We start from the raw sequence: 257,408 nt of genomic DNA, 5'->3' as shown, positions 1-257,408 counted from the left end.
CCACACATCCATGCTATTGGAGAGCTGGAGTGACGTGGTTACGCAAAAGACACTCATAGCGCTTACCAGTGATTGTACAGGTAACAGAACCAGAAGCACCTGTCTCTTCGAAAAAATACGGCCTATGATAAATGATTCCATAAACCCACACCACACAGTGACCTATTCAGGATGAAATGTACTGGTTGATATGCGTGTGGATTTTCCGTTGCCTATATTCAACAATTCTGTGTACTGACATATCCTGTGTGATGGAAGTGGGCTTCATCTGTCCACAAAATCCTCCACAGCCAATCATTGTCCATTTCCATGTGAGCAAGAATTCTAAAGCTAAGGTCTCTCTTGCTGGCAGGTCAACAGGAAGAAATGCGTGCACATGGGTAATTTTGAATGGATAGCAAAGAAGGATGTTTCATATGATTCTACACACCATGTTCACGGGTATGTCCAATGTTCGGGCAATTCTCTGTACACTACACGTTTGCACAACACCACTCATCTCCTCCTGTATTGCTGTGGCCACTGCTTCCACTGACGAATCAATTTGTTTCCACCCTCTACCAGGTTCCACACCAAAAGAACCCGTCTTTTCGAATTTCCAAATCATTTTCTCCAGACCCACAACAGTCATCGGATCAACGCCTTTTTTCAAACCCTTCAATGTCCAGAACTTCTGCAAAGCGACGTGTGCACAGTCATCATTCTTGTAATACAGCTTTACAAGCAGAACGTGATCCTGCACTGAGACAGTCACGGTGAACATCACAGACATGAAAGGAGGAAAAGCCGTGTACCTAGCATATTTATACCAACTTCAATGGGTCATGCGCATGGCAGGTGTATTCATTTATGTATTCTGACAGATACAGCGACATCTATTGATCAGTTTTCACACTATTTTTTTTTTCTTCTGCCATACGTTTTCCCCCCTTCTCTGATAATATTCCGTTGCAATTTGACATCATTCTGACTAGTGGTGTTATTTCTACAGCGTTTTGAAAGTTTAACTTTAATTATAATCACCTTGTACACTGTGTTAAGTTATTGAGGACATCTTAATGAATGCAGACTGAACATTCTGAATATTTTTGAGTATGATCAAATCACAGTTGCTTTGAGATGTGGTTGTTTATGTATACAAGCAAAAATATATCCACATGGAGAGAGAAAAAAAAAAGAAAAAAAGTGGGGAGGGGGGGGAGGGGGGCGGTAATGAACACCAATATCTTGTCTCATAGCAGTTTGTTTATCTGATGCACTTGATTTAGTGAACAGCTTTTTGCCTAAATGAACAAAAATAGTTTTTTTGCATTTTAAATAAGTTTTGCACCTTTATATTTAATTAATTTCTTTTGCACCTTTGTATATTTAACTAATTACTTCATATGCCCAGTACATCTTACAACTCTCACTGCCGTGTGGTCTGAGGCGTCTTGTCATGGTCCGCGCAGTTCCCGCCGTCAGAGGTTCGAGTCCTCCCTGGCATGGGTGTTTGAGTTGTTCTTAGCGTAAGTCAGTTTAAGTTAGACTAAGTAGTGCGTAAGACTAGGGAACGATGACCTCAGCAGTATGGTTCCATAAGACCTTACCACAAATTTCCAAAAACACTCTCACTGGTATACATAGTAATAGAGAATTTAAACTGGTTTTTGGAACAACTGAATTCAATCCACCCGAATATTCAGTTCAATATGGAGGTGGAAAAGAATGGATGCCTTCCCTTCCTCAATGCGTTGGTCAGAAGGAAGACTGATAGTACGTTGGGACATTCTGTTTATAGGAAGCCTACTCACACTGACTTGTATCTGCGAGCTGATAGTTGTCACCATCCAGCTCAGCGTGAAGGAGTACTTCGTACCTTGGTTCACAGGGCCCATGTTATCTCAGACCCTGAAAGTTTAACAGCTGAGCTATCACATCTCGAAGTCACCTTTTGTCACAATGGTTATAGTGAGAGGTAGATCAAACGTGCATTGTGCTATCAGCCTTCTGTGCAATGGGTGAGTGACGATAGCAACGAAGTGGCACCTAAGTCTATGGCCTTTTTGCCTTACACAGGAAGCATTTCCAACAGGATTGGCGATATTTTGCGGAAATATGATGTGAAATGTGTTTTTCGACCACTTTCTAAGATTAAGGCCCTGTTGGCGTCCATAAAAGAAGATCTTGGTTTGCGTACGGCTGGTGTCTATCATATTCCTTGCAGTTGTGGCATGTCATATATTGGCTAGACATTCAGGAGTGTGGAAGACTGGTGTATTGAACATAAGCGTCACACACGCTTACAACAGCCGAGCAAATCCCCTATTGCAGAACATTGCCTTGACATCCTATGGAATACAACAACAAGAAGATTCTTTCTTGCACTTCCAGCTATTGGGATAGTGTTATTAAGGAATCTGTTGAAATCAAACTATCAAGCAACCTTATAAACAGAGATGGTGGATTTTGTTTAAATGCTGCTTGGAAACTGACTCTGTGTCTCATCAAAAAACAAAGGGACACAATTAGTGCTACCTCACCCGCTGATGTTGGTTATCTTTGTTTGTGTTGACTCTGCTGTTACTTGTTCTGTGTGTGGTATCTTCCTTGTTTCAACTCTGTGAACTGAGGTATTAAATTCCCTTGCACATTGCTTCCTCCATGCAGTCGTGCCTTGAGAATGGCAGGGTGTGATCATGTCGAAATATCAGTGGTGGTCAACGACGACACCCGGCAGCAAACCCGTGAGTTATTTGAACATTCAATTCACCAGGAAAAGTTAAAGTCTCAATTACTAGCCATTCTACCTCATACATTCATGGGGTAACTTTGTCAGAAAGTTATGTGTGAGTTCTCAGGCTCAAATGTGTCTGTTCCAACATCTAAGGCATTTAGCATATGTAAATTGGGTCTCAGCTGTGAGGAAGAGACACCTGCAGTCACAACTGAAGATGACAGCAACTGCATGATTGAAATACCATGCTGTTTTCATGGTATCAACCAATACTGTGCCCAAGAATCACTTCATTTCAGCAATTATTGTGTCAGGAAAGTTTCATGAAGCAGTAACAGGTGTGTTTATGTAAGGCAATGTTTTGATAAACAGATCACTGTGCAAATTCCATTTGAGATGTCAAATCAGGTAGGCAATAAAGTTGTAGTTTTATTTCTGCATATTCCTGGAAATGATTTCTAAACCTGTGCCCATATCGCATGACAGAAAGCTTACTGGTTGCAAATTTATTAGTAAAACTCTTTATCATGGCACCCTCAAAACGTGGTAGTCTCACAACATATGTCCCAATGCCAGTACTCAGGATGAAGATGCCCTACAGATGAAGTGTAGCAAAGGTACTGGGACATGGCTCAGCTATTAGGAAACAAATACAGTCATTTCGTGAGTACGCGCATGGCGAGCACAGGGCCCCGAGCTATTACAGCCTTCCTTCTTTCCAGGGCTGCATTTCCTTGCCCTTGCCCTCCTTTCCTTTCCTTGCTCCTCCCCTTCACCCTCTCCTCTCCCTCTCTTGGTGTCCTTGTTTAAGTTGGCCTCGCTATCCTCCTGGTTATGTTGGCTTTGCAGGTTGGTTTTGTTGCGTAATCACCTCATCCTTCTGGCATTCCCTGGTCCCCCTCGGGCGCTTTGACCTCCATTACTAAATTTCTATTCCATAGTGTGAGCCATTTGGGGAAGAGCACCTTACCTAGTGTCTCCAGAATGTGCCCTCCTAGTTCATTCCACCTTTCCCTTCACATCGTTGTCTGATGCTAGGGTACATAGCCAATGTCAAAACTCTATTTTTTGTGGAACACATTGAAAACAAGTTTGGCAAAGCGGACTCTTGAGCAAGAAGCGGTCGGGTTCGTTGTTGATCAAAACTGCTTCAGCTGCCCAGCCTGCGGCCCTTCGTTTCTGTAACCATCTTGTCACAATTACTATGTCCATTACCCCCCCCCCCCCACTCCCCCCCCACCAGTCTCTGAATATGGTTCAGTGTGTGATTTTTCACAGGGACCTCATCCTTCAAACTGATGAGGAACTTCGGGACAATCTCAGATGGCGGGGCGTTCACTTTGTTCGGCGTGTTCAGAAGAGTCCAAAGGACAATCATGTTGGTACTGGTGCCTTTATCCTGGCCTTTGAAGGGGGTACCCTCCCTCAGAAAGTAAAGATTATGGTTTATCGATGTGACATGAAGCCATACATCCTACCACCTATGAGATGAGATGTTTTAAGTGTTTTCGTTTTGGAAACATCTTCCCGCTGTTCCCAGGCCCCTCTCTGTGGTGACTGTGGACGTCCACTCCATGAGGGGAGTTCCTGTGTTCCCCCTCCTGTGTGTGTTTATTGTCATGGCAATCATTCTCCACGTTCACCAGATTGCCCAGTTTATAAGAAGGAAAAGAAGATACAGTAGTATAAGTCCCTTGATCATCTAACCTACACTGAGGTTCGTAAGAAGTATACATGCCTTCACCCTGTGTCAATGATGTCTAGCTATCTTCAGTTTCATCTTCACCCCTTCCTCCCCCCTCCTTTACTCCAGTCCTGAACCCCTCTCCTCCCCCCCTCCCCTGCAGCTCCCACACTCTCCCCTCTGGGTGCCGCTCCCCTTCCCCAGCTGGAGAAGGGTCCCACTTCTTCGGCGTCTGCTGGTCAATGGCGCCCCTCCTGGAATATCCCTTCTCAGCACCTTTCAGGCCAAATGTCTGCTGCCACACGACCACCACGAGAACCATGGTCTGTGGGCCCCCAGGTCACCCGATCTCCTTCTGTTCCAGATCTTGCTGGAGTTGGCTCCTTTATGCCACACAGCCCTCCTCGATCTCAAACAGAAAAGAAGAAGAAACGTAAGTACTGGGACAAGGAGCCTCTGGTGTCACCAGAGGTCCCATCGCCACCTTCGCGTCCTGATTCTGACCTGTTGTTCATGGATGTCACACCCTCCTTGTCAATGACGGGTGGTGACCTGGCGGCATGACTGGCTTTAGCCTGTTCAACCCCCATTTGAATCTTCATTCTGCGGTTATCCAATGAAATTGTAATGGATATTACCATCACCTTCTTGAGTTGAAATCCCTTATTTCGTCTTACTCTGCAGCTTGTGTGGTTCTACAGGAGTCTCATTTTACTGATGATCACTCATCGACCCTCTGTGGGTTCCATGTTTTCTGTCGAAATCGGGTCGGCCCCCTGTGGGCCTTTGGTGGTGTTTGTATGTTGGTCTGTACAGACGTTGCTAGCACATGGATTCCTCTTCAAACTACATTGGAAGCGGTTGCTGTTAGGGTCCACCTGGACTCTGAGGTCACGGTTTGCAATCTTTATCTCCCTCCTGACAGGACTCTTACACCTACTGCCTTAACTGCCCTTCTTCAGCAACTTCCTCCTCCCTTCCTCCTTCTTGGGGATTTTAATGCTCATCATCCCTTGTGGGCAGCGCCTTTCCATCTAGTCGGGGTCTTCTCATAGACCAGTTTCTTAACGACTTGTGCCTTCTTAATGATGGCTCCCCTACTCATTTCAGTGCTGGTCATGGTACCTTTTCTGCCATTGATCTTTCTCTTTCTTCTCCCTTCCTCCTCCCTTCATTACACTGGTCGCCACATCACGACCTCGTGATAGTGACCATTTCCCGTTGATTCTCTTGCTCCCTTCCAGCTCCTGATGGACAGGTTACCTCGTTGGTCTTTCCAATGCACCGATTGGCTTCTATATACTGCACAGGTCACACAGGTCATTTTTTCTCCCTCTTTGTTGGGTTGTATTGATGACGTCCTACGTGACGTGTCTGATGGGATTGTTTGCGCTGCTAGCGTTGCTGTACTGTGCTCAACTGGACCATTTCGCCACCGGCAAGTCCCGTGGTGGAGTACGGCCATTGCCATTGCCATTGCCATCCATGATCGCCGTCGAGCTTTGCAACACCTTAAGAGGCACCCATCCATTGCCAAACTTATTACCTTTAAATGCCTTTGTGCTAAAGCCTGTTTCTTAATCAAACAGAGCAAATGGATGTGTTGGGAAAGCTTTGTTTCTTCCCTTGGTTCTATTGTACCTATGTCACGCGTATGGGCTACACTTTGCTCTCTCCAAGGTTGCCATCAGCAGTCTACCCTCCCGGGCCTTCACCTCCCGGATGGCCTTTTCACGGGCTCGTTGATTCTTGCAGAACATCTTGTGACCCATTCTGCAACAGCATCAGCACCAGCATCCTATCCGGCTGCTTTCCTTCACCAGAAACAGTGGGCCGAAGCTTCCGCCTTATGTTTCACCACCTTGTCAGTCAGAATCTTGCAACGAACCTTCTACTGAATGGGAACTTCTTTCTGCACTTTCTTCTTCTCATGATAAGGCCCCTGGCCCAGACTCCATTTATAACCAACTGCTTCAACATCTCAATGTTCCACAGCGGCAACATTTTCTCCGGGTGTTTAACCATATTTGGCTCCAGGGTGACTTCCCTTGTCAGTGGAGGGATAGAATCGTGGTTCCTGTCCTTAAGCCTGGTGACAACCCCCTGTTTGTCAAAAGCTATCAGCCTATTAATCTGACAAATGTTGTTTGAAAGTTACTTGAACGGCTGGTAGCCCGTCGGCTCAGTTGGGTCCTCGAATCACGATATATATTGTACCCTTACCAGTGTGGCTTCCAAGAGGGACGGTCTTCAATCAACCATTTACTTATCTTGGAATCTGCAGTTCGGCAGGCTTTTTTCAGTGCCGTCATTTGGTTGCAGTATTTTTCGACCTTCACAAGGCCTATGACACGGCTTGGCGCCTTCACATCTTACTTACACTTCATGACTGGGGTCTTCGGGGCCCACTCCCGATTTTTATCCACCAGTTCCTGTTCCATCAGCTGTTCAGGGTTCGGGTTGGTACTGTTTTTAGTTCTCCACAGACCCAGGAAAATAGCATCCCACAGGGTTTTGTATTGAGTGTACTTCTTTTCTTCATTGCTATAGATGGACTTGTGGCCTCTGTCAGTCCTTTGGCCACCCCAGCTCTGTATGTGGATGATTTATGCATTTGGGTTAGCTCCTCTTTGATGGCCTCTGCAGAGCGGCAGCTCCAGGGAGCTATACAGCATGCCTCTGCAGTGGCCCTCTCACATGGGTTTCAATTCTCTCCTTTAAAATTGCGGGTGGCCCACTTCTGTCGCCGTACTACGATCCACCCCGATTCGGATCTCTATCTTGATGCACAACGATTACCTGTGGTCCCACAATTTCATTTCCTGGGTCCTCTTTTCGATAACAAGCTCATTTGGCTGCCTCATGTCAGACTTCTGAAGGTAAGATGTTTGTGTGACCTCAATGTCCTTTGCTTCCTTGCCCACACCTCTTGGGATGCAGACCGCTCCATTCTTCTCCGCCTTTATCGGGCTTTAGTGCTGTCTCGTTTGGACTATGGTTGTCAAGTTTATGGCTCAGCTGCTCCTTCCACACTGCACCTCCTGGAACTGGTCCACCATTGTGGTATCCGTTTGGCCACCGGTGCCTTCCCTACTAGACCTGTTGATAGTCTCCTGGTTGAAGCTGGGATCCCCCCCCCCCCCCCCCTTCTCTTCTGTGGTCCCAGATTCTGGTTTCTTATGCAATCACTGTCCGCTCCTCTCCCACTCAACCTTCCTATTCTATCCTGTTCCCAGACCATGGATGTCACCCACCTGATTCCCACTCTCGGGCGGGCTTATCGGTTGCGCTCCGCCTTGCGTCTCTTTGCTGTGATTTTCAGCTACCTTCTTTGTCCTGTCTATCACGTCCCCCCCCCCCCCCCTCCCACTCTGGTTAGTTCCTTGACCCCAAATTCGAATGGATCTCCACTGAGGTCCGAAAGTTTCCATTCCCTCAATGGTGTTCCGTTGTTTTTTACACCGAATTTTATGGGAGTTTTGGGATGCTGTTGTTTTTTACACCTATGGCTCTAAATCTATTGATCGTGTGGGATATGCCTTCACATCATCTATTGGCATGGAAAATCATCTCCTGCCACCTACATATGGGGTGTTTACTGTGGAATTGATGGCAATTTCCCAGGCCCTTACCTTTATTAAATAGTCCCAACTCAACCGTGTTTTGTTATGTACGGACTCAATAAGTGGCCTTCTGGCTATTGGCCAGTGTTTTTCATGCCATCCCTTGGTCTTGGCCATCCATGACCATCCCTCACTGTGCTGCTTGTTCCGTTGGCTTCCTCTGGGTCCCTGACCATGTGGGTATCCCCCAGGTAATGAGCTTGCTGATCATTTGGCTGGGGGAGCAGTCACTTCTTACACACACCCCCCCCCCCCCCCCTTTTCTCTGTACGGCTTCACATCAAATCCAACTTCGCACAATCATGGGCCAACTCTTGGGAGGCTACCTCTCTGTCTAATAAACCTCATGTGATTAAGGTGACACCTGACCTGTGGCGTTCTTCCTTCTGCCTCTCCCGAAAAGCCTCAACCACCCTATGTTGTCTCCGCACATCAGCTATACCAGGCTGACCCATGGTTTTCTTTTGCGTAATGAGCCACCCCCACTTTGTGGTTGCGGAGCCTTCCAGTCAGTAGCCCACATTTTGGTAGAATGCCCCCTTCTTTTGGCTCTACATACTAAGTACAGACTTCCCCGCACTTTACCTTTAATGTTGGCTGACGATTCCCAAACGGTCAAACTGGTTCTCAGTTTCCTCTGTGAAAGTGGTTTTTATTCTCAGTTTTAAGGATTTTAATCTCACTCCGGTGTTTGGGCAGGGTGGTGAGGATTGGGGTGTCTCCCACTGTAAGCTGTGTTTGGAGATTCCTGACTCCCCTCCCTGGCCAAGATCCTCTTTTCTTTCCCTTTTACTCTGTTTTTATCACTTTTTAGAATTGGCCAGCCTCCTTTTCCAATACTCATTTCTACATTCTAGCGGTTGAACACTTTTAAATAGCAGGTGGTCTTGCCTCTACTGCATCAGAGGTGTGATATTTTCTGCCTCTAGCAGAGCCTTGGGGTTGCTCTCTTGCTGGCTTCCCTCATTTTGTTTTTACCATTGACAACACGACTGCACTTTTACATTTTTTAGCCTTTTACCTTTTATCATTCTGACTTTTCTGAGATGTCAAACTGTCTGGATGGACCACATTTGCAATGAGAGACTGATGACCTTGCTGTTTGGTCCCTTTAACCCCAATCAACCATCCAACCAACCAACCAAATACAGATAAACTTTCCAGAATTTCCTAATCTTGAACCTTGCCTCACCACCATTCCTCAAATCCTTCAACATGAAAACCAACCTTACGTTTGCAGAAAGTATCACCCTCACATAAAATCTGATCTTGACTCCATAATCCTACCAGCTGACAAAAGACTCCAGCTCTGCAGTTATGAAATGCCGGACTTACCTTCAGACAGATATGTTCACTTATGAGCCCTGCCACAGTGATCCCATTTCAGAAACCCAGCAGGATCTGCAGCCCCTCCTCAAGTTCTTAGGTCCATCCCAGGACCACTCCCCTGAGCCTAACTCTCTTCTCACCTCCACTAATCCCTGCACTCTTATGTTCTACATGCTTCCTAAAGTTCATAAACCAAACCACCGAGGATAAACCAACTAGGGCTCATTACTGTACCTGCATTGAGAGGCGCTCTGCTCTTGTGGACCAACAATTGACCCTCTTTCCCATAACTTAACCTCCTATGTAGAAGACAAAAATCATTTTCTCCACTGACTCTTCACAGTTCCTGTTCCTCTAACCACACAGTGCCCTGCCCATCACTCTCAATGTCACCTCCCTCTGCACTAACATGCCCAAAATTAATACTGATACTGATAAATTATGAGATGTGGTTCTTTTGAACAGAAAACTGACTCATCGAATATGGATAAATAATTAATATTGGTACCTGACATGGTTTCATCATCTATATCATTTTCATTGTTGATATTGCCTTCTGGTCTTCCAGCGTGTGCACTGATGTGCTCACTAATATGCACTAACATGCCCAAAGCCCATGGCATAGCAACTATTTAACACTACCTGTCCAATGTCCAACTGACTTCAAACCTACAACCTCCCTCCTGGTCACTATAATCAACTATATCCTCACCCACAATTCCTACTCCTTTGAAGGCATTACCTACAAACAAGTCTGGGTACCCTCATGGAGCCATACTGGGCCAACCCTCTCACGTGCTATCTAGAGGAATCATTCCTCACTGCTCAGAATGATAAACCCCTCACCTGGTTTAGATTTATTGAAGACATCTTCATGAAAAAGACTGAGGGTGAGGACATGTTATCCACATTCCCACATTCCTCCAGAGCCTCAACACGTTGTCCCCCATTTTCTCCACTGACTTGTCCTCAGCCCAACAATCCTCCTTCCTTGATGTCAACATCCACCTCAAGGATGGCTCCATAACACCTCCATCTGCATCAAACCTAGCAGCCAATAACAATGGCTCAACTTACCACCCATCCCATACCAAGAAGTCCCTTCCATACAGCCTATCCACCCTTGGTTATTGCATCTACAGTGACAAGCAGTCCCTCTCCAAATGTGCCAAGGGTCGCAATGAGGCCTTCATAGACCAAACTTACCCTTCCTCCCTTCCTAGTTTGTCCACTAACAGATCTCCCATGTCATGTGTCAGTCGCCTACCTCGCCCTCCACCCCCTCCCCCCACCCGCATAACCACTGGCCACCCACAAAAGGAGCACTCCTCTTGTGACTCAGTACCAGGACTGGAGCAACTGAATCACATCCTCCGCCGGTGTTTTAACTGTCTCATGTCGTGTCCTGAGAATAGAAATATCCTCCTCACCCTTCCCACTGTGGTATTCCACATCTCACCTCATCCAACCTATGCATACTCTTGGTATGTCCCTACTCCATCCATGCTTCCAACCCCTTATCTCATGGCTCATATCCCTGCAGTACACCCAGATGCAAGACCAGCACCATACCTCCTCTTGCTACCATCTACCCCAGTCCTGTCACAGGCATTTCCTACTCCACCAGAGACAGAGCTACCTGTTAAAGCTGTCATGTGCTCTACCAAGAAAGCTGAAATCATGGTGCCACATTCTGCATGGTCATGACAAATAACAGGCTGTCTGTCCGCATGAGTGACTGCTGTGAAACTGTGGCCAAGAGACAGCTGAGCCATTCAGTTGCTGAATATGCCACCAACACAATGTGCTTCATTTCAATGACTGCTTCACAGCTTGTGCCATATGGATTATTACCCCCAACATCAGATGTTCAGATGTTCTGAATTTCCCTTCAACATATTCTTCATTCCCATAACCCCCCTGGGCTCAATCTCCGCCTACCTATCTCCTTCCCTGGTCCTACTCCGGTACTGTATCTTCCTTTGATCCAGCCAATGCACCCACATAGTCATCTCCCCTTCTCTACAATCTTCTCTCCTCTCCCTTTCCACCTCCAACCCCCCCCCACCCTCCCCAGAGCATAGCGTCCCCAATGTTGCACCCAGCAGCCCTATCCTGCCCCATCATGTCCTGTATGCTCACAAAAGGGAATGTCTCCCCCCACCCCTACCATATGATCTCTCTCTCTCTCTTTCCACCCCAGTGCCCCCCCCCCCCCCCCCACTACTCATTCCACCTAGACTGCTGTTCACATCAGACACGGTTGGGTCTTAATGCCCGGAGGAAGTGGTCGTGCGTTAGTTGGTGGCTTGTGAATGTGTGTGTGTTTTCTACTTTGGAAGAAGGACTTTGCCTCAAAACTTAAATACTCAGTTTCTTTTTTTCAATTTAATTTAATTTTTTTATTTTTTAGTTCTGCCCATCTGGCCCTCAACACCTGCTTTTCTGTGGTGAGTAGCAGTCTATCCTTCTCGTACTGTTTTTAAATAAAAATAAGACAAATACCTCTTCCACAGCATTGCATCATATAACTCCTTCAAAGTGAACTCAGATATTTTGTTGTTAATGCTGGACCCAGAACTTCATATCTAACTAACAACTATTAAGGCTCATTGATGTACTAGAAACAAAATAACCAAACACGTAGGGTTGGCCATGATGAGTTGGAGGCCATGAACAAACTTATAAATGATGGATTACAGATATTATGTTCCTTAACAAGCAAACAAAAAAGTCTTGTATGTCAACCATCAACCCTCAAAGTTTGTCAGGCCTTGTGCTTAGTATTTATGACGTCAGAGCTACTGAACTATGTGTTGTACAATGATATAATTTTGTACATACATTCAGCAGCATATGTGCCAATTGTCTGCAAAATGTGTTGAAAATGGAATTAGTAGTAATGGCATGCATGATGCAGCAGTTTTTCACATATCTCACTGTTCATGACATCATATCTCCTGAACTGTGTGTCATACAATGATATAATATTGTACGTACATTCAGCAGCATATGTGATACTGCCTGTGCAATTTATTATGAATTGAGTTACTAGCAAAGAATTAATAAATTTAAATGCCTTACATAATGCAACAGTTCTTTATGCATCTCATTGTTCATGACATCATATCTCCTGAACTGCGTATCGCACAATGATGTAATTTTGCACTTACATTCAGTTGGTATTTGTGGATTCCGTCAGTAAAATGTGTCATGAGTACAGTTAGTAGTAAAGAAGTGATAAATTACAATGTCATGCCTCAAGTGGCACTTTTATTGTATGAGCAGCAGAAAAGAAATAAGCGATAATCTTTTTCTTTCATAATTTTGTAGGGGTTGTCAGTGAGAAAAAATTCCGTCAAGGTATGAAATTATATGTAGAGTTTGTTGCAAGTCACTAAGTGCCCTCATTCTCAAATACTGGATCAATAAAGTCTGAGAATACAGATGCTGTAGGCTACGCTGCTTTTTCACCCCCATCCCTCTGGTAGGTAGGTGGTTTTTAAACCCACGGTAATTGTTGCCTGACAGTAAGGTATATGTGTACAAAGTGTAGTTGAAAAATCGGTCCAGTGGTTTAGGAGGAGATGTAGAAAACACACACACACACACACACACACACACACACCACACACACACACACACACACACACACACACACACACACACACACACACACATTTTTATAATATGTATGGATTTGTGCATAAGGTTACTGAAAACTTGTTAAAGATTATAGGGAGCGGATATAATACCAAAATACAAAACGTTTTGAGCCAAAACATTATGACCACTATAAGTCTGTATTTCACCTAGTGGCATGGAGGGCACATGACAGTAAGAAAAGCATGCAAGTGGAGCAGAGATGAATGTGGAATCATTCTGGCAGTTATAACAGCTGCAAATGGGAAGTCCATTGACATAAATGACTGACAAAGGCAGATTGCTATACCTGGAAATGAGCACCTGTGAAATGACAACGCTGGTCAGATGTTTGTGAGCTGCTGTCACAAGCATCTATGTGGTTGATGGAAACCAAGAATAAGCAACAAGGTGTTGGATGTCCATGCCTCATCACAAATCTCGGAGGCCAGAGACTTGTACGATGCCAGTGGGTAAAACAGGATAGGCAGTGATCTGTGGCAAATATGGTGACAGTATGATGCTGGTGCAGGCACAAGTGTTGAGCACACCATTCATTGCACACTGCTGAACTACAGAAGCAGCTGACCCCTATGTGTCCTGATGTTTACCTAACATCATTAGTTACTATTGCACTGAGCATGGGACAAGTAGATTGGATTGTGGATCAACAGAAACATGTCACCTGGTTGGATGAATTGCCTTTCTTGTTACACTAGATTGATGGTCGTGTCTGGATCACTGTCATCCAGATGAAAATCTGCTTGAAACATGCACTGCACCAATGACGCAAGCCGGTAGGGGCTGGTATTCACCTGGACATCCAAGGGCCCTTTGGTAGTAACTGAAGGCATTGGGACAGCTGTGTACTAACTGAGCATTATCGCAAACCATCTGCATCCCTTCATGCTTGATGTTTTCCCTGATGGCAATGATTTCTTTCAGCAGGATAACTGTCCATATCACAAGGCCAGAATCATGCTGCAGTGGTTTGGGAGGCGTGACAGTGAATTCATATTGATGTCTTGGCCACAAAATTTTTATTTGCTCTAAACCTGATGGAGAACATCTGAGCCACTATTGGGCAGCAGCTCTGGGGCTGTAAACCACCAGCCCATAATTTACAAGAACTGCATCACTTACACATTGACATCTGGTGTCACACACCTCCAAAAACCCACCAAGGACTTATCGAACCCATGCCATGCAGAATTGCAGAGGTATTGCATACTGGTGGTGGACAGACACACCATTAAGCAGGTGGTCATAATATTTTGGCATGTCATTGTGTCTTTCAGAAAGAAAAAAAGAAAAGCATATTTAGTTATGAGAGATGGTTCTTTTGAACAGAAAATTGACTCATCAAATAATTAATGAATACAAAATTAATACTGATGCTGATAAATTATGAGATGTGGTTCTTTTGAACAGAAAACTGACTCATCGAATATGAATAAATAATTAATACTGGTACCTGACATGGTTTCATCATCTATATCATTTTCATTGTTGATATTGCCTTCTGGTCTTCCAGCGTGTGCACTGATGTGGTCACTAATATCACTAAATCCATCGTTGTCACTCAGCTCCTAATAATCAAATTTCACACTTTCAGTTTAGTTTATTATATTATATTGATACACACAATTATAATAACTTTAGTAATGAGAAATTACCTCTGAATCTGTGCTGCTGTTACTGGACACTCTCTCTGTCATGCTTATCAAGTTCACAGGCAAATCCAATGACAGAAATTCATCACAGTTTCTCAAAGTGATTGGAACTGAATCTGTCATTTTGAAAACTGACAGCTTTGGCACAGTTGAACTATTTCCAGTGGTGCTGACTTCATTTAAATGGTTCCCCTTAGGCAGTTTATTACTTTCTTCTGGCAGTCTGTTTTGAACGTTATCATCATTTCTACAAAACAATCCAGACAGTGACATGTACTGATAATAAGTATTGCAGTTAAAATATATGAATCACAACACAACATTTCTATCTGATGGTGGATTTAGCTCCTCATGAAGAAAGAATAAGCAAGTTAATGGTCATTTCAGTTCATTTACAATGATTTGTTGTGTCTAGTGGTTTTCAAATTGTATTTTGAGACAGTTTTGGAGCCTGCATGAGGACGTCATGCAGGAATAAAGGTCTGACACATAGCAAAAGTGTTTTCAAATGTAGATTAAAGAATTTCACATTAACAACTCCTTCTACATAGAGGAATTCTTTAACACAAATAATTATTCATTTACAAAATAACCTGTTGCCATATAATTTTTTTTCACATTTTCCTTTTCTTTTTAAATTAGCGTTCTACGATTGTTCAGTTGTCACTTTACACATAACAGTGTTTATCATGAATCTGACCAATGGAACACACAATTACAACATTAGCCCATCTCTCCTTTTTTTTGGGAAAATGTATTATGTATTCTTGTTTTATGCACGTTCAACATCATTGAGGATTTCCTCACTGTAGATCTATGGAACAAAAGGTGTGTGTGTGTGTGTGTGTGTGTGTGTGTGTGTGTGTGTGTGTGTATGTGTGTAAACATTCCACGTGGGAAAAATATATCTAAAAACAAAGATGATGTAACTTACCAAATGAAAGCGTTGGTATGTTGATAGAGACACTAACAAACACAAACACACACACAAAATTTAAGCTTTTGCAACCCACGGTTGCTTCATCAGGAAAGAGGGAAGGATGGATATGTGTGTGTGTGTGTGTGCGCGAGTGCATACCTGTCCCTTTTTCCCCATAAGGTAAGTTTTTCCGCTCCCGGCACTGGAATGACTCCTTACCCTCTCCCTTAAAACCCACATCCTTTCGTCTTTCCCTCTCCTTCCCTCTTTCCTGATGAAGGATTGCGAAAGCTTGAATTTTGTGTTTGTTTGTGTGTCTATCAACATACCAACCCTTTCGTTTGGTGTGTGTGTGTGTGTGTGTCTATCAACATACCAACCCTTTCGTTTGGTGTGTGTGTGTGTGTGTGTGTGTGTGTGTGTGTGTGTGTGTGTGTGTGATATATATCTAAAAACAAAGATGATGTGACTTACCAAACGAAAGCGCTGGCACGTCGATAGACACACAAACAAACACAAATATACACACAAAATTCTAGCTTTCGCAACCAACGGTTGCTTCGTCAGGAAAGAGGGAAGGAGAGGGAAAGATGAAAGCCTCATTTTCATAATCTGCCACCACAAAACCACTCCTTTTAATACATTTACACGCAGTTTTTTCGAAATTTTCCCAAATTTCTCCATCCTTTAACGTGTTTTGGCGGCAACACAACCACCTAACCTTTGTGCACATCGTTGTCTACCAACCCAAGTTCACCACAGGATCAACATAGCCCAGCTTTAACCAACACTTTTCACCTTTCTTCACAACAGATCTCCAGTTACTTTCTAGTTCACCTTTATCTCTTCGCATATATTTTTATTTTCATTTTCATTTCAGCCTCATGTTACACTTTTCACCTTCTAATACCATGTCACCCTCACAACAGCCCCACAATGATCCCATTAAGTTTTATTTACATTCCCTCCGCAAACATGCCTTCACCCTAGCCAGATTACGCTCGCATATTTTATTTTCTCAGGCTTGTCTGACATTTGGCATTACCCCCAAAGTCCTCACACTTAAAGTTCCCATCTCTGGCTGCAACCCTTCTTTCCATCAGCCCCTATACCAGTTCCAAACTGAACAATCCATTGCCCTCACCCACCTAATCCTTCTCCTACACATCAACTCAGCCAATGAACACACCCGTCAACTCCTATCCTTAATAAAAGTCCTCAATCTTTCCTCTCCCACATCCACAACGGCTGTTCAGAGCATCCTCCTACAGGCCAACCGCAAATTAGAACAGCATGCCACCCTTCACCTCAAAAAACTATCCAATCTCCTGGTTTCCCACCTCCGGAAAGGCAACTCACTCACTCTTCACAACCTTTCCAGCAAACCTCAACCTCCTCTCATTGCACACAAACCCAGTCTCTCCCATCTACTCAATCTCCCACTTCCAGCTCCACTCCCTCCAAAACCTCAAAATTCCAATCAACACAATCTGGAACCACAACACCCTAATTCAGTAGTTAACCTTTCCTCCAAACCTCTCTCCCAATCCGAAACCTCTGTCCTATCCAAAGGCCTCACCTTCAGCCCCACTCCCAGATTCAACCAAACAGCCCTCGTCAAAGATTTACTGTCCTACACTCATACTCTCTGCTGGAAATATCACTTTGCCACGAAGAAAAATGATCCTAATCCTACTCCTAATGATCCAACTCCCCAAGACACTATCCAAACTGAACCCTGCCTGGAACAGTTCCGTCCTCCGTCACAGCGGGACCCACCTCCTCTTCCTCAAAATCACCCTCTCCAAACCTTCCAGGAATTTCTGACTTCCAGCCTTGCCTCTCAATCCTTCTTAAAAAACCTTAATCCTACTCCCAACATCACCACTGCTGAAGCCCAGGCTATCCATGATCTGAAGGCTGACCGATCCATCGTCATTCTTCCGGCGGACAAGGGTTCCACGACCGTGGTACTTGATCGTCGGGAGTATGTGGCTGAGGGACTGCGTTAGCTTTCAGACAACACCACATACAAAGTTTGCCAAGGTAATCCCATTCCTGATGTCCAGGCGGAGCTTCAAGGAATCCTCAGAACCTTAGGCCCCCTACAAAACCTTTCACCTGACTCCATCAACCTCCTAACCCCACCGACACCCCGCACCCCTACCTTCTACCTTCTTCCTAAAATTCACAAACCCAATTATCCCGGCCGCCCCATTGTAGCTGGTTACCAAGCCCCCACAGAACGTATCTCTGCCTACGTAGATCAACACCTTCAACCCATTACATGCAATCTCCCATCCTTCATCAAAGACACCAACCACTTTCTCGAACGCCTGGAATCCTTACCCAATCTGTTACCCCCAGAAACCATCCTTGTAACCATTGATGCCACTTCCTTATACACAAATATCCCGCACATCCAGGGCCTCGCTGCGATGGAGCACTTCCTTTCGTGCCGATCACCTGCCACTCTACCTAAAACCTCTTTCCTCATTACCTTAGCCAGCTTCATCCAACCCACAACAACTTCACTTTTGAAGGCCAGACATACCAACAATTAAAGGGAACAGCCATGGGTACCACGATGGCCCCCTCATACGCCAACCTATTCATGGGTCGCTTAGAGGAAGTCTTCTTGGTTACCCAGGCCTGCCAACCCAAAGTTTGGTACAGATTTATTGATGACATCTTCATGATCTGGACTCACAGTGAAGAAGAACTCCAGAATTTCCTCTCCAACCTCAACTCCTTTGGTTCCATCAGATTCACCTGGTCCTACTCCAAATCCCATGCCACTTTCCTTGAGGTTGACCTCCACCTGTCCAATGGCCAGCTTCACACGTCTGTCCACATCAAACCCACCAACAAGCAACAGTACCTCCATTATGACAGCTGCCACCCATTCCACATCAAACGGTCCCTTCCCTACAGCCTAGGTCTTTGTGGCAAACGAATCTGCTCCAGTCCAGAATCCCTGAACCATTACACCAACAACCTGACAACAGCTTTTGCATCCCACAACTACCCTCCCGACCTGGTACAGAAGCGAATAACCAGAGCCACTTCCTCATCCTCTCAAACCCAGAAACTCCCACAGAAGAACCACAAAAGTGCCCCACTTGTGCCAAGATACTTTCCGGGACTGGATCAGACTCTGAATGTGGCTCTCCAGCAGGGATACGACTTCCTCAAATCCTGCCCTGAAATGAGATCCATCCTTCATGAAATCCTCCCCACTCCACCAAGAGTGTCTTTCCGCTGTCCACCTAACCTTCGTAACCTCTTAGTTCATCCCTATGAAATCCCCAAACCTTCTTCCCTACCCTCTGGCTCCTACCCTTGTAACTGCCCCCGGTGTAAAACCTGTCCCATGCACCCTCCCACCACCACCTACTCCAGTCCTGTAACCCGGAAGGTGTACACGATCAAAGGCAGAGCCACGTGTGAAAGCATCCACGTGATTTACCAACTGACCTGCCTACACTGTGACGCATTCTATGTGGGAATGACCAGCAACAAACTGTCCATTCACATGAATGGACACAGGCTGACAGTGTTTGTTGGTAATGAGGATCACCCTGTGGCTAAACATGCCTTGGTGCACGGCCAGCACATCTTGGCAGTGTTACACCATCTGGGTTATCTGGATACTTCCCACTAACACCAACCTATCTGAACTCTGGAGATAAGAACTTGCTCTTCAATATATCCTCTCTTCCCGTTATCCACCAGGCCTCAATCTCCGCTAATTTCAAGTTGCCGCCACTCATACCTCACCTGTCATTCAACAACATCTTTGCCTCTGCACTTCCGCCTTGACTGACATCTCTGCCCAAACTCTTTGCCTTTTAATATGTCTGCTTGTGTCTGTATATGTGTGGATGGATATGTGTGTGTGTGCGAGTGTATACCCATCCTTTTTTCCCCCTAAGGTAAGTCTTTCTGCTCCCGGGATTGGAATGACTCCTTACGCTCTCCTTCAAAACCCACATCCTTTCGTCTTTCCCTCTCCTTCCCTCTTTCCTGACGAAGCAACCATTGGTTGCGAAAGCTAGAATTTTGTGTGTATATTTGTGTTTGTTTGTGTGTCTATCGACGTGCCAGCGCTTTCGTTTGGTAAGTCACATCATCTTTGTTTTTAGATATATTTTTCCCATGTGAAGAGCCTCTTCCAGACTTTAACATGCAACATTACTTCAGTTAGTCACATCCGTGTTGCTCCTGTAAGTTTTCTCCCGTCATCTATAAACCTCAAATTATATCATTACTTTGGTCTTTTCTTATCTTTCGGAATCAAACAAAGGACTTCTTTCTTCCATCTACCATTCATTTGACTGGCTACATGTCCTACCCACTTCCATTCCTTATCATTATGATCACAACTACATCTTCTTTCCAATAGAGCTCCAAGGTCATTGGTTTCTTTTCCCAACTCTCCTATTATTCCTCATCATGCACCTCTCCATTGATTGTTGAGTAATCCTCAGTTTTGGGCATTTTCTGTATTAAAAGTCAATGTCTCACTGCTACTAGTCAGAACTATCAATGCATACAACTGTAAAGTTCCTTTTACATGCATGTCATAAGTTTCATTCTGAAAACTCAGTTCAGTCTCTGAAAAAAATCTCCAGGATTCTCCTAATTTCTTCTCTGCTGATGTCTTTTTCCTGTCAGTCCACACATTCTTTTCAACTGCTCTCAATACAGCAACTCATCATTGATTAAATTTGGAATTAATACAGTATCTTTCTCCATGTTTTGGTTGTATAGCATTTTTAAACAAAGTGTCCCAAATTCTTACAGAAACGAGAACTGGTCAAAATTAGGAAAAAGACCCATAAAGCATATGTCTGAAAACAAATAAGAAATGTAGAATACTGGTGTCAGTGGGTCATTAGGGTGAGGATGGAGATGTAAATAGGAGAAAGATTCTGGGGTGGTCTTACTTGAGTAAGGATTGGAGGTTATGTTGAACTGCTGGGATGGGATCACTATGGCAGAGCTTGAGAATGGAGGAGATAGACTGTTGACAGAAACCTTCTTTCAAGTAGTCACTGCAACTCATCATGACACTGGTGAACCTTTATCTGCAGGGAGTATGATTAAGTGAGGCCCTATGCTGAGGTTGCAAATGACTGTACTTTGTTCTGATGAGAGAGATATCTGTGTTCTTGGGAAAGGACCTGGGGAGAACACTGAGGCCAAAATGGAGATAAAGAATTCATGAAAGGTGACCAGGGATAGTTAGGTTGTTGACATCATGATTTTAGTGGTATGAAATGGGAAATGCTAGGTTCAATGTTACGATTAGGTTGACTTTGGATGGAGGGTCTAAAAGCAAAGAAGTGTTTCTACTTTAGGCATTGGGAGGAGAGTAGGTCTTTGATGAGTCCAGCATGAACTTGGATGTGGGGCTTAAGGTGAAGCCTTTGAATAAGACTGAAGTGTATGTAGGGTTGAGGTTTTTTATGTTGACAACAGTCTTTTGGATTTACTTCAGCTCTGGATCTTGTGGAATATTGAGGGGCTGGTTTGTGGCAAATGAAAAAGACCAGCAAGGCAGGGTCTGAATGCTATTAGGGATTGATGAAGAAGTTCACTAAGGGTAGGATAGGTGCTGTTGAATAGTAGTCCTTTGAAGCAGAAGTAGGATGTCAATATATCTGGTAATTTTGAAGGTGGTGTTTGGACTGTTCTTCCAGGTATTGGAGGGCAAATGTTTAAATTTGGGAGATATAGTGTTGGTAGTGGGAACTGCACAGTAAAAGTATTTTGAAGAGGGAGCACAGGTTGTTCTGGGATGCTTGCACCATGCAGTTTTGTTCAGTATTAGGTTTGTGAGGAATAGAGACTGACGAAATTTGAAAATTTGAAGGCCACTGTGAAAGGAGAGCTGTGATCCAGAGAAGGGAACTTTTATGGTTAGATTGTTGGATGGATTCAATGGTTTAGACAGCATTTATGGAACAGGTTGTGGGATGGGGTTTTAGCTAGGAATAGGGATACTTTTGTGATAGATGGGGCAGGGGTCCATTTGAGATGGGATGTCACTCGGGAAAGAAGAATACAGTATGAAGTAGATGCATGAAATGGACAAATGGAAGCATTTAATGGTTGTAAAGGGAATATGAGTAATAGGGTACAGGTTTGGGGAATGAGAAGCCCAGAAAAAATTGTGCTGAGGGCTATAGGATAATTCTGTGATGCCAAGGAATTCAATTGGGCATTATTTGTTGTCATACAGGGGGGAAGAAATAGTACACATAAGCTTATGATGGGAGCAATTTGTGAGGAGTGGTAGGTCAATTTCAAGATGAAATGTAGTAATTGATAGTTTAACTGCGATTTGGCTGAGTGGTTCATAAGATAGTGTACGCTACAGTGAAACTACAGGGTGTTGCAAGAGCCATACTCATCCTTCTGGTTGGGGTAGTGATGTGTGCATGTAACAAAGACAAGGAGAAAAATATAGGAAGAGATACAGTCAGCAAATTCAGGAGAGATAAAACAGATGTAAAGGATGAGACAGTAACAATGTATGGATGACATGAGGTTTAGGATGTAAGAGAGCCACTAGAGAATACAGATATGGCGAGGAAAGTTCTAGTCAAATGTGAATCACTTAGAAGGATTGAGTAATCAACAGGCAGACGAAAAAGAATGAAAACTTTGCAACCCCCCTGATTCCTGGTAATGCCCACATATGTTGTGCAGAAATTGCAGCATGGTGTTTTCACAGGCGACCCTGTCCCTGATGAAATAGGATAAGTCTATGAAAGGACTTGAGCAGAATATGCTGCATGGTGAATTCGGCAGGTCTTGCACCTCAGTCTCTGGCAGGGATACGATCCCTGTGGCAAGTGATTGGAAGAGGGAGTGACATAAGGATGAACCAGGTGAGCAGCAGGATACCACTTCAGCAGGGTGGAAAGGATTCTGGGTAGGATGTCTCTCATTTCCATGCATGATGATAAATAGTCCTGTCAAGAGAGCTATCATGCAGTACACCAAGTAGAAGTACTGCCAAAGTGATTCTACATTTCCTTACATTCACTAAGTGAGTATACTTTCCTATAAATAAAAGCATCTTGAGCAAATATTTGAGAATATTGGTGACCCTGCCTGCTGCTTCATTTAATGCTAAACGAGCTTAATGCCCGTTGCTTCCCCACATAGACTATATGGTCTGAACAGACTTTTTTTTCTTTTTCTTTAATTGGATTTGTATGCTGTTACACCAATTTCTCACGTCTAAATCTACACACTGTGCAAAAAATTGATTCTGGTAGTTAGAACTACAAAAATTGATAATTGGTTTCTTGATCACAAATAAAATATGTGTTTCAGAATTCCTAGAAATTAAACTCCTAAGGGAGTAAAATAGGGTATCAAAGTTTATTTGAGCAAAAAAGCATTATTAAAGAACTACTGAAGTATTGTCAAAGAACTACTGAAGTGCCAATTAAATCTAAGGAAGCTGATATTTAACTTCCACAGTTAGAAATTTTTTAAAAAAAGAAAGAAATAGGTGTTTCAGTGTTTTTGGAAAATAAGTCTCTAAGAGGATGAAATAGGAAATGAACAGAGCTATGAAAATATTTCATTAAGACAGTATTTCTAAATCTAAATCTATGAAAATTTGTATTTGGGTTCTTGATTAGAAATGTTAAGTGTTTCAGTGATTTAGAAATTTCAGCACCTAAGGGGGTCAAAAAGGGATGACAAGTTTTGTGGAAGTGATTCATTACAAAAGCATTTTTGAAGATAAATATATGAAAATTAGTATTTGGCTTCTCGCTTAGAAATAAAAAAAGAATATGTTTTGGTGTTTTTGAATTTAAACTCTTAAGGGAGTGAAGTAAATGATTCCATAATGAAATAATTGCATAAAAACTTTCCTCCCCTATTTCTCATCCTTGGAGATTTTTTTTTTTTTTTTTTTTTTTTTTTTTAAAAAAAAAAGATGAAACATGTTTTTATTTCTGAGTGAGAGCCCAAATAAAAATTGCCTTGGGCTTTTATAAAACTTTGCATCCCTTATTTCACCCCCCTTTGCTGTTGAATTTCCAAAAACAAAGAAGCACATATTTTTTTTTTAATTTCTGATCAAGAAGCGAAATACTGGTTTTCGTAGTTCTGTCTTCAAAACTGCCTTAACAGTGACATTTTTAAAAAACCCTTCATCCCCTATTTCAACCCCTTAGGAGCAGAATTTTGAAAAATCCCTTCTTAAATGATGCCAACTGTATAACATCAACACCCTCTCAAAATTTAAAGTTTTTGTACCCAGTGGTTTGAACTGTCATCCCCTATTTCATGCCCTTTAGGATTGAATTTCCAAAAATACTGAAACACACATTTTTGTATTTCTAACTGAGACATGAAATACAAATTTGCATATATTTACCTGTAGAAACGCTTTCATAATGACAGATTTTCATCAAACTCATCATCACCTACTGAACCACCTTAGTGGTTGAATTTCCAAAAATGCTGAAGCATGTGTATTTTTTATTTCTGATTGAAAAGTCAAGATATCAACATTTGTGGTTCTAGCTTCAAAATTTTTCCAAAAATCCTTCATCCCCTACTGCACCTCTTCGGGGTTGAAATTCCACAAATGCCAAAATACATAATATTTTTTTAAATTTCTGACCAATATGCCAAGTACCAATTTTTGTAATTCTATCTTCAAAATTGCCTTAATAGCAACATATTTTCACAAAACTCTTCATCTCCTATTTCACATCCTTTAGGGATAGAATTTCAAAAAATCCCTTCATAAACAACACCTACAGTATAAGATCAACACCCTCTGCAAATTTCAAGTTTCTATCCTTAGTGGTAGAGGGAGACCAAGAGATGAATACACTAAGCAGATTCAGAAGGATGTAGGTTGCAGTAGGTACTGGGAGATGAAAAAGCTTGCACAGGATAGAGTAGCATGGAGAGCTGCATCAAACCAGTCTCAGGACTGAAGACCACAACAACAACAACAACAACAACATCCTTAGTGGTTTGGGCTTGGTAATGAGTCAATCAGCCTTTTACATATAGAGATTATGAGGCAGAATTTCTGCCCATTACACACCTCCAGAAGGTGAAATGTGTCATATTGCTGACAGACTAATGTAAAAGTAAAAGTGATACTCTTTCTAGCTTTTGGAACTAATAGTTTCTTCCTCTGGGAGGAGATAGAGATATTGCTGGGGAAGGTTAAAGAGAAACGCAAGTCACTCTGACCTCAGAATGAGAGAAACCCACCAGTACTGAGGATGAGGATGGGCAAAGATGAATTGGAAACACTATGCCAGGTTCAGTCCACAGAGAAAAAGAACAGAATTAACCAAGAATAGGCCCAGGAGAGCGTACAAATGCAGGGATGTATGGGAGAGCAAGTTCCTTTCTCTTGAGTTTAAGGGAACTAGAGTCAGATGCGAGGATCCGAACAGCTTTGATGGTGTAGCAAGCAGTCAGTTTAAAGCTTATTTAGCAACTGGGTACTGTGTGTGCCCAAGGTGGACAATTTTTCTGTGCTCATTCATTTGCTCAACTGGTTTAATGGTTTTCATTCCCATATAAAATACTGTTTATTGGAGACAGTTAGTTGATAAACAACATGCATAGCTTCACAAGTTACTGTGCCTTTCATACGGTTAATATCATTTACAGAGAACAACCATAGTCCTGTAAATTTCAGTGCAGTACTCCTGATATTATTTTCATTTTTGATGAATATTTGTCTTCCTTTGCAACATATTAGATACTAATAGTCCAAATTTCTTTGAGATAATTACATATTGGTAAAGATACTACATATTATCATGTCTTGGTTGTCAACTGAGACTGTGGCATAATGATGAATGCTTTTCAGAAACCTAGGAAGATGGGATCTAGCCATTTATCTACACCTGCTATTTGCAAGATATCTTATGGTAAAACTCAATGTGTGTTTCAGACAACTAAGTTTTTTTTTTCTATCTCTACAACATAATCCTCTTTCCCTCTAAAAGTTGTTAAGTCTTCAAGTGTTGAATATGGTTTACAATCGTGCAACAGATGAATGTTAGGACACTGATCTATAATAGTGTGTACATGTTTCCTTACCCTTTCACTTCTTTAAGGCCAAAATAGTCATACATTATTGTGATGGGGATTTATTTAAACTTAACAGGATGAGAATTTTCTTGGACTGCACAGTATTATCTATTTATGCAGCACGCTATCTATGCCTGTATTTCTAGAGAGAAATATGGAGAAATTTAGTGAAGTGAGCTGTCTGTCACATATCCTATGAACAATTAAAGAACGTTGATTTGTAATGAAATGTCAAAGAAAGTCAATAGTGATTTTCCAGTATGTACTATACAGTTATCAGCAATCTTGGTGGCTGGAGTTATGGAATACTAGCTAATTGTTAATCTCATTAAGTATGGGCTAACTGATTTAAAATATATGTAAAACAAATGAAAATAAAATATAAAACTTACACATTCTCTGTCTCATTATCAACTGAATGTTCATTATCACCATCAGAGTTTGATGTTATGATAGATTTGCTGTGTATTGTAGTTTCTGCATCATCATGACCTCTTGTAGCTGATATGTTGTTCCGTGAAATTTCAATTCTCAGTCTCTGAAAAGAAGGCAAGTAATTAATTAAAATGTGTGTGTGTTTTTTGTCCCCTAAGCAATATTTCTTTATATCTAACTGAAAAATGAAATACCAATTTTCATAAATTTAGCTTTGAAATTTTTTTAATGTAATGAAATATTTTTTTTAAAAAAATGTTCATCCTCTACTGCACTCCCTTGGGGGTTGAATTTCCAGAAACACTGAAACATGTATCATTTTATTTCTAACTGAGAAGTCAAATACCAACTGTCACAGATGTAGCATTAAAAATCCTTTAGTAGTTCTTTATTTTCAAAAAACCTTTCATCAATTAATTTACCCCCTTAGTGGACGAATTTCCAAACATGCTGAAACATATATTTTATTTTCTGGCTGAGAAACCAGAAACCAGTTTTCATAGATCTAGCTTCAAAATTCCCTTAATCGTGACATACTTTCAAAGAGCATTTCATCCCTTATTTCACCCCCTTAGGAGTGGAATTTTGGACAGTCCCTTCTTAAAAGATGCCTGCAGTGTAAGATCCACACCCCCTCCAAACTTCAAGTTTCTACCCTTAGCAGTTTGGGCTGGGCGGTAATGAGTCAGTGAATCAGTTTGACCCTATTTCACCCCCTTACGGGATGAATTTCCAAAAAGAGTGAAACGTATTTTTTCATCTCTAACTGAGAAGCCAAACAACAATTTTCAAAGATTTAGCTATAAAAATACTTTCACAGTGAAATATTTTCATACAATATTTCACCCTCTATTTTACCGCTTATGAGTTTAATTTCTAAAAACAGTGGCATGTGCATGTTTTATTTCTAACAGAGAATACAAATTTTCATAGACTTCAAAAATACTTACACAATGAAATATTTGCATAAAAACTTTCATCCTCTGTTTCACCCCCATAGGGGCTGAATTTTCAAAAAATGTGAAACACATTTTTTAAAATTTGTAATTGAGAAGCCAATTTAAATTTTCATAGATTTAGTTTAAAAATGCTTTCTTAGTAAAATATTTTCATAAAAAATGTCATCCCCTATTTCACCCCCTTATAGGCTCAATTTCCAAAAACACTGAAACATGTATCTTTTTATTTGCAACCAAGAAGTCAAACACCAATGTTCACAGATGTAGCTTTAAAAATACTTTAGTGTAGTAACAATATATTTTCATGAAAAGATTTCACCCACTATTTCACCCCCATAGGGTTAAAGTTCCAAAAGTGCTGAAACACATATTTCTTTATTTTTGACCAAAAAACCAAATACCAATTTTTGTAGGTCTAGCTTCAAAATTGCTTTGATAGCATCATAAAAAAAGAAGCCATCATCTCCTATTTTGCTCCATTCAGTTGGAATTTTGAAAAATACCTTCTTAAACGATGCTTACAGTATAAGCTCCACACTTTCTCCAGGTTTCAAGTTTCTAACTTTAGCAGTTTGGGCTGGGTGGTGAGTCAGTCAGGCAGGCAGGACACTGCCTTTTATATATCGAGATACATACCATGCTACTTTATTCTGTGAGAGCCTCTTCATCCTGCAAATAACTGATGCAATCTATATCCTTCAGAATCTGCTTACTGTATTCATCTCTTGGTCTCCCTCTCTGATTTTTACCCCCTCTATTTCCCTCCAATACTAAATTGATGACCTCTTGATGTGTCAGAATGTATCCTATCAACCAATTCCTTCTTTTTGTCAAGTTGTGCCACAAACTTCTTGTCTCCCACATTCTGTTCAGTACCTCCTCATTTGTTACACGACTGATGCATCTAACCTTCAACATTCTTCTGTAGCACCACATTTGAAGGCTTCTATTCTCTTTTTGTCTAAATTATTTATTGTTCATGTTCCACTTCCATACATGGCTACATTCCAGGCAAATGCCTTCAGAAAAGACTTCCTAACACTTAATCTATTTTTGATGTTAACAAACACTTTCTTGCATTGCCAATCTACATTTTATACCCTCTTTACTACTCCCATCATCAGTTATTTTGCTGCCCAAATAACAAAATAAATATACTACTCCAAGTGTTTTGTTTCCTAATCTAATTCCCTCAGCATCACCTGATTTAATTGGACTACATTCCATTATCCTCATTTTGCTTTTGTGGATGTTCATCTTATATCCTCCTTTCAAGACACTGCTCTTCCAAGTCCTCTACTGTCTCAGACAGAACTGCAGTGTCATTGGCAAACCTCAAAGTTTTTATTTCTTTTCCCTGAACTTAAATTCCTACTCAAAATTTTTCTTTGGTTTCCTTTACTGCCTATTCAGGGTTGGACATTGGTGCAAAAGCTGTCGATCAGGAACTTTACGCCTTCAGCTCCGCTCCCCTTGCCAGCCAAATACTGGTAGTGAAAATATACCATATAGATTGTATTATATTATATACCATATATATTTTAAAATGCTTAATTTATGTCTGTCTGAACATTTGTTAGAGAACCGTGTAAAAATTTTAAGTAAATTGGTGAGAAGAACTAGCTACTACAAACAGCATAGTGAATGCTTTATTGTGGCCAAGATAGATACGAAGCCCATGCCTACTACAGTAGTACAAGTTTATATGCCAACTAGCTCTGCAGATGATGAAGAAATTGAAGAAATGTATGATGAAATAAAAGAAATTATTCAGATAGTGAAGGGTGACAAAAATTTAATAGTCATGGGTGACTGGAATTCAGTAGTAGGAAAAGGGAGAGAAGGAAATGTAGCAGGTGAATATGGATTGGGGCTAAGAAATGAAAGAGGAAGCCACCTGGTAGAATTTTGCACAGAGCACAACTTAATCATAGCTAACACTTGGTTTAAGAATAATGAAAGAAGGTTGTATACAAGGAAGAACCCTGGAGATACTAAAAGGTTTCAGATATATTATATAATGGTAAGACAGAGATTTAGGAACCAGGTTTAAATTGTAAGACATTTCCAGGAGCAGATGTGGACTCTGACCACAATCTATTGGTTATGACCTGTAGATTAAAACTGAAGAAACTGCAAAAAGGTGGGAATTTAAGGAGATGGGACCTGGATAAACTGAAAGAACCAGAGGTTGTACAGAGTTTCAGGGAGAGCATAAGGGAACAATTGACAGGAATGGGGGAAAGAAATACAGTAGAAAAAGAATGGGTAGCTTTGAGGGATGAAGTAGTGAGGCCAGCAGAGGATCAAGTAGGTAAAAAGATGAGGGCTAGTAGAAATCCTTGGGTAACAGAAGAAATATTGAATTTAATTGATGAAAGGAGAAAATATAAAATTATAGTAAATGAAGCAGGCAAAAAGGAATACAAAAGTCTCAAAAATGAGATCGACAGGAAGTGCAAAATGGCTAAGCAGGGATGGCTACAGGACAAATGTAAGGATGTAGAGGCTTATCTCACGAGGGGTAAGATAGATACTGCCTACAGGAAAATTAAAGAGACCTTTGGAGATAAGAGAACCACTTGTATGAACATCAAGAGCTCAGATGGAAACCCAGTTCTAAGCAAAGAAGGGAAAGCAGAAAGGTGGAAGGAGTATATAGAGGGTCCATACAAGGGCGATGTACTTGAGGACAATATTATGGAAATGGAAGAGGATGTAGATGAAGATGAAATGGGAGATACGATACTGCGTGAAGAGTTTGACAGAGCACTGAAAGACCTGAGTTGAAACAAGGCCCCCGGAGTAGACAACATTCCATTGGAACTACTGACGGCCTTGGGAGAGCCAGTCATGACAAAACTCTACCATCTGTTGAGCAAAGTGTAAGAAACAGGTGAAATACCCTCAGACTTCAAGAAGAATATCATAATTCCAATTCCAAAGAAAGCAGGTGTTGACAGATGTGAAAATTACCGAACTATCAGTTTAATAAGCCACAGCTGCAAAATACTAACACAAATTCTTTACAGATGAATGGAAAAACTAGTAGAAGCCGACCTCGGGGAAGATCAGCTTGGATTCCGTAGAAATACTGGAATGCGTGAGGCAATACTGACCTTAGGACTTATCTTAAAAGAAAGAGTAAGGAAAGGCAAACCTATGTTTACAGCATTTGTAGACTTCGAAAAGCTTTTGACAATGTTGACTGGAATACTCTCTTTCAAATTCTGAAGGTGGCAGGGGTAAAATACAGGGAGCGAAAGGCTATTTACAATTTGTACAGAAACCAGATGGCAGTTATAAGAGTCGAGGGACATGAAAGGGAAGCAGTGGTTGGGAAGGTAGTAAGACAGGGATGTAGCCTCTCCCCGATGTTATTCAATCTGTATATTGAGCAAGCAGTAAAGGAAACAAAAGAAAAATTCGGAGTGGGTATTAAAATCCATGGAGAAGAAATAAAAACTTTGAGGTTCGCCGATGACATTGTAATTCTGTCAGAGACAGCAAAGGACTTGGAAGCACAGTTGAACGGAATGAACAGTGTCTTGAAAGGAGGATATATGATGAACATCAACAAAAGCAAAACGAGGATAATGGAATGTAGTCAGATTAAGTTGGGTGATGCTTAGGGAATTAGATTAGGAAATGAGACACTTAAAGTAGTAAAGGAGGTTTGCTATTTGGGGAGCAAAATAACTGATGATGGTTGAAGTAGAGAGGATATAAAATGTAGACTGTAGCGTTTCTGAAGAAGAGAAATTTGTTAACAACGAGTATAGATTTAAGTGTCAGGAAGTCATTTCTGAAAGTATTTGAATGGAGTGTAGCCATGTATGGAAGTGAAACATGGACAATAAATAGTTTGGACAAGAAGAGAATAGAAGCTTTCGAAATGTGGTGCTACAGAAGAATGCTGAAGATTAGATGTGTAGATCACATAACTAATGAGGAAGTATTGAATAGGATTGGGGAGAAGAGAAGTTTGTGGCACAACTTGACCAGAAGAAGGGATTGGTTGGTAGGACATGTTCTGAGGCATCAAGGGATCACCAATTTAGTATTGGAGGGCAGCGTGGAGGGTATAAATCGTAGAGGGAGACCAAGAGATGAATACACGAAGCAGATTCAGAAGGATGTAGGTTGCAGTAGGTACTGGGAGATGAAGAAGCTTGCACAGGATGGAGTAGCATGGAGAGCTGCATCAAACCAATCTCAGGACTGAAGACCACAACAACAACGGTGAAGAATTTTTCAAGATTTTTTGTAACAACATTAACCATCAATTTGTCTTTTATCATTACAGCATGGAAGCACTGTAACAAATATGTTTGTGAAGGATACACACAGATTCATGGTTTGGAGGGTCTTGGTGCTTGGTTCATATTTGAACTAGGAACTTTCTCACAGTAATTTTTAACAGAAAACCTGTAAATTGTTGATTAATCAATTTTACAGCCAATGGCCATCTGAACGTTTGTTAGAGTATTGTTTAAAAATGAGAAGTTAATTAATCGAGGAATTTTCGAGATTTTTATTTACAACATTTCCTCTTTGTTTAGTATATATTTAAAGAGAGAGAGAGAGAGAGAGAGAGAGAGACAGATGGAAAAGCAAGTCGCAACACCCAAAAATAATTAATGTAGAGGAATGAAGTTTCATGACTACATTTGTCTAGGTAATACATTTAAGTGATTAACACTGCAAGATCACAGGTTAACCTAAGTGTGAGATAAGCCATTGCAAATGTTAAATGCTGGTACATTAATAACAGGTGTAACCACTAGAATGTTGAATGCAAGCTTGCAAATGTGCATGAGTTGCAAACAGGCACTAGATGTCAGTTTGTAGGATGGTGTTCCAAAACTGTTGCACTTAGCTAGGTAGTATAGAGATAATTAATGCTATTTGTGGATGATATTGGAGTTATCATCTGATGATATCCCATATGTGTTCAATTGTAGAGAGAGATGTGGTGATCGAGCAGGCCAAGGCAACATGTTGACACTCTGTAGAGCATGTTGGGTTACAACAGCAGTATGTGGGCGAGCATTATTATGTTGGAAAATGCCCCCTGGAATGCTGTTCATGAATGACAGTACACCAAGTCAAAAAACTTGACTGATATACAATTTTGCAGCCAGGGTGCCTGGGATAACCAAAAGAATGCTCCTGCTGCCATATGAAATCACACTCCAGATGATAACTCCAGGGATAGATCCAGTGTGTCTAACACACAGCCAGGTCCATGCAGGCTCTCAACTGGTCTCCTTCTAACCAACACACAGTCATCACTGGCACTGAAGCAGATCCATATTTCATCAGAAAATGCTTTAGACCTCCACCCCACCCTCCAATGAGCTCTTGCTTGACACCACTGAAGCCGCAAATGCAGGTGATTTGGGGTCTTCAGAATTCATGCGACAGGATGTCTGGTTCCAAGCTTTCCTCAAAGTAACTGGTTTGGAACAGTTTGTTGTGTCACTGTGGTGCTAACTGCTGTTCAAATTGCTGCTGCAGGTGTAGTATGTTGCACCAGAGCCATATGCCTAATATTATGGTCTTCCCTCTTGGTAGTGCCATGTGGCCATCCATAACGCGGTCTTCTTGCGACTGTATACTTTTGTGACCACCACAGCCAGCAATGATGTTCAGTGGCTACATTCCTACTGTATATTCTTGCAACCACCACTACCAGCAATCATGTACAGTGGCTATGTTCCTGTTACATCTTTCTATAATATCACAGAAGGAACATCCAGCTTCTCATAGCCTTATTACACAACCTCGTTCAAACTCTGAAAGGTGCCACTAATGGTGTCTTTGTCACCTTAAAGGAATTGTTGATTAACATCAACTCACCACATCCAATCTCAAACATAACTAATGCTCATGACAGTTAAAGCATGTATTTGAACCAAATCTGATTGGCATCATCATTGTTGCATTACTACTGCCTCTCTTATGTGACTGGCACAAAATTTGAATAGATATAATCTTTCAGACATAGAAACATGCCTAACAACTTTCGTTTATGTCACAAATCTCCTTGTTGGTGTTGCAACTTTTTTCCCACTAGTGTATATTTAAAAAGATACATTAGAATATTGCCTAAAATTTGAAGTAAATCAGCCAAGAACTTTTTGATATTTTTGCTAACAACTTTTCCCTATTATATATTACTTATATTATATATATTAAAAATATATAGCTTACATCCAAATGTTTGTTTGAATATCATGTAAAAATTGGAAGTAAATTGGTCAACTACTTTGAGAGATTTTTGCTAACAGTGTTTCCTCTTTATACATTACTACATACGTATTTATTAAAAAATATTCAGGCTATGTCTGACCTGGTTCCAATTTGAGCTAAGAACATGGGTAAAACGTTTTTGATTTAGCCTGGACAAGTGGCCATTTGTATAGATAGCCATCTGAACATCTGTCTTACTGTAGCTATGTTGCAGTATATTCTTCTTCCTTTTTTTTCTCTATTTACAACAAGCTCCATTACAAAATTTGTAACACTACATGTGTGTGTGTGTGTGTGTGTGTGTGTGTGTGTGTGTGTGTGTGTGTGTGTGTGTGTGTGGAGTTTAGTGTAATTTTTACATTGTATGATGATGATGATGCTGAAGATGAGAGAAGGAAGAGGGTGAAACCCAGTGCCAGCATATAGCCTATTCCTCGTGAATAACACAAAGGGGGCTGCCAAGCTTAACATCCTCATCTGACAGACAGATCACCATCAACAGTGTCATATGCATTATTTCCTTTTTGTAAATAATACCACTTTTTCTGCTGTCACTTAATTTATGTTCTCAGACGCATTATCAGTGGGATCTGTTCTGGTGTAACCACAAGTGCTGGTACGATGATGCAGAACACAAGAGCAGATAAGGCAGTGAGAAAATGGCAGCCAATGGTGTGTGGAATTGGACCGTGCCACGCCAAGAGCGACACCTGGAAGAAGGGAATATAAATGCCACTCCTTGTAGCCTCGGCCACTCAGATCTGCACCGGATCACGGACGTTAGTTATCAGTGATGTGCATCAACTTTCCTGAACATTTCACATATCAAGGACTCTAAATTATTTTACATGTCGCTCCTTGTTTGTGACTACTACTTGAAAATATCCAAAGTTAAATACTGTCAATTTGCTTTCTAGAAGTAAAACTACTACTGTTATTTGTTTGGATTGTTGTATAGTATTCTGAGAATGCTGCATCCCGTGGGCATCCTATTAGTGATGAGTGGGCACGATCCCACAGGATCTGACATGATTATCAAACAGTTCACATCATGATTTTTTATGTAAAAAAGTAATTACTTAAGATTTACTGCGATCTGCATTTCCTCTCATCTGGTCTGGAGGTTGCACTACCACTTTATTACTGACATATTAGCGCAATTTTGGTTCACCATGTTCCTCCCCCTTTTTTTTGGTGTACTATTTTTATTTTGCCACTTGAAATAACTATTTCTTCAGACACTGTGCTTTTAACAAGCACTTCATTACGTGTTTCCACCTGTTTGGGGTGTTTACCTAATTTTTGCCAACGTAACGAAGTGACAGATGATTTGACTTTTTGTTTCAATGTTCTGTGGAGGGGTTCATGGATAAGTGAGAGTAAAGAAGTTGGGTGGTATTATTACATTAATCCTCCTTGGGAGTGTTATTCTATTATTTTATCTATTAGTGTAAACAATGAATTGTTTGGCATGTGTACTTGATCATTCAACAGGGTTTTCCTTTCTGCTTTGGTTTTGTGTATGTGGTAATTTTCTTGCAGGGTTTGGAGGTGTTTTTTATTGTTGATTCTAATTATTTTAATATCTTCTTCTCTAGTGGTTGGTTTGTGGTAATGTTCTCTTAGGTGTTCTGCAAATGTGGAGTGGTTTGTCCCATATTTCCAGGCTCTGATGTGTTCTTTGTATCTGACGTCAAATGTTCTATCTGTTAGCCCTATGTATCTGCCTTGACAAGTGTTACACTCTAGTTGATATATACCCGCTTTCTGGTATATGTCTCTGTTTTTTTGTCAGATTTGGGGTGTTTTCTTTGTATAGAATTGTCTGTTGGGTATGCTATGTTTATTTCCTGTCTTTTGAAAATATTAGTGATTTTATGTGTGAGTTTGTGATTGTATGTCATTTTGCACCATCTTGTGTTTTATTTACAAAACAAATATTTCTGTGCTTGCTGTGGAGGATGGCCACACAAACCAACTTGAGTGTCATGTGGCCTCACTTTGTGAGACACTGTGGAGAGATTTGGTATTTAAACCAGGACAATGGTTCAAAGTCTGTTGATCAAGAACTACATGTCACCACCTCTCCTCCCCTTGCTGGCCATATATTGGTAGTGAAAATTTTTCCCACAACCATGATTTGAACCAGCTTACCACCAGGTGAAGCACCATTGCACAATTGTGCGTTAGCAAACTTGGCCATGTAGATGAATTGTTACAGTATATTAAGCAATGTTTGAATGATGAACCGGTGCTGGCACCCAGGCAAAATGTGCAAATTGATTAATTCCTTTTGCAAGAGAAGTTAATTAGGCTAAAATTAATACCCAGCTAATGGCACCATTTGTATGTGCATTCAGATTTTATTTGCACAAAGTTAGGTAAATGGATAAACTCAAAATGAATCTTTTTTTTAATCCAATAATCTTTATCCATTGTTGAGATACAATGGTTAAAACTCAAGATAAAGGCAGCATGTAAACTCATTCTTACATGAACTGAATGCACAAAAAGGGATAAATGAAAAATAAGTAAATAAAAAATTTAAAAAATAAATAAAAAGTTCTTACAATAAAATTGAATAGTGACTTTCAAAAATCTAGTGTCATTTGGATCTTACATAAAAATGGTTTTATGAGGTTTTTTAGACGTGTTTCTTATATGTTTCAAACTTGTGCAAATCAATTCAAATTTTGTAAGAAGGAAGACATATACATGTACTTAATGGCCTTGCTGTTGTTTTGTGCAAGTGTTATGCATTGTCACAATATAAGCAACATGGTTTGAATGGCAATAAACAAACCCATCCCGGAACAGTCATTGCCTGAACCAACAAAAGGCTACATCATTATGGTAGAGTAAAAGCTGAGAGCCAGAATGAAAAATGTTGCTATAATAGCACAAAAAAAGGCAAGTATGTTGTGGGCAGAGTTAGGGATGTAAAATAAGAGGACTAGCTTTTCGGCTTATCTGGTAGCTTTAAAGACATTTAAATCAAGACATCTCGACATTTTCACACTTTTTTACAAGTTAACTCAATTTCCTCAGTTCACTGAGGTCTGTTAGCTGGAAGGTGTTGGCACACCTGAGGCTTACAATTTATAGACTAAAGTCCTTGATCCTGTGCCCTAAATCAGGAAGAATTGCCAGCTGTAGTAAAAAATACATAATATCAGATGGCTGAAGAGCTTGCTTGTAAGAGCTAAAAAAGTTGCTGTGAGAGGATGTTCTGGGGGTGAATTTTTCCTGGGGGAAGACATCATGTATCATGTTACTCTACATGACACAATGCATTATACTGCATGACATGGGTGCTAATATTAATGAGTAAAAAAGCACATGTAAGTCAAGATGGTTTGATTTTAATGTTTTTGAAGCTGCCAGATATGTCAGAAAATTAGTTCCTTTTTTTTTATATCCCTAAAGCTAGTTCCCTTTTTTTACATCCATTACACTGCCAAGGACATATTTGTCTTTTCTGTGCTATGATAGGAACACTTTTCATTCTAATAGTAGTACAGATTTTAAATATATATGTTTGTATAACATACATATTTTAAAATAATTGTAGCCTCTGTGTGTCTGAAGGTTTAGTAGAGTATTTTGTAAAAATCTGAAGTAAAGTGAACATGACATTGTCAAGATTTTAGCTAACAATGTTTCCCATTTATACACTAAACATATGCTGTATTTATATACCACATATGTGAGATGGAAAGTGAAAAGGGACTTCTTGTCAGAGAAGCAAAATTTTCAGTGCAAGCAAAAACATTCAACAATGTCTAAAATATCTATTTTAATTTTTTTGTATATTGTAATAATTTACTTATTATAAAGAAGGCCCATTTTCTAAGTCTTGCCCCTGCATATGCAATGCTTCAAAACAATATCTTCTAAATTTTAAAGGCATTTTAAGGAGTTCAAAGTAGCTTTGTGTAAAAGAAGAACGTTTTGTGAATACAATAATGCCAAACATGACAAGTGCTATCTTTTTATTTGAGAGTTTTAAATGTCTACAGATATTAGCAATTTGTTGCTTACAACTCTGAAATGCCAGCTGACATTACTGTAGCAATAAAAGCCTACACCTACAACACACATTAACTCTGCTGTTGCTGCTAGAAATGAAAAAGATGAAGTTGCTGTGAATACATATGACTGATTCAATTTCTTGAAGAATTGTATTATTAACAAAACACCCCACATAACTAAATATATCCGCTCTGAGTTTATTGTTAGCTATTCACAAAGAAAGTGGATGCACTGGGTTCTCTGGTGCAATAATTCCAGCACGGATGACAAAACAATGAAAAGATTAGCTTTTTAAAAATATCAGGACCTAATGCAAAGAGGAATAAAAAGATGCTCTGTGCCCTGAAGTAATGCACCATGAAGGAATTATCTGAATTGTACAAAAATTGGTAGGTGTAAGGTACATGTACAGACAAACAAATGATTCCAATTTCATAAAAATTGGGTGATTTATTTAGGAGAAACAACTTCAGAGACTGAGCATGTCACTAATGCACTGGTCCACCTCTGTCTTTTATGTAAGCAGTTATTCATCTTGGTACCGATCGATAAAGTTGCCGGATGCCCTACTGACCTACTGAGGGGATATCATGCCAAATTCTGTCCAACTGACATGTTAGCTTGCCAAAATACTGAGATGCTTGGAGGGCTTTAACCATAATGCTCCAAACACTCTCAATTGCAGAGATCCAGTGATCTTTCTGGCCAAAGTAGGGTTTGGCAAGCACAAAAATGAGCAGTAGAAACTCTCACTATGTGTGGGTAGGCATTATCTTGCTGAAATGTAACCACAGGATGGCTTGCCATGGAGAGCAACAAAATGGGGCACAAAATATTATTGATGTACTGCTGTGCTGTAAGGGTGCCACAGATGGCAACAAAATGGATCCTGCTATGAAAAGAAATGGTACCCAAGCCCATCGCTCCTGGTTGTCCAGCTGTATGGTGGGTGACATTCAGGTTGGTATTTTACAGCTCTCTGTGGTGTCTCCAGACACATCTCTGCTGGTCAGTGGGGCCCAGTTTGAACCAGGACTCATCATTGAAGGATAATTCTACTCCAGTCAACGAAACTGAATGTCAAACACAATTTATAGGCATATAAACAAGACTGAAAATATTGATAAGCTCTTGGACAATGTTCTTCAGCGCTAATTGGTATAGAATGACTGCTTTGTTCTGGAACTACACCTTTATTACAGTCAGTGATTGTATGGGTATAGAGAGTGAGAAGAGAAAGGAAGTATGGAAGGGGAGGGAGGGTTGAAGGGAAGGATAGGTGATGTCTGGGAACAAGAGATAGCGAGTGTATGGAATAAGATTGTGGCTCTAGTGAGCTCAGAGGGAGTTGCGTATGTTTGTACTGACATTTTGAACACTACTGAAAATGAACATAGTATTGTATTGCTTCATTGTGTTCCTAAAGGTCAAACTATTAATCACATTACTACCTTGACATTCTTGTTCAACTCCATGAGAAAATAAGGAAAAAAAACTACCAAAACTGTGGAAGAAAAAGTCATGGATTCTGCATCCAGATAATGCACCGGATCATATCACAGTGACTGTTAGGAGATTTTTAGCAATGTACAGCACCCCAGTGTTACTTCATGCACTTTATTTGGCTGACCTAGCACCATGTGACTTTTATCTATTCCCCAAGGTCAAATCTGCATTAAAAGGAACAAGATTCGTCTGTTGAAGCAGTGAAAGAAAATACGGCATGCATCATCAAGGAATTCACAGAGAATGACTTCTGGCACTGTTTCTGTCAATAGAAAATTTGCATGGAGCATTGTATGGATAGAGGATTGAGGATGACAATAACTAAATATATATATATATATATATATATATTTTCTAAATAAAACGTTTTACAGCAGCAGTACCATTGTTTTATAGCCATTCCTTGCAGGCAGACTAAAAAAAAAGTCCAATGGTTGTTACTTTTTCAGACAGTACTTTTTACATTAATTTCTGTTAGTGGAACATCCACAACCGTTGTGTAAATTGCTCATAATTGAAACTTCTGCTACAGCTCTACAATATTTTAATTACTGAAGTCTTACACAACCCAGTCTTGGCATCTCAGCATCATCTTCAGGTGGAACTGAAAATTGAAAATGAAACCGCACATCTCAACAGTATGACCCGTGAAAAAGCTACCAGTCATATAAAAGCAGGCAAAGTCAAAAAATATATAGATGACAATGAACATACCTAAAAGCAGTACAAGGTGTAGATGTCCAAGTTAAAATAAAAGGCAGTGCCTGGCTCATCAGAGGGAGTATGGAAAAGTGACCACACAAAAATCACCTTTCAAAGGTGCCTAACACATGTCAACCGTACATTGCAAGTGCCGTCGAGGGCCTAGAGTCAGATAAACCCAAACAGCGATAGATTAGACACTATACAAAAGGCCAGGAGCTACAAAGTAAGACAAAAACGGAGCCATAAATAGCTACACTTACGGAAGGTCAACCGATGCCAAGTTTGTGTATCACTGTCATGACAGGCAGCATGCAAACTGACATAACTGTAACAAATGGAAACACTATTCAAAGTACCTATAAGTAAGCAGCTAAAGGTCTAAAAAATGATCTGACCACAAGGTCTGCCACATACTAATTACTCAGAGAAAATGGTAATGTGCCCCATCTATCAATGGAACAGGGACCAAGTAATGTGACTACAAGCTGCTCTAAAGTGAACATAATGTGAGAAGTATAATTACTCAGAGAAAATGGTAATGTGTCCCGTCCATCAATGGAACAGGAACTAAGTAATGTGACTACAAGCTGCTCTAAAGTGAACATGATGTGAGAAGTACTCCAACTGAGCAACAGATAAACTAAGATAAAGTTCAAAGTGACAAAAATAGTAATCAGCAGCTGAAGGTAATGACACATATATGACAGATGAGTGCCCCCAAAAAACCATAGTGGACCTAGTTTACAGTAACTAGAAAAAGTATTAAAAAACACCTGAGGTAAAATCAATAAAATCAACAAATATAAAAACTTACACAGAACACATCTAATTTCAAATCAGCACATTATGCAAGATGCATAAGGAAGTCAAATAAATAACTGCCATAATACAACACAATAAAAAGACAAGCTAAAAGTGTAAAAATGTAAACACTGACAAAAATACACATAATGCTGAATAAACCACTAGAGAAATAGTTAAAATACATAAAATAATAAATGCCAGTAAGAAAACTGCCAAGATGGTACCACAAAAAGTACTAATGACGCATACCTTATCAGCCACAGTTCATTGTTATCATGAAGAAATAATGCAAGAATAATATTTATGTCCCTCAGCCAGCTACCCGTTTCATCTGAAATATTCCCATAGTAGGGATTACGAGCAGACTTTTTCTTCTAACCTGATCTTGCACAACAAGTGTACTTTGTTCCTACTCTTTGCCTATGAAAACCCTTGACTTCCTTAACTGTGTAATCATTAATATATCCTAGAAACTTTATACGGACCCATTCCTTATTAGTGTCTTATTTATTAAGTAGGATGTAGTGCAACCTGTGAATCATTGATCTGAAGACTGCCATTTTGTGAGCGCTAGGGTCTATGGAGGAGTTGTATCGGTTGTGGCTGGTTTACAATAGATGTTGAAGACAATACCATCTTCATGAAAAGTAAGTAACAGATTCAGATAGTGTAAAGCACCATTCTGAGGAAACTACATAGTAAAATTAATGCTAGGGGCTTGGCTAGTCAACATCTTGTGCATTTTGGCAAACTCATCTTTGTCTCCATCATAAATGACAATTGTGTCATTGATATACTTCTATATACCACCGTTTTGTCTCTAAACTGGGGACTCCCAGCAAAGAATCTTTCTTCTAAGTGTGACATATATTTGCTAATGAAGTGACCACAGAAGAACTCATAGCTAAGCCTACATTCTGTTGCCTTACCAGGTGGGATTGATGGAGGACATCGAAAGGGCACAAAAAAGGGCAGCTCATTTTGTAGTATCACATAATAGGGGAGAGAGTGTGGCAGATGTGATATGTGAGTTGGGATGGAAGTCATTAAAGCAAAGACTTTTTCGTCTATTTACGAAATTTCAGTCACCAACTTTCTCTTCCGAATGCGAAAATATTTTGTTGAGCCCAACCTACATAGGTAGGAATGATCATCAAAATAAAATAAGAGAAATCAGAGCTCGAACAGAAAGGTTTAGGTGTTCGTTTTTCCCGCGCGCTGTCCGGGAGTGGAATGGTAGAGAGATAGTATGATTGTAGTTCAACGAACCCTCTGCCAAGCACTTAAATGTGAATTGCAGAGTAATCATGTAGATGTAGATGTAGATTTAAAATAACTGTATTTAAGTAGAACAGCAAACAATTTCATAATCTCATTAATGTATTTCCAAATGACTAAATGTACACAAATTACTGTCAACCAAACCCATGACCTCATTTATGGGAATATTAGTGAATATACTTTCAACATCAAAGGAAACTAATGAGGTTCCCTTAGGAATCCCAGCTCCTTGGTGATGTACCATAACCTCAGTTTGATTTTTAACCATGGAATGGTGAGGATAAATGCAATGCTGGGTAAGGACACCATTAAGGTACTTAGGAGGTTCATGGCCTGGGCGACCTATCAAATTAATAACAGGCCTAATTGGGTAACTCTGTTTGTCAATCTTCAGCATCTACATAAGCACGGGATCATAGGCAACAATTCCATTTTTTTGTTCTTGGTTCAATGGTAGATTAACACTTTTAAACACAGTTTTGATTTCTGATAGGAATTTGTTAGTAGGGTCAAACTTAGGCCACTCAGTATTATTACCACCAATAAAATCTTCAACTTTTTGTTAATATTCAGCTTCTGATAAAATAACAGTCATTTTATCTTTATCTGCTTATTCTGCAAGAGCTTCATTATTGATAAATTTTTTTTACTGATGCTTTTAATGGTATGATTCCCTACTTTTTTTGCCTGCCATGCTACCTTGATAATTTGACTCTATAACTTTATTAAGCATTACAACAACCTTGTTTTTTTTAAACCAGTACAACCTTACAGAGCTCTAACATCACTATAGTGTCAGCTATGAGGCATTCCACATTTTTCTTTGTTAACTGAATGTTACTGTTAAAAGGAAACTCTAGCTCCTGCTCACCAAACTGTGTGTCAGTACAGTTTTGTAATCTGGGGAAAAACAAAGTAGGTATACAAGAAGCCTCCCATTGAGTTGCATTTTTAGTATCCAACCCTGCCACTAATCCCTGAAACATGTGATATGTCTGCATCTATATTTTCTTTTAATTGGATTATCAAGTCAATAATGTGTGACATAACACCATAAAAATATTGGCCTCGGGCGAAGATGTTAATTGCAGACTACCATAAACAAAATATTTCTTGTTCTTGTTCTTGTTCTTCTTCTTATGAAGCTCATTAATTTTCTAACATATGCATCATACTTTAAGACAGTTAGTGTATACTGGTTGTTGTTTTTTAATCCGTTTAAAAATAGTGTTAACAAACTTTGGGATAATCATATGTTCCAAACATTATTAAATTTTATATTTGCAGTACATTTTACTACTTTACATCTTAAAGTAATATAAATAAAATTCTAGGCGCACAGTCCGAAACCATGCGACTGCTACGGTCGCAGGTTCGAATCCTGCCTCGCGCATGGATGTGTGTGATGCCCTTAGGTTAGTTAGGTTTAAGTAGTTCTAAGTTCTAGGGGATGATGACCACAGCTGTTAAGTCCCATAGTGCTCAGAGCCATTTTTTTTTTATAAATAAATAGGCCCCAATGTCCTTGATAGGCATCAAATGACAAAGTTAGTGGGTGAACAGTAAGACCTATGAAGAAGCTACCAGTAGTGGGAAATCTGGTCCAAAGTCTACAACATTCCCATGCTAAGTTAAGATGCAGCACATCTTCCACACATGGCATATCAGATGTGCATGAAAAAAGTCAACCATACGTTGCAAGCACTGTTAATGGCCTAGAGTGTAAATAAAACCAAATAGAGCCAGATTAGAGACCATATGAAAAGCCAGTCTTATCATTACTATTTTCATTGGTTTGAACTTTATTTTAGTTTTTGTTTGCTCAGGTGAGTGCTCCACCCACCGTGTTTACCTCAGAACAGCTTGTACGAGGTGTGATTGGAATGGATCCACTTCTGCTTACTGGTTTGGCGGGCAGGTACGCGGAGGGTGGGGAGTGAGTCATTGCCTTGTCCTTGAATGCCCTCTGACTGGAAACGGCGTTTCCTTTATTCAATTTGTTGTGGCAGCTGGTTGAGTGCAGGTCTGTATGGGCTTGTTGCCGGATTCTGTCTGCGTGAAAATGGACATAACAACGGAGCAACGAGTTTGTGTGAAATTTTGTTTTAAGACCGAGAAATCAGCTTCTGAGACTTACGAACTATTAAAAACAGCTTTTGGAGATAATTGTATGAGCCAGTCAAATGTTTTTGTCTGGTTCAACAGATTTAAAAATGGCTGTGAATCATTTGAAGATGAACCACGGTCCGGCCATCCTTCCACCTCAAAAATGTACGAAAATGTTGTAGAAGTTCACTCTGATTGTAGACTTACAATTAGGAAGAGGGCTGATGAACTTAATTTAAGTTTCTATGCAGTTCAGTCAATTTTAACTGAAGATCTGAACAAGCATTGAGTATCTGCAAGATTCATTCCAAAAGTGTTATCAAGAGAACAGAGACAGTACCGACTTGAAGTGTACCAAGAACTGATTAATCAGACTAAAAATTACCCAGATTTGTTAAATAGGGTAATTACAGGTGACAAATCATGGGTATATGGTTACGATCCTGAAACCAAAGTGCAGTCTTCGCAGTGGAAGACTCCAGGTTCACCACGACCAAAAAAGCACGGCAAAGTCTGTCGAAGGTGAAGACAATGTAGGTAATTTTTTTTTTCGATTCTACTGGTATTATGCATCATGAATTTACCCTTGTAGGAGAGACAATTAACCAGGAATACTAAAAATGTGTCCTTGAGCATTTGCACGAAAAGGTGTGGAAGAAAAGGCCTGCGTTGTCGAAAGGTAGGAGTTGGGTGCTACACCAAGACAATGCTCTGGCTCATCGTGCCTTCTCCATCGTTGAATTTTTGACCAAATAAAAAATTCCTGTGCTTCCACAACCACCATATTCCCCTGTTTTGGCCCCTGCGGACTTATACCTGTTTGTAAACTGAAAGTTTCACTGAAAGGGAAGCGATTTGACTCGACTGAAGACATCCAGGCAAATATGGAGAGTGTCCTTAACACACTTCAGGAAAGATGTTTCCAGGATGTTTCCAAAAGTGGAAATACCATTGGAGTCGGTGTGTTCAGTCAGAAGGGGACTATTTTGAAGGAGATGCATCACAGTAGCATGTAAGGACCACCATTGTACAATTACAAGCCCATTCTTAAAAGTTTCCAATCACACCTCATAGTCACATTACTTAGTCCCCATTCTGTTGATAGACAGGACACACTGCCGCTTTCTATGAGTAACTGGTATGTGGCAGATCCTTTCAGTTCCTAGAGTCTACATAAACCCAAACAGAATTGGATCAGGGACTACGCAAAAGACCAGGAACTATTAGGTAAAGCTGAGCCGTAAGGAGAAAACTGAGCCAAAAGACACAAACTTGCTCTCCAACACATCCCTGAATCCTTACACCCTCCTGGACCTAATCTCGGTTAACTTTGTTATTATTATTATCTCCAGACTGAACCTAGCCAATGTACCATCTCTGACCTACCCTTTCTTATGCCACCTGATTCATCTGGTTGTATTGACTATATTTTCCAGCAGATGAGACATTTTTTATGTATTTCAGCAGTATAGAAAGGACCTCAATACTTTGGCATTAAAGTAATATAAATACTGGTGAGTAAACTACAAAGCATTGAGAATGAAAATACTTCCCCTGTAATGCTGGAGAAAAAGTGCAACATAAAAAAGTAAAGTATAGTGGAGTATTTGGACAGTAAGCTAAATTGTTCACCTCTTGACTAATGAATTTTATGTGTTACTTTAGGATAAAGAATACTGGCTTTAAACACAATGTTTGTGTTGTTACTGATTTACAATTAAGAATAATAATAGGTGTCACTGTACTGTATTTTCCAGTCCTGTGGTACTTCTCTTATCACTGCTTACCTCACTAGCATTTGTTATGTATTGTATATTATTATATATCTTACCTGACTACATGTTGTACACTCTATTGTGGCTATTATATGCATGTATTATTTAGCCTATGAGCATACGAAATTGTATTTTGATTCACAAAAAACAACTACATGGTTTCCTAATCTCTCATGAAATTTGTTTCTGAAATAAGACGAAGTTACCTCCATATGCTACACTGAATCTAACTTTGTTTAAAACTAAATGAACACTGTCAAAAGCTGGTATTTTAACTTTGGAACTTTTACTTTCATATAATTTATAGCTATGAAGGTGGTGCAGTGAAGGGTTTGTGGTGCAGTGAAGGGTTTATCACATTGGACTCATACTCAGGAATGTGAATCAAATCCCTGTTCACCCATTCAGATTAAGATTTTAAGTTGGTTGGCCTAATTCACTTTACTTACATGCTGGGTTTGGTCCTTTGAATAGATCAGGCCCAATTTCCTGCCCTATTTTTCTCAGTTCATACTCTGTCTTACTGTCAATGAGGTTCTACATCAACATCTACATCCACATCTACATCTACAAGATTACTCTGCTATTCACAACAAAGTGCCTGGCAGAGGGTTAAATGAACCACCTTCAAGCTGTCTCTCTACTCTCTACCGTTCCACTCTTGAATGGTGCGCAGGAAAAATGAGCACTTAAATTTTTCTGTGCGAGCCCTGATTTCTCTTATTGTATTGTGATGATCATTTCTCCCTATGTAGGTGGGTGCCAACAGAACGTTTTCGCAATCAGAAGAGAAAACTAGTGATTGAATTTTCATGAGATCCCATAGCAACGAAAAAGCCTTTGTTTTAATTATTGCCGCTCCAATTCACGTATCATGTCTGTGGCACTATCTCCCCTATTTCGTGATAATACAAAACAAGCTGCCCTTCTTTGTACTTTTTCAAAGTCATCTGCCAGTCCCACCTGATGTGGATCCCACACTGCACAGCAATACTCCAGAATAGGGCAGACAAGTGTGGTGTAAGCAGTCTCTTTAGTGGACCTGTTGCACCTGCTATGCGTTATGCCAATGAATCACAGTCATTGATTTGCTCTACCCACAACATTATCTATGTGATCGTCCCAATTTAGGTTATTTGTAATTGTAATCCATAAGTATTTAGTTGAATTTACAGCCTTTAGATTTGTGTGACTTATCATATAATCAAAATTTAGCAGATTTCTTTTAGTACTCATGTGAATAACTTCACACTTTTCTTTATTCAGGATCAATTGCCACTTTTTGCACCATACAGATGTCTTATCTAAAGCATTTTGCAATTTGTTTTGGTCATCTGATGACTTTACAAGACAGTAAATGTCAGCACTCCTGTTATGAAAAATTTGTGTTTGTAAATCTTACAAATGTTTCAAGTCCCCCTAGTCTTCAGTACTGTTTCTCCTCAGCAGTCAGAAGATGCTGTTTTAATTTTGTGTGTGAGCTATTTCCTATAAAGTTATTAGTGGTGATTTCTTTGAATTCTGTTTTCTATTACTCTACATAAGAGTCAAATTACTTTAGTACTATAATGTTTTTGAGGAAAATTTTAGTAACTTTCTAGGACACCTGAGGCCTTTTACAATCAAGGTGGTGTAAGGAGATTTCTAACAGTTGCAGTGCGCTGGAAGTGGCAGCTTCATGTGCCTAACTCAACCAGTCACGTAATGTGATTTTGTAAACATCTCTGCATCAACATCTCAGTGTTGTCAAGCTCTATAAAAGACTATTGTATCACCTGCAGCTGTCTGCACTTCACTGTTGAAAGTTGGCAACAGCACTGCCCGATGTTAGGGATTTTCTGATGTTAACTTGACTATAGTTACAATGATACTGTAGTTTCTTCATGGTCCCAGAAAAATAAAAATTTTAAATATGACACATTAACGGAGGATCTCATCATAAATATTTTACTGCTTTAGGAGCAGTATTTTCTATCCAAAGTATGTAATTGTAGTTACAACAAATCAGATTAAAAGTTTAGCCTTAATGTTATTTACCTCTTTTAGCACTTGTATCTGTGCTGCATATTTGATGTTTGATTCATTTAATTTTCCAATATACCACTGTTGGTCCTTGCACCTCTGATAATATGATGGTGGACGTACTTGAAACCTTTCAAGAGAAGAAAATGATCACTTAGTATCTGTTGATATCTATACAGAAAGTACCTTTATCATTAATGGTCTGTTATTTATGCCAATAGCAAAAATAGACAGTGAAATACTAATTAAAGTATTTCTTTCTGTGAGATAATGAAAGAATTAAGATGAAAATACTAAAAAGTACATAATTTGCCAAAATGCTATGAATCAATATTCTTTGTCATTCATTGACTGTTTACGGCACCATCAGCAACACATAACAATATATAAAAAAGAAAAATTGTGAACATAAAGGAACTATTTTGATTAAACCACAAGAATTATACTATAGTGACAACGAGGAAATGTAAAATGTGGAGCCTCACAAGGTTCCGTATTGGATCCCCTCCTGTTCCTAACCTATATGAATGAGCTTCCAATTGCTTGAAATGATTGCTCAAAAATTGGACAACAGCTGAACAAGCATTCGTTCATTCATTCATACATCATGTTCAATATCTCCCATCATGGAGGAGAGCCTTGAGGGCTATGAAATAAGTCAAGCTATACATTATCAAGCAGAAGCAATCACTCCTGCCTACTTCTATAAGGTATACTAACAACAAATGACTAGCACTTATCTGTTCAAACTAATAATTATGGTAATTGCTTCTAGATTTCTTTACACGTGTACATCATGACAAAAACAGCTACTGTGAAAAATGACACTGCTTCTCCCTCTATACTACTCAGCCAATGTTATCAAATACTTCATACAAAGCAGTGTAACTTCACGAACACATCTATAAGCTGTCTCTATGCTGGCAAAATCATGATTTACTAAATACAAATCTCACAGTTATGTGGAATTAGCATGTTTCAGCTCAAATATTCAGATATGTTGTAGAAAGAGTGACTAACGAGGTGTTCTTTTACTGAGTGTTTAAATATTTCAGGTTTTTAAATTTTGTGCCTAATGTCTATTAGGAACCTTTTATGTAATTTTGCACCATAATATAAAACTCCATTCTTAGAGCAAAGAAATATTAATTCACAGCAGACAGTTTATGTCTCAATTATCAGTCAGACTAAAACCATGAGGTTTTAAACAAATAAGAATGACCTGTTGATACCAGAAATAGATGCAAATGGTGACTCAAAAGATTAAACACATGTATAAAATTCCATGGGATCAGATATAATAAAAACTGCGACTGAGTCAGCAGACTGAAAAACTAATGTCTGTACTTACAAATATTTCTCACTGTTTTGTTTTAGTGAGCAGGGAGCTATTTTCTAACAGTGATGCCTTCTGGAGCAATGCTACTAAAATACGAGGTATGATCAAAAAGTAACAGGAGTTTTTTAATTTTGTGGACATTATACATCTGATTTGCAAAATATTTTTTTTATCTTGTTGGTATACATGTTCCTGATGTATGTTTGCATTTTCAGCCGTTTTGAATACTGAATTTACTGTTGACAGTTGAAAAGGTTATCTGTGTTTCTTAGTGCTTGGTGATTTTTCACTTTTGATAAAGATGTATCAGAGAATTTGCACTAAATTTTGCTCAAAAAATGGAATAAAGTGCAGTGCTTCATTAAAAATATTGGCTGTGGCTTTTGGCAAATGTACAATGAGTAAAATGAGAGTTTATGAAAGGTATAAGCTTTTCGAAGAGGACCAAGATGACACTGAATATGACAACTGCCCTGGACGCCCTAGCACATCAATTAGCGATGACTATGTGGTACAAGTAAGGAAAATGGTTCTGGAGAATCATTGAAATACCATCACAGAGACTGCTGATGATGTTGGCATATCCTTTGGCTCATACCAAGTAATTTTTTGGATGTTTTGGGCATGGAACATGTAGCAGCAAAGTTTGTTCTGAAACTGTTGAATTTCGTCCAAAAACGAAACCGCGTAGGCATTGGTCAGGCAGAGCTTCTAAAGAAGGGCATAACAGGTGAGAAAACATGGGTATATGGATAGGACATCGAAACCAAGGCCCAATCGTTCCAATAGAAACTGCATGAAAAGCCAAGACTGAAAAAAATTCAACAAGTTCAATCATACGTGAAGATTCTTCTCACTGTTTCCTTCAATTACTTGATAAAAATAAACGTCAGATTGAGTTCAATCATAATTTAGACAATTACAATAGAAAATACAATGTGTGTTACACAGGTAAGCCACATAAAAAAACAGTACATAACTTTTAAAGGTACAAAAATAATTTGTATTCACACATGAAAGCGTGCTAGAGCATTTGGTACAGAAGTTAGCAAAGAACTCAATTTAAAATGTTACATAAAATGTAACAATGTAGGCCAGGGAGGTCATGTGGAGGTATCGATAATTTAATGACATAAAAACTCAAAATATAAGTGATGATCAAAAAGTTTCCATTTGAGGGCCTTGCTGCAGGGTATATGCAATGTAGCATGACTATGATGTGGGAATAAAAGCACTGACATGTAGGCAAGGGATTAGTGAGGCATTCATATTTTTCTGATGTGTGTGCAGTGAATGCAGAAATGTGAGCTATGGGGGCGTTATTACCAAATGGATCCAAATAAGACCAACATGATATTCTTTTCTTGGCTGCTGAAAGACCAATACCTGTAGACATCAATTGAAGAGTAAAGAATGTCTATGGAGTGGCATGTCTGTTGAAAACTACCATTGTGGAATAGTGAAACAAGGTGTGCTGCTGCCTCATGATAATACATATCCCTATATCGCAAATGTAGTAATGAACAAGTTACTCCTACTCCAGCGGGAGACACTTGCTATTAGTCCTGATTCCTCCCCATGCAATTACCATGCCTACAGGCATGCCTCGAAGAGTCAAAGATTACTGTTGGATGAGGATGTGCAGCAGGCAGTTATGAACTTCTTTATGAGGCAGGACATGGTGTTTTAGCAAATGGGTATCTTCAACCTGGTGCATAGGTGGGATGATCGCCTCAAAACTTATGGCAGCTTTGCCTGGTTAGCATACCAATTCCTGATTATATGAAATTCCAATGGAACCTTTTTGATCACTCATTATGCATCATTGCCACACAGCCCAAATCCCCTCCTCCATGGTGCAGAGAACCCGGGATGTATTGATATTTTAACTTGATATGCTGACAGTCTCTTGTGTTGGCTGCACGACATGGTGGCAGCTGTGTGGTAATGTGTGTCTGGTGTTTTGGAAGTATGGTCTGGTGACTCTGGACTGGTTGTGGCATAAAGTGTTGATGAGACTCTAGAACAGTTAAAATCCATGCCAAACTGACTCATTTGATGGATACATACAAGGACTTGCCATTACACAGAATGTAGAACAATTGGTCTCCTCTCCACAACTCCAGGAAAGAACCAGCATTTGGTGCACGGAGGGGAGATCTTACTGAGTCTGTACACAGCATTATGTGTGAACAGCTGAGCAAATCATTGTGCAAAACATGCGCTCCACTTTTTCTGAGCAGGTAACTTTTTGGAAAAAAAATTGAGTGGTTGTGAGTGTTGGTCCACCTTTTGGGAGAGAGCTGTTATGATTGCTTACTGACTCACGTCAAAAACTATAGCCAGGTCGCTGTGATACACAGGATGAGTAAGAAGCTCTACCTGACTTAAACTCACATGGAGATCACAAAATATCTTGTTTATTTTGGGAGTCCATTAACAGGTCCTCATCCTCCGGTGTCACAGCCTATAAGCGTCCATGAGAGGTGCCTATACAGTTGCCATTGCCGGGAGGTGATGGTGGTATACATCTACAATGCTGAGAAAATGTGTCAGTTGCTGGTAATCTGTTGTTACTGGCAGATATTGTAGTGTTGTAATCTTCTCTGTCAAGAAGTAAACGCCATAGATTGAAAAGGTATGGCCAAGGAAAGTTACTTGGTTTTTTCCAATGAGGCATTTGTCCTTGTTTAAAAACTATTCCATAGGTAAGCAGCCATTGGTGCCAATCACACACATAGGTACTTGAGCATTAGTGGAGAACACCAAAATATCACGCAAATACTTGAAGTAAAATGGTAGTCCATTCAACAAACCATCCATGAAGTGCTGTCTCATCTGCACTCTATTTTTGAATCCAAAAGGCAAGAATAAAAATTCTAATAAACCAAATGGGGTGATGACCATAGTCTTCAGGATGTCACTAGTTGTCACTGCTATTTCGTTGTTTGTTTTCATCTGTGAAAAATGCTGAAAACCTTTGCACCAGATAATGTTCACATGAAGTCCTGTGTGTTAGGCACTGGGTACCTGTCTATGACTGTTCTTGTACTTAATGCAGTTTATGACTGTTCTTGTATTTAATGCATGATAATCACTATGTAGCCTCCATGAGCCATCTTTCTTGTGGATGAGATGTAGGGGAGAAGACCATGGGCAGTTGACTGACAAATGATTCCAGTCTGTAACATCTCATCAAAAATTGCTTTTGTCTCCATTAGCCATTCAGGTTACACTTAGTGAGACTGGTTATCCAGATGTGGTGCAGATGTAATGAACTGTATTGTGTTTGGTGCTATAGCATTGAGCCCATACCTATAACACACTTGGTTTTATTGCACAGGTCTCAAAAAGCCTTTGTGTGGGGACATCTCCACATTTCAAACTTTTGATCATAGCTCAGACCTTCACCAACTCTCTATTCATGACAGATAACATTGCTTTTGGGCTCTGGCTTTCACTGTAAAAATCATTTTTCTCTTGTATTACTTTCTTGTACTTTTTCCTTCTTTAGGGCCAGCAACATAATATATGTCTGATAATGACATGATTATTAGAATATATTCACCAAATAGCTGCTTATAATAAGTAATCTTTATTCATGATGGAATCTTTTGGGCTTTATTGCCATTGTCAAGTAAGCCTAGACTGATGTGACCATCCATATTACAATGTTAGTGAACTATCTTATTAAAATCACTGTTTTAATAATATGATAAATTATGTAAATATGTTGAAAATAAAATGTTAATTACTGTCACACAGTAATCTAAATGTACTCAACAATGGCAATAAAGGCCAAAACAGTCTGCAGACAAGAAAGATTACTTATTATAAGCTGCTATTTGGTGCATCTATTCTAGTAATTGTTGCACTTCATTATCACAGCCCATGGTTTAGCTTGTAAACCACAACACTCGGTCATCAAATGTGTGGTGTTCTCAATATTCCATGCAGAAGGTTCACATTCCACATATATTAGTGAAAACATAGCAAGAGTTGTGATGTCTTCATGAGAATCATAAACCTGACAATTCAACATACTGTGGTATAAGCAGGGCGACCTTGGGACCTGGTTACTGCATTGTTGTCAATCATGTTAAGTAGGCATGCCCTCTGTAAATGAAGTGTGTGAGGAAGTCAATGCCAGAAATATGTTCAGAAACAATGATGGCTATAAATGACCATGTGAAATGCGTAGAGAGGACAAAGTTGATGGTGAATACTTTGTGGCTGTAAATGTTGATCAGGGAAATGTTAACTGTTTTCAACCACATGCAGCTCAACAACCATGTAGGGCTTATTGGGGTGGGTCTGGGCAGTGTATTGCAGCAATGCCATTGACAGGTGAGCAAGGGATGTTGCCACTGTAATAATTCAATAAGACCAGTCCAATGTTGCGAGGTGAGTTAGCTTCCTGATATAGTGAAATCAATGATATTGCGCTGCCTAGTGCAGCAAGGGGAAAGGCAGATTTCTACTCCGGCAGTAGCAATAGTTTTTAAGATACATGACTCGTAGTGCCACATATGCACAACATATGTGAGATGCAACACCTCGAAAGTGTTCTGAGGAGCAATGGGTACTCCACCAGGTGCATAAGAAGTGTCATAGAATCACTTGGTGAAATGACATATCGCAAAAAGAAATGTCAGGTACAGCCTTGTTCCCATACATTCCCAGAGTGATACACTGAATCAGCTGTATATTGTGCAAACATGTCGTAAAGACTATTTATAAACTGAGAAAGAAGATCAAACAATGTCTCAGATCAGTAAAGGAGAGAAGGGACCCCCCTTGCAATGTCAGAAATACAGCATATACCATGTACATGTGGAAAAGTCTATGATGAAATGACTAGACAATCAATCAACACAGGGTCACCAAACTTAAGTGGCATTGCAGGTTAGGGCTGGTAGAGAAATTGGCCATGGTGGAGCAGGCATTGTGTCGACCGTCTACACAGTGAAATTCACTGACATCGAAGTTCTTGCTGTGGATAAGAGCTATTATATACACTTGCTCAGGGAAGCTATAGACATACATGGATATGACAACAGCTTCAACAGGAAAGAAGAAAGCCTCAGGCTGAATGGATCATTTATCCCCGTACTGCAGAGAAATGATCATTGCAGGTAGCAAGGGAAGAACCCATCTCTGCTGCCTTATCACAAGGCAAGTTATTTTTTTTGTTTGACCAAACAAAAGAACAACCATTGTTTTTTATTTGTAGATTTTTAAGTTGCATCTGCCTGATTTAATGCCTAGCTTTTAAGATAACATTCAATATTTTTTTTAACTGTAGTGTATGAAAGTTAACATAAAACTTGTGATTTTCACATTTCTTCCAAAAGTAAAACATGACACTTAGCGAGGCTTTTTTTTTTTTTTTTTTCAAGTTTGATTTTTTCTTTGTAGTACCTCTAGTGCTTTTTTTGGCTCAAAAACATGAGATGTGTATGATTTTGGCTCAGTATGAAAAAGGGAAGTGGTGCCTCTTTATCTGAAAAATCACAGAATAGCATAAAATTGTATTTACTTTGTATGTCAAAAAATATTGTTCAGAAGTAGCTTGTTAACAAAATACCTTTTTACTTTCAACTTAATCTTGCAGCTGTAAGTTTAATAATACAACTTATAAACATACTGTTTGCTAAGAATATGAGGCAAATATGAAGAGAAAGTCATGTTTTATTTTAAGCATACTTGTCCTTCAGTAAAATTTCTTCGTTTGCTCTTGAACCTTATGAGAATACTAAGACACGACCTGAAGAATATACAGCTTCTGTTCCTCATTATTATTATTATTATTATTATTATTATTATTATTATTGTTATTACTAATATTATCATTATCACCTTGAAAATTATTTACTACAGTGTTCCATGAGCATGATGTCCGTCTCAGTCAGATAATTTACGACTTTTAGTTTAATAACTACCGGGTGATCAAAAAGTCAGTATAAATTTGAAAATTGAATAAATCATGGAATAATGTAGATAGAGAGGTACAAATTGACACACATGCTTGGAATGACATGGGGTTTTATTACAACCAACAAAATACGAAAGTTCACAAAATGTCTGACAGATGGTGCTTCATCTGATCAGAATAGCAATAATTAGCATAACAAAGTAAGACAAAGCAAAGATGATGTTCTTTACAGGAAATGCTCAATATTTCCACCATCATTCCTCAACAATGGCTGTAGTCAAGGAATAATGTTGTGAACAGCACTGTATAGCATGTCCGGAGTTATGGTGAGGCAATGGCATCGATGTTGTCTTTCAGCATCCCAAGAGATATCGGTCGATCACGATACACTTGTGACTTCAGGTAACCCCAAAGCCATAATCGCACGGACTGGTCTGGGGACGTGGGAGGCCAAGCATGACGAACGTGGCGGCTGAGCACACGATCCGGTCATCACACCAAACGACGCGCGCAAGAGATCTATTTTTTTTTTGTTCTAATAAAACCCAATGTCATTCCAATGTGCGTCAATTTTTACCTCTCTATCTACATTATTCCATGGTTTATTAAGTTTTCAAATTTATACTGACTTTTTGATCACCCGGTAGATGTAGAGCGTTGACAACATATTCATTCTTGTGCCACTGTGAAGAATTTATTTTAACAAACCTGTCATTCAAATCAAACTGTATAAACATATTGTATCATACTCTCATTTTGTTAGAAAAAACTATTCACTTCCATTAGTGACACTTTTTGGGATATGATCAATTTCTACTTGAATCCTTTACATCTTTTGGTTCTGCTTCACATTTCAGTATAATGACTGTCTTCATTTCTGATTCAGAAGATTAAGACAACAGAACAGGGAACAGGAACCATAAATGATTTTAAGTTTTTGTAAGGCCACGTGTGGGCTATCACTACTGGTGATCTGATATATGTACCAGTATACAAAGTTTAGAAAGAATTCTGAAATCCAAAGACAGAGCTTTGGCTTCTGAAGCAGCACTTATACTGGCAAGGAAAATAAAAATAAAACAAATTGCAGTCCCTTCTCATGGTCACAATTCAATTTCATCACAGAACATAAACTTTTGCCATCCATCACGCATGGGGGATCCCATTGGAACATGGAAAGATACTCCATGAGATGGTTGTTCAGTCCCATTTATAAACAGTTAATTAAAAAAACTATTATCAATATGTCTTATACCAGAATTGTAAATACAAGATATCTTTAACCAAAATGTTTCCTGCTGAAACACATATACCTCTAAAAGTGGTCATATTCTATGCTATTGTGACAGAAACAAATGATGTAACTAAAAAGCCACTCAGAATGAGTTTCATTAACAGCTTTTTCTTGCCCTTTTCTGGAGCAAGTTAAACATCCAAAATACACTAATGTTCAGCAATAGCAGAACACCTTGAATGACTCGAGATAGGACATTCATATTCACATGACATGAACATTAGTATGTTCCGCAGAAACGATTAGCATTTCAGTCACCTTCGTTCACCATGTGTCCTGTTGCCTGGTAGGCACAGGGTCTGCCTGGGTCCTGATAACTTGTTCCATCTGTAGTATTTCAATAATTTTGGGGTAAAGTCTAGAAACACTTGATTCTCCACCATCTCGAACACCCAATATTTAAATGACAAGAGTGAGAGAGCCTCTTTACTGTGCCATATATGTCTGTGTGTGCAGGAAGGACAGTTGTCATGAGGAGCCAGGAGCTGCGCCAGATGAGTGGCTCCAACAGGTGGTTACCAACAGCGCCTTGGAAGTCACATTAAAAAAAAACTCAAAGAATGTTTGCATAATGTTGCTTGGTGTGTGGTGTCACGAGGATTGTTACAGAGACAGATGAAGCGTTTATTGTTTAGAGACACTTACTTTATGTCTTGGCTCTGCATGATGCAGAACATATGTAACTGTATGAATGTTTAGTAGATTCTGACATTTTCCTTGGAACCAGTTGGCTTACTGGAGTTTGTAAAGAATAATTGTTATTTTGGGATGAGAGTCGAAAATATATTGTTGTTTAACTGAGAAGAACCAATGAGTACTTAATTTATTTCAAGAATGTAGAGCTGGTTAATAATATTCCCCTTAATCTGATAGAGTCTATGGAGAAGAATTAAATGGCGAGAGCGACATAGCTAATAACCCAAAGAAGAGGATCGGCTGCACACACAATGGGTAAGTCAACTGGATGAGACGTGTGAGTCGTGGAACCCAACACCGCACTGTCTCTTGTCGTCCAGTAAAGCATTAGACGTCCAGGCATGAGGGCGTCAACATGTATAGGGCATGAATGGTGTCCTGTGGTATAGCCATCCATGCTGCACTCACCTGGTTCCGAGGTTCATCTGTGGTTGTCAGCATTGAGTCACAGCACCGCACCCATCTTTTCACCATATCCCACACATTTTTGATTGTCAACAAGTCTGGTGATCTGGAGGCCCACAGCAAAAGGCTAACATCCTGTGATGCCAAGAAGTCATGTGTTCATGCAGCAACATGTGGTCATGCATTGTCTTGCTGAAAAATGGCATTTGGGGTATTGTGCAGAAAGGGTATGGCTACAGGTAGCAGGATGCCATTCAGGTAGGCCACACTCCTCACAGTGCTCTGGACATCCACCAACTGTGATTTGTGGTTGTACCCAATAGCACCCTATACCATAAGTCCTTGAGTTGGCTTGTGCAAATGATGCCACTGTAGTGCTGCTCCCACTGTCTGCAGCGAACCAAAATGTGGCCGTCAATTCAAACAAAAAGAACCTGGATTCATCTGAAAACACTATCTGATGCCATTCCTGTCCACAGTGATGTCATTCCATACACCACTGGCATTTAGCATATTTTTGCACATTTGTCGAAGATAGGCAGAGAAGTGGATGACACGCACGTAACCCGTGTTATAAAAAAAGGTGATGGACTGTCACCCCTGATAGTGTACAATGTGTTACACTCTTCCACTATTATGCCAGTGCTGAGAAGGACACACATCTGTCCTGCAGTGCCATTAGGATGGGACATTGATCTTCTTGGGGGCTGGTGACATGGTTCAAATGCTAATAATTTCTGCAGAACATACTAATGTATGTGTCCTGTGAACATGAATGTCATCTTACCAAAAAGGAACAATCACCACTGAACTAGTTCTCCGAGGTAGATGAGTTTGCACATCTCTAGACTGTTAGTAGCGAATTTGGACATCCTGAATAAGGATAATTGGAACACATCAAGTGTGAACCATGGTTAGACACAGGCTACTGTTAAGACTGAATTATGAAAGAAGGTAGAGCAACTGGAAAGAACAGAGAGAGTAGAGATGGAGAAATTGCTGTTAGAATTTGAGGATTTGTTTTATCCTTAGGCTCTGTTGCCAATGACACTCATAATTCAACATCAAATTTCAACAACAAATGAAGCATTAATATATTGGAAACTGTACCAAACATCCTGGCATTTATAGCCAATTATGAAGGATTTCATTTACCAACAGCTAGCTGATTGAATAATAGAGAAGAGTACTAGTCTATGGTGGACAACTGTTATGGTCGCATTCAAAAAGATCAGCTGATAGTTCCAAGAAATATGTATTCTGCTGTGACTACTGACATCTTACTATTAAATCAGAACAGATGCATACTGAATATCCACCCGTGGAGACCACTAATAACTTGAGGCAGAGTAGATATTTCTCTGCCATGGATGTAAGGAGCAGGTACCATCAGGTGGAAGTGGTTTCAGAGGACTGACTGGAGACAGAATTTTCAAACTCTTGAGGTCATTGTCAATACCGGAGAATGCCACTCAAATTGAAGAACACACCAGCAACTTTTCAGTGCTAACTGGATGAAGTACAGAGAGGACTGAAACCTCAGCAATGTTTAGTGTACCTCAATGATATGATTGTTTTATTTGTTGGGGGCGAGGGGGGGGGGGGGGGGGGAGGAGAGGAGCAAACACAAAGGTTGAAAGATGACTTTAAAATGATACATGCCACACAGCTTACACTGAGCAAGGAGAAGTGTTATTTTTTTTTGGAGGAAGTGTGTGTTGCTTAGAGCATATAATTAGTAAGGAGAGGATAAAGAGAGACCTGAGGTTTGTGCAACCAGAACAGGACTTTCTGGTTCCTATGACTAGTAAAAAGCTACAGTCATTTATAGCATTGGCAAATTAATTACATGAAATTTGTAAAGAGGTTTGCAGGCATTGCAAGGACATCTGTGCAATTACTTAAAATTTGTTGAAATTTGAGTAAGTGGAGGAGTGCCAGACCACATTCGGTGGATTAAAAAAAGCTTCGACGTTGAGCCCAGATTATCAAAGAGAGTTTGTGCTCTTGTGTGATGCCTGATATCAGGCATTGGGGCGAGATTTTAAGTCAGGTGGTGGACAGCAAAGAACATTCTGTGGCCTCCACTTTGCAACAACTAAATAAGGCAGAAAAGACCTATTCTACAACAGAGAAGGAAACGTATATATTTGACTGGTGTCTGTTCTGTCGGAAATGTCTGACAGAACACATACCACTCAAATATACACATTTCTGTAACAGTGTGGCAGCTCCTTGATATTTGTTTCAGTGTGGGTGGACTAATGTTGGCTAAATTCCTACGGAAATCAATAATGTCTGAGTGGGGGGTGAAGGGTCAAGGTATGCTGCATTGCAAGGTGTGATACATTGGAAACTTGGGTCAGTCAGGGACCATGACCAGATGGCTAAAGCGGTTAAGGCAACCACTCATGAGAAGCGGTAAATTCAGGTTTGAGTCCCAGTTCAGCAAATATTTTCAACTTTCACCATTGTATTACCACATGCCCTGTGTGGCTGGAAGTCACGAATTCCCACCCACCACTTCTCTTTCTTTCCCCATTCTCTCTTTCATATAAGAGGACATGTTCAGTTTGACATGTGGAGTTACATATTTTCAATGTTAACTGCATGGAGAAAAAGAAATTTAAGTGGTGACTGATCATGCAGCTGTGAAATGGTTATTAGTGTAGAAGGCTCACAAGGTGAGCATTGAAGTGAGTGAGCTTGATTATGAAGTTGTGCATAAGCCTGGCAAGCAGCACAGAAACATGGATGGGCTGAACTGGAAGGTAGTAGTAGTACAGGCACTGAGTCATGGCTTTGCCAAGTGGCAAGCACCACAATATACTGATCCTACCTGCAAGCTATAAGTATGCAACCACAATTCACCATGTGTGACAACTTGTTACGTAAGACTACAATGCTGGGGCCATGCGTAGTGATGCCTGCTGAGCTCAAGGAGGAAGTGGTGAAAGAAACACATGACTACATGCTATCTGAGCATTGAGGTTGGAGGGCAATGAATCAAAGGGTAGCATAATGGTACCACTGGGAAGGGAATACAGGAATACAAGACCAATGTGCAAAGAACTGTGTGGAGTGTGCACAGCGAGCAGACGTGAACCATACACAAATACCATTTACAAATGTTCCCAGAGGCAATGAAGCCATTTGTGATTATAGGAATGGATGTCCTAGCTCTATTTAACCAGGCTTTGATGGGAAATCATCTCATCTTAACAATTAGTGACCATGTTTCATGGTTCATGGGAGTGATCACCATTCCAAATCAGCAGGCAGCCATGGTGATGCAAGCCACAATCAACAATGGAATACTCACGTTAGGTGTGCCTAAAATAGTAATCACAGGCCAAGGGACAATTTTTTTACTGTTAGACCTGATGAAACTACTGTATCATTTGCTACATTTTCAGAAATTAAGAACTAGTATGCTGCACCCACAAACTAATGGTGGAACAGAGTGTATGCATTGTGATATTGGTAGGATGTTGAACTATTACGTAAATGCTCACCATAATGACTGGCATACATATCTGTCATTTGTCATGGCAGCTTAAACTTGGAGGTTCACACTGGCATTGGGCTAACTCCTTATGAGGTTGTGTAGGGGAAAAAGATGCCTTAATCATTTGACGTGATCACGCCAAAAATTGCTTATGGATGTGGAGCCAGTTTGCAATTTTGCTAAGATACTAAGGGAGTCATGGAGCCATGTGCAGTAAGCAAATAGCAAAGCTATGAAATAGCAAGATTTAGCGACAAAATGCATAGGGAAATTACCACAGTATAGGGTAGAGCAACGGATAATGTTTCAACCCCTCATACCCCTATCGGTAAAACAAAAACATTTGTAACAAGACGCCAGGGACCATACCAAATGATAGAGACAAAATCACCAGTCAACACTGAGCTTCAGCTGCCAACTATCATGAAAAGAGTCCATGTCAAACACACAGCCATTTCAAGGTGCTCCAGATTCGATTGCCACTAGTATCGACAAGCGCAGCAAAATAGGAGAGAGAAAGAAGTAAGGAAAAGTCTGAGCGTAAAGATGTTGCACAACCTGTGGAGGAAATGTCATATGGGTGAAGCCCAAGGGAATAGGGTGTGACAATGTATATCTTTTGCATTATGTTGAAGTGTAATTATTAATTATTTTAAAACTGGGCAACAACAGCTAAAATAGTTACACATGATTGCTCAACACTTCAAACAGTAAACAGTTTGTTAAAATACAGATGTTAAAACTGAATGAAATGTCCAATGGTCTGCTGTAGCTGTATTTGTTCAGGTTACTTATAAACCCACAGAACCAGTTTTGGAACTTTTGAGTTGCATATTTTGGTGCAAATCTCTATACAAAATAGTTTTTCAAGTTAATTCACTTTCTGAGATGTCCTAAAGTACTGAATAACTTGACATAAACATGGGAGAAAATATTACACATTAAGCTAGGAAACTGGTGTGGATCACAGTATTAGGGAAAATAATGTTGAATGGTCATGACCTTGAATGTCACCATATCAGCACCATGGTATTTCTGATTCTGTTCTGTGCAGCCTTCATCTACCTTAGGCATAACGTCACTCACCTACAGAATGCCACAGTAATGTTGATCCCAATAGAAATGATTACTGATCGAGCATGAGGTACTGAGAATGAGAACAAAAGTTAGAAATTGTTGTGGGTATGTATGAGGTCTGTTCAAAGAATTCCAGAACATTTTGCTTCAATGGTGTGTTGGAACAAAATGCGGTTGGCATTCCTGCACCTGCCTGTGTTTAATGTGTAACTGCCAGAAGTTTCAGTGTTGTATGTCTTAGTTATTGTTCAGAGCTGTATTGAGTAGAACGTTGTGTCACACAGTTTGTGAATTTTGAGATGGCAGAGTCAGAGAAGCAACATGTATGCATTAAATTTTGTGTGAAACTCAAGAAAACCTTTACAGGGACACACCAAAGATGCAGGAGGGCAGATGAGTGCTTAAGCCATACACAGTGTTATGAATGTTTCCCATGGTTTAAAAATGGCTGGATGGAAGTTAAAGATGACCCTTATTCATGACACCACTTGACATCTACCAATGATGCTCATGTGAGGACCATCAACAAAATTGTGCATGCCTCTCAAAGACTGTCTGAGAGATTGAAGAAGAATCTAACATTTCAGTTGGATCATGTCATGAAATCCTGACACAGCATCTCAGAATGCATCACGTTGCCACCGAGTTAACCCAAAGCTGGTAAGTCATGACCAGAAAGACCTTCACCTTGCAATCTGTGAATGGATTTTGGATCACACAAATGAGAATGAGATGTTCCAGAGGATCATAACTGGCAATGAGATGTGGGTCAATGATTATGACATTGAGACCAAGGTTCAATCTTCACATTGGGTCAGGAAAGGTTCTCCAAGACCAAAAAATTCTCATCAGGTCAGTTCAAGTGTCAAATCCATGCTAACAGTTTCTTTGACTTTGAATATTAGTTCATCATGAATTCATGCCGCAGGAACAAGCTGTTAATTGATGTACTATTGGGATGTGTTGTGATGCCTGTGTGAAAATATGAGAAGGAACCAGCCTGAAATGTGGCGAGACAATTCACGACTCTTGCATCACAATAATGCGCCTGCACATTCATCCCTGTTGGTGAATCACTATTGCACAAAAAATGAAATCTCTGTGCTGCCTTACCGTCCATACTCTCCAGACCTGGCCCCTGCAAACCTTTTCTTATTTCCAAAGTTGAAAACCCGTTGAAAGAATGAAGATCTATAACAATAGATGAGATAAAAGAAAATTCATAGATGGAGCTTCATGCGATCCAGAAAGAGGCAGACCAAGACTGCTTCTGGAAGTGGAAATTTCATTGGGAATGGTGTATCAATTATGGAGGAGAGTATTTCAAAGGAGACAATGTAAAATAAGTAAAAGGTAAGTGGAGAAAAATTTTGTGGACAGAGTTCTGGATTTTTTTGAACAGGTCTCATATATAGTAATATGGGAAATGGTAAAAAATATTTTTCCTAATACATAAGTTGTTGTAAAACACTGAGGACTGGCACATGAGGCAGTTGAGAGATGTATAAGATATTGAGAGACACATGGAGATATTCCATGGAGGCATGTCTAGCAAAATGTGGAAGTTGAGGGATGTATGCGATATTGAGATGCACATGGAGAGATTCCATGGAAGCATGTCTAGCAAAAGGTGGCAGTAGCATTGTGAGATTTTATAATGAACTGTCTGCCTGTTGAAAGTGAGAGTAGAAAATGTAACCTACTAGCTATAAAAGAAGAGTTAGGAGAATTGAGGAGCCAGAGTACCATAACCTATAGAGTAGTTTTGCAGCCTCTGGACCGTGTGGTCCAAGCCACCTCATACTTGAAAAGAAAAATGGTACATCATTATCTGCGTATGCTGAGTTCCGCTGCTGTCAAGTCCAGGGTGGAGACAGGGTGCTGGGTCTTTCAAAGGAAGTTAATTTTGTAGCACCACCACTATTTTTTTGGGCATTACTACAGTAACTAGGCATTACTGCAGTAACTAGCAGCTCAGGCACAGCAGTTACATAAAACATGCAGTTGGCAGGCACCAAGGTGTCAGCATGCCAGTTGCAGCAGCAAGGCTACTAATATACAAGGTGCTACAAAAAGGTATGGCCAAACTTTCAGGAAACATTCCTCACACACAAATAAAGAAAAGATGTTATGTGGACATGTGTCCGGAAACACTTAATTTCCATGTTAGAGCTCATTTATTTTCATCAGCATGTACTGTACTTCCTCGATTCACCACTATGATTTCATATGGGATACTCTACCTGTGCTGCTAGAACATGTGCCTTTACAAGTACGACACAACATGTGGTTCGTACACAATGGAGCTCCTGCACATTTCAGTCGAAGTGTTCGTACGCTTCTCAACAACAGATTCAGTGACTGATGGATTGGTAGAGGCGGACCAATTCCATGGCCTCCATGCTCTCCTGACCTCAACCCTCTTACTTTCATTTATGGGGGCATTTGAAAGCTCTTGTCTACGCAACCCCAGTACCAAATGTAGGGACTCTTCGTACTTGTATTGTGGATGGCTGTGATACAATACGCCATTCTCCAGGGCTGCAACAGCACATCAGGGATTCTATGCGATGGAGGGTGGATGCATGTATCCTCATTAACGGAGGACATTTTGAACATTTCCTGTAACAAAGTGTTTGAAGTCACGCTGGTACATTCTGTTGCTGTGTGTTTCCATTCCATGATTAATGTGATTTGAAGAGAAGTAATGAAATGAGCTCTGACATGGAAAGTAAGTGTTTCTGGACACATGTCCACATAACATATTTTCTTTATTTGTGTGTGAGGAATGTTTCCTGAAAGTTTGGCTGTACCCTTTTGTAACAGCCTGTATTGCAGTATGGGCCAGACCAAGAACTGCAATCCTGGCAATGCAGTGGAAAGAAAGGGTGTTTTGCAGGGTGGGCTAGGCAGCTACTTCATTGCTGGCTCATGGATTTGTTATTCTGAATGTGGATGGAAGCTGTGCATTGCTATAACAAATGAGCTGCATACCTACATAAATATCTGTCTATCATAGATATCAGCAGTCTGGCAGCACTATGCCAGGCAGCACAGTAGTACGGGACAGTAAGCAGCCCCGGTGAAGGTGGGCCTCCATCTCCATCTAACCATCCTCTAGCACCAAGTTTACCTTCCCAGATACAGTAACTCTTGACTGGGGGCCACTCTAGGTGCACTCCCGCAGCAACTAGTCTCTTGCCTTAAGAGACAGCAGGTTGGGACATGTGTAGTACTGTTGCTCACTGTCCTTTGCTGGTGCGGGCTTGCTAAGCAAGTCTTCTGGTCCAGACTGTATACCAATTAGGTTCCTTTTGGAGTATGCTGATGCATTAGTTCCATACTTAGCAAACATATACAACTGTTCGCTCGACGAAAGATCCATACCCAAAGACTGGAAAGTTGCGCAGGTCACACCAATATTCAAGAAAGGTAGTAGGAGTAATCCACTAAATTACAAGCCCATATCATTAAAGTTGATATGCAGCAGGATTTTGGAACATATATTGTGTTTGAACATTATGAATTACCTTGAAGAAAACGGTCTATTGACACACAGTCAACATGGATTTAGAAAACATCGTTCCTGTGAAACACAACTAGCTCTTTATTCACATGAAGTGTTGAGTGCTACTGACATGGGATTTCAGATCAATTCCATATTTCTGGATTTCCAGAAGGCTTTTTGACATGGTACCACACAAGCGGCTCATAGTTAAATTGCGTGTTTATGGAGTATCATCTCAGTTATGTGACTAGATTTGTGATTTCCTGTCAGAGAGCTCACAGTTAGTAGTAACTGATGGGAAGTCATTGAGTAAAACAGAAGTGATTTCTAGCATTCCCCAAGGTAATTTTATAGGCCCTTTGCTGTTCCTTATCTATATAAACGATTTGGGAGACAATCTTTGGTTGTTCGCAGATGACACTGTCGTTTATCAACTAATAAAGTATCAGAAGATCAAAACAAACTGCAAAACGATTTAGAAAAGATATTTAAATGATGCAAAAAGTGGCAGTTGACCCTAAATAATGAAAAGTGTGAGGTCATCCACATGAGCGCTAAAAGGAACTCGTTAAACTTTGGTTACATGATTAATCAGTCTAATCTAAAAGTCGTAAATTCAACTAAATACCTAAGTACTACAATTACAAACAACTTAAATTGGAAGTAACACATAGAAAATGTTGTGGGGAAGGCTAACCAAAGACTGCATTTTATTGGCAGGACACTTAGAAAATGAAACTGACCTACTAAGGAGACTGCCTACACTATGCTTGTCCATCCTCTTTTAGAATACTGCTGTGCGGTGTGGGATCCTTACCAGATAGGACTGACAGAGTACATTGAAAAAGTTCTAAGAAAGGCAGCACGTTTTGTATTATTGCGAAATATGGGAGAGAGTGTCACAGAAATGATACAGGATTTGGGTTGGACATCATTAAAAGAGTGTCACAGAAATGATAAAGGATTTGGGCTGGACATCATTAAAAGATGGTGTTTTTTGTTGTGATGGAATCTTCTCACGAAATTTCAATCACCAACTTTCTCCTCCGAATGCAAAAATATTTTGTTGACACTGACCTACATAGGGAGGAACAATCACCATGATAAAATAAGTGAAATCAGAGCTCATACGGGAAGATATAGGTGTTCATTCTTTCTGCACGCTATATGAGATTGGAATAATAGAGAATTGTAAAGGTGGTTCGATGAACCCTCTGCCAGGCACTTAAATGTGATTTGCAGAGTATCCATGTAGGTGTAGATGCCTGGGATGACTTAGGGAAATCACATGAAACCTAAATCTGGATGGCTGGACACCGGTTTGAACCATCATCCTTCCAAATGTGAGTCCAGTGTGCTAACCACTGTACCATCACACTTGCTCACTGCAGGTTGTGGCAACAATATTGGAAAAAGGATAGATGGCAACTCACCATAAAGGTGACATGTTGAGTTGCAGACAGCCACAATGAAGAGACTGTTACACATTTTACTTTTGGCCAAAGCCTTATTCAAAAAATTGAACACACGCATTCACACAAGCATATTAATGACCTTGCAGACAATATTAATGGTAAAATTAGGATTTTCGCAGATGATGGAGTTATCTATAATGAAGTACTATCTGAAAGAAGCTGCATTAATATTCAGTCAGATGCTGATAAGATTTCAAAGTGGTGCAAGATTGGCAACTTGCTTTAAATGTTCAGAAACGTAAAATTTTGCATTTCACAAAACGAAATATTATAGTATCCTATGACTATAATCTTTCCCCATGAACCATGGACCTTGCCGTTGGTTGGGAGGCTTGCGTGCCTCAGCAATACAGATGGCCGTACCGTAGGTGCAACCACAACGGAGGGGTATCTGTTGAGAGGCCAGACAAACATGTGGTTCCTGAAGAGGGGCAACAGTCTGGATGATTGACTGATCTGGCCTTGTAACATTAACCAAAATGGCCTTGCTGTGCTGGTACTGCGAACGGCTGAAAGCAAGGGGAAACTACAGCCGTAATTTTTCCCGAGGACATGCAGCTTTACTGTATGATTAAATGATGATGGCATCCTCTTGGGTAAAATATTCCGGAGGTAAAATAGTCCCCCATTCGGATCTCCGGGCAGGGACTACTCAAGAGGACATCGTTATCAGGAGAAAGAAAACTGGCATTCTACGGATTGGAGCGTGGAATGTCAGATCACTTAATCGGGCAGGTAGGTTAAAAAATTTAAAAAGGGGAATGGATAGGTTAAAGTTAGATATAGTGGGAATTAGTTAAGATCGGTGGCAGGAGGAACAAGACTTTTGGTCAGGTGATTACAGGGTTATAAATACAAAATCAAATAGGGGTAATGCGGGAGTAGGTTTAATAATGAATAAAAAAAATAGGAGTGTGGGTTAGCTACTACAAACAGCATAGTGAACGCATTATTGTGGCCAAGATAGACACAAAGCCCATGCCTACTACAGTAGTACAAGTTTATATGCCAACTAGCTCTGCAGATGATGAAGAAATAGATGAAATGTATGACAAGATAAAAGAAATTATTCAGGTAGTGAAGGGAGACGAAAATTTAATAGTCATGGGTGACTGGAATTCGTCAGTAGGAAAAGTGAGAGAAGGAAACATAGTAGGTGAATATGGATTGGGGGGAAGAAATGAAAGAGGAAGCCGTATATACATGGAAGAATCCTGGAGATTCTAAAAGGTATCAGATAGATTATATAATGGTAAGACAGAGATTTAGGAACCAGGTTTTAAATTGTAGGATATTTCCAGAGGCAGATGTGGATTCTGACCACAATCTACTGATTATGAACTGCAGATTGAAACTGAAGAAGCTGCCTACAGGAAAATTAAAGAGACCTTTGGAGAGAAGAGAACCACTTGTATGAATATCAAGAGCTCAGATGGCAACCCAGTTCTAAGCCAAGAAGGGAAGGCAGAAAGGTGGAAGGAGTATATAGAGGGTTTATACAAAGGCGATGTACTTGAGGACAATATTATGGAAATGGAAGAGGATGTAGATGAAGATGAAATGGGAGATAAGATACTGCGTGAAGAGTTTGACAGAGCACTGAAAGATCTGAGTCGAAACAAGGCCTCGGGAGTAGACAACATTCCATTAGAACTACTGATGGCCTTGGGAGAGCCAGTCATGACAAAACTCTACCATCTGGTGAGCAAGATGTATGAGACAGGCGAAATAGCCTCAGACTTCAAGAAGAATATAATAATTCCAATCCCAAAGAAAGCAGGTGTTGACAGATGTGAAAATTACCGAACTATCAGTTTAATAAGTCACAGCTGCAAAATACTAACGCGAATTCTTTACAGACGAATGGAAAAACTGATAGAAGCAGACCTCGGGGAAGATCAGTTTGGATTCCATAGAAATGTTGGAACACGTGAGGCAATACTAACCTTACGACTTATCTTAGAAGAAAGATTAAGAAAAGGCAAATCTACGTTTCTAGCATTTGTAGACTTAGAGAAAGCTTTTGACAATGTTAACTGGAATACTCTCTTTCAAATTCTGAAGGTGGCAAGGGTAAAATACTGGGAGCAAAAGGCTATTTACAATTTGTACAGAAACCAGATGGCAGTTATAAGAGTCGAGGGGCATGAAAGGGAAGCAGTGGTTGGGAAAGGAGTGAGACAGGGTTGTAGCCTCTCCCCGATGTTATTCAATCTGTATATTGAGCAAGCAGTAAAGGAAACAAAAGAAAAATTCGGAGTAGGTATTAAAATTCATGGAGAAGAAATAAAAACTTTGAGGTTCGCCGATGACATTGTAATTCTGTCAGAGACGGCAAAGGACTTGGAAGAGCAGTTGAACGGAATGAACAGTGTCGTGAAAGGAGGATATAAGACGGACATCAACAAAAGCAAAACAAGGATAATGGAATGTAGTCAAATTAAATCGGGTGATGCTGAGGGAATTAGATTAGGAAATGAGACACTTAAAGTAGTAAAGGAGTTTTGCTATTTAGGGAGTAAAATAACTGATGATGGTCGAAGTAGAGAGGATATAAAATGTAGACTGGCAATGGCAAGGAAATCGTTTCTGAAGAAGAGAAATTTGTTAACATCGAGTATAGATTTAAGTGTCGGGAAGTCGTTTCTGAAAGTATTTGTATGGAGTGTAGCCATGTATGGAAGTGAAACATGGATGATAACTGGTTTGGACAAGAAGAGAATAGAAGCTTTCGGAATGTGGTGCTACAGAAGAATGCTGAAGATAAGGTGGGTAGATCACGTAACTAATGAGGAGGTATTGAATAGGATTGGGGAGAAGAGAAGTTTGTGGCACAACTTGACTAGAAGAAGGGATCGGTTGGTAGGACATGTTTTGAGGCATCAAGGTATCACAAATTTAGCATTGGAGGGCAGCTTGGAGGGTAAAAATCATAGAGAGAGACCAAGAGATGAATACACTAAGCAGATTCGGAAGGGTGTAGGTTGCAGTAGGTACTGGGAGATGAAGAAGCTTGCACAGGATAGAGTAGCATGGAGAGCTGCATCAAACCAGTCTCAGGACTGAAGACGACAACAACAACAACATGACTATAATATCAGTGAGTTACTGTTGCAATCAGCAAACTCATACAAATACCTGGGTGTGACTTTCTGTAGGGATATGAAGTGGTATGATCACATAGGTTCAGTCATGGGTAAAGCAGGTGGTAGGCTTCAGTTTATTAGTAGAAAACTGGGGAAGTGCACTCAATCTGCAAAGGAGATTGCTTACAAATCATTCGTGTGACCAGTTCTAGAATATTGCTCAAGTGAGTGGGATCAGTACCAGATAGGACTAACACAGGATATTGAACATATACAGAGAAATGCAGCACGAATGGTGACAGGTTTGTTTAACCCATGAGAGTGTGTCACAGAGATACTGAAGGAACTGAACTGGAAGACTCTTGAAGATAGACGTAAAGTATCGTGAGAAAGTCTATTAACAAAGTTTCAAGAATGAGCTTTAAATGATTGCTCTAGGAATATACAAACCCATATGTATTTCTCACATAGGGATCATGAAGACAAGATCAGAATAATTACTGCATACACAGAGGCATTCAAACATTCATTCTTCCTGTGCTCCATACATTAATGGAACAGGGAGAAACCTTAATAACTGGCCCAATGAGACATACCCTCTGCTGTGCACCTCACAGTTGCTTGCAGAGCATAGATGTAGATGTAGATGTAGATGTAGAAGCAAGCACACCACACACTCATGACTACTATCAGCCTGCAGTTTTCATTGTTTGATTTTACAGGCTGTGATGGAACGCCCACAAAAGTCCTTGAATTTATAAATAAAATTTTGATACATGCAAGAATGTCACTGTCATTTTGAAAGAACTAAATTGGCAGACTCTTCAAGATAGACATAAACTATCCTGAGAAAGTCTACTGACAAAATTTCAAGATTGGGCTTTAAGTGATAACTCTAGGAATATACTACAACCACCTTACATATTACTCCCATAGGGACCATAAAGATACGATTAGATTAATTACAGCAGGCACAGAGGCATTTACACAATCGTTATTCCCATGCTCCATATGAGAATGAAATGGAGAAAGCTCTAATAACCAGAAGAGTGAGATGTACCATTTTCCATGAACTTCACAGTGGTTTGCAGAACATAGATGCAGATGTAAAACTGCTGTTCAAAAAAGTATCAAGAGAGATAGAGACAATTATCATCCCATCTGTCTTCTTTGAGTCCTGCCAAAAGTATTTGATAAAGCTGCTGTCATCCAGACCTGAAATTTTACTGAAAGATATGAGATTATTAAAAAAAAATCAGCTTGGCTCACAGTGTGAAAAAGCACAATACATGCAATTAACAAGTTTGTTGACAAGGGCAGCACATCATTAGACAATGAGAATAAAGTTGCACGAATCTTTGGTGACCACACAAAAGCCTTTGACTCAGTAAATCATACACTTCTTATCTATAAAACTGTCAGGTAAAGGATTAGGAGTAGTATTCCACATTGGCTTACTTAATAACTATGCAACAGAAAACAAATTATTCTGACACATGGAAAACAGTAACAGATGGTGTTTCTCAAAGTTCTATTCTAGGACCAATTTTGTTTTTGTTTCACATTAATGACCTGTCCATCAATGTTAGTGCCCCATCAGTTTCATTTTCAGATGATACATTTGTGATGTCACCGCCAGACACCACAGTTGCTAGGTGGTAACCTTTAAATCGGCCGCGGTCCGTTAGTATACGTCGGACCCGCGTGTCGCCACTATCAGTGATTGCAGACCGAGCGCCGCCACACGGCAGGTCTAGAGAGACTTCCTAGCACTCGCCCCAGTTGTACAGCCAACTTTGCTAGCGATGGTTCACTGACAAAATACGCTCTCATTTGCCGAGACGATAGTTAGCATAGCCTTCAGCTACGTCATCTGCTATGACCTAGCAAGGCGCCATTATCAGTTGCTATTGATCTTGTGATGCATGTACCATCAGACCTACATTCACCCTTAATGGATTAAAGTTAAGTATTCTGCCAGCTACGTATGTTTTTCTAAAGTCTAATTTCCCTGTCCTGTTCCAGACCTCACACCAGCCTGCGTGAGCTAAAACTCGTGTCTTTTGGCTTCCTCTAATATTCCTGGGTTGTCTCTCCTGCCAATCCACAACAACATTTGCAATAATTGAGGACCATAAGTCAGACAACATCCTTCTCTGCATCATCACTACAAAAAATTATCTGAAAACATGGTTTCTCCACAACAGACTCACCATGAACATCTTATAAGTTCATATGACCCAGTTCAGACAAAATATGTAGTCAAAATCCCAGGCAATTAAAATAAGTCATAAAAATCAAAATCTAGAAGTGGAGTCTGCAAAATCTTTGGGATTATATCTAGATAAGAATTTAAATCAGAATAAATATGCCGAGGATCTAATAAATAAATTATGTAGCTTTGCATTTGCAGTGCAAACATTAGCTAGTGCCACTGACATGGACACAAGAAAAACTGCAAACTATAGCTACTGCCAATCAGTTATAATATATTCCCTTGTGGAAATTCGAGTAGCATATCAGGCATACGTAACATGATAAATGAATCATTAGAAATGTGTGCTGTAATCCAAGGATATCGTATTACATATTATTTAAAAACTTGCAATTATTAACAGCCCCCTCCCTATCTAACTATGATAATGTTATCTTCTTACAAAGCAGTCTGGAATTATTCACAGAAAACTGTTATGTTTTCTCATGTAGTACAAAAATAAAGATAATTTTGTGTTCCCTGCTCATCATTTAAACTGATATGCACAGACTCCACAGTACGCTGTCGTTGTGGTCTTCAGTCCAGAGACTAGTTTTACGCAGCTCTCCATGCAACTCTACCCTGTACAAGCTTCTTCATCTCCACTCCATACAAATACTTTCAGAAAAGGCTTCCTGACACTTAAATATGTATTTGATGTTAATAAAATTCTCTTCTTCAGAAATGCTTTTCTTGCCATTGCTGGTCTACACTTTATGTTCTCTCTACTTCGAACATCATCAGTTATTTTCCTCCCCAAATAGCAAAACTCATCTAGTCAAATTTCTCCAGCGTCACCTGATTTAATTCGACTACATTCCATTATCCTCATTTTGCTTCTGTTGATGTTCATCTTATATCCTCCTTTCAAGACACTGACCATTCCGTTCAACTGCTCTTCCAAGTCCTTTGCTGTCTCTGACAGAATTACAATGTCATCAGCGAACGTCAAAGTTTTTATTTCTTCTCCATGAATTTTAATACCAACTCCAAATTTTTCTTCTGTTTCCTTCACTGCTTGTTCAATATACAGATTGAATAACATCGGGGAGAGGCTACAACCCTGTCTCACTCCCTTCCCAACCACTGCTTCCCTTTCATGCCCCTCAACTCTTATAACTGCCATCTGGTTTCTATACAAATTGTAAATAGCCTTTTGCTCCCTATATTTTACTCCTGCCACCTTCAGAATTTGAAAGAGAGTATTCCAGTCAACATTGTCAAAAGCTTTCTCTAAGTCTACAAATGCTAGAAATGTAGATTTGCCTTTCCTTAATCTAGCTTCTAAGATAAGTCATAGGGTCAGTATTGCCTCACGTGTTCCAATATTTCTACGGAATCCAAACTGATCTTCCCCTAGGTCAGCTTCTACTAGTTTTTCCATCTGACTGTAAGGAATTCATATTAGTATTTTGCAGCTGTGACTTATTAAACTGATAATTCGGTAATTTTCACACTTGTCAACATCTGCTTTCTTTGGGATTAGAATTATTATATTCTTCTTGAAGTCTGAAGTTATTTCACCTGTCTCATACATCTTGCTCACCAGATGGTAGAGTTTTGTTATGACTGGCTCTCCCAAGGCTATCAGTAGTGCTAATGCAATGTTGTCTGCTCCCAGGGCCTTGTTTTTACTAAGGTCTTTCAGTGCTTTGTCAAACTCTTCACGTAGTATCATATCTCCCACTTCATCTTCGCCTATGTCCTCTTCTATTTCCATAGTACTGCCCTCAAGTACATCACCCTTGTATAGACCCTCTGTATTCTGCCTTCCCTTCTTTGCTTGGAACTGGTTGATATTCATACAAGTGGTTCTGTTCTCTCCAAAGGTCTCTTTAATTTTCCTGTAGGCAGTATCTTTCTTACCCTTAGTGATATATGCTGCTACATCCATACATTTGTCCTTTAGTCATCCCTGTTTAGCCATTTTGCACTTCCTGTCGATCTCATTTTTGAGAGGTTTGTATTCCTTTTTGCCTGCTTCATTTAATGCATTTTTATATTTTCTCATTTTATCAATTAAATTTAATATCTCTTCTGTTTCCCCCTGTTCTACTAGCCCTCGTACTTTTACCTCCTTGGTCCTCTGCTGCCTTCACTATTTCATCTCTCAAAGCTACCCATTCTTCTTCTACTGTATTTCTTTCCCCCATTCTTGTCAATCGTTCCCTAATGCTCTCTGCTGAAACCCTCTACAACCCTTGGTTCTTTCAGTTTGTTCATGCCCCATGACAAATAGTCAGTCAGATCATGAAGACATTTTAAAGTGGTTTTCATTGTTCAGAAATGTGAAATTGTGCATTTCAGAAAATGAAAAACCATGGTATTTTGAGACTACAATATCAGGAGTCACAATTAGAACTGCTCAACTCATACAAATACCTATGTTTCAGGACATGGAATGAAATGATCACATGGTCTTGTAGACTTCAGTTCATTAGTAGAGTGCTTGGGAACTGAAAACAGTGTACAAATAAGACAGCAAACAAAACACTCATGTAACCCATTACAGAATATTGTTCAATTGTGTGGGAACTGTAACGAATAGGAACAACAGTGGCTATTGAATGTATACAGATAATGGAAGCATGAATGGTCACATATTTGTTTTGACTGATGGTAGTGTCTCACAGAGATGCTGAAGAAACTGAACTGGAAGACACTTTAAGATAGATGCAAAGCATCCCGAGAAAGCCTATTTACAAAGTTTCGAGAACCAGACTTAAATGATTGTTGGAGTACAGATATGGAGGTAGAAGTGATTTGCATTTTTCTTTAACACAGAAACTGTCCTGGACTGGTTTTCATACACATAAGAGATACATTCACTGCAAATAAACCAGATTAGTTGGGTAAAATTGTTCAACATTCATTTATTATTCTGTTTTTGTTCCTTGACTACCAATTTTTGTGAGCAGTTTGATATCTGCTAGTGCATTTTATGACATGCAGAGTTTATTTCTGAAGTGTAACTAACTGACTGGTACCAGTACCTCAGGGTTAGCATATCCTCTTCAGCATTTAAGAATCCTTCACTGGCAAGTAAATCCAAGCGGAAGAATCGATTGTATCCCCAGCACTCACCAACTTCAAAATCAGAAGCGAATTCTCGGACAATATTCTTGCTTTCATCTTGGGCTGCACGGTGGACCATCTCCATTCGATATTCATATCTGTGTAACGTAGTATAAAATGAAGTATACTCCTATTTAGTAATAATAATAATTATTTACTTGCATTTAGTGAGAATAATAACAATTTTGTTCATAATAATGTTGTTTTGTTTAGTAATTTACTGCATACTTGCACGTTTCTGGAAGGCCAGCAGTAAGTTCTAAGAAAACAGAGAGATAACTCCCTCGAACAAAACCATTTCCATCAGGATACACCTTGAGGCGCCAAGAGAGGCCATTAACATTCAGTGGCTGTGAATATACTGGATCTGCTTTCTGTTGAAGTTGACTATAGTGCTGAATTTCAAAAGTGCCAGTATCATATGAAGGAACTATTTCACTGCAAAAGAAGCAAACAAATTTCATTGGTATTTTAATATGGAAAAGTGTATGAACACATCATGCAAGAGTGAAAGTAAGAGTGGAAAGCTAAAGCAATAACATAAATTAGGCAGTACCTACATCTGTAACATCAAATGTTTGACTCAGTTGCCGCAGTCACTGTTGCAGCTTTGTCATAGCTACAACCTGTCTATATTTACACCTGGTAGTGAACAAATGATTGCAACATATTTTGTTCATCACTCCTTTTACAAAACATTTCACTATCTATATTCAAGTAATATTCCTGTCAGCTGTCTGATGAAGTTGCACTTTCCACTATATTCTTACAGTTTGTTGGTCTTAGACAGATTTTTTTGATAGTTAACAGTTTTTCAATATAATTATGTCAAGATTAGGCAAGTTTGTAGTGTTTGCTGAAGATGTTCTTAGATTTCACTAATAATCTGTTATTGCATTATGTGATTATCATCAGTGCTAAAAACACTAAGAACATATTACAGTAAGAAATATGCATGAATCAAAATATAGTTATACAAGGTTTGTACAAGAGTAGATGGTAAGTAACATACCAGTAAGAGCCAAGTCAAAACGTCAGACCCTACTAGATTATCATGTCAGTATTTCAGTTCACATTGGGGCTGCTGTTTATAATTATTACACAGCTAATCTCAGTGTACATTATAATAGTGTGCAGAACCCCCTACACATATGTAGTTTAGATTATTTATCTATTTATTTATTCATTCATCCAAGGATCATCTCACAAAGATATAGGATTTGTCAGTGTTATACAATGCAAATCAACAGGCCAAATTATACAACACAAAGCATACATGACATGCTTTATGAGGATAGGACTGGTAGCCCATGGGGATGGGACAGGTCATGGCCTTGATTAAGGAGTCATCTTGGCATCTGCTTTAGTGGTTCACGAAAACCTAAATCAGTATGGCCAGACAGAGAAACTCCATCCTACCAAATATAACATCAGTGTCCTAACAGCTGCATTACCTCATTCTGTACATCCCTATTGTTCAATGTTCTTTGATTTACATACAATTTATTTCAGCTAACTTGCAAATAAAACATAATTTTGTTCCTCATTGCCACACACTTGGAGGACACCTGCTGATGACACTAAAACAGCCACTGATGTCTCCCTGGCTGTGAAGATGTTGTGTGCCCCTTGCATCAAATACAGAACCATATTTGAATATGTGCCACTGTCCACTTGAAAAACTAAGCCAACAGACATTACTACAATCATTTTACATCTTGACACATGATTTCCTTGTAAAAGCTGTAAACCATAATCACGTATTGAAATGCAACAAAGTGCTGGAATTACCCCCTTGCGGTACATTACTGTCTACTACTCTAAGTCCTCTAAGTAACCTTTAATTGTGTAATATGTATTTCTTATGAAAAATGTTTTAGCAGCATTTTTAAACAGAGGTATTTAATAATCCTTTTCACTTTCTTTGGCAATTTATTATACAATTTTATCCCCTGATATAAAATGCTATTTTGAGGTTTTTGTTTGCTTTTCCTGAGTAAGTGCACCCCCAAACTGCCTACTGCTCCATGCTTATGTATAGAACTATTAGTGGAGTATTTAGTAATACTTTCCCTGATGTACTCTACAGACTGGTAGATGTACTCACTGGGTATGAACCCAACAACTACTTCCCATTATTATTCTTATGGCCCGTTTTTCACCTCTGTACAAACTATACATATAACAACTCTTTTCTCAGAAAGACTTCTCACACTCATATAACACTTTTCAAAGTGATGGTGTCCCTTTATAGTGTCCCAAAAGGTATGCTATGAATTCTGTGTCATATAATTCAACTTGTAATTAACTTAGAGAAACAAAGTGAAGTGTGTCTGATGCACCAACTCGAAAAGTTTTTATGCAAGGAAATGAATGACTGCGTCTCTTTTCCAGGTGACAAGATCAATATACTGAAAAAATTTTTTCTTTGTTGTTGCAGGGCGCTAGGAGCACCATAGATGAATAAAAAAATGGAGTCACACAGGAAAAGGTACAGTGTGTGGCTTGGTTTATTGAAAGAAAATCACACACCCAAATTCTGATAATTTTCACAGTGCAGTATGGGAAACCACCAGCCTCTTGGCCATCATTGCGAAAATGGCATAGGAACTTCATGGAAACAGGAAGTGTAGATTTGAAGCAGCATGCAGGCAGGGCAAGGACAAATGATGAAGATAAAAAGAGAATTTGACAGGTTTTCCAGTGTTCACCCCCAAAGTCTGCTTGTAAGGCATGAAAAGAACTGTGAATCCCTTGTATGACAGTGTACCAAGGGTAAACTGGCTGGGCTGATAGCAGGATATTTAAAGGGGGGAGGAACTAAATCTCATGGTGGAAACTCTTTTTTAGTGTAAGATCAGTGTCCAGTGGGAAACTCAGCCAGGCAAGTACTGAAGATGTTAGAAAAGTTCAAGATACTCACAAAAGTAAAATGAGAAATAATGTTAGTATATTTCATCAAAATATTGGGGGATTGAAGAATAAAATTGATGAGCTTCTGCTATGTTTAGAAGATATAGAAACTGAGAATGTAATAGATGTACTATGCCTGTCTGAGCATCACATTGTCACTGATATGCAAAAGGTTAGCATCAATGGGTACAAATTAGCTGCACATGTAAGTAGAGATAATATGATGAGAGGAGGAGTTGCCATATATGTCAAAAGCTTCCACAGTGTAAAAAATTTAGAAACTAAAAAATTTTGTGTAGAGGAACATATGGAAGCATGTGCCACTGAACTAAAACTAAATGATGGCACTTTCATAATTGTAACAGTGTATAGGTCCCCCTCAGGGAATTTCCAGCTATTTCTAGAAAACTTGGATGCCTTGTTGTGCTATCTGTCAGACAGGGGGAAGCAAATTATCATTTGTGGGGATTTCAATGTTGATTCCCTGAAAGAGTGTAATAGGAAGAATGACCTTGTAGTATTACTCAATTTGAGCTCCGTCATTGATTTTCCTACTCGGATAACAAAGAACAGCAGGACATTGATAGATAACTTTTTTATAGACCAAGATAAGTTTAAGGACATAAATGCTTATACTGTTGAGAATGGTCTTTCAGATCATGGTGCACAGCTAGTTACAGTACAAGACATAGCTCCATGCAGTATATCAAATCAGAATTTCAAAGCAGTGCGTTCAATTAACAATATAAATATTGCAAACTTTAGGGAAAGCCTACAGCAGCTAGACTGGGATGAAGTGTATAAGGAACCCGATGCAAACTTGAAACATAACTTATTTCGCGATACATTTTTAAGGGTATTTGAAAATTGTTTTCCCAAGAAAATAGTTAAACATAATTCCAAGAAAACATATAAAAAACCTTGGCTAACTGAAGGAATAAGACTATCTTGCAACCATAAAAGAGAACTGTATCTAACAGCAAGAGGGAGTACTGACCCCGAAATTGTTCAATATTATAAAAACTATTGTGCGGTACTAATAAAAGTTATTAAAAAGTCCAGAAGCATGTGTATCATGTCGGAGATCAGTAACTCTGATAATAAAATTAAAGCAATTTGGAATATTATTGAAAGGGAAACAGGGCAACCAAAAGCACAGGAAGACTTTAGTGCCATAAAACTGAATGACAAGTGTACTAACAAACAATCAGAAATTGAAAATATTTTCAATAATCATTTTTTAAATGTTGTGGAGAAAATAGGATCTAGATCTTCACTAGAATAGGTAAGGCTACTAATAGAAGAGGCCATACCTGTGCAGTTTGAAACAACTGTATTTCCACCAACCTCTCCCTCTGAAATCAGTAAAATAATAAACTCAATGAAAAGTAAAAGCTCTTACGGAATTGATGGCATTTCCAGCGAGGTACTTAGAGCTTGTTCCCCACAGATAAGTAGGATTCTCAGCCACGTATGTAATAGCTCTTTGGAGCAGGGTGTTTTCCCCGATATACTGAAATATGCCATTGTAAAACCACTGCATAAAAAGGGGGATACGTCGGATATCAACAACTACCACCCAATCTCTCTTCTGACAGCTCTATCAAAAATTTTTGAGGAAGTAATGTATTCACAGGGTGCCTACGTGGACAAGAAAAAAAAAATTCCCGGATTTTTCCCAGATTTCCTGGTTAAAAACACAATTTCCCCCGGATGAAATTACGTATAAAGCGGGAGAAAATACAATTTCTCTCGGATGAAATTACGTATAAAGCGGGTAAAAATACATCCGTGTTAAGCAACAGTATACTTTCCCTCAGGCTGTAAAACCTATCAGTCCTTTGAATAGTGAAGGTCTTATACCGGCTGAGGACGTCCCAGCACTTAAGGAAACAGGAAAAACAATGCGTTTGGAAAGATGTTTGATGCGAGACAATATAGACAGATTTTATTTTCGTATTGCGAAAGTATATACACAAATTCCACAAGTTACAGCACGGTAGCTTCCGAAGCCTTAAAATAGAGATTGCATTGAGCGATGCTCTTTTGTCAGCCAGACATAGCTCATGTCATGTAACACGTGATCTCGCTAGCCAATGACGGCAATTATTCAGAGCACGAGGCCTACGAGAAAGACAGGCCATGGCGCGTACGTTACGAACGTAGGCCAGGCTCGCTCAACTCAGCAAAGTGCGTTTCTACACCGGTTAACTTAACTAAATGTGTATGTACGAACGAGAATTGCATCTACTACTGGAATCCACTATTATTAGTCCTACAATGATAGGAAGACCGTAGGCCCACTAACAGGCTCTAATTTGGCAATTAAAATCATACCAAAATGATTATCAGTTGCGTAAGGCACCACATCTTCTATGAAAGGAGAACTGTTACGAAGAAGAGACTAAATGCTGTAAACGAGCGGTTATACCATTTCTATCGAGAATTGATTTTAAATTGTGTTGTACGAACAGTAATCAGTAAGACTTCATAATAACGGATTCCAGTACAAGATGAAATTCTCGTTAGTATGCACGCACCCGGTTGCGAGTTAAAAGATTTAAATACGCATTTTGCCCGCTGAGTTACGGGAACGAGCGAGCTCAGGCAGTTCTTCGTGACGTACGCGCCGCGGCCTGTCTTTCTCATGGGCCTCGACCAGTGCATAATACATGTTATGTACTCAACCACTAGAGCATCATTGTTAAGTAGCACGACCATACAAAGACAAAAGGTTAATGGGTTAAAGTAATGTAAGTACACTATATCTTCACGAAAAGCTGAACTTTCACATATAATATTGGACATTAACAATGTTTTGCTGCTTTTTCTCGAAGGGCGTGGTTAGGCAGGAACCTAAGAATGCTTCGGAAACTAAACTGCTGTATTTGATGTATTTCATACATATACTTTCGTATTATGCAAACATGCAGTCCAAATGCCGATGCGAATCAAAGATCTTTCCAAAACGCGTTGTTTTTTGCTGGATTTTGTTTCCTAAAGTGCTCAGAAGTATAAAACCCCTAAACTTTCCATAAACCGTTTTCCAATAACACTATTTAGTTTTTATTTTGTGATCATAGCTGCAGCGATTTAGGAGAACCATTACAAAGTGAAGTTTATACTTAGCTGTAGTCGGTGTCATGTTTTCTCGACGAGTGATGCATCAACTTTTACATTGTTTTTATTCGAAACTCTGAATATACTGTACAACATTTAAACACCCACTGACGTAAGGCTGCAAGCACTCGCAAGAAGGTCTAGGGATCTTTGAGAGCATTCTGCGTTCTGCCTGACTGGCACTGGAGTGGCAATGAAGGATGGGACAGAATAGGAGTCACCATGGCGTCAGCTGGTCAATGCAAAGCGATCCAGTGACTGGATGAAGTAGGAAGAGACATCGCTGCGAGCTGAGGAGGCGAGGTGAGATGACTAAGCCAGCAATCTATCACACGAAAGACGAGTCATCGCTTTCAGCAGCTAATATCGTTACATGCCTGTTCAAAATCCCAATACTGTGAAACTCCATAATAATACAGCCGCTGTTACCGTGATTAAATACAAATAAAACAATTGCCGTTTATACATTCATTGCCAAAAACTATAACTTGGTATATGTAAAGAGAAAAAAAAAAAACGTCGAGACAGTATTACAGGAAAATACTAGCTGGCAAATAAGTGGTAAAGAAAACATTACGTAAGTTGGTCAATAATTAAAGAAGAAAAGTCTGGAGCAAGAGTCTTGAAATACGAGTTTATTGAGCCGAGTAGCATGTTCTTCAGGTGATCATAGACTATCGTGTAGTTAGCACGTTTCGGGTTTTTTGTGCTCTATCTTTGCAACAAACATTGGCAAATACAGAAGCAGTTACTAGAGCGCACTCCGCAACATCAAAGTTCTCCAGCCATCGGATCACGCAAATCTTCAAGGGCAAACGTTCCGATTCAATGGTCCAAATATACAGAGCTAGTCTGGAATGGAAATCCTTAAATAGGTTTTACAGGGAATGTACAAACTGAATTATCATCCAGAGTGTTTCCTTTACTGCGGACTTGATTAGCAGAAAAATATGGAGAGGGGGGCTTGCAAGTACGTCAAAGAACAGCAAGAAAACATAACGTGAAGATAACAACAACAGCTGAACAGCGTTTATTACGTTTCTATGTACGGAGGGATACATAAAAAGCGACATTATCAATGTACTGGACGTCAAGTAAAACCATATTTTAAAATTAAGCGGGTAAATCATTCCTCTACAAGTAAATCAACATGTATGCTGCTACAGAATCTAGACTTTAAATTAAAATCGGTATATGTACAACGGAAGGTCTACCAAGTCCTAAAGCACTTCAGAAATTTTACACACAGTAGAGCGCCTCCGCTGTATAGTAACTGGGAGGCCAAGTCGTTCGTAACCAGCAGACTTCATAACTTAGTAATCGTGGATGGGAGACGAGAGCAAGCAACCAATAGCAGCTGATAGAAAGAGAAAGAGAGAGAGAGAGAGAGAGAGAGAGAGAGAGAGAGAGAGAGAGAGAGAGAGAAGGAGGAGAAGCCTCATGGTAAGGAATAAGCTAGAATAAAAAGGTGGCGAAGCCTTCAGAACTTTGGTCGATGAGCGCGGTGGCCTTAATATCTTTCGTCTTTATAATTGAGGTGCTGTACTGTACATGTAAAATTAGCTAGAAACTTGCAACAGGTTACTGGAGTAAGACTGGTTGATACGTCTTGTCATTCATAGCTTCTTAAAGGGTCAACAAACGCAGCGCTACCAATAATATCGTAATTAACGCCGATTGTTGCTTGGCAGAGACAGTGTTGTCAAACGTGCCTCGTTCGAATTTCGAATCAGTCTGTCAGTAGTCAGTGTGCTCGGCTCACCTGTTGAATTCAGTTCTGCGCACGTGCGGGACAAAATTTTATAAACTGACAAGGTAGGTAACACTCTTTGTGTTATATTTCATTATGCATAATAATGAGGTGCAGCCTTATTTACATCCACCGTTCTTCTTTCTCCAATAAAGGTTGCCCACCAACAACCACTGCGACTGCGCCATGCCGATTGGTTTTCAAGATAGCTGGCTTTCAGATCCAGCATTCAAGGACTGGTTGGTGAAAGTACCTACAGACCTTTATAGTGCTAAATGTGGATTATGTCCAGGGACCCTCATTAACATCCGTACTATGGGAAGATCGGCTCTTACAAGTCACATGACAAAATCCAAGAAGCACGTCGCAAAAGCAGCTGCCATGAGAAGCACAGCAAGTTTGTATGTCTACACCTGACAGGCGGCGACCACTTCAACCCAGCAGACAGATTCTACTTCCACTACCACATCTGCGGATTCAGCTGGGTCAACAACAGTGGCGTTGGCTGCTGGAATTGTTGCGCCTCCGCAGAAGGATGTCACTGCAATGTCAAAACCCGTGGGTAAACTGAGAGGAATTGATCGGATGGCAATAAAGGACGAAGTAACAAAGGCGGAAATACTGTGGTGTTTGGAGTGCATCGTTTCACACAAGTCACTGCGTAATTCTGCGAACGACGTGTTGCTTTTCCCCGCAATGTTCCCCGACAGTGAAGCCAAGAGCATGCGTTTACAAAAGGACAAAATCGGTTATATTGTGCAATATGGACTAGCTCCCTTCTTTGAGTCTGAAATTAAAATCTGACCTCGTAAATGCATCAAGGATTGTTGTTTATTTTGACGAATCCTTGAAAAAGGTGTGCAAAAGAATCCAGATGGACATTTTAGTGCGTTATTGGGACATTAAAAAAATGTAGTGTGCACCCGTTACTACGCATCGGCTTTTCTTGGCAGTTCAACGGCAGCTAAGCTACTCGAGTCCTTCAAGAAAAAAATTCCCGGCGAAGCAATGAAAAAACTTTTACAAGTATCGATGGACGGCCCTAACGTCAACTTCGCGTTCTTAAGGGAACTTAAAAATTTTTTGAAAGAAATTGAAGGAGTAGACACCGTTTTACTGGAAATTGGAACGTGTGGGCTGCACGTTGTTCACGGCGCCTTCCAGTCTGCAATTCAAGAAACACAGTGGATGATAATTCAGTTTTTACGTGCCTTGTACAACCTTTTTAAGGACGTCCCTGCCAGAAGAGCTCTGTATATTTCAACAACGGAATCGGAACTGTTTCCCTTAAAGTTTTGCGTGATCCGACGGCTGGAGAATGTGGAAGTTGCTGAGCGAGCTCTAGTAATGCTTCCGTTTCTGCAAATATTTGTTGGAAAACTGGAAGAAAAAAACAAACCAAAATGTGCTAGCTACAGAGTAGTGGATGATCACCTCAAGGACAACCTACTTGGTCCGAAAATTGCCTTTTTCAAGACTCTTGCTGGAGACTTGACACCTTTCCTAAAGGATTTTCAATCTGATTGGCTGCTAGCACCGTTCCTCCACTCTGCTTTGACAGAGATAATGGAGACAATGATGACACGAATTGTCCAGCCGACGATGATCTCGCCGTCAGTTAATTTGCATAAAGAATCCAATCTTTTGGGTGTGAACCACGTCAAGATTGGGTTCACCGTCAAGAATGAATTCAGAAAGTGCAAGTCTCTCACAGCCCTTGAAATCACTAAGTTCCGGAGCGAATGCAGAAGAGGAATGATCAAGCTTGTGTCAAAGTTGATGGAGAAATCTCCCTTACACTTTAGGTTGACAAAAGCTGTAAGCTGCTTTGATCCCACAATAGCGTGCAGGGAGGCTGGTCCCAAACGATTTCATCCCTTTCTGCAGATTTTGGTGGAGGGCAATTGGATGAACGGTGTATGTGCCGATAAAGCAGAAGCGCAATACGCTTCTGTTGTAAAGAAGAACTGCAAAACAAAATTCGAAACATTCAACAAAAAGAAGCAACGGCTGGATGAGTTCTGGATGAAATGTCTCAAGAACCAGAATGCAACGTGCCACGAGCTGCAGAAGGCAATGGAAATCGTGCTCACTTTGTCGCACGATCAAGCAGCTGCGGAGCGAGGTTTCTCGGTGAACAAAGAGTGCCTCTTCGAGAATATGAGGGAACAATCTGTAGTGAGCAGAAGACTGGTGTACGACGCCGTCAAGACACACGGTGGAGTCCAAGGAGTGCCTATAACAAAGTCCCTTATACACTCTGTAAGAAACTCACGAGATCGATATGCTGAAGACCTCAAAAATCGAAACGACGGGTCATCCAGGAAAAAGGATCATCTGACTAAAAGGAAGATTGTTGATGCAGAAATAAGACAGCTTAAAGAAAAGAAGGCAAAACTTGAGGGGACTATTCAAAACGCTCAGATAGAGCGAGAATCTATTACAGAACGAATCAATGCTCTCGCACACAGCTCCAAGTGAGTTATTCTCCAAGGTCAATTCCTAAATTACAGTATTTGTTGTTAAACATGGTACTTCCTTTTAAATTATTTGTTTTATTTGTCGTATTGTCTAATAATAATTAAAATGTTTCTTTAATAAAATGTTTTTAAAACAAATGAATATCATAGCGTTATTTATTTTAAACTGCCAACTCCCACAGATGTTTGAATATACATTTCAAACAACTACTTTCGTGATTAAAAAATATTTGAAAAAGAAACCTAATTTGAGAAATTAAGTATTAAAATAAAGACCGGAGCTAAAATTTAGCAACACGAAAATCCGAAAAGAAAGGACTGTAAAAATGCACAAAATATTTCACGGAAAAAATCTCTTATTATTCTAAAACGAAAGACAGTAATTAAAGGTCTTTAACAACGATTAAACCGCAAGCTTTTGTATTTAAATAAAAAATAATAAAATCAGAAAAAATGAGGAATTGAAGAGGTAAAAGACATACTTGTCCTTACTGAAAGCAAATTTTAGAGCGGGGAATATAGTAGCTGCGCTTGACACAGGTTTTCGCTGGACTAATTTCGTACGAGATCAAGGTACGGATGTCCAGCTAACTGTCGCGTGACTGGTGCTGCCTTCTGTTGTCCATTTATAGGATTAGTCGGAAAGAAGTAGTAGCGAACGTTAGAGCTGTTCGGAGACGAAGATCCAATTCACCGGCAAAAAAGTAGAAAAGAAGCGAACTGGTATTGCTCTGCATGCCAGAACACTTCGTCTTTTCTATACTACAAAGTCGAAGTGCTCTGGCATGAAGAGACTTGTGACATTGCTCAGTAACATAAATTGCTCAGTAACATATTATTCACTTTTTTTGAAGGTCAATTATACTTTTTGCCATCGATTGCATAATTTTTTATCTATGAAATAACAACATGAAATATGAAAACTAACTTGAAGCTCGGTCTTTTTTTAACGTGTGTTACACGTTATGTCATATCAAATACAATTGTGCGGTAAAATTTTAAATAGTGGCATAAATGACTTATCTTCTGGGCCCGCAATTTTTCAAATGGCTGATCCTCAAGGGTTTTGAATGAGAGTTATAACGCCCTGTGATTTAAGAAATTCACTGCACATTCTCACACGTAACATACATCATCTTGCGTGGAAATTTACTTTGAAAGTAACGCTTCTCAAGTCACTATTCGTAATATTTTCCAGTGATCTATTAGAAATGTAAACAATTGCGACGCAAGCACATCGAATGCACGTTAGTTGTTAGTTGTTACGGACGTACTGCATAATCTTCGACCTAAAGCCTTTGACACTTTTCGGTGTCGGCAAACTGGTCTGTGCATTGTGTAAATTACTCATTTTCTACGCAACTAAACTTCTATTTTGTTGTTATTCTCTGATTTATGTTTCATTGCTGCAGTATTATTCAGCGGTAGTGGGCTAAAGTTCTTTGTCAGCGTATCAGATCTTACACGTCAAACCTACAAAAATTTAACTGAAATCTAAATGAATGAAAGATCCCGGAATTCTAAAAAATTCCCGGGTTTTTCCCGGATTTGTCCCGGATGAAAAAATTCCCGGGTTTTTCCCGGATCTCCCGGGCCGTATACACCCTGTGTTCAAGAGTAGCCTCCCATATTTGTAAAAATAAAGTACTAACAAAATGTCAGTTTGGTTTTCAGAAAGGCTTTTCAACAGAAAATGCTATATACGCTTTCACTGATCAAATATTAAATGCTCTGAATAACCGGACATCACCCATTGGTATTTTTTGTGATCTCTCAAAGGCCTTTGATTGTGTAAATCATGGAATTCTTTTAGATAAGCTAAATCATTATGGTTTGAGGGGGGCAGTGCACAAATGGTTTAATTCATACTTATCTGGAAGAATGCAGAAAGTTGAAATAAGTGGTTTATGTAATGTTAAAACAACAGCTGATTCCTCAAACTGGGGGGCTATCAGGTACGGGGTCCCACAGGGTTTGGTCTTAGGTCCTTTACTGTTCTTGATATACATTAATGACTTACCATTCCACATTGATGAAGATGCAAAGTTAGTTCTTTTTGCTGATGATACAAGTATAGTAATAACATCCAAAAAAAAAAACAAAAACTAAGTGATGTAATTGTAAATGATGTTTTTCACAAAATTATTAAGTGGTTCTCAGCAAACGCACTCTCTTTCAATTTTGATAAAACACAGTATATTCAGTTCCGTACAGTAAATGGCACAACTCCAGTAATAAATATAGACTTTGAACAGAAGTCTGTAGCTAAGGTAGAATTTTCAAAATTTTTAGGTGTGTCCATTGATGAGAGGTTAAACTGGAAGCAACACATTGATGGTCTGCTGAAACGTCTGAGTTCAGCTACGTATGCTATTAGGGTTATTGCAAATTTTAGTGATAAGAATCTCAGTAAATTAGCTTACTATGCCTACTTTCATTCACTGCTTTCGTATGGCATCATATACTGGGGTAATTCATCGTTGAGTAGAAAAGTATTCATTGCTCAAAAACGTGTAATCAGAATAATTGCTGGTGCCCACCCACGGTCATCCTGCAGACATCTATTTAAGGATCTAGGGATCCTCACAGTATATATATTCACTTATGAAATTTGTTGTTAATAATCCAACCCAGTTCAAAAGTAATAGCAGTGTGCATAGCTATAACACCAGGAGAAAGGATGATCTTCAATATGCAGGGTTAAATCTGACTTTGGCACAGAAAGGGGTAAATTATGCTGCCACAAAAGTCTTTGGTCACCTACCAAACAGCATCAAAAGCCTGACAGATAGCCAACCAACATTTAAAAATAAATTAAAAGAATTTCTAGATGACAAGTCCTACTCATTGGCTGAATTTTTAGATATAAATTAAGGGAGGGGAAAAAAAACTAACTTAAACATTAGTGTCATGCAATATTTTGTGTAATGTAATATCTTGCACAGACATCTTTTATTAACCTGACACACTCCACATCATTACGAAGCGTTGTATTCATGATCTATGGAACAAGTATTAATCTAATCTAATCTAATCTACTGTAAAGTGCCTTCATCTGTTTCCATGCAGACAGCAATTGTTAAAGTACATAAGACCAGATGACAAGCAATGATTTGTAGTTTTAAGGAAGAACAATAACAGCTACTGAGACTGTTGACACTGACATGTTAGAAGAGGTTTGGACAGAGTTTGAATATCAAGTGGATAGTGTAAATTCCAGGTATATGCCAGATGGGGAGCACATATATAGAACTTGATTAAAGAACCAGAATAAAACTTTTTGAGTTGGTGCATCAGACAAACTTCACATTTTTTCTCTAAGTTAATTACAAGTTTAGTGATGCGACACTGAAGTTGTAATGTACCTTTTGCAGTGCCCTGTATATTTCTTCCTTTGTATTCAATTGTATTGTATTGTATGGAACTGGGGACCTAGAAACAACAGAGAGACTTCGTCCCCACCATAGCCCTCATTGCTTTACAACTCCACAACAGGCTACAGCACTCCACTCACCCCACTGCTGCCCACACAGAACCCAGGGTTATTGTGCGGTTTGTCCCCCAGTGCCCCCCCCCCCCCCCCCCCACCCCCCAAGAACGTCTCACACCAGATGAGTGTAGCCCCAATGTTGGTGTGGTAGAATAATTATCGTGTATGTGTATGTGGAGATAGTGTTGGTGCAGCAATCATCGACATAGTGTAACTGAGGCAGAATAAGGGGAACCAGCCCACATTCGCTGAGGCAGATGGAAAACTGCCTTAAAAACCATCCACAGACCTCAACACTAATCCTCTGGGTGGATTCATGCCTGGAACCAGCATGTCTTCCCACCCAGAAAGCAGTGCGTTGGACCGCATGGCTAACCGGGTGGGCTTTCTTCTTTTACTCTCCTGGTACACTTATCTCACTCATTTCAACCACATATATAAGGGCCTTGTTTATAACTTTAAATGTTCCCCATGTCAATATAACTCCGCTAATATGTGTGGATCATAGTGCACATCACATTATGTTACGGGATAAATGTATATTTTAATAATGAATCAGAAGGTAGTAAAAAACTTTCTCTGTTAAATAACTGACAAGCTTTTCTTGACACGATTAATTATGTACCTGCTGCCTGCACTCAGTCAAACTGGTTTGACTTCAGCCTTGAAATCCCACTAGTGATATCTAGTTTGTCATTTAGTTCAGTAAATGTCTGTGTATTTGTCTTAGCAAGAGCTGAAACCAATCCCTTGAGCATCTACAGTTACATTAGCAGTATCTAGCCTTTCATGCACTTTACCACAGTGGGCCTTTAAATCTGCTTTTAACTCAGATGTCTGAACTTTTCTATCACTTGTCTCTTATAACTTAGCACTTACGTCAGCAAAAGCCTTCAATACCTCTTCTGTTTTTCTAACCAACAGTAGCATATATTTAAAACAGTAATAAATTTATAATCAATTTTCTCCACCAACCGTGGCCAAAACTGCAAGTAACTTCCTTATAATAGCTCTCAAGGACACAAAAATTAAGGTCCACCATAATACACTTGCAACATCATAAATATATAAACAAATTTTAACTTGGTTTTAATACAGCTCCTTGGAGTTGGTAGCATAGTTCACCACATCACGATGCTGATGATGAGCCCGGTCTCTGCACTCGGTGACCCAGGTTTGCCAAGTAGCCATCATTGAGACTAATAGTTACTGTATAACTGTTAAGGAACTGATAAACAGCTTTCTGAGTCTGTAACAAGTGCTGATAAGTTTAATTTCTGTTTATTGATGAAATTATTTATTCTTAAAAACTTGATCTTCTATGCTTATATTTATCTATGCACTTCTTCATGATACTCAGTTGTTTACATGGTTGTTAATAACAACAATGATAAGTTCTCAATAAGCCTTCAGTTAAAATATCAATTTCTCTTACCTTCCATTTATTGTTATTTTATTTCTCAATATTTTTTGGGTTCCAGCATCAATTATTCTGGATCTTGTCACCAGGAAGCCATAATACGACATTCCCTGTATATGATCTCAGATTTGAGTACAACTACTTCTTGTAGTTTTGAATGCCTGCACAAAAAAATGAATTTGTCTTTTGACAAAGCTAGTGAGGCTCTATTGGACTTTGTCTCTGTTGCAGTCTTGTGTAATTCTAGAATTAGAATCTTCACACTAATATTAAACTTTAAAAAATGAATATGAAGAGTTTCTTCTATATTGACTCTTCAATATTGCTTGATAAATATATAATAACTTCTTCTGTACAAGCCTTCTTAATACAGGAAATATCATCTACAAGATTCCATGTCAGTTCAACAGTTACATTAATGGATGAATGAATGCTCTATGTGCCTTTTCTGCTTCTGCAAGAGCCTCTTGTAGTATTATTACACTGCAGGCATTTACTCTGGGATTGTCATGCTATCCCATCCTGCAAACTGTGCACATGGTGTCACTCAGTATACTTCTTACATCTAAAAATGAATAACAAAACCATAAAAACTTGTGCTTTCCCAAATATTTAATAGCCACATTTCTTCTACTTTATGAGCATCATTCATTGTCCTGGTAAATGTAGGTACTGATATATAATTCTCAAGTTGCCTTAGATTATTAGCAGTTACTTAGGAAGCAGCATCTTCTTTTCTTTTATATCATAATTTTAATATGTTAATTTGTATCCTGTGTGTTTAAGTATATTGTATAATAGTGCTGATTTGTTCATCCTTGAAGGTTTTTGACAACATAACTGACAAATGAATAAATGATTTAAAGACTTCATCTCAGAACAAAAGTGTTCACTGGGTGGCTAAATCATAGTATGTCTTGTTGTATCTTGCTTTAAATATATTCCTTAGTACTGTTATTATTATTATTATTATTATTATTATTATTATTATTGTCATCCAATATCTTGAAATGATCATCCACAGGAATAAATATCACTGTGCCTTTACTATGTGAATGTATACAACAGACTGTATGTGTGATAGTCCAGTAACAGTTACAATATTAAAACAAACTAGAAGATTTGTTTTTGTGTAAGTTACATCATATACATTCTTATGTGTAGATTGCCTTGACTGTTTTTGACATTTTATTCCGAGGTTCTCCTTATGTTAGTTATCCAAGTGGAGTTGGAAGCTCTGACCCATACTTGCTATAGCAACCCCCAGTTTATAGTGGGGCAACTATGAATCATGATGATGTGACTGAGTGCTCGAGGCAAGGTGGGAGCCCATGTGGCTCCAGAGAAAAGTAGTTGCAAATGAAGCAAGTTCTTTTATTGACATGTCTTCTCTACTTTATACACTGGTCAGTGGCCAGCAGGTCCCTGAATTCTGCTGGGCTGGCTGCCTGCACATCCCATGATACTGACACACTACTCCACCAAGCTGGTGGCTTCATAACGTAAGATGGCCGAACAGTCCCCATGCCAGCAATGCATGTATTCAATGCTGCAGTATCCGCTATGGGTCCTGGTGATGCCTGGCTGTCTAATGGCAGGGGTTGGCCACCGTGCTGGAATGCCCATCTGGCATTGGTGGATGGCATCTGGTGTGCACAGGAAGTGACCCACAGCCCATTGGATGGCTGCCACGATTCTGGAGATGAACAGTGTGACCAGCTGTGCTGTGGCACTAAGTCTGGGGAGGGGCTCAGTGCATACAGCTGTTGCCCTGCTGTGGCATTGAAATGGTGACTTCTACTGGAAGGTCCATGTGGTTTCCTTGTCCAGCACAGCCCCATCATCCTGGTTGGGCTGCAAGACTTAGAATAGTTACAAAAACAACTTGCCACTATTACCAAGACATATGTGGAGTAAATACAATGAAGACCTGCTTGTTGGAAATGTAATCTGGGGTCCAAAATATCCCTCTGATAATCTAATCCTTTATGTTCAGCTAAAAACAATTGTACTGCGCCTTTGCTCTGGCTGATTTGTATTATCCTGGTCAGACACACCATGACCCTTCTGCTTCAATGATGCTGCACCTCCTCCATCATTACTGGATGTCTGCCATCATCTTCCAAAATTAATACCTCATGGATACTCATCTGCATGAATTTTCCAAGAATTCTCCAGTTGACTAAGTACGAGTGAGTGACACCAACACTTAAACAGTGCACAGTGCCTTGTTACCAAGAATCAAATTGACATATACAATTGTGCTTGCCCAGTTTTAATTTCTGCTGATACTATGTGATAATAGAAGGGCAAGTTTTGTCTATTAAGTTCTGTTATTAGACTCTGCGCTTTCTGCAACCCCCAAATGTACTGTTCAGGTGACAAAATGCAATGCTACTATGGCTCGCATTTCTTCCATTCTTGCCCTTGCTGTATCAACCTGAGAACAGGGAAAGATATCACCCTTCATCCCTCCTCCAAAGGCTGCTGCCACTAGCAAGCCCACAAACAATAAAAATTACAAAAATATCTCTTCAGTAGTATATTTTATTCACTACAATCCTATAAATACACAAACAGAAAATAAAGGAATCCCTGACAAACACCCCTCATCCTGTTGATCTTAGCATGTATGGTACTCCATGCAGAGGCTCAACTGCATCTTCTTGTTTCTTCCTTTGATTCCTCCTACTTGTGTTCTTCTCTGGCACCATCCTCGACACATCTGGAACCAACTCTGGACTTCCTCAGAAAGGTCGTAGATACCCAACATATTGATTGGTAATGGCATTTGTCAATCATACACCACCTCATAAGGGGACAATCCAGTATTAATGTACGCTTTTTAATTATACATTGACATGACATACCTTATACATGTATCCCAGTTTACATGATATGTGTTCAAAAAGTAACATAACATGTTGCCATTTGTTTTATGTACCTGTTCCGTCCTAGCATTGGCCTATGGATGAAGAGGACTAGTTCTTATCTTCTTCACATGCAGCTACTGACAACTCCTTCAGTAAGTCCAGTATGAAATTTGTACCATGGTCCATAATTATCATATCTGGTGCTTCAAAGTTCGACATCCAGTTTTAACCATTGCTTGTGTGACTGTCACTGCCTGCTGGTTCAGCATAGCATCCGTCTTCATGTACTGAGAAAAGTGATCTATTATTGTTAATTGTTGCTTTCCTCCTAGCATACAACCAAACAGTCCTAATATGTCTACCCCAAGCATTTCAAACAATTTTGATGCTTCTGGTAGCCTCTGCAATGGTACTTATTTATGATTTAAGTCAGCCTGCTGTCCATACTGTATGCAATTCCTCACATATTGATCCACATCTTACTTCCTCCTCCACCACCCATACCTCTCTGTCACTCTCCAGTTTGTTAATCTCCACCCTTCATGATCAGAAAACTTGCAATCATGTGATTTCATTAAAATTTCCTCTTTAAACATTGCTGCTACTACTGCCTGTGGCCCTAGCCTTGTTTCCTTGCACAGCAGTCCCTCATATGTGATAAAATGTGACTGTGTCCTGTACAGTTTACAGTTACTGCCATTCCACATGACCATGACCTAGAACTTTCAATACTACTACCATCCCGCTTAATGCATCTGTACTCCTGTTCTTCTTCCCCATCTTGTGACTACTTCATAGTCAAATTCACTAAGTCTTGGGGCTCTTCTTGGCAGCCTGTTAGATGGGTCCTTTAGTCCCAATAACCACTTCAAAGTAGTGCAATTGGTCACTACTTGAAATTTTTCTCTACAAAGATAACATCTAATATACGTGACACCATAAATGAGGCTCAGTATCTCCTTTCCTGTTGTTGAATAGTTCTTCTCAGCTGCATTTAGCTGTTTTGACATATAGGCCACAAGATGTTCTTCTTCATTAATCTCCTGGCTTAAAACACATCACAAAGCATGATTAGATGCATCACATGAAAAGATTAGCTCCTTCTGAAAGTCTGGAAATACTAGAAACTCTTTTTAATTCTTTGAAACCACCCTAACACACTTCTGTGCAATATGAATTTCACACCTTTCCTTAGCTACTGTGTGAGTGGTTGTGTTATGTCCATAAAATCTTTCACAAAGTTTCTGTAGTAATCTGAGATCCCAAAAAAAGATTGCAGTTCCTTAGTCGATTTTGGCACTGCAAATTCCTGTAAAGCTTGTATTTGCCTGGGATCTGTCATCACACAGTTGTACTTATAACATGCCCTAAATATCTTTCCCCTTCTGGTGCGAAATGGTACTTCTCTGTGCTCAACATCAGCTGCACAGCCATAAATCTCTTAAAAACTTACTTCATACACTGTCTGTGCTGCTCCATGTCTTATGAGAATACAATGATATCATCCACATGAACTAGACAGTAACACGGTTTCAAACCTGTCCACACTTTGAAATAAAGGTGTATTTTTCAATCAAAAAAAAAAAAAAAAGTGCCCCCACAGTGCTGAAAATGCTATCTTTGGCCAGTATTCAGGCACAACTCCCAACTGATGGTAACCACTCCTCAAATCTATAGTTGAGAAACACTGACATTGTGCCAGTTTATTGATGGTCTCTGTAATGGTGGGGGTGGGATGTGCATTTGGAATGGTCATGCTGTTCAGGTGACAGTAATCACAGCAGAAACTGTATTATCTATAACCATCCACAGACTTTTTTGGTATTACAAATCCTGCACTTCATGGACTACTATTCTCTTCTATTAACATATCAGATAACTGATGGTTAATAAAATCTTCCATAATCAGCTTCAAATACCTAAGAATGCAGTATGACTTCCAACACACTGGTGCTTTTTCCCTGTTGGTATTCAGTATAGAGTCATAGTGCTACTGGCAATGGACCCCTTGGAGAAAATAAATACCTCAAATTTGAACAACAATTCTTCCATTTGCACTCTCTCTCTGCTTCCTTTACATGAACCATTTTCCTATGTAATGCAAGCTCAATGGTGTCTCTCAACTGCTTGTGGTTCAGCCTCCTTGTGCACCAGTCATCTTCATCTGGAATGTCTAAACTCACTGTCAACACCCCCTTCCTTAACTCCACTTCCTTGGTGCCAAAATTATCTATATTTATGAGTACCACACTTCCACTATACCTCTCTTGTATGCGTAGAACACGTTTCTCAGTATATAATTCTCCTCCAGAGGTTCTACAACACATATCGCACCCACAGGTAGAACTGGCTCCACCTGCCAGTGTCACCTGGCACACAATCATGTGAAGAATTAGAGAATTGTACGTGGTTCAACTGGTTTGTCCAACCTTCACCACAGCTGTACAATGACAACAGCTTCCCCTAGTTGGAATGTAATTCCACTAAGTTCTACTGCATGTTGTCAAAGGTCAATTTTAGTACAATGTCGTAACAAAAAGTCTAACACCAAGAACATGCTGTAGCCCTCGCTTACATGCAGTACTACCTCTAAACACTACTTAAATCAAACTGTTCTAATATGAAAAATCTATGTCTGCTGACCCTAACCCTCTCACATCTTTATCCCCAAACCCTCATAACCTATAGCATGGTGGGTTCTACTGCCTTTGACTCACTCAGTATCTACTTGCATCCAACACGTGTCCTATGTCCATCAAAAATTTATACTCTTTATCTCATACAAAGACCTCTTACTGCACACTCCACCTCTGCATACATATTTGTTGCATTGAATTTTAACTGAAATGTTTATAGGTGGACTTTGGTTTCCCTCTCATGTTTAAAGGCTACTTACCACATCTTCATCGACCCCAATGTTCACAACCAAACTTCTACTACTAATATCTTTCATTTCCTCACTGTTTCTGTAAATGCCCCTTCTGTCTACACCTGTAACACTTAATGTTAACCCCTGTTAACATGTCAGTTTCCTTGTACGCCATCGCTAACCTAACAGCAAAATACAGATATCCTTTGATGCACCTGTGTTTGTCCTTCTTGTCAAGTCTGACAGCAAACCTCCACTTTTTGCAACAAAACTGCATTTGCAGCATCACTCTGTCCCAACTTGTACATGTGTTCATTACATTTCATTATCCTGTGTGTGAAATCTTCCAGAGTTTCCACAGGCCTCTTCACACTGGTGCTCAACTGCTCCTAAAAATACCTTGCAGGATTCTGTTTCTTATACCTTTGCAAAAGTCCACGCTCTAACTAGTCAAAGCTTTCTGCATTCTTTAATGCTTCCATATACTTCACATACACCTTTGCTTCTCCCACCAGATGCAATTTTGCTACCCACAACAACTGACTATCAGTACAACTATTCATCCCTGCTGACCTTGTAAGTTCCTCTAAGCATGACTGTGCCTCCTCAGATGATTTTCCAGAAAAGGGAACAATCAATCCTGCAGCAGTTAGATTCATCTCATTCTGCAGTATCTGAAGCAATGATATTTGTCTCTAGCTGTCAACTGTCCACATAGCTGCATATTATCTGCTGTCAGCTGTGCTACCTTTTCTAACAACATCTATACTGCTTTCAGCTGCAGCACATCTTGCACCTCTGACACTATCCACTGCACACTCTTGGTCTCCACTACATACAATAATGTAACAAGAAATCACAACGCCCAAAGATCATCACAAATTTAGTCTTTGCATCAAATCATGAGCCATGGCTCTGTACACTACCTTGCAATATGACTATATTGATGAGATGTATAACAGGTTAGAGGTACCAACTCCATGCATGGTGCAAAAGACCCATGTAACTTACACTGGATACACCTTGCAGCCATGAAATACCCTCTCTTCCATTACCCTTAAGCTCGGCTAACAGTCAATCCACTCCTCTGGCATAAACAAGGTAACCTTTAAGGTACAATGACAGTCACACATCATTTCTATTTCTACTGTGCCCTCCAAAATAACCAAATGGTTTATCATTCACTGCACTGTGTTGACACTGTAGGTTATGGTCCAGACACTGTACTGAATGCACACCACGCCAGAAATTCTGACACCACACTATAGTGCCCTCTGCTGCAGGCTGGGTAGGCTATGAGGCAGGATGGTGTGAGTCGATGCTGGGAAGTGAGGTGGGTGCCCAGGTGATCCCAGAGAATGGCAGCTGCAAATGTAACAAATTACTTTACTGATGAATCAGAGGTGCTTCATACACCAGGTCAGTGGCTGGCTGGTTGCTGAATCCTGCTCGGTTGGCTATTTGCACACTCTACCACCTCAGTGGCCTCATTATAGAAGCCCATTGCATGATCCCCACACCAGTGATGTGCATACTCAATGTCGCTGCATCCACTATGGACTCTGGTAATGCCTGTCTACTTCACTATGTGGTGATGCCCATCCTGTGATGGCAGATTATGGCTGCTGTGCATGGGGAGTGACTCACTGGCCCCAAGGGACAAGTCATCTGTGCTGCTAGAGATGACCAGGTGTGGCCAGCTGTGCCATGGGGGAGGAGCTCAGTGCATAGAGCTGCTGCCCCACTGTGGCCTGAAACCAGTGACTTCTGCTAACAGATCCATGTGGTGTCATAGTGCTTGTTGTGCATATGTGCCACTACCAGTCACATATTCTAAAACACTACTGCCACTGTCAATGCGGAAATCTGCCTTACCCCTTGCTGCACTAGACTGTGCGGTATTGCTGAGTTTACTGTTTCAGCATGCTAAACTACCTAGCAACATTGCACTGCCCATGTTGAATTATTGCAGTGACAACATTTTACTCCCATCTGCTGCTAGTACTGGTACAATGCACCAATCAGGCTCATACTTATATGGCCATATATGCTCATTATGCTATGTTGATGTAATGGAACAGGCATCTGTTGACTAACTTCAAATGCCATATGCCACTCAAAGAGTACTACAAACAGATAAAATTATGACATAAACAAACAATATGTACTAATAAATAATGCTATATGCAAAACCTGTGCCTGTGTGCCCATATACATTTATCAATAAATGTCATGATTAGTCATTTACATACTGACCAGGGTGGCGCAGTGGTTAGCACACTGGGCTTGCATTCAGGAGAACAACTGTTCAAACCCGTGTCCAACCATCCTGATTTAGGTTTTCCATGATTTCCCTAAATCATCTCAGGCAAATGCCTTGGTGGTTCCTTTGAAAGGGCATGGCCAATTTCCTTCCCCTCTCTCCCTAACCTGAGCTTGTGCTGTGCCTCTAATGACCTCATTGTCAACGGGATGTTGAACACTAATCTCCTCCTCCTTTTACTCATTTACATAAGTCAACAAGGGTACAGAAAACCCTGCACTTCTGTCTTCAAAGAGAAAATTCCTGAATTTAGTTATGAAAAGTCCTGTACCCTCATAAATAACAGTTGCCTGCTACAAAAGTTGTATAAAAGCAGCCTAAGGGCAAATTCTAATGCAGGCAAAAACAAGAGTACACCTTGTTATTAGTGCTGTGGTGAGTAGTTAGTGGACTATTTACATGTAATTCTCTACTTTCTGCTACATTATACTTTATGGTGGTTAGAATAATGATTGCCATTATTTATTAAGATATATATTTACAAAACACATATTGTAAATGCCATCATGAAGGAGAACCTTCAGAAATTTAGAATCATCGAGTTATGCATAAGCAGACAGAAATAGCCATTTTAGACTCCTTGTGTAATGTACACTAACATCAGTTACGATCAGTGCTTATTACTTACACTTACAATTATGGAAATGATTTCCAGGTTAATTAGAGGCTATCAATGCTAATACATAATCAGCTATGTATTATTAACTTTGTCATGTTGTTGTGTTACACATGTCTCTACTGAATAGTGAAAACAGAATAGAAACTGTGAAAAGATGAATGATATAGAATTAGTTTTGGTAATGTTGAGAGACACCTGAAATCATGAAAACTGAACAACATGCCAGGGCCAGATTTAAATTCCCTGATCAGAAATTTTTCACTTCTTATACACAGGTACTGAAGATGTTGAAAGTTTTAAATGTACGTTAACAGAATAAATACATAGGACAGTGTTAGAATCCAAACTGAGATACATAAGTTTGTTGTAAGACATTCTCTTAGCATTGACTGCCATGATGTTGCAAGTGAACACAGCAGGAATTCATATCTGACGCTGTGTGCCCATTGGTGGTCACACATTCCACTAGGTCCGTTGCAATATGTAATTCAGTATTTTGCATTAAGTTGTATGTTTTGATTAAGTTGATGCCAGTGCACAGGAAACCAGGCACACTATCCTGTTCAAATTTGTTTTTGCACCTTTAACACCATTTGAATATTTATTGTACTAAGCAGAGTGGAGTGTGCCAGCTGGAGGGCACACAGTGTCAGGCATGAACCTCTGCTGTGTCTGCCAGCAATCTCAGGGCTGTTATCAGGTTAAATACAGTAGGCAGCACTCTAATGTGACTCATTAACCAATATACAAAAACTTAGTTGGCGTTTTAGTTAGAATACCCAAATGAATTTTTAGAATGACATTATAAAATTAAGAAAGTTTCAAAGTTCCATTATTTTGAAGGCATAAATATGGAACTCAACCATCAATTCAGCTAACAATTTCAGGCACCATACTAATTTTAAAAGACAGAATTGCTGTCAATACTTATCTCCAGGGGGTGAAATATTTTGTATTGCTGGTACACGTATATCAAATACTTGACACTATCCTGTCATTCAGAAATATTAATGCCATGTTTCTGGGGTCTCCTGCAATGCCGCCAACCCATAACATAGCACTGCTATGCAGGTCATCTCTTCACCTCTGTAGGAGCACCTTCTGAAGTCAGCTGAACTTGCCTGACGTGCAGCAAGCAGGCTAGTTCAGAGAGCACACGCAAGAGCAGTAGAGGCTGCCACATCTACGGGCCTTTTCCTGCATCCACCATGCCATTTTCCTCATCCAGTCTCAGTCCACATGGCTAGACCAATTACTGTCTGGTAGTTATCCACCATACAGGTATAATTGCCCTTGCCAGGAAAGTAGCTGGCAGTTCCATCTCTGCCAGCAGACTTAGATCGTCAGCATGCTGCCACCCTGACTCAATGCCGACCTTGCTACCTAGGACCACCACGCATTGCAATCTGCTGCTTTGGCCATGGACTCTGATGCTGGAACTCCTCATACTACTCGTGAGATGGGACTTAAATTTTCTGTCTAATGTTGATGCCTAAGAAGATAGTCTGTTTCATTTGAGTCTCACACAGAGGTTTACTTCTGTTGTTTTCCAAGAACTTTAAGTTGTTGAAGAAGTTATTTCTTTATTTTCCAGAAGGAGTTTTCTTATTTGTTTTGAACTGCTAACAGTTCAAAGAACTTGTATCTGTGAACATAAACTGATTGTATCAATAAATTCGTTTTTGGACTTACTGTGAAAGTGCATCAAACCGGGACACTTCAATTAGGCTAGAGTGCAAGTTGGCAGTGTTTCTGTTCTGCATGTTGGTACTGCGGTTGCTATACATTTATTTATCAACTGTCATTTTTTATTTGTAGTTCATTGTTGCTATATGAGTTTATATATTATCATTTTCTCATTTTGAGATAGTGAGTGGAGCTGCGGACACTAGAAAATGGAGCGCCAAGAGTTAAGTATAGAGGAAACAGCAGCAGGGGCAGACGAAAACATTTACGCCATCTCTGGGGATAGCGCCAATGGACAGAGCAGGCAAGAAAATGGTTTTCTCATTTTAATGAGTATTGTATTGACATTAGTGACTCTCACATTCTAGAAGACCTTCAGGGTTTGATGAAGCTCATTCTAACACATTAATCCACAATGATCCATGTCAGTGTACTTGAGAAATGGATAATGTGATGAACTGTGATCATTACACTATCATGTGACATCAGCATGCAATGAGGAAGGTTCAAAATCTGGTGTGTGCTCTATGCAAAAATTATAAAAATCAGTGTGTTACCATGTATGCATCTCTGCCTGTTCTTTGTCAATTGGCCTAGAACAACACCAACTATTCCTATCCTGTATCATTACTGGTGATGAGAAATGGGGTTTTTAGCTAACATAAGGGAAAGATAGGAATGGTTGACCCCAAACAAAGCAGCAACTGCCCATACAAAGACCTGCATGTATCCACAAAAGGTAATGTTATGCTACTAGTGGAACAGTGATGGTGTGGTGTATTGTGAATTGCTTCTTTGAGGGGTAACTATCACTGCTGCCATTTATTAGCAACAGGTGAGATGTCTTGCAGCTTCAAACCAAGAAGATGACCAGGAGGACTGTGTGAAGAGATGCTACTCTACGATAACATCTGCCCACATTCTGCTACATTGACAAAAACTCTATACAGGTGTTGGGTTGGGAAGTCATTCTGCACCCACCTTATGCACCTAATCTTGCAACCTCAGATTTTCAGTGCCAAGTGGGTTGATGCCCAAAAGACGCACCAAAGGCACCACAGCTCTCGTCATGAAGGACGGTGCTTCCACACATAAAGGTGGAGTGTAGGCAAGAGTGGAGGGGATGAGGTCTGCACATGTGTGGCGACAGAGAATGGGAAAAGAAAGATTGCAACTTGTTGCTGCAGTCAACAGTCAGGTTGATTTGCCTATGGTACAGCGTATTATATGTTCAAATCTATGAGGGGAATAATTCATTTTAAAAACAATTTCGATCAGTAGTTCAATGAGAGAAATCTTACTTCACACCTTGACATTGTGTCCAGTGCTCCACAGCATTATTCTGTATGACGTCAGAAAGCAATAACAGCTGATGCAGGCTTTGTGAAGATGTCAAGTACAATTTTTCTCAAAACAACAATTGTCTAACAAAAGGTAATTGAAACTGGTTGTGATGATTGTCATTTATTTTGATTTGGCCTGTATTATAAGTGTAAAAGTAATACACAACAAAATTAACTTTGAACTCAAATTGAAATCATTATATATGCTTCACAACTGTTTGCATTAGATTAGGTACTCCATTGGGCTGTTCACCGAACCTGATAATCCCAAGCTGTCAATAACAGAAATGAAGTACTTGTTTAGAGGTTTGCAACACTACATGAATTTGTTACCAAAGTCTTATTTATTTTTAGAGCTATCTGTTCCTCTTCCTTTTTGGCCCCATCTATCTCTATCTTCACTATATCCCATAAAGTTTTTATTTTGTTGCCTGATGTAATTATCTTTTTCTCATAATAAAGCTGCTTTGATTTCTTGATTACTTGCTTCAATATTCTGCAGCATTCTTTGCAATGCATTACAATTCTAACATCAGAACTATTCCTAGATAGCACATACACTCTCCTTCTTGTCCCACACAATATCTTTATTCCTTGTATAATCTAAGGTTTACTTTTTGAGTTCCATGTGATTTGAGTTACCTTTAGGTGAAAACTATTTTCAAAGGAGGAGGTAACTTTATTAATGAACAATTTGTATTTTCCATTTGAGTCAGAAGTATTGTAAACATCTATCCAGTTCATGTCTTTGAGTAATTTCCAGAATTTCTCAATTTTTGACTTATTACCCACCTGTACTCAGATGTAATAGATTTTTTGTCCTGACAAGTTTCAACATTTAACACAAGATGCTGCATGTCATGATCAGATAGCCCATTTACTACTGGTTTTGTGATATGACTTTTTTCCCTAGATTTGTAAAGATATTATCAATAGCATTTCCAGGGCATTCACATATCCTACTTGCAAAGTTCACAGTAGGAACGAAATTGAAAGATAGTGCTACTGACTGCAATAATTGTTCACTGACAGAGCTTATCAATAAATCTACATTAAAATCACCAGCCACCACTATTTCCTCATTTCTGTTTTATTTTCTTTTTCTTTTTTCCCCCCTTGAGATGGGATAACAGAGCTTCCAGAATTTTTGTGAAGACGCTAAAATTTCCTGAAGGTGATCTTTATGAACCTTCTATTATAAAAAGTACTTATTATGAAATACTGCTTCTGTTGCACAAGCTTCTAAGTGCTGTTCTGAGCAAAATTTATTAATATCAATATTCTTGAAATCAAAACAGTTTCTGACAAATGTGGCAACTCCTCCTTTCTCCATATTTTTTCTACAAAAGTTAGAAGCTAACTTGAGTCCTGTAACAATTAACATATCTATACCAGTGGTCATGTGATGTTTGAGAGGCAGATTATATCAACTGGTTGGCTAAACTGTAATTCTTCAACACAAATAAGCAACTCATTAAGCTCACCCCTTAGTCCTCAGATATTCTGATGCAATAAGGATAACTGATTTTGTGCACTGGCCGAATTACAACTGGATGAACCTAATTTTCCTGTAAATTTTTTGATATCTCTAGTTTCGCACAGAGGCTGTCTACATGAATTGTGTACATTAAAATTTGCTTTCTGACTGCCTGCTTTAGAAATGTGAATGTAGTTTTCAGCCAGTCTCTGAATATCTTTCGTTTCTGCGCTCCCTACCCTAAAAAATTGCTGATCTGTCATTGTAACCAGTGGTACTTTGCCACTTGTGACAGTGCCCCCCTTAAGTTATTTGCTATTAGCTTAGACAGATTTCTCTTCCCTTTTCTGTTGAGGTGAAGGCTATGCCTAGTTTGTTTGTACCCCACATATTTTTGTTTTGAGTGTGTGTATGTTTGCTCGTATCTCACTGTAGTTAAATGTAAATTACTGTAAATAAAAAAGAATTACTGGTAGCAAAGACTAGTGCAAAGGACTATCACAAAAACTGTCAGTATGTTATCACATCTTTTGCTGTCAACAGGTATTATGGGTGGAAACTAACTCAGGTTTACTTTGTTCCATAGTCTACATAGCAATACAATCATCACTATTATCTGAGTCCATGTCTGAATCACCAAATCGTAAAATTTAGGATGATGGGTTCAAGGCTTATATCCATCTTCACCTCCCTACCAAAGTCTTCTTTCCGAAGCTTTTCAGTGTGCCACACAATGTATCCATGTTGTTGTCTATTGCTTTATGCACAAGAGATTCAGTGTCTGTTATGCTGAATGTTTTGTTTCCACCACATATCTTTTAACCTGTGCTGAAATGGATTCTATCAGATTATACTGACAGTGATATGTGGGTAAATGTAAACCTTTGTGACCACATTCACATGCATGAAAGTCAAATTTGTACATTTTGTGGTGTGACTTGTATAAATTAACAAACTGCAGAAGTTCAGCACAAGTCTGCTTTCTAATGTGCAGAATATTTTTATTTAAGCCAGATCACTATATCCACTTTCCTGGTGTTTGTATTTAGCATTTTCTCTGTAACAGCTGAATGATAACTGGCTTGGTAATTACGATGACCGACTTGGAAGTAAGGTATGGCAAGAACAGTTCAATGAACCATTTCTTGAAACTGACAGTGTTCATTTCCAAATAATACTCACTGCTGCTGTTTTTACACCTATGTAGAAGTTTACTTTCAAGAACAAAACCAGATGAAAAGCCAGCATGCAGAATAATTATACAAGAATCTATTCCTGTTGGAACTTTAAGACCAGCAGTACCATCATTCATTTCCCAGCAGGTATTCATGGAATGATTCTGATTCACCCATGTTTCAACAAGGTAAGACATTTTGAACTACCTCCTTCTCTTGCATCATGAAACTTTATAAGGGATGTGGTTCGTGCTCCACATGTGCCACCTCTTTGAATCAAAAACTCTCTTCAATGTCTTTTTAAATTAGTTATGTTTATAAGGTGCTACCTCTGAAGTCAATTTTCTCATGCATAATTGTAACACTTTTTGTGATGTCCGGTATTTACTGCTTATATACATTTGAAATACAGAGTGCTTTAAAATTTATTATTGTCAAAACAATCCATCACGTTACAGGTTTCCTGTGATTTTGACACTTTCCAGGGTACACGAAACCAAATTTTCCTGACATTTCTCCAGCTCTAACACTTTTGTTTACTATTCTCTGTACAGTACTCCTGCTGACACATGCTTCTGCCGTTTGTTCTTGTGTCTTCGAAATGTCCAAAATAGGAGTCTTGCTTTAAAATCCACATTTGAAAAAGTTGTTAATGTGATAAATAAACCTATTCACCTGCTTGTGAAGCACTTTACATTTATTGCCATCATTTGACACATTTATTTGGCAATCACACTAAAAATTTACAGAGATTCATTCACAACTATACTGGCACAAGAAAGTAACATCAACAACTGGATGAATAATTCAATAATTTGGTTGCTCTGTGAATGAAACTGCATAGTCTTGAAGTACAGCAACAGTGCTTTATGTGGGAGAGTGATTCTCGCAATGTGGTTGTAAATCATGGCTAGCACTTAGGAAAGAGAATGAGTCTTACTGGATGCTTGCAGTCAGTGGATGGCAATACTCAGAATGGCTGAAAACTGTGCCACCTTCCTACATGAAGCGAACTATAGTGAATCATTACTGACAAAGTAAACCTTTATTGGTAAAAAATCTTGATTCTCGGGCTGCCTCCAGTGGCGGAGTAGGAGTGGTGTGCACTGCACCAGGAATGTGCCGACACTGGCGTGTGGCATGCAGTCTCAATCTGCACAAGAGGCAGTGACAGCAAGTTCAGATGCCTAGTGGTGGAGGCTACTGGCTGCACTGTGTGGGCTGCGTTGTCTGCTCCAGCCATGGCTACCAGCAGCTTTGGAAAGCGGGCAGCCAGGGCATGCAGGATCATATCATGCACTGTATGCCAGAAAGGCACTACTAGGTCTGCACGAAGTGTGTGCAGTTGTGTGGAGTCTGCTGCGGCCAGATGAAAGGAGAATGGCCAGTAGTACTAAAGTCTGCCCACAGATGTAGAAGGTGGGCCTTGGCAGCTGCATCCCGCCACGATAACAGATGATCGTCTGCTAACTAAACCTGCTGGTTAGGCCACCAGAAGGCCTGCTCGATGATGGTGCCCACAGCTTCCCCACAGTCTTGACTCAGCTGATGGCACTGCAGCTCACAGTAGCGATGTCCAGCAGGCAGGACTAGCTGCTTCATCACAGATAGTAGATGATTAGGACGTATATCAAACATCCAAGCTGAGCAACTGCAAACTGAGTAGATACCTCCACTGGAATGGGAGTAATATTTATACAGGACTGGCATGTGTCCTTTGCTACTGTGAGGCAGCAATGATACTACTCGTCCTGCTTTATTTGTCTGGTCAGCTTCTCTGGTTGCCTTGATGCAGCTGAAAGATGTCTCAACTTCATGTTTCAAGGCAGTGATGCATGTAATTTGCAAATTCAGTGTACTGAATAGTTATTCTTGTGTCCAACTTAAACGTTCTTACTTCATCTTGGGTAGTCGTTGTGATGACAGCATCACTCTTTCCCTGTGTTGTAACTCTGCTGCATTGGCCCTTTGGACACCTAGTTATTATGGAGTGTAGCAATCAACTATCTTGTGGCTGTATTACATGCAATATCAGTGATCCTTCCTTGTTGGCATTCTGTCTGGCTGTTGCATACTGACCTGCTTTTCTCACCTCTTGTGCTTCCAGGGGACGACTTCAAAATTTTACTCCACTTCACTAAGCCTAATACCCCATGCTGCCTCTCACACCCTTCCTTGGACAAATACGCCTCAGATTTGACTCAAGGTATCCCTGGAAAAAGTCTTGAAAAACGTTAACAAATTAGAAATTTACATTGTACATTGTGGTTTTCCTTTTTCTAATTGAGCTCAAGCCTCAAAGTTCCTAGGCTCAGTCTCCATCTCAGCATCATCAATCAGGCTTTAGTCTGCTGAGCAGCATATCTAATAAGTACTTATATTACTCAAATATTCTAAGTCATTACTTACAAACTAGCATAATATAGCACAGATCACACGCAATCTCACTTTCACCTCACTTCATTTATAATCTATTACTGTCAGTTCACTTAATTAATTCTTGCTTAATTAATTCTTACTTCTACTGATAAACCAATCAATTTCTCAAGTTTTCACACACGGACTATCCAATTAAACTGTCATATAAGAACTCTTCCTCCTCAGCAAGTCATTCCATAACAGATGGGCCCATTTAGTTATGTCTTATTTTCTCCATTTTCCTTTGCTTTTCAGGTCGTTTCTTAACCTGCTGTTTCAGTAGATCATCTGGAACTTTGATTTCAAAACAAAAGTTTCCCTTATGTTTCTGCAGTATATACATCCTTAAAACTACTTGCACAAAACAACTTACAGTACTACAATAGGAAATGTACTGGTCGTTAGCTCCCACTACCACTCTTATCTTACAGTTACTCTTACAGCCATGCCTTACAATGTCATACTTTTTTTTACCCTTTTCCTGTTCACAACCAACCTCTTTTTGCTCATTGGCAGTTTTCCATGTGCACTGAATCTTAGTGATGTCATACGTGGTTTAAGTAGTCCTGCTTTCATAACAACAGATCCTTGCAATGATGTGACAGTTGAAGATGTCTGCTTTGGCTGAAACAATGCCTTCCTGTGTTTGTGTGTTTAAGAACAGTTAAACGACATTTCTTCTTGCAATCATTACCTATAACATTGGAAGTATCATCAAATTTACCCTCATACATAGGCACACATTTCTGAAAAGATTGTCTTGTCGGCATAATCGTTAGCATTACAAAATTATTCCAACTTCTTCTCTTCCTCCCTTCCCCATCCAGTGAAGGCAGCAGCAGCAGCAGCAGCAGCAGCAGCACCACCACCACCACCACCACCACCACCACCACAAGTGGTGAGGAACCTGCATTCTTTGGAAATTAACACATCCACACTACTTCATTATCCACAACATTTACAATATAACTAACATTGTCAGTAGTTTCCAGAGCATTCTCCTTAGTAACTACCGTAAATCACTTCTGCAGTCCCACCCAGCACAGCCCAGAAATCAGTGGCATATGTGCTCCTCTGTACATATGGTGTAGGCCCCATGGCCTCAAAACAACAACCATTATTTCCCAATGGCATAGATACTATTGAATCTAAATCAATATCATCCATGATGGAAGAGAAATATAGATGTCAGACACATACAGACATTGAAATAATTCAATGGTGACAAGTAAAAATTCTTGCCGGATCAGGACTACAACACAGATTTCCTGCTATACACATGCAGTCGCTTTAACCACTTCAGCTACGCGGGCACACTTCACATCGAACCCAAATTCTCAACTTGTCACACACTACTGCTATAGCTCCCGACTGTCCTTACTTGCAGCATTTAACATGATTCTCTCAAAAGATTGGACTAAGGATGCACTCACATTGAAGATATCTCTTGAAATACCGTCAAAGTTTATAGATGTTACCATTATATGTGTTGTGTCTGCTCTTTCAGACATGTGTATGGTGTCTCCACACATGCCTTTGTCGGTCATCAGGGCTCAGTTCAAAGCAGGACTCATCACTGAAGACAATTATAGTCCAGTCAATGAGAATCCAGGACGAAAATGTGACTGGAGATACCCAGGAGAGCAGTGGGATACCAACCTGACTGGGCACTGGTGGGGTACCAACTTGACTGGGCAGCAGTGGGATACCAACCCCACTGTTGTCTACCATATAGCCCGACAACCAAGAGTGATGGTCTGGGATACCAGCTGTTTTCAAAGCAGGACCTCTTTGGTTATCATCCGTGGCACCCTTACAGCACAGCAGTACAGCAAAGACGTTCTATGCCATGTTTTGTTGCCCTTCATGGCAAACCATCCAGGGCTTACAGGTATATTTTAGCAAGGTAATGCCCGTGGTCTAGGGGTAATGTCTTTGAATAATAATTGAAAAGTTCTCGGTCTTGGGTTCAAATGCTGCACCCACTTAAATTTTGAATGAAAATCATTAGCAATGATGACCGATGACTTCTGGCATAGGAAGACACCCTCATTCAGCCAACAGGCTTGTCAAAGGGGGTGGAGGAGCAGACAGAGCTTTAGGGCACGCTCTTGCCCTTGGGGTGGGAAACTGCCAGTAAAGGCAGAAGAATCAGCAGTGATGAATGGCATGAGGATGCAAAAGGCAATGGAAACCACTGCATTAAAGACACATAGTGTGTATACACATGACATGTGTCCTGTAATTGAAATAGTGCCATGCTGATTTCTCCATTGGCAAAAGATTCAGTACAATTCCCCCATTTGGATCTTTAGGGGGGGTTCTGCCAAGGGGGAGGGAACATGAGAATAAGATTAAATAACAAATGAAAGGATAATGTTCTGTCAGTCAGGGTATGAAATGTCCGAAGTTTGAACATGGTAGGGAAGCTAGAAAATATGAAAAGGGAAATGATAATGCTCAATCTAGGTATAGTGGGAGTCAGTGAAGAGAAACGGAGAGAAGACGTATTTCTGGTCGACCGAGTATAGGGTAATACCAGCAGCAGCAGAAAATGGCATAACAGGAGTAGGATTTTTTATGAATAGGAAGGCGGGGCAGAGAGTGAACTACTGAGAACAGTTCAATCATAAGGTTATTCTCATCAGAATCGATAGCAAGACAACACCAATAATGATAGTTCAGGATTACATGCTTATGTTGAAAGCTGAAGATGAAGAGAAAGTATATGAGGATAATGTATGTAAAGCAAGATGAAAATCTGAGGGAGATTGGAATGGGGTTATAGGGGAAGGAGTACAAGAATATGGGCTTTGTAGTAGCAATGAGAGAGGAAAATGACTGACTGATTTATGCAATAAACTCCAACTAGTAATAGCAAATACACTGTTCAAGAATCACAAGAGGAGGAGGCATACTTGGAAAAGGCCATGAGATATGGGAAGATTTCAGTTAGATAACATTATGGTCGGGTAGAGATTCCGAAGTCAGATACTGGACTGTAAGACATACTCAGGAGCAGATATAGACTCAGCACAAAATTTAGTTATGATACAGAGTAAGTTGAAGTTTAAGAAACTAGTAAGGAAGAATCAATGCACAAAGAAGTGGGATACAGAAGTACTGCGGAATGAAGAGATACATTTGAAGTATTCTGAGGCGATAGATACTGCAATAAGGAATAGCTCAATACGCAGTTCAGTTAAAGAGGAATGGGCATCTCTAAAAATGGCAATAACAGAAATTGGAAAGAAAGATATAGGTACAAAGAAGTTAACTGTGAAGAAACCATGGCTAACGGAAGAAATTATTCAGTTCATCAATGAAAGAAATAAGTACAAAAATGCTGAAAGAAATTCAGGAATACAGAGGTACAAGTCACTTAGGAATCAAAGAAACAGGAAGTGCAGGGAAGCTAAGACGAAATGGTTGCATGAAAAATGTTAAGAACTCTAAAAAGAAATGAATGATTGCTGGAAGGACTGATTCACCTTTGATGAAATTAAAGGGTACATTGAAGGCCTATATGAGGAAGACTTTTCTGACAACGCGACGGAACAAGAAACAGGAGTGGATATAGAAAACATAGGGGATCCAGTATTAGAATCAGAATTTAAAAGAGCTTTGGAAGACTTAAGGTCAAATAAGACAGAAAGAATAGATAATATTACATCAGGTTTTCTAAAACCATTGGGTGAAGTGGCAACAAAACAACTATTCATGTTGGCGTGTAGTATGTATGAGTCTGGTGATATACCATCTGTCTTTCAGAAAAATATCATCCACACAATTCCAAAGACAGCAAGAGCCAACAAGTACGAGAATTACTGCAGTCAGCTTCATAGCGCATGCATCCAAGTTGCTGACAAGAATAATCCATAGAAAAATGGAAAATAAAATTGAAGATGTTATAGATGACAATAAGTTTGGCTTTAGGAAAGGTAAAGGCACCAGAGAGGCAATTCTAATGTTGCTGTTGATAATGGAAGGAGACTAAAGCAAAATCAAAACATATTCATAAGATTTGTTGACCTGGAAAAAGCATTCAACAAAGACAAATGTGCAAGATGTCCGAAATTCTAAGAAAAACAGGCATAAGATATAGGAAAAGATGGGTAATGTACTGCATGTACAAGAGACAAATGGGAACAATATGACTGAAAGGCCAAGAATAAGTACTTGGATTAAAAAGGATATAAGACAGAAATATAGTCTTTCACCCCTACTGCTCGGCCTGTACATCGAAGAAGTGATGACGAAAATAAAAGAAAGATGTGAGAGTGAAATTAAAATTCAAGGTGAAAGATATCAATGATAAGATTCACTTTGCTATCCTCTGTGAAAGTGAAGAAGAATCACATGATCTGCTGAATGGAATGAAAAGTCTAATGAGCACAGAATATGGATTAAGAGCAAATTGGAGAAAGATGAAAGTTATGAGAAATAGCAGAAATGTGAACAGCGAGAACCTTAACATCTGAACTGATCGTCACGAAGTAGATGAAGTTAAGGAATTCCGCTACCTAGGCAGCACAATAACCCATGATGGATGGAGGAAGGAGGACACAAAAAGCAGACTAGCACTGGCAAAAGAACATTCCTGCCCAAGTGAAGTCTACTAGTATCAAACATAAGCCTTAATTTGAGGAAGAAACGTGAGAATGTATGTATGGAGCACAACATTGTATGGTGGTGAAACATGGACTGTGGGAAAACTGGAACAGGAAAGTGAATCAAAGAATTTGCAATGTGGTGCTACAGCAGAATGTTGAAAATCACATGCACCAATAAGATAAGGAATATGGATGTTCTCTAGAGAATTGACAAGGAAAGGAATATATGGAAAAAGCTGACAAGAAGGAACAGGATGGTAGGGCATCTGTTAAGACATCACTGAATAACTTCCGTGGTATGAGAGGGAACTGTACAGGATGACATAGATGGGAATACATCCAGCAAATAATTAACAATATAGGAAGCAAGTGCTACTCTGAGCTCTGAGTTGAAGAGGTTGGCAGAGAAGAGGAATCCATTGCAGGCTGCATCAAACCAGTCAGAAGAATGAGGACTAAAAACAGAAAAAAAAACTGTGTGCTTTCCAAATCCTACTTTGGATGGTAAGGTCACCGATCTTTCCCAAGCTGAGAATATTTGTAGCATTACGGGCAGGGCCCTACAACCAGCTAGGGATTTTGCTGATCTAATGTGCCAATTGGACAGAATCTGGCACAATATCTCTCAGGAGAACATACAACTACTCTATCAATCAATGCCAAGCTGAACAACTGCTTGCATAAGGTGAACCCGTGTGTTATTGCCTTGCCCAATTTGTGAAGCTCTTTCTCTTGAATATATCATCTACTTTTTCTGCAATTGGAATCATTTGTTAGCCTTTACATGTACATCACACATATTAATTCCTGTCTCATTCAGATAATTCCTTCAATGAGCTTTTTTTTCTTAAAGTCCTGAGTGTAACCAACAAAATGTCAATTTGGATTTCAAAAAACATTTCAACAAAAAATGCCGTATATGCTTCACTGATCAAATATTAAATGCTCTGAATAACTGAATACCACCCATGGAGATTTTTTGTGATCTCTCACAGGCTTTTGATTGTGAAAATAATGAAATTCTTCTAAATAAGTTTAGGTACTGTGGCATGAGTGGAACAGTGCACAGGTTTAATTTGTACTTAACTGGAAGAGTGGAGAAGGTTCAAATAAAGTGTTCACATACGGCACAAAAATCTGCAGATTCCTCATACTGCGGAGATATCAAGTTTGGGGTCCCACAGTGTTCAGTCTTGAATCTATTATTGTTTGCAATACATATTAATACCTTGCCACTCCCTATTCAGGAAGACGCAATGTTAGTTCTTTTGCTGATGATACAAGTATAGTAACAACAAACAAGAATTAGCTGAGGAAACTGTAAATAATCTTTCAGAAAATTATTAAATGGTTCTCTGTGAACAGACTCTAATTCAATTTTTATATATATATATATATATATATATATATATATACACAAAGATGAGGTGACTTACCGAACGAAGGCGCTGGCAGGTCGATAGACACACAAACAGACACATACATACACACAAAATTCAAGCTTTCGCAACAAACTGTTGCCTCATCAGGAAAGAGGGAAGGAGAGGGAAAGACGAAAGGAAGTGGATTTTAAGGGAGAGGGTAAGGAGTCATTCCAATCCTGGGAGCGGAAAGACTTACCTTAGGGGGAAAAAAGGACGGGTATACACTCGCACACACACACGTATCCATCCACACATATACAGACACAAGCAGACATATATATGTAAAAAAAAACAGGATATACAGTTCTATACAGTAAAGGGCATAAAAACTTCTCCTACTCAACTGATGACTTTTTAATTATACATTAAAATTTTACAATTATTAAAAACAAAATACTTGCATTATCTCATCTAAGGAAACCTTTTGTTTAACTGACACATTCTACATCACTAAGAAGTGTCATATTCATAATCTGTGGAACAAGTAATAATCTAATCTAATCTGTAATCTTAAAGTTGTGATGCTCACCTAAAGCACACTGACTGACAAAAAAAGTGAAGCAACCCCAAAGAGAAGGAGGAAAAAAAATGAAACTTCAAGTGTTGAGAGGGTATGTGATGTTATTTCAATAATTATAATAGCAATTCAAATTTACAAAGAACTTTGCAGTATGGGCCCATTTATCATAATGATGTTGCACCTCCTTCTGGAAGGATGCGTGCCTGATTCAGTTGGGAAGAGTGTTCTTGAAGCCATTGTATCCTCTCCTGAGGCAATGTCACCCACAACTGTTGTAACTGGTCCTTGATATGTGGAATATTGGCACTGGGACATAGTTGACTCTGAGTTGATCCCACACATGATCTGTGGGGGATAGATATGTGGATCTTGATGGCCATGTGAGTATCTCAACATCATGTATATGGTTCACAGAGACAATTGCTGTATGTTGACAAGCATTTTTCTTCTGAAAAATGACACCACAGTACTGTCACATGAGGATGCAAGATGTCTGTGATGTCAGAGTTCCCTCAATCACTACCAGCCATGACCTGAAGTCATACCTGATGAGTTCCACCCATGATGCCAGGAGTACGAACATTATCTCTCCAAAGCACTGGAGGATGGGTTCTCACTAAAGGTTGCCACCGTATTTGTTGATGATGGTCACCAGGGCAGTCCATACTTTTCGGTCATGGCATTACACACCAAATGCAGCCATTTCTCTTGTTATGTTATTGGCAGCCTACTCATGGAATGATAATTCCCTAGTTGTAATTCCCTAGTCTGGGTACTGCTGATCTTCAACCAATGGTGCAGGATGACGCAGGATGTTGAAGGGAGGTCATTACTTGCAGTTGTAAGGCAGGCAGAGATGTGAAAGGGTTACAATATATACACGGTGCACAATACAGAGATCCACCCTTGTGTCGGTCACACAGGTTCGATTGGAATCTTGATAATGCTTATGCTTGGCTTTATGTTCCCATATAGTCCAACATCAAGCTACTGTCACACCCAAGTATCCACCAAGTCTGGATATTACACAATTTGACTGGCCAGTCAAATGGAAATGTACAATGAGGCCTCTTTCAAACTCTGTCAGGTGCTAATAAAGCTGCCTCACACAAGAACATTACGCCTCCACATACTATACTGTTATCGTACTTAAATTAGGACATGTTCATGGCTTTCATATAGCCTACCAAGTCTGGGATCAAAAGTAAACATGAACAGGTACCAACAGAAATATGAACAACACTAGTGCGCTTTGGTGGTCATTCTTCCTGTCATAGAGAACTGCAACTCTAAATCATTTATATACTCGCCGATGGTGTATGAAGTTACACTGACTTCCTACCATGTCTTCTGAGTGCTGCTTCTTTTTTTTCTTTTTTTTTTCAGACACTGTACTGTCAAAGCAAAATCTGAAAATTACATTTGGAAAGCACTCTTTCATAAAATTAGTTGAATTATAAGCAATTCTGGGCTTCTTCAGATGCCAAGGCAGCAATTTAATTCAACTTTGGCATAAAATGTTAATGTTATCACATCCGTTTGTAAAATATTGTTCTCTGCAAAGGTCCAAAATTATCTCTTTTCTCATGAATTATTATTGAAAAAGTCACTCCATGGGTGCATACAACTGCCTGAACTACTGAAGAGATTTTATATACTTATCACACTATGAGAAATTGTCACCATTGTCACCTGATACGATGTGGCAGCTAACGAACCACTCTAAACATGTCCATGGTCAAAATAAATTGACTCACGCTGGACTGTATCCATTTTATTCATGTATTACAGTCCCAAAGATCCATGATCAATAACCAGCACTAAGCAGAAACTACAGAATTGGAACAGGCAAGCTTGGTCAACTCCTCATGTCCTATGAGCAGTACATTTGAAAATATTAAGAACTTTGACGATTAGAGTTGTTGAGTCCCTTATATGTAGCAGTCATTTAAGCTTCTGTTCCAAAGTGAGGGTCAAGAGGAAGGTTTAATATGAGTTGTTAGCTTTGGCCAATGACATAATGCTGCTGCGACATCACGTTTTGGTGTGTATTTTGAATTAAATTTCTGTATGGCATTACATTATACTGATCATAATCTCATTGTTTTATGGAGAAACCAATTTCTCAACCTTTTATGGTTATTGTAAACGGAAGTCTGTCTTTGATGTCTAAGTTAGGTTGGAATGAAAAGGTTTGGTTATGAGTTGGTGAAGCCAACGAATGTGACAGCAAAAAACGTGCCTGTGGTGACGGACTGATCTGAACAGTAGCTCAAGGTCTAGGTTAGGTAGGAATGTATGATCTGGTTGTGAGTTGCCAAAGTCAATGAATATTACAGTGAAATACATGTCTATGGTGACAGACTATTTTAAAGCATAGTCCGAGGTCTAGGTTAGGTTGAAAGGCACTAGTTGGTCATGAAAGGCAAGAAAACTATGTGTGCTTAAGGTGCCACCTGCAGCATAACCTGACGCGTATGTTAGCTGAAATGTGAGAATTTGAGAGTTGTCGAAGGAAACAAATGACAACGCAATAATATGATTGGCATAATATACTGATCTGAAGCATATGTTGAGATACATATTTGTCTTTGCAATAACCCTCTTGTACTTCTTATTTTGCTGAAAATTACTACAAAGTGGTTCAGCTATGACTTAATAGAAGCAAATACCAGCTGATTTTATTTACAAATGAGTATTGTCTTTGGTTAAGGACAGTATACTGACAATTTATTGTATTCAGGTTGTTGGTTGTAATGCTTATTTGGCTATCACTTTTGAATGTATCAATTTACAAGATTTTCATTATCAGAAATATTGTCCCATTTCAGATACACTGTAAAAGGTAAATTTATTTACAAGCCAAATAATATTTCTGAGGAAAATCTGATTCGCTTTCTATGATTTGCTGTGTTGACTTCCCATCATTCATTGTGCGAGCAAGGACATAGTCAGGATTTTGCCAAAGGGGGGATTCGATTCGTTATAGAGGACTTTAAAAGCACTCATGGTTTTCATTTATTCTGAAAACAAATTTATTTTTTAATTTTGCTTTTGGGAGGCCTTCATACATATAGTATTCAGCCTACAAAATTAAGCAAGAAAAGCTTTTCTTAAGGAGGTACAGCACATATTCTTCCCAGAGAGAGAGAGATACAGGGAGGGAGAGAGATACACAAGGTGTTCATTTTAACTGGAAACATTGAAAAATCTCAAAAACTACACATTGGATTAAAAAAAATGTTATAACTCCAATTTGTTCGTCTTGTTTGTATTGGAGGGGTACATAAGGGGGACATCTAATGAAACCAGACTTGACCCACAATCCATCCCATGAGAGGGCAACTTTGAAATCTTTAATGAATCCCCTTTTTTAATTGCAGATTATAATTCAACAGAAAAATCTATAAATGTTTTGTCTGAAGCATTTTCTTCATTTCGCCACAAGTGGCACTGTAATTGGAGGAATAGAAATGGGTACACGATTGTAATTTACGACATGCTACTCAATGGCCCTTGAATGACCAAAGTCGTGTGGGACCTCACCTCCATGTTGCGAGGGTAGGGCAGGCCAATATTGTGTAACTTGTAATTGGAAACCCCATTTGTAACATTGTATTCCTCCAACATTTCAAATTGGGGAGTACTTCACATGCCACTATGGCCGTGGCTTGAGGCAAATGTTACTCTACTTTCCCAATTAGGGTAAGTGTTCAAATGTAATACTGTCAACTTCAATACAATTAGTGGTCTATGACCGTACACAGGACACAAGCATATCTGTGGGAATATCAGCGTAGGCATTTCTGATGTGGTCGACAATGTCTTCAAGGCCTGCTGGTACACCTTATCTTTTATATATCCTCACAGAAAGAAATCTGGCTACCTAATGGGCCAGTTAATAAGGCAACCTCTGCTGATCCACCGACCAATGTAAACATGGTCTAATACTTCCCATGCTTCATTAGCACAATGCGCTGGGCAGTCGTCATGCTTAAACCATGTATGTTCTCAAATGGCCACAGCAACATTCTGCGGTAGTACCGGTAGTTCCTATTCCAAAAACGTTTTATATTTGCATCCATTCAGTGTGCCATCAATAAAGTACTGACAGCTGAGTTTCTTCCCCGTGATGCCATACCATATGTTAACCAATCAAGGATGTTGAGTACCGGTAGTTTCTATTCCAAAAACGTTTTATTTTTGCATCCATTCAATGTGCCATCAATAAAATACTGACCACTGAGTTTGTTCCCCATGATGCCATACCATATGTTAACTGACCAAGGATGTTGATGGTCAGCTTGCCGTAACCAATGGGGATTGTCTACACTTCAGCAGTGCATGTTATGCTGGTTAATAACTACTACAGTTTGTGAATGTAGGCTTATCAGAAAATAGTACCTCACCAAAGAACATGGGGGTTGTTTGGATTTCTTGACGTGCCCATAAACAAAACACTACCCTATTATGGAAATCGGCAATATTAAGTTAGTGATGCAGTGACACATGGTACAGAAGATACTTATAATGATGCAGTACTACGGCAATAACTACTTACAGACATACCAGAATTGCAGTGTAATTGCCAGTCTCTTATCTGTGGCTTGTGGTGCACTCCTGCTAGTACAACTATTTCATTAGCTTCTCCTGCAACATGTTTGTTTCCTGTTGCCGTCAGATATAAAATCATCCACAACCCTGTAAAAGAACAATTGAAAGGGAGCTTCCTCTGGAAAACTCTTGGGTTACAAGGCAACAGCAGCCTCAAGATTTCTCCTACATTCCCCGTAAATAAGGATCATTTAAATCTTTTTCTTCTATGGTTGCAACAATCATCGTCCATTTGCACATCTGTTCTCCAAAACAATAGTGAAAACCTTAAATGTTTTTTTAAATATTATTTATTGTGCAGAAGTGGTACAAAGCTGTATCACTTTTCAACATAATCTCCTCCACGCTCGCTGCAAAACCTCCAGCACTTACAAAGTGCATAAATTCCTTCAGAAAAAAATTCTTTTGGTAGTCTGCGCAACCACTTATGCACTGCGTGGCGTACCTCTTCATCAGAACGAAACTTCTTTCCTCCCATGGCATGTTTGAGTGGTCCAAATATATGGAAATCACTTGGGGCAAGGTCTGGTGAGTATGGTGGATGAGGAAGACACTCAATATGCAGGTCTGTGATTGCTGTAACTGTTGTACGGGCAGTGTGGGGCCTTGCATTGTCATGTTGAAAATGAACACCTGTTGACAGCAATCCACGTCACTTTGATTTGATTGCAGGCCGTAAATGATTTTTTAGGAGATCTGTGTATGATGCACTGGTGACAGTGGTCCCTCTAGGCACGTAATGCTCTAAAATGACGCCTTTTTCGTCCCAAAAGAGAGTCAGCATAACCTTCCCTGCTGATGGTTCTGATCGAAACTTCTTTGGTTTTAGTGATGAGGAATAGTGCCATTCCATGATCACTCTCTTCGTTTCTGGTTGGTGGAAGTGAACACAGGTTTCGTCCCCAGTAATGATTCTTGCAAGGAAGCCATCACCTTATCGTTCAAAGCACCACAGAAGTTCTTCACAAGCAGCACGTCGTTCTCTCATTTCAGGAGTCAGCTGCCGTGGCAACCATCTTGCAGACACTTTATGAAACTGGAGCACATCATGCACAATGTGGTGTGCTGACCCATGACTAATCTGTAAACATGCAGGAATGTCATTCAGTGTCACTCGGCAGTTTTCCTTCACTATGGCTAATGGCTCTGACCACTATGGCACTAAGCATCTGAGGTCATCAGTCCCCTAGAATGTAGAACTACTTAAACCTAACTAACCTAACGCCATCACACATCCATGCTCAAAGCAGGATTCGAATCTGCGACTGTAGCGGTCGCGTGGTTCCAGACTGAGAGGCCTAGAACCGCTCGGCCACAGCGGCCGGCCCTTCACTATGGCTTCAACTGCTGCACTGTTCTGTGGAGTCACAACTCGTTGTGCCTGACCTGGACGAGGAGCATCTTCCACTGAAGTCACCACCATTTGCGAACTTCCTACTCCATTCGTAGACTTGCTGCTGTGACTAACATACGTAACTGTACTGAACCTTCGTCGATGAATTTCAGTAGGTTTCACACCTTCACTGCCAAAAAATGGAATAACAGAACGCTGTTCTTCCCTGGTGCAAGTCGCAAGTGGGGCAGCCATCTTTATACTGACACTGCGACGGTATGTGTGCATCTGCACTATGCTGCCACTTACAGGCAATTCTGCACACTGTTAGTAGCATGCTTACCGACTTACAGGATAACAGCGCGAAATTTCGATTTGTTATTACAAATGTAAGGTTTTCATTAGACTCACCCTCGTAGATTGTCCCGTAGAATCGCAATCTGATATTAAAAAAAATGGGGGTTCCAACTGAAGATTTGCCCTACTACCCACGTATTGGTGGGGTGACAGGTCGACTGCGGTATAGCTGGATGTCTCCGTACAAGACGAACCAATTGGAATAATAACGCAATTTTGATCTGATGTGTAGTGTTTGATACATTTCAATGTCTTTCAATGTCATTAAACACACACACACACCACACACACACACAATTAAATACTTCTTTTTTTGTCAATACGACAATTTCACTTTGTTGCCAAATGAATTACGAGGGCAAGTCAATTATTGTCTGCAAAGTGGTTATAAAATTTTATTGTAATCAAATAGGAAACTTACACGAACATCATTTTTCGACATAGTCTCCTTGCGTTTCAACTCAGTTGGTCCGTCGTTGTACAAGCTTCCTGATGCCTTCATAAAAGAAGGTTCTCAGCTGCAAACCAGGAATGCACAGCTTCTTTCACTGCTTTGTCTGAGGCAAATCAACAGCCCTTAATGCCTGTTTGAGTGGACCAAACAAGTGATAGTCAAAAGGGCAAGATCAGGACAATATGGAGGATGATCCAGTACTTCAAATTTAGTTTCTGGAGCATGTCAGCAGTGTGGGCAGCAGTATGCAGACGAGCATTGTTGTGAAACAACACAACACTTTTTGACAGCAATCCTCGGCATTTGCTTCGAATTGCAGGCTTTAGCCTGGCAGTAAGCATCTCACTGTCATGTACACTGTTCATTGCTGAGCACCTTTCCCCATCATGTTCCAGTACTGGACCTTGTGCGTCGCAGAAAACTGTAAGCATCAGCTTTCCTGCGGATGGTTGGGTCTTGAACATTTTCTTGCACAGAGAATTTGGATGTTTCCATTCCATACTCTGCCATTTACTCTCCGGCTCGTAATGATGGATCAATGTTTCGTCACCAGTAATGATACTGTCTAAGAAGTTACCATACCGATCCAAATGTTTTTTGCAGATGTCCAAGCGTGTTTGTTTATGCAACTGTGCGAGTTGTTTTGAGGCCCATCCTGCACAACCTTTATGAAACCCAAGTCTGTTGTGGATGATTCTGTAGGCAGAACCGTGACTAATTTTCAGATGATGTGCCACTTCGTCAATATTTAATAGTCTATTTAAGAGAATTATTTCATGTGAATGCTCAGTGGTTTCTTCATTTGTGGCGGTAAACAGTCATCCAGCTCCTTTATCATGCTTAACACTTGTGCGCACATTTCGGAATTTTTCAATCCTTTCGTAGACACTCCATTGTGGCAAAAACACTGTTTCCGTACTGTACCAAAAGTCTTTGGTGACTTTCGGCCCCTGATAAGCCTTCCGACCACAAAAAATGGATCACTGAAGGTTGCTCTTCTTTGGTGCAATTAGACAGCGGAGCAGCCATGATTAACAGCACGGCAGAGATAACGAAACTAACCTAGCAGCTTAAACATTGCAAAGATATAACAACAAATAAACCAAGTAGGCGTCATCAATGTATAACGACAGTCCTACCAAAATAAATAAAAATATAACTAAACTGCAGATAATAATTGACTTACCCTTGTATATTTCTAATATACTGTATTATCTCTCTGCTAACAAAAAAAAAAAAAAAAATCTCATCTCAGTCTTGTAATATAAGGTTCACTGTTACTGAGCAGAAGAGTCTTAATGCTGGGTTGAATGACTTATCTAGAAAAACGAGTTCAAATCTCTTTTGATAATAGCTATTATTCTTGCATTTAAATTTACAACTTATCTGAAACCACGTCAAAATTCCTTCAGCACTTTGAAGCATCCCAAATTTCTCAATTAAATTTCAAATTTTATGAAATAACCTCTCATTTCATTAAAATTCTTCAGTTTCCTCAAATGATCAAGAACGTTTTAAAAATATTATTTCAACAGTCAGCTTGAAACTATAGTAGTCAAATTTATTAATAAAATATAACGGAATACACATATACTATGAGCTATCTTAACACTAATCCACATATTGATTTCAGATAGACTTCTAATGCATGCAACCTCATGAATACGTTTGTATTTATCCATCGTGATATGGTTATACAGTATCTGACACTTATAAACTCTTGTACGATGTACAACATACTTGGTTGTGTACATAAAATTTATTTTATTTTAGAAACAAATAATAGCATGTGCTGTCATCATATACTCCTTCTGCTCTCCATAAACCTCCCAAGTTTCTGTATCTAAACTGGGTTCCATAACCGAGTTCCACCTGGGTGACCATAGTGGGTGGTATTTTACCAACTGGGGTACTAATGGTGGAATTTTGAGCAATTTTTTAAAAATATATGTAACCATCCCAGTTTGGGTGACATTGAGATTGATCAATGCAATTTTTAGACAACACAGGCATATCCAAGTGAACATTTTTGGTCTGACCAGCTGTTCCCGTTTAAGTGTTGCTGTGACTCAGTATGGTTAGGCCTATATGTAAAAGAAAGAAAAGAGAAAGCATAAATTTATGATATGATATGCATGGGAATTGGATACAAGGCTTAGTCTCCTTCTCCCCACCTCTCCCCATCTCTGCCTCTCTCTCACTTCGCACATCTCCTCTTCCTTCCCCCTCTCTCTGTCCATCATCTACACCCTCCTTTTTCTCTGTCCATCTTCTCTTCCTCCTCTCTTTCCGTCCCCTCCTGTTCCCTCTCCCTGTCCAGCTCCTCTTTTCCGCCTTCGAAGTCCATTTCCTCCCACCCATCTGTCAATCTCCCCTTCCCCCAACTCGCTGACCTTGAGCATTGTTCATTGCCACTACAAATTCGTTTCCGTAGTAATATTCAAATTATAAGCTGATAATCTATAAAAACAACTTTCTTGTTTGCTAATAACCTTTCACTATTATATATTTTACATTTATATTTATATACACTAAGGTGACAAAAGTCATAGCATATCTCCTAATATCATGGCGGGCCTCCTTTTGCCTGGCGTAGAGCAGCAAATCAATGTGGCGGCGACTCAACAAGTCATTACAATTACCCTACAGAAATAATGAGCCATGCTGCCTCTATAGCCATCCATAATTGCAAAAGTGTTGCCAATGCAGGATTTTGTGCAAGAACTGACCTCCCAATTATATCCCACAATTGTTCAATGAGATTCTTGTCGGAAGGTCTGCATGGCCAAATCAGTAGCTCAAATTGCCCAGGATGTTCTTCAAACCAATTGCGCCATTTGTTGTCAGGTGACAGTGCACATTGTCAACCTTAAAAATTTCATTGTTGTTTGAGAACATAAAGTCCATGAATGGCTGCAAATAGTCTCCAAGAAGCCCAACATAACCATTTCCAATATGATTGGTTCAGTTGGACCTCAGAAATAAGTAAATTCCGCATTAACACATCCGTACCATTTAGTAGCCACCACCTGGTTACACAGTGCCTTGTTGACATGTACATCTACACTCTGCAAACCACTGTGAGGTGCACAGAAGAGGGTATGTCTCATTGTATCAGTTATTAGGGTTTCTCCCTGTTCCATTTATGTACGCAATGTGGGAAGAACGGTTATTCGAATGCCTCTGTGCATGCACTAACTATTCTAATCTTATCTTCATGATCCCAATGTGAGCGATACATGTAATCATTTAAAGCTGTTTCCTGAAATTTTGTTAATAGACTTTCTCAGGATAGTTTACATCTATCTTCAAGAGTCTTCCAGTTCAGCTCCTTCAGTATCTCTGTAACACTCTCACATTGACTAAACAAACCTGTGATCATTCACACTGCCCTTCTCTGTATATGTCCAGTATCCCATGTTAGTCTTATGTGGTACGGGTCCCACACACTTGAACAATATTCTATAAACGGTCGAAAGTGTGATTTTTAAGTAGCTTCCTTTGTAAACTGATTGCACTTCCCCAGTATTCTACAAATAAACTGGTCTACCACCTACTTTACCCACAACTGAATCTGTGTGATCATTTCATTTCATATCCCCACAAAGTGCTACACCCCGGTAATATTACGTTGGCCGATATTCCAACAATGACTCGTTTATATTATAGTCATAGGAAACTAAGTTTCATCGTTTTGTGAAGTGCAAAAATTATTTTTGTAAACATGTAGGGCAAGCTGAGTATCTCTGCGCTACATTGAAATCTTATCAAGATCTGACTGAATGTTTATGCAGCTTCTTTCATATAGTGCTTCATTATAGATAACTGTGTCACTGCAAAAAGTCTTGAGTCCATGACGTTGTGGGATCAGCGCCACTGTTGAACCCTGCCATCAGCTCTTAGCAGCTGAAATTGGGACTCGAGGCCACATTTTTCCAGTTGTCTGGGGTCCACCCAATATGGTCAAGAGTCCAGGAGAGCCACAGCAAGTGATGTCATGCTATTAGCAAAGGCACTCGCTTTGTTTGTCTGCTGCAATAGCCTATTAAAGCCAAATTTTGATGCAATGTCCTAACAGATACGTTCACTGTATATCCCATATTGATTTCTGCGGTGATTTCATGCTGTTAGCAGTGACTGCTTCAGGCAAACACTGCTGCTCTCAGTCGTTAAGTGAAGGTCATTTGCCATGGCATTGTCTGCGGTTATTTCCTACAGTGTTGCTTGTCTTAGCAGTGACAGCTTCATGCAAACACCGCTGCTGTCAGTCGTCAAGTGAAGGTTGTCGGCCACAGCATTGTCTGTGCTGCGAGGTAATGCACGATGTTTTGTTTTTTTGGCACACCCTCACCACTGTGGATCTTGGAATGCTGAACTCAAAAATGGAATGTCTGATGTGTCTAGCTCTAACTACAACTCCATTTTCAAATCCTGTTAATTCCCGTTGTGCGTTCATTATCACATTGGAAATCTTTTCACATGGATCACCTGAGTACAAATGACAGCTCCACCAATCCAGTGTGCTGCCCTTTTATACCTTCACTAGCTCATGACTTTTGTCACCTCAGATTATATATTAAAATAGATAGCATATGTCCACCTGAATGTTAATTAGAGTACTGAATAAAAATTTGAAGTAAACCAGTTGACTTTTCGTTATTTCTGGGTATAATGTTTCCACTTTATACATTACATATTTATTTGTATATTATAAACATTAAAAGATTGATATATTAAAATGCATATGTTTGAATGAAATGTTGTGCCTAAATTTCAAAGCAATTGGTGAAGAACTTCCATAGATTTAAGATTGTGAACAAACGAACATTTACTCTTGTAATTATATAGATGTATATGTATGTTTGTGCAAAATCTTAAATCTCCAAAATTTCTTGACCGATTCCCTTGAACTTGCATTCGAATATGTGCATATCTTAATATAGCTATTAGAGCAACATTATACATACATATATATAATATATACTGTTTTCACGCATTGACATTGTTATGATACACACCGCCATGTTAAAGTCGTGAATTTGGAGCCCTCTAGCCGCAGAGCCTTGCAACTTGCGTTAGCGAAACGGAAAAATAGACCCAGAAATTTGCGTGACATGTAAACACCTCAACTGATATTGAGAACAGAGTAAAACATTCGGACACCTTACTTTACAGCAGGCCCTTGTAACAACACACATGTATTTGAACATTGTGTCGAAATTTCAAAGCAGTCTGTGAAGAACTGATTTTGTACAAACGAACGTTTCCCTTTTTATTTACATGTATTTTAATCTAATTTTAACTATAACGATGTATACTGCTCCGCTGCATTATGAAATATTGCAACTCCAAAGTTCTACCAGTCTCCAAATAACAACTCCAGACCTAAGTCCGGTATCAAACTGTCAAATTTCTTTGTCAAAGATATTTGATGGTGTAATAGGGAACTTTGTCAAATGTCGTCCAATATTTGATCAAATCTAGGGCCTCGCTGTAAATTTGATCAAAGAAGTAGCTTGTCTTCTGTTCACTGCAATGTGACATGTTGCCACATGCAGCGTTCTGTCGTCTGTAGTGTTTTTATAAACATTGCCGGTAAATACAATTGGTGTGTGCCGACAACTACAAAATTAATAGAGCTATATGAAGCTGATGAGGCGCTTTACAACACGAGGCACCCTGAATACAAAAATAGATTAAGAAGATTGGAGACCTGACCTAACCTAACCCTCTCCTGTAGCAAGGAATCGGAGTGTTAACAGTGAGCCTGTATTCTGCAGATGTAGCATTCTTAAGTGAATATTGTGTTTTGTGATATGAGGATACACTTCAGTGAGCACATACAGAAATGTATGCTCATCCATTCTTAAGTAATTGATGTACGACTTCGCATCCTCCACTATAAGCTCACGTACACGGCTTCACCCAGGTATGTTTCCTTTTTTTCCCCCGCTTCTCTTCCGCATGTACAAACAGTGCAATTGTGGTACATGCAACTCCTGCGGTTAATAACAAGTTGTTGTTGTCAGCCATCATGAAGTTTGATGAAAAATATGATGACAGTGTAATACCTCTTTTTAGCGCCTCGTCAAATATTTTTGTCAAATATATTTGACAGAATATTTGATCGCATCTTTGATCAAATCTTTGAAAAAGAAATTTGATAGTGTAATACCGGCCTAACATTAAACTGCTACAGATGGGTAATAAGGCTATTATAATAGTGTGTATGTATTTTTAACTTCTTACCATAACACTAGTGGACGAATCAAAATCGGTTTCCTCCTCGAACTTGTTAGAAACTTATCCATGATTACAAACTATCTCAGCAGCGCACCACACAGAAACAATTAAATTGAACTGTAAGTAATAACTGAAATGATGAACAACACAACTGAGCTCAAGTAAAGCCAACAATGTACAAGAGTAGTTCATTTTGCTAAAGCAGGGATGGGCGGTAGGTGATAGTGTTATCGATATATCGACAATTCGCTCTACCGATGGTTTTGTTAATTGTAGGTAGTGCATATCCATTTTTCGTCGTTTGACTGTAAATCAAAATATCTTTCAGTTTCACTACAAGGCAACTAGGCCCTGTGAAATTTCATTTAGGTGATACGGGGATTCAGACAGCTCCGCACCCCTTTGGATATGTCGTGTGGGGGAACTGTTATTAATTAACAGTGCACTTTTAGTCTACTTCTTTTTGTGATTTTTTTCCAGTTGCATGGAGCATATTACCCGAAATTTCCACCAGTTTCCTTACGGCTCATATGTTTTTCTTAATCAGGTTCTTTGTGTCGTTTTTAACAGACATTGACAGTTGGGATTCGGTTTAGTGCCCAACACTTCATCCACAGTACTTATAAATGCGTATTGAAATCTGCTGTTGATATATTTACGAAAATTTTACAATTTTATCAGAAACATTTATTTCCACCTCATGCTGTATGTTCTGCTGTCTTTTATAGCGGTATTCTGCTGTCCTTTATAACGGCAGAGAGTGATTTTACGATACTTGATTCCTTTTTACTTACAACATTTTCTTTGTTATGCTTTACAATATTCGTAATTCGAAGCATTTATTTCGCAATGTGATAAATTTTTTGTTTATTACGTTCACGAAATCGGAACTGATATGACGTCACAGGTGGCATATTATTTACATTTGTCGCTTGTTTCCACTTGCTATAGCCGACGACTGATGTTAATCATTCCCCTTTAACCCAAACTGAGCACCAGAAATCTTATTGACTCTGCCAGATTTGAAATTAGGCCCACCAATTTTAGTTTAAGAGCGTTTATAACATGACAGCGATAGTTAGAAACAACAAAACCCACTTCTCCAGCCATCTAATATCTATTTTCAGATGGCATGTACTTGCTGAAAGATTGGAAGCGTCACTACCTAGTACATGGCAAAATTCCATCTCATAACGAACCTGAGTTTACTGCACATCAGTCCCAAAGTCGCCAACAGGACGAAACAGGTCTTACCAAAACATGTTCCTTCGAACTTTGCAGGAGTCTGGGAATGTAATCAAACTAGTCCCAAGAGCACTTTAAAGATTCCAATGGAAACATAACCACAGGAATGGCAACGCGTATTACGACGCACTCGAACATCCAGGAAGAAAAGCAACAAACCTATCCGAGGTCGAGAGACGACACAAGGCAGACCGATTCAGATATCTGTACTCCAATGACATCTAATAGATCAAATAAGCCTATGGATATTATAACATCTCCACTCAACATAACTACCAAAAACATGATGATGCGGAGTGGTTGTAGCAGGCAAACAATTCTCGTGAGCGATGGAACTTGACAGGCACCCTTCAGGTACAAAAGTTCTGTCCACTTATTTTGCGTCTTGTACATCTCTGTCCCTCTTGCAGAATATCTCGCATTGTTGTAGTTCTGTTGATTATACTCACCATGAATGTGTTGAAATTCACTATGATCTGGCAATCTACTGAGTTCTTGGCAAAGATATAGTATGATGTAGGTCCGTTGATTACATGCACCATGACTACGATCAGGATCGCTATGATTTGACAAATCTGCTGAGTTTTTGGCAAAGATCTCGCACGGTTGTAGGTCCATCGACTACACTCACAATGGCTGCGACGAAGATCGCTATGATTTCACAATCTGCTGAGTTCTTGACAAAAACCTTGCATGGTTGTAGGTCTGTTGGTTATATTAACCGTGACTGGGATGAAGATCACTATGATTTGACAAATCTGATGAGTTTTTGGCAAAGATCTCGAACCTCACTACTCATTCATAGGTACGCATGCGACAACATGAGCTACTAATACGGTCTAAACGCAGCGCATAGAAACGGAATTTTTCCGGGTCTCATACCTCGGATTCTATTGGCGATAGAACGGTATGGTCAAGTGTTTTGGATAGCCTTTGGACTAGGGACCATTTGTACACGCAATAGAAGATTCCTCTTATTGCAATTCTTCTACAGTACAAGGTCAAAGTTTGAGTATTACAGACACCCTCAAACTTAGGCAAATGGAGAATTTCGGTTGGTTCTTTTTGCATTAGATGTAATCTGCGGTGCGCCTAGAGGGGCTTATGGGGGCACCGTTTAGTGCTTGGGCAGTTCATGAGAAAAACCTGGAAAAAGCGTTTTTCAATGTTTTTCCGTCGTCAGCAGCGGATATCTAAGTAATTACTGCAGCAGATTGTTCACGTTTTAACTATATATTCTCTTATCAAGAAACATCCCAAAATCATGGTTTTTGGGTACCAAATCCGAGCCGCGGATTCCAAGACATCTATGCTGTAATTTTTACGATATATTCCAAAGTCCACGATCTCGAAAAATCTTGAAAATTTTCTTCATGTCTTTATGCGTTTCCGAGATAGAGGTGAAAAGTTACCTTACTTGTACACGTAAAATCTGGTGCGAGGCGAAAATGTAGTTAATAAAGTGACGTATCACGGATAAATACGCTGTAAAGTGTTCATTTTATCATCATAAGGGTTCTGGGAACCCCATGTTGCAGTACTGAAGCGAAAGCAAAATTTTTGTGAACGTAAAATCCAGTCTAAGATGTAACATTAGTTTCACGTTAGTTATTCACCCATAATGTTCTTTTCATATGAATGACATGCACTGTAACAGGGAAAACAAGGAAACCAGCGGGAAAATGATCCAGACGGAGCACAGAGCGGGTGAGTATGCTCCAGTTTAAAACATTTTGAATGAAAAGAGGGTACCTGCTGTCTCATTCTATCTTACTCAGCACCTTTAAAAATTTTGGAACGCGAACATATTCGCGTTTTTTTTTATGTTCAGAGAGAAGGAGACAGTGGCAGTAGGAAAGAGAAGAATAAGTAGCAAATCCTGGAAGATAGACAGCTGTTGTGATACAGAAAGAACGAAAGAGACAATGGCCGTGTGCGAGAGAGAGAGAGAGAGACAGACAGACAGACAGTGGTACAGAAAAATACTTGACAGTGACAGAAAATGGTAGGAAAAGAATGAAGGAGACAGTGCCAGTGGAACAGGAATAAAGAGAAGGAGAAACTGGAAGTGGGCGAGTCAGTGATAATGAGAGAGAGAGAGTATATAACAACGACAACGAGAAAGAGAGAGATACTGGCGGTGAGAAGAGAGAGCAGCAGTGGGAAGGAATGACAGACAGTAAGAGAGAGCAAGAGGGAGACAGTGACAGCGAGAGGAGATAGTAGTAGTAGGGGAAAGAGAGACACAAATAATTAATGACAACAACTTGAGCTCACAGAGTGACTGAGATGGTATGAATGACTTACAGCGGTGGACTAGTGGGGTTGAGCGAGTTATTGTTGGGAGAGTTTGTGGGAGTGAGAGGTGATCTGCATGTTAAAAAGAGTGCGAACATGTCCATATTCCCAAATTTTTGTAAAAATTTTTGAAGGTGCTTAGGAAGGAAGAATGTGGCAACTGGTACTCCACTTTTCAATCAGAATCTTTTAAATAGGAGCATATTCGCCTTTTTTGTGCTCTGATATGAGCATTTTTCCACTGATAACTCTATGGGTGGATGTCGCATAAGGTTACACCCCAAATAGTTCAGGAACCATAAACTTTGAGGCAGTCTAAATACCTTTTCGACCTTGGTCAGTTTACAGGCTATGTATAGTTGTGTTTGCTTGTATGAGAATGGGTACTAAATACCTTAAGCTAACTGGTTAAATTTAATACATACCAGAGTTTGGCTATTACTTAAAGATATTTAAACTGACCAACAATAGAAAACTTTTTAGTCCTTTTCATGTTACAGATGCTCTTACCCGTAACTGACACTTAAAATTAACGACAAAAGTAAATACATCTGTCTTCTGCATTATGTATGTTACTAATTTCTAGTTAAACATTCGTCTACAGATTAGATGAAATCATCTAGAAGAAACGAATGTAGTCTTCCTTTAAAATTTACTTTTCTAGTTATTTTGTGTTGCTGGGTAGATAATCAAAAAAGTTTAAGCCGCTTATCACACACCATTCTGAGCCTGAAAATAGAACGAAACCGATATGAAAGCTAAGTGGTTAAGACTTCAACTAAATAATACTGATATTTCATTTGTGAGACGGGCTGCACACTTTCTACCTTCGGTTGCTGTGGTAATGGCGTTCTAGTTTTGATATAATCATAACATTATGACATTATTTTGGGTGAAACTAATCTCTTCTTTTTTTTTAAAACACTTACCCTTAAAATTTTACCTCACCTTACGAAGTCGGCAGGGACTGGCGCAGTGACAAAGCTCGCCATTGGTTTCTTACGCAAAGCGTGAATCATAGATGACAGCTCGTGGCTTCTCCGTATTAACTCTGCGTGAGAACATGTCTGCATTTGGCCCTCCACTTCTTGCAGGATGGCTTCCAGCTGTTCGGCGTCCTGCAGATGAAACATTACCTCAACTAATTAAGTACATGACCAATCTACTCCACTAACAAAGGCGCTAAGGATATGTGTTGACAACTATGGATATTCTTTCTACACATTTCAGTAGTCATGATAAAATGAATAAGTAGGAGGATAGATATGCAATCAGTTACATGTATCATGATGATGCAGTGTTCAGTACTTCAATAAACTATTGCAGGCTAAATCAGAAGGTAAAAATTAATCTACAAAAACATGAGTCTGGTTTGGCGTTCGCTGAGTCACTCAGATTCACATCCACCATTGTGACAATACATTGAAGACTGTAATGCAGTTTCTACCTAGTGACCTGACAGACTCTATTCAGTTATTGAAGAACGCAGGCAAGATTTTGCCGAAGAGGGGTGCGATTTGTTAAAGAGGACTTTAAAAGGATCAAGTTTTTCATTTATTTTGAAAACATATTTATTTATTTTTTAATTTTAGTACATAATTTGCTTTTGGGAGTCTTCATACAAGTAATATTTGACCTATAAAACTAAGCAAGAAAAGCTTTTCTTAAAAATGAACAACTTTCATCCAAATGCGAAATAAATATTTCTTTTTTTGGCAATATGATAACTTCACTCTATTGCCAAATGAAATAAAATTCTAATATAATGCATTGCCTCACAGCTCAGTTTTTTGTATAGGGTTCAGTATCATAGAGCTGAAAAAGCTTGATCTTGGGCTGAATTACTTATAAAGTAAATAGTGTTCAAATCTCTTTTGACAATAGCTATCTCCTTCCACTACAGTCTTGAATTTAAATTTATGGATTACCCAAAACCAAGTCAGAAGTTCTTAAGCACATCAAAATATCCCAGGTCCCTCAATTCAAACTCAGATTTTATTAAAGTGTTTTTCATATCATTAAAATTCTTCAATTTCCTTAAGTGATCAAAAATTTCGGTTATTATATTGTAGTATTTAAAGAGCATAAACAGATTTGGGACGAAAGGATGGGGAGTTGGTAGGAGGAGAGTGTTGCAGGGCGCAGTTGGCTAGGACAAATTCGAGTGGCCAGCCCAAAAAATTTTTTAGAAACAAACTATAGAATGTGCTGTCATCACATACACATTTCGCTCTCCTCAAAATCCTCCTCATCGTTCTGTATCACAACTGGTTTTCATAATTTAGTGCCGCCCGGGTGACCAGACTGGCCGATATTTTGCCACTTGGGCTACTAATGATAGAACTTTGAGCAATTTTTTCGAAAGAAATACTGTCATCATCGTTTGGGCGTATTGTTGATATTATTATTGATCATCGCGGTATTTGTGCGACGCAGAGAAATTCAACTGATTTTAATTTAATTTAATTGGCCGACCGGTGTGGCCGAGCGGTTATAGGCGCTTAGGTATGGAACCGCGCGACCGCTACGGTAGCAAGTTCGAATCCGAATTCCGCTCCACTGCCTTGTGACATAATGAAATATTGTGACCCCACTGATCTACCAGTCTCCAAATAATGATGCCAGTGCTAACATTTAACCGCTATAGATAGGTAACTAGGCTATTATGGTAATGCTATTATGGTAGTGCGTATTTTTAATTTACCGTAATGCTAGAGAACGAATCAAAATCCGTTTTCTTTTTCTTTCTTGTTGTAAACTTGTGCATGATCACAAACTATCTCAACAGCATGCAGTACAGAAACAATTAAATTCAACTGAAAGTAAGAACTGGAATGATGAACAAAACAACAACTGAGCTCACATAAGGCCAACAATGTACTGTAGTTGGTCTTGGCTGAAGTAGGACTGGGCGATAGCCCATAAAGTTACTGACATATCGATATCTTCAATCTATCGATGATCTTGTTGAGTATCGATAGTATATATCCCTTCTAAGTCATAGGACTGAAAAGCAAAATGTCATTCACTACACGGCAACTGGGTCGTGTGTAATTTCATTTAGGTGATGGGAGGTTCCGGATCTCCGGACAACCCCGTTGCCCCCCCCCCCCCCCCCCCCCACCCTTCCCTCCCGCTCCTTGGCTACATGCTTGGGTTGTGTCACTGCTCCATAACTTAGCATTTGTAAACCACGACTGAGCAAATGGACAACTGTCACCATGAGCTGATGTAGGAAGCCTCAGCAAGGTGCAGCAGATGGATGCCGAAAAGGCGTTCTTTAATAAGAAGCATCAGGCAGGCTGTGTTGACACAGAATTACTGGCCGAGCCTCACAGTAGAACAAGTTATCACATATTCAGCATTGGCGCTGCTGTGAGATCTGCACCACCACTGACACAGCAGATGTACAGGAGCCAGACGGTAGCAATGGTGACCTGGATTACCAAGTGTCTGGGCCCATCACCGAGCCACTGCCTTGGACTACATTATGAATGGTACAGCTCGCAGCGGCATCATACACAGGTGCAGCCATTAGTTCCGCAGCTAGTGGAGATGGCATCTAGTGACAGCAGCTAGATCATCCTTTCAGGTCGATAACCGTCATTGCTGCAGGTGGTGACAGACAATGCATAGCTGAAATAGGTGGCACTTACGGTGGCTCCTTCCACTGCTGTTCCCCCATTGTGATTCAGCATACTTCATTAGGGTCCTTGGTTCACTACTGTGCACTCAAGTACTTCTGGCTTTTGACCACGTATCTACTTCAGCCAAGAAAACGGACCCATAACTGTTGCTCGTCACAGGTATGAAACTATCATTTTCCGATGTACCAGAAGCTTGGTTTTGAAAACCCTATTTAGTTTACCAAAATCACTCCAGGCCATTTTACCGAGCGTGGTGGCATAGTGGTTAGCACACTGGACTCGCATTCGGTAGGTCAATGGTTCAAATCCGCATCTGGCCATCCAGATTTTGGTTTTCCATGATTTCCCTAAATCGCTCCAGGCACATGCCGAGATGGTGCCTTTGAAAGGGCACTGCCGATTTTCTTTCCTGTCCTTGACACAATCCGACTTGTGCTCTGTCTCTAATGACATCGATGTCGACAGGACAATAAAAGTCCAATCTTCCATCTTACAGGCTATATTAACTCTTCTATTTATTTCCATTGCTGCCTACCTGATAGTTGTCTGAAACTGCCTGAAATATAGAACTTCACAACTAGTTCTGTGACTCTGTTGTTAATTTGTACACTGTTCCCAAATATCATATACCATAAATTCCATAAAGTTTATGTTATAGTTTCAGAATGTGAAAATATCAATATTATTTGCATAGGTGAACACTGGGTAAAAAAGTATTGCATAAAAGCATTAAACAAAATTGAGAATTTTATGTTTACTAGTAAATTTTGTAGAAACAACAGATCCCATGGAGGCTCTTGTAGCCTCTGTGGTGTTTATAGAAAAATAAAATATCGACTCAATTGATCAAGAATGTGTTTTGAGACTTGTTCTGAAAAATTAAATGATATTTTGCTACATGTCAGCAGCAAATGTCAGACAACGTTAAATAGTTGCCCCAAGAAAATATTGTGGAATACACATAACGTGATCTGGCGACAGAACAACCGAGAAAGTCAGAAGAGACAGATATGAGTATTGTGGTCATATCAAGCTACAGAATTCCTGAGAAATAAACTTTTTTAGTTAATTTTCCATGTCTTTCAGAATAACATTGGAAGTTTATGACTTGAATGCAGTAAGTTTATAAAATTTCTTGACTTATGCTAAAAATCTGATTTTATCATAAACTTTTATGAAGGCACTAGGGAATACAGGCAGTCGCCTTGTTACATAAATAATGTTATTATGAGTTGACGGCATAAGTAAGATTTATATAGATTTAACGATATCAAATCACTTGGATATGTTTACTGAACTTTCAAAAACACATTAATTAGGTTTTGAGAAAATGTGAATGAAAAGTAGGTTTAGTAGCAGGAAGGTAAATTTATTCTGCAATAAACTAGGCATACAAAGTGAGGGACTCACAGTGCTCTGGAAGTCCTACATGTAAATTAAGAACAGAAAGGAAGTACTTCTTTGGCACACTAAACATAAATTCACTTTTGAAATTAGTGAAACTAAAAGAACGAATTATAGTATTAGACGAATACCAAATCCAACTCTTGGCTATTCAGAAAACTTGACACAATGATGAATACATAAAATTCGAGTGATATAGGATTCTCAAAGGAAAGAAAGGCTGGAATCCGATGGGAAAAGGCATTCCACACCTAGGAACAGGGTTCATTGTAAACAGAACAATAGTGAATTCAGTCACAGATTTTTACTCCCAAAGTGAAAGTCTCTCAGTTCTTACTCTGGAATATGCAAGTAAGACTTACACCTTCATAAATCGTCATGCTCGAATAAATGTGGACAATAAAAGGAATCCAGATATAGTTCAAAGCTTCTGGGATTCACTGGAACACGACTGTCAAAGGTTCGATTGACGAATGTTAAAATGTTGTTAGGGGACTTAAGGTGCAGACTGGAAAAGAAAGAAAGTTCAGGAAAACTTTTTTAGACTACGCAGCACACAAAAGAAGAAACAAAAATGGGGAAGACTAATAGAACTATTGCAGAGGCTTCAACCTCAAATTAATGTCCACAAATTTCAAGAAACTGCAGAGGAAACAGAAAACTTGGGAGAATTTCAGATGGGCCACATAGCTACATCTTTTTTTTTTTTTTAAAAAAATCATGAATACTAAAGTTGGAAAGGATTTGAATATTGAAACAGGATACTGTCTAACCACCATAAAAAAGAAATGTATTCCACAATCGAGGAGTCTAAGACAAGGACGCAAGATTCATAAAATAGATACAGAAACTTTGATAGTGAAGAAACAAGAATTTCCGGAATGGCGAAAGATTGACTCAAAGGTCTGGGAGGATGTTAAAATAAAATTCGTCAAAACAGTCCTCGAAACAGCACCACTCAAAAGACACAAAAAGCACAGATGGTGGAATAAACAGTGTGAAAAAGTTACTAGTCTGGAAACAAGTCTGGCAGAAATAGTACTCCACAAAATAAGTAAAGGCTGTGTCTTCTTTAAAAAAAATCTCAAACATAAGAAACGATAAGAGCAATAAAAAGGAAATTTGAAAGAAATTAGCTATCACTAACTGAAGAAGACTTGCTAAGGAACAATACTAGGAACTTCTATACATCTTTTGAACAAAGCCTCCAAAACACCACCTACCTTTTGCTTCAAGAATGAAGACGGAAAATTAGCCCTAAACAAAATAGCAAACTGTGAAATATTAGCAAGCTATTTGAATAACTTGTTAAATAGTGAGGAACTGGAGCAAACTTTCCTGAACAAAATCCAGGATACACTCACACAAAGTCAGAACCACCCAGCATGGATGAAATCTGACATATCATTTAAGATCTGAAGTATGACAAGGCCCCCAGGGAAGATTCAGTAACTGCTGAGATGTGGAAAATTGCAGTTGCAGGAACAGTCAAGAAACTACATCGGGTCTTTCAAAAAATCTGGGAAACAGAAGCTATACCAGAAGATAGGAAAACAGCATTAATTCACCCAATCCACATAAAAGGAGATAAAACTGACCCCATCAACTATAAAGGAACATCTCTCCTCCTTTAAAAAGCACTTCAAGTCTGAAAAGCGAATTGGATCAGCAGTTAGGAGAGTACCAAGAAAGGTTTAGAAAAGGGTGCTCCTGTGTAGAACAAATTTTAAATCTGAAATTCATAATCAGGTTTAGAAGAATGAGATCTAAAGCATTTACATAACATTTGTAGACTTCAAAAAAGCACATGATTCGAGAACTGACAAGAAAACATTATTCAACACCTTAAAAGAGTTGGAATTTAACAACAAATCAGCGGCAGTCATAAAAAATACACTAACAAATACGACAAATTGAGAAAGATATATATATATATACGTGCATATGACAAACTCCTTCCCTCGAAAATTTCTCTCCTTCATAACCTCCCCTGTGTTACCACAGATGACGCGTCACTGGTCCCATTTGTACTAAGATTGCAGTACACGAAAGGTGTCTCTTTGCTTCCATCGCCCTAAGTGGAAAGCACAATTTCTAATAAATGTTCACCAACCTGCAGTCTTCTATAGCTGTTGTCCCCTGGGCAGGAAACAGCACGTAGGTAGTGAATCCATTGTGTTGAGGTTGTGATAAACTCTTAGCGAGGAACAAATATTTTAGAAATAATAAAAATTCCAATTAGTTCGCTTATACGAGATGCTACTCGCCTTTTCTTAGCAGAACACGAGAAACTGCACAATAACATTCCACTTTAGAGTCACAAATAATTTTCATTCTTGAACAAAATAAAGAGCTGGGTATTTCCTTAATTACTATTACACTGTTCTCAACTACATGTCCAATTAACTAGAAATTGCTAAGAACTCTTAATTGAGACTGACCGCAGTAGACAACATGTCTGTCCTCTGAGAATGGCAACTGGCTCTCATCTTACAGCCGAACCACTTCGCCAGCCATCCAGGTTAGGTGCGATCTGAAGATCTCTTAAGTACTACGTCTGCCTTTTCGTTTAGCAGTTGCTTATTATTTTGCTGGTTATTGATCCTTGTGAAACAATAGAGAATTGTGAAGGTGGTTCAATGAAACCTCTGTTAGACACTTAAATGTGAATCTACTTTACATTTGTTTATTCTCAGATTGTTAATTTACTTATGTAAGCATAGAATAAATTGTTTTGTGTTTAGAAAAAAAAATTATTCTTGTCCTCAGTCAATCCGTGTGTAACCTTATATACCAAAATCATTAAGCTTGGCAACACTTTATGTACTAATTATGTGATTCTTTTAGTTGTACAGATTTTCAAAGTAGCATTTTAAGCAGAGGGGTAATAGGGCTCCGACCCCAATTTTGATATCTAATTGATATGCAAATTAAATAAATCGATCAATTAATCCTCCACCATGCAACCACGCCCACCCCCACCCCCCACATGATGTCATGTGTTTTCCTCAGCCTGCACATGGATTCCAGCCCCCTCCTGTACAAGATCCGTATTGTACAGCAGATTGTACCACAGGATGCACAACGACATGTTGACTTCGCTCTCCACTTTCTTGCAAGGATTGAAGATGATGAGAGCTGGCCCTGGACCATCATATGGAGAGACAAAGCTTCTTTTTCTCTGATGCATGAGGTCAACACACAGAACTGTCGAGTACGAGGATCTTCACCAGCAGTCAGCGTGCATGAAGTTTCTCTGTAAGGTGAACATGTCACCATATAGCGTGGCTTTGCAGCTATGTTCATCATAGGCCCATTCTTTTTTGAACAGGTTGGCGCTCAAAGACCTAACACATGCAGCGCCACTGCAGTATGCTTCACCAACATGTCATACCCACCCTACAGGAGAGAGATGCATTGATTCAACAGTTTTCTTGAAAGATGGGACACCAGCACACATCACTCATGAAGTTCACCTGCTTCTACGAAACACATTTGGAAACATCTGAATTATGAGCTGATGGTTTCCAAACGCCTGACCAGCAGCATCACCTGATCTCACTCCCTGTGGTTTCTGGTCGTGGGGCTACCTGAAGGGCAGGGTTTATCAGGAGAACATTCACACTTGTGCTGATCTGAAGTGTAGCATATCAAGAGAGATAGTCAGCATACCTATGGACATGATTATTCTGCTGTGCAGAATGCAATCCTGCAGTTTCAGACTCTTCTGCATCTGATGGGCGCCCTATTGAGCTCCTTTTGTAGCAGTAATGCTACCGGTATGTGTTGGTATGAAGTACCTTAGCAGCACGTTAAAAGTGTGTCAATTGAATCTATTATGCATTACCTCTCTTCCCCATGTCCTTGACGTTAATGCTACCATGTTTGGTACTCATATGGTAATTAGTTTCCACATTAAAACATGTTAAATAGGGAAAGTTTAATTATAGCCACCTAGTATAGTGACACTTCGCCCCCTGGTGACATCTCTTATAATCAAGCATCTTTTAAAAAGGAAAACACAGTCGGGACCATCATTCAGGTATAGCAAAAGCGAGTATTTAAACTCCAAAGAAAAAACATCTATGTTAAGCAATTTCTTTCAGCTTGATGGGCAATTTACATGACCTCAGAGCGTCTCTCGCGTTCAAATCGGTGTCTGTAAATAAACTGTCATGCATATTTGAAATAACATTAGAGAATTCAATTTTTCACGCCATTACCTCACGGGACGGAAAAACACAATAATTTTACGTTAGACAACAACATGCTGTAAGTTAAGGGAATGTTGCTGTTTTGTACACTATGGCAAGTCCCGTTTTACCAGTGCGAAGCTATATCACACCTGCATTTACGAAACAAATCGTGAGAGCCCGTCTTGTAATAGAAGCTCTTATAAGAATTTACTGCCCCCCCCCTCTCTCTCTCTCTCTTCCGTTACATCGAAACCAATTACCGTCTGCGTGCTTAGATTTGCCAATTTTGCTCCGTAACTTCCCTCTACCGACATCTCTACAAAGTTTCTGATCATACAACAGATTCCTGCATTCTAGTTTTGTAAATAATTTGATCACCACAGCCTATTTCATGTAATCATGTAATCTACTGACATTTTGGGAGAAAAAGCACGATCATTTCTAGGTTCCACAGTGAACTGTAACTCATGTGGTGTCTACTTTATAATTAGAGGTTATGAAGTATGAAATAGCACAAGACTTGCGGCAACTCCTGTTTTTTAAACATACAGTTGTGATGATAATAATAAAAACAGTCATGATATCACGAGAATAGATAAACTGATTTCTATTAGTTTTATGAGCAAAATCGGTGAAGTTTTGAGGGAATTACCTGCATCCAAACTATAACCACTTATGTCACCACTTGTAATAGAATCTCTCTCTTCTGATGTATCGAAAAACAAATGTCGTCTTCATGCTGACATCGAGCATATTACATATATACACATATACATGTATCACTCCATTGGAGCACGTGGCCAGTACTCGAAGTCGCTTCCACAGATCTGCATGAAGTTTTATCGACTCTACTGGAGGAAGACCATATCCAATAGACTATCAATCACATGAGAGGGTTCCTGCATTGTTCCTTCACAAGCAGAGTAATACATTTTTTTTGGCTGTAGCACATTCAAGCAGTGTATGAGTACAGTTTTGTACACTGCCATACACTTTTTTTTTTCTACCATGACTTCGAGGTCTGAGTCAGGTACTAAACCAACATTAACATGTTTCAATCCTTAGGCTCTCACAGAAAGCTGAACATTGCATGGTACAAACTATGCAGCTCCCACAACACACAGGTTGGTAGGAATAAAACACGGCGGCAACGTTTCTCATTGACAAAAATGTGGAAGACAAAGCAACAGATGGAAACTGGGAGCATTTGTGACATTGTAGAGATTTTCCAAGAGCTATCCGACGGTGATGACCTACACAGAAAATCCCATATTCCACACTGACGGGTAACAGATGTCTCGGTGTTCCATTTCGATGAGCATTGTTTCGTAATTTTGCAGTCATGTGCATGATTACCGTTCCGGTGTTGACCACTGTTGGAAGGTGCTGTTCACAACATGCACAAGGTGGTAAAAATAAAAAGAGGTACTGTTATCTTATTGGTGAAAAAAATAAAACATGTGGAGGGAATCGCAGCATATGGAAACAGGACGAGTCTGCAGCATTGAGGAATGCTTCCAGACAACTGTCTTCACATTTAATCCCATGCTCCAAAGTGACAAGTAGCAGATATCCAATGTTCCACGAAGGCTCCCTCCATCTCATCCAAGTGGTGTGTCAGTCAATCGTTATTCAGTAATCAACAGCATACCAGTGGAAAGATGGTATGGCAAAGACGCTGTTGATATGGGGCGATGTATGGTAATACACACCCTAATTGACAGCACATTCGGTTATAGCAATTTTACCAGTTGTTTCATAATTTCAAAGCCAGACAATGACACAGCAGAAAGCTTCCTAGTTTCTGCATCATCGCTAAATCACCCCTCCACTATATTGCAAGTACCATTTACTAGATTGTGAATGCAGATCCTCTCTGCAACACTAATCTTAGCCATAGCACCCATCCAAAAGCACAAAATCTGTCCAGGTGCGTGCATGTCGAGGAGGGTAGTCCCTCTTATCAGTGTATAGCAGACATGAGATTAGATTAGATTAGATTAGATTAATACTAGTTCCATGGATCATGAATACGATATTTCGTAATGATGTGAAACGAGTCAAATTTTCCAATACATGACATAATTAAGTTAATTTAACAACATACTTAAGTTAATATAACAACTTTTTTATTTTTTGTGTTTTTTATTTTTATTTTATTTTATTTTTTTATTTTATTTTATTTTATTTTTTATTTTATTTTTTATAATTTTTATTTCTTAATTTATATCTAAAAATTCCTCTATCGAGTAGAAGGAGTTGTCATTCAGAAATTCTTTTAATTTCTTCTTAAATACTTGTTGGTTATCTGTCAGACTTTTGATACTATTTGGTAAGTGACCAAAGACTTTAGTGGCAGTATAATTCACCCCTTTCTGTGCCAAAGTTAGATTTAATCTTGAATAGTGAAGATCATCCTTTCTCCTAGTATTGTAGTTATGCACACTGCTACTACAATTGAATTGTGTTTTGTAGGGAAGCAGCCTACTCACGCCGTAGTAAATTCACAGCAGTCTTTCCATTGTGTGCCAGCCAGTCCGTTGTAACTAGCTCTGACGTCTTAAATGTTGCGCAATACTTTAAAAATCAAATAAATAACCTGAAATGTTTCTAGCATGTCAGGAGTAATACTAAATTAATATGTGTTGAATATCAGTTCGATAACTTTAGCCATTTTCGAAATTTGGACGTTTTTCTGTAAAAATCATTGGCGCAACAGAAAAGAGCTAGAAAGTTAAAATTTTATATTTAGATTCATCTTTCATAATAATTTAATAAAAACAGTACTTTGGATTTCACAAATTAAAATTTTAGTGGAAATTCATGATTTTCTGGTTTTCGCCTTAAAACTTAAGCAAGATAGATTAAGTAGGCTAATAAATAAGGCTAGGATGTTTATATTTAAGTAGAATGGAGATCCGCTATCACCCTAAGGATGTGAGAAGTTTAATTTGAATACCTATAAAACTATAGCGATAGCGTATCTCCAAAGGGCCAGTTCAGAGCTCGTCTACTGCGTGCAGTGTAATTAAATTAATTCTCTCGCCCAAAATATTTAACTTAGCCACATCAAAATTTTATTATCAATACTTACCTGCGTGCTGAATGCACATTTAAATTAAGAGCTTCATCGGCCATCAGCAAGAGAAGCTAGGATTTATTAGGTAACTTAAAGTGGTGCATTACTAGCCCAGCGGCTAGTCGGGAGAGCCGATTTGATCAGGCGTTCCCTTAGCCGTCCGCACCGCGGCTTTATATATAAGAACGCTGCGCCAGGAAGCAAGGCCCCAGTTCTCTCCAGACGCTGAATAGCACGTCATCTGTGTCGGGGGTCGCGTCGCGTCGGTATCATTGTTACAAACAGCCTCGGATGCCGTATTAAGTTACTCGAGATACGCGTAACCATGAAATCATTTGCGAGTGAAGTGTTAATTCTGGGTTGACTTTAATTATCGATCTTCAGTTTGCGTATTGTCGTATTTTCACGTGCCGCCGCGGGACAAACATTCTACCATTATTTAGCGTGGCGTTTGATGAACCTAATCATCAAATTATGGCGAGCATTCATTTAAACAGTTAATTCGGACAATTATAGTGGCATCAGCGCATTAGACTCTGAACTGCTCTGTTAGTTAGATTGTGTGGATTTTCTTTTTTTCATCTGTGACTTTCAGAATATACTCAGCTATTTTAGAAAATCGTTTTTGATTATAAATCCCGGACAATCTCCTAATTCCTCAGAGCTATAAGCTGTAACTATAAGTGTATTCTCAGATGAAGTGGGCACTAGGAATTCTAATTACTGGCTTCACGTTTTGCTAATCACTTTCTGGTAGCCAATATTGTAGTTAGAGAGCCAGTGTTGAGAACGGCGAAAGACAGCAAAAATAACAGGAAATGAAGTGTTTCAACATTCTACAACCATTTATATAACAATTAATTCTACCTGCCGCCCCACATATGGTGCATCGGCCGGGAAGTAAACTGAGTAAAAGTGAAAGTGATTTTTAACTATTCGGATTCGCGAGTGAAATGCGACACGCAACTGAGCATAGAACAGTGAATGTGTTACGTGCGTATGTGGACGACGCAATTGGATTAATAACACCTCTGGATTGACGGAGCTGGCACTGAGTCTAGCGTCCGCTGGAGCATCCGGAGCCGCGCCTGCAGTTGCGGGCCACACAAACACACAACAGCCGTCGGCAGTTCAGCGCACTGCGGCGCATTAGTAATCCCGGTACGCCGCGTGGACAACGCCATACGTCGTGCAGAAGGAACTAAGTTAAGTGAAAAGCTGTTAAAAATTTTACTAACCTGCACTAAAAGACTGTCGGCGATGGAACCGCCAAAAGAAACTGAGGTTAAACTTATATCAGAACCTATGTCTGTTGAGGGAACTGTAAATCCAGACAACGGTTCAAGTGTAAATATGCATGAAAGTAGTAATGTTAAAGTGAAATATGAAGTATTGTCTCCTGACAGTAGTGTGGGAAGGGGCAATGATTCAATAATAGATACCCCTGTAGTAAAGCAGAAAGCAGAAATTGTTAATTTATTGGATGATAGTTTCTCTGTTGAATTAAAAATGAATCAGTCAACAGAGGTGGTAGAGTTTAAGAAGGAGAAGTTAGATATGACTAATCAATCAGAAGTTTTATTTAGTTTTGATGATTCTGGTGTTGGAGCTAGTTTTTTGTCACCTGAGTGTGATAAAAAGCCAGCTAGTGAGCAACCCACAGATGCTGGGGCTATTGATTTAAATGTTATATTACAAGCAATAGCTGCCAGTAATGCAAAAATGTCAGCCAATAATGCAAAAATGACAGCTGAATATAAGTCTGAAATAAGTGAACAGGTCAAAAGTAGTAATGCTGAATTAAAGTCTGAAATAACTGAGGTCAAAAGCAGTAATGCTGAATTAAAGTATGAGATTATGGCCAGCCAAACTAATTTTAATAAACGATTGGAGGTAATGGACGATACCTTCAAGGCTGGTTGCAATAAGTTGAAAGAGGATCTGGACAGTTTGAATTATAAAATTGATTACAATCATGAGGATATTAAGAAAAAGGTTGCTCAACAATTTTCTGAAATGTATAAAACAGTAAAATCCGAAGTTGCTGAGGTTCGCAGAGACTTCCAAATGGAAGATGCGAAGCTGGAACTCAAGTTAACAGAAAAGATCGAGGCGGAATCTGAACTGTGCTCAGATAGGTTTAAAGATGTTAATATAAAAGTAAACATATGTCAAGCAGACGTAGATGCAATCAAAACTGATACTACTCATATTGTGCAAAGAGTAGATAATGTTGAAATGAAAGTAGAAAATATTAGTACTAACATCGCTAACATTGAGAGTAAAGTAGCTTCAGTAACTTCTGGTAATGGTAGTATACAACAAGTTGTAGCTGCAAACGCCGCTTTTATCGGGTGTCGGCAGTTCTTGCGGTTCGATCCAGATAAAAATATCCACCCGCTAGATTTCTGGAACGATTTTGAAGATGTGATTCCACCAACTTGGTCTGAACGAGAGAAAATCTCATTTATTAGAAGCCATTTAGCAGGTGTCGCCATGCGTTGGCCAGCTGATGTTATGTTGAAGTGTAAAACATTAGCGGAGTTTAATACAGCTTTCATTAATGAGTATTGGTCTAGTAATAAGCAAAATGAAGTGTTGAGAGAATTTTGGAGTGGAAAACGCTTCAATGCAGGCAAGGAATCAATTAAATAGTTTGCTAGGTCATGGATCTCACGTTTGTCACATTTGGCGGAAAAGCTAAAACCGGAAATGATTATACTAGGTCTCGAAGCCAAACTGCCATGGTATTGGCAAACTAGAATTATATCTGCCCCTAGAGACAATCTGGATCGTTTCATTGAATATTTGGAAAGTGTAGAACGTGTTGCTGCCAATGAGGAGCAAGCACGTAATAACAGAAATGCTAATAACAATAGTAGTAATTTTAGGAACGAGCAAAATGGCAATGTAAACATCAGAACAGTAGTTGTTCGCCATCCTAAGAGAGGTAGGAATTGGAGAAATGATTATCAGAACCAACAATGGCATCCAAGTGATAATAATTTTGTTCCAAACAGAATTATGCATGTAAACAACAGTACGGAAAGTAATGCTGTGCCAGTTAACTATAATGAAAATAAAGGAAACAGTAGTAGGGCGAGGCAGGAAAACTAGTTCCCGTCTATGAGGACACTGGCGCTCACCAGGCGGCTATTTTTCCTAAGCCAGTAGTTACGGGAATTGGTAAGACAAATCAGAATACTCAAACTGAACATGTGGATGAAGTGTCGGTAGCATCTAAGGATACAACAGAAATATTAGATCACTCACAGTATTTGATAGATACCGTGTTAGAGACGCTTTCTAAGTGGGAAGAGAAAGAGAAGGCGCAGCAGTGTAACAGTAGGGAAGAGCTACAAATACTGAATTGTCAGGTGAAGAAGCAGAAGAAATTCATGCTTATATTTACGATGAGGATGATGTGCTCTTATCTAAAGTGCCTGTGCAGGATGTTGATAATGTACTAATAGATTTAGGACAGGAGATAAGTGAGAATGTAGAGGGTAGCCTGTTGGGGGTCGATGAACCCAGTAGCTGTGACCAGTTGTCACTTGAGAAGGAAACCGACAATAATGGTGAAAGTGGTTTAGCTGTAACTAGTGTTATGCCCGGTCTGGAGGCACAGAATCGCTCAGACTACAGTAATTTGGGTTATGTTCAGCAAACTAAATGTAATGAAGTCGTGCGGTGTTTCGATTTAAAATTAATAGACCGACTGGAAAAGGCAGCTGAAAATGTAATTCAGGAAACCCCTACACACTGTGACCTAAATGTAATGAAGACAGATGTCGATCACTTTAGTTGGAGACAAATCCAAAAGGAACTATTGGATGAGTTTGAGGAACCACCTGTACAACCTAGAATAAGCCACCCTTTAATAATAGTGAATGTGTTGGGTATCAATGTACGTTGTTTCTTAGACAGTGGAAGTGAGGTGAGTGCGATATCTCAGTCCTTCTTTGATGCATTACCTGGTAAAGACAAACTTACAGTAATGAGGGTATCAGGACTAAGAATAATTGGTGCTACTAGCAAGGTGTCAAAAACGGTAAAGCAAGAAGCTTTGCTGCCCTTTAACATTAATGGTAATTTAATTGATCATCCATGTTTAATTGTAAACAATCTCAGTATTGAGGTTTTAATTGGCATAGATTTCTTGTCAAAATATCAGAGTGTTGTTGACTTTGAAAGAAGCCAATTAAAAATGGTCTTGCCAATAACCGGAGTAATTACAGTACCTTTCAGTGATAAACATGTAGTAACTAATGATGAAACTTGGGAGCTGCCAATAAGAGTTCTGAAATACAGGAGATATTGGGACGAAAGTGTTAATCTTAGTACAAATAAGCTGAACACAGAAGAAGAAGAAGCGATTATTTTGGACAAAATAGAAGCTAAATTGCAGGAAATCGAAAAAATTTCAGCTAATCAGAAGGAAGAACTGAGGCAGGTTCTAAAAAGGCATCATAAGGTATTTTCAGATCGACGTGGCGTGGTCAAAGGTTATGAATGAATTCTGTAGGGAGGAGGTTGTTCTGTAACCTCTACACAGTGTGGCAGCTGTGCAGTCCCAGCTGTGTGAGATCTTCTTTCCCATTTCAGGTCTCACTCATTCTTCATCTTTCCTATCCACAAAAATTTCGACCTCTTCTTTCCAATACTAAAATTTTCCGTCATGGCTATCAAGCCATGAGTTCTGTAACCATTCTATCCACCGATTAGTGAAGAAAAATACCTAATGTGACAAACCTAATAGTGACGTAAACAATAGAGAAGTATGATGTAATTAAGATATAAAATGTATTTGAGTAACAAGTATGTATAGAACCCAGGTAATATAGTAACTACAAAGTGTTGTTTTATTGGAAATGGTCCACCAACAGTAATTTAAAAAGATATAAAAGTTCGTTTACAAGCAGGATCTGAAGTGATAGTGAAACCTAGTGTATGCATTAGAGCTAACTAAGAAATAGTAAGAGAGAGAGCTTAGTGTTATGAAAAATATGCAGACAAGTTGTAAGAATAAACTCACCTTGTGTAGCAAGGAATGGCAGTGTAATAGAATTGAACAGTGTTTGTGGTTGAGACGTGAAGGACAAGTCCCTGAAGTATTTATAAGGTTGGAGCTGGCCATTATTTTGGTGTAGTGTGTGACAGGACACACCTACATGTATTGAGGTTATGAGTTGGAGGCGTGAATGCGACCATAGGTACCCTTATGTTAGATGAGACAGAGCAGTTCATGGTGTCCTATAGCTTTAAGGAATTTAGCATTACGCTCGTCCATAATTACTTGATGCACTTTATTGGTAGGTCGAGAGAGACTACCTGTGCTTTCAGCGTCCGATCGAGTGGAAATGGATTGCCACATGAGCAAACTGATCAGCTGCAATACATTATAGATATGAAATAAATGTTCTATCCTGTGCTTTAAATTTTAATGGAGTGAGTATTACTTAAGTTCATACACTAGCAAAGTAAGTAAGTATATAATGGCAGACGTGAAACATTATTTATAGCTCAGCATAAATACACCTCGATGAAGTAAATACATAATTGCAGATGTGGAAATGACACAGCAGCAGAGGACCAATAAGTGGATTTAGTAGTCAACTAAACGAAGTGTGTTTTGAACACTCAGAACTGTACTATTACCAAAAGTTACTCACATGTACAAAGAAGTTGAGAACACAACTAGTAATCAAATATACTCATACTATCTCTAAGAATAAGATAATCAAAGATGAGTCAGCTAAGTGAGTAAAATACAGATTTATCAGGAATGTACCGAGCATTGGTTCAGTGTTCCGGTCCAGAAATAATAAATTGAAATTGAATAGAATTTAGGATTGTATGCCTTGAGCATAAATTTTCTCTAGTACATGACTAACGGCCTCTTAAGCCATTTGCTTACCGATTTTATGACAATTAAGTAACCACAAGAGGAATTGAAAAAGTTCTGTTAACTTTGTTCCAGCAAAATATTGAAGGATAAAATGTATATATCCCCATTTCATTGTGACCCACCCTTAGATATTAAGTGAACAGAGTCTGAGGCACTCTTTTTGTTTGTTCTACAGGACAAACCAGATAATGGCAGCCTGGTAGCTGCGTGAAAGCGTGGAGTGACTTGGACACAACTCACAGTGAACCCTCCCCTTTCCCCATGTAATTTAGAGTGAACGTGAAGGACGCACACCATAGCAACTTCCCCTCCTCTACCCTTGTGAATGGAAGTGTAGAACGCCAGCCAAAGCGGCTACAACCACGTGTGTAAAAATGATTTGTGAAATTTTCTTTCAGGTTTAGAAAAGACTGCTAAGATATAATCATCTGTTTATGTATCTTGAATAACTGTTAAATTCTTTTTGAATTTTTGTATGTAAAAATGTATTTAATGGATTTAAGATTTTTATAATTTTACATATTTTTATGTGTTTGTTTGTCTAAGGCAATATGTATGCCAAAGTGATCCATTGACTTAGCTTAAATTTTGAGTAATAATATTGCTTAAGAGGCAGTGAACATGCCCACAATTTAAATAATTAGTGTAGGTAATCAGTTTTCTTTTAGTGTTTCTACATGTTTACATTCCAATTTTAAATTTTCATAGTAAGTTAAGGTGTACTCTTGCTTCCCTTTTTGTAATTAATTTTTTTCATTCATTAACATTCAAAAACAAAAAATTTAAGTAGAGGGTGATGTAGGGAAGCAGCCTACTCACGCCGTAGTAAATTCACAGCAGTCTTTCCATTGTGTGCCAGCCAGTCCATTGTAACTAGCTCTGACGTCTTAAATGTTGCGCAATACTTTAAAAATCAAATAAATAACCTGAAATGTTTCTAGCATGTCAGGAGTAATACTAAATTAATGTGTGTTGAATATCAGTTCGATAACTTTAGCCATTTTCGAAATTTGGACGTTTTTCTGTAAAAATCATTGGCGCAACAGGAAAGAGCTAGAAAGTTAAAATTTTATATTTAGATTCATCTTTCATAATAATTTAATAAAAACAGTACTTTGGATTTCACAAATTAAAATTTTAGTGGAAATTCATGATTTTCTGGTTTTCATCTTAAAACTTAAGCAAGATAGATTAAGTAGGCTAATAAATAAGGCTAGGATGTTTATATTTAAGTAGAATGGAGATCCGCTATCACCATAAGGATGTGAGAAGTTTAATTTGAATACCAATAAAACTATAGCGATAGCGTATCTCCAAAGGACCAGTTCAGAGCTCGTCTACTGCGTGCAGTGTAATTAAATTAATTCTCTCGCCCAAAATATTTAACTTAGCCACGTCAAAATTTTATTATCAATACTTACCTGCGTGCTGAATGCACATTTAAATTAAGAGCTTCATCGGCCATCAGCAAGAGAAGCTAGGATTTATTAGGTAACTTAAAGTGGTGCATTACTAGCCCAGCGGCTAGTCGGGAGAGCCGATTTGATCAGGCGTTCCCTTAGCCGTCCGCACCGCGGCTTTATATATAAGAACGCTGCGCCAGGAAGCAAGGCCCCAGTTCTCTCCAGACGCTGAATAGCACATCATCTGTGTCGGGAGTCGCGTCGCGTCGGTATCATTGCTACAAACAGCCTCGGATGCCGTATTAAGTTACTCGAGATACGCGTAACCATGAAATCATTTGCGAGTGAAGTGTTAATTCTGGGTTGACTTTAATTATCGATCTTCAGTTTGCGTATTGTCGTATTTTCACGTGCCGCCGCGGGACAAACATTCTACCATTATTTTGATGGGCGCAGCTATGAGTCACTAGTAAATAGAGCGAAGAAAAACCGACGTGAGTATTTTGGATAGCTAATACATTAAGGTGTCACCCACACCCTGGTGCACGAAAATGCACACGAAGAAGCGGCAACTTCCTACAAGGGCGTAAGCACCACGATCAGTAGCCAAAGGAGATGTCACAGTCTCATTGTTGTTTACAGCTTCACCACAGCTCCTGCACAAGAAAGTCCTGGTCTGATGTTAGGTAGTTTTGCTCATGTGCTGGATATTATAGCAATTTCTTGCTAACACCACATCTCTTCTCAAGTACACCCCTCCCCCCATTTCACACTATTAAAGGTAATACATGTGACATGGGTCCACTCTCCTATAGAACAATCTAGGGAATGGCTTAAGTCCAACAAATGCACTGATACTTCTTCTTAATACTTAAGGAATAACATTGTTTGTGAGAACCAGCCCTAAATCAGTAATATACAGGATGTTTCAAAAATGACCAGTATATTTGAAACGGCAATAAAAACTAAACGAGCAGCGATAGAAATACACCGTTTGTTGCAATATGCTTGGGACAACAGTACATTTTCAGGCAGACAAACTTTCGAAATTACAGTAGTTACAATTTTCAACAACAGATGGTGCTGCAGTCTGGGAAACTCTATAGTACGATATTTTCCACATATCCACCACGCGTAGCAATAATATGGTGTAGTCTCTGAATGAAATTACCCGAAACCTTTGACAACGTGTCTGGCGGAATGGCTTCACATGCAGATGAGATGTACTGCTTCAGCTGTTCAATTGTTTCTGGATTCTGGCGGTACACCTGGTCTTTCAAGTGTCCCCACAGAAAGAAGTCACAGGGGTTCATGTCTGGCGAATAGGGAGGCCAATCCACGCCGCCTCCTGTATGTTTCGGATAGCCCAAAGCAATCACACGATCATCGAAATATTCATTCAGGAAATTAAAGACGTCGGCCGTGCGATGTGGCCGGGCACCATCTTGCATAAACCACGAGGTGTTCGCAGTGTCGTCTAAGGCAGTTTGTACTGCCACAAATTCACGAAGAAAGTCCAGATAGCGTGATGCAGTAATCGATTCGGATCTGAAAAATGGGCCAATGATTCCTTTGGAAGAAATGGCGGCCCAGACCAGTACTTTTTGAGGATGCAGGGACGATGGGGCTGCAACATGGGGCTTTTCGGTTCCCCATATGCGCCAGTTCTGTTTATTGACGAAGCCGTCCAGGTAAAAATAAGCTTCGTCAGTAAACCAAATGCTGCCCACATGCATATCGGCGTCATCAATCCTGTGCACTATATCGTTAGCGAATGTCTCTCGTGCAGCAATGGTAGCGGCGCTGAGGGGTTGCCACGTTTGAATTTTGTATGGATAGAGGTGTAAACTCTGGCGCATGAGACGATACGTGGACGTTGGCGTCATTTGGACCGCAGCTGCAACACGGCGAACGGAAACCCGAGGCCGCTGTTGGATCACCTGCTGCACTAGCTGCGCGTTGCCCTCTGTGGTTGCCGTATGCGGTCGCCCTACCTTTCCAGCACGTTCATCCGTCACGTTCCCAGTCCGTTGAAATTTTTCAAACAGATCCTTTATTGTATCGCTTTTCGGTCCTTTGGTTACATTAAACCTCCGTTGAAAACTTCGTCTTGTTGCAACAACACTGTGTTCTAGGCAGTGGAATTCCAACACCAGAAAAATCCTCTGTTCTAAGGAATAAACCATGTTGTCTACAGCACACTTGCACGTTGTGAACAGCACACGCTTACAGCAGAAAGACGACGTACAGAATGGCGCACTCACAGACTGCGTTGTCTTCTATATCTTTCACATCACTTGCAGCGCCATCTGTTGTTGAAAATTGTAACTACTGTAATTTCGAAAGTTTGTCCGCCTGAAAATGTACTGTTGTCCAAAGCATATTGCAACAAACGGTGTATTTCTATCGCTGCTCGTTTAGTTTTTATTGCCGTTTCAAATATACCGGTCATTTTTGAAACACCCTGTATATGTTCAACTTGATGTGTGAGAACACAGTTATGGATTGGGATACGTATGATTTGCCTGCTTTGATATGGGTCATCTGTTTAATACTTACGTCAGCTTTCTTGGAGTGTGTGTTACAAAAACCCACGTAGTTTACATGGGGAGGAGGAGGTTAAAAATTATGCCAGAGCATAATTTTTAAGCTTTTCTCGGTCTTGAGTGTCTGGGTACCCCCAGTGCACCTCAGTTCTACACATTTCGTGGAACTTTTTCTCGAATTGCATGTATTCTCTCAATTTAAGTAATTTTGCAAGGTTTTTTCGCGATTTTACATATTTCGCCGTGTTTCCGTCAATGTTACGTATTTGCTGTCAATTTGTCGTAATTATACCAGGTTTTTCTCGATTTTTATCGAGTTTATGTCATTTTTCATATTTTTTCATATTTTTCCATATGTATATAGTCATATTGCCGACATATCCAAGGATGGTTTGATTTTATACGAGGATTTTTGCGTTTCCTATATAACAGCCAACTAAAAATCCTAAGACTTCCCCTCTTCCCAATGATCTACATGCATGCATTTTGGATAGTAAGATCATGAAAAATATAGTAACACTTGCCTTGTACCCAGATGAGACCCAATGAGTGGTGCAGATTGGAAACTCTTAGTATGGAAACAAATCTGTGTTGCTGTGGCACATCAGAGAGCTTGTTGCAGAGTCATCTAGCGATTCACTTGATGGAACCTCAAAGTCTGGCACAGCTCTACACATTCATCACACATCCACTCTACCGTGTAGGGATCTGCAACAGGGAGTTGACATGTGTACAAAGTTGATTTCTGCTGATGCTCTGAGTATTATTATTATTTTTTTGCCATAAGTATATGCTCTTAATTGCTTACCAGATTATCTTCGCTACTTTTGTTTACATCTTCCAACTATGATATATCCCCACAACCATACGAGGACATCCACAAACTGTAGGTTTCTGTTATTTTTTATCTTAGTAATAAGTTTTACGTTAGTTGACAGTGTGTCGTCTGATTTAGCATCCTGGGCCGTTAAAGTTTACCCTTCCTATCCCTACAGAGAGCACACCCCCGGCAACGTAATTTAGAGACGAATAGTTAGCAAGTTATGCTTGTGAACTGCAACCATCTGCCGCTGACAGCTCTATACACATATTACCAATCGCGAAGTCTCGGTTTCAATCACTTGTACGGTATTTTCGACAACGCAATAGCCCCGCAAAGAGCGACAAACTCCACGTAAAGTGAGTCCGTAGGGGATGAAAGCATATTTAAATTCATCCTGCTAAAGAGCATAACATCTTCAATTCGAGTTATACTACCGATATTTCGTAACAATGTCGTCTAGATTCTCCAGTAGTCACAACAAACCATGGCATCGTGGTGCACATATCACGCTTCCTTTCATACCCGTAAAGATACACGATGACAGCACATAATCATCCCAGTTCCGCTGTTTTGTTTGTCCGGCCGAAGGAAAAGGGGGTTACTGTACTTTCAACTACCTAGTTTCAACTACTTTTCAAGGTCGCCCGACTACCCACTTTCCGCATCTGAAATACATGCACATGGATCATTGAATGTAGGAAATGTCTTAGGATTTTTGGGAGATAAGCGAATGAGACAAGCAAATATTCTAGTACCAAGTCTTTATTAACTTTTGCATATACATTGACATACAGAATACAACTCATTCCTTATTTTTGTTAGGTGTAGTTTTAACATGTCCAATTTAAGTTTTAAATTATAACTTAAATCCACATCTGAATCATCTATTTATTTCTCCAGCCAGTAATTTTTCCTGTAAACTATATCTTTTATGGCTTTAACAATTAGTTCAGTTCTTTCCAGCAGGTCTTCTAGACGAGAGCATTCGGGGATTTTAATTTTTCCTCTTATTTTCTGGATGACGCTGTTGTTACAACGTTCCACATCTTCCTGGGTGCAGGCTGCCAGTTCTTCTGCTGCATATTCTTGTGGAATTTCGGTATAGAACTTTAACTTTACACACTGTTGTAAACGAATTGCCATCAAACGTTGTTATTCCGTTTATTATTATTTTTTTTTATTTATCATATGGCAACAAAAAAAATCACTGACGAGTACATAAAGTTTAATTTTACGTGTAAATATAGTTAAGTATTTACATATACTTTAGTTTTACTTTTTGGCACAAATAGTATACACATTTTTAAATTGTGAAAAGTACTAATTTAATATTACTGACTACTTTGACTAATATAATTGCAAGTTAAAAAAGGCAGATATATTTAATCGTAGTTCAATATCTAATGATTGAAGCCAAATAACAGTAGAGGGACTAGCATTAATAAAGTCACTATATGGTCCAGGATACTTCCTCTGAGGACAGTCTCTAACAATATGTTGAACAGTTTGTTCTTGGGCCCCACAATTTCAGGCTGGAGAATCTCGGAGTCCCCACTTGTGCATCATAGCGTTGCACCTGGCGTGGCCAGTTCTTATTCTGTTCAGCCTTGTCCAGTCCCTTCTCTGCAGATGATATCCTGGTAGGCTGGCAGTTGGGTCTTTGATACCTCGAAGTGCTATTGTTGCAGCATTCCACCTCTTGTGCCACTCTTCTTTAATGTCGAACTTCTTATCGTTCCTTCCATTATGCCACAATGGATTGCGAGATTTTAAGCGGTCTGGAGGAAGGTTGTTTAAGACTGTATGAATTGGGAGGTATTGTGGGTAGTCGAGGTGGTGTAGTTTCCTCCATTCTCGATCGACTGCTTGTTGCCGTCGTAATTCAGGTGGTGGGATGTTGCTGATGGTGTGCATCCAGGGGATCGGGGTGGATTTTAATGTGCCCATAATAATCCTCATTCACTCGTTCAGGTGTACGTCCAGCTTCCTCGTGTGGGCACTATGTTGCCACACTGGAGCACAGTGTTCGGCAGCTGGGTACACCAGCGTAAGTACTGTAGTACATAGAGTCGATGCGTCGGCACTCCATGTTGTACCAGCTAGTTTCTTTACGATGTTGTTTCGGGTCTTAAGTTTTTGGCTTGTTTTTTCCAAGTGTTTTTTTTTTCATACGTCAGAGACCGATCTAGTGTGACATGGAGGTATTTAGGCTGGAAATTATGTCTAATCTTTTGTTGGCAGAAGCTGACTTTCAACTGCTGGTTTTGCAATTCTGTTGTTTAGATGGAATGTGCAGACTACTGTCTTTGCTGCATTTCGATGGAGTCTCCATGCTTTGTAGTATGTGTTGAGAATATCTAAGTCTCTAGATAATATGGCTTCTTCTTCCTCAAGTGTGCTAGTTTGTACAGCTGTGGTAAGGACGTGGGCATTGCAAAACTTTGCGCTAGAAGAATATAATAATTCACATCCCAAAGAAAGCAGGTGGTGACAGATGTGAAAATTACCGAACTATCAGTTTAATAAGTCACAGCTGCAAAATACTAACGCGAATTCTTTACAGACGAATGGAAAAACTGGTAGAAGCCAGCCTCGGGGAAGATCAGCTTGGATTCCGCAGAAATGTTGGAACACGTGAGGCAATACTGACCCTACGACTTATCTTAGAAGAAAGATTAAGGAAAGGCAAACCTACGTTTATAGCATTTGTAGACTGTGAGAAAGCTTTTGACAATGTTGACTGGAATACTCTCTTTCAAATTCTGAAGGTGGCAGGAGTAAAATACAGGGAGCGAAAGGCTATTTACAATTTGTACAGAAAGCAGATGGCAGTTATAAGAGTTGAGGGGTGTGACAGGGAACCAGTGGTTGGGAAGGGAGTGAGACAGGGTTGTTGCGTATCGCCGATGTTATTCAATCTGTATATTGAGCAAGCAGTAAAGGAAACAAAAGAAAAGTTCGGAGTAGGTATTAAAATCCATGGAGAAGAAATGAAAACTTTGAGGTTCACCGATGACATTGTAATTCTGTCAGAGACAGCAAAAGACTTGGAAGAGCAATTGAACGGAATGGACAGTGTCTTGAAAGGAGGGTACAAGATGAACATCAACAAAAGGAAAACGAGGATAATGGAATGTAGTCGAATTAAGTCGGGTGATGCTGAGAGAATTAAATTAGGAAATGAGACACTTAAAGGAGTTTTGCTATTTGGGGAGCAAAATAACTGATGATGGTCGAAGTAGAGAGGATATAAAATGTAGACTGGCAATGGCAAGGAAAGCGTTTCTGAAGAAGAGAAATTTGTTAACATCGAGTATAGATTTAAGTGTCAGGAAGTCGTTTCTGAAAGTATTTGTATGGAGTGTAGCCATGTATGGAAGTGAAACGTGGACGACAAATAGTTTAGACAAGAAGAGGATAGAAGCTTTCGAAATGTGGTGCTACAGAAGAATGCTGAAGATTAGATGGGTAGATCACATAACTAATGAGGAGGTACTGAATAGAATGGGGGAGAAGAGGAATTTGTGGCACAAACTTGACTAGAAGAAGGGATCGGTTGGTAGGACATGTTCTCAGACATCAAGGCATCACCAATTTAGTATTGGAGGGCAGCGTGGAGGGTAAAAATCGTAGGGGGAGACCAAGAGATGAATACACAAAGCAGATTCAGAAGGATGTAGGCTGCAGTACGTACTGGGAGATGAAGAGGCTTGCACAGGGTAGAGTAGCATGGAAAGCTGCATCTAACTAGTCTCAGGACTGAAGACCACAACAACAACAACAGCAGTGTTTGGCATGTCACCGGTGTACAGATTGAAAAGTAGGGGTGCTAGGAAGGACCCTTGGGGAAGCCCATTTTTCAAGGTAAAAGACTTGCTCTGTTTTTGTCCAATGCTAACCTTGAAATAGCGGTTGGTTATCATATTTCCCACAAGTGTCGTCAGTTTCTTACTTGGGACATGCTTCTTTAACTTCAGCAGGATTCCATCTAGCCATACAGTGTCATATGCTGCTGACAGATCAACAAATGCCACTGATGTCTTTAGTGTCTTTTGGAATCCAGCCTCAATGTAGGCTGTCAAGGCTAGGACCTGCTCACAGCATCTCCGCTTGTTTCTGAATCCAGTCTGATATGTTGGGGTTATGTTGTTTATTATTCCTTGCGTTCTGTTATGGATGAGTCATCCAGTAGCCGGCCGCGGTGGCCGTGCGGTTCTAGGCGCTGCAGTCTGGAACCGCGGGACTGCTACGGTCGCAGGTTCGAATCCTGCCTCGGGCATGGATGTGTGTGATGTCCTTAGGTTAGTTAGGTTTAACTAGTTCTAAGTTCTAGGGGACTGATGACCTAAGATGTTAAGTCCCATAGTGCTCAGAGCCATTTGAACCATTTGAACCATCCAGTAGTATGAAGCACACGCTCAGCAGTGCAATTGGCCGGTAACTTGAGGGGTCATGTACTGACTTTCCAGATTTGAGGATTGCTAATGTGTGTGCCATCTTGAACTGTTGAGGCACCCTTCTGGTCTTGAATATTTCATTGTAGAACTTCTTCAGCCAAGTTGTTCCATGTTCCCCTGTGTGTTTTATAAATTCAGCAAATATGCCATCCAGTCCTGCGGATTTTCTCATTTTCAATGTTTTGATGGCTTCATTTATACCTATTTCTGATAGTGTGGTGTTATCGTGGAGGTGCCTATTGACTTCATTCAGTTCGTTTTTTACTTTTCTTTCATGTTTGTGTCTACAGGGACCTTCTCAGCTCTTGATTTTATTTGTAGTGCAAGTAGGTTAGGAGTTATCTAGAGTGTATGACTGGAAATCGCGTTACCGAAAGTGCCGCCATCTTGGATCTTTAGGGTATAAAAGGAGACCTGAGAGCCGCAACTGTGGTGGTTGAAAGTATCAACATGGATTCCTCCAAAGTACTAAACATCTCTCAGCTAGTAGGGAGGAAGAGAAGACCAACAGACGAACGGTTCGATTTGTGGTTATTAGAGCAGAATCTGCAGGAGTTTTTAAATCAAAGGGTTACTGTACGATGGATCGGTCGCACTGGACTAAATGATTCAGCCATACATTATGGCCTCTGAGGTGACTGGGTCTGACTATATGTAATTATTTCTTCTGGGGGTTTATAAAACACTCTGTTTATGTGCCTCTGTTACCAACACAATGAATGAACTGAGACATCGCATAACAGCAGTTGTGGAAGCTGTAACTCAAGACATGCTCGCTGCAGTATGGGAACAGTTTCGATACTGTACTGACATATGCCGTCTCAAGGGGGGCATATTGAACACCTATGGAAAGTTATGGAAAAAGTTCTTGATTTTACGTTCATCAAAAAACAAAATTCATTGTATATTTTTATTAGTTTCAGAAATACAGACATGCAAAATCGGATAATTCTTTTTGAAAGACCGTTAAATCCTGTGATTATACCATATTAAGTGGAATTAGCTGACATTAAAACGGGTGTTCTAATGGAAGAGCTGCCTGGAATATTGCAACGGCTACGTGTAAACGGCTATACCTTTTCGATATGCGCATAACGCAACACTTTGGTGGAACTTTTAATAAAATGAAGATGAAGGACTACTTAATATCAACCCCCGGCTTCTGCATGGAAGGAGATCACCAGGGAGACAGCAAAGTGATTGTAGACAACGATAAGACAGTTGGAATAGACTCTCTAACTTGGTTAAGCTCCAACTGTAGAGTAAGGATATATAACTAATTTATATGTCAGATCACAAGTCCAGGAGTGAATAAAGATATTGGTAACCACATTATAGCACATTATAGACTGTGTAAAGTGTCCAGACGTGCGACTACGAGAAACTTCTAGGTCTTCCTGGGCTAAGCAGCACGCTACCAGAATGGATCGTGTATTCGACCCAGCGCACGAGTGTTTACGTGTATTAGACACCAATAAAAGTTTCTGACAATGTGCTCCACTTTACTCTGGATGGATTCATCATATCGAAATGTGGTGGGCTTGATGGTTTGCAACAGTTTGTAAAGTTAAGGTTCTATACCGAAATTATACAAGAATGTGCAGCGGAAGAAGTGGCAGCCTAGACTCTGAAAAATTTGGATTGTTATAACAACAGCGTCATCCAGAAAATAAGAGGAAAAATTAAAATCCCCGAATGCTCTCGTCTAGAAGACCTGCTGGAAGGAACTGAACTAATTGTTAAAGCTATAAAAGAGGTAGTTTACAGCAAAAAAAAGAAAAAAAAATGAGACATGTACTGGAATTCGAGAACATACCTTCTCTGTATTTGTCAAATTACTGGCTGGAGAAATAAATAGATGATTCAAATGTGGATTTGAGTTAGAAGTTAAAACTTAAATTGGACATTATTAAAATTACACCTAACAAAAATAAGGAAAGAGTTGTTTTCTGTATGTAAATGTGTATGCAAAAGTTAATAAAGATTTGGTACTAGAATCTTTGCTTGTCTTATTCGCTAATCTCCCAAAAATCCTAAGACCATTTCCTATATACAATGAGCCATGTGCATGTATTTCAGATGGGAAGTAGGTAGTCGGGTGATCTTGAAAAGTAGTTGAAACTGGGTTGTTGAAAGTATCGTACCTTAACACTTTTTCCCACTAGCTTGTAGGTGAAGGGTAGAGTCTGAATGTGTCTGTCACTAGTTTTGAGTGGTATTGTGAAATTTTTTCCCAGCAGGATAACACCAGTTGTACGGTACCCCAGTTATTGAGCTGTATTGTGATTTTAGGCAGTCCTTGTCTAGTGCTATGCATATAGTTGTGCAATTATGAATGGTTTGTGTGATAAATTATGTAATTAGGACCAATCGTTACTTCAGTTTCCCAACCACAATAAATAAAGTACACTAATTCAACCTTCCTCTCCTGCATCAGGGGCAGTTTCCATGTGTTGGGGGATGCACTTGGGCTTTCTGTCCAGAAGGACCAGGGTTCAAGTCCCAGAAAGGGCACCGCCATTTTTAATTTCCCGCCTATTCCAAACACCTCTGGTGGTATAATTGTGTTAGGGGGGGTGCACTTGGGCTTTCTGTCCAGGAAGGCTAGGATTAGAATCCTGGAAAGGGCTCCGCCATTTTTAATTTCCCACCAGTTTCTAGGTGGGGGGTGGGGTGGGATGTCAGCACAGCCTTGGGACAAAGAAATTCCCGCCAAATTTCGGAACTCCCATCAATAGAGTAGGTTGGGTAGGGGAAGGTGGCGGGTCGGGTGAGGGGGCTGGGACATACGTGCAGGCTGAGAAAAACACATAAATAATGCAGGGATTGGGGGTGGGGGAGTGGGGGGTGGGGGGTGGGGGAGGAACTAATTGATCAATTTAATTAATTTTCATATCAATTTGATATCTAAAATGAGGCCAGAGCCACATTACCCTTCTACTCCATTATTCTGTACCTTTATGTTGCTAGTAGTCTTTTGTTAATTTACAACCTAACTTTCTGCAAGAATACTCTATAGCAGTCCATTATCTCGTAGGCAAGTTTCGTTCACAATACTTCATATTGCTGTTATGCTCCTATCAGCGTACTGCCGTCCATTAAGTTCAACAAAATATTTCTCGTGTAGAATGGTACATTGCCATTCTTTAAACTAAGCGACTGCTATACCACTACTATCTGCGCATTGCTGACCTTTCAGTTCGATGTAACATTCTTTTCGATTTGCTCTTTTCCTCACCATGCCGCTCTGTACTTAATTATATTTGAATGCCCATCATAAAGCTGTACGCTTCACATGTTTACAAATAAATCAAACACAACACCTATACATTTCACAAACGCATGGAGACAGAACTCTACACCTACACTTTTTCCCAGAACATAAGCAAGCAGCCCACAATAGCAACCCATATTGATGATTCTGTTGTCCAAGATGTGGTCCTTCTTGCATTGTGAAACTCTAGACTTTCCCAACTGGTGCTGAGTTCAACAACTGTCAGTCCAGTCTCTCATCTCCAACCTCAGCATATATCTACAGTATAATTCAATGAAACAATGCAAAATGCATTAAATTAGTTTCCCAATAATTTTAAACAAATTTGAAATAAACATCTTTTCATACACTGTTACAATATAAATACATAATGTTTTGTTTTGATTTTGGATGTTTGTAAACAATGCCACTGTTTACACCATACGACGACAGCGGTTCATCAATGTTTTTGTTTTGGTCACAGCTGTAGCTATATACAGCTGGGGCATTATCCTTCTCACTCGTTAAAGATCTCTGCTCTTGCTCGCATCATCGCTTTTGTAATGAGTCACTCCGCTAGCCAGCGTCACCTGTTATACTCTTTAAATCTTACCTACGGCGGCTTACAATAACGATTCTCGGATATACCGAGAGAAATTCTGTTCATCTAAAGATTGCCTATTTTCTACTGACTTCCATATACGAGCATTATGTGATTTTGTAATATGTAAGGGCTAATATCTTATTCTGAGCTAAACCTTTATTCCAAATTCCTTTCATATTTAAAACCAGTATATGTCATTACTCTCTGTACTTCATGTTACGTGACGTTCTATTTAAACCTTATTTACTACATTTATGACATTTCCGTGTCAGGTTTGTGTCTTAGATCGACAAAATGTCTAGTCCCTTGTACTTCATAAAATAGTTGGCGGAAACCACTTCGCCCATAAATACTACTTAACAGCCGAATTATAAGTCGCTTTTTGCCTTTCCTCCCTCAGTCTTTATTAACGATTGGCTGACTTTCCTGTCGCCTACAAACCATACTTCTCCATTTTCTCTCTAAATAACTGGCCCACTTTTCTGTCGCCTAATCTGTAACTATGCATTTAACTCTTTTCTCTCTTCGTAAATAATTGGCAGACTTTTTGGTCGCCTAATAACTACAACTCTCCATTTACCACAAGCCTCTTTGGTAGAACTATTCCTAGTCTATCAGTGAGTCATAATTCAATACAGCGGAAATCACTTCGCTGTTTCCATTCATTCAAAGGACTAACGATATGTCTATGCTGACACAATCTCAAGAGAGAATTTAGTTATTTCCATTATTTTTGCCATCATATTGCTTCTATTGTACATCGTCATATTCACTTATCTGGTTTAGCGTCGTCCAATTCTTCTGCAGCCTTCAGCTTATTTTTATGCGTTATTTCATATGTGTTATACATAATAGCCCTCTTCTTGCTTGCTATTACTAAAATATTTTCAAACATAAAGGTTTCTTTAACGTTGATGTAACTGCGTAAAAGTGTTCCACTACATATTTTACAATACGTTTTTTGTTATGTGCATTAATAGGGTACTCGTGTCGTGTTGTGAAAATATGCTGTGTTCTCTTGCTGGCGTATCTGTAATACTATACTTCGTATACTTGGGCCTGTCCACAAAATTTCAGTAGATTTTTTTCGTCTGTGCTATGCAGATGTTTATTCTGCTGGGTTACTGTGTTTTTGTCATAGCTTGTTTCAATGTCGCACTCGGTGTAAGAAAATTTCCTCATCTTCACCTTGATAGCGAAGAATGTTTAAAAAGACAGATATAGTTCTGAATGAAAGAAGGGGAAGAACTATGAGCAGGAAAAGAAAATGAAGTATGCTGTCAGTTAACTCGGACACCTGGTAATCGTCAACTACCTAGCAATAAAAAGAAAGTTATTGCCCCCTGAGGTTGGTCTTCATAATTTTTTTTCATGTCGCTGATTGACATTTTATCTAATAATTGTTGTGCCGGTATTTCCGTCGTAGAATGAGGCACTTCGTTCACAACTTTTTCAAATTCAACCACGTAATCTACCCACATATGATTCATCTTAGAACTGAACCGATGACTTTGTCTCCCATAGAAGAATGCAGTATCCTTTGATATCAGCCTCTGACAGAAGCTGGTTGTCAAGCCTATGTTTATTGGTATCTTGACGCCACTGAGCTTCGGTACGGGACCTTCAAGTACCTTACTCCTATCGATTTGTGATATAATGGCATTTTCACCGTCAAACATTCTGTTCACAAATACTTTACCTGTCGCTCTGTTTTATGTGATTTGAGACCAGTCGTGATTCAAGAATGCTTGAACAAATTCTTTATATGTTTAACATGTGTTACTGACCCTTTTCCCCCATGATTTTGCTTTTACTTCTAACTTGCTTGCCACGAATTTGATTTTTTGTTATTCTGTTAAGTTTTCATGAATGATGCCATCAAACTGCCCAATGAAGTTTACAGGGTAATTCCCTTACTAGAGTAAAGATAGAATTTATATGCATTAGCGTAATTTGCTACGTCACTTACGTGGACAAACCCTTTCATTCTTTCTTGTCCGCACCAAATTTTTACTTTTTCCTTAACTCCATTTTCTATCTTGTCTTGCAAGTCAGGAAGTACTTTTTGCTCTATTCCTATCAATTAGCCCTGTATCGCAATTTTGTTGTCTTTACAAGAGAATTCCACGTGTGAAATATTACGAATAAATATTTCATGGTCATTTTTTGATACTTTGTAAATTATTCCACTGAATTGTATTCTTGTCCTTCCATTCTTTGGTAACCTTGCTTTGCTTATCTTACATTACTAACTACATTAATTGTTGTTACTGTCATCCCATTTTGATCCTGCAAATTCTTATTTAATTTTTTGATTTCGTGGTCAACCTTTCGATTTATTTCTGATTTACAAACTTCTAATTTTGTATCCCATTCTTTTGTTTCATAATCTATCTTCCTGGCATATCCCTCAGTTTTAGCTTCAAGATTTGTACTCTTTTGTCCCAAAGCATTGAACTTACCGTTAATTTGAGCTGTTGCTTCATTGAGTTCTTTTAATCCCTTACCTATTTTAATTTGAATTTTTCTTTATTCCTCCTTACAATCTTTTTGTGTTTTTCTTAATTCCTCCTTGTATTCTTTTTTGTGCTTTTCTTAATTCCTCCTTGGACTAATTTCTTGCTACTTTTTGTTCTTGCAAAATTAATTTTAGCTTGGACCTCATATCCTGATCATCATCCTGAGTTGTCAAAGTGTCAACTGCACAATTGCATTCCATTTTGCTTCAAGAATTGGCAACTTTGAGAATTTTTTAAATTTTTTGTTTACATTTTGTATTAGATATATTCAATAAAACCTTTCCTTCAACAATTTGGGGAAAGAAAGTAATCAGTAAACTGAAATGTAATTCTCTCGGAATAAAACCAGGGTCAGAAAAAGAAAGCTACAAAATGAGCTAAATTTTAACAAAAGTCGCGACAGAAGCCAACAGGCAAGCTGTTTTTCCAGACAGTAATTTCTTGAGAAATGAAAGTATTAGAACGGAGAGAGTGCCAAAACTGATAAAAATGGTGGATGCTCCAACGATTAATGTCTCAGATCCCTCACAAATCCCTCAATTTATCTTTGCCAAATCATAGATATATAAAAGCTGCTTTTGTCTTGTTTTACAAAACTTACTATTGTACCCGGTTTGACCTAGTTATAAATTCGTTTTATGGTGCATAACTGATCACAAAGATGGTAAGCAAGCCGCGCGGGATTAGCCGAGCGGTCTTAGGCGCTGCAGTCATGGGCTGTGCGGGTGGTCCCGGCGGAGGTTCGAGTCCTCCCTAGGGCATGGGTGTGTGTGTTTGTCCTTAGGATAATTTAAGTTAGGTAGTGTGTAAGCTTAGGGACTGATGACCTTAGCAGTTAAGTCCCATAAGATTTCACACACATTTGAACATTTGATGGTAACCAAGCAAAGATAAACACGTCTTCTTAATCTATCGATTCGTCACTTAAACTATAAAACTTACATCTTTTAACAATTTTGTAGCAATTACATTAATTGTATCCTACAACAGTCATTAGGAGAGCACTTACGATAGCTATGAATGAACATACACTCGCGTAGAGCAACGTGCACAGGAATGGGAAATTTGTGTCATTATCTATTTATGAATGAAGGTGGTACTTCTCCTATGAAGAGGTTGAAACATCGTGTAAAAGGGGTGAATAATTGAACTGAGTTTCCTCATTCAATGGTAATGTGGAGAAACGCACATCTTATTTTTAGTTTCTAATATTTCTAAGTGAATGAGCTTTGCACTCTTTTCTTATATATGTAGGGCTTCCACATCTTATATGTATTATGGTTTTGTTTTAAGCAATGTTCGGCAGAGGATGAGCCTAGCTTCTTTACTCTCCAACTTCTATGGTAAGGACGTAGCCAAAGGGAGGGTTCAGGGGCCCGGACACCTCTCCCACCCTATCGTCTAAATGAAATTACACGTCATACTTGCCGTGTAGTAAAATTACGAGATATTTTGATATTCAATGATACGGCGAAAAAGAGATACACACTACCGATAGTGAGCAAGGCCAACGATAGATTTAAAGTATCTATACGTCACAACACTATCCGCTACCGAGCAAGGTGGCGCAGTGGTTAGCACACTGGACTCGCATTCAGGAGGACAACGATTCAGTACCGCTTCTGGCCATCCTGATTTAGGTAATCCCGGAATGGTTCCTTTGAAACGGCACGGTCGACTTCCTTCCCTAATCCGATGAGACCGATGGCCGCGCTGTTTGGTCTCTTCAACCAAATCAATTAACCACTATCCGCTCTGGTCTATCCACATTTGGCCAGGACCAATTTGCTGGTCTTGCTTGAGTTCAACTGTTGCTTTCTTAATTAGTTCAGTTCTTACTTGCAGTTGAATTTAATGTAAGTGCTACCATTTATTGTTTTTTGCTATATGCTGTTAGGATTGTTTCGAATTATGGATAGGTTTGTAACAAGAAAGGACAGACTGCATCTCCACTAGTGAAAAATGCCGAGGTCATTGTCGAATAAAATTGTTTATCGTTCCTTATGGAAATTTTCAGAGTAAATGAAAAACATGAGTCTTTCTAAGGTCCTCTCTGACAAATCGGACCCCTCCCCCCACTTTTAGAGGAGCCCCTGGCAATGTCCTTGTCTATGGTATACTCTGAGCTCAATACAAACTGATCTCCCAGTCTGTCCAGCATAGCAGGACTGACACTCTTGGAAGATGATCTTATAAACCCCACTTTTCATTAGGGGCGGTTGTTTAACTTTTGAACTGAAAAAACCTCTACCTAATGTCTGAGACACTCTTTGTCTTTAAAATGATGCTTATTCTATAACAAATTCTAAACGTATAAAAGGAAAAATAACCATAATTTGCTATTCGATCTATCTACAGGATGAAACAAAAAGTGTGGAACAAATTGCGGGACACATTCCAGACACGTAGACGAAAAAATTATGTTATATGAAGATGGGTCTGAAAATGCTCTGTTTCCGTGTTACGAATCATTTTCTCTAACTCTCTAATCACGAAAACACACAGGAACAGAAAGTCAGTCAAGGGAACATGAACTCTTGGTGGCGTCAGGTAACGTTGTGCACCGCCAGTGTTTTGTTTTACATGTTCCTGTTGCCTGCGACATACGTCATAGCTTGTTTACAGGTAACATCAACTGTTGGCTCTTGCAATGGCAGTGTACACAAATGTAGAGATTGTAGATGCGCATTTGAGGTATGGATTAGCTGACGGCGGTGGCGCTCGCCTTCAACATTTGTATCGGGTGAGATTTCCAGGACGAATGTACCCGGACAGGAAAACGTTTGAAGACATTGATCGTCGGTTCTTTGTCGAAACATCCTATTCAGTAAGCTTCTGAGACCTGTTACCGAACGGTCCTCCCACCGATTTTACGACAATTGTACTGACAGGTTTTGGATTTCGGTGTGGCCCTGTCGATCGGTGAGCTGTGGTTTATATACACCTATAATTTGTTATTTTAAACATATTTAGCGGTTTTAGCTTTGGATTTAGTGATTGTGTTACTAAAGAATCACCAGAGGATGCATCTGGTTGGAAAGTGAGTTCATAATACCGGTAGACTATTTTCCTTTGTTAGAAATATGGTTAGGTTAGGATGTTACTGTGAATGATTACGTCAAAAAAAAGTTTTCGGTCAATATTCTCTCAAAATACGTGTTATTTTCATAAAAATAAGAGTTTAAAGATCAAGACATCGGCTTTGCTTACGTATATTACATGAGTGTGAATTGATGTTACTAGTGACTTTGTGTACTTCTCCCCACAAATGGTTTAGTTAGTAACTATCTAAACGTGTTTACAACTTTCAAGTAACAATGGAAAGCAATTATGTGAAGCCTGATATTGGAAAACTTTCAAACTATCACGCATTTATGACTTATGCAGCACCGTTTGGCAACGAAATCAGACTACGTTCCTTGGCGCTATAGTAAGAGATTTGAGTACCATTTCGTTGTTGTTCGGCGTGGCCAAGTGGTTAGCGCGGAAACCGCTAGGCGAACGGATTTAAAAGAAAAAAAAAAGCGCGCGGGAATGCGACACGATAGGACGCGGGTTCGCGCAAGGATGGGTACCAAAATATATTTTTTTCCTCTTCATACATGCAACACGTTCTGAGACATTGTTATTCGTTAAGTTTTTTCTGCAATATTCGTTATTCCTTACATGTAAGAGCGCACTTCCTCCGTAATGATTTCGTGATTTCTGTGTATTTAAAAACGAAATATGAAATTGCTGGAGAAGAAATTGCTGTGTGTGAAACAACCGACAGTGACCTTTATATTTTTTCTTGTCAGAAATAATTCACCATTTCTTCCGAATATATAGCGATTTCCGAGTATGCGGTTAGACAGGAATCTAAGAGCACAATTTAAATTACTGGGAATGTAACAAGCAACAGTCATCTTCATAATCTTGCTGGTCACAAGTATTTGTCTACGATCGAATCCTCAACAGCAGTAGACAGAGATGAAAGATCTCCGCCGTAATATTCTTAGACTGTAGCACCATATTCGAAACATTCTCATTCATGAGATATATGTTATAAACTTAGACGAACTGCAGGAGCTCTCGAAAATGCGTTTTTTCAGTTTTGTTTTTAAGACCCAAATCGTTGACGTATCATATAGGGAAGTGGGCTATTTAATCATCTGGATCTCTAGGAGCGAGTCGTAGCCACAATCTATTTATCTTCTTATTCTTTGAAACTGTCAGAGTCGATTGTTCGGGTGTTTTTATAGATGTATTAGTACAATGTGGTACTACACACTATTCCTAACTCATTTTCCGAAACTTAAAATCCAAAACATTATGTCAGTGTGAATGAGAATAAGATGGCATAATGCGGCATTTACGACAATCTACAGAATACAGGCAAATACGCTGTCCTTATTGTACATGCACGGAAACATGCGGTCAGGGAAACGAAAAATATCTATGCATTCCAGCTGAGAATCATGGAAATGGATGCTCTACGCCTGATACTGTTAAGGAGCAGGCAAGAGCGATGAAGACGGGCACGTCAGCTCGATGGAATGCGGCGTCATGCGCTATGGCAACGTAAACGTAATTTTCGGCACTTCGAAAAATAGCGCGGCTGTGTCGTCTGCGAGTCGCCTTGTGTTCGTCGCGCTGTGCGCACTGCAATGCGTATGCGCATATCTGTGGCAGTTTTCTTTTGATTGGCTTGCGCGACGCGAACTGACAACAGCGCTTCGGTTCCCTGGACCTGAACGGTATCGCTACCGAAATGCATACTGAATAGTGCTGGGGCTCTAATTCGAGTACTAGACCGTTCGGTGCTCTTGAGTACCGAAACGATCGGCAAAATAGCGGAAAGATAAAGAATAGGCACCCAGGTGAGGCCTAGAAGGAAAAGGACACTGCAGCGGGAGACGGCAATTATTCGTGCAGTTGACGACGACTCTAGTGTCAGTACAAGCCAAGTAGCTGAAACATTTTTGGCCCTTACTGACGTATCAATGACGACCGGTTTCTTAATAGCCTGAGGACGCAAGAAATTATCACTGTGGACTTGCAGAACGAAACTTTATATGCATCTGGTGAAGGAATGAGGCTGCACACAAGAATTAACGGATACAGATTGGATAAACACACAATCTTATATAGATAAACGTATCTTCGAAAAGAATATTACTTTTACTAGGTGTAAGTAGAAGAGAATAATAATTGACTAGAAATCACAGCAGCACTATTATATCTCGAAACAAAATGTACGCTCCGTGGCGGCTATGAAATATTCAATGCCGACTGCAGCGCCCCTGGCGGCTGGTACGGAAAGTCAACTGACAGCCACGACGTAAACCAGACTATGCTCGTGCACAAAACACATGACACTTCACTTCACTGCACTGACAGACAGTGAACTTTGTCGCTATAGCAGCCCCGTGGCGGAACGGAGCGCCGTCCAAGTAACGAGCAGGGAAGCGCAGACACTGTCCCGATCTCGTTGTGCGAGGTGATGGCGGTACTGCGTCAGTAGGAGGCGGTTCTGCGACCGTCGGAGGCGGTTCTGAACAGCTGAAGGCGGCTCAGCAATAGCTGGAGGCGGTTCCGTGACAAGAGGTAGGCGTGCCGGTGCTTGAGCAGGAAGTTGCGGTTGTGAACGGTTGTAAACAGAATCCTCGTGCGTTGCGTAAGCTGGTTTCACTCTAGCAATTGACATTGTAGACGGTTTTTCATTTAGCAGTATTTCAAAGGTGACTTTTCCTCGTTGCCTTGTGACAGTCAGTGTACGGCGGTTGTCGCGCAGGTCTGACGCCGTCTATTCGAAGCATGACGTGACTGCAGGACGCTAAGTCACGATGAACGTTCGTAGCAGGAATGCCACGGCTCGAAACTTGGAGAGGGCGAAGTCGAGTGACATGTTCCCTGAGCTTAACTATAAAGTCGTTGTGATCCTGGCTAAGCGTCTATGACGGTGGTGCTTCGACGAATTCTCCAGGAAGGTGCAGTGTCTTGCCGTACACTAGTTCTGCGGGTGAAGCGTCTAAGTCGGGTTTGTACGCGGTCTGGAGACCCAATAAAATCGTCGGTAACGCGGTGGTACATTCTGATCCATGGCACATTATCGCCACCTTGACTGTCCGATGCCAGCGGTCGACTAAACCATTAGTGGACGGATGCAACTAGCAGACCGGTGGTGCACTGTGCCGCAGAACTTGACTAACCGAGAGAATAGTTTCGACTTGAATTGGCGGCCGCGATCTGTGGTCACATGTAGTGGGCAGCCAAAGCGAGATACAGAGCTTGAGTTAAACACCGAAGCTATTGTTTATGCGGGACTGATGACCTCAGATGTTAAGTCCCATAGTGCTCAGAGCCATTATTGTTTCTGCTATTATGTCGCGTATCGGAGTTGCCTCGGGCCGACGTGTCAGGCGATCAGTCATTTTTGAATGTATCTCTGTCCGTTGGAAGGAGGCAGTGGGCCCACGACGTCGATGTGGACGTGTGCGAATCTCGCGTTGGTCACTGGAAAGTTTCCAATCTTGTTTTGTTGACGTTTTATGTAGTTATGTGCCCATTCTCGGCTATCTCTTTGCACTCTGGGCCACACAAATCGGTGCGAGAGGCGAACTGTTGCCCTGACATCACGATGACTTAAATTGTGTAAATCGAAAGCTGGTTTACGAAACCCTGTCGTCAAGAATAGTCTTGGTCTTTCGGTCGAGAGATCGCAATAAAGCTTGATGTCGATACCTGGTACGTCTACTAACTTTAGATCGATTGTTGTCACTGGATTGTTGAGACAGCTGGAAAGTTCTCGAACTGCTTTTTATGCCTCGGCGAGTCCCGTGAAGTCTATTACGCTCTAGTCGTTCGTAATGGCAGAAACACGGGACAGGCAATCCGCAACCACGTTGTCGATTCCGGATACATGTCTGATGTCGGTACTGAACTGTGCAATAAACTCTAGTTGTGCTAGCGCCGTGAACAGTTGTTATTCCGCCTGAAAGCATATGTCAATGGCTTATGATCAGTGAAGATTGTGAATTCTCTCGCTTCCAGCTGAGGTCGAAAACATTTTTCTGCCTCGTATATCGTGAGGAGTTCACTATCGTATGCACTCCACAAACGTTGAGATGCGGACAGCATGTGTGAGTAAAATGCCAAGAATTGCCACCGGCTTCGTGTAATTGTTGCAGCGCGGTTCCGTGCGCTGTCTGTTTCGCGTCCGCTAATAAGGCAAGCGGAGCGTCTAATACAGGGTGAGCGAGGAGCGTTCCGTCTGCTATGCTGCGTTTCGCCGCCTCAGATGCTGAATTCATGTCGTCGGTCCACTGAATAGGTGAAATTCTCTTGATTTTAGGACCGGCCAGTGTTGCAGTGAGTGGTTGTTGTACTTCAGCTGAGTGTGACAGATGTCGACGGTAGAGCATACCAAGAAACCGACGTAACTCACGAGCTGTGCGCGGGGAAGTGATCTGAAATTCGGATCCCACTTTTTCTGGTAGGGGAATTGAGTCTCTACGCGAGATTCTGTGTCCTAAAAAATCAATCTGCGATCACCCAGGCACAACAAATTTAGCTGTATTTAACACTACCTCGTATTTATTAAGCCGCTCTAAAACTTGCAAAAAATGTTCAAATGGCTCAGAGCACTATGGGACTTAACCACTGAGGTCATCAGTCCCCTAGAACTTAGAACTACTTAAACCTAACTAACATAAGTACATCACACACATCAATGCCCGAGGCAGGATTCGAACCTGCGACCGTAGCGGTCGCGCGGTTCCAGACTGAAGAGCCTAGAACGGCTCGGTCACAGCGGCCGGCCAAAACTTGTAACAGATGATGTTCGTGTTGTTCTGCGGTCGACGAAAAAGTTAAAACGTCATCTAGCTACGCGAATCAGCCTAACAGTTCTTGCAGTACTGAGTAGACAAAACGTTGCCAAGTTTTTGCAGTGTTCCTCAAGCCGAATGTCATGCACTTCAAATAAGCCAAAAGGGGTGACAATTGCCGTTTTCGGAATGTCTTCATCTGCAACTTGTATCTGTGTACAAGCCTTGGCGCAGTTCAGTACAGAAAAAATCATCGTGCGTTGTGGAGCGTAATTGTAGTCGTGCAATGGAGGCACAGAATATCTGTCTGGTACTGTCCGGGCATTGAGAGCGCGGTAGCTACCACACGGGCGCCAGGCGCCGCTTTCCCTAGGCACGAGGTGTAAGAGAAAACTAGGGACTACTAAGTGGATGTATGATCCCTTCTCTCAGCACAACATAGAATTGTGCTTTCACGATAGCTAACCCAGAAGTCGACAGCCCGGTGACGTTATCAACCTGCCGCGCGTTCCTGATGTCGGGTAGCAAGTTTTAGTGCGCCAACAGATCGGCGGTGATGATAGGCTCGGTGACGTCTGCGGCGGTTAAGTCCCACTTGAATGCTCGGCGTATTCCCAGGTCCAGTTCCAAGCCCTGGGTGCCATGGGTTTTGATCGACAAATTGTTGGCAGCAGACGGTAGAACAATGTTGTGGGTCTACAACAAGTAGTCGTCTACGGGGAGGAATACATAAATCCGAGCTGGTATCTACTACATACTGTATTTGTAGCCAGTCTTCCTGTCGCTGACGAAAAGGCATTGGGGCGAAGTTTCGCAATCGGAGACAGCATCCGACGTGTGACATCAGTTAGCGTTGGTGTACTTGCATTGAGGTGTACTCTTATGGGTCTGGTTTCCGAATTTCTTATGGTATCAACAGATGCGAAAGCGTTACGGAGATGATAGATAAACTCCAGTGGAAGTCTCTGCAAGAGAGAAGCTCAGTAGCTCGGTACGGGCTTTTGTTGAAGTTTCAAGAACATACCTTCACCGAGGAGTCAAGCAGTATATTGCTCCCTGCTACGTATGTCTCGCGAAGAGACCATGAGGATAAAATCAGAGAGATTAGAGCCCACACAGAGGCAAACCGACAATCTTTCTTTCCACGAACAATACCAGACTGGAATAGAAGGGAGAACCGATAGAGGTACTCAAGGTACCCTCCGCCACACACCGTCAGGTGGCATGCGGAGTATGGATGTACATGTAGATGGAGGGTTGTTTTTGTGCTGTGGTGGAAGATGCAGTTGAGGAACGGCTTCTGGACCTCCTGCGGTCTCGGTGTATGTGGCTACTGTTGTCTTGTCGAGAGAGTAACTTCTCATTTACTTTGGTGAGGTGGTCGACTTTCGCATCCAGATTATCATGATCACACTCGTGGCTGTTGCCGACGGTAGGTTCACAGTCATATGTGTCGTTGCCAGTGCAGCCGGAGCTGTGGATAGCATGCAAGTGTTAGGCTGTTCTACACGCCGAGGCACCATTGCATGTTGCTATCGACGTACTAATTGCAGCCTGGCCTGTGGCATCCACTATACGGTCGGTCAAGTCGGCCACTGCGTCCAATGGCCTGGCGCAGCAATCGCCGACATAGTGTAACTGAGGCGGAATAAGGGGAACCAGCCCTCATTCGCCGAGGCAGATGGAAAACCGCCTAAAAACCATCCACAGACTGGCCGGTTCACCGGACCTCGACACAAATCCGCCGGGCGGATTCGTGCCGGGGACCAGGCGCTCCTTCCCGCCCGGAAAGCCGTGCGTTAGACTGCACGGCCAACCGGACGGGCTGTGTCCTCTTGAGTTAACAAATGTCGTATACGCTCCTCTTCTGATGCGGAAACTCGCCGTATCAGCTCTGCCTTCAATCTCTCACATGCGTTGACTGCCGGCGGTGCGGTGATTGCATCTTGTATTTCCGCCGCGTAACGATGGTCTAATGGACTGATGATTAGTGCAAATTCTGAAGAGTTCGTAGTAATACTGCCACCGAGGAAGTTCGCTTTAACTTGCACAAACCAAAGCGGCGGATTATGCGGCCAGAACGGAGGTAAGCGCACTGCGAGTCTCGCGACTGTCGGAATCATTTCTTCTGACGATTCTGTCACATCGTACCCAGTGTAATTGCAACTATTGGCGTTTTCAGGCCGCAATCACGGTGGGGTCACCACTTTGGCAGTTGCTGACATATCAGTGACGAGCGGTTTCTTGCTAGCCTGAGGGCGCAAGAAACGAGGCGAAGCACAAGAATTAGCGAATACAGATCGGATAAATACAAAAGCTCACAAAGATAAATGTATCTCCGAGAAGAGCGTTACTTTTACTAGGCGCACTAAAAGATAATAATTATCGACTAGAAGTAACAACAGAACTATTACATCTCAAAACAATATGCACGCTCCGTGACAGCTGTGAAATATTCAGTGCCGACTGCGGCGCCTGTGGCGGCTGGCACGGTAAGACAACTGACAGCTAGAATGTAAACATCACGCTCGCGCACCATACACGCGACACTTCGCTGCAGTGACGGAAAGTGAACTTTGTCGCTACACACTGAATGCTGACACCATGCCTGTCTGGCGAGTGTTACACGATGACCAGCTTTATCCATACCATTTACAGCGTGTGCGGACAATATCAGCAGCTGATGTTCCTGCGCGGGTACTGTTCTGCGAATGGTTTATTCAACAGAGTGTCAGACCTAATTTTGGCGCAACGGTGCTGTTCACAGACGAGGTGTCGTTTCAACGAGCTCATATTATAAATTTTCATAGTCGGCATGTATGGGGAGATGTCAAACGTCACGCAACTATTGAAACAAGTCATTTTATATCAATGTTTGGGCCAGCATTGTTGGTGACTGTTTGGTATGGCCTCACTTTCTTCCACTCAGGCTCAACGGACAAAATTCTCGTAATTTCGTAGAGAATATTGTACGTGATCCGTTAGCAGATGAGCCTTTAGCTGTGTCACAAAACACATACTATATGCACGATGGAGCACGTCCTCATTTTAATGTTAATATCCCTCGGCTTCTGAAGAACAGATTCGGTGACAGATGGATAGGTAGATATGGAACTTTGCCTGGCCTGCTCGCTATCAGGACCTAAACCCACTGGACGTTTATTTGTGGGGCCATTTGAAAGCTCTTACGTATGGAACCCCTGTTCAAGATGTTCAGAGTCTCTGTGCCCATATTATGGAAGGCTGCGAAACCGTACCGAATACTCCAGGGATACATCAGCGCATCCAAGATTCGCTGCGACGGGAAGTTGATGCCTATATCAATGCCCACGGCACATTGAACATCTCCTGAAGACATAGTTGCATGTGATAAGCTGGTGCATTCTGTTCGAGTGCGTTGACGATTAATAGGTTGGAGAAAATGAGTTGTAACATGGGAACGAAGTGTTTCCAGACCTATGTTCATATAAAATAATTTCTTCGTTTACGTGTGAAGGACGTGTTCTGCAATTTATGCCATACATTTTTCTTCACTGGGTATAGTAGGGATCTGGCTTGCTTCTTCAGGTTTTTTTTATTGAGAATGTTGTCAATAATATTGGATTAAAACTCATTATTTGTAGCTATTGTTTTTATTGTATTAAGTTCGTGGCAATAGTCTTTTTGGGACCGGGATGGAAAGGAGACCGTGGATCATGATCTGGAATATGCATATTTGTAGGCTGTTGAGAGTAAACTGGGACGAAGGTGTCACTGTAGTAGCCTTTCCGGTAAATTTTAAATTGTGGTTGCTAATTCTATCTATGAACTGATGGCTAGATAATTAATGGTGAAACACCCTAACTCCATACTGACCTTTATGTTAGTGGAGAATACGGTACGACTGCAACAATTTTGATTTGTACATCTCTGGTCTCACTTCTATGGTGATGGGAGGAAGAAAGAAGCTGATTACCTTAGTGCGTACATCTTTCTTAAAGTGAATACGAAAAGTTTATCCTAGACGATAGTTGTTTCACAGGATCCGCTCCCACTTCCAGTGTGGTTGTGACAGATAGTACGCATTTTAAGATTCAGCAACACAAACTATTCGCAATCAATAACAAACAGAAATAAAAACAGAAAATATCTTCATGTCAAAACTAACTGAAGGTCAAATACAACCTCATTACGGACGTGATTCCATAATATAGGAAAAAAATGTTTTCACAGAAAATAAGAATTTAATATATCAGAAAATGAAATTGTCCGTTTCTCCACTTTACGAACTCAAAATTTACAATTAAATGTAATCAAATCTCTAATCACACTCATCACATATATAGCAAATATTAATCAAGACCAGAGTCACATTTTCTTTGACATTGCACTCATGTTTCCCCAGGTCTGTTTGTGTCAGACAAAAAAGGCAGAAAAAATCCTCATATTCTGATGATAGCTGAGCTGTTTTTCTTTTCGTTATTTTTCCTTTGCCTTTTTCCTGCAGTGAAATCTTTAATGGTTTTTTTCTTCCTCTGCTTGACCTTCTCTCGTCTTTGTTTCTCTTCAGATTCTTGCCTTATAACTTCTATTTCACGCGTGTCTATGTAAATTGTGGATATTTTTAGTTTTGAGACCTCGATTCTCCATTTCTCTGCGAGGAGCCCTTAGTTAAGACCGTACTTCGTCAGGCGAAAAATTTGGCAGTGGAAGCTTAGAGGTCGATGGTGTTGGCTGAATATAAACAGGGACGAGTAGTCAAAGCATCATTCAGTAATGAAGGAGAGAGGTTTCGTATTTCATCGTAGGAGTTTGGTCTGTCAGTTACGAAGGAGGGTGCGAAGTGAAATTCTCGGAACAGACTGCAATTGAACGGATAAATTCACGTTTTAAAAAAGAAAAAGCTTGAATATCCTTTTCTGTCAAAGCCAGCAGCGTAGCAGTTTTTATGATCCCTGGAATATCATAATACTCATCGGTTTTCCTCGACGACTCCGCATTCATCCGTCATAGGCACTATTTGTATCTTTTTTTAAAGGTCCAAATAGAGAACGATCTAACGACTGGAACCTATGCGAATAGCGAGGTGGAAACGACAGTTAAGTTATCTCGTTGTCTTCACAGAAATCCATAGTACTAATTCACTGAAGCGTTAAAGCAACTAGTACAGGTATGTTTATTCAAACACAGATAGTAAGTGTCTAGCACAGTTGTTAGATCTGTTACTGCTGCCACAATGGCAAGTTATCAAGATTTAAGTGAATTTAAACGTGGTGTTATATTCGGCGCACGAGCGATGGGACACAGCATCTCCCAAGTAGCGATGAAGTGGGGATTTTCCTGTAGGACCATTTCACGAGTGTACTGTGACTATCAGGAATCCGGTAAAACATCAAATCTCCGACATCGCTGCGGCAGAAAAAAGATCCCTCAAGAACGGAACCAACGACGACTGAAGAGAATTGTTCAACATGATAGAAGCGCAAATCTTTCGCAAATTGCTGCAGATTTCAATGTTGAGCCATCAACAAGTGTCAGCGTGCGAACCATTCAATGAAACATCATCGATATGGGCTTTCGGAGCCGAACGAAGGCCCACTCGTATACCCTTGATGACTGCATGACACAAAGCTTTACGCCTCGCCTGGGCCCGTCAACACCCACAATGGACTGTTGATGACTGGAAACATGTTGCGTGGTTGAACGAGTCTCGTTTCAAATTGTGCCCAGCGGATGGATGTGTACGGGTATAGAGACAACCTCGTGAATCCGTGAACCTTGAATGTCAACAGGGGACTGTTCAAGGTGGTGGAGGCACTGTAATTGTGTGGGGCGTGTGCAGTTGGAATGATATGGGACCACTAATACGTCTAGATACGACTCTGACAGGTGACACGTACGTAAGCATCCTGTCTGATCACCTGCATCCATGTCCATTGCGCATTCCGACGGACTTTGGCGATTCCAGCAGGACAAAGACACCTCACACGTCCAGAACTGGTCCAGAATGGCTCAAGGAACATTCTTCTCAGTTTAAACTCCCCATATATGAACAACGAGCATATCTGGGACGCCTTGCACCATGCTGTTCAGAAGAGATAACCACACCCTCGCACTCGTACGGATTTATGGACAGCCCTGCAGGATTCATGGTGTCAGTTCCCTCCAGCACTACTTCAGACATTAGTAGAGTTCATGCCACGTCGTGATGCGGCACTTCTGCGTGCTCGCGGGGCCCCTATACAATATTAGGCAGGTGTACAAGTTTCTTTAGCACTGCAGTATATGAATATGTATGAGGAGTGATTATCCAGTACAAGTAAGATTACGATTTGGAGAAGCATTGGTACGTTTCTTGAAATGTTTAAGAAGTACAACAAATGCGTCAACTTGCGTCCATCCTGATGGATTTGCTGTCCCAGTGGATCCTCTGGGCCCATCCGTAGCAAAATGATCGTAATACCGAACTGTAGGAAATATAAATAAGGATGGAATGACATTTCCTAAGGCATTTCCTGCGAAGCCAACAATAATTAAGGTGCCTTGTTCATGTGAAGCAAAAGCACATACTTCCCTCGTGCCATGATTTGCTACGACTTTATCAGGCTTTTTAGACCGATGTGACACCAGTTTCGTCAATGTTATACATGTTCTGTAGCTCGTAATAATGGCTGTCAATAATAACTTTTAAATTATCACAGAAAGCGCCTACATTTGTTTTGTTGAAGCTTGCTACCATCAAAAATGGTTCAAATGGCTCTGAGCACTATGGGACTTAACTTCTAAGGTCATCAGTCCCCTAGAACGTAGAACTATTAAAAACCTAACTAACCTAAGGACATCACACACATCAATGCCCGAAGCAGGATGCGAACCTGCGACCGTAGAGGTCGCGCGGTTCCAGACTGTAGCGCCTAGAACCGCTCGGCCACCCCAGCCGGCCCCTTGATACCATCGAGAAAGTTGTTACTTGAGCTGCACGAACAGACAGTTGACGATTCCTCTTCATAGACAAGGCATATCACTCTTCACCAGCAATCTCATTTTCATTCCAAGTAGGCAGTAGCTTCACATTGTATTGAATGGTAAGCTCAAACGAATTTATTACCTGTTTTAGAGGCAGTCCGAAATATATGTAAGCACAACTGATTAAATATTTTGACAGTTCACATTCCCGATCATCGGTAAACACTTTGTTATGGGCAGTGTACCCGATGGTAATGTTAAGAGTGTCTTCATGTACATTGGCCTTATTTCGTTTCCGTAAGTATAGCGGTAAAGACATGTGATCCAGTCCATATCGATCGAAAGCTACACGTTGAAAAGTACCATTTTTCTTATCTTCATAAGCCTCTACATAGCCTAATAGGTCGGTGGGGGGGGGGGATAACGTCTATCATAATAATAGCAACTAATTAAAAAAGCAACTAAATGTATTCGCAGTTGCGAATAATGACAGCCATCAGCTGTAGAATAGAATGATGACAGTGAAAATTTGCGCCTTACTGGGAGACAAAAAATGGTTCAAATGGCTCTGAGCACTATGGGACTTAACAAATGTGGTCATCAGCCCCCTAGAATTTAGAACTACTTAAACCTAACTAACCTAAGGACATCACACACATCCATGCCCGAGGCAGGATTGTAACTTGCGACCGTAGCGGTCACGCAGTTCCAGACTGAAGCGCCTACAACCGCACGGCCACACCAGCCAGCCTACCGGGAGTCGAACTCGGAGTTTCCGCTTATCGCGAACGGTCGCCTTACCATTTGACTATCTGCGCACGACTCACGGCCAGATCCAAACCTCCATATTTCGTCAGCCGTGTGTCTACAATATATACTCGTACATTCATCATGTAGATTCCCGTATAGGTCAGACATTGTACTTGAAAGTCGCTCGCCTGGCATCGGCAGAGAAACACTATATTACAGTGGCTGTGTTATTCTGATTACGATGCAAAATAGGCACTGCGGCGACTACAGCCTACTCCTTTGAGCATGCACGCATGCCCAAAGGAACTTTGCATCGTAACCAGAATAACACAGGCACTACAACATCGTACTGTTACTAAGGTTTCATAAAGAGAAAAGTACTGTTTGTTCCATCTACAGAAATTAAAACATGATTAACAAAATAATTCAGTTCCCAAAACTTTCTTTTGGTTTCCGAAATGCAACATGGATTTCTGCCAGCATTAAGCGCGGGAGGCGGCCGCCGCAGTACTGTGAAACACGTTATGACAGGCAAGCTGCCCGTATACGCCCTTGTGCTCTCCCTGTTCCGCCGATAATTTCGCCAGTAAGAGTCCTGTCACAATCGTACGTAGTCTACCCTGCGCCACTGGTTCTTATTTTTCAACGGCTTCTGGAGTTGTCTGGTCGAACGCTTGCACGTACAGAAAACATCAGCGACATATCTTAACCAAGACACAACATGTTTTGCCAATGGTTCACTCTTAAGAAAATCAGTCCCCTACTTGTCCAAGAATGTTCCTGCTAACAAGGAGGACAAGGGTGACACCACTGTCACATCATCTGCTTTCTTATAATACACTCCTGGAAATGGAAAAAAGAACACATTGACACCGGTGTGTCAGACCCACCATACTTGCTCCGGACACTGCGAGAGGGCTGTACAAGCAATGATCACACGCACGGCACAGCGGACACACCAGGAACCGCGGTGTTGGCCGTCGAATGGCGCTAGCTGCGCAGCATTTGTGCACCGCCGCCGTCAGTGTCAGCCAGTTTGCCGTGGCATACGGAGCTCCATCGCAGTCTTTAACACTGGTAGCATGCCGCGACAGCGTGGACGTGAACCGTATGTGCAGTTGACGGACTTTTGAGCGAGGGCGTATAGTGGGCATGCGGGAGGCCGGGTGGACGTACCGCCGAATTGCTCAACACGTGGGGCGTGAGGTCTCCACAGTACATCGATGTTGTCGCCAGTGGTCGGCGGAAGGTGCACGTGCCCGTCGACCTGGGACCGGACCGCGGCGACGCACGGATGCACGCCAAGACCGTAGGATCCTACGCAGTGCCGTAGGGGACCGCACCGCCACTTCCCAGCAAATTAGGGACACTGTTGCTCCTGGGGTGTCGGCGAGGACCATTCGCAACCGTCTCCATGAAGCTGCGCTACGGTCCCGCACACCGTTAGGCCGTCTTCCGCTCACGCCCCAACATCGTGCAGCCCGCCTCCAGTGGTGTCGCGACAGGCGTGAATGGAGGGACGAATGGAGACGTGTCGTCCTCAGCGATGAGAGTCGCTTCTGCCTTGGTGCCAATGATGGTCGTATGCGTGTTTGGCGCCGTCCAGGTGAGCGCCACAATCAGGACTGCATACGACCGAGGCACACAGGGCCAACACCCGGCATCATGGTGTGGGGAGCGATCTCCTACACTGGCCGTACACCACTGGTGATCGTCGAGGGGACACTGAATAGTGCACGGTACATCCAAACCGTCATTGAACCCATCGTTCTACCATTCCTAGACCGGCAAGGGAACTTGCTGTTCCAACAGGACAATGCACGTCCGCATGTATCCCGTGCCACCCAACGTGCTCTAGAAGGTGTAAGTCAACTACCCTGGCCAGCAAGATCTCCGGATCTGTCCCCCATTGAGCATGTTTGGGACTGGATGAAGCGTCGTCTCACGCGGTCTGCACGTCCAGCACGAACGCTGGTCTAACTGAGGCACCAGGTGGAAATGGCATGGCAAGCCGTTCCACAGGACTACATCCAGCATATCTACGATCGTCTCCATGGGAGAATAGCAGCCTGCATTGCTGCGAAGGGTGGTTATACACAGTACTAGTGCCGACATTGTGCATGCTCTGTTGCCTGTGTCTATGTGCCTGTGGTTCTGTCAGTGTGATCATGTGATGTATCTGACCCCAGGAATGTGTCAATAAAGTTTCCCCTTCCTGGGACAATGAATTCACGGTGTTCTTATTTCAATTTCCAGGAGTGTAGCTTCCTTGAAAGATTCCACCGACAAGAAATTCGTTATCACGTACCATCCACCTTTCGCCAAGTTTTATTGCAGTAGAAAATGGAGGATCAGGTTCCGTGTAAATCGTTGTCTGCTTTAGTGATTTCACGTTGGGTATACACCGTCCAAAAGAAAAACATTTTAGGTATTGTATTGCATTGCCGTTTATGTATATGAACGAAATGTACACAAAACGTCTCTGTTAAAAAAGCTATACAGTACTATAGCGCAGATAAGCTACACTTGATATACAAGGTGATTCAGTGCCGCTATCGATGTCGCTTTACGCAACCAGCAATGTCATATCTATCTATCAAAACCTACACCTGAGATTTTCATATTCTCTCACTCGCTACGCGCAAACTATTAATCCTACAGAGAAAATGAACAGAACTTTTTGTAGGAAACGTGATGTAGTTAAATTTTGTACTGGGATACGTTTTCACTAGAGGCGGTCTTTTTAGAGTTATTGAAGAAAAACTTAAAAAAGTTACCTTCAATGAGCCACCACCGGTCAGGATTTGTATGTTGTTTATAACACTCACTCCTACTACTGTGCTAAAATACGCGATTGCACACATTATTTCCCACGTTCGACGGATTTGGTCGTCATTGCAGGCCTTATTACGCCGTCGGCTTAGTCGAACACTCAGAAATAGTAAAACTGACCTTTGTGCAAATTTTATCCAATAGTTTTGTGAATTCTAACAGCATAAAATAAACGATAATGTCGTTGTATTCGTCATGGCGTCTTACTACTAAGGGTTAAGTTTGGATCGAACTGTCAACTTAATACGCCATTGATACTTATTTTCCAAGCTTCTAGGGTTGTGTGGTCTAATTCTTGCACATACAAAGAATATCAGCGACGTATCTTAACCAGTACACAACATATTCTGCCAATGGTTCACTCTTAAGAAAATCAGTCTCCGGCTTGTTCAAGAACATTTCTGCCAACATGGTGGACAAGGGCGGACCCATTGCCAGATCATCTTCTTTCTTATAATAGCTCCCTTGAAGGTTCCACTGACAAGAAATTTGTTATCAAATGCCATCCACCTCTTCACCAAGGCCCTACCAAGGTAACTTTATGCAACCCACAATAATATCTCTGTCCTTCAAAAACCATACGCGAGAATTTCACATTCTCTCGTTCACTACGCTTAAAATGTTATTCCTACAGAAAAAGTGAACAGGATCTTTTTGTCGGAAATTTATTGTAGTTAACGATGTTATGGTTTTTTTATGCTGTCAAAATTATCAAAACTGTTGGTAAAATTTACACAAACGTAAGTTTTACCATTTCTAAGTGCCAGACTAAGCCGGTGCCGTAATAAGGCCCGTCAATCAAGACAAAAACCGTCAAACGTGGGAAATAACTCGTGCAATCGCATACTTTTGTACAGTAACAGGAGGGAGAGCCATGAACAACACGCAAATCCTGGCCAGTGGTAGCTCAGTCTAGATGTGGGGGTTCGTTTGAAGATCACTTTTGTACGTTTTTCTTGAATAATTCGAAAACGACGGCCTCTAGTGAAAATGTATCCCAGCGATGTTACAAAAGTTTTTCTTTAATTACCCTCAAGGGCACATTTAAATTAATAATGTTAAAAAATAGCTGACTTCATTGGTGACGTTATAACCCAATCACTAGGCACCAAAAAAGGGCGAATATCGGGAATCGTTCGTTTGGTTGGAAATTTGTGCACAGTAGTAAGAGTGAGTGTGACCTGACTCGACTCGGGTAGGCGCGCCAGCCCCGGATCAAGTTCGCCCTTCGGATTAATGACGAGGTCCAGTATGCTGGCCAGCCTGGATGTGGATTTTAGGCAGTTTTCCCCATCCTACTAGGTGAATAGCAGGTTGGTCCCCACGTTCCACCTCAGTTACACGACTCGCAGACATTTGAAAACGTTCGCACTATTCCATGGCTTACACTAGATGCAGACAGCTGGGGTACGCTACTTCCAACCCGGCGGATTCAGGGTGGTGGCAGGAAGGGCATCTGGCCACCCTCTGCAACTAACACTGCCAAATAAATAGTAACACGGCCGACCCCGCGTGACGAGGGACAAAGGCCCCAAGAAAGAAAGCAAGAGCGAGTGCCACGAACAACGTGTTAGAGATCCTGACTGATGAGGGGTGAGTGTGTGGGTAGAGGTGCGTTTCAAGGTCACTTTTGTATGCTTTTCTTGAATAACTCGTAAACCTTAGCCTCCAGCGAAAACATATCCCAGTACAAAATTTAACTACATTAAATTTCCTACAAAAAGGTCTTGTTTTTTTTCTGTAGGACAGACAGTTTGCGCTTAGCTAACGAGACAATATTAAAATCTCGTGTGTGGCTTTTAAAGGACAGATATCTCGTTGTGGGTTGCATAAAACGACGTTGGTAGGGGCAGCTGAATAACCCTGTATATTGTTGCACAACGAAAAATGTTTCTCTAAGCAAGCCGAGAGATTTTCCTATTGCTCTAATACACATACTACGTATTTAACATGCTACCTGTACGTCGAAATATGTAATATCGACCAACAAATATACAATATATGTTTTCTATCATGCCTAATGTGTTATATGCAAAAATATATTTCAAATCACTACTCTTATCATGTAAGACAATACCTGCAACAGAGCATTTTTCTGTTTCTCTAGTTTGATCAATTTTACTGTCAACTGTATGTCCAGATTCTGGGCCATAGCTTCCATGGCATTATGCAGTTCGTTCACGCGTTCCTCTTTAGCTGTCCGCACGGAATCAACATTGTCCTCCTAAAGAAAAATATGATAGATTGCAAAAAGCAGTTCTAGCTGTTGTAGTTATCAGTAAAAATGACTGTATCAGAAAAGTCTTAGAGAAAATCATATATAATCTCCTTTTGCATAAGCAAAGAATTAATAAATATTTAGATCACATATGAAATTTCGCAGTAGAAAGAATCACTTGATTGGACGAGTTGGACGAATGCACTATGCTCTGAAGAAAAAGTATGTATACATACATACATACATACATACATAAGTACTTGTTCCATAGATCATGAATATGACATTTCGTAATGATGTGGAACACGTCATGTTAACATAAGCTTTCTTTACACAAAATAATTAATTAATTTTTTTAAAGTTACTACTTCATATCTAAAAATTCGTCCATCGAGTAGAAGGACTTGTCATTCATAAATTCTATTAATTTACTTTTAAATGTTGGTCTTAATGCTATTTGGCAAATGAGAAAAGATTTTTGTGGCAGCATAATTCACAGCATTCTGTGCCAAAAAGAGATTTAATCCAGAATAGTGAAGATCATCCTTTCTTCCAGTATTGTAGCTATGCACTTCGCTATTATTTTTGAATTGGGATGGGTTATCAAAAACAAATTTCGTAAGGGAATCTATGTATTGTGAAGGTACTGTGAATATCACAAATTCCTTAAATAATGTCTGCAAGGTGATCTCGGGTGGGCTCCAGGTATTATTCTGATTACACGCTTTTGTGCAATGAATACTTTCTCTCTTAGTGACAAATTGCCCCAAAATATGATGCCATATGAAAGCAGTCAATGAAAATAGGCGTAGCAGGCCAATTTACTGATAGGTTTATCACCAAAATTTGCAATAACCCTGATAGCATAAGTAGCTGGACCTAACCGTTTCAGCAGATCATCGATGTGTTCCTTCCAGTACACACACCCACAAATTTTGAATATTCTACCTTAGCAACAGATTTCTGTTCATAGTCAATATTTATCAATGGTGTTTGCCATTTACTGTCCAGAATTGAATAAACTGTGTTTTCTCAAAATTTTGTGAGAGTCCATTTGCTGAGAACCACTTAATAATTTTCTGAAAGACATTATTTACAATTTCCTCAGCTGATTCTTATTTGTTGGGTGTATTTACTACACTTATATCAACAGCAAAAAGAACTAGCTTTGCATCTTCGTAAGTATAGAGTGGCAAGTAATTAATATATATTAAGAAGAATAAGGGACCCAAGACTGAACCCTATGGGACACCATTCTTGATACCACCCAAGTCAGAGGACTCTGCTGATTGCTGGAGACTGCCTGTACTGTTAATTTCAACCTTCTGCATTCTTCCAGTTAAATATGAATAGAACTATTTGTGCACTGTCACACGCATACCGCAATACTTAAGCTTATCTAGAAGAATTTCACGATTCACACAATCAATAGCCTTTGAGAGGTCACAAAATATCCCAATGGGTGATGTTCGGCTATTCAATGCATTTCATATTTGATCAGTGAAAGCATATATGGCATTTTCTTTGCAGGTAGCATCAAGCAGGAAGCTGAAAACAACAGACAGACATTTAAGCTGCATATGACGTGTAGAGGACTGCAGTCACTGAATAACAGCGGCTGCAGGGGAAGAACAGCGCTGTCTTGGGTATAAATATGAGATTCACTTCTATAGTATTTCAGTCAAAAGAGCATTGCACGTGCATCGTTGTTTGTTAGCAGTAAACGTTTGATCAGAGATAATTACGCTTCGACGAAGCCGAAAGGAGGCATCCGAAAATTGTAATGAGTCTTAAAAGTGGGGTGACATATGGAAACAGCGGCACCCAGTGTATCGAATTCACATTGCATGCTGCCACATAGAGCGAAGTGAACTGAAAGTTCAGAAGTACATAAGAAAATGTAACATTCACACGGGTTAAATTTCCCTTTCGCTGACCGGCCTTAGAGCCTCCACTGTAAGCAGGCTAGCACAATATAAATGTTGATGTAGACGTAGAAGCTCACGTGTTGCAATTGGGATAATCCACAGTCATATCTGAATCTCTCCAGAACCAAAGTTCACAGGTATCTACAATGAACAAGAGTCAGAAACCAAGCGCCTTCGTTTCCTCAAAAGCTATAATTCCTTCATCAACAAGAAAAATCTCAAAAAGCAAGAAAGAGGGAAGAAATCAGAAACAGTATCTGGGATTCCATTCAAAAAGCAACTCGAACTGCAGTAAAGAAAGAAAGAAACCTAAGAAAAACTGTTTGGTTCAGATCAAACAAACAAAAGCATATTACAAACTTTTTACTGTATCGATGTAACGAAACTCCAAAAGTACGATGTAATGAAACTCCAAAAGTACGAGGAGTGGTGACAAGAATCCTTCTCTTGTTATTTAGGTTCTGGACACATATTTATGGTCTCCGCTGCATACCATTTCCTTTGATTGGAATAGTTTCGCATGATTTTATAATTTTTGCCTCTGTCTTGTTCACAAGCCACCTAATTGTTAATTAAATCATATTTTGTGTTATCAGTAAATGCTGAAGAAGAAGGTTCATTATGTATTTTATACTAAAAGAAAAAGAAAAAATGAACGGGACATCGGTTTTTCTGATTTTAATAATAATGTGCAAATTTACCCCACTACAGGAAGTACGCAAAATAATGTGAACAACTTTACTTACTTGGGAATGGTTTATTAATAAGGGGTGGACCCCCATTTGCCCGTAATGCAGATGTGAGTCTTTTTGGAATACTGGCATATAATGATTGTATAGTCTCCAGTGTAATGTTATGTCACTCTTCGATCATAAACTCTTCTAACTCCTGTAGTGACGAGGGAGGCGTAAATCTGCTCCGGAATCTGCAGTCCAATACCGCCCACAAGGATTCGATAACGTTCAAGTCGGGGGACTGTGCTGGCCGGGGAGGACACTGCAGTTCAATTGCATGCTCCTCATACCGTGATTTTACTGTCCTGGCTGTGTGAATGTGTCCATTATCGTTCTGAAATATGGCGCCATTGTTGTGGAACAACATCTGAATTATGGGGTTCACTTAATGTTCACTTAATCGTTGGCTGTAACACGGCCTTTGAGAGTAGTGATGGAACCAACATTATACTATGAGATGGCTGTCCACCCCATCACACTTCCGCCTCCATGCTTAACCGTTGGAATAAACCAATCAGGATTATAGGCTTCTTTTGGCGTTCTCCAGACGTAAACCCGACCCTCTGTTGGAAATAACGAAAACGTGGATTCGCCGGACCATATGACGTGTTTCCACAGACCAGCTGTCCAGGATTTATGCTCTTGACACCACGTTTTACCCTTCTTTGCGTTGGTTGTCGTCACTAACGGTTTCGGTATAACACCTCGTTCATGAATATTCGGTTTATGGCCTTTTTAGTGGATAGTGTCGATAGATATGGAGTCTCAAAGACGGCTATTGACCTTTGTAGTCACTCTAGCCGCCGTAGGTTTGTGTTGTTTTGACAAAATTCGTGTTAGTGTAGGACGAGCTCTGTCATTTAGTTTTGATTTGAGCCCGCTGTTACGTTTACACGACGATGTCTGTCGATGTTTTGTGTAGGCTGTCATGACTGTTGAAACAGTTGCTCTTGAAACATTCAATAAGTTGGCTGTCTTGGTTACTGATAGTCCCCCACAATCTGCCCTCTTTGGAACTCTGTTAGCTCTTTCGTTGCACGTCGGCCTCGGCCTTGCATGCAAATACCAAGTGTGCACTACTCGCAAACTATCTGAACTGATGCCTAGTCCGTACTGAACACGCACAGTCCAGCGCGACAAGTGCCTTACCTGCGTTATTGGCCGTCAGACGTAACCATCCCATTACTACCACTGTTCACATTATTTTGCCTATCCCCTGTATAAAAACAGCTTTACCCATTTTTCTGGTAAGACTCCGCACTTGCATTACTTTTTTGTTAATTGCGCATTATCTTTTAAACTTTAGATTTCCATTTTGGAGTTTGTTATAATGACCAAAGGTTAGACGAAATGGCAGTTAAAATATTATTATAAATCGTTAAGTTTCTTTCCGTATATCGCCAACTAAATTTTAAGAGCGCAATCTCTCCCCCCTTCCCTCTTTACTCTACAGAAGAAAGAGACAAGGAAATTGATTCAAAACGAGCTTGCAGGTAAGATTCCACTCGAAGCGCAGATGTGCTCCACAGTTCCTGACGAATAAAGTATTGGTATTAACACCGTTAATTACTGCAAGTGAAGAATAAGTAATCAAGAAGTAGTGATGCTGACGGTATCAAAATAAGCTGTAACAAATAACCATCGTAGCTGATGATGGAGAATGCTTACCACTTCCTGGACGAGGCTAATGAGCTCTAGCAATCTGCGGCGCAGCTGGGAGACCTCGTCCCCAATCTGGACAGCGTGCTGCTTGTAAACATCTTCCAGAGGCTTGAAATCATGGCCAGAGTGCTCGCCACCAAACAGTGCACACTGGTGGCATATGCACTGGCGGCACGTCCAGCAGTACACTGTCAGTTTTTCTTGATGCTCTTCACAGCTACAATCCCAAACACAGGTTTACTCTAATTATGATAGACATCTGGATAGTGATATGATCGAAATCAAACAATAACAATATGGAAATACATTTTGTCATGTTCTACTTTGTTGCCAGAAGTCGAGACCCTCTTCTGAAATTCTGTTATTCCCCCCTCTGTCATCAAAGCAAACACACAGGGTATTTCGTTAGTCGGCACTTCAAATGTATGGTGAAAATGGTACCCATAGGGAAATGGCAACAAGGACGGGAAGAAACACCGGGCGCACTCACTGTGCATGCGGGGGGGGGGGGGGGGGGGGGGCACCTTGAAGCGACTGTTCCGGCAGCCAATGGGGCAACAAGGTGTCATCCACTGCGGATTATAGCACACGTTGGAAAAAACTACGCCTGTTGTCTGGGCTCTGACGTCATACTTGGATCATTCCAAAGACTAGCAGAGAAGGTTGAGAATATCGGACTTGCCCACAGAGTTTTAACGAAGCTCATGATCTGCAGCATTGTTCCTAGAACCTATCGTGGTCCCCTGGTTCTGAGTTTAGTGCAAGGCTTAAACCAGCACCTGCAAAAGTTCTGTGACAAGCTAGCTGCGACTTCCTAGTCCTGTTCCATAGGACTGAGTCAAATGTGCATTAAACATCAGAGCAGCTACACAGGTGGCTGACTGTATGTGGGATGCGCACAAGGTTTTTTTAGATTAGATGATTCTCTACCCACTACGGATAACGACAGCTGTACGAAGCCGAGAAGTATCAGAGTAAGACCCAGAGTAGAGTCTGACCCAGGGTAGAGTCTCCCACAGGTGAGAGTATTAAGATCCCAGTGATTAACTGCTGAAGCAATCACAACAAACTGCCAGAGTTCGAAGTGTTTCTAAAAAGGAGTGAAGATCACGTGTTATTAGGTACGGAAAACTAGTTGAAACCTGGAGTTGACTGTAGTGAGATCTTTGGGAAAATTTAAGCGTATGCCGAAAGGATAAGCTAATGTAAAAATGGATGTGGTGTATTTGTCAGTGCAGAAAACTCAAATCCATAATATAGAAATCGAAGCTGCATGCAAGATTGTTTTAGCAAGACTAATTATCAAGGGTGGCCATAAAATTATGATTGGATCCTTTTATCGACCACCAGAATCGCCTCCTGTTGTAATTGAAAACCTTAGAGAAAACCTCAGTTCACTTGTACGTAAGCACTCCAATCGTACTGTAATCATCTGAGGAGACTTAACCATCCAATGATGAAGTCGGATGAATACGGTTTTATTAATGGTGGGCGTGACATGATATTCTATGGAACATTCTCCAAAAACTACCTAGAACAGATAGTTCGGAAGCCCACTCATGATGGAAAAGTATTTGATGTAATGGCAAGAAACAGATCTGACCTCTTTGAGTATGTCCACATCGAAATGGGTGCCAGTTACAATGAGACAGTTATAGTAACAATCAATACCAAAGTACAAACGGCAACTAAAACAAGTAGAAAGATTTATATCTTGAGATACCTAGACAGAGAAGCAGTAGTGTCATATCTCAATGAGGAAATTGAAACCTACAGCTCAGGACAAGTGCATGTAGAGGAACTATGGCTCAAGTTTAAAAGAAAAGTGTACTTTGCACTGGATATATATGTTTCCAGAATAACAGTTCATAATGGGAGGGACTCTACGTGGTATGGCTCTGAGCACTATGAGACTTAACATCTGAGGTCTAGAACCTCTCGGCACCTACATGGTATGCAATCACTGGAAATAAACTTCTTGAGAAACAGAGAATACTGCATAATATATACAAAACAAAGCATAGGGCTGTAGACAGAGCGCTGCTGAATGAGAAGCTTCTGGCTGTCAAGAGAGAAGTCCGTGAAGACTGTGTTGTAACAGGTTGCTTCACCTCTTCCTCGCAACCAAGTGACAGATGTTCGAGTAAAAACATTATTTAGGAAGTTAGCATCTGGGGAATTATCCACACTGTACGCGCGCTGATCAGCGTACAGAGTTCGAGTGAGACACGTGAGCACAGAACGTCACTAAGGCGCGACACCGACTGAGCGTCTCCACATGCTGTGAAGGACTTAATTCTTTGGCGTCACAGCTTGGCGGTTTATTGGAAGGCAGAGAACAAGAGGCGCTGCCTACATTGTCAACGCCCGGGAACAGTTGAAAGAAACTGAAGACAAATGTCATCATAATCCGTTCTATTCTAAGAATCTGTATGCAGAGATTGCTTTGATGTACCGACTACTGAGAGATCTGTTCACCCAACGTTGTATTTTTGTATCGGAGCTGCAAAATACAGAAGAGTTCTTTAAAAGGCAGATGGAGAAGAAACCCACTGTACAAGGAGTGATAATGCATAGCTTCAAGAAAATGCGAAAAGGCGACAGTAAGCAAATACAGTAAAAGTTACCAGAAGGCTATCAGGGGGACAAATCTTTAGTGAAGTTGTTGAATCAGTTACAACCCGTAGCTTGAGCAATAACACTTCAATCCCTCAATCATATTGAGCAGAATATTATCAAAAGGTCTTTCACAAAACCCAAAGGGTTTCTGGTCATATGTAGAGACTGTTAGTAGCACGAAAGTTAGTGTCCAGTCACTCATGGACGAAACAGGAACCGAAATTGAGAGTAGCAAAGCAAAAGCGGAAATGTTTAACTCCGTTTTCAATTGTTCCTCTACAAAATAAAACCCAGGAGAATTGGCCGAATTCAATCCTCTTATAACCGAAAAATGAATGAAGTAAGTGTTAGTCTCAGTGGCGTTGAGAAATAGCTAAAATCATTAATATCGAAGAAAGCTCCAGTGCCCGAAGGAGTCTCTATGACATTCTATACTGAATTTTCGTCTGAGTTAGCCCCTCTTCTAATTGTAATATACCGTTGATTCCTCGAATAAAAAACCAAGCCTAGTACTTGGAACAAAGCACAGATCACACACCTGTCTACGAGAAGGGTAGTAGAAAAAATCCACAAAATTACTGTACAATATTCTTGACATCAGTTTCTTGTAGAATCTTAGAATATATTCTGAGTTCAAACATAATGAGGTATCTCGAACAGAATGTCCTTCTCTATGTCAACCAGAATGTATTTCGAAAAAAGCGATAATGTGAAACACAACTCGCATTTTTCTCACATGACATACTGAAAGCCATCGATCAGGGCAGTTGGATAGATACAGTATTTCTCGATTTCTGAGAAGCATTTGATTCAGTTTTACACTACGCTTATTATCAAAAGTACGTTCGAATGGGGCATGAAAAGAGATTTGTGACTGCATTGAGGATTTTTTGGTAGAGAGGACGCAGCAAGCTATCTTGGATGGAGAGTTATTGAAAAATGTAGACGTAAATTCAGTGTGCTCCAGGGAAGTATATTGGATCCCTTGTTGTTCATGTTGTATATAAGTGACCTTGCAGACAATATTAACAGTAACCTTAGATTTTTCATAGACGATGTAGTTATCTACAATGAAGTACGGTCTCGAAGAAGCTGCATAAAATTCAGTCGCATCTTGATTAGGTCAATGTGGCCCACGCATTGGCAACTTGCTTTATACGGTCAGAAATGTAAAACTGGACACGTAGTAAAATGAAAAAATAAATGCAGTATGGTATGACTATAATATCAACGAGTCACTGTTGGAATCGATAAACTCATACAAATACATGGTGTAACGCTTTGTAGGAACAATTGCGTAGGTTCAGCCGTGGGTAAAGCATATAGCGAACTTCGGTTTATGTGTAGAATACAAGGGAAGTACAATCAGTCTACAAAGGAGATTTCTTACAAATAATTCGTGTAAACCCATCCTCGAATATTGCTCAAGCCTGTGGTACTCCTACTAGATAGGACTAATAGGGGACATGGAACGCATACTCAGAAGAGCACCATGAATGGTCAGCGGTTTATTCCACCGCGGGAGGTTTGATGGTAATGTTGAAACAGCCGAACTGCAAGATACTTCAAGGCAGATGTAAACTATCCTGAGAAAGCCAACTTACAATGTTTCAAGAACTGATCTTAAATAATGGCTCTAGAAATATAATACAACCCCATACATATAACTCCCATAGGGATCACGAGGGCAAGATTAGGTTAATTAGAGAAAGCACAGAGGCATTTAAACGGTTACTTTTCCAGTGATCCATACAATGGGATGTACCTTCTGCCATGCACTTCACAGAGGGTTACAGAGTATACATGTAGACGTAGATCTAGAAGCAGCCTCAGTGTATAGTAGCCATTGGATGTCTTCTGCACAGAGAGCTTGTGGGAATCTTACAGCATTCCATTTCAACATAACCTAAATACTCTCAGGTTCGGGTCTCAACTCAGCTTTCAAGCTTTTTTTGATTTCTGCTCTGTCTTCACGTTTGTTATGTAATGTTGGCACCCTACAAACATTGGACACTGACGTGGTGAGGTGGTTTGAGTATCTCAGCGATACAGATAGGCGTATCATAGGTGCAACAACACTGGAGGGGTATCTTTGGAGTGGTCGGAGAAACCTATGATTCCTGAAAAGGGGCAGTAGTCTTTTCCGTAGTTGCAGGGCTAACAGTCTGTGTGATGGCTGACCTAGCCTTGTAAAAGTAGCCAGTGTGGTCTTGCTAAATTGGAACTTCGAACGGCTGATATAAAGGGGAAACTACTGCCAGTATATTTGCCAAGGACATGCAGGTCTACTGTATGGACGAAATAGTCTTGAAGTAAATTCAAATCTATGGGAAGGGATTGCTCAGGAGGATGTTGTCAGCAGAAAAAAAGAAAAGAAACTGCCATTCTACGGATCGGAGCGTTAAATGTTATATCTTTTATGGGGTAGGTAAGTTAGAGAATTTCAGAAGAGAAATGGATTGGTTGAAAGATACAGTGCGAATAAATGAAATGCAGTGACAGGAAGAACTGGACGACCGGTCATGTAAGTACCGATCTATCAACAGAAAAACAAATACGGATGATGCAGGAGTAAGTTTACTAATGAAGAAGAAAATAGAAATGCAGGTGAGCTACTACGAACAGCATAGTAGACGCATTATCGAAGCTAAGGTGGACACTAGGTCAAGACTCTACACAGAGTATAAATTTATAAGCCTGCTAGTAACGCAGATCATGAATATATTGAAGGAATGTGTGAGCTGATAAAATAAATTATTGAGTTACTCTACCGTGCTGATAATTTAGGACGATAATCAAGGGAAACAAAAACTGAGTTGTGATGGGGAACTGGAATTCAAATATGGGGGAAGGAGGAGAAGGAAAAATAGCAGGAGAACATGGAACAGACGAAGGCAATTAAAAGGAAAGCATGTTAGGCTTTTGAACAGAGCATAACATAGCTTTTGCTAACAGTTGGTTTAAATATCAAGAAAAATTGATGTATATATGTAAGAGACCTGAGACACCAAACGGCTTAAGATAGAGCACACAACGGTAACAGAAATTTCGAAACCAGATTTTAAACTGCAAAACATTTCCAGAGGAAGATGTGGACTGTGGCCATAACTTATTGATTACGATCAACAGATTAAAACTAAGAAATTTCAGAAAGGTAGGAAATTGAGGAGATTGGTTCTAGATAAATGGAAAGAACCATAGGCTGCCAAGAATTTCAAGTTGAACGTGGGCAACGATTGAATGAAACAGGGAAAAGGAATACAATAAAAGACGAGTGGGTGACTTTGAAGGATGAAATAGTAAAGAAGCTGACGATCAAACAGGCAAAAAGACAATTCCTATTAGAAAGCCTTGAGTTACACTAGATACGCAATTTAAGTCATGAAAGAAGAAAATATAAAAATACAGACAGAAGGGAATACAGAGTTTAAGAAATGAGATCAACAAAATGCAAAATCACAAAGCTACGGTGTTCGGAGGAGCAATGAAAAGCTGTGGATGCATGCATCACTATGAGAAAGATAGTGCCCGCTTATAGGAAAATTAAAGAGGCCTGTGGAGGAAAGAGAAGTATCTGTGTGAATATTAAGAACTTGGATGACAAGCTAAGCAAAGAAGGGAATGATTAAAAATGGAAGAAATAAAAAAAACGAATCCACAAAGGAAACAAACTTGACGACAATATCATGGAAAGAGATGAGGAAGTATTTGAAGATGAGAGGTGAGATATGGTACTTCGAGGGGAAAAATGGATAGATCTCTGAAAGACTTGCGTCTTAACAAGCACCTGGAGTGGGCAACATTCCATCAGAAAGCCGTTGCCCTATTTTTAGTTAAATTACCTCCGTAAATATAAAGTAAACATATCCATTCCCAGCGGTGGACCTTTCTTAGACCGGCCCGGCCTTATATGGCAGTAGCTCCGCGACAAAACGCTGCTGTCGGTTGTTGAAGATGGCGGTTGTGCCTCACACGTCCAAATCGTAGAAGCAATGAAATGTGATTCATTTTCTATGGAGTAAGGGACGAACTTCCACGAATGGAGGAAAGTGCCGGCCGTGGTGGCCGTGCGGTTCTAGGCGCTGCAGTCCGGAACCGCGGGACTGCTACGGTCGCAGGTTCGAATCCTGCCTCGGGCATGGATGTGTGTGATGTCCTTAGGTTAGTTAGGTTTAAGTAGTTCTAAGTTCTAGGGGACTGATGACCTAAGATGTTAAGTCCCATAGTGCTCAGAGCCATTTGAACCATTTTTTGGAAGAAAGTGTCACACTTTGAGAAATGTGAGATGGTGGTGTTGTGAGTTCATAAAAAGCCGTGAAGAGCGATCGCGGAGGCTTCATTCGCCGCTGACTGACGACAACATTTCCCGCATAAATGCAATGGTGAAAGTGGATCGTTGTGTGGATCTCAAGGACATTTTCCATGAACTTGGAATTTCGTATGGGAGTGTTTACGGCGTTGTTTACGGGTACTTAAGGTACCGGAAGGTTTCATGTTGATGGGTGCCTAAGCAGTTGGATAACATGATGTAAGGCAAGCGAATGACTGATACACTGAATCATATGCAACGGTATACCGAGGAGAGTGACAGTTCACGCCGGAATCGAAGCAGCAGAGCATGGTGTGGAAACAACCGGGGTCGCCTGTGACAAAAAACTTCGTTAAGAGTCATCTGCTGGCGTGGTCATCTTCCACGACAATTCGAGATCTGATGAAGCGACGGGAGCCGCCGACAAGCTTGGATCATTTCACTGGGAGAATCTGGACCTCCCAACAATCAGCCCGCCGGCCGGTGTGGCCGTGCGGTTCTAGGCGCTTCAATCTGGAGCCGCGTGACCGCTTCGGCCGCAGGTTCGAATCATGCCTTGGGCATGGATGTGTGTGATGTCCTTAGGTCAGTTAGGTTTAATTAGTTCTAAGTTCTAGGCGACTGATGACCTCAGAAGTTAAGTCGCATAGTGCTCAGAGCCATTTGAACCATTTGAACAAGCAGCCCGAATCTCATCCCCAGTGAGACAATGATTACATCCAATGATGAGCACAGTCAACCGGACGACTTCTACCACAGGTGCATATCAGATTTAGTGCTGCGATGGGAATAATTTATTGAACCATTGTGGGGACTGTGTAGCCTATGTAGTGTAGGGTATGTAGAATAGTACATCTATTTGTAGTTACTTGTATTTACTTCACTTCGGCTAAAAAAGGGGCAAAGACTTCCTGATTCATTCTCTTACTTGGAAGAGCCAAACTATTCCACCCGGTATGTAAGGCATTTGAGGCAGTCGATATACCCTAAGACTTAGAGAAGAATGTAATAACCAAAATGGTTCAAATGGCTCTGAGCACTATGGGACTTAACTTCAGAGGTCATCAGTCCCCTAGAACTTAGAACTACTTAAACCTAACTAACCTACAGACATCACACACATCCACGCCCGAGGCAGGATTTGAGCCTACGACCGCAGCGGTCGCGCGGTTCCAGACTGAAGCGCCTAGAACCGCTCGGCCACTCCGGCTGGAATGTAATAATCCCTGGCTGGTGCTGACAGATGTGAATACTACAGAACCATCAGTTTAATAAGTTATCGTCGTAAATAAAACAATAATTATTGACGGAATAATGCAAAATTATTTGAAACTGGCTTGAGTAGGATCGGCTTGGGTTCTGGAGAAATGTCGGAACACGCGGGGCAATACTGACAGATTAAAGAAAGGTAAAACCTCGCTCATACTATCTGTAGATTTAGAGAAAATTTTTGAGAAATGAGAATGGAATACTATTTATGAAATTCTAAAGTAGCATGATGCATAAAATCTGGGGAGCAAGACATTATCTACAACCTGTACAGAAACCAGACTGCAAGACATGAAAGACAAGCAGTAATTGAAAAAGAAGTGAGACAAGTTTGTAGCTTACCCCAGATGTTATCTAGTTTTTACGACGAGAAATCTGTCAAGGAAACAAGGGTGAAATTTGGAAATGGCATTAAAATTCATGGGGAAGAAACAGAAATTAAAAGGTTTTCCAATGACGTTGTAATTGTACAAGCGATGGCAAAGGACTTGGAAGAGTAGTTGAACGAAATGGAAAGCGTGTTGAGAAAACATTTTAAAATGAATACCAACAAAAGAAACAGGGTAATGGAATGTAGTCGAATTAAGTCAGGCGGGGCTCACGGATTTAGATCAGGAAATGAGATACTGAAAACAGTAGATGAACATTGCTATTTGAATCGCAAAACAAGTGACAACGACTAAACTACAGGGGATATAAAATGCAGACACGACAAACTGCAAGAAAAGCATTTCTGTACAGAGACACAATATTGTCTTCAATATATAAACATAAATGTTAAGAAGTATTTTTGGACGATAAACAGTTAATATAACAAGTGAATAGAAGCTTTTGAAACGGGGGGCTACAGGAGACTGCTAAGATTGGAGACACTGAATAAAATTGTGGAGAAAAGAATTTTATAGCAGAACTTGACTAAAAGACATGTCACGTTGACAGAACATATCACTGGACATAAAGAAGCATCAGTTTGACAGTGGAAGGAAGTGTGGAGGGATACCAAGGCTTGAGTACAGTAAATAGGTGTGAATAGATGTATGTTGTATAATTATGCAGAGATGGAGAGAAATTCACAGGATGAAGGTCCTTTATTTCCGAAGTTATGAAATGTTTTTAGAAGATTAGCCTCTTTTTCTTCTGTGAGTCGAATTTAAATAATTATAAATCCAGTTCCACTAACAAAAACTCTGGCTCAGTAAATTTTACAAGTGCAACGACTTGACCAGAAGAAAACTACGTGGCGTCTCCACTTTGCCGTCTAAAGGTGTCCCACAAAATGACGTCTGAAAAAAGTCTCAGGAAAATAATTGAAAAATGTGAGAGTAAAAGTGTCATAAGGATTTAAGCATTTTGGTTTCCAGTGGAACAAAGTATTTTATTCGCCTTAACCCAACTAACATCACCATGTCCGTGATTTTCTATCTTGGCCTTCCCCAGCTGTTTACTAACAGCTAATAACATTCCCACCAAAAACTGCGCATTTTTAATCGAAACGCATTCATGTACCTCTGCATGCCCCCTTTCTCATTACTGTGCCGTCGTAAGAACGGCAACCACAACTTCTTCGACCACTAAGTTTCCAGGTACCTCTTGACCACGACTATAACCTGAAGACACTACAAGACTGCCGAAACGATATCGATCACGTCTACACCATGATGGAATCAAAAACTCACCACTTTACTCTGCAGAGTACTCGACTGAACTCGAGTACCTGCATTCGACTGTTGTAAAATGTCCAGAACAGATCAACTGCAGGAATTTGTTAAACGTATCAGTCTTTCAGATAATCAATATAGTAGCCACTGTTTTGTTTCCTCTTGCTTCAGTAATAGGTATTCCCATTGGTTCTATCCGTCTTTTACTAATAACAGCTTTCTAAAGGGTGTTGCCTCATTGCATTCTCTCTCGCGCTACTAGTAATCTATCCATCCCCCGTCCACAGAAAAGCTCCTCTACCGTAATGGAAAAACCACAGAGAAACAGACCAAAACTGTAACTCCTACAACAGAACATCCTGGATACTGGAAACTTGTCTGAACACAGTTTTGGCAAACTAACGGGAGAACCAAGTTCATTAATTAAATATTCCTCACAAACGGAGCTTTCCAGCTATAGGCGGTCCGGCAAGACTTCTTGACAAACAGTGACGGTCTTTCGCAATCCCATTCAACTATACTTCTCCCCGATCCTTGACGCACTTTCATTTGTGCAGAACAGCAGCAGGTTCATACCCGGTAACAAAAGCAAGTCGCTAGTTTCTCAGCGAAAACGAGATTCCTGATGCTACGAGAATGCCGTTCAGGAGCTTGACAGCAGGAAGAAACGTTCGTTGGTTTGGTCATATGGTTTTCATTCTGTTCCTTCGATGCCTTTGCCTTATACGGGTTCGGAGCCACATGTATGACTGAACGTTTCCATCGAACTTGACTTGTACAATGCAAGGATTGGTTTGAGAAGATAAAGAGAGAAGTATGTACATGAGTATAACCAGCAGTTGCATGCAAAATGATTTTCGGGTGCATGAGCTCTTTGAGAACTTGATTGGATGGAAGGTACAAAGATCGTGGCACTAGCGCTACATTACCCGCGTGGTAGACTGATGTTTCTGTCATACCGTAACATTTTCTTGTTCTACTATAAGATCTCTGGACAGATCTGAGCCAGCAACAAACCTTTAATCATTGTGGTAAAGTACTGATCTACGTTCATTTCAGGCATTACAGACTTCTAAAGAGGCCAAATTCTCGGTACCTGCTTCGTTGGCACATCAGTGACAATAGTGGCAATGAAAAAACGTGGCCAATCTCACAAAAACAAAATATTCATGGTAGGACTATTATTGACAAACCTCATGTAAATCGGAATACCAAGAATGAGGACAAAATCTGGACTAAAGAGCAATGGAAACTTACATTGAAGGGCCAAAGAAACTGGTACACCTGCCTAATATCGTGTAGGGCCCCCGCAAGCACGAAGTGCCGTAACACGACATGGCACGGACTCGAGTAATGTCTGAAGTAAAGCTGGAGGGAACTGACACCACGAATCCTGCAGGGCTGTCCATAAATCCGTAAGAGTACGAGGGGTGGAGATCTATTTTGAACAGCACGTTGCAAGGCATTCCAGATATGCTCAATAATGTTCATGTCTGGGAAGTGTTTAAACTCAAGAGAGCGTTCCTGGAGCCACTCTATAGCAATTCTGGACGTGTAGGGCGTCGCATCGTCCTGCTGGAATTGCCGAAGTCCGTCGGAATGCACAATGGGGTTCGATTCCCGGCTGGGTCGGAGATTTCTCCGCTCAGAGACTAGGTGTTGTGTTGTCCTTGTCATCATCATTGCATTCCCATCCACAAGCAAGCTGCCGACGTGCCGTCAGCACGAAAGATTGGCACCAGGTGAACGGTCTACCCGACGGGAGGCCCTAGCCACACGAAAAAAAAAAAAAAAAAAAAAAAATCCAACTGCACACACTCCACACCTACGGAGCCTCCACCAGCTTGAACAGTTCCCTGCTGACATGCAAGGTCCATGGATTCACAAGGTTGTCTCCATACCCGTACACGTCCATCTGCCCGATACAATTTTAAACGAGACTCATCCTACAGGCAATTGTTTCCAGTCAGTAACAGTCCATTGTCGGTGTTGACAGGCATAGGCGAGACGTAAAGCTTTGTGTCGTGCAGTTATCAAGGGTACACGAGTAGACCTTTGGCTCCGAAAGCCCATATTGATGATGTGTCGTTAATGGTTCGCACACTGACACTTATTGATGGCCCAGTATTGCAATCTGCAGCAATTTGAGGAAGGGTTGCACATCTGTCACGTTGAACGATTCTCCCCAGTCGTCGTTGGTCCCGATCTTGCAGGATCTTTTTCCGACCACAGCGGAGTCGGAGATTTTATGTTTTAACGGATTTCTGATATTAACGGTAGACTTGTGAAATGGTCGTACAGGAAAATCCCCGCTTCATCCCTACTCCGGAGATGCTGTGTCTCACCGCTCCTGCGCCGACTATAACACCACGTTCAAACTCACTTAAATCTTGATAACATGCCATTGAGCAGCAGTAACCGATCTAAGAACTGCGCCAGGGACTTGTCTTATATAGGCGTTGCCGACCGCAGCGCCATATTCTGCCTGTTTATATATCTTTGTATTTGAATACGCATGCCTATACCAGTTTCTTTGTCGCTTCAGTGTATAACGTTTCCGACCACTTACTTTCGTCACTGCAGGCAATTAGAACTTCTCGTGGACACAAAAATCGTGGTATAACTACTAATTTTGCCAACGCAGTATGCTGTATACTATACACTTTACTGTCTTCTCTAGACACAGAAGGGTTAATGAAGATTGGAAAAGTTTACCGTGTGGTTTCACTCCGTCCAAGATTACTTAAACTGCAATTTCGTTTTATTGAAAGAGAAACAAAAAGTAAGCATCAGGGACGTTCGGTGACTAATTTTGTTTGGCAGGGGCCGGTACTGATGGAGTGTTCACACACTCGTATGCAAAACTTATGGATGAAGGCATCTTTCGCAGGATGTGTCACTGCTAGGTAACATAGCTCGATAAAACTCGGACCATACGCATATGGAACTGGTACAGAATAGTGCAGAAAGTAACTGAAAGAAATACGCAATAAGAAGAACAAAAATGACACTTTTATTCAGAAACAATAATTTTACTTGTTACAGCGGTTCATGATGGCCCCCAGACATTACAAAATGTATGACACTGGGTGTGTGATCGCCACGGACGGCAATGCATGCTCTGCGACGTGCTCCCACGCTTGCCACAAGGTTAGTAAGGAGAACTTAAGGTGGAGGTTTCCCCTTCCTCCACCAGCGCTGTTGAGAGCTGCTGGATTGTGGCTGGTGCATATGGACGTGCTGCAGTATACATCCCAAGACATCCCACACATGCTTGATCGGATTTAAGGAGGGGGCCGAGCAGACCAGTCAATTCGCCGAATACCATTCCAAAAATTCCTCCATCTGTGCTGTACGATGCTGTTTCACATTGTCATATACAAAAATGAAGTCAGTGCCGAATGAACTGAAAAGACGCGCATGGGGAAGGACAGTGTTACAATAACGTTGACCATTCAGTGTACCGTCGTCAAAGATTTGGAGGACAGTATATATGGGCAACAGAATGCCTCTCCACACCATAACACTTGGACCACAGAAACGATCAATGTTCCTGGATGAATTACATGTTGTCACCTCTCGCCATATGAGGATAGGTCCATGGTTGCCGAACATGATCGCTTTTTGATCCAGATGCTATGATGTAGGAAGGCGTAATGCCGTCCAAACCTTTGAAGACAGTACACCCACCGGTTCACACTTGTTGTGACAGTTTATTCCTTCCCAATGTGCGTCCTTTTAGGGGTGCATAGGGCCCTGTCTTCATTTTTACGGATAACAGTGCACGACCGCATTGAACAGCGTAGGTAGAGTGGCTCGTGAAACTAGGGGATGTTCGGCGAACGGACTGGCCTGCTCATTTCCCCATCTCAAATACGAGAGTCCATGTTTGAGATACGTTGGGGAGGCGTACTGCGGCACGTCAATGTGCATAAACGACCATTCAGCAGCAGAAATGGAACGCCTTGCCGCAATAACTCCTTACCAACTCTGTGGCCAACATGGGACACATTTCAGCCGTCCGTGGTGATACCACACCCTGTTAAGAATTGTGTCCCAACTTCTGTAATGTACAGGGGACCATCATAAATAGTGGTGACTTCAGTGTAATTATTGTATTTGAATAAAAGTGTCATTTTTGTTCGTCTCATAGTGTATTTCTTTCAGTTACTTTCTGTACTATACTGTAGCAGTTCGTTCTATGTATGGTCCAGGTTCACCGTGCTGCGTTACTAGGTAGTGACACATCATGCGAAAGATACACCAATGTCCATTAAAATTGCTACACCACGAAGATGAAGTGGTACAGACGCGAAATTTAACCGACAGGAAGAAGATGCTGTGATATGCAAATTATTAGCTTTTCAGAGCATTCACACAAGTTTGGCACCGGTGGCGACACCTACAACGTGCTGACACGAGGAAAGTTTCCAACCGATTTCTCATACACAAACAGCAGTTGACCGGCGTTGCCTGGTGAAACGTTGTTGTGATGCCTCGTCTGAGGAGAAATGCGTACCATCACGTTTAAGAGTTTGATAAAGGTCGGATTGTAGCCTATCGCGATTGCGGTTTATCGTATCGCGACATTGCTGCTCGCGTTGGTCGAGATCCAATGACTGTTAGCAGAATATGGACTCGGTGGGTTCAGGAGGTTAATACGGAACGCCGTGCAGGATCCCAACGGCCTCGTATCACTAGCACTCGAGATGACAGGCATCGTATCCGCATGGCTGTAACGGATCGTGCAGCCACGTCTCGATCCCTGAGTCAACAGATGGGGACGTTTGCAAGACAACAACCATCTGCACGAACAGTTCGACGACATTTGCAGCAGCAGGGACTATCAGCTCGGAGACCATGGCTGCGGTTACCCTTGACGCTGCATCACAGAGAGGAGCGCCTGCGATGGTGTATTCAACGATGAATCTGGGTGCACGAATGGCAATATGTCATTTTTTCGGATGAATCCAGATTCTGTTTACAGCATTAAGATGGTCGCATCCGGCCGGCCGGTGTGGCCGAGCGGTTCTAGGCGCTTCAGTATGGAACCGCGTGACCGCTACGGTCGCAGGTTCGAATCCTGCCTCGGGCATGGATGTGTGTGATGTCCTTAGGTTAGTTAGGTTTAAGTAGTTCTAAGTTCTAGGGGACTGATGACCTCAGATGTTAAGTCCCATAGTGCTCAGAGCCATTTGGTCGCATCCGTGCTTGGCGACATCGCGGTGAACGCACATTGGAAGCGTGTATTCGTCATCGCCATACTGGCGTATCACCCGGCGTGATGGTATGTGATGCCATTGGTTACACGTCTCGGTGATCTCTTCTTCTCTTTGACGGCGCTTTGAACAGTGGACGTTAGATTTCAGATGTGTTACGACCCGTGGCTCTACGCTTCATTCAGTCCCTGCGAACGCCTACATTTCAGCAGGATAATGCACGACCGCATGTTGCAGGTCCTGTACAGGCCTTTCTGGATACAGAAAATGTTCGACTGCTGCCCTGGCCAGCACATTCTCCAGATCTCTCACCAAGTGAAAACGTCTGGTCAATGGTGACCGAGCAACTGGCTCGTCACAATACGCCAGTCACTACTCTTGATGAACTGTGGTATCGTGTTGAAGCTGCATGGGCAGCTGTACCTGTACACTCCATCCAAGCTCTGTTTGACTCAATGCCCAGGCGTATCATGGCCGTTATTACGGCCAGAGGTGGTTGTTCTGGGTACTGATTTCTCAGGATCTATGCACCGAAATTGCGTGAAAATGTAATCACATGTCAGTTCTAGTATAATATATTTGTCCAATGAATACCCGTTTATCATCTGCATTTCTTCTTGGTATAGCAATTTTGATGGTCAGTAGTGTACTTTCATCTGTAAGTTGCACACACAAGTGTATGTACCCCGTAACAGTGAACGACGACCGCCAAAAGTGAAACAGCGTTCAAGGCAACGGACCCGCACGCAGGAGTAGCTGGATTCCAGTGGCAGGCCGGCCGCGGTGTTTCGAGTCGGTGGCTGTACCTGTCGGCGTGTGCCGGGTCGCCGGCGCCCGCGTTGGCGGCGAGCGCGTCGATGTGTCGCGTCACGTCCTCGACCCAGCGGCAGTTGACGAGCTCGTGCGGGCGCAGCGCGGCGCGGCAGTGCGGGCACTGGGCGCGCTGCTCCGTCAGCCAGCGGCGCATGCACGGGTAGCAGCACAGCTTGGAGCAGTGCGGGCACAGGTGCGCGTCGCGCAGCCGCTCCATGCAGATGAAGCACCGGAACGTCTCCGCCAGTGACTGCAACACGAGCCCACACTCCTGTCACCAAAACTCAACACTTTTCTTATTTATTGATTTATAATTTTCTTTTTTTTTGGCTTCAAGCAGAACTCCTTTCTCCAGATACAAATTATTTTACAAAATAATATAAACAGGACATGTTTGAGTTCATTACAAAACATAACTGAACTGGATAAGTAGCCAATAAAGTATGTGTTAATCTGACAGCACAACTGCAAGAAAAGCGCGAATTTTTAACACAAAATCGAATTATAAATGTGCAATAACCAGTCACAGACAGTGGGTGGCAGCAATAGCAGTGGAGGGTATATAAAGCGTGTCATGGGAGCACAGAAAACAGTGCAGTCGCTGTCGTAATGCGGAAACGGAGCGATTTATCTGACGTCCAAATGGGCATGATCATTGCCTTCCTAGCCAAGAGTGGAAGCATTTTCGAAACGGCTAAGTTCATCAACTGTTCGTGTGCCGCCGTGGTTAATATACCGGGTGATCAAAAAGTCAGTATAAATTTGAAAACTGAATAAATCACGGAATAATGTAGATAGAGAGGTACAAATTGACACACATGCTTGGAATGACATGGGGTTTTATTAGAACCAAAAAAATACAAAAGTTCAAAAAATGTCCGACAGATGGCGCTTCATCTGATCAGAATAACAATAATTAGCATAACAAAGTAAGACAAAGCAAAGATGATGTTCTTTACAGGAAAAGCTCAATATGTCCACCATCATTCCTCAACAATAGCTGTAGTCGAGGAATAATGTTAGGAACAGCACTGTAAAGCATGTCCAGAGTTATGGTGAGGCATTGGCGTCAGATGTTGTCTTTCAGCATCCCTAGAGATGTCAGGCGATCACGATACACTTGCGACTTCAGGTAACCCCAAAGCCAATAATCGCCCGGACTGAGGTCTGGGGATCTGGGAGGCCAAGCATGACGAAAGTGGCGGCTGAGCACACGATCATCACCAAACGACGTGCGCAAGACATCTTTCACACGTTTAGCGGTATGGGGTGGAGCGCCATTCTGCATAAACGTGGTACGTTCCAGCAGGTGTTTATCTGCCAGGCTGGGGATGATGCGATTTGTAACATATCGGCGTACCTCTCACCCGTCACGGTAGCAGTTTTGCTGTCCAGCGCCATCTGTCGGACATTTTGTGACCTTTTTTTTCTAATAAAACCCCATGTCATTCCAAGCATGTGTGTCAATTTGTACCTCTCTATCTACATTATTCCGTGGTTTATTAAGTTTTCAAATTTATACTGACTTTTTGATCACCCAGTATACCGTGGAGGGCGAAATAGCGTTATGCAAAACCTGCGCCGAGGCAACTGTGATGCGCCGCTTGTCATAAATGACAGGGTTGAGCGATGGATGTGGAGATGTGTACAGGAGAATAGACGATCTACAGTTGAGTAATTGACCGCCCATATAAACGAAGGGGCTACTCAATTACAGTTCGGCGAAATTTGCAACGTATGGGCCGCCGCAGAAGGCGAATGATTCGTGCACCGATGCTGACTGCTGTTCATTGGCAACGAATGCTGGAATTTGCACACCATTACCGCAAATGGACGTTCACTGACTGGTGACAGGTGGCCTGTTCAGATGTATCACGTTTCATGCTCCATCGGACAGACGCGCGTTGGGGTGCGTACGTCTGAAAGCAAATGCCATGCAACAATCGTCAATTGGGTGCAGGCAGGAGGGCAGTCACTGGCTGAACTTGTCATTCAGGAAGGCACAGAGGAGCAACACAAGTATGAACATATCCTTGGGGATCATTTCTACCTCTACAAGCAGCTTGTTTTCTGTTCGATGAGATTTCGGGATTGCAGCCGAATCACGTTGACTTCTTACCACGGTATTTCGGCTGGCAATCGTCCAGCCATCTTCAGGTGAGTGTCCGTCACTGGAGACTGCAAGTTCCCGGAGTCAACTTTATAGCAAAAAATTTGCGCGGAAACGCATGCGCATTGGTCTCCGTCACAGGAGCGTCCTCTTTTCAAATCCGCGCCCTCTGAATCTACTGTTCTATCTGTGGAGCGCAGGTGCATGCGTAAAGGTGAAAACTACATGTCCGCCCTCTGTCGGAATGCGCGCCCGCGTCGCTAAAAACAGACATTAGATGTCGCCAGACGTGTCATTATGAATAAAATGTCTTCTCTCAGAGGAAATTAGAGAGATCACCGGTTCCCAAGCCTTGTCCAGTTGAAAACGGCCATCACGATTTATAAGATTTTGCTCTAGGCGTATCTCCACAGATTCTTTAATTACTGAATCCCAAAAAGTTTTCGCTGAGGCCAAAATTTTCGTGGCAGAAAAATCCATAGCATGTTCTGTGGTAATACAATGCTCTCCTCTCCAACCCACGCTCTCTGCTGCGCCTTCACTGTTGTGTCCCCCCTACCCTCTATCTCTACACCCTTCATCTCTTTTCCCAAGGTGGCTTCCATCAACTCCCCCTCCCGAGTGATGTACTCTCTCCCTCCATTTATCTCTCCTATCAACTCTGATCCTCATCTCCACCTCCTTTCCTCTGTCTTTTTTCCGGGCTCCCTCTCCCCTCCTCTTTCCATCCTGTTTTTACCCCACCTACCCTCTCTCTGCCTCCCTTCTCTCCGAAGTCCTTTTGCATTTCCTTCCTCTGCCTTTCCCCATTCCCGCTCGTGTCTGCCCTGCTCCCCCCTTCTGAGTCCTCTCCCTCCTCGCCCCCCCCCTTTATTTTTCCTCTCCTCCTCCCTTTTTCCCCCTCATCTGTCCAGGTCTCCCCCCCCCCCCCCTTGCCTTTGGTGTGTCATCTTCATGCCGACTTTTGAGTGGTGTTTCCAGTGATCGTTAAGTGTTGCGCGTCTTTTCCGAAGTGTTGCGAACAGACATCATACTGTCAATGGGTGCGATTTTTTACATCTCTTGCGAACAGAAACCAGACTGTCGCTGTGTTTTAATTGTCTGTCTACTATTTTCCCTGTCTGCTTCCTGTGTATTTTATTATCATTGCCCACCATTTGTTTTATGATTTAACTTTCTTGTTTCTTATCTTCTTATTTTTTAAAAATTCTATAGGCTGAAGAGCTCAGCTACAGCCGACTTACTGGGCTGCGAAAGGCGAGTGTGGCGATCATGTTCAACGCACCTTTCATGTGCTGTGCGTGTCGTCTGACCGATGTAAGCTTTGCCACACTGGCAAGGAATTTAATAGATCCCGGCCTTCCGCAGACCCAGATCGTCCTTTACTAAATCGAGAAGGGCACTAATCTTCGCCAGTGGCCAGAAGATTACTTTAACTTGGTGTCTCCTTAGGATCCTACCTATTTTATATGAAAGGTTGACGGCATATGGAAGGAACGTTATGGACTTGAATAGCTCCTTATCTTCTTGTGTTGTGGGTGGTCACGTTTCTTCCTTCTTAGCGCTGTACTAATCTGATGTGGAGAGTAACCATTACCTCTGAACACCGACTCTAAATTTTTTTTGTTTTTTTTTTTCCTTTATTGTGATTTTAATACCAGTATAACAGGTAGGCTGGCAGCAGCATGATACGCCGCTCTTCAGCCAAAGATAGTACAATGAGAAAACAGAGAAGACACATGGGTTGGAACAAAACGGCGGGAAAAAAGCAGTAGACACATGAACAAAAAAAAAAAAAAAAAAAAAAAAAAAAAAACATGAAGCCGTTCACACTCGATGACAGTCCACACTACAAACTGTTGACACGAAGCACAAACACTGAAGATGTCGATGGCACTGGTGAACGACGGAGTGTGACGGTGAACACTGAACACTAAACACGACGGCACACATGAGACACTGATGGCAATGATCTCCGGCGCGCGAATGTCCACTTAGCGTGTGCGAGTCTGGGGACCTGCCAAGAGGGGAAGAAGGGTGAGGTGGGGGAGAGGGGAGAACAAGGATGCCAATGGCTGAGGAGATGGGGGAGGAGGAGAGGGACAGGGGAGGGGAAGCCCGGGGGAGGAGTCGGGAGAAATGGAGGAGGGTGGGAAGAGGCAGAGAAGGGTGGGAGGGTGCCCAAAGGAGCAAACACAGGAAGAGGGAGGGAGGATCAAAGTTGGTAGGAGGGGTAGATGGAGGGGAGGAGGGCATCATCAGGGAGAGGGAGCTTGCGGAAGCCACCTTGGGAGAGGGTAAGGAGGGTGGAGAGATGGAGACTGGGTGGGACATGGGAATACAGGTGCGGCAGCGGGTGGGGGCGGGAGAGGATGGGCGAGACAAGCAGGTGAGGAGGATCGAGTTTGCGGGAGGTATACAGGATCTGCATCCTTTAAAGGAAAAAGAGGAGGTGGGGGAACGGAATGAGATCGTACAGGATCCGCGTGGGGGAGGGGAGACGTAGGTGAGGCGTAGAGCATGGCGTTCAAGGATTTGAAGGGATTTATAAAAGGTAGGGGGGGCGGAGATCCAGGCCGGATGGGTGTAACAAAGGATAGGGCGGATGAGGGATTTATAGGTGTGGAGTATGGTGGAAGGCTCCAGACCCCACGTACGGCTGAAAAGGAGCTTGAGGAGACGGAGTCGGGAGCATGCCTTGGCTTGGATTGTCCAGAGATGGGGGGTGCAGGAGAGTCGACGGTTGAGGGTGACGCCAAGGTACTTAAGGGTGGGGGTGATAGCGATAGGACGGCCATAGATGGTGAGATAGAAATCAAGGAGGTGGAAGGAAGGGGTGGTTTTGCCTACAATGATCGCCTGGGTTTTGGAGGGCTTGACCTTGAGCAACCACTGGTTGCACCAAGCAGTGAACCGGTCAAGATGGTATTGGAGAAGGTGTTGGGAGCGCTGCAAGGTGGGGGCAAGGGCAAGGAAGGTGGTGTCATCGGCAAACTGGAGAAGGTGAAGGGGGGGTGACGGCGGCGGCATGTCTGCCGTATATAAAAAGTACAGAATGGGAGAGAGGATGGAGCCTTGGGACACACCGGCAGAGGAAAAAACGGTTTAGGAATCCGTGTTATGGATGGTGACGTAGGAAGAACAGAGGGAGAGAAAGGAGCCGATCAGATGGACGTAGTTAATGGGAAGGGCGAAGGTTTGGGGCTTGAAGAGGAGACCGGAATGCCATACACGGTCATAAGCACGTTCGAGATCCAGGGAGAGGAAGATTGTGGAGCAACGGGAATTAAGCTGTTCGGAATGGAGATGAGTGAGGTGAAGGAGAAGGTTGTCGGAAGAGAAGGATGGCCGAAAGCCACACTGGGTAACAGGAAGTAGGCAGTGTTGGTGGAGATGCTGGTGGATGCGGCGGGTGAGGATAGATTCCAGGACCTTGCTGAAGACCGAGGTAAGGCTGATGGGTTGGTAGGAGGAGACGGCGGATGGTGGTTTACCAGGTTTAAGGAACATCAGGATATGGGAGATTTTCCACAGGTCGGGGTACTAACCAGTGGACAGGACTACATTGTAGAGCCTGGCCAGGGTGGAGAGGAAAGAGACAGGAGCTTCACGAAGGTGACAGTAGGTGACACGATTGTGACAAGGAGCAGTGTTGCGTTTCGTGCGGAGTGTAGCAATGTGATCCTGTGTAGTGATAGGGGCATTGAGTTCCGTGTGTGCAATGTTGTCCAAGTACTGGAAACCAGGTGCGAGGGGAGGGACAGAGGTGTCAGTTCGATCGCGGACATCTGGGAAGAGGGAGTAATCGAACTGGGGATCATTGGGGATGGAAAAGACATAGGAGAGGTAAGAGGCAAAGTGATTGGCCTTACTAAGGGTGTCAGGGAAGGGGTGATCATCATGGAGATTAGTTCCGGTAGGGCGACGGAAGGCTGACCAGAACTTGGACGAGTTTATAGGTAGGGTAGCATTTAAACGGGTGCATGTCTGTCGCCAGTCCTGGCGTTTCTTAGCTGCGAGCAAGTTTCGAATGTGTCGCTGGAGTTGCCAGTGGCGTCGGAGTGTGTCCGGGTCACGCATGTGGAGGAAGGCACGATAGAGATGGCGGGATTTACGGCGGAGGAGGACGGCCTGTGGGGGTAAGGTAGGACGGTGGGGGTGGATGGAGACAGTAGGGACATGGGCCTCCACGGCCTCAGACAAAGTCTGCTGGAGAAAGGAGGTGGCATGGGTAACATCGTCAGGGTGGCGGTAGGTGAAGGGGTGGCTATCGACCTGGGTGGAGAGGGTATCCCGGTAGGCATTCTAGTTGGCATGGGAATAGTAATGGACATACTTTGGGGGAGGGTCATTACGAGGGTCAGGGTGGGGGCGACGACCGTCTGAAACGGTGAGGAGAACAGGGAGATGGTCGCTACCAATAGGCTCCAGGACATCCACCGTTATGCGGCCAAGGAGGTTAGGGGAGGAAAGGATAACATCGGGAGTGGAGTTGGATTTGGGACGAGTGTGCTGGGGGATGGGGATGATGTCACCTTGAAGGGAGGAGAGGAACCGATGCCACCGCCGTAACTGGGCGGCGGAACGACTATGGATGTTGAGATCGGCGGCGATCACATAGGAGGAGAAGGTACGGTCAATGTGGGAGAGGAAGTCGAAGGGAATAGGGGCGTTAGGGCGGATGTAGATGGTGGCGCAAGTGACGGTAAGGCTGGGGAAGAAGAGACTAAGGATCAGGTGTTCGATGGGGTCGGGAAGGAGAGGTTGGAGCTGAACTGGGATCTGGCGGTGGTGACCAATGGCAACTCCGCCACGCACAATCGGGAGGGGATTATCGGAGCGGTGAAGGAGGTAGGGCGACGTGTGGACGGTGTGGTGGGGTTGGAGGAAGGTTTCATTGAGGAGGAAGGCATCCACGCGGTGGGTGGCAAGGGTGTGCAGGAAGAGGTTCTTGTTGGTGGGGAGGGAGCGGATGTTGTTGAAAAGAATACGGTGCTGTCGCACCATGACAGGGATTTAGACAAGGATGTCAAGACGGGAGAAGGTGAATTGGGCCTGGTTGTTGGAGTAGGTGGCATACATTTTTAAGTGGAAAATGGAATGGGCGGCGAGGGAGACCTGTTGGAGGGTGTGATGAGGGCGCTGGAAAAGGTGGACGTTTTGTAGGACAATGATGAGGAACCTGATGACTGATGATGTCCTCAGCGGGGGGGGGGGGGGGGGACGAACGGAATTGCGGAATTGCCAGGAGGGGTGGGGGCGTCCAGAGGACGGACAGGGACGGTGAGTTCAGGAGTGGTCAGAGGAGTTCGGGCTTTACACTTTTGGGAGTAGGTGAGATGGGGGAGATTGCAGGTATTACAGGAGGGAGGGGACTGAAGTTTAGGGCACTGCCGGAGAAAGTGCGCTTGCCTACAACGCGGGCAGGTGGGGGCCTCATGGCACTCGGCTGTTGGGTGTGCGTTATAGCGCAGACACCGACTCTAAATGTTCCAGCTCCTTTGTAAAGCTGTCTCCATCAGAAACAACACGTGGTAAAGCTGACATCGGTCAGACGACACGTAATTAAAGAATCTGTGGTGATACGCCTAGAGCAAAATCTTATAAATCGTGATGGCGGTTTTCAACTGGACAAGGCTTGGGACCCGGTGATATCTCTAATTTCCTCTGAGAGAAACAGTTTATTCATAATGGGCGCGCATTCCGACAGAGGGCGGACATGTAGTTTTCACCTTTACGCATGCGCCTGCCCACCACAAATAGAACAGTACCTCCAGAGGGCGCGGATTTCAATAGAGGACGCTCCTGTGACGGAGGCCAAGGCGCATGCGTTTTCGCGCCAATGTTTTGCTACAAAGTTGACTCCGGGAACTTGCAGTCTCCAGTGATGGACACTCACCTGAAGATGGCTGGACGATTGCAGCCGAAATACCGTGGCAAGAAATCAACGTGATCCGGCTGCAATCCCGAAATCTCATCGAATATTCAGTACACCGGGAAAACTTCAAGAATCACAGCTTGTTTTTTCTCAACACCATGGCATCTACCAGCAAGACAAAACAACAAGACACACAGCTCGCAGTGTATGTGTGTGATTCGAAGAGCACTAGGATGAGTTTGCCGTACTCCTCTGGCCACCAAACTTCCCGGATTTAGCCGCATGGGGTAGCTGTCCGGTCTCAGGTGCTTTGCATCGGTTCGCGCGGCTCCCCACGTCGGAGGGTCGAGTCGTCCCTCGGGCATGGATGTGTGTGTTGTCCTTAGCGTAAGTTAGTGTAAATTAGGTTAAGTAGTGTGTAAGCCTAGGGACGATGACCTCAGCAGTTTGTTCCCATAGTCGTTACCATAAATTTCCGATTTCCCCGGATTTAAACCCAATCGAGCATCTGTGGGACCACCTCGACCGGGCTATTCGCGCCTGGATCCTCAACAGAGAAACATAGCGCATCTGGCTACGGCACTGGAGTCGGCATGGCTCTACATCCCTTTCGGTACCTTCCAGAATCTCACTGACGCTCTTCCTGTAGGTCTCGCAGAGCTCCTTGCTGAAAAAAGTGGTTTTTCAGGCTTTGGACATGTGGTCACGTTAATGTGGCTGGACAGTACATACACACGTAACGAAACATAAGAAAAGATCACCAAATTTTGAAGTGCCCTTTTGTAAAAGCGGGTGGAATTTGCAAGTACATTTGGCAACGAACGTACTCAAAGAACTAAGGGCTATTTTAACCTGGAACCGTCAACAACTTGACCTCATATTTTAAGGAGAAGAAAGCTCACTTGCAAGACATCAGCCCCAGCACTCGATACCGAGCGAAAGTTTCGGCCGTAATTCTGAAATTACGCGGATATGGCCTTCTGAAGGTTCAGCTTGTAAACATATGAGCTCACTGTTTGCCACTCGCTCGCTCCACTGCAGCCGCATAATGCCCTACCGCGAATTACGATGCACTGGAGTGACCAGGAGGCTTGTGAAATACTGTTTTCACACTGGTAACATAGTTTGTTAGTTTGTTCACTGTATTAAAGAGCAAGGTTTCTAACTTGGGGCTGGTGCCAGGGTTATTACGTTTTGAACGTTTTTACGCTGCGATTCACAAATGCAATTTAAATTAATGAAACAAGTGAGTGTATTATTAAAGAAGTAACGTAGTGCTATTTGATTATTAATATCGCTGTTGTACGTGATTTGAATTTTAAAGCTGACACTGTTAAAGTGAAGTAGTTTTGCAGGAGACCCGCTGTTCTTCAACGCTATAGTATGACGACATTCTAAATCGAAAATCATGAGTGTAATTTGGTAACAATTCTTCAGTTGCTTACATATATTCATTTCTACTGAGGGAGACCAAGAAAATCTGCATCACCCTCTCTACCACTGCACCAGGAATTCTGTCATCCGCAACGATTGCGATCAAGAAGACCAGCAAGTGTTACTGCAAGACAACTCATCGCGGATGGTTTTGATCTAAATGAAAGCTGGAAGCATGGATGGTCAACAAAAACATTGGGAACAAGAGCCCATCACCTCGATCCCACAAAGAAGCCAAAAAGTTTTGACCTACCGAGGAACCTCTGTTGCCACCTCAACAGGTTAAGGACTGGACATGGTTATTGTAACTATTTCAGGTACAAATGGGGCTGGATCAGTTCACCAATGTGTGAATGTAATTAAGAAGAGCAAACAATTGACCATCTAGTCCAACGCTGTCAACTTCATTTATACCCGGGAATTCCCGACGACTTGTTCACTCTCACACCCAGCTTAATTAATTGGTTGAAAAGCACAGACTTTATGGTTTAATCTTGTCTTATAACATATGTATATCGTATAAAATCACTTGTCTTACATCAACTGTATGTTGTATACGATTACCATACGATTAACTAAATAAATGAATAAGTCTGTTAGTGGTAACAATTTCTCTTCTCGTGAACGCCGAGTTGAGAAACCAAGGGCAGCGAACATAACACTTCTATTTAACCAAACGACAGGTTCACGTTAACAACAGTCGGTGTGACGCAAGGATACGACACGCCACTGCTCGTTTACACAGCCGACTTACCTAAACCAGCCCTTACTGTGCGTCTGCTTCAAATTGATAACGTTACTCTGTCCACCCTGTAGTCATCCCATCGATCCTTCCAACTGCATCTGGGTGGACGACTGCATCCGGCTGAGAGGCTTCGTCAGCCACAGATAACGCCAGAAACCTATTCGTTAAACGAACTGGGGAAGTCCTACGATCAATCCCTCGGAAAGTCTTTCGCTGTCTGCCAGACTCTGGAATGATCTCTCACTCGACCACGGGTGAGTGGTCAACCTCAGTGCAGGCAGTACCCGGGGCGGCCACAGCAATCGACCAGTCGGGGGAGACGTGAGTCGTGCTCGACGTCCCTCGCATCCCTGCGTTCGACCCTCCCCACTCCCCCCCCCCCCCCCCCCCCACACACAGTGATGCCCCTTGGCAGCAGCCTCAAGCTGTGCGACCGAAGCAAAAAACTGCCTAGAGCTGTGAGCGAAGGGTCACCAACTCAGCTCGCATCTGTACATAGCAATCTCAGTGCCTACCCATTTCTGAAATCACTCCTGTTTGAAACTCGTAAAAATATGTAATAAACGAAACGCTGTACTCGCCTTATTAGCAGCAGGATCTCGAGCGGCTCTGTCACTGATGGTCTAACCGACACTTTTGATGCTGGAGGATCAGGAATTGGTGATCGTGTGTGACGGAACATGGTGCGGAGATACCGTATCTGTTTGGACGTCGGTGTTCGTCAAATCGAATGCTACATGTGAATGGACCCAGATGACAAGCAGCAGGAGTAAGCGAGAAACTTGAGTTCGTATGGCAAACTTTACCTTCTTGATCCCACTACAAGTCCTCAAACTTCATAAAGGGAATTGAGTTAGGCCTGTATCTCGTATTTCGCTAAAGTTCCCAAGTCGTCAGCCAAGTAACAGCTTCGACCACATGCAGCCTTTTGACCGCTTAAAAGACGAGTAGGACACTAGTCGTAACATCGCAAGAGGACAAAGATGTTATTCAATTGATAACGTGGGAAGTTTTCGCAAGATTTCGACTACTGTGGTAGCGTTGAGAAGACGGAACACAGTTGTTCTGGAACACTTCGAACAAATGATATCGGGTGACGGCAGTGTTGTGCTCGGGTTTAATGCGCATAACAACATGTTTATTAGCACCTATGAACTAAAATTTACAGCTTGTCGGTCAATAAATTGCAGAGAATAGTCAGCTAATACAACAATTAAAAATAAAGAAAAGAAAATTACGATGGGATATATATGCACAAAAATGAGCTCAGAAATGTACGAAGAAATATAGAATTAAATTACAGCAAGGCCTGCTCTTAGGACGAGTCTTATCAAAATTGTTAATCGCCCTTTCAACTTTTGGCTGCAGTCGTACGAAGTAGAAAACAAATGCTCAGCCCAATTCCACTTTCTGGAAAAAAGCTGCTCAGCTGGTTATAACACACTATGTTGTCTGTCACTTAAAGTTCATCTACACAATTTTGGTGCAAGTTAGTTCAGGCACAAGCTATATTTTCAGGCCGTAAGCTTATTTTCCGGTCCACATGCACTGTTAATTCAGAAATTTCACGTAGTACAGTGTAATACAAAATAATAATCTTACAGTGAGACTTAAGTACATCTACTCTCTCGTCTGTTGATACGAACATATAAAAATAAGAATAATAAAATGTGTTAACAGAGAAACATTATTCAACACCTTACAAAAATATGGAGCTGACAACAAATCAGTTGAAATCATAAAAGACCACCATGAGGGAATCAGGCTAGCTACGGCTTCTTACAGGACCAGCCCCATAGCCAGTCTCTGTACTGATGCTGCGGAACTGCCACACACACAATCTGCGGCAAGTCCTCGTGGTACATCAGACATGTAGGATTCTCACTGTTCCTAATTCGCCGTATAACATACTGTTGCCCAGACATCTACGGAAAGCTTTTCCTCCAGTCGTCCACGAACATTAAGGCCGTCTAGGATCTGCGTGACCGCGCTGCTGCTACGGTCGCAGGTTCGAATCCTGCCTCGGGCATGGATGTGTGTGATGTCCTTAGGTTAGTTAGGTTTGAGTAGTTCCAAGTCTAGGGGACTGATGACCTCAGATGTTAAGTCCCATAGTGCTTCGAGCCATTTGATCTGCATGAAGCGTGTGCTGGAGTAACTTGTATGGAGCAAGTACAACCCCAAGGCAGTGCTTTAGCCGACTGCCGCTCTAGTCACTGCAGAACTAAGGAATAATTTTAAAATTAGTGCAGTACGGGAGAGGCTGCACTTCTTCATCTGATTTTAATACAATATTTTATGACATTTTAACTGAGCAGCACAACTATATGGCTACATTTACAGATAGGTCTAACCAGGTTGCTTTGTTTTTTTTTACCCTGATCGTGTCCTCAAGATCCAACAGCCTCGAGACCTGTCTTTGATACGGAATTATATGACACTTTGCAGGCAATGGAACAGATGAGATGTGTTGCGAGTGCAAAATTTCTCATTTGTTCCGACTCCCTGAGAATCCTTCACTCTCTACAACACTGGAAACCAGCTGATAAAGTAGTCCAGAATATCCAACACGCCCTCCTGCACCCACTACGGTAGTTGAAGGAGGTGTCTTTCCGCTGGGTGGCTAGAGACGTGGGTACTAAGGTGAACGAAATTGCAGCTGTAGTAGCCAAGGAGGCATGCCACAATCATCAGATAAGCAATGAGCCAACCCTCTACATGCTGTCACATCGCTGTTGAGGTACAAAGAGTTATGCGTCGATGGGAAGAATGAAGGTTGGAAGGGACAGACAATAAGCTGCGTCTGATAAAGTCCACGACATGGCTGTGACGTACGTCCTTCCAGTTACGCAGGCGGATTGAGGTCCTTCTCACTTGTCTTTGCATAGGACACAGCCCTATAAGGCAACGGCTTCTTCCTCCGACGAGGATCCACTAATGTGTGGTGTTTGTGGCGTACAGAACACATAGCGCCACATTTTACTGGACTGTGTTTTATTTTAAGATCAGAGCGCAGCAGATCATCTGCTGACAGATTTTCCCTCTACTTTACTTGATTATCAAAGGAATAAGGGGCGACTTTCAAGGCTTTATGAATGTTCTGATACTCATATGTCTCCTAAAATTTTAGAGAAAAGTTTTTAATGTGTTGTCAAGGTGCTGGCTCATCCAGGTTTTTTGTAAGCGTCCAGCCAGTCACATATCCTTGTGTAATTATTTTAGCTCTTCTCTTATGTTAATTCACGTTTGTATAGAGTTATTCTGTTTTAGGAATTTGATTGAAACTTTTGGAAACAATGAGCCTACACTTTAAAACGCATAGAGGAAGGTAGGCCTGTGATTGTTACGTTATGAACAAACCAAGACTAACCATTACGCACCACAGAATTGTTATATTCGTATCAAATGAAATGTATATAGGTGATGAGACATTTTCGATCCAACTGAATGTAGTATCCAACTGAATGTATACTCGCTGTCCTATTCACCATCGTTCCGTACTAAAAACGTAAAATATTAAGTCGTCGGAGGAGAGGGACGAGGACAGCATTGTGAATACCACGAATTCGACGGAAGATAAGGATGCGTCGTCGTCGAGTTATGCAACGTGAAAACATACGTTGTAAGCTGTCTTCATCTTTTGTTTTTGCTTTGTACTAACACATCTCCGAAGACATCAGAGCCGCCAGTTATTATGTTACTTTATCATCGTGCCACACTCCACAGACGCGCGATGACTGAAAATTTGTCGGTACTATCTTATATTGTGTATCTGCAAGACCCGTCCCATATCTTCTGAGGGTACCTTGAGTACTATACCTACTCATAGTTTTACGACAGTATACAAAGTTCGTGGTAAAAATTCAAATTCTTGACATAGTAATGGCTAAAAGGAAAACACTCTATCGCCTGACACATGAGGGTAGTGGAGGAGATGTGTACTTCTGTTTAGCACTGACACGAAAAGGCGCGGTGGCTAAGTGTAATCGTAGAAAGCACAGCCTACACGAACCAGTTTATTTCATGACATTTTTGCAAATGCATTTGAAAACTGCTTCCCCAAGAAAATAGTTAAATATACTCGTAAGAAACCTTGTAACAAACCATGGCTTACTAAAGGTATAAAAATATCTTGTAACCGGAAAAGGGAAATGTATCTGACAGCAAGAAAGAGTAGTGGCCCAGAAACTATCAAACATTATAAAAACTACTGTGTTGTATTAAGAAAAGTTATTAAAAAATCCAGAAGTATGTGTATCATGTCTGAAATGAGCAACTCTGATAATAAAATTAAAACAATTTGGAATATTATTAAAAGAGAAACAGGTCAACCAAGAGCTCAGGAAGACAGTATTACCATCAAATTGAATGAAAACTTTACGAACAAAAAGTCAGAAGTTGAAAATATTTTTAATAATCATTTTCTAAATGTTGTGGATATAGTAGGATCCAGGTGTTCATTAGAAGATGCTAGGCTGTCAATGGAAGAGGCCACACCTAAGCAATTTGATACAATTGAAATCTCACCCACTTCTCCCTCTGAAATTAGGAAAATAATAAACTTGCTTAAAAGCAAAAACTCACATGGAATTGTTGGCATTTCCAGCAAAATACTAAAAGCTTGTTCTCAACAGATAAGTAAGATTCTCAGCCACCTGTGTAATAGCTCTCTGGAACAGGGCATTTTCCCTGATAGACTTAAATATGCTATTGTTATACGTTTGCATAAAAAGGGGGATGGATCTGATGTCAACAATTTCCGTCCAATCTCCCTTCTAACAGCTTTATCGAAAAATTTAGAGAAAGTAATGTATTCAAGAGTAGCTTCACATATCTGTAAAAATGAAGTACTAACAAAATGTCAGTTTGGTTTCCAGAAAGGTTTTTCAACAGAAAATGCCATATATGCTTTCACCAATCAAATTTTGAATGATCTGAATGACAGAACACCACCCATTGGGATTTTTTGTGATCTCTCAAAGGCTTTTGATTGTGTAAATCATGAAACTCAGCTAGACAAGCTCAAGTATTGTGGCATGAGTTGGACAGTGCACAGATGGTTTAATTCGTACCTAACTGGAAGAGTGCAGAAAGTTGAAATAAGTAGTTCTCATAACATGCAAAGATCAGCACGTTCCTCAAACTGGGGAACTATCAAGAATGGGGTTCCACAAGGGTCAGTCTTGGGTCCTTTGTTGTTCTTAATATATATTAATGACTTGCCATTCTATATTCATGAAGAGGCAAAGTTAGTTCTCTTTGCTGATGATACAAGTATAGTAATCACACCTGACAAACAAGAATTAACTGATAAAATTGTCAATACTGTCTTTCAGAAAATTACTAAGTGGTTCCTTGTAAACGGACTCTCACTGAATTTTGATAAGACACAGTACATACAGTTCTGTACAGTGAATGGTATGACGCCATTAATAAATATAGACCTTAATCAGAAGCATATAGCTAAGGTAGAATATTCCAAATTTTTAGGTAGGTCCATTTATGATAGATTAAATTGGAAGAAACACATTGCTGATCTGCTGAAACGTTTGAGTTCAGCTACTTATGCAATAAGGGTCACTCAAATTTTGGTGATAAACATCTTAGTAAATTAGCTTACTACGCCTATTTTCACTCATTGCTTTCATATGGCATCATATTTTGGGATAATTCATCACTGAAATTAAGTATTTATTGCACAAAAGCGTGTAATCAGAATAATAGCTGGAGTCCACCCAAGATCATCCTGCAGACATTTATTTAAGGATCTAGGGATATTCACAGTAGCTTCTCAGTATATATACTCTCTTATGAAATTTGTTATTAACAACCAAACCCAATTCAAAAGTAATAGCAGTGTGCATAACTACAATACTAGGAGAAAGGATGATCTTCACTATTCAAGATTAAATCTAACTTTGGCACAGAAAGGGGTGAATTAAACTGGCACTAAAGTCTTTGGTCACTTACCAAATAGTATCAAAAGTCTGACAGATAACCAACAAGTATTTAAGAAGAAATTAAAAGAATTTCTGAATGACAACTCCTTCTACTCCATAGAGGAATTTTTAGATATAAATTAAGAAAAAAAACAAAAAAATAAAAAAAATAAAAAATAAAAAAACACAAACAATAAAAATGTTGTTATACACTCCTGGAAATGGAAAAAAGAACACATTGACATCGGTGTGTCAGACCCACCATACTTGCTCCGGACACTGCGAGAGGGCTGTACAAGCAATGATCACACGCACGGCACAGCGGACACACCAGGAACCGCGATGTTGGCCGTCGAATGGCGCTAGCTGCGCAGCATTTGTGCACCGCCGCCGTCAGTGTCAGCCAGTTTGCCGTGGCATACGGAGCTCCATCGCAGTCTTTAACACTGGTAGCATGCCGCGACAGCGTGGACGTGAACCGTATGTGCAGTTGACGGACTTTGAGCGAGGGCGTATAGTGGACATGCGGGAGGCCGGGTGGACGTACCGCCGAATTGCTCAACACGTGGGGCGTGAGGTTTCCACAGTACATCGATGTTGTCGCCAGTGGTCGGCGGAAGGTGCACGTGCCCGTCGACCTGGGACCGGACCGCAGCGACGCACGGATGCACGCCAAGACCGTAGGATCCTACGCAGTGTCGTAGGGGACCGCACCGCCACTTCCCATCAAATAAGGGACACTGTTGCTCCTGGGGTACCGGTGAGGACCATTCGCAACCGTCTCCATGAAGCTGGGCTACGGTCCCGCACACCGTTAGGCCGTCTTCCGCTCACGCCCCAACATCGTGCAGCCCGCCTCCAGTGGTGTCGCGACAGGCGTGAATGGAGGGACGAATGGAGACGTGTCGTCTTCAGCGATGAGAGTCGCTTCTGCCTTGGTGCCAATGATGGTCGTATGCGTGTTTGGCGCCGTGCAGGTGAGCGCCACAATCAGGACTGCATACGATCGAGGCACACAGGGCCAACACCCGACATCATAGTGTGGGGAGCGATCTCCTACACTGGCCGTACACCACTGGTGATCGTCGAGGGGACACTGAATAGTGCACGGTACATCCAAACCGTCATCGAACCCATCGTTCTACCATTCCTAGACCGGCAAGGGAACTTGCTGTTCCAACAGGACAATGCACGTCCGCATGTATCCCGTGCCACCCAACGTGCTCTAGAAGGTGTAAGTCAACTACCCTGGCCAGCAAGATCTCCGGATCTGTCCCCCATTGAGCATGTTTGGGACTGGATGAAGCGTCGTCTCACGCGGTCTGCACGTCCAGCACGAACGCTGGTCCAACTGAGGCGCCAGGTGGAAATGGCATGGCAAGCCGTTCCACAGGACTACATCCAGCATCTCTACGATCGTCTCCATGGGAGAATAGCAGCCTGCATTGCTGCGAAAGGTGGATATACACTGTACTAGTGCCGACATTGTGCATGCTCTGTTGCCTGTGTCTATGTGCCTGTGGTTCTGTCAGTGTGATCATGTGATGTATCTGACCCCAGGAATGTGTCAATAAAGTTTCCCCTTCCTGGGACAATGAATTCACGGTGTTCTTATTTCAATTTCCAGGAGTGTAGTATCGTACTCGAAAACAAGCAAGCAAAAAATAAACCTTACAATTAGTGCTTCAGCCATCTCTTGTGGTGCTATAAGAGTCAATTCTGTTTTGACAGCCGATGTTGATCTTAATTAGATTTTTCACCTCTGTTTTAAATACGTTAACTGAAATATGTGGTCACAATTACCAGCGTTATTTCCCCACCCAGGTGATTGTAAATGACAAAGATTGGTACGATGAGACTGAAAAAGAAATACCATATGCTCTGGCCTTCACATTTTACAGATTCTAATATCATCGGACCGTTGTGCACTCTACAGAAAACAAAAACTGAGTGTCAAATATTCTCTTCAAGTATTTCTCAAAGAATCTTAATAGTTTCTATGCAAATTCTGGCATAAAATTGACCAACATTCTAAATTTATATGCATCTATCCAAATGAGAATTAAGACTGCTTTTCATTCCAAAAGGTGCCTAAACATCTATTCATATTGTTTTGTTGAAGCCCTTTGTCTGAACACTGTTTACATGAATACTTGTACGTGCCGCATAGCAGCTGCTGCTGCTGCTTTTATTACTGCAGAAATATGCAGGTTAAAGATTTTGTTCTGAGTCTCAGTGTACTGCGAAACCATCTTATTTCGTGAGTACTTTCTGTTATAAATGGGCAGCGGACGGAATTTTGCCGCGTATAACTAATACGTACAAATAGCCAAATGATGCGTGCTCTTTGCTTCAATGAAACTGTTGTCTGTAAAGTATAGCAATACGTTGATGTAGATTAATCAGCCGAGCGTGCAATAAAATAATCTATAACAATTTTAGGGTGGAGTTGGCACATTAACAAAGTGGAAATTATTTTTTGGTACAAGGTAAATGCACACAATATGATCCTTCTGTTTGAAATTCACAAACAATGTTATAAAATTTGTATTTAGTGAGAACTGCGTAAGAAACAAGTCTTCACGTTAGCAAATATTTCGTATTTTTGCGAGACCTGTAGTATCTCGCTGTTTGACGCACCGTAATTGCCGTGTATAGTAACCAACAATGCTCTCTATATACATAGATAATGTGATCAATAGCTAATGCAAAAGTTTTGCTGTTTTTTACATATAATAATATAATTTCTCCGTAGGGACTTAAATTTCTAAATACATTATCGAAAAAAATTCTACCCCATTTGAAACGTAAGAGGGGTGATAGATGTCAACAACATTTCGTTTTACTTACAGTTGTTGGAACCTCAGAAGTTTGCTCCATGTTCTCCCGCTGCCACGTCTAGTCTCCTGAAGGAATTGAACTGGTGTAATTTTGTACTTATTTTAACGAATAACTCGTATTTTCATGTACTTGGTAATGTTACAACATCACTTAATTTAGGCATCGACACAAAATGTCAGAGATAATATTTCTGTGAGGTATTCTTTTGTTTCAGTAACCAGTGAAGTAACGTAAATGTTTATCTGTACCAAATTCAAGTCACGATTCGGTGAACCATCAGGAAACATCAATCGACTGAGTGAGTCTAAGAGAACTAATCATAGCCCCTATATACTGAGTGAGTCTAAGAGAACTAATCATAGCCCCTATATATAGCTATGTAATAAAACTATCTTGCTTTTCTGAGAGATTGTTGGCCCACTGAGACACCAGTTCTACAAACTACGTCGAAGTACTGCGACTTTCATATTTTTACATATTGCAACTAATCTGAGCGTATTTAAGTGCATAAGAAGAAGGCTGGCCTAGAATCTTTCTCCCTGTGTTGTAACCTTACCATTATGCCGGCACTAAAACACCAGGAGTAAATCTGGAAGAGTTTGTGCAGGTAAACTGCATTACATGGTTAAAAGAGGGCCGGTATTAGTTGAAGTATTTGATACACAGAATGAAAATGCCCATAACAAGTTGAGTAATGGAACACAGGCATCGGTTACTGTTTATTGCTGTAGAATTCAGTCCGAAAACTGTTTGATGCGGGTTTACATTCTAGTCTACACTGTGATCGCCTTTTCACCTCTGCTTAACCACGTATTAACGAACTACAACCATTTAACGCGCTTACTGTAGTTAAGCCTCGGTTTTCCTCTACAGTTTTTGCTCTGCAGACGTCCTTCCACTACTTAGCAAACTCGCGCTTCCTTGATGTCTCAGGAGTTGACCTTCCAACCTATTGTTTCTTTTATTCAAGTGGTCCGCAGCTCGTGGTCGTGCGGTAGCATTCTCGCTTCCCACGCCCGGGTTCCCGGGTTCGATTCCCGGCGGGGTCAGGGATTTTCTCTGCCTCGTGATGACTGGGTGTTGCGTGATGTCCTTAGGTTAGTTAGGTTTAAGTAGTTCTAAGTTCTAGGGGACTGATGACCATAGATGTTAAGTCCCATAGTGCTCAGAGCATTTTTTTTTTAAGTCAAGTCATACCTTAAATTTCTTTTCTTTACATTTCAATTCAGTACTCCTAATTAGTTATCCGATCTACCCCACTAAGCTTCAGTATTTTACTGTAGTACTGTATTACACAACCTTATATTTTGTTCTTGTCTGAATTCGTTTATCGTCCACGTTTCACTTCTGTACAAGACCACACTCCAGAGACATACGTTCAGAAAACAACTCCTAACACAAAAATTTACTTTCGAGGTCAATAAATTTATCTTATTCAGAAACGATTTTCTTGTCATAGCAAGCTTGCATGTTATGTCGTCTCTACTTTGGCCATCATCGATTATTTTGCTGCCCAAATAGCAAAGCTATTTAAGCGCAATAAAGAACCTCATACAGTGGCAGCTCGGGTGTATGCACTGCGGAACTGCAGCACCCCCTATTTATCGATAACATTTAACACAACGAGCCTTTTTTACTTTGTTTCTTTGTACTTACACAATATGCAGTACCCTTGTTCAATGAGCAAAAAAAAAAAAAAAGAATCTTTGTATGGAATTGTGCGCTTCTCAGTTTCCAGTGGCTATTTCGCTATTGTGCGTGTGCACACATACGGGCCTGTGCACGACGCTGTAAGGGAGAGGGAGTACGGCCGCTTTAGCAGTGATAAAAGAAGGGCTTTTTTTTATTCCGTGTGTGTTATGCTTTGGCATTTTCTTGAATGACATAAACTGTGGAATTAGGCTATTATCCTGCCTCCAACTAATCTATTTGATCGACTTTTTATGTTTTCTATCTTACATATAACCTTAACTATTCGCTTTGCATCCCAAAGAAATAGCCTCAAGAGCTAAAGTTTCAACACAGCAGAGGTCCAACACCTGATATTCTAATATCTCAGTCAGACATAGGCAACAACAAGAAATACATACATAGCTTTAATTCTGAATGGTTTGAACGGAAAAGTTGGCTTTGTGGCTGAGAAGAAAAATTGCAGTTTTTGCTTTCCGTGTTTGGTGTTAGGAGGGTATGGAACGCAGACAAAAGATGGTTTTGCAGATATAGGCAAAACGGAAAAACTGAAAAGCGTGAGATGTGGAAGCAGTACGTTGATAATGTAGGTTCACTATCTCTTTTAGGAACAGTTAGTATTAACGAGAAAACTGGTGAGGCATACAGACTTTCAATCAATGAGTATAATGTAAAGCATAAAGATTAAAAAGAACTGTGAAAATTTGTCCAAAATAATAAACTACATTTTCTAGTAGGGAAACTTTGAAACTCCCTTACGTGGACATGATGAAGAAGATGATTCGTTAAGTCAGGAGTATTTAGGGGATTACTAAGTTTTGTATCTAAGTTACATTCCATTTTGAAGAATCACTTAGAAACCACTCCAGTCTTCAAAGTTGGTTCTAAGACGATTGAAAATGAGGTGCTCCGGCTACAAAGGAGACAATAATGGAAATTAGAAAAGCTTCCTTCGTAGCTCTTATGGTTGTGATACAGCAGATACTTTGGAACACATTTACATGGTTCTTGTTCCATGGTACGTACTGAATGGAGAAATATTTAAGCATTTTTGGGGATTTTGTTCCCAGAAAATGAAACTGCAGAACGCATATCAAAGCATGTTTTAGAATAATAAAACATAAATTTTCAACGTAATGAACATAAACAAAATTCGAGAAAATTTGTAACCTTTAAAAAATAGTCTTACTAAAATTCAGTGAACATAAAACGCAGATCAAACCATCACAGAACCAAAAGGAATTTTAAAATACCCGAATGAGGATAATTCCAAGTTTTTGGTAGAGCTGCCTCATTAGATTATGCCTCACTTTGAAATTATTTACAACCAAAGCCATCTCGACAATTTTGTGTGTTTAAAGTTAATGAATATGTAACAGTAGTCAGAACTGTTGTTTTAAAATTAAGAAACTCAAAGTACCGTGTGAATCCTTCAAAGACACTCGTGGTAGAACCTAAGGAAGTGTGTGACTGTATATTTGTCGGTATAATGGTCAGACATTCTTTCACTAAATGCTTAGTAGCTATTAAATTGTTCACGAGGAAATGATTCGCTAGTTTTAAGAATGAATACGCTACATACGAAACAGTGCTGATTGCTGGGGCGTATCCCATGACTGACAAGGAAAAGCTTTAAACTGAACTAAAAGTGTGTTGAAGAATCTGATATTCTTGAAAATTGCAAATTGTATGAACTGCTGAAATTTGTTTCGGAAAAAAATCTAGCCAAGTTCCTTAGTGAAATTACCAAACCGTCAAAAATCTTCTTGACAATTTGCATAACTACATTAGAGCAGAAGGCTGCTTTTCAACACAGAAAAGAATAAGAACTTTTCTAAAATGCATTATGAATTCGGAAAGTTATAAGCTGCTGGCAGTGGTTTCAACAGAGAAAAATTTCCTTAGGTGTCATCCGGAGATCAAGTAGAAAATAACCGACATTTTTGTGCAAATTACAAGAAGAAGAATGGTTTTCTTTTCTAACTGAACAGGTAGACTGTGACAATGTAGGTCAAAGTAAGTAAACAATATATGATTTTGTTGTTTTAAGATTAAAGAAACTGAATAAATTATTTTTTACGTGTTTTTACACTTTTACACGATTTCAAAACAAAGGCTAAAAATTATCTGGATCTGCATCTCAGCTGATTTTCTACGAAGCGTCATTGAAACACACACTAACCACGGTAAACGACCTCGTACCTTTAACACCACTTTCTCCTCACTTCACTGGGGGCCATTCACATGATGGCACTACACATGGCTGCCACAGTCTAAATAAGTCGTTTCCATTCATCTAGCGGCGCCTCTTAATACCACATCAAGCGTCGCTTAGCACTGACTACAGAAAAGTGTGGCTTACGAGAGGCTTTTAGACCATTGTAACCCATTCTTCTCAACTCCATACGCACAGTCAATGAGCTAGCTGGACTGCTGGTTCAAAAAATGGCTCTGAGCACTATGGGACTTAACATCTATGGTCATCAGTCCCCCAGAACTTAGAACTACTTGAACCTAACTAACCTAAGGACGTCACACAACACCCAGTCATCACGAGGCAGAGAAAATCCCTGATCCCGCCGGGAATCGAACCCGGGAACCCGGGCGTGGGGAGCGAGAACGCTACCGCACGACCACGAGATGCGGACTGGACTGCTGGTAGCACTATTGAACTCACGAGAGATTCCTCCCACTGATTTCATGCGACAGTCTCTGTGCGTTAGTACGAGGGACAGTACAAAAGAAATGCACACGATTTTTTAAAATCCATCTTTTATTCTTTATGTTTGAATGTTTTGTCGTGTTTAGATACATCCTTTAGGAACAATATTTTCATTTCTCCATGTAATTTCCATTCCTCTCAACTGCCTTACACCATCTTGGAACCAGCGCCTGTATACCGGCACGGTAAAATTCTGGACCAACCTGTTGGAGTCACTCACTGTTTGGCAGTGTGCACAAGTGTGTCATCATCTTAAAACCTTGTTCTAAGAAGAGAGTCTTTCAGTTTCCCAAAGAGATGATTGTCACATGGAGCTAGGTCAGGACTGTAAGGCGGGTGTTTCAGTGCTGTCCATCCCAGTTGTGTGATTGCTTCCATGGTTTTTTGACTGACATGTGGCCGTGCATTGTCGTGCAAGAGAAAAACATCCTGCTTTTGCCGATGTGGTCGAACACGACTCAGTCGAGCTTGAAGTTTCTTCAGTGTCATCACATATGCATCAGAATTTATGGTGATTCCACTAGGCATTATGTCCACAAGCAAGATTCTTTCAGAATCGAAAAACACCGTAGCCATAACTTTCTCAGCAGAAGGTGTGGTTTTGAATTCATTTTTTTCTTGGATGAATTTGCATGATGCCAGTCCACTGATTGCCTCTTCGTCTCTGGTGAAAAATGATGGAGCCGTGTTTCATCACCTGTCACAATTCCTGAAAGAATTTCATATCCACCATTCTCGTACTATTCCAAAAGTTAGCTGCATACCGTTTTTCTTATTTCTTTGTGAGCCACTGTCAACATCCTGGGAACCCACCTGGCACAAACCTTTTTTAACGCCAACACTTTCAGTATTCTGCAAACACTTCCTTCCCCTATCCCAACGTAGCGTGACAATTCGTTCACTGTGATGCGTCTGTCAGTAGTGACCAGTTCGTTAACTCTCTGCACATTGTCTGGAGTGTGTACAGTACGAGGCCTGCCGCTGCGAGGACAATGCTCAATATTGATGTGCCCGCTTTCATCACGTAACCTGCTTGCCCACCGACTAACTGTACTGCGATCGACAGCAGCATCTCCATACACCTTTTTCAACCTTTTGTAAATGTTTCCCACTGTCTGGTTTTCACAGCACGTTGCTTCTGACGAACGTCAAGTGTAGCAGCCATCTTGAAGACATGGTGTGACGGCGACACTCACGGGAACAGGTTGAACTAAGTTTGAAAACAAGCGGGAAGGCTGTATCTACACACTGTAAGACTTTCAAACATACAGAATGAAAACTGTATTTTTACAAAAATAGTGTGCATTTTTTTTTGAGTGACCCTCGTACTTGAGGTCTGCCTGGTTTACGTTTGGCTGTATTTATTCCTTCACATTTCCAGTTCACAATCGTATCACCAACAGCCGACTTGATCAGCTTTAGGAAAGGCTGAAATGTCCCTGATGGATTTGTTACTCAGGTGACATGCAATGATCAGTCTACGCTCGAAGTCATTGCACTCTGCTGACCAACTCATTTTTCTCTGTTGACAAAACACTATCCCCGCGTCGTTTTGGATTGGCTGGTTCGCTTCTCGTGACACCTAGTGGTCAATTCCACATTACACAGGGGTGTTCAGATACTTTTGATTAGATACTGTAGATTTCTTTATAAGTAAACTTCCAGTGGTACTTTGTATATCTATAAATACCTACGCCATTACTACAATATCACTATCTTCACTGCAAAATACAGTCACCCTCATGATTTGCCAAATCATTACCCAAATCTTTGAAAACAAGTGGGAAGGATGTATCTACACACTGTAAAACTTTCAAACATGCAGAATGAAAACTGTATTTTTACAAAAATAGTGTGCAATTATTTTTTGAGTGACCCTCGTACTTGAGGTCTGCCTGGTTTACGTTTGGCTGTATTTATTCCTTCACATTTCCACTTCACAATCGTATCACCAACAGCCGACTTGATCAGCTTTAGGAAAGGCTGAAATGTCCCTGATGGATTTGTTACTCGGGTGACATGCAATGATCAGTCTACGCTCGAAGTCATTGCACTCTGCTGACCAACTCATTTTTCTCTGTTGACAAAACACTATCCCCACGTCGTTTTGGATTGGCTGGTTCGCTTCTCGTGACACCTAGTGGTCAATTCCACATTACACAGGGGTGTTCGGATACTTTTGATTAGATACTGTAGATTTCTTTATAAGTAAACATCCAGTGGTACTTTGTATATCTATAAATACCTACGCCATTACTACAATATCACTATCTTCACTGCAAAATACAGTCGCCCTCATGATTTGCCGATCATTACCCCAATCTTTCGATAACAGTGATAATTCACGTCGCAATGCGGTTACGTGTCGCGGCTGGAGATACTGCTATCCTGTGCGCTACTTAGCAATTCGAGCATTCAAAATTCTCTACGTTTCCGAATAAAAACACCGCCAACGTAGAGCGCTAATGATCTTTTACACAGGTCGTTCCAATTTTTAAGAATGGTAGCTGGACAGATTCTTAGATCTACAGGCTATTTGACGTCAGTTGGTTACAGAGTGAAGGCACGAGTTTATGCTCGTTGGTCCATGGCAAAAATTCAAGGGCGTTGTAGAACAAATGGTACTTTGATGTGTGTCGCACAAGACATTGATAACAGGGAAGGACCTGCTATGGTTCAATAAGAAAATTACTTTAAAAGCATAGCGAGAAGTAGTGAATTAGTGTCAGTTCAAAGACGAGGTGACAATGTAACCAGATAACCCACACACACCTCTAGGGCAACTGTGTGTGATAAATTCAAGGTCGCACATCATCATACTTGTCAAGGTCACCTATCATGACATGTGTCAAGGTCTCACTATGACATGTGTCAGGATCATTCCTTCCCCAACTTCCCCTCTCCCACATCTCTAGATAAAATGTGTGGCTTAAGAATGGCTGGAAATTCTTCCTATTGGCTGGGGAAATGAGGTCAACCAGATCTATTCACCTCCTTTCCTGACCCTTTTCTCTCTAGGACAGTTGTCTAAGTCTCGTCAGCCGTGTTTCGTTCGATGTAGTTGAAGGACCAGCATCATGAAACGTCGTCAGAGATAGCAGCCATCCCCAGACATAATGAAAAGAAAAGCCTTACCTGGTTCATCGTACGAAGCTGAGTCTGCACCACAGCAGTGTACCAGCGATATACGTGTGCGGTACATATGATGCATCATCACTATCAGCTAAAGAAATACGTGCATAATTGCACGTACTTCTGTATCCTACCATGTTAACTGTAATTAAGAAAAATAACTGAATTTCGATCTGTCAAAAGTCAGTGACTAGATTTGGGAAATGAAGGTATGCACTTTTCTTTGTAAATATGCATAACAAAGGAATGTACATATGATAACAAAATAATTTTTGTTTTATTCAAAACAAAAATATATATTTATCTTTGGCGACAATTTCTTTTGTACAGTATATACACGGCGAGTCAGGAGAAAAAATACATGCGTTGAGGAGTGATAAAATTAGTGAGTGTGAACAAAAAGTTTCATGTGGATGTATGTTCTGTTCCGAATTGTTTCCGAGTTACAATACATTTAATGTACATTGTTATTTGTTTTTTGTATTTTCAAACATCGTTATTGTTTACAAAATGGTTCAAATGGCTCTGAGCACTATGCGACTTAACTTCTGAGGTCCTCAGTCGCCTAGAGCTTAGAACTAATTAAACCTAACTACCTTAAGGACATCACACACATCCATGCCCGAGGCAGGATTCGAACCTGCGACCGTAGCGGTCGCTCGGTTCCAGACTGTAGCGCCTAGAACCGCACTTCCACTCCGGCAGGCCTATTGTTTACAATGTACCACAGAAGAGTACAGAAATTTAATAGGAACAGTTTGATACAGGACGCTTGTGGTCTATCAAATCTGGAAACTACCACGAACTAGCCTATGAAAACTACCTGAGCTACGCGGATGCACATCGCGCGAGATTTTTTATATCTCCCGCTCCGCCGCTCTCTTCGCGCTATGTGTTGGACCTAGAGAAAAAGTGAAGAGGATCGTTCTTGTATTACAGTAATTTGAATCTGTACCGCAACACATTTTTGCTGGAGAGTTTGATTTTCGAGTTATTCAACGAACAAATGTGATATTAAATGTGTTCTGTCTCAGAAACCATTCTGAGTAGGGCGTATGTCGATATGAAGTTTTTTGTTTAAAATCACTACTATTCACCCCTAAAAGCATGTACCTTTCCTCCTGAGTCACCCTGTGCACGTTTTTTTTTTTTGCTAGCGAGATTTTTTGTAATAGTCCAGAGATACATTTTCCTTTTTTATACTAATAATAAAGACTAGTAGCATTAGAATAAAACTAATACATACACTAAAAAGAGATCTAAATATAGTACATTTCTCATGGCGGTATGTTACAGTTCTAAGTCGAAACAACAGAGACAGATAGAGAAAGAGAGAGACAGAGAGGCAGAGAGGGAGACAGAGAGAGACAGAGACAGAGTGAGGGACAGACAGAGAGAGGGAGACACACACACACACACACACACAGAGAGAGAGAGAGAAAGAAAGAGGGAGAGAGAGAGAGAGAGAGAGAGAGAGGGAAGGAGGGAGAGAGACTCTTTTTAACTACAGTTATCATTTCTTGCAGTGTCATTTTTTGACGATACAGACCTTTCTTTTACATAGGAAACGAATAAAATATAGCGCTAATAATACGGACTGGGACGACTAACAGCAAGAAAAAAAGCAAACAACACGCACGCACAAACACACACACACACACACACACACACACACACACACACACACACAGTTTGCTACCAACTTAGACACACATCCAATACATACAAACGTCATGAGAGCCTCCTAATATCGTGTTGGACCTCCTTCTGCCCACCATAGTGCAGCAACTCGACGTGGCATAGAATCAACAAGGCGTTGGAATTGCCCTGCAGAAATATTGGGCCACGCTGTTTCTACAGCCGTCCATAATTGTTGAAGTGTTGCCGGTGCAGGGTTTTGTGCACGAACTGATCTCGCGATTATGTCCCATGAATGTTCGATGGAATTCATTTCGGGCAATCTGGATGACCAAGTCATTCGCTCGAGTTGCCCAGAATATTCTTCAAACCAATCGCGAACAATTGTGTCCTGGTGATATAGCGCATTGTCATCCATAAAAATTCCACAGTTGTTTGGGAGCATGAAATCCATGAATAACCATTTGTAGTCAGTGATTGATTCAGCTGGATCAGAGGGCCTACTCCATTCCATGTAAACATGGTCCACATGATTATGAAGCCACCACTGGTTTGCACAGTGCCTTGTTGATAACTTATGGGGTCTGCACCACAGTCGAATTCTACCAGCAGCTGTTAACAGCTGAACTCGGGACTCATCTGACTAGGCTACGGTTTTCCACTCGTTTAGGATTCAACCGATATGGCCATAAGCCCAGCAGATGAGCTGCAGACGATGTCGTGCAGTTAGCAAAGACACTCATGGCAGCCCTCTGCTGCCCTTTAACGCCAAATTTCGCTCACTGTCGTAACGGATAAGTTCGACATACGTCAACATTGATTTCTGCAATTATTTCACGCAGTGTTTCTTGCCTGTTAGCATTTACAACTCTGCTCCAAGGCAGCTGCTAACGGTCGTTAAGTGAAGGCCATTGGCCATTGTGTTGTCCACGGTGAGAGATATTCTCGGCATAGTCTTGACGCTGTGGAACAGGGAATGTTGTATTTACTAATGATTACCGAAAGGGAATGTCCTCTGCCTCTAACTGCCATTGAACGTGAATTCCCCGCTATGCGGGCATAATCCCGTTGAAAACCATTTCATGCTCTGCCAATGCATTGCCCTTTTATACCTTGTGTACATGATATTACTGTCATCTGTACATGTGTGTATTGCTACCCCATGACTTTTGTCACTTCAGTGTATACACGCACATCATAATCATCATTAGTGATCTGCCAAAAGGCAGGTTTTCAGATGGTAGTTCTCCAGGCTGTCCAGTCTTCTGCCATCCTCTTCAGGTCCGCATAATTACCTATTCCCTTTATGTTGTCTATCATCTTGTATCTCCTTCATCCTCTCAGTCCTCTCCCACAAACCAATCCTTCCAAAGCATCTGATAGCAAGCAATCCCTTCTCAATGAATGTCCCAATCAGCACTTTTTCCTTTCTCTTATAATCTTCAGCAGACATCGTCTCTCACCACCCTTTGCAATATTCTTTCAGTACTCATTCTTTCCATCCAGCATGTCCTCTCCATTCTCCTCCACATCCGCATCTCAAATGCTTCTAACCTTTTTTCACCCTCCTCAGCAGCCATGTTTTTGTTCCATATAGTGCCACAATCCAGACAAAACATTTGCCAAGTCTTTTCCTTAGACCTTCATCTAATTTGCCACATAACAGTCTCCTCTTTCTGTTGAGTGCCTCCTTCGCTATGGCAGTTCGAGTTTTCACCTTCTGGTGACATCTTAAGTCTTCAGTTATTGTGCTCCCAAGATATTTAAATGCACTTACTTGGCTAATGGTAGCTTGTCCTATTTTAATATTGAACAGCCTGCTCCTTGTACTGATGACCATATTAGTTGTTTTTGCTGTGTTTGCCGGCCGCGGTGGCTGAGCGGTTCTAGGCGCTTCAGTCCGGAACCGCGCGACTGCTACGGTCGCAGGTTCGAATCCTGCCTCGGGCATGAATGTGTGTGATGTCCTTAGGTTAGTTAGGTTTAAGTAGTTCTAAGTTCTAGGGGACTGATGACCTCAGATGTTAAGTCCCATAGTGCTCAGAGCCATTTGAACCATTTTTTTGCTGTGTTTATTTACACCCCATATTCCACACAAGTTTCATTCAGATCTTTCGGCATGTTATTCACTGTGCGCTCACTTTCTGCCACTAATACCATGTCATCAGCAAATTTTATACATTCTATTCTCTTACCACCAACACATATTCCTCTTTTCTCATCTAAGCCCTTCGCAATAATCTCTTCAAGGTATGCATTAAACAACAGTGAGGAAAGGCAACAACCTTGTCTAACACCTCGTCCAGTGCTGCTTCCTTCTGACATTTCATTTCCAAACCTTATCCTTAGTTTCTGGTGTAAATATAGATTCTGTATCAGTCGTCTCTCTTTCCATTCTACTCCTTTCTTCTTCAAAATATCCATCAGCTTGTTCCACTGATCTCTGTCAAAAGCCTTTTTTAAATCTATAAAAACAGCAACGATTTCTCTACCTTTTTCGATATATCTTTCCCCTATAGTTCTTAACAATCCAATAGCATCTCATGTTCCTTTTCCTCTTCTAAATCCAAACTACTCTTCTGCAATCCCTCTATCCAGCTTGCCATGTAACCTTTTATTCAACGCTCTCAGCAACACTTTAGCTGCATTAGAAATTAGACTGATGGTCCTATGCTTTTCACATTTTTTAGTGTTTCTCTTTTTCTGTTGGTATCATAATTGTTGCAAGGAAGAAAAATGATTCAAATGGCTCTGAGTACTATGGGACTTAACATCTGAGGTCGTCAGTCCCCTAGAACTTAGAACTACTTAAACCTACCTAACCTTAGGACATCACCCACATCCATGCCCGAGGCAGGATTCGAACCTGCGATCGTAGCGTTCTCGCGGTTCCAGACCGAAGCGCCTAGAACCGCTCGGGCACGCCGGCTAGCATTGTAAGGAAGTCCTCGGGCCATTCCCCTTTGTCATACATCTCATTACGAGGTAGGCTATTTCTTTTCTAGCCTTGTCCCCGAGATTCTTCAACAGTTCTGCTGGCAAATTATCAATTCCACATTCCTTCCTATTCTTCATCTCCTTCAGCGCCTTTTCTACTTCTGCTTCCATGATGGTGAATCTCTTTCCATCATCCGGCACATCAACCTTAATTCAGCATTTTCTTGCCATCTGTTCAAAACCTCCTGTGGTTCTTCTGCTAGAGTACCATCCGCTCTTTCTGTTTCCATGTTATTTCTCTCTCTTTCACGTCCAAAAACTGGCTCCTTAGCCAGTCTATACATCATTTCATACTTTCCCCTCTTGCTCCATTTTCTCTATTACATCACATTTCTGTTTCATCCATTTTTCCCTTGCTTCTTCAGTTTTTCTTCTTAATTCATTATTCAGTTTCTTGTACCTCATTTTGCCTTCTTCAGTTTCTACATTTTTCCACCTTCTCCACTTTCCATCTATTTCATCATGTTTTCTGTTATCCATTCTTTCCTGATACTTTGGGATACTCTAATTCCTAGTACTTCTTTGGCAGAGTCCATGAGTCCTTCCCTCATTTTTATTCATTTGTCATTAACACTTTCATCAACACTACCTCTTTCCCATTTTTCTATAGATCTGTTTTCCAAATATGATGCCTTTCCTACCTCTTTGAGCCTTTCTGCGTTTAGTCTTTCTTTTGCTTCACCTCTCCAGACTTATATCCACTTTTATTTTTCCCAATGCTAGGTTGTGGTCTGAATTTATATCCGCTCCTTGATAAGCTCTGGCATTCTTCAAACAGTTCCTAAACCTTTTTTGTATCAGGATGTAGTCCAGCTGATATCTTTCCCTATTCAAATTTGATATCCATGTGTAATGTCTCCTTTTGTGGTGTTCAGATAATGTGTTACCCACTGCTAATGAATTTTCTTCACAGAAACTAATTAGTCGTTCACCTCTCTCATTTCTTATTCCTAATCTACATTTTCCTACTGTGACTTCATCTCTTCCTTCACTCACCACTGCATTCCAGTCCCCCATTATGATAATGCAGGCATTTCTATTTTCTTTCTCGATGGGTTCTTGTATTTTCTCATAATATTCACCCACTTCCTCATCTCTATGCTGGCTGGTTGGCATATATACCTGTATTAACACCAAATCTTTTGAACTACCCTGCAGTCGTATCATCATCATTCTTCCATCAATATACTGTGCTTTCATTACCTTATTTTTCAGCTTTTGCCCATTCTTTCCCTATCTCATTTCACAGAGACCAAGGGCATCTAATCTGTTCCTTTTCGTCTTCTGTTTTGCGTTCTCTAGCTTTTCTGCTTGTGGTAGTGTGGTCGCATCCTATGTTCCAAACGTTATCTTTCCTTCCTTCATTGTCCCGTACTCTTTTTGTACCCAAAGGGAAAGGGTGCCTCTTCCGCCAGCTTCACCATTCCGAAAGAACCTTTCTCCGCTGTCGCTGCGGTTGAGGCCTATGCATATAGCAGGAAATGACAGGACACACATGTGGCGTGCAACTGGTGCATACACAAATGCATATATACACTTGTTTATACAACGACAAACGGTTCATTCTGTTTAGCATGCACACCTGCATTTTCACTACTCACAAATAAGTACATCCACTCTTTCTCTCCACCACCTCAGTCAGTAGTGTGAGCATGGATGGATCTCGATCCCATCCTCACAAATGAACCATTTATCACTTACAGTACAATGTGCACCACATGGTCTCACTATAGAATCCTTTCTAGGTGCAGCAAGTGTGGACGAGGTGGTGGAGTATCGCCAGCACCACCAAGCAGGCACTTTTTGTAATCATCAATTGTGGGAGCCATTGACACCACAGGACGAGCTCCTGTCACCCGTCTGTGGGTGGCACCCTTTAATGTACGATATGTGTACAATTTTTGTGGTGTCACCGCCAGACACCACACTTGCTAGGTGGTAGCTTAAATCGGCCGCGGTCCATTTAGTACATGTCGGACCCGCGTGTCGCCACTGTGTGATCGCAGACCTAGCGCCACCACAAGGCAGGTCTCGAGATACGGACGAGCACTCGCCCCAGTTGTACGGACGACATTGCTAGCGACAATACGGACGAAGCCTTCCTCTCATTTGCCGAGAGACAGTTAGAATAGCCTTCTGCTAAGTCCATGGCTACGACCTAGCAAGGCGCCAATTGTAACAGTGCATGTATCTTACGAGTCGCATTTGTATAGTCAAGAGAGATGTATCACAAGGATCAGTAAAGTTAAGTATAAAGCAGCTACGTACTTTTCTTGCTACCATTCAATAGTTATCCTGTTCCAGACTTGACGCCCGTCGGCGTGTGTGTACGCGTGCCTTTCTTTCGGCGACCTCAAGTGGCGTAACAGTCTTGTTACGTCACTACAGTTTTGACATAAGGGACACAGTCTGCCACTCACTCGCCCCATCTTGCATTAGGCCAATAGCCTTATATCTCTGAGGTGACGGCCAGTGCCATGGTGAGAACAACGGTGCAGGCCATGGTGATTGCGACAGTGGAGATGTTGCTCTAGCCCCAGAAAACAAAACAGCATATGATAATTACTGTATGAAAACCTAGACGATTAACGCTTTTTTACGGGTAACAGTGCTTACGAATTCTTCCATAGGCAATTGCATTTATTCCCCATGAGGTCTGGGTCGAGAATGGTGCTGGAACAATGTTTTCACGTTCAACATCGTTAGCTGCACCCTCAGTGCATTCTGACCTCTCAGCGAGAACGCTGTTTTCCAAACGCCAAATACTGTTTTCCAAATCACCTAGAAACAGAAACAATTTTTCATAAGCATTGAATGCAAGTGTAAATTATTGACACATTTATATTAATTAACTCATACTTCCAGCTGAGGTCCCTGAAATTGACGTCTTTTGCCTGAACTAAAACATAAGACGATAATGGCACATAAGGATTGATTGCGAATGTCTGCCTGCTTAGTTCGGTGGTGACGTGTTCGCCTCCAAAGCAAGAGAGCCCGGGTTCGATTCCCGGCCAAGTTGGAGATTTTCTCCGCTATGGGATTGGGTGTTGTGTTGTCCTCATCATCATTTCATCCTCATCAGTGGCGCACAAGTCGCACAGTGTGGCGTGTACTGAAATAAGACTTGGCAGCCGAACTTCCCCAGATGGTGCCTTCCGAGCAATGAAGCCATACCCTCATTTCATTTTTTCATTAATTGCAAATATATATACATGAGTATGTAGAGGATCACACTTCTTCGCTTCTTACATTGATCTACAGTCAGCTGACTGGGCTCATTCATACACACCTTTGTAATACCAAGGGGGTTCATAAAGCTTAGGAAAATAAACATAGGTATCAACTGTAAAATATGTATATATATATATATATATTACTTAGTTACAGATCTTGCATCGGAATGTCAGCTGGTTGGCTTGAACATGAACCTTTCCAAAACAAAAGTAATATCCAACAAATGGGTCCCAGCTGGAGATGTGAAAGTCAAGGACAGTTATAAATATGAAGGGTGCATGGGGGCTTAATTAAATAAATTTGCAAATACTTTTTTTAGTTTTTAGTAGCTGTATGTCCGATTACGCTGTGTCTCGTAATCGGTTGGCCCTGACTAGTATTATTACGCTATCTGACTGCAAAGAACAACAACAAGAATGAAATGAAATTTTTCGTTAACACAATTAATTAATTAAGTCCCCAGCAACCATGAAACCTACGAAACCAAAGCACATATGTAATTGTTCTGTGTGTGGGAGTGTGACTCAACGTACACATCTGGCACGGTTCTTCTCCAACAAGACAAGAAATTTAAATACCAATTATACTGACGTGATAAAAGAAAATTAGAAAAACTATAATTACGCAAGAAAACCAGAATTCACTCTAATACAAGAATACAAGCCAGATGCTTTGTTGACTGAGCCTGTAATGACGCATTATTTCAGACACACAAATAATAAAAGAACATTGTGGTTTTTACCTTCATATATATTGACGAAATGCACTCTGATCATTACAATAACATCTGCTATCTCTCACATCAAATAACTGGATAAAACATGGAACAAACACTCCTTACTACAACATCTCGACAAGCCTTGCCCACTAGCACATCTCAACACGAACTGTCTTCTACGAGCTCTGCCCACGCACTGACTTCTACAAGCTCTCGACAAGCACTGACTTCTACGAGTTCTTAACAGGCACTGACTTCTACGAGCTCTGCTCACGCACTCACTACCACGAGCTCTTAACAAGCACTGACTTCTACGAGTTCTTAACAGGCACTCACTGCTACGAGCTCTCGACAAGCACTGTGGAGGCGGCTTAATAATACTCTTTGGCGCAATCTCTGGCGCAGTGGCTCAGTGTAGCCACCTTTCATATGCCCCTCCTCCACAGGCCAGAATTTGATGGTATTTTTGCCAGCATTGGTGGTGAAAATACCACCAAATTCGTCCAGAAAAATACAGACAAAAATAAAAGATAATATTAATACCTAAATATCACAAAATTAGTTAAAATTTTGGCTTTGCACTGACCTTTCAATAACCTAATATAAAATACAGTAGGCAATACAAATTCTTTTCATACATGTGGCTTTACATAATAGTTTACACAATACATAAAAAATCAGTTTATACAAATGTTCACATAAAATACTTTTAATGATTAGTTTATACAAAAAAAAGGACACCAACAGGTGACATCTTTTCAGTAGAAGTAATTCATCAGTGGCACCCAGTAAAGTTTAGCAGGTACACCCAGCAACAAGTCACATTAGTTCAGTAGAAGCAATCCATCAGTTGCACCCAGCAATGTTGAGTAGGTACAGACAGCAACAAGTGACTTCATTTCAGTAGAAACAGTTCATCAGTTGCACCCAGCAATGTTGAGCAGGTGCAGACACCAACAAGTGACATCATTTCAGTAGAAGCAGTCCATCAGTTGCACCCAGCAATGTTGAGAGCAGGTGCAGACACCAACAAGTGACATCATTTCAGTAGAAACAGTCCATCAGTTGCACCCAGCAATGTTGAGTAGGTGCAGACACCAACAAGTGACATCATTTCAGTAGAAGCAGTCCATCAGTTGCACCCAGCAATGTTGAGCAGGTGCAGACACCAACAAGTGACATCATTTCAGCAGAAACAGTCCATCAGTTGCACCCAGCAATGTTGAGCAGGTGCAGACACCAACAAGTGACATCATTTCAGCAGAAACAGTCCATCAGTTGCACCCAGCAATGTTGAGAACAGGTGCAAACACCAACAAGTGACTTCATTTCAGTAGAAGCAGTTCCATCTGTGGCACCCAGTAAAGTTGAAGAGGTACACACAGCAACAAGTCACATTAGTTCAGTAGAAGCAGTCCATCAGTGGCACCCAGCAATGTTGAGTAGGTGCAGACACCGGCAAGTGACATCATTTCAGTAGAAGCAGTCCATCAGTTGCACCCAGCAATGTTGAGAGCAGGTGCAGACACCGACAAGTGACATCATTTCAGTAGAAGCAGTTCCATCTGTGGCGCCCAGTAAAGTTGCAGAGGTGCAGACACCAACAAGTAACATCATTTCAGCAGAAACAGTCCATCAGTTGCACCCAGCAATGTTGAGAGCAGGTGCCGACACCAACAAATGACATCATTTCAGTAGAAACAGTACATCAGTTGCACCCAGCAATGTTGAGCAGGTCCAGAGAGCAGTCTATAATATTCACTATCACTAATCACACTGTTCATCAGCAGAAACTAAACATGTCCTAGTGACACCAATCATGTAGATAAAGTACAAGTAACAGTCCATAATATTCACTTTCACTAATCTGACAGTTCAGGCATGAACAATAGTTTGAAAACACATACAAATGCTTTTAAACACTAAACATATAAATTCTAATAAACACAAAAATGATATCAGATAAATGTCATATTAACTATTACAAATACTCAAATATCAGTAAACCTATAATATTTATGGGTGTCAGTGCAAGCCACTACAAACAAATAAAATAATATTCACGAGATAGGTGGGTAGGATTAGGAAAGGAAAACACAAAAAACACACTCATTCATCTTTCATCCACATTAAATACTACTGTGTAATTGAATATTGTTAACTGTGTAAATGTAATTCTGTCAAAATTTGATGTTCATCATGTGTATCAAGTAGTAGTGGCAGCAATGTGTAACAGTCAATAATAGTTAAGTCAACGTCATAGTCATCATGTCAAGATCAATGTTTGCCAAGCCAGATCAAATGTACTGTTGTTGAACAACTGTCAGTGAGCCAAGATATGCAAATACTTCCTCTCTTCAAAAAAAAGTATATACTGCTTAGTGATTTAACAAAGTGTGTGTATAGACTATCTTCCTTCTACTTTAGTGTTCTAGTCTGCTATCTTCATCCTCCTTGTTCCATAAGACCAACAAAAAAAATATGCTCCTCACTTACTTTACCTCTTATATACGAAAACTCCAATAATCATCAGCATCACATAATCTCAATAATACCTCTTCACTGCGTCGATAAATATAAACCTTATTATCAATATCATCTCACTTCCAACACAACTCTTTCCTCTAGTCAGTCTCCTCGAACAAGTACAGATAAAATCCTAATGCAAACCTCATCATCCCATACAATCCGAAGACACATTGTCAACACACAACCTCTGTGTAATCCATCTGAGCCCAGTCTTCTACTCATTATGAATTATAAACAAAGAAATGCATACATGACCTCTAACAGACTTAGTTCGAATAACTCTCAGTAATTAAGTACGATTACGGAATGTGAATGATCACAATATTTCACAGTGTGTACACCACTTCAAGAATTATGGCAAACAGAAGCAAACATGTGGAGTATTTCTTGTGTCAAGTGTCACTTCCTATTTCAATTGCTCACGAAGAATGCAGTATAATAATTGTTAATGGTCTAAACCTAGTAATGGTATGTCATGACGTTAGCTTCCTTCCTATTAGCATAAAGTTATACAGCTTCCATAAAACCTCCAGCTCATGTGACCTCAACGAAGTTCTTTGTACCAATGTCGTTCGTCGAATTATAGCAGTTCATTTTCTTATCTTAAAAATACAAGGCACTGAGCGTAAGCAAAACATGCAATAGCGAGTAAATATACCAGTAGAGAACAGAATGTCAACCAGTGGATGCAGCACAATTCCTACAACGAGGCTCTGCCAAGCGAACAATCTGTAACCTATACCATAGTGTAACCTAAACTCTATGTTCATACACAGTACAACAGCGTTTCTATATCCCAAATTAAAGAGTAGTTATGACAACAAACAGAAATGTATAAATATGCAATCCATACGCATAGCAGCAAACAGGTCATTAGCATCATATCAGCATAAGCAAATAAATGTTCATGTGTCATCCTAATAAGTAAACATGAAGGCGCAAGCAGATAAATCACAAAGTATAACTTACATACATATCAGCACAATAAATCAGGTGACAATTATAATTTAAATAAATAAGCACAGCAGGCATATAATTAAAAAAAAATATGACATCATTGAAAAAGCAGTGCAGCTAAGCGATGCATAATATACACAAGTTACAACCCAGTTCATTAATAATCATTGTCAAAATCAGTTAACGTACGCAAGCACGTCGCTTCACAAGTAATTTCATAGAACATGAAATTAGCACAAAGTATGAATCACGTAATCGCGAACAGCAAATTACGTCTAAAGTAAGTACCTAAGTGGAAATATGTTACCCTGAAAAACGAACTCAATTAATAGTTACCTTTTTTAGTTTATTAGTTTCTTCTTCGAAATTACATTCATCCTGAAAATTTCTCGATAGCAAGTCGTCTTAACGTCGGACACGCACAGAATTTACCTGAAGCTCTTAAATATTTTATAGAACCGTATCCTGAAAAATACTGAATGTTAATAACATAATTCATCAACTCACTCTAGCTTTATACTGAATTTAATCGGAGAAATTAAACTGTGTATTTGTTTACGGCTGTCAGTGCATTCGCACAGAGCGCTCGATCAGCTGTAGGCGCGTGACGTAGGAAGCAATTGTTCGCGGTCAACGACTGCTTTGTGCGGCGCGCAGACTTGACTGTTGCTTTGAGTATGTGCCGCCGCCAAAACATAGCGCGGTATCCTTGTACTCTCCGCATGTTTACATGTAGCTGTTAGTTTCTCACAAGTATGTCATTCTACAAATTTTTTTTTTTTTTTAAAGTATATCATTCCACAAAAATTTTGGAAACTACGAACCTCACGTTTTGTGGTAGGAACAGCATAATTACGAACAGCGTCTAATTTTTTTTGGATCAGGAAGAACACCTTCTGTACAGATAGTGTAACCGAGAAATTTCCCCTGTGAACGACCAAATTCAGATTTTTCTAAGTTCACTGTAATGCCAACTCTTGCAAAGATACGTAACAATGAATCCAAAATTTTGTTGTGCTCACTCCAAGAATGTTTAGCAATAAGAATATCGTCAACATATGAAGTGATATTGTCACGAATATAAACAGGTAAAATTTCGTTTAAACTAGGAATGAATGCTGCTGAAGGGACAGTAACTCCACATGGTAATTTCCGAAATCACATTTGGGTAAATTAGTCAAATCCGGTTATTGTTTACTTACTCAGTAGATAGATTGATAGTCGAAGAGTTGTTTTGACAGATGCAAAGAATAGTAAAAGAGTAGGCAGCGGTGCAGAAAACTAAAAGAGAAATAGCACCACTACAGCTCGGGGCCCTATGCTCGCTACGGCACATATTCACTTAGAGTAGTGAATCCCCTGAGGACATTAATAGCCGCACATAATTATCGGTTTGTGACTTAGTGGCAAATTTGGCGGAAGTGCGTACGTAAATTGATCTAGCCATGAACATGGATGTATGTCATTCTTAGAATTACGGAAGATCTTAAATTTCATAACAGTCAAAAAGTGTTTATAGTCAAAATCTTCGCCTCGTGGCGACAAAGACCTACCGCGTCTGTCCCAGTCCGAATGTCGATTATTGTCAAGTTCGCGCGCCTGGCGCTCTCTTGTTGCTTCTCGTAAATGAAATAAATTACTTTCTTCATACCCCTCTGCTATCTGTGATTCTAAGTTCCTTCTACTGTCCTTTCCTACTATTTCGCCTTCAATTTGTTTGACTTGCTTCCGTAATGCCTCAAATTCCCTTTTCACGCGTTCATTAAATTTTCCCTGATTTTCAACATGCTTATTTATGTTCTGGTATTCTTCGGTTTCTGCAAATGGCAATGGAGCTGTATCATCTGAATCTCTGTCCCCATGTAAACTAAGATTTGTCAGTTTATCTGAAATTTCCTCAACTCTTTCCGATAAGTCACCTATTTTTTCTTTCTGTTTATTTACGTCTTCCGTAAGTGTCGCGACTCGGGTTTCAGTATTGACACATTTGGTAGTTAACTGTTCATATTGTTGTGTTAGATTATTTAATCTGTCATTTGGTACGGATTCCTCCATTCTCTCAAATATTTCTTCCTTATCCTTTGCACGTTGTAAATTTAACTCTGAAAATTTCTGTACTATCACGCGATCTCTTTCTTCCTGTTCTCTATCCTGTTCCCTTTGTCTGATTTCTACTGCAATTAATCTATTATTGTGAGAATTCAGAATCGGTTGTACTTCTTCCCTGATTTCTTTCTTTAATTCATCTTTCATATTTTTGAAACATGTCCCTATTCGTGAATCTATCCGTGTTTCCAAAGTTCCCATCTCTGTTTTAAATTCAGATCCTAACCGAGTTTCCATTGTTCCCATCCGTGTTTCCATTGTTCCCATATCAGTTTTAATTTCAGATCCCAAAGTTCCCATCTCTGTTTTAATTGTTCCCATCTCAGTTTTAATTGTTCCCATCTCAGTTTGAATTGTTCCCATCTCTGTTTCTAAACGTGTTGCCACTGTTTTTAATTCAGATCCAAACCGTGTTTCCATTTTTAATATAGCACTCATCAACTGCCCCATAGTAACTGATTCGAAACTCCTTTCGCACCTAACATTTCCCGCAAAACCAGTTTCCTTCGTCATAGCTGTAAAGCTATCTGTGTTTGATACTATTTCAGAATCTTCTATCGTTAATCTCGTATTCTGTGAATTTTCTATTGAGAAAAATTTTGAAATGGTTCCGGACTATTTTCCCGACTTATTACATTGTTTTCCACTTCATTATTCATCGCACTGTTTTCCTCTGTTGGCGAGTTCGCCATGTTAACAATTTCGTCATTCTCACTATTCATCATTTTTGCCTTTTTCATCGATCGCGTAATCATTTACAAAACATAAAAAAAATTCGTCACTGTACGAAAATTACACACAATGACTCCTTATCTCCAACAATACCATTCACATGAAATGTTTCCCTCAAACACGATTAACAAACAATTGACATAATTGCGCTAGATTGTCAAACGCGTAAACAAGACAACAAATCAATTTCTGAGAAAAAATACCATTAGAAGAATGACAATTACCAAATCTACACATGCAATACAGACTACAATTACTAACTACAAATTACTACAACAATACTACCATCTACTATTTTTACATCAGAAGATTCCAAGGGACGATCCGAAGCAGCGGTCGCCACGTGCATGGGGGCTTAATTAAATATGATTGAAAATATTTTTAGTAGCTGTCTGTCCGATTACGTAAGTCTCGTAAACGGTTGGCCCTGACTAGTATTATTACGCTATCTGACTGCAAAGAACAACAACAAGAATGAAATGAAATTTTTCGTTAACACAATTAATTAATTAAGTCCCCAGCAACTATGAAACCTACGAAACCAAAGCACATATGTAATTGTTCTGTGTGTGGGAGTGTGACTCAACGTACACATCTGGCACGGTTCTTCTCCAACAAGACAAGAAATTTAAATACCAATTATACTGACGTGATAAAAGAAAATTAGAAAAACTGTAATTACGCAAGAAAACCAGAATTCACTCTAATACAAGAACACAAGCCAGATGCTTTGTTGACTGAACCTGTAATGACGCATTATTTCAGACCACAAATAATAAAAGAACATTGTGGTTTTTACCTTCATATATATTGACGAAATGCACTCTGATCATTACAATAACATCTGCTATCTCTCACATCAAATAACTGGATAAAACATGGAACAAACACTCCTTACTACAACATCTCGACAAGCCTTGCCCACTAGCACATCTCAACACGAACTGTCTTCTACGAGCTCTGCCCACGCACTGACTTCTACAAGCTCTCGACAAGCACTGACTTCTACGAGTTCTTAACAGGCACTGACTTCTACGAGCTCTGCCCACGCACTCACTACCACGAGCTCTTAACAAGCACTGACTTCGACGAGTTCTTGGCTGGCAAGCATTTGGGAAGAATTCAAAAGTATTCAGATCAAAAATGCCAGTAAATCTGAGGAATGGCTGCGAGACATGGACACTGAACTCATTCACAAAAGGGAAACTTAGGACAGCACAGAGAGCCATGGAGAGATCAATGCTGGGCTATACAAGAAAGGACAGGAAAAGGGCAGATGACATCCGGTCTGTGACGAAAATTAATGACATCTTAGAGAGAGTAGGTTCCTTGAAATGGCAATGGCCTGGCCACGTCGCAAGAAGAAAAGACAACAGATGGACGAAGCTAGTACTGGAGTGGAGTCCGAGAGAGCACCGAAGGCCTAGAGGAAGACCACCAGACAGATGGGACAAAGACATCAAGAAGATCGCTGGTAACACCTGGCAGAGAACTGCCCAAGACCGTCCCACTTGAAGAAGGCTTCTGAAAGCCTACCTGAATCCACGACTCGAAGAGGCCACCTCATCTAATGATTGAATTGGCTGATGATGATGATATATATATATATATATATATATATATATATATATATATATATATATATATATATATATATATATATATAGGGTGGTCCATTGATAGTGACCGGGCCAAATATCAAACGAAATAAGCATCAAACGAAAAAGCTACAAAGAACGAAACTCGTCTAGCTTGAAGGGGGAAACCAGATGGCGCTATGGTTGACCCGCTAGATGGCGTTGCTATAGGCCAAACGGATATCAACTGCGTTTCTTTAAATAGGAATCCCCATTTTGATTACTTATTCGTGTAGTGCGTAAAGAAATATGAATGTTTCAGTTGGACTACTTTTTTCCCTTTGTGATAGATGGTGCTGTAATAGTCACAAACGTATAAGTACGTGGTATCACGTAACATTCCGCCAGTGCGGACGGTATTTGCTTCGTGATACATTACCCGTGTTAAAATGGACCGTTTACCAATTGCGGAAAAGGTCGATATCGTGTTATGTATGGCTATTGTGATCAAAATGCCAAAGGGCGTGTGCTATGTATGCTGCTCGGTATCCTGGACATCATCCAAGTGTCCGGACCGTTCGCCGTATAGTTACGTTATTTAAGGAAACAGGAAGTGTTCAGCCACATGTGAAACGTCAACCACAACCTGCAACAAATGATGATGACCAAGTAGGTGGTTTAGGTGCTGTCGCGGCTAATCCGCACATCAGTAGCAGACAAATTGCGCGAGAATCGGGAATCTCAAAAACGTCGGTGTTGAGAATGCTACATCAACATCGATTGCACCCGTACCACATTTCTATGCACCAGGAATTGCATGGCGACGACTTTGAACGTGGTGTACAGTTCTGCCACTGGGCACAAGAGAAATTACGGGACGATGACAGATTTTTTGTAGGCGTTCTATTTAGCGACGAGGCGTCATTCACCAACAGCGGTAACGTAGACCAGGATAATATGCACTATTGGGTAACGGAAAATCCGCGCTGGCTGCGACAACTGGAACATCAGCGACCTTGGCGGGTTAACGTATGGTGCGGCATTATGGGAGGAAGGGTAATTGGCCCCCATTTTATCGATGGCAATCTACATAGTGCAGTGTATACTGGTTTCCTACGTAATGTTCTACCGATGTTACTACAAGATGTTTCACTGCATGACAGAATGGCGATGTACTTCCAGCCAAGACCAGTTACAATACATCAGACCACAGCACAGAAACCAAGATAGCGGCAGTCTTAGGCCAAGTATTTCAGCGGTACCCTAATACGAATTATTTACAAACTTCATAAATGGAAAGTAGATTCTAAATTGCGTAAGAAATGTCGTATTGTTATGTACTTTTCTACATTCAAACTTAAATAAAAAGTTGTCACTAAAGTCACAAATTACGTAATAAGTACTATGACTGCCGTGGAGACACTATGCAATGGAATCTACTATTGTCGCTGATAGCACACGTTGTTGAGACACCTGCCTTACCTCCGAGCAAATGGACTCGCCCGCCCCACGTCACCGGCGTGCGCACAATCCAGGGCAACACTGTCACTAGAGTCACTCGTGAGCGAGCGGTCTAACGTAACGGTGTCACTATGTTTTCGAAACAGGAACAATGGAGATGGATCCAAGGTTGAATGTGCCAGAGGTCGTACAGCACGACAGTGTCATCAAGGTCTTCAAGAAGCGTGCGGGGAATCGGCATTGCCGTTCGGAACAGTGGCACTTTGGGTAAAAGCCTTCAACGAAGGTCGGCAAACTGTGGCAGACATGCATCGGGCAGGTCGTCCTAGCGTCTTGTAGACCGCTCCAATCGCACCATCAACAGAACAGGATCTGCTAACGGTATACTACGCTTTCCACATAGCTGGCAATGGGTTCTACACAACGCTGGCGACTACTTTGAAGGGCAGTAACAGGTGCAAACATGTAACTCTTTTGTATCGGTTATGAATAAATAGTTGCCACTATTTAAGTTCCAACCCTTGCATATAGTTCCAGTGGTGTGGAGGAAAAGTGAATACATCTAAATCCTGTGTATTGGCGAACCAAATCTGACTAATTTTACAAACCGATATTAAGAAAAGAGGTTTCTGAAATGAAGGTATAAAAACGAGAAGGCTGGTAGAGTGGGTCATAATAAGCAACTGTCGCGTAGCAACGCTTGTCCACATCACATTCCGCAACATTCAGCACTATCCATTATTTACCACCATCAGGTGCTGCAAGGTAGGCATACAACCCGCCATTCGAGTCGAAAATATTCCGGGACGGAGGGGGGGGGGGGGGGGGGAGGAGGGGGGGGGAGGGAAAATACCAAGGAGTTTTTTCCGGCATTTGCGGGGTATGAATGCGTTGTGTCTGGCAGTGAAAATGCCTGTTTGATACAATATATATCGCACGAAGGGCGGCACCTGCGGACACTGCAGAGTCTGGTTTGCCCTGCGCCAGTATGTCAACAAAAGAGGACACTCTTGCGTTTGGTACTGTGTGGAGCGGATGGGAAATAGAGTGCTTCTTGTGGGAGGAAAGGCATACATGCGCTATGGTTGTGAGGCAGCAGATGGAAATGCTCTCACATTGAGCAGTTTCCAAATGGCCAAGTGCCAGACCCATGCACATTCATCGCCATCTACAGATCCCTAAGAGAGATAGGTGCTGCTGAATTGAGCTGCCCACTGACAGGGTACCATAATGGTGTACGTGCATTTAAGGTCTACACTGAAACCCGATGCATTCACTTTGTTATACAGGTGCAAAAGACGGACAGATGTGGTTGACAGCACACAGTGTGTTGAAGAGGAGATTTTGGCTCTGCGGCCAAACATGTCCTCAACAAGCTTGTGGAGTTTTGTTTGAGAAATGGGTGTAAGCCATTCCACTGTCTGATATGTGTGGAATGAAGGTGATTTGTACCCTTACCGCCTACAGAAAGTTCAACTTCTTGATCCAGAAGATTTTCCACAGTGCATTGACTTCTGCCAGTGATTTATGCAGAAGTGTGGCATTCAATCTGAATTCTCACGCTTTGTTCTTTATACAGATGAGCACCCTTTACAAGGGAAGATGTGTTAAACAGCCACAATCAACATGTGTGGGCATGGGGAACACTACCAGAGTTATTGGAACATGTCCCACTCAACAACGATAACGAATGTGACACCAACATGATGGCGCGCCCTTCACTCATGCAGTACAAAAACTTCTGGATGGGACATTTGGTGAGAACTGGATAGGTTGCAGTGCACCAGTGGCATGGCCTGCACGTTGTCCCAATTTGAGTTTTTTGTCTGGGGACACCTCAAACAGTTTTTTATGAACCACGTATCGAGGCGGGTGAAGAGCTGATTGCGCAAATTATGGCAACGTCTGAGGCAATCCCCACTTTGCCAGGTGTATTTGAAAGCATGCAACAATCACTCAGGCTATATTACATAGCATGCATTCAAGCAGAAGGGCAAAATTTCGAGCAGTTTTTGTAATTGTTTGTACATAAAGGTAATGAAATGTCAGTCCTATCTTTCTTGTAACTAAATGTCAAATAAATTGAAAACGCTGCCCTGTAGACCTGTTACCATGTCGGCTGGGATGGCAAGTTGTATGCCTGCCTTTCCAGCGGTGCATGACGCTGTTAAATGACGCCTAGCAACGAATTCTAATCATGTGTGCATAGGTTACTATGTGAAAGTTGCTTGTTGCGACCCACTCTACCAGTCCTCTCATTTTTTTACGTTCATTTTAGAAACATCCTGTTTATTGACCTGGGTAAAGCAGTTTTTTTCCAGCAGCGTTTTTCTGATATGAAAACATGTATTGACTTTAGCAAATAACTCAAATCCATTTATAGTTTTTTTATAATCGCATGTAAATCATCAACATCATATGAGAAAGGGGATATTTCCGCAACGTATGTTTCCAGCTTAACCCTAGGACTCACTCTGGGGTCATAGGTGACCCCAATCATCTTTTCTATGTATAAAATAATATTTATATTTCTTGTAAAAATCCAGAATTTTATGACTTTTACCACACAGTATTGTAGTTCTCTCACAAAATTTTTTAGAGCGCTTGACGCAACCAAAAACTACTGTTGGGGTCAATTATGGCCCCAGATAGATTATATGTAACATTCATAGAATGTATAGATTATCAACTATCAATCGCTTTCTTAGGTGTTTTGAGTTTGTAACACTGAATTCGGGTGTTATTCAGGTGTTACTCAGAACTAACCTCAAACTGGAAGTTCGTTTGTACGTTTGTTGTACGTTTGTTGTTGCAGTGTAATTTCAGCATGGATGGAATACGTTTTACTCCTGGTTATAGTGTAGAACAAGCTATGGAAGACTTATTTCGTAGCAGTAGTGATTCAGAAGGTAGTGACGCCGAAGATGATGGAACAGAGACACAAGTAGACCAAAGTGATGAAATTTGTTTACATGAATTAGAAGAAAATGATATTTTTGCTGAAAATGATGACAGTGGAGAAGATGAAAGTGCAGTACTGGTAAGCAGGGGTCGGGATATTTCATGGAGTACAAAAGAACCATCAATTCGTAGATTTCCAATCCGCAACATACAACGATTTTCAGCAGGTATTCCTAGTACAGTTAGTGTTAGCTCAGCTGTTGACTGTTTCAGGCAGTTTATTACTAATGAATTGCTGGATATAATAGTTCAGTTCACAAATCAACGAGGAAATGAATTGAAAGTGTCTGGAAAATTAGTTGAGTGGCGTGATACAGACAGATGCGAGCTTCTTTCATTTTTAGTCTTGCTGATTCTGTATGGCGTACAGAAGACCCGGGGGAAACCTATTGACGAATTTTGGGACTCTGAATATGGCACTCCTCTATTCCGTGCTACTATGTCGAGGAGGCGATATCAGGACATTCTGCGTTCACTTCGTTTTGACGACCGCATCACAAGACTTGAAAGGAAAGAGAGGACTGGAAATAAGGCTGAAGCTGTACAGGAAACATTTGATTTGTTTGCCGTGCAATGCCAAACATCATTTATACCTTCCAGCAACATTACTGTTGATGAACATCTTTGCGTATACAGAGGTCGGTGCAGTTTCAAGGTCTACATTACTTCAAAGCCAGGAAAGTATGGCATCAAGATATGGTGCGCAGTAGACTGTGAACATGGTTATCTGACAAATCTTCAAATGTACACTGGAAGGAGTGGTGATGTGAGAGAAGTGAATCAAGGCAAGAGAGTGGTCTTAGATTTAGTGCGTCATCTGGCTGGCAATGGTAGGAATGTTACCACTGACAATTTTTTCACGAGCTATGACCTTGGCCAAGAATTGTTGAAAACGAAGTTGACACTTGTAGGTAATCTACGTTCTACAAGAAAAGAAGTCCCAAAAGAGTTTTTGCCTTCGAAAACTAGGGAAGAATGCACTACCAGATTTGCATAAAGTGGTAAAACCCTATCAGTTTCGTATGTTCCAAAAAGAAATAAGGCTGTGCTACTCCTGTCAACACAACATCAATCATTTGAAGTGCCCAAAGAAAACAACTTGAAACGAAAACCAGAAGTAGTGTTGTATTACAACTCAACAAAATCAGGTGTTGATACGCTAGATCAAATGAGCTCTTACTATTCTGTGAAAAAGGGTACAAAACGTTGGCCATTAGCAGTATTTTATGATCTTGTCGATCTAGCTGCACTCAACGCCTACAGACTCTTCTGTGTTGCTGTTGAAAAAACAGAGAGACGTCTTTTTCTAATGAAGTTGGCCAAAGAAATGACTAAGCCCCAAGTGGAACGTCGTTTGAGTTTACCGCAAGCAAGGAACAAGGATATTATTAGCAGTATCAAACGGTGTGGATTTTATGATCTGTTAGACAATGGACATCCAGACGTAATACCCGACAGTCAGAAGAGAAAGCGAGGCAGATGCTCCATTTGCCCCCGATCAAAGGACACAAAATACAGTTCAACATGCAAAAAGTGTAACAAATTTGTTTGCAAGGAACATTCTGAAATAGTTACTACTTGCAAAATATGTGCAGATGACTATGGTACGGATTCCGGTTAGAATTATGTTTCCTGTTGAGTTGTTCATCACATTTTCTGTAAATTTGAAGCCATTGTGAAACATTTATGAGTGAAACAAATTGTGACTTAGAGTAATATTGTAACTTCTGATATCTAATTACTCTGCCATATGTAATTTAATTCTACTATGTACATACCTGTTAAAAAGCTGTGAAATGTGTCTAAATAATAAATAAAATGTAAACAAACAGTATTAAACGACAGTACGTTGTTCTCTGAATGATTAGTACGCACAGTCAATTATATACTGATTGGGGTCATGTATGACCCCAGATGGAGTACTAGGGAAATTTTAGCAGAGTGAGTCCTAGGGTTAATCAATGCAATATTCCATTCCCCTTGTTTAAATCAATTGGTGGAAAGCAATTCATGTGTAGAACTGATGATCGTTCTTTTATAGTTAGTGTGTGTAACATCACATCTAAATCGCAACTGATGCAGTAGTGTGTGTGGTGGTTGCTTTTATTTCTTCTTCTTTGTAGTCGTAAGTAGGAACATGAGGCATAAATGTCCACGTAGATATGTATCGAAGTCTTGGTAATGTCGATAGTTGCAGAATACTTGGTTGTTGGTAAAGTAACGCTGCAATTTTTCAGGCAGGTGTAAGTCACCAAATGAATCGAAGTTGTAGATGCTATTCTGTTTTTTTTTTTTTTTTTTTTTTTAACATGTGCAACCCAAAGAGTTCCAGGTCTTCCAGCGAAATCTAAACTTACAATCCCAGATTCTCTAGATTTACACATAGTCGTAGGCATTGTATTCTGTATACGCACTTCATAAAATGTTCGAATTTGAAATTGAAGATCACTATTTGGAAGTGTTATGTTGAGTGGTATAACTATCAGCTTTTTTTAAAATAATCAGTCCAAGACTTTTCCTGTGTGTTTTTAAATGTAGTCGTCTTCTAATAGCAACAGGATCAATAATCCTATTGTAATTTTTCTCCTTGTGGAACCATTCTTGGGCATTTTTTGTACTTTTCACTGTTCAGGCGACGGGCGCTGCACCTCTTGCTAATGATGCAATAGCTGAAAGTGCCAGTAGTGCACAAATTAGGATTGGGATAATTTGACCTGAGTCTTACGTAATGGCAGAACCTAAAATGCTTTAATTGGTCTTCTTTTTCTGTTTCAGGACGCTTTTACCTGTAGATACTGATGATTGTATGTGATTTTTTTAAACAACCTTGGATTTTCTTCTCAAGTGATTGATGAATGACACTCATAACTTGTCAGTAATTTTCCCATCACCTAATTTAAATGTAATTAGAATTATATTAATACCTTCGGGTTGCTGACGGGCCTTGATATATATCAACGGGGACAGCTGAAAATGTGTTCCCTGACTGGGACTCAAACCCGGGATCACCCGATTACATAGCAGACGCTCTATCCATCTGAGCCACCGAGGACACAAAGGATAGTGCGACTGCAGGGACTATCTCGCGCACGCTTCCCGCGAGACTCAGAATCTCACCTTATATGTCCACACACTACATTTGTAGTGTCCCTACCCGACACACTCATTACTCGTGGAAGACGTTCGTACCAACTCCCGTGAAAGTTCGGGTAATATGTGTGCATCCGCACTGAAGAGGAAGGTCATGGACGGTATTGCCAGAACAATATACTTATATGGATATGGTGTCTGTTCTTTCGGACATGTCCAAAAGAACAGATACCATTTCCATATAAGTATATAATTTAAATGTGGTGTGCATTGCAAATGCTGCAATAAGTTGTACAGTGTCAGCGTCCCTTCTTAAACTATTTTCTTGGTTGTGTGAGTTACAATTCACTCTTAAACGCGATGGTCTAAAAACATCTATTTGCAGCATATGCAATATGATGTTCTTCGCAAGCTTTGTACAACTGATTAATTCCCTTGTCGCCAAGTGCTAGCCACTTTTCCAGCTTTGTCCCTGGCCTACAACAATTATTTGAGGAGATGTGTAATTGCACAAGTAGCTTGTCGAGAATACCACCACTGCCATGCACAACGTGCGTCCTGCCAAACATGTTATGCTACTGCATGGATGGAGGGTTTGTGTGCGTTATTATATACCATATCTTTAACATACTCCCAGGTGTTGCGTGATCAGGAGTTGCCAAGCCATTAAACCAACACTTATTCCCCCACTGCCTCATGACACACTCTATGAGAAACAAGTCTGGTTCACTGCTACTCTGTAAAAGCTACAAGCTATTTCTCTACTGCTGCCATACTTTAATATGCAAGAAACCGTAAATTCCTCCATTGACCAGTTCAGTAGGTATAATTTCTCGAATGCAGTCTTGCGTTTTGGAATATGTACTAAAACACCTACATTAAATTTCTGCTTGCATGGATGCAACATGATAATACGATTGTATGCTATATTTAGGAGCTCATTATCATAAACAAGAATTAATTTCATTTTTATTGTTTGCTGTACAGTTTGGTTAACGGGCCAATTATTTATGCAAAAATACCAATCAGTTTATGTGATCTGCTCAGAAGACCAACCCAAAGTCGTGGGAGGCAGGCGACGCTGCAAAGACAGGGAACGGCCTACAGGCGTGAAGTACAGTGGTGTCTTCGAGTGCCCCAGGACCAGCACGGTAGCTGCGAACGCCCTGTAGGCTAACGGTTCTCTGGTGAAGCTGTGATGGGCATAGTTCGCCAACAATGGATCAAAAACCAGCTTTCAACAAGTAAACTAGCCTCGGAAAGGATGGAGTAAAAGACTACGATCTGGCAAGGCAAATGGACTTCAAATTGGAACTTTGAACATGGGAACACTGACAATGAAGGTAGAGGAGATAATGGATCTGATGTAAAGGAGAAAGCTAGATATTTTTAGCATGGGAGAGACAAGAGAGAAAGGAAAAGGCAGCAGGGAACTGAGGGTAGGTTACAAATTGTAGAGAAGTGAAAATGAAGGAGGAATACAAAAGACAGTGGGATTTGTTATGAGGAATGGCCTAAAAGAAGAGGTACAGAAGATGAGCGACAGGATAAGGAATACCAGAATAACGAGAAAGGGAAAAAGAATTGAGATGGTTTTGGTATATGCCCCTCAAGTGGGCTGTACATCTCAAAAGAAGAGGAAGAACTACAAAAGCAATTGAATGAACAAAGAATAACAGTCACGGGAGACGTGAATGCACATGTATGGAATGAAAGACAAGGACATAAAAATGTACTTGGAGTAGAAAGATGGGGGAGTAGAAGTGAAGAAGGAAAGAGATTGCTAGAATTCTGCAAGACGTATGGTTTACTGGAAGAAAGAGAACAACAAAGTAACGGGGTACAGCAAGAATATAGCGCAGAAATTTTTGGTGGATTACATGCTCTATGATTGGGAAACGAAGAGGACTGTAACAGATATAAAGGCACTACCATCTGAGGCATTGGATAGACCACCGGCTACTAGCGGTGAACATGGGAATCATGGAGGATGGAAGAAGGCAGAGAATTAAGAAAGAAAAATCAAAGTATGGGAAATA

General features: G+C 40.8%; 1 protein-coding gene and 1 pseudogene across 1 annotated transcript; one reads left to right on the top strand and one right to left on the bottom strand.

Annotated features, from left to right (window-relative positions):
• Positions 1-14,379: 14,379 nt before the first annotated feature.
• Positions 14,380-215,728, bottom strand: LOC124775471 (E3 ubiquitin-protein ligase TRIM37-like). Its single transcript, XM_047250307.1, has 11 exons — positions 215,675-215,728; positions 204,873-205,129; positions 188,999-189,209; positions 184,528-184,674; positions 131,225-131,394; positions 75,448-75,657; positions 75,138-75,317; positions 47,583-47,697; positions 26,080-26,225; positions 14,671-14,914; positions 14,380-14,583 (listed from the first exon to the last, which is right to left on the bottom strand). The coding sequence occupies exons 1-11, from the start codon at positions 215,726-215,728 to the stop codon at positions 14,380-14,382; spliced, it is 1,938 nt and encodes a 645-aa protein (XP_047106263.1).
• A 10,914-nt stretch (positions 215,729-226,642) lies between these two features.
• Positions 226,643-227,498, top strand: LOC124775461 (annotated as a pseudogene).
• The last annotated feature ends 29,910 nt before the right edge of the window (positions 227,499-257,408 follow it).

Source organism: Schistocerca piceifrons, chromosome 1 (genome assembly GCF_021461385.2).
Source record: "Schistocerca piceifrons isolate TAMUIC-IGC-003096 chromosome 1, iqSchPice1.1, whole genome shotgun sequence".
Classification (NCBI taxonomy): domain Eukaryota; kingdom Metazoa; phylum Arthropoda; class Insecta; order Orthoptera; family Acrididae; genus Schistocerca; species Schistocerca piceifrons.
Note: the sequence above shows the minus strand (reverse complement) of the source record. Positions and strands in the feature narration are given on the sequence as shown.

Excerpts from the sequence above, each read along its gene's own strand:
- LOC124775471 (XM_047250307.1), bottom strand. The coding sequence starts at position 215,728 with ATGTTCCGTCACACACGATCACCAATTCCTGATCCTCCAGCATCAAAA. Across the intron at positions 47,698-75,137 it reads GAGGATATGCTAACCCTGAG|GTTTCAAGTACGTCCACCAT; the intron begins GTACTGGTACCA and ends TTCTCTTGAAAG. Across the intron at positions 14,584-14,670 it reads ACAGCAGCACAGATTCAGAG|GAGCTGAGTGACAACGATGG; the intron begins GTAATTTCTCAT and ends TTTGATTATTAG.